This window comes from Mobula birostris, chromosome 22 (genome assembly GCF_030028105.1).
Source record: "Mobula birostris isolate sMobBir1 chromosome 22, sMobBir1.hap1, whole genome shotgun sequence".
In the NCBI taxonomy this organism is placed as follows: domain Eukaryota; kingdom Metazoa; phylum Chordata; class Chondrichthyes; order Myliobatiformes; family Myliobatidae; genus Mobula; species Mobula birostris.
This window is the reverse complement of record NC_092391.1, coordinates 17,416,038-17,648,504: the sequence shown is the minus strand read 5'-3', so window position 1 is coordinate 17,648,504 and position 232,467 is coordinate 17,416,038. Positions and strand designations below refer to the sequence as shown.

At 39.4% G+C, this 232,467-nt stretch overlaps 1 protein-coding gene across 11 annotated transcripts; it reads left to right on the top strand.

Annotated features, from left to right (window-relative positions):
* Nucleotides 1-7,831: 7,831 nt before the first annotated feature.
* fnbp1b (formin binding protein 1b) lies at nucleotides 7,832-227,973 on the top strand. Of its 11 annotated transcripts, XM_072240164.1 has the most exons (18): nucleotides 7,832-8,071; nucleotides 62,969-63,084; nucleotides 74,742-74,798; nucleotides 76,544-76,691; nucleotides 120,807-120,869; nucleotides 124,358-124,462; nucleotides 150,854-150,982; nucleotides 155,404-155,550; nucleotides 165,155-165,346; nucleotides 170,335-170,517; nucleotides 189,350-189,364; nucleotides 189,484-189,519; nucleotides 192,700-192,809; nucleotides 195,451-195,583; nucleotides 206,371-206,489; nucleotides 209,320-209,462; nucleotides 214,460-214,618; nucleotides 219,542-227,973. In XM_072240164.1, exons 1-18 carry the CDS (start codon nucleotides 8,048-8,050, stop codon nucleotides 219,547-219,549), a joined length of 1,887 nt encoding a protein of 628 aa, XP_072096265.1. In that variant the 5' UTR covers nucleotides 7,832-8,047; the 3' UTR covers nucleotides 219,550-227,973. The 11 variants fall into 11 exon arrangements, with proteins under 11 accessions (XP_072096265.1, XP_072096266.1, XP_072096263.1 ...); XM_072240165.1 differs by lacking the exon at nucleotides 219,542-227,973 and having other exon boundaries at nucleotides 170,365-170,517; nucleotides 214,460-218,472; XM_072240162.1 differs by lacking the exon at nucleotides 219,542-227,973 and having other exon boundaries at nucleotides 214,460-218,472.
* The last annotated feature ends 4,494 nt before the right edge of the window (nucleotides 227,974-232,467 follow it).

Sequence of the window (232,467 nt, the reverse complement as noted above, 5' to 3'; positions counted from 1 at the left end):
ATCCAGCTGCACAAGGCAGGGTCAAGGCCGAGGTCTCTGAGCTTCTTGTCAAGCCTGGAAGGAATTATGGTGTTGAATGCTGAACTGTAGTCCAAGAACAGCATTCTCACATAAGCATCCTTCTTCTCCAGTTGTGTAAGGACATATCAAAGGGTATAGCTTCCCACTATTCATTTTGCCCAAATCTCTCATTATTTTATATACTTTCAGCATATGTGCCAATCAATAATCCTTGATGAAATTTTCCCACTGAATGACACATCTCAAACAATAAAACTTCATAGAAATCCTGGAAAATATGCGCCACTTTCCATTTCCACCACTCAACAAAGACAACACGGATAATAAAATTAATCATTGCCCTTAACACATTTGGGTGACAGCAGAAAAGGTTGGTCAAAAAAAAAATCAGCATCTCAAACCTGGCACAAATGTTTTGGTCTTGGACAGGGGTTCCCAACCATTTTTATGCTATGGACCCTTACCAAGGAGTAAGACCAAAGAGTCCATGGACCTCAGGTTGCAATCCCCTGGTCTAGCAGAATAGTCCCTCTGCTTCTGAAGGTTTCTGAGACTTGGATATCATGTCATTTCAAGGAAATGAAGAAATCTGTTGTTCTGCGGAATTATCCAAATCTAACTAAGGATAAGCTGATCAATTATATCTCATGTCAACATCCTAAAATGTCAACCTGAGGCTTAATTGCACTCTGTAGGTACCCAAGGGCCAGCCACACTGTTCGCATGCCTTACATTGGATCCGGAATAGACATTCTTTTCTGAACTTTTTCAGGGAAGAATTGAACAGATGGACAGAGGAAAAGATTCAAGGGTTAGACCTTAAAAATTAGGTCTGCGATTCAATCATGGCTGATTTATTAACCATATCAAACACGTTCTCCTGTCTTCTCCCAATATCACCTGCCAGCTTGTACTCCGCCTTCCCCATCTTCTTGTTCCGGATTTTTCCCCTTTCCTTTCCAATCCTGATGAGAGGTCATGACCTGAAATATCATCTGTTCACTCTCCTCCATCAGCGCTGCCTGACCTCTTGAGTTCCCCCTAGCATTTTAAGTATGTTAGCCTGGATTGCCATCAGCTGCAGAAACTCTTGTGTTTATGATGCGAAGTTTGTTGTTTTGTGGTAGCTGTGTGGTACAAAGACATAAAACTACTATAATTACAAAATAAATAAATAAATGGTTGGCTGTTCGTCCATCGTTAGCGTCGATGAGGACCTCGACACTATTATGATGGTGTCGAGACTAGCGCATGATTTGGATTTAAGTGAGGGAGAGTTGCGCAGCGTCAGCCTTACTCTCTCTTCCCAATTCCCATCTGGATCCAGTGGCAAGACAGATAAATAAATAGTGCAAAAAAGTAATACTGAAGTAGTTCATGCATCATTCCAAAATCTCATGATGGAGTGGTAAATACTGCTCCTGAATAGCTGAGTGTGGGTCTTCAGGTTCCTGTAACATCCCCCTGACAGTAGTATCTGTATTACCAACAAGAGGACATGTTCCAGATAGTGACGGTCTTTAATATAGGATGCTGCATTCTTCAGGCATCCCTTCTTGAAGATTTCTTCAATGGTGGTGAGAGTTGTGCCCGGGATGGAGCTAGATGAACCTACAACCTTCAGCTGCCTCTTCTGTATGGGATCCTCCACAATGCAACCAGCCAAAATGGTTTCTACTGTACCTCTAGAGAAATCTGCTGGAGTCTTTAGTGACATACCAGATCTCTGACTCCGAATGAAGTAGAACCACCAGTGTGCTTTCTTCATAGTTGCATTGATCCCAGGACAGATCCCCAGAAATGTTGACACCCAGGAAATTAATGCTGCACAATCTTTCCACCGCTGACCCATTAATGAGCGCTGGTGTATGTTTTCCTGACTTACCCTTCCTGAAATACACAATCCATTCCTTGTTTAAGTGTGAAGCTGTTGTGACAAAACCACTCAACCAATGATCTATCTCAGACTTGTACACCTCCTCATTGCCATCCGAGATTTTATCAACACCAGTGTCATTTTATAAATGGAGCCTGAGCTGTGCTTATCCATACAGGAATAAGTACAGAGGGAGTAACGTAGGGGGCTAAGCACGCATTCTTGTGGTGCACCTGGTTTGATAGTCAATGAGAAGATATTATCACCAATTCGTACTGACCAAAACTCACAAGTTACGACTATCAGTAGAATCTGTAGTAACTTCCATTCTTTTCTCCAAAATAGAAAAAGTTTGGAGATCTTCAAGATGGCCAGTAAATGGTTAGTTTGTAGTTCCTCCAGAATAACTCAGAATGAATAAGCTGAGCACTTGAATCAATAATGCTACAGAACAATCTTGGTAAATGGAGTTAGTATAGATTGGTACATGATGGACAGCGTGGATGTGATGGGCTGCATCTTTGCTGTGTAAGTAAATATTCTTCCACTTGCTGCTCACATCAGTGGGTAACGAAGGGTACTTCACAGTTGCGGCAGGGCTTGAATACTCTCACCTCTTATTAAAGCTAATTAAGTTAAATTCAGTCACATAGGTGACAGGTGAGTTCAATGCCTTTTATGCTCGCTTTGACTGTCAAGACATGGAGGGACCATTGTGAACTCCCACATCCCCTCGATGATCCTATGATTTCAGCCTCTGAGGCTGACGTGCAAGCAGCCTTCAGGAAGGTGAACCCAAGGCAAGCATTCGGCCCAGATGGGGTACCCAGACAAGTACTAAAGACCTGTGCTGTGGTCACGTTCAGGGACTCATCATCTCATGTTCTCGATATTTATGGTTTTATTATTTCTTTTATATTTTCATAGTTTGTTGTCCATTGCGCGCTGGATAAGTGTCCAAGTTGGTGCAGTATTTCATGGATTCTGCTATGGTTATTATTCTATGAATTTATTGAATATGCCTACAAGAAAATTAATCTCATAATGACATATATTTACTTTTATAATAAATTTACTTTGAAGTTTTAAAAAACTATACCTATGGTGACAGTGTCAATGATAATTCTCCAGTGCTTTGTGATGCCTGCTTTAGGCAGTGCACAAGTTTTGTACCAGTTCTGAGGTCTTGAGCCAGCTTTGTTTGAAGGCACTAATGGTGAAGTTTATTACCAATTCATTTAAACATGGCTCTTGAAGAAAGGAAAGTAGTTCAGGTTTTCAGGGCTTTGTCATGGACCTTTATTATTTATTACATTGCGCAGGTTGATCGAGAAAGACAATTGTTTTGCAGATGTTCACCGAAAGGCTACTTTCTTGACTGGTTACTCTTTTCCATAGATACTGCTTGACTTGCTGAGTTCCTCCAGCACTTTTTGTGCGTTTCTTGTCTGCTTAGATGACAGAGTTTATGACTCAGAGTTTGGTCCTTGAATATGCATATGGGAGAGTGTTGTTCACTTACTGTAGCTCAGTCATTCAGGGTAGAGTGATCTTAGTTTTACAATGTAGATGAAACAGCTTAAACATTTCTCAGTTATCTTTTGTCTATTATATGGGCTATAAGGTGGAGCTGGTTCTAAATGAAGTACAAATTTGGTGAAAAAGAGATGACAAAACCTTGGCTGACCACAGTATCTATTGTGAACTTCCTGGTTAGAATCAGTTTGCATGCTATAATGACAAACAATGGCCGTGAATTTTTGAGGACAGCCACATTTGATGATTTCCACAGTTGCTTTAGATTGACAGGCTTCTGTTTAAAACCCCTTTATGAAATGACTTTTTAATTTCCTAGTACATGGATGCAGTGGGATACGAAGAGCCACATATAGGGAGTTCCTTGCTATCTAGCCAACATTAACTGCTTCTTTGTCCTTGTTACGTTTTTCAAGGGTGGGCCATCGTACATTTGGAATGTAGATGGCCTTGATAATGCTTAACAATCTACAAATGGCATGCCTGTCAGTAATTTGCTGGACATATTGTTGTGATTTTGATGCACAATCTATTCTGTAGATGCATTCTTTCATTGGACTTTGGCCTTTAAGGGCACATTGAGCAGTGTGTTTTCGCATAATTAATTACATGATCTCTAATGACTATATTCATTGGCATTAGAACATTTCTAGTTTTATTATTCTATTATTGTGTGTCTTGTGAAGTATGTGTCTTCTAGTTGTGATCATGGACTGTGATGTTTTTTTTAACTTGTTAAAGACTGTATTAAATCCAGGAGAAGGAACACACTGTATTTCTGATATGCTTGAGGTCTTTCCAACCTTTTGGCACTCCAGAGGCTGAAGTTTGTCCTAATCACAGAAAATATTATTTAATTTGCTAGCTTTACAAAATTCTTGTGATTTTTTTTATTTGCTATGCCCTGTTAAAAAAAAAGTCAGTAGCAATTTAGATAGGCTTCATTTTCAAACTAATATAGATATACACTATTTAAATAATGGCCCAACTCCTCCGACATGTGTGGGTTGGCATGTTAGTTGACCACTAAATTGCCCAAGTGTATTGATGGCTGAGTATAATTGACTGAGGAGTTGATAGGAATGTGGGATTAGTGCAAGACTGGTGAAAAATGTTACTAATAGTGATTATGGAGTCACAGGGCCTAGAAGTATCTTTCTGTATTAAATGAAAACACTCAGCGAGTGAGGCAGTATTTGTGAAAAGAAAATCAGAGTTAGTGTTGCAGGTCAAAAAGCCCTTCCTCAGAAGTATTCTATCATTAGTTCTCCTGTTCTGTAACAATTCTCGTAATCCAACCAGGCAGCCATTTAAAAAAAAGGTACAACAGACTCGATTATCTCCATCTACAAACCTCCTTTTACAGACAATAGTCTTCAATCCAGACTGTGAATAATATATCAGATAACTGTAAGGTGTGGGACAATTAGTCGTGGAATATAGCAACCAGGTATATCATTCTTAATGTAAAAGCAAAATACTGAAGACATTGAAATTAAAACAAAGATATTCTGGGACGATTCAGCAGGTCAGGTACCATCTGTGGAGTGAGAATCAGGAGTAATGTAAATCAAATGTAGGTGCTGGAAGTTTAAGACAGAAAATATTAGAAGTATGTAGGAAGAGAAACTGAGTTATCGTTTTAACTCATAGACTCTTCGTCAGAACTTTATTCTTCAATATAATTTGCGAAGGATTTATAAACAGTATTATAGTCGAAAATTCAGGTGTGGAGGTTGCAATTCGCCAATATGGTCTGTAGAGGTCGCCATGTTGTAGGAATCTGAATGGAGGGGCGGGGCCTCACCGGACCACGGGACCGAGCACAAACCAACGCCAAACCCGTGGCGTGCACATGCCACGGCTACCGGAACGCGCAGCGCTTCACTGCAACCCTACAATTACTTTCATGTCCTCAGATCCGTTGCAGATTGAACAAAAGGCGAAATTCCAACGCATACTGTGTGTTATGGCGTTTTTAAAAACAATTTTATTCAATGGACGCGCCTCCCCGCCCTCTGCCCCCAGGGCTTCTGGCGCATTTGCGATCAGTGCTCACATCAACACACATAAAATATTAGAGGGACTCAGCGGGTCAATAGAGAAGTACTATTTCCTGCATTGACAGAATCTCTTGTGCCGCCCGTGCACAGGTCATTCGGCTTGATAGCAATTTTCGATCCAAATGTTCAGGACAGCGAGACGTTCCTCGTACCTTGGCCCCGTTTCCAGGGACCTAAGCATTCCTTACGCACATAAACGCTGGTTCTGTACCTTACGGTGCTCTTCGTGCTTGCTTGTCTCATCTCCCCTTTGCTCCTTCTCACGTCCCCCAAAACTACCTCTTTTACCACACTACTCTCCCTATTACATTGTTCCCCCTTCCCACCACGACCCCAGTTTATACTCCAGTTCAATATTCCATACTCTCCTTCGCCCTTCCTCCATTCCCTCCTTCATTCTTATTCCCTCTTTTACATCTTTATTTCACATCCCTCCATCTCTACCTTGCTTTCTGTTTATTCTTTAACCCCTATATTCACTTGTCACATTTTGTCCCTCACACCGTCTTCCCTCAATTCCATTAACACTATTATAAACCTCACTTACCCTCTTTACAACATCCCTGTTCCATTCGCTCCTTTCTCCCTCTCACTCCTTAACCCTTTCTCTCTTTACTTTTACCCTTCTTGTTCTTACCCTCTACATTACCCATCTCATGTCTCACATTCTCCCCTTGCATCTATCCCTCTCTAAATGTTTACCCCTTCACCCTTCTCTGCACCCCCACTTTACTCCTAGTTCCCCTTTTTTGCATTTCGTTCTCCTCCTGTTCCTCTCAGCCTTTTAACTCCATCTTGCCCACACTCCATCATACCTCTCCCCACACATTTGACACATACCCCATGCCCTCGCTAACCTCATCCTTCCTGCCATCAGATATTGCTTCTCCTTCCTCTTCCTACTTCACCTATTTTTCTTCACCTCCCACTATACTCCTTAACGCCTCTCCTATCACCTTCCACTTCACATTCACTTTATACCCACCCCTTAACTTCCCTCCCATGCAGAGCACTGTTCCCTCCTTCCCTCCCCCTCCACTCTCCCCGATCCCTCCAGACCCATCCCCCATTCTCTCCCTCTACGTTCCCCCCTCCTCTCCTTCCACTTCCCAATCCCTCCCCTCCTTCACACCACTCTCTCCAATCCTTCTCCTTCCCTCAACACTCCCCAGTCCCTCTTCCTCCCTCCACACTCCCCAGTCCCTCTTCCTCCCTCCACACTCCCCAATCTCTCCCCTCCCTGTACTTAGCCCAATCCCTCCTCTCCCTCCCTCCACTCTCCCCAGTAAATCCCCCTCCTTCCCCTCTCCCCAATCCTTCTCCCCCTGCCTCCACTCACCAACCCCTCTCCCTCCTCACTCCCCTATCCCTTTCCCTCCCTCTCACCAATCCCTCCCTCCCTTCTTTCCAATGTCTCCTACTCTCCCCAATACCTCTCCCTCACTCCCTGATCCCTCCCCCTCCCTCATTCCACTCTCCCCAATTCCTCCCTTCCTCCCAAAACCTCCTCCTCCCCAATCTCCCCTTCACTCACTCCACAATCCCTCCCCCACTCTTCACAATCCCCTCTTCCTCCACTTTCCCAGCCCCTTTCTTTTCCCTCCCTCCACTCTCCCCATCCCTCCCCTCTACTCTCCCCAATCCCATCCCATTCCCCCCACTCGCCCAAATCCTCTTCCCTCCTCCCTCCACAATCCCTTGCTCCACCTTCCTACATTCACAATCCCTTCTCCCTCTGCTTCCCTAATCCCTTTCCCCGCATCACTCCCTTCTCTCCCCCCCTCCACCATCACTCCCCCTCCCTCCACAATCCCTCCCCTCTTTCCACACACTCCCTTCTCCCCCTCCCTCTCCCTCCCCCCACAATCCCTCCCCTCCACCTCCCCCTCCCCAATCCCTCCCTTCCCCCTCCCTCCACAATCCTTTTCCCCACTTCCCTTTACTTTCCCCAACCATTTATTCCTTCCTCAACACCTCTCACCCTTCCTATTCCACCCACTTAAACCTCCTCCCTAATCCACTCCTCTACCCAAATCCCCTCACTCCATCTCGTCCCTCCCAATTCCGCCACCCCACTCACTTCCCCCATTCAAGTTCCCCACCTCTACACACTCTCCCTCCAGTTTCCCCGCCTTCAGATTCCACCTCCGCTTCCCAACCCCTCCATCCTTCTCTCAACTTCCCCTCAGGCGCGCTCCCCACTGCCACACGTGTCAACACCCTCTCCTCCCACCTGCTCACTCCGCGCTCCCGGCCCCGGCCCCGGCGCTGCCGCTCGCCCCCGCCGGCGCTCTCCCGCCCGCGCGCGCGCGCGCGCGCCCGCCCGTCCGCTGTCAGCCGTTGGCCATATTGTCAAACTGCTCTGTGGGGTGAGGAGCGGAGAACCATGAAAGGGAAATAAATCGTGAGCCGAATCCAGACAAAAGCCTCCTCTTACCGAGCGGATTATTCAGGCCACTTTTTTTTCTCTCTGTCATTTGCCGGCGGTGGCGTCTTTGTGGTTTTCGCTTCAGTTAATTTTTATTTTTAATTCTGGAATAACCCGCCGACCATGAGCTGGGGAACGGAACTGTGGGTGAGTAATAGAGAAGGAACACAGGGGAAAATAAACGTGGATCTTAATTAAACGCCAGAAAAATACCCATTTCACAACGAAAAGAGATAGTTTGAAGGAGACTGTTGCATTTATTTGCTGATCGGTTAATTATTACTTCTATTTTAAATATGTAGCTGCAGCGTTTATCATAGCTGGTTTACAGTTGGTGTTACATGTTATTCCAGCTTTAATTTCACGTAATAAAATCTGTGAAGAAGAGATTGACGTTGGATATCAATGTTATCCGAAGCGCGGGGAGGATTGAGGGTTGTTTAATTATGTTTTTAGTGTTCAATCCCCGTTTTCTTTAAAAAAACAGACTCCCGATGGAAAATAGACCGAGTTCTTTGAGCCAAGAGGAAACTAATTACTTGAATTGTTTTGCTCTTTGAATTGAAAATCCTAGTGGTTCTGGTTTAATTTGCAAGACAGCACGCATTTTCGAAATAAATTATTGCTGTGCAGGGCGTTAGAGGAATGGCCGATTGAGCAAGAAGCGAGACCTTGGTGTAGGGCAGACAAAGGTATTTTAATAGGTTGCAAGTTATCACTTACCCTCCCCCTCCCTCAAGATGAATTGGGTAACGCGAAGGAGAAATGTTGCTGCTCACGTCTTGGAAATCCTTATGTCCGGGGGATGGGGCCAGAGGCGGGGGGTTGGTGGTGGGAGGACGAGATACTCCACGCAGACGTCTGAAGACGAAGATCCGTTTAAAAACAATGCAGAAAAATGTGGATTGAAAAATGCAGGACATCGAACGACTAGCTGGTGAATATGACGTGTGGATTATTCAGTGTTTTTAAGACTATTTATGGTCCACACACCAGTAGATCCACCCTGCTAAGAATGCAGGAGAACCTATCAAGCACAGAGGTCGTCAGGGTCTGCTGGAAGAACTTTGGAGACGTTTGATATGAATGCCCTTGACTCTGTCCCAGAGTGCACTCTCTACTACAACCTTAGCCTTAACATCTTTCCCCTTACTGGTTTTTCACCTGGAACCTACCAGCCGTCTCCTTCCCACCCTCCCCTCACCTTCTTTATAGGGCCTCTGCCCCTTCCCTCTTCAGTCCTGACAGGGGGTTCCGGGCCGAAACGTTGACTGATCGTTTCCACAGATGCTGCCCGACCTGCTGAGTTCCTCCAGCGTGTTGTGAGTGTTGCCTTGACCCCAGCATCTGCAGAGTATTTTGTGTTTACAACCTTAACTTCCTAGCCTGGCAAGGGATTGAAATGGTAAAACAGCAGTAAGGCCATTAGAGCTAGTTGGTATCCTTACTGGAGTACTAACATGTAGCGAAATACTTCTGATGCAAGTTCATGGTGTTACCTTCCTCCACTGGGAGGAGGACAGCATGCCATGGGATCTCAGAGACACCAGAATCGTGCTGATCTTCACTTCAGTCTAATTGTGGTCATCGCAGAGGGGTCTCCCTACTTTCTGCTTTGGGGGGAAAAGGCAGATTATGCTGTTATAAAGTTATCTCCTCCCAGTGGCTAAAGAGGTCGAACAGTTGCTGTGTGGATTCTATCCATCAGGAAGTAAATGGGACATGATCCTCAAGTATGACAAATCTAAAAGGGTAACATCAATGACAAATCTTGGTCTGTTTTGATTTCACAAGAAGTTCAGATAAATGAGATCGTAGGATTACAAGAACAGCACCTCATATTCCAGCTGGGCTGTCTACAATGTGATGAACATTGAATTCTCTAATTTATGGTAACCTACCCCTTCTCTCCCTTTTCACTCTCATTTTGATCTACACATCCTCATCTTTCCAAACCCATGCAGACCCATCAACTTTTCAGTTCTCTTACTTGGACCCCTATTTCCCCTCCCCACAGTTCCCACCTTCCTATCATGCCTCATTGGTTCCACTCTTCACCTTCCTTTCATGTCACTCTCCATAACCTATAACACTTTGGCTCCACTAATCAGCTCCCGGCCTGTCTCAACATCCACCCTCCTCCCCCCCCAACCTAATTTTCTTCTGCTAATCAGCCCTTTACCTCTTTATACTAGGTCATGAGGGTGGTGGGGGGGTGTGGGAAGGAGAAGACAAGGGGTGAAAAAATAACCAGAATGGGGAATGGAAAAAGCCCTCATGACCTGCTCATCCCCTCCCTTTGCTTCCCCATCTCCTTCCCTTTATTCTGAGACCTACTGTCCTCTCCTGTTAGATTCCTCTTTCTTCAGCCTTTTATTTCTCCAACCTATCGCATACCAGCATCTTACATCATCCTCCTCCTCCTCCTCCTCCATACACCCACTAACCCCCTCACTTGGTCTCACCTATCACCTGCTACCTTGTACTTCTCCTCTTCATACCTTTTTACTCTGGCTTCTGCTCTTTTCTTTTCCAGAATCAGAATCAGGTTTATTTTCAGACATACGTTCTGAAATTTGTTTTGAACCAGCAGTACAGTGCAATACATAAAATATGCTATAAGTTACAACAAGAAATATATAAAAAGTAGGAAATATAAAGAATATATACAAAACTCTATCTGCATTTGAAATTGATTAACAAGAGCAAATTAAAGGAAGGCAGGGGCAAGCACAATGGCCATTGATTGCGTGGACAGAGTTAGAGTGGTGATCTTGAGGTTTTAGCTCTGAGGCTTCAGCAAATCGAGGCTTTGGTCAGGAAAAGCAAAAGAAAAGGTCTAGGTTGTTTTTTTTTTCCCTTTTCTTCTTCTTTCTGCTCAGTTAGGACAGTAGAGATGCCAGGATCGTGGGGACCTCCAGAATTCCTGACGACTACGAAAGGTGCACCCACCTGCAGCTTCTAACAATCATGTTAAGGAGCTGGAGCTGGAACTGGATGAACTCGTGATCATTCTGGAGGCTGAAGGGGTGTTAGGACATATAGAGAGGTAGTTACATCCAGGGAGCAGGGCACAAGCAACTGGGTGATAGTTGTGACAGAGCAGGTGGAATTAAAGCAGGAGGGTGGTGTTACTAGTCAGGGAAAACATCATGGCTGTGCTCAGTCAGGACAGACTGGAGAAATCGACTACTGAGGCGTTATGAGTGGAACTGAGAAATAGGAGAGGTATGACACTTTAATAGGACTATATTACAGACCACCTAAAATTCTAGGGATTTAGAGGAACAAATTTGTAAAGAGATCGCAGATTGTTGCAAGAAGCATACGCTACGCCTTGTTATTGTAGTTGATTTTAACTTTCCCCGTATTGACTGGGAATCCCATAATATAAAAGGGCCAGATGGGATAGAGTTTGTCAAATGTTTTCAGGAAAGTTTCCTTCATCAGTATGTAGAGGTCCCACTGAGAGAGTGTGCAATACTGGCTGTGCTGTTTGAGAATGTGACAGGGCAGATCATCTGGTCCACAGGTTGAGATTCTAAATTGGAGAAAGGCCAATTTTGATGGTATCAGAGATGATCTGGCAAGTGTGGATTGGGACAGGCTGTTTTCTGGTAAAGGTGTACTTGGAAAGTGGGAGGCCTTTAGAAAAAAATTTTGGAAGTACAAAGCTTGTATGTGCCTGTCAGAATAAAAGGTAAAGATAACAAGTGTAGGGAACCTTGTTTTCAAGAGATATTGAGGCCCTGGTTAAGAGAAAAAAGGAGGTGCATAGCAGGTATAGGCAGGCAGGAATAAATGAGGTGCTTATGGAGTACAAGAAATGTATGAGAACACTTAAAGAAATCAGGAAGGCTAAAAGAAGGCATGAAATTGCTCTAGCTGACAAGGTGAAGGAGAATCCTAAGAGTTTTTAGAGGAATGTTAATAGTAAAAGGATTGCTAGGGACAAAATCGGTCCTCTGGAAAACCAGAATGGTAATTCATGTGTGGAGCCAAAACAATTGGGGTAGATCTTACATGCATTCTTTTCAACTGTATTTACTCTGGAGATGGATACAGAGACTATAGAAGTGAGGCAAAGTGGCATCAACTTCATGGTCCCTGTATAGATTACAGAGGAATAGGTGTTTGCTACCCTGAGGCAAATCAGGGTGGATAAATCCCAAGGGCCTGACAAAGTGTTCCATTGGACCTTACAGGAGGCAAGTGCAGAAATTGCCAGGGCCCTAGCAGAGATATTTAAAACATCCTTAGCAACAGGAGAGGTACCTGAGGATTGGAGGACAGACAATGTTGTTACGCTGTTTTAAAAAAGGCCCTAAACAGAAACCAGGAAATTATAGGCAGGTGAGTCTGACATCAGTTGTGGAAAGTCATTGGAAGGTGTTCAAAGGGACCAGATATATACTGTAAGTATTTGGATAGACAAACACTTAATGAAGGATAGTCAGCATAGTTTTGTACATAGTAGGTCATGTCTAAGCAATCTTACAGAGTTTTTCGAGGAAGTTACTAGGAAAGTTGATAAGGCAAGGCAGTGGATGTTGTCTACATAGACTTTAGCAAGACATTTGACAAAGTCCCACATGGGAGGCTGGTCAAGAAGGTTCCGTTGCTGGGCACTCAGGATGAGGTAGTAAATTGGATTAGACATTGGCTTTGTGAGAGAAGCCAGAGAGTGATCATAGAAGGTCACTCTCTGACTGGAGACCCGTGACTAGTGGTGTGCTGCAGAGATCGACACTGGGTCCTTTGTTGTTTGCCATCTGTTATCAGTGATCTGGATGATAATGTAGTTAACTAGATCACCAAATTTGTGGATGACTCCAAGATTGGAGGTGTAGTGGACAGTGTGAAAGGCTATCATGGCTTGCAGAGGGATCTGCATTAGCTGGAAAAATGACAGATGGAATTTAATGCAAACAAGTGTAAGGTTTTGCTCTTATGATAGAACCATCCAGGGTAGGTCTTACACAGTGAAGCATGGGGCACTGAGGAATGTGGTAGAACAAAGGGATCTGGAAATACAGGTATGTAATTCATTGAAAGTGGCATCACAGGTAGATAAGGCTGTAAATAAAGCTTTTGGTACATTGGCCTTCATAAATCAATGTATTGAGTACAGAGGATGGGATGTAAGATGTTGATGAGACCTAATTCGGAGTATTGTGTGCAGTTTTGGTTACCTACCCACAGGAAAGATGTAAATAAGGTTGAAAGAGTACAGAGGAAATTTACAAGCATGTTGCTGGGCCTGGAGGACCTGAGTTGTAAGGAAAGATTGAATAGGTTAGGACTTTATTCCTTAGAATGTAGAAGATTGAGAGGAGATTTGATAGAAGTATACAAAATTATGAAAGGTGTAGATAGAGTAAATGTAAGCAGGCTTTTTTCGCTGGGGTTGGGTGGGACTACAACTAGAAGTTATGGGTTAAAGGTGAAAGGTAAAAAGTTTAAGGGAAACAATAGACAATAGGGGAAACTTCTTCATTCAGAAGGTGTCAGAGTGTGGAACGAGCTCTCAGCCCAAATGGTGAATGTGAGCTCAATTTCAATGTTTAGGGGATGTTTGGATAGGTACAGGGTTGGTAGGGGTATTGAGGCCTATAATTCTGGTGCAGTTTGATGGGAGTAGGCAGTTTAAATGGTTTTGGCATGGACTGATTGGGCTATCGGGCCTGTTTATGTACTGCACTTTTCTATGACTATGCTGAGCTGATTTTGTCTCCTGGAGTTCAGAAGATTGGGGGGGTGCGGGGTGTTATGGAAAATCTTTACAAGCATGTTGCTGGGTCTGGAGGACCTGAGTTATAAGGAAAGATTGAATAGGTTAGGACCATACCTTAGAATGTAGAAGATTAAGAGGAGATTTGATAGGGCAATACAAAATTATGAAGGGTACAGATAGGGTAAATGCACTAAGGTTGGGTGGGACTACAACCAGAGGTCATGGTTTTTTCTGATCTTGTTCCATGGTCCCTTCATCCCAGATGGTGCTGCAACTAGTTAGGATGCCTTCTAGTATTGATGAGGTGTCTTGGCCCAAAAGGTCAACTATTTCTTTCCCTCCGTTGACACTGCCAGACCTGCTAAGTTCCTCCAACACTTTGTTTGCGTTGCTTCATCATTGTTATGCTCCACTCTAATGGGTTTTCCATTGGATTAAAGTTCATTTACAGAGTGAAGAGCAAACTATTCATTCTTTGTCCCCACCCCTGCTTCAGTAATTGATTTACAACATGCAGACTATGTTGTTGATGTTCATCTTGGGAGCCAGAACTCTATAGTTGCCAAGTTGTTCTGCCACACAATCATTTTCTATATCTCTGGATGCACTACTAAGCAAAGACAGCATTGATGAAAGGGTTTACCTCCAACCTACTATGCGTCAGGCCAGCCTTCAGACCACTGAGGAAAAGAATGCTTAAGACCTCAAACTTGTGGCCAAATTCACAACTTACCATGCAACTGTGATTCCTGGCTTCCTCTCTGGTTCAGAGACATGGGTGACAGATAATAGGCACCTCAAATCACTCGAGGAGTATGACAAATAGCACCTTTAAAATCCTGCAAATCCCCTTAAACCATTGTTATCATCCTTTACCTGCTAACAAATTCAAAATCTCTGGCTGACAATGGAAACCTGAAACAGGTGCTTCACTCTGAACTCTGTCCTAAGAAGAGATTTCATGGGAAAATAGACGAAAACACTTAAGGATGTTCTTAGATTCTCTTTTAAAAAAATAAAATTCAGATCTTCATTGCAGAACAAGACTAAAATGGAGAAGGAGCCACTTCAAATTTCTATGATAGGAGGATGCTGAGAATATGTGTATGTACAAGAGCAGAAGTGACACAACATCATGCACCTTCTGCCCAATATGTGTCTGCTAATCATACAATGGTCTCCTAGAATCCATGGATTTAGAGTGCAAACAAGTCACCCTTGACTCTTGAAGGACTGTCAAAGAAAAGGAATGTAAATGGCAATGCATAGCTGTACTAAATATAATGCATTATATTCTTAAAGAAAGCTTTCATAGAGACCTGTCACATTTACTCAAGTTAAAAATAGTTATCTTAGGAAAGTGCAGAGCAGATGGTTGTAGATGGTTGAAAAGCACTCTGTAAAGGAAGTAGTTACTGTATTGTGAACATAGGAAATGAGCATTAGACAAAATACAACCCTTCTCTCTACTCAACAATATGAAGTATATAGGACGAGAAGTAATTTAGTTTCAGTTTTTTAAATGAGTCGTAGCTGATTGGATTGAAATGGTGATTGGTAGTTTGTAAGAAAATTGTGTTTTGTATGTTAAAGGAGAAGTTGCAAATGTTAAACGTGAGAAATTCTGCAAAATGCTGGAAATTCAAAGCGACACACAATGCTGGAGGAGCTCAGCAGGTTGAGCAGCATCTATGGATATGAACTAGCAGTTGACATTTTGGGCTGAGATCCTTTTTCAGGACTGGAAAGGAAGTGGGTAGACATCAGAATAAAAAGGTGGGGGGAGGGGAAGAAGGGTAGTTAGAAGGTGATAGGTGAAGCTAGGAGGGTAGGAAAGGTAAAGGGTTGGTGAAGAAGGAATCTGATAGAGAAGAGAGTGGACCATGAGGGAAAGGGAAGGAGGAGGAGACCCAGGTGGAGGTGATAGGCAGGTGAGAAGAGGTAAGAGGCCAGAGTAGGGAATAGATGTTGGGGGAGGGGAATTCTTTTTTAAATAGGAGAAATTGATATTCATGCCATCAGGTTGGGGGCTACCCAGACAAAATATAAGGTGTTGCCCCTCTGAGGGTGGCCTCATCGTTGCAAATGTGATAGTGTTAATTCTATGTAATATCAGATGTGGTGTAGACTTGTATAATATCTGTTTCTCTTATAGTAAACCATTGATTGTAATTGATCATTTATATCCTTCAATTATCCAATCAGATACTTACAGGCAATATTCTAGCTGCTAACTGCAATTACACTCTGGGAAGTAGGGTAAAGTTTTATCTTACAGTCGATGTTTGGCCTCAAATTACAACCTCTTTATAATCTGTAATAACATTGTATGTATAGTGTGTTTTAATGTGTTCTTTTGGTTACTTTATTATGCGTATCATTCAGACCATTCTTTTATTACAGTATTTAGTTTGACTGGAATGAATTGTAATAATAATATTTGCAAGTTGATAAACACATTTGATACAAATCTCCGATTCAGTGACCTTTTATATCATGAGCTATAGTGATAATATTAGTAATAGAACAAATTATCACCCTTGAAAATTATGGAATTGAAAAAAATTACTGATTTAATCAATGACATTTATGAGACTGAAATAATACCAGAACAGATGAAAAAGTCAGTATTTATCACTCTTCCTAAGAAACCTGGAGCAATAGAATGTGAATTACATAGTACCATAAGTTTAATGATGATGATGATGTTGTATAGTTATACTCAGTGGCTTAACTATGATAGTTCTTGCTGCTGTCATGCAATAATTATGTCCCGGAATAGGGCTGCGATCCAGTACTGCATGTTGATTACTTGCATTTTATGGCCATGTCTTCACACATGATGTGATTACATCACATACTTCATCTTCGAGACAGTTTTCATTTTCATATGGTCATGCTTTAATCATTTATAGACAATTGAAACACCTTCACAATTTGTTTAAGAATGCAAACTTTTTTTATGATCCTTTAATTAAAATCTATATTGATGTTGCCAAGAATTAAGTAAACTAGTAGTGAATGTGAATTTTTAAATTGAGACCAGACAAAAAAACAGGACTTAAAAATTGTTACACGAGGAATTCTGCAGATGCTGGAAATTCAAGCAACACACATCAAAGTTGCTGGTGAACGCAGCAGGCCAGGCAGCATCTCTAGGAAGAGGTACAGTCGACGTTTCGGGCCGAGACCCTTCATCAGGACTAACTGAAGGAAGAGCTAGTAAGAGATTCTTACTAGCTCTTTGTTCAATTAGCCCTGATGAAGGGTCTCGGCCGGAAACGTCGACTGTACCTCTTCCTAGAGATGCTGCCTGGCCTGCTGCGTTCACCAGCAACTTTGATGTGTGTTGCTTTAAAATTGTTCATTTCTTTGTGCCTCAATTTAGGTTTAGGAGCTACATACTGTTTTCTGCAACCCATATAATGTGAGATACTGTGTTACCTTTATTGTTTTAGGGAACCTTTTACAAACTCAACTCAGAAAAGTTGGCAGCATGTTCTCACAAGTAGACTAATACAACTATTTCTGCGGGTGTTCAATTTTGTTATTTCAATTAATGTTTGAAGTTAAAATCTGTTTCCAGCAAAAGTTTCTTATGTTAAGTAAGCTAACTAAAATACTCATAAAAACTACTTACTAATGTACAAAATACATTTATTATGTATACCTCCACATTTGTATAGAGGATTTTTATTGTCTATACTTTGTTAAAAGACAAAATATTTCAATGAATTTAGTTTAGGTAATAGAATTCTGCTGACTTGTTTCTCATCTCCTTGAATTTTCATGTAATCACTGGACTTCCTGGGGCTTGAACTACTTGACTAACATTTGAAGTCCAGTGCCTAAGATATAAACTTAAACAATGAAGAGATATAGGAGAACATTGGATATAAATAGAATCAGAGAATTGCAAAAATCAAATTGGCATTCTGAGTACTTTGCAAGTAATTATTTGCATGTTCCTCATACTTCAAAGATAGCTCTTGGTTGAGTCTTCTTTGTAAACTTTGTGAGCAATGTTGCAGAAAATGGTCCTGGAGTATCTTAAGTTTAACTTTAACCAGCCTCACTTTAAAAAAAATTAAAGGGGATTTTTTTTTGTAGCTTGTTACTGTTGGTGTCAGAAATTTGCCTTCATTCATTGATCCATCAACAGCATATAACATCCAGATTTACAACCACACTTTTTAGAATAGCTTAATAAAGTTTTTCAATGGTAGAAGATCTAGATTTTGTTTTACCTAACAATCTGAATATATTTTAGTGAGTAAAGCAACAGGAAGTTGGCTAAGATACATTTCCTGTGTTTGACAACCCCATTTCACATGCAGTCATAGAAACCGACAGCATATGAGGAGGCCTTTTGGCCCATTCTGTATATATTGTACCTTGAAAGAGGAATTGTGACTGAGATCATAACTTGTTCATTATCCTATAAGTTTCTCATCCTCCAGTTATTACCTTGTTCTTGTTTTAGAATGATTTATAATATCACTTCCATTTATTGACGCAGGAGGTTGCAGCTCCTGACGAGTTAAAGTACCTTGTGTTTCTTTATGAATCTTTTGCAAATTATTTTGAATCTGTAATTTCAACTTTGTACATGATTGGGTCAAATAGGAGCAAATAATATTAATCGATTTTGTGTGCAGACACTACAAAAGTGCACATTCAAGTTTATTGTCATTTAACTATATACATGTATATAACATATATAGCCATATAAAGTATATAGAAACAAGACAACGTTTCTGCAAACCAAGGTGTAAAGCACAGTAGTACTCATAACTCATGATAACTTGAGAAGGTATGGATAAAATCTACAGGTGAATCACACATAAATAAGAATAAATTTTAAATATTGGAAGGCACGGAACAGGTTAACCAGTGACACTTTGAATACGATGCAGCCAAGAGCTCAAAGCAATTTCTTTAGGAATGTTATGGGAAGGATGTCCAGGATGTATTTACTCCCCTTGTAATGAATCAAACATTACTTGATTTGTAGCCAGATATGGTGGGAGGGCTAACAATACCATCAATAGTTTCTGAAACATCAGTCCAAAAGAAAATAAAATTGTCTGTGAAAATCAGAACAGTCTATTATATATCATTCAGACATTTTGACCAAGTTATAACTTCGAAGCTCACTCCATTACTCTTTGATCTGCTTTCAAGGCAAATGATCATTTAAATTGCTGATAACAAATTGATTAAATTTTAGAATTTTAAATATTTTACAATTTTAAATTAAGGAGACTAGACAGATAAATTGTCAGCATTTATTTCCCTCTGATACCTTGGGTGTTCATCCAGCTTGGCAATTAGTTAACATTTTCTGACATTGTACAAGTTTCATTTGAACATATTTTAAATGGATTTGGGCATTTTGTTGTAGATTCATTACAAAAATGGCATATCTTTCAGATGAAGTTGGCATAACTTTGAATAGTTGGTATGAGAAATGGAAAAGCATGCTTTCACGTGATTGAAAAATTCCAATCCCCAGCATAGACATCTCTCAACATAGGAACAATGTGCAAAAAACAGAAAATATTCTGCTTTGTTAATTCTGTTCTGCTTTTCCCATTTTGGGTCAGTGACCTTTTGTCAGAAGAAGAAAAAAATTAGAAAACTTGCAGAGAATTGAGAGAGTGGGGCAATTGCAGCCTTTAAAACCCCGTGACATCCATATTCTTTTGGTTTTCATTCAATTACAGACTGTTCTTCCAACATGCCTCTTCTCTGCAATTCAAATCATGCTCATTTTTTAAACTTTCCCATGCTTGATGGTAGATCATTAACCAGAAATATTGATGTTTTGTTTCTCCTTAGAGGCTACCTGACATTCCATGTATTTCCAGCATATTCTGTTTTAATTACATATTTAGAACATGTACAGTTTTTGCTTGCTTTACATTTAAAAATGCTTGAATAACTTGACTATAAATTAGGTAAAAAGAACAAAAGAATCTGGGAGTACAGATACATAAATCACAGATTAATAGTGCAGTTAAAAATGGAGAAACACGGGCAATGGAATTCAAATGTTCAGGGAAAGAATGCAAAAGCAATAATTTTGAGTTAAATTCGTATATCATGATTTCTGTTCTAATAAGGCAATAGAGGAGGTACATGAAGATTTAATGATGGACTGTTGTTCATGCCATGGCTATCATTAAGCATTGAACGGGCTAAGCTGTTTTGATAGAGCAAGGTGATTAGATTAAGCTGTCAAGATAGAAATGCTAGGGAGAATTTGTTTCATTAGTGCACCAAGACAAAAACAGTAGATCAATTATTTAGTATAGAGAAATTGAGGATCTATCCTGGACCCAACATGTCAATGCAGCTACAAAGAAGGCATGACAGTGGCTATATTTCATTAGGGGTTTGAGGACATTTTGTATGTCATCAAAGACACTCGCAAATTTCTACAGATGTACCATGGAGAACATTCTGACTGTCTGGTATGGGGGGAGGGGCCACTGCTCAGGATTGAAGTAAGCTGCAGAAAGCTGTGAACTCAGTCAGCTCCATCATGGGCACTTCCCCCTCCCCCAGCATCCAGGACATCTTCAAGGAGCGATTTCTCAAAAAGCTAGCATCCATCATTAAAGACCCCCATCGCACAAGACATGCCCAGTTCTCATTGCCACCATCAAGGAGAAGGTGTAGGAGCCCAAAGTCACACACTCAGTGATTCAGGAACACCTTCTTCCCCTCTGCCATCAGATTTCTGAATGGATATTGAATCCATGAACACGACCACACTACTTTTTTCTCTTTTTGGATTACTTATTTAATTTAACTTTTTAAGTATATATGTGTTTGCTATAATTTACAGTTTTTATTATGTATTGCAATGAACTGTTGCCACATACTAACACATTTCATGACCTACGCCATTGATCTTAAACCTGATTTTGATTGCTCTACCCGGAAGAACTAAAATTGAGAAACTAGCTACCATAGGGGAAAATTGAACAGAATGTCATTTAAGATTAATCTAGATTGGCGTAAGGAAGATAGGATTTGAAGAGCATATGAAGTAGACACGGGGGTGGAGGGGGTGCGTAGGACATGTGGATGAGGGGATTTCTGAGTTCACGTCAATTGAAAAAAGACTGTTTCAATGTGTTAGACGTGATGGTAAACTGTGGTGAAAATTCTATTTGCGGTTTCATTTTGTCGACCTTGGGTGAATCATTGTAAAATGTGCTTTTAAGTTGAGTGAATTATATTTTTACCTATCGTTTAGGGAAAATCTCATTTAGTTGGATAGTGAATTTAAATCAGCTACTTATTCATTTTCAAAGCATTAAATATATACTGCAAACCAGATGAGAGGAAATCTGCAGATGCTGGAAATCTGAGCAACACACAAAATGCCAGGCAGAAAAAAGTACAGTCGATGTTTCGGATTCTGCCATTTGTTTTGAAACTACTTAATTTAATAGATACCTGATTTACAATTGAATTTATATGTTTAAACCACATGAAGATGTAAATGATGAAATTTGAGTGCCAGTATTTGTCACTTAGCTTGGGGGCCACAGCTAAAATTTACTTCAGCGCTTCTGAAGCAACTATGATGAGGATGCCTATTTTCAAACTGAACAGGAAGGCATTGAGTAATGATTCTAATATTGACTTTTAACCAGAATCAAAGGCTGGCAATAAAGGAAAGTAATCTGAAATTTATCTTGAAAATTGCAACAAATGCTTGCCTTACTTTTGTAACCTGTGAAATAACTGGTGATACACTGCTAAATAATTATCTGTAGGTTTACAAAAAATGGCAATTGAGTGTTAACTTGCTGTGATTGCACATTGTTGTTTAAAGTAGCATTGATTTATTTTAAAAATAATTATTTAGTGCATAATTTTTCCTCGAATTATCTGTATACAGTACGTAGCACACTTTGTATACACTTATTTTCATTCATTCCCCTCCTCCCTCACCTCCTTTCAGGGCCCCAAACAGTCCTTCCAGGTGAGGCAACACTTCACCTGCAAATGTGTTGGGGTTGTCTATTGTATCCGGTGCTCCTGATGCGGCCTCCACTACATTGGTGAGACCTAGCGTAAATTGGGGGATTGTTTGGTCAAGCACCTTTGCTCCCTCCGCCAAAAGCAGAATTTCCCAGTGGCCAATGGTGTATCAATGGTGCTGAGGTGGAGGTGGTGGAGGGCTTCAAGTTCTTAGGTATAAACGTCAATAACTTGACTTTGTCCACCCACAGAGATGCTATGGCCAAAAAAAGCACAGTGATGCCTCTACTTCCTCAGAAAATCAAGGAACATCAGCATGTTCCCATTGATCCATACCAATTTTGATAGATGCACCATTGAAAGCATCCTGTCCAGATGCATTACAGCTTGGTATGGTGTCTGTTCTGCCCAAGTTTGCAAGAAATTTCTGATGGTTGCGGACACATAGAAACCAGCCTCTCCTCCATAGACTCTGGTTACACTTCCTGACATCTCTGGAAAGCTGCCGGCAAATCAAGGATCCCTTCCGCCTCAGATATTTTCTCTTCTCCTCGCTTCCATCAGGCAGAAAATATTAAAGTTTGTAAGCACGCAACACCAGGCTGAAGGACAGTGTCTATTCTACTGTTGTAAGGCTTTTGAACAGATCTCGTCCTCACAATCTACCTCTTCAAAGCCTTTGCACATTTTCGTCTACCTGCTTTGCATTTTGCATATAGCTGTAGCATTATATTCTGCGTTTTGTTATTTTTTCTTCCCTTTTCTACTACCTCAATGTACTTATGTTTTGAAATTATATGTATGAATGGTATGCAAAACATTTTTTTTTACCATAGAAACCATAGAAACTACAGCACAGAAACAGGCCCTTTGGCCCTTCTTGGCTGTGCCGAACCATTTTCTGCCTAGTCCCACTGACCTGCACACGGGCCATATCCCTCCATACCCCTCCCATCCATGTATCTGTCCAATTTATTCTTAAATGTTAAAAAAGAACCCACATTTACCACCTCGTCTGGCAGCTCATTCCATACTCCCACCACTCTCTGTGTGAAGAAGCCCCCCCTAATGTTCCCTTTAAACTTTTCCCCCCTCACCCTTAACCCATGTCCTCTGGTTTTTTTCTCCCCTTGCCTCAGTGGAAAAAGCCTGCTTGCATTCACTCTATCTATACCCATCATAATTTTATATACCTCTATCAAATCTTCCCTCATTCTTCTACGCTCCAGGGAATAAAGTCCTAACCTATTCAACCTTTCTCTGTAACTGAGTTTCTCAAGTCCCGGCAACATCCTTGTAAACCTTCTCTGCACTCTTTCAAACTTATTTATATCCTTCCTGTAATTTGGTGACCAAAACTGAACACAATACTCCAGATTCGGCTTCACCAATGCCTTATACAACCTCATCATAACATTCCAGCTCTTATACTCAATACTTCGATTAATAAAGGCCAATGTACCAAAAGCTCTCCTTACGACCCTATCTACCTGTGACGACACTTTTAGGGAATTTTGTATCTGTATTCCCAGATCCCTCTGTTCCACTGCACTCCTCAGTGCCTTACTATTAACCCTGTATGTTCTACGTTGGTTTGTCCTTCCAACGTGCAATACCTCACACTTGTCAGTATTAAACTCCATCTGCCATTTTTCAGCTCATTTTTCCAGCTGGTCCAAGTCCCTCTGCAGGCTCTGAAAACCTTCCTCACTGTCTACTACACCTCCAATCTTTGTATCATCAGCAAACTTGCTGATCCAATTTACCACATTATCATCCAGATCATTGATATGGATGACAAATAACAATGGACCCAGCACTGATCCCTGTGGCACACCACTAGTCACAGGCCTCCACTCAGAGAAGCAATTCTCTACCACCACTCTCTGGCTTCTTCCATCGAGCCAATGTCTAATCCAATTTACCACCTCTCCATGTATACCTAGCGACTGAATTTTCCTAACTAACCTCCCATGCGGGACCTTGTCAAAGGCCTTACTGAAGTCCATGTAGACAATATCCACTGCCTTCCCTTCATCCACTTTCCTGGTAACCTCCTCGAAAAACTCCAACAGATTGGTCAAACATGACCTACCACGCACAAAGCCATGTTGGCTCTCCCTAATAAGCTCCTGTCTATCCAAATGCTTGTAGATTCTGTCTCTTAGTACTCCCTCCAATAACTTACCTACTACTGACATTAAACTCACCAGCCTATAATTTCCCGGATTACTTTTCGATCCTTTTTTAAACAACGGAACAACATGAGCCACTCTCCAATCCTCCGGCACTTCACCCGTAGACAGCGACATTTTAAATATTTCTGCCAGGGTGCCCGCAATTTCAACACTAGTCTCCTTCAAGGTCCGAGGGAACACTCTGTCAGGTCCCGGGGATTTATCCACTTTAATTTTCCTCAAGACAGCAAGCACCTCCTCCTTTTCAATCTGTACAGTTTCCATGATCTCACTACTTGATTCCCTCAATTCCATAGATTTCATGCCAGCTTCCTTAGTAAATACAGACGCAAAAAATCTATTTAAGATCTCCCCCATTTCCTTTGGTTCCGCACAAAGCCGACCACTCTGATCTTCAAGAGGACCAATCTTATCCCTTACAGTCCTTTTGCTCTTAATATACTTGTAAAAGCTCTTTGGATTATCCTTCACTTTGACTGCCAAGGCAACCTCATGTCTTCTTTTAGTCCTCCTGATTTCTTCCTTAAGTATTTTCTTGCACTTCTTATACTCCTCAAGCACCTAATTTACCCCGTTTCCTATACATTTCATACAACTCCCTCTTCTTCTTTATCAGAGTTGCAATATCCCTTGAGAACCAAGGTTCCTTATTCCTATTCAATTTGCCTTTAATCCTGACAGGAGCATACAAACTCTGCACTCTCAAAATTTCCCCTTTGAAGGCTTCCCATCTACCAATCACATCTTTGCCAGAGAACAACCTGTCCCAATCCACGCTTTTTAGATCCTTTCTCATTTCTTCAAATTTGGCCTTCTTCCAGTTCAGAACCTCAACCCTAGGACCAGATCTATCCTTGTCCATGATCAAATTGAAACTAATGGTGTTATGATCACGGAACCAAAGTGCTCCCTTACACAGACTTCTGTCACTTGCCCTAATTCGCTTCCTAACAGGAGATCCAATATTGCATCCCCTCTAGTTGGTCCCTCTATATATTGATTTAGAAAACTTTCCTGAACACATTTTACAAACTCTAACCCATCTAGACCCCTAACAGTATGGGAGTCCCAATCAATGTATGGAAAATTAAAATCCCCTACCACCACAACTTTATGTTTCCTGCAGTTGCCTGCTATCTCTCTGCAGATTTGCTCTTCCAAGTCTCGTTGACTATTGGGTGGTCTGTAATACAATCCCACTAATGTGGCCATACCTTTCCTGTTTCTCAGCTCCACCCATAAGGACTCAGTAGACAAGCCCTCTAATCTGTCCTGCCTGAGCACTGCTGTAATATTTTCCCTAACCAGCAACGCTACTCCCCCACCTTTCATTCCTCTGCCTCGATCACATCTGAAACATCGGAACCCTGGAATATTAAGCTGCCAGTCCTACCCCTCCTGTAGCCAAGTTTCACTAATTGCTACAACATCATAATTCCACGTGTCAATTCACGCCCTCAACTCATCCGCCTTCCCTGCAATACTCCTAGCATTGAAATATATACACCTCAGAAGATTTTTACCACCACTCACAACCTTTCTATCAGCGGATTTGCTTAAACTTTCAACATCATTTATTTTCACCCCAGCCACACTGTCAGCTCTGGCACTCTGGTTCCCATCCCCCTGCAAATCTAGTTTAAAGCCTCCCCAATAGCACTAACAAACCTCCCTGAAAGGATATTGGTCCCCCTGTGGTTCAAGTGTAACCCATGTCTCAATACACGTGACAATTATCAATTGCCAATCTCAGATGTTAACATAACTGAGTTAAGTCCAGTTCTGGATAGCAGACTTCATGAATAATATGAAAAGTCTTAGAAAGTACCCAGATGGTTTACCCAACAAGTACCAGAGATTAAGGACTTCCAGTTAAGAGAAAAGGCAGGATTGTTTTCTTTTGAGCGCACTAGGAAAAGATTCGTTGTATGTGCTAAAATTATCAAGTGTTTTGTTAATATGTAAGGAGAAGCAATTCCTAATTGCAGAAGGGCCAATAATCAGATGAAATGTTTTAAAGATAATTCTTACCTTTTTTTTGCAATTCTTTAGTTTACTAAGTACATTATTTGGCTTGCCTTATCTGAATAGGCAGTGGATGCAGTTTCATTAGTTTCTATTGAAGGATAATAAATACTTGGAAGAAATATTTGCAGATTCAAAGTGTGAAAGGCAAAAAGTTAATTGGATAAAGCTGGTATTTCTTTCCTAGCTGCTACGTATCCAATAGGCTGATTAGTATCATCTACAATTCTGTGTTTCTTAGTTTCAAAGTTATTCTGAATTCTGTATGTTAAAGTGTGCCAAAGAATTGGAAAGACTAATGTGATAAATACTCCAACTGCTGATGGCAATATCCCAGTCATCAAGTTGGGCATTGTTTGTTTCTACTCATCCTTTCACCTTTTCCTCCTAAGCAGATTCACTTTGTTCCACATCCTATGGCTCTTAAAATTCCACTGGTTAACAACTGCTTGAAATCTCAATGGTCTCCATGTTACTAACTCCCTCACCCCCTCCTTACAGTACTCCTTCTGCAGTAACCAACCCCCCCCAGGATAATTCCTTAATCTTCCAAATCAAAAAGGTGGATATACACAGTGTTCCAGGTTTAGTGAAACCTACTTCTTTAACCATTCTTGCATTGGAGAAATAGAAAATTTAAATGTTAACATACAAAAGATTGTATTTTGCACAATGACTGATCTCTGTCTGTGGATGATTCATGCACAGATTTGATAGCCTTTATAAACTGTTTGTCATCAGGGAAACACCTGCTATTATTGCACATGATGCAATGAAGTTGCTCAAAAGGGCCCTTTTTGCTGTTTTCCTGTTTCATACTTTTGCTTTGTATTTGGATTCTTTAGCTGTGAGAGAGTCTGGCCTGATAGCTCCTTTATGGATTTTGATGGTTGTGTCAATGAATTGCTTTCTCCTGCAGGCCAGTGTCTTTAAAAACTGATTAGATTACCCAAGCCTATTTTGGTTGGTCATCTTCTGGGCTAGACAGTTTGTTTATTATGTTACAACAAAGTGGGGTAGACTTAAACTGAGACTCCAGACCTTGTACTTATTTGTTATAACAATTGTTAAATGTTATAACAATTATAATACCTTCAGAGTAGACTAAACTTGTCAATGCAAAAGATGGTGACAAGGATAGTCTTAGAAAATGTTTGCACTACAGAAGGAGGTCAGTGTGAAGGAATACAAGATATTTCTTGAGAGGGCTAATAGTTTTGTATCCATTTTAAGAATTCCTTTAAAGATGGATAATTTGGTTAGTGGGATATTCAGACTGTCAGGGTTTTGAGTTTTAACATGAAATCTTCTTTAGAGTTTTGTCTTGCTTCTAAAAACCTTCGAAATCCACTGTCGAAATAGCTTTTTTATACCCATCTGGTAGCAGTTTTTGTGTACTTTTAATAGTTTATCATCTACTGTACTGTGGTCTGTGCTGGTGGTATAGCGGTGTCCACACCAGACTTTGGGGTGAGAGATCCCAGGTTTGAATCTAGACGGCTCCTTGCACAAGTTCCACGAGGTTGAGCGTCAAGCTAGCAACTTGGTCTTGTAAAACAGACAAATGCTAAAGAAACGGCAAAAGTTGCTGTCCGATGCACCAAATGAGGCGTGGGAGGAGCTTTTTTTGTGTATGGTGACACAGAACAACAGTTAATCTATTTAAATTGAATGATTCGCAAATTTAGCTCTTAATTGCGGAAGCTTTATCTCTTTTTCACATTTCTTTGGGATCAAGGATAACTTTTGTCTGCTTTAATTTTGTGGGTTCTGAGATAACCCAGTAAGGACTGCGGACTCCCATAGATAGGGTAAACAATGCCTGATATGCAGGTTCGGTAGTTTGAGATGATGTGCTTCTTTCCATTTCTGCAAGGCTTCTGAGTGCTTTTGACACACTCCATCCCAAATGCTCTTCCTTCTGAGGCCAGAGTCTCAGAAGTCAGAATTTTTAAAGACTAGTCAAAGAAAAGCTTTAACTTGTCTTTGTTTCCTTAATCGAGCATTAGCTAATTAAGGAGTTTGAATGAAACAGTCATCGTTGAAACCATGACATTATATCAAAAGTGGTTTTCAGCTTAATTTTGGATATAGGAATCTGATAGGATGAAGGGCACGTGGCTCTGGTAGTGAGTCTGGGTGAGTACATGGTTAAAACCATAAAAACCATAAGACATAGGAGCAGAATTAGGCTATTTGACCCATCCTCTGCTCCACCACTCAATCATGGCTGATCCTTTTTTCTCCTCCTTAGCCCCACTTCCTGGCCTTCTCTTCAATAACCTTTGATGCTGTCGCCAATCAAGAACCTATCATTCTCTGCATAAAAAAAAACAAATGACATGGCCTCCTCAGCTGCCTATGCTAACAAATCCCACAAATTCACCGCCCTCTGGAAATTTATCCGCATCATTGTTTTAAATGGACACCACCTTGTCCTGAGGCTGTGACCTCGTCCTAGACTTACCCCACCACGGGAAATATTCTTTCCACATCTACTCTGTCTAGGCCTTTCAACTTTCGAAAGGTTTCAATGAGATCCCCCCCCTCATCTTTCTAAATTTCAGTGAGTACAAGCCCAGATCCATCACATGTTCCTCATATGATAATCCTTTCATTCCTGGAATCATGTTTGTGAACCTCCTCTGTACCCTGTCCAATGTCAGCCCATCTTTTCTTAGATAAGAAGCCAAATACCGTTCACAATACTCTAATGTGAGGCCTCACTGGTGCCTTCTAAAGCCTTAGCATCACACCCCTGCTTTTATATTCTTGACCTCTTGAAATGAATGCTAACATTGCATTTGCCTTTCTCACCACCGACTCAACCTGCAAGCTAACCTTAAGGGAGTTCTGCACAAGGACGCCCAAGTTCCTTTGCATCTCAGACTTTTTGGATTTTCTCCCCATTTAGAAAATAGTCCGCACATTTATTTCTACTACCAAAGTGCATGACCATGCATTTTTCCAACATTGTATTTCATTTGTCACTTTCTTACCAATTCTCCTAATCTGTCTAAGTCCTTCTGTAGCTTTCCTGTTTCCTCAACACTCCACCGGTTTTGTATCATCTTCAAACTTGGCCACAAAGCCTACTATTCCATCACCTAAATCATTGATATACAACACACAAAAAAACAGTCCCAACACCTATTCCTGCAGAACATTACTAGTCACTGGCAGCCAACCAGAAAAGGATCTTTTATTCCCTTTCACTGCAGGGTGTTCTGCGCAAGCACTCCCAAATTGTACATCTCAGATTTTTGGATTTTCTCCCCTTCAGAAAATAGTCTGCACATTTATTTCTACTATGAAAGTGCATGACCATGCATTTTCCAACATTGTATTCATTTGCCATTTTCTTGCCCATTCTCCTAATCTGTCTTAATTCCTTCTGCAGACCTCCCGTTTCCTCAACACTACCTGCCCCTCTACCAATCTTCATATCATCTGCAAACTTGGCAACAAAGCCATCTATTCCATCATCAAAATCATTGATATACAGCATAAAAAGAAGCAGTCCCAACACCGACCCCTGTGGGACACTACCAGTCAACCAACCAGAAAAGGCACATTCCCATTCACTGTCTCTTACCAGTCAGCCAATGCTCTATCCATGCTAAGATCTTTCCTGTAAAACTATGGGCTCTTAACTTGGTAAACAGCCTCACGTGTGGCACCTTGTCAAAGGCCTTCTGAAAATTCAAATATACAACATCCACTGCATTCCCTTTATCTATCCTACTTGTAATCTCCTCAAAGAATGGTTGAAGAACCAGAGAGAAGTAGTGAGAGAGGGTCTCGCAGAACTCCCGTCAAAGCGAGGAGGTAAGCTCTTCAGGTGCCCTTCCTTGGAACTGGTCTGTACTCCCATCAGATATCTTTCTTCTTTACCCCTTCAACCTGTCACCTCCTTACCTCTTCAACCTATCAACTCCCTGCTTCTTACATCATTCCCCTTACTCCACTCACCCACCTTCCCCCTCACCTGGTCCCATTATCACCTGGCAGCCTGCATTCCTCCCCCTCCCCCCACCTTCTTATTTTGACTTCTCCCTTCATTCCCAGTCCTGATGAAGGGTCTCGGCCTGAAACTTCTTTTCCTGACCTCCAGCATTTTGTGTGTGTGGCTCAGGTTTTCTTCCATCTGTAGATTTTTTTGTGTCTCTGATGCCTCTGTAGACAAGACTATCCAATGGACACAAAAGTTGTTGCAGTTTAAGAGAAGGTGATCACAGCTAGAGGAGGAAAAAAACAGATTGAAATCAATGAAGTAGAGATGCAGAATACATCAGAAGCTTTAAATGTGAGATTTTAAAAATTGCCTGAAATACTCAGCAAATCAAGTAGCTTCTGTGGAGAGAGATAAACTGAGCTAATGTTACATTTGAATGGCTTTCCATCATAACTGGGCAGTTCCAATACACACAGGAAAGGACAGTTGTTTAAAATTGTTGAGTTCTGTTTAAGTTGTGAGGAATGCAGTGTGCTGAGATGAAAATGAATTGCTCTTCCTTAAGCTTGGTTTGGACTGGTGGATTACTTCAAAGATGTAGCCTGATCTACATATTTTCAATGTTTTCTATTTTTACTTCAGATTTTTGGCATCTGCAAGTTTTTATCTTTCAATTATTATGACATCTTGAGACAAATATTTTATAGCTCATTTTGATTATTGTTTTAAAAAAACTACGTACTTGTAATTGTGTTTTTCCATATTATAACATAAAATTAGATTATTTTACTATCCAGTCTGTGTCAATAAATTTGTATGGTAAAATACATTTTGTTTCTATGGTCCTTGTTCTTCTAATAGATGACTCTAGCTCTACTGTTATGTTGAAGCACAAGTGTTGCTAAAGTTAAAGGGAAAACTGGCTTAATATATTTAGAATAAAATTTATTTGTACCATATTGAAAGATATGTATTTAGGAGTCCTTAATATTTCTCAAAATATGTACATTTAATTTATTAAATGTAAGATGAGAAGTGAATTGGAATTTTTTAAAAGACAGATACTTTCCCATTATTTTCAGTAGGTGAAAACAAGATAAGTTAATTTCCTTTTTCATTGTGGTTCACTTCCCTGTTTCATAATTTATAAGCTTTCAGTTTATCAAAGGTCTGCATCTTTGAAGAAGTATTTTATTTGGATCAGACCAGAATGAATTTCGCTTTTTCTCATTCAAAATTGATCATGGTAAGCATTGCACCATTATGTTGAAGTAAAATGCTATATCACGCAGATGATGAAATATGATGTTCCGTATTCAGGTTTGGATAGAAAATTTTGAGATTATTGTTCCATTTTAACAAGAATGCAGAGCTTCTTTTAAACTGTTCTAACTGTCAACAGGACATAACACCTTTAGTTAGTGGAAAGAACATTACTGTTTTAGAGGGATAAATCTAGGAACATCGGAATTTAATTTTAAGTATTCAGAAATATTGTGTGGTAATTTTTCTCATGTTTATAAATGAATGGGAATATTGGTAGGCAAGTGATTTTGGAACACATTCCTATGGCCCTTAACAGCTGAAAAATAGCTTTACTAGTTTTCCCTGTGCCTTGAAAATGGCTTACTGTATTTCATTGGTTTTCACAAACTATGGTGTGTTTGAATCTGGAAAAAATTAGAAGTGCAGTTTATGACCCTTCTATTAGATTTGAAAAAGCTTGGAGGCCATTCATTCAGCATTTTCATTTGATGTAATTTGACTATTTCCAAACTTGTTTTATTTCCCTGTAATGTTGGTTGAGAGGAATGGAGTCGTCGACACTAAGGTTTTCTTTTTTCCCATTTTCAAGTTGTTAGTATTGCCCAAGTCTTTTGGTTTAGTTGACTAGTTCTGTTTAGTTTAGTTTTTTGGGATGGAGTTTGTTTTTTTTTTCTTTTTCATGATTTTTCTTCAGTTTTTTTTGCTTTGTATTATTCATTGTTATTCTACACGATTGGGAGCTTCGTCAATTTATACTATATGGTTTTACAATTACTCATTTTAACTGTAACAATGTATCTCCTACTACTTGTATTTTTGCTTTATGTTTTCATTTTATGAAATTAATAAAAAGATTGAAAAAGAAAGAAAATGGCTTATAATCTTGTTCCTATGTTGAAGTCCAACTTGCATTGTAGTTAATTTTAATTAAATACACTGAAGTTGTTACATGCAGCTTACATGTAGATACACTCGGTACACTCGGCACCTTCTTTTGGAAATACTGGACTTGGTATGACAGGAATAATGGTTTGCCTTTCTACCTTCCGTTAAAAACCATGAATAATGAACAATGTGTTTCATAAACAGATAGTAAACATTTTGCTTGAATACCAAGAAATAAAAATACATCTGACCATTTTGAATCTTTGGCTGCTCCAGATTTCCTTATTTTAAATTTTAGTACTTGACCTTCATGTATCATTAGTGCCTATTACGAGCTACGACAATGCTAATTGCAATTCGCTTCCACAAATTATAATTTAAGCTATTGATTGATTGTACATCCTTAAATACTCAATTCAATAGTAAGGTCTATGCCAGATGTCATTTAATAAACAATAGTTGGAGCCCTTGCAACACTTCTGTGAATAAGACTGGTTTGATGCGGTACTGAACCATACAAGTCAAAATATAATTTCTTTGTTTATCATTATGATGCAGGTATTTTTAGTATTCTTGGTATGTAAGGAAGAAAATTCAGCTAGAGTTGCCTGTCATGCTTCTGTGGTGGGAGAGCATGAATCTAGTGCCTTTGGGGGAAATCAGCTAGATGCAAAAGGATTGCCAGTTGCCATGGAACTGTATCTTGTCATGAGTGAATATTTGAAGATATCACTGCAGGTCATATCAATATTGAATGCATGGAAAGAAGTGAAAGATTTATCAAGCTTTTAATTTGATTTTTTTTCTGATTTTCATGAACTTTTTAAGAATACATTTGTTCTTAAATAAATATACAGTATTGAGCTCTAATACTTAACAGATTGGAAAAACTTCTTACACTAGTAGTTTTTGTGCAGAACAGAAATGTCCTTTGACACAGCATGACTCTACCATTCCCTTTTATCAGCACTTGCTCTATTGATTTCTGTGCCTTGTCCAGGTACTTAAATATTCTGAGAACACTTTAAACCTTTTGAGCCCTACCCTAAATTTATGCCCTCTTCTTTTAAACATCTCTACCATAGGGGAAAGCTTGCTCTCTATCTACCTTGTAGATTTTATTTACCTCCATCAAATTTTCCCTCAGCCTTACTGCTCCAAGGAAAACAACTCAGTCTATCCAGTTTCTACGCATAACTGAAACACTCGATCCTAAGCAACAGAATCAGAATCAGATTTAATATCACCGGGTAATGTCGTGAAATCTGTTGATTTTGCGGCAGCAGTACAATTCAATACATAATAATAGAAAAAACATGAATTACAATAAGAATATATGTATATATTCTATATATATTATAAATTTATTTTTTTAATATATATATATATATATATATATATATATACACACACACACACACACACATAATAAAGTTAAAGTAGTGAGGTAGTTTTCATGGGTTCAATGACCATTCGGAAATCTGATGGCAGAGATGAAGAAGCTGTTCCTGAATCATTGAGTGTGTGCCTTCATGATTCTGTACCTCCTTTCTGATGGTAGCAATGAGAACAAAGCATGACTTAGGTGATGGGGGTCCTTGATGATGAATGCTCTCTTTTTGAGGCATCACACATTGATATTATGGAGGCTAGTGCTCATGATGGAGCTGACTAAGTTCATATCTGATGATTGTCCCTTGCATATTCTCCATTGCACTGACTTTCATGCTATAGTGTGGTGACCCAGAACTGCAGACAGCATTCAAGTATGCCTGAACCAATGCTTTATTTTTTTTAGATTATGAGAACACTCAGTCCTCTTTTATTGTCATTTAGAAATCCATGCATGCATTAAGAAATGATACAATGTTTCTTCAGAGTGATATCACAGAAAACAGTACAGAACAAAGACTAACACTGACAGAACCACATAATTATAACATATAGTTACAGCAGTGCAAAGCAATACCATAATTTGATAAAGAACAGACCATGGGCACAGTAAAAAAAAGTCCCAAAGTCCCGAGTCGATCGACTCCCGAGTCCCTGATAGCGGTGGCAAAAGGGAGAAACTCCCTGCCATAAACCTCCAGGCACCGTCAACTTGCCAATACCTTGGAAGCAGCCGACCCTGAGTCCATCCATCCAAAAACTCCAAGCTTCCGAGCAGCCTCTCCAATACCGCCTCCCAAGCGCCATCCTCTGCTGAGCGCCTTCAGCCTCTCCCCGGCCGCTGAAACACGCAAAGCTGAGGATTTCGGGGCCTTCATCTCTGGAGATTCCGGTTACAGCCATTTCAGAAGTTTTCCAGATGTTCTGCTGTGCTCTCACATCTGTCTCCATCAAATCAGGATTGTGCACGGTTCCCTACTTGACAGATAACAGATATTCATCACCGAAGTGGCCGCGTGCGCTGTCATGTCTTTCCTGCTCTTGAGGCAAGAAGCCCGTATACCTTCTTAATTATATTATCTACTTCTGGTGGGATCCTTGGTGGACAGGGTCATTCTGTTACTCAATACTCACTCAGATATAACGTTTCATTGTGTATGTCCTACTTTTGCTATTCCCCCCAAAGTGCATCAGCTTGCTCTTACTGGAATTAAATTTCTTCTGCTATTGCCCTGATCATCTTATCAACTGTTTGATGTTGTCCATAGAATATCCAGCTCATTATCAACAACACCAACTATTTTAGTGTCATCTGCAAATCTACTAATTGTATCCAAATTATTAATGTAACAAATAGGATCTCAGCACAGATCATGGTAGTATATAAAACATCTAGGATCTATTCCCAACAAACCTTTGAATAATTTCTGCATTCAGTCAGAATTTTTTCAGTTACTTCTTTAGCACTAACATTGGACTTGCAGGACATGTAATTGCCTGGCTTATCCTTGCTGCTCTTCTTGAATAAAGGCACTACATTTGCTATCCAGCGGTCATTTGGCACCGCTCCAATGACCAGCAAAGATTTTTAAATCTGTGTCCGGACCCAGCAATCTTTTCTCATTGCAGTCTGGGATTCATTTAATCTAACACTGGGGATTTACTTACCTTTAGGTCCACTAAAACATCTACTAGTTCCTTTTCAATGATAATATGATCTCAACTTTCCACACCACACCACCACCACCCTTGAATTCTCCCATTACTCTCTTCCTCTCAGTAACTTCAGATAAAAAAATATCCATTTAAGACCTTGCATGTATCCACTGGCTCTACACAGAGGTTGTCCATTTGATTCTTAATGAATCCTGTTCTTTCTCTCTGATTACACTCTCTCCCTTCATGTGCTTGAAGTTCAAATAGTCTATTACAACAGTCTTGCTGCTCTGTGATTTATCAACATATTTTCTCCTCCATCTCCTGCTGTTAGGAGGTCTGTGATATATCTCCAGTAAAGTGATACTGGCTACGATTGAGTGCACAATTGTGAAGTATAAGAAAACCCTTTTTTTCCCCTTTTTAACTGAAGCTTTTGAAGTTGAATTCAAAATCAATTGAAGAAGTATATTTTGTGAAAATGCCCTGTAGCTGTAGATTTTCTTCACCATGACTCGGGTGCTTGCAATTCAGTAGTGAAGGGGTTAAATAATAATTTACACTCAAAGGCAAAAATAATGTGTGAAAAATTTCTTTAAGCCATTGTTGGAAATAATTTGTTGGCAATTGATGAATTTTCTGAAAATTGGATTAAATTCTAATTCTGGTTTCTGGAACAAAACCAAATGCCATCATAATTAAAAGAAGAAGTGTAAACTTGGACTGCAGGAAACACAGAAGTGAAGTAATTTGATATTGGTCATGTGTCATAAATTACTTCTGAATCATCTGAAAAGCAAATGACAGTATTATTATTTATTCAGATTCTTAATAATTCAGCCATGCCAGTAATTTTAAATAGCTACTGAAATCAATGAATGTTTGAAATTCACATATTCCTAATTTGACTAATTAATTGATGGTATTAGATGAGTTGAATTCTCAGTTTTATTCATTTTGCAAACTGAAAGGAGTGGGGATTGCTTTGTTTGTTGGGCATCCGCATGTACTCCGTTTCACATTCCACCAGCTACAACACATAATCAGAGAAGTAAAAAGAAAAGATCCACTGCTAAGTTCTTTTTGGCTATTCAAAAATGATCATGCAAGCATGTTGAAGCTCCACAGACACAAAATGCTGCAGGAACTGAGCAAGTCAGGCAGCATCGATGGAGGAAAATGAGCAGTTAACATTTCAGATTGAGACCTTTCATCAGTCCTGATTGGTTTATTTTCAGTTCTTATTGGTTTATTTTCTAAACACTATTAGCTTCCTTTTTTTGTGATTGCTCAGAAGTCTGCCTGAAACTCTTAGTAATAGTTGCAGAATTTTACTTTACTGGTCATTTACCCCGTGAGAAAAGTAAACTTTGATGTACTGTACACCCATTTCTCTCCCTTCCAACTGTAACAGTGATCATTGCTATGCTCAGCTCCATTCTCGCAGGAAGTCTGCTTATTTGAATATTGTCTTATTTTTTGAAGAACTGAATCAGCTAACTTTGTGCTTCTTCAGTTATGGCAAACCCAAGACAGGAAGACTTTTTACATTAGCTGGGAGCCTATACACTTTTGGATTAAGAGGAACGTGAGGTGATTTCTTTGAAGCAGGCATTCTGAGTAGCTTTGACAGGATAAATATAGAGAGAACTTTACAACTTTACAACTTTAAACTTTACAACTCCTCCCTTGGAGGGTCAGACATCCTGAGCCGATAGGCTGGTCCTGGACTTATTTCATAATTTACTGGCATAATTTACATATTACTATTTAACTATTTATTACTATTTTCTATTACTATTCTATTACTATTTATTATTTCTATGACTTTTACTATTTACTAATAGTAATATTACTATCACTATTTATTATTTATGGTGCAACTGTAACAAAAACCAATTTCCCCCGGGATCAATAAAGTATGACTATGACTAGAATGCCGCCCCTGGTGAGGGAATATAGAACTAAAAATTAAGTGAAATTAATATTGTCTAGCTGAGATCAAGGTATTGTATCATGCAATATTAGCATAATTGTTTTTGTTTCTTTATGTTAGGAGAGCTAAAGATCTTGTGCAGTTTTAAGTTTTCTCTATTGAAAAATCCTTGGCATCCTGCCATTTACTCTACATGCCTTACTCCTTTTGACCTTCCAAATTGCATCAGCTTGCAGTTGTTGGGTTTAAATTCCATCTGCGAATGCTTTGCCGAACTTTGCATCTCATCCTTATCCTGCTGCAACATTAAACAGTCTTTGTTGCTATCCACAACACTACAACTTTTGTTTCATCCACAAGCTTATTACTAATACGTTCTCCTTTCACATCCAAGCCATTAATGTATACCACAAAAAAACAGAAGTCTCAGCACCAATCTGTGTGGTACACCACTGGTGACAGTTTTCTAATTTGAAAGTCATTCCTCTGCTACCACCCTCCACTTCCCACCACCAAGCCAGTTTTGGATCCAATTAGCCAGCTCGCCTTGCATTACACATGCCTTAACCTATTATATTTTGATTTTTGAAAATATAAGTAAGTGCAATAATCTTTGTAGATTATGCACTGTTGGATGATTTAGTCTGTGTTGTGGATTAACTGACAAGAGAAAATTTACTTAGCATGGTGACGTTTGCATTTGAGGGAGTATGTTGAATAGTCTTCAAAATAAGAATGAGATTCAAAAAATGTAAGACTGTTTCATTTGGTGTGACTGTGCAATGCTGATGTTAGTTGTGTTAGAAAAAAATGTTAATGGTGGTGTGGTCACAATAATTGGGTGGGAAACCCTTGGGTTACAATAACTCAAAGGTTGAGTAAAGTTAGCAGGACCATGATAGAATGTAGCCAAAGTAGGCTGCTCTGGAGACGAATGTAGGCATATCAGATAGCTCCAAAGTTAATTGTATAGTCACAGCTGTAGATGCAGGCTTACGGTGATTATTTGGTTGTTTTTACAACAAATAGTTACCTTGGAAATTTGGTGATTGACTTAGACATGGATCTCTTGATTATATTATGTGAGTAGCTCGTCTCTGCGGCTCCATTGTTGCTCTGCACTTCCATTGTCTTGTACACCCTGGAATGGTCCTGCAGATTGTCAGTGATTTATTATATATCATCTACTACACAGGCATGGTGAGGACACTGTGAATGATTGTGGTCAGTAATATGTGTAGATTAGTATGGATTATTAGCATTATTTCATGCCTGTACATCAAAACATTGAAACCCACAGTGAAATGCTTCCTTTGCATCAATGACCAACACAGTTGGAGGAGGTGTTAGAGGCAGCCTGCAAGTGTCGCCATACTTCCAGCACCAAATAGCATGTCCACAACCTACTCTAGTAAACTGTATGTCTTTGGAATGTGGGAGAAAACCCACCCGGTCAAAATGAAAACATATAAACTCCTTACAGACACCATTGGTAATTGAACTCTGGTTACTGGCACTGTAAAGTTATCATTCACAGTTTGGAATCATCCAGTCCTGCAGTATAATTTTTATTTAAAGATAAGTAAAAGATTGTTGTCAAAGCCTCCTCGGTTTCAATATCTACTCAAGTAATATTGGATGCATCTCATCTGGACTTTTTAAGTTATTATTTTTATCCCGTCTAATACCATTATTATTATTTCCATTATTCACTGCTCTGTTAGCAGCATCCTCTTGAGAAGGCAGATGCCAAGTACTTAGTTGGTATCTCAGCCACCTTCTTCACTACTATCTGAAGGTATCCCTTTTAATGCACTCTTCCTCAGGACTACCCATTTAATATTTGTTTATATACAAGTTTTAAGGTTAATTTTTGTGTTAACTCTAATAGATCTTTATGTTCTCTTGACCCTGTAATGCCCTGGTTCATATTTTTACTGTTGTGTTGTATGTATTTCATTTTGGCAGTACTGTAAGAGCAGCTGGTTTGGTTTACTGTTGAAGATAAGAGATGATGTGGCATGTGTACCATCCAATTAGTGAGAGGTTTTCTTGGGGAGGGACAATAAGGTTGGGCTTGGGTTTTTTTTTGTGTTCGGCGGGAGGTGAAGAGAGAAGACGCTGGGGAGAACCAGTGGTAGCATACAATCCAGTGGAAGACCCGTTTGTTCGAGAGGGATTGTGAGCGGCATTTGGAAGGTGATTTGGGCATTCACGGTGACGGGGACCCAGCTTGAGAGTGACAGAGAAGTTCAAGATGAGCTCCAACCTGAGCACAGTTGACTGTTTAATTAGAATGGGCCCTTTTCTTTTTGTTATTCTTTACTAATCCTTCAGTTAAGTTAAGACTCATAAATATAATTCCTTTCATCATATGCAGTGTACTGTCAGTTATTTTGTGGCACCAATTTGTAACAGAGTAGCAAATTACACAGCATCCACCCAAACTGGGGTTCGGGGTGGGCTCACGCCTCAATCTCACGTGTTTGGTGGGGCCGGAGGTTGTCTTCCCGAGACTTACGCTGCCGAGGAAACCAAGGCGTTTCAACCCCATTTCCCCCCTTTCTTTTCTTGCATTTCCTGTCTACTTTCTGTATTAAGCTTGGCTACCTACCATTACACACCCCTGAGTAGTGTTTATGAATTGTACTTGTCAAACTTGTCTGTATTTATCTGCATTTGAGTAGAGTCATTAAAAGAGTTTGCTTTCTTCCTTGTCATGAGAATTGTCATACAATTAGGGTATTGCACTTGGGCACAGTCCACACTGAGTCTGGAGGAAAGAAAAAGTAAGATAGCCAGGCCTTGGGAATTGTATTGAAATAGTTCTCTCTTTGACTTTGCCCTTCTCTGGATTAAGCTCATACAACTAATATATTTTATTTGGAAGCCTTGACAGTAAGTATAACCAGAAATTCAGTCACGGAGAGAATCATAACCTTATCTCATTTTTGATGATGATCTCAAATGATCTATCATTTTTTAGACTGTTGTCTGGAAAGGTAGTTTGTATAGTATTTTTAAAAACGCAAACGACAGGAATTCTGCAGATGCTGGAAGACAAAGGGTCTCGGCCTGAAACGTCGACTGTACCTCTTCCTAGAGATGCTGCCTGGCCTGCTGCGTTCACCAGCAACTTTGATGTGTGTTGCTTGTATAGTATTTAATAGAATAGAATAGAGTATCTTTATTGTCATTGTTGTGGAGCAATGAAACACAGTTTAGCAACTGAACGTTTTGCAGCATGACAAAGAATATATACATAAAATATACTCTAAAACCTCCAGTCCAAAATTAATAATATATGGATGGGGGGGGGGGGTGGTAGGACTATTGCACACCTGCCATTCCTGGAAGTGTGATGCATTTAGCTGTCGCCGTCTTAGGAGGGGGGCAGGAGAAGGGAAGGGGGTGCTATACATTTCACTGCTTGTGGATAGAAGCTGTTAAGGAGTCTCTTTGTTTTTGTCCTTAATGCTCTGTACCTCTTCCCAGAAGGTAGAGGGGAAAACACGTGATGTCCAGGATGATTAGGGTCCTTTGAAATACAAGTAGCCTCCTTTTGAAGTCTGCCAGTATAAATGTCTCTGAGGGAGGGTAATGTTGTGCCAATAAAATAGTTATGCAATTAAATGTTAAATGTAAAAGACAATTTTGTTCTTGAGTTAAAACATACTTTAAAATATATAAGGCTGATTTAGGTAACCTATTGCTTGAAAAACAGCATGTTTGCCTCTGTAATGTTTATGTCAGATTGAGTAAATGAAATGTAGAACTCTACAACAGATATATTTTAACCAATTAAAATATTCATTGACGAATTTAAAATATGTGTACATCCTAAATCTGAATATTTTATAAACTGAAGGGAATTTTACTTTCAATGTTGCCCCCTTAATATGCAGTCAATCGAATCATTTTGTTGCAGAATTATAATTTAATTGATAATTGATATATGACATCAGGCCAATTGATTTAGACGTAATATAATGGCCTTAGCACATTGGGAGTCATGGTTATACAGCATGGAAGCCAGCTCTTCAGCACAACTGGTCCATGTCAACCAAGATGCCCCATCCAAGCTAGTCCCATTTGACAGTATTTGACCCATAACGTTTTAAACTTTTCCAATTCATGTACCTGTCTAACTGGCATTTAAAAGTTATTATTGTACCTGCCTCAACTACTTCCTCTAGCAGCTAATTCCACAGAGATTCCACTCTTTATGTAAAAGAAAGCTTGCCCCTTAAGATACTTTTAAATCTTTCCCTTCTCACATTAAACCCATGCCTCTGGTTCTTGATACCCCAACTCTGAGGGAAAAGACTGAGTGTATTCACTCTATATATTCCCCTCATGATTTTTTACACCCTGTAAGATCAGTCTCGTATGTTTTAAATAATAGTCATTATAACTCCCTAGAGTTCTAGCAGCATCCTGGAAATTTTATCTGCGTTCTTATCAGTTTAATAACATCTTTCCTATAGCAGGGTGATCAAAATTGAACAGGATATTTCAAGTGTGGCCTCACTACTGTCTTGTACAACTGCATTATGACCTTTGAATTTTTAGCTTTAATTCCCCGACTTAAAGGCCAACATGCCAAAGCTGCCTTCATCACCCTGGCTGCCTTTGACTCCAGTTTCAGTTCAACTATATTCGCCGGGGTCCTGCTGTTTACTGTGAAAGACCTACCTGGATTTGACTTTCCAAGATGCCTCAGATATCTGAATTAAACTTCTTTTGACATTGCTCAGTCCACTTGCTCAGCTGATCAAGATCATTAATTTTTAATGGCCTTCTTTGTTGTCCTCTGTACCGACTATTTTACAGTTAACTACAAACTTACTAACCATGCTTTGTACATTGTCATTCCAGTTGTTGTGGGCCCAACTCCAATCCCTGAGGTGTACTACTAGTCATGGGCCTCCAGTTTTTGAAACAACCTTGTACCTTTCTACTTTGCTTTCTGTCATCAAACCAGTGGTGTAATAGTTAGCCAGCTCTACCTAAATCCCATGTAATTTAACCTTACAGAGCAGACTACCATGTGGAATCTTATCAAAGACCTTAGTAAAGTCCATCTAAGTCACATCTATCACCTTGCTCTCATCAACTTTCTTGATCACCACACCAGAAAGATAATTAAGTTCATAAGACGTGATCTTCAATGCACAAAGCCATGCTGACTACCCCAAATTAACTCGTCAATTCTGCTCAGAGAAAATAAATATCAGACTATAACTGTTCAGAGAACATCAATAATTAGAGAATTGACACATTGATTTGGATGCCTGAAGTTATAAATTTTTGTTTTTAAGATTCCTATGAAAATGTTTGCTCAAATGGAATTACATTTTGATTAAGTTAACTTTTGAACAGTGTTTATTTATTTTTTTAACTTGTAGACCAGGATGAGTTAACGTGTACAAAATTCTGTTTCCGCGCTTAATAGAACACAGAACAGAACAGCACAGGAGCAAGCCCTTCACCCCACAATGTTCTGCTGAACCAGTTAAAGTAGTGATCCAATGGCCAACTAAACTAATCCATTCTGCCTACACTATTGTCCATATCCTTCCACTTTCCTCACATTCATATGTCTTTTGTGTTTGTATTCCTGCATTCTACTCTATTAAGTGCTGCCACAACTGTCATGCTGGAATTTTACTGTTAAACACATTCAGACCTATTAGCCACCAATGCAATTTAACCAGATCTCCTGCAGTCTCAGTCTGAATCCAGAGTGCTGTGTAACAAGGGGCAATACTTTGGAAATATACATCTGTCACAGGTAGGTTAGTGAAGATGTAGTTGAGTAAGTTTATCCTGTGCATTGGTTTACTCACTACTTGCTGCAGACCCTGTCCTGTAGGGTTTGGCTAGATCAGTACCGGCAATGCCAAGCCACATTTGGTGATAGATTTTTCAAGTCTTCCACCTAGAGCGTATTTTTTGTCCTTGCTGCTGTCAATGCTTTTAAGTGTTTAACATGGAGGAATACTAATTAAGCAGCAGTGGAAGGACAGTAGACAGCATTTAACATAAAAATTCCTTGTTCATATTTGACTTAGAGCTTTGAGATTTTATGGGATCTGGAGTTGATATTGACCCCAGTTCCTCTCATTGCCATAGCACTGTACTGCCACCTCTGCAGAGTAGCAAAATATTATTTGGGGGAAGAAATCTCACATCCTTATCTGGTGTATTCCAAAGCCACATGGTGTCTCTTAAATGGTGCATAACATGGCCTTAGCAAGCCATCCAATTTAGGAACATTTAGGAATGCTCAGTAAACGCTGACACAGCCAGCTATACATAGATCTTATGAATGAATAATTTAAAAAGTGTAGAAGTAGTAGATTATGAGGAACTTTCATTTGGTTTGCACTTAGTTCACAAGCTAACCAGAGGAAGACTGGAATGTGTCATGCAATATTTGGGAGAAAGTTTATTTAACTAATGACAACACTGTTCCATGGTGTGATTTTGCTTCAACACATTTCATGAAGTTGGAGTATAGTTCTGGAGGTTGATTCCACCATTGAGCAGTTGTTAACTCAGTTTTGTGGGGAAGGGTAATGAAAATGAGATTGTGAGCTTTCTTGCTTTGAGCTACTCTGTTACAATTGAGTTTGTGAAGATCATCAGACATTTCTGTGAGATAAAAACAACCGCTGGGAATACTTTTCATTAGGTCAGTAACCCAGGAATGTTAACTCTGCTTCACTCTCTACAGATGCTGCCTGGTCAGCAGAATACTTTCATTTTGTGTTTTTATTCAGTATTTTTATCATTTGCAGTTTTTTTGTAATTCAAAGACTTCTCTGTGAAGCTGGGAATCTAAAATAGACAAGAGAACAATACATTTCAAATGGAGCAGTTAACATGAGAGTTAAGCCAAATATTTGCAAATGTCAGCAGAAGAAAAAGATTGTAATACAATTTTTGAATTGGTTTATTTATTTTAATGAGATGAAAATAATACAGTATTGTTTAATGAGTAAAGAATCTGGAATATATTAATTTTTGATTATGTTACCATTTGATATGAAAGCAGTAATAGAAATTTGGCTTGCTGTGCACTGTTTGAGTCATGGAGACATACAGCAGGATAAAGGCCCTCTGGCCCACTGATTCAATGCTGCTTGCCAATTATCAATTTACTCTAATCCTACATTAACCCCATTTTAAAAAGTTCTCCCCATATTCTTGTCAACTCCCTCCAGATTCCACCAGCCATCTGCATACTATGAGCAATTTACACTGACTAATTAGCCTATCAACCCACGCTTTTGGGACATGGGAGGAAACCTGAGAACCAAGAGGAAATCCACAAAGTCACTGTGAGAATGTGCAAACTTTGAGTAGACGGCACCTGAGGTCAAGGTCGAACTCAGATCTCTGATGGTGTGAGGCAGTCATTCTATCAGCAGCATGTTCTCATGCTGACATGAATGTACCACAAACATTAAGAAATGAAAATAAAAGAGTGGGAGAATGAAAATAATAATAGAAAATGCTGAAAATACTCAAGCAGCATTAGTGGGGAGAGAAATAGAGTTAGCAAGTCAGGATGATGACCTTTTATAACAGTAGCTGCATCCGATGGAAGGCCACCAACCTTAACTCTGTTTCTCCCTTTCTGCAGAGGCTGCAGGACCTGCTGAGTACTATTTAACATTTTCTGTTCTTATTTTGGACTGAATGCATCTGATCACATTTCTTTTAGCGAGATTCAAAAATGACAGTTGTGTTTGAATATGTCTGAAAATTTAAAACAAAGGTCTTTTTCCCCAGGTCAGATGAAGATCTTCAACTTGAAATGCTAATTCTGGTATTCCTTCCACAAGTATCAGAATCAGGCCTATTATTACTGACTTGTATGCTGTGAAATTTGTTTTTCTGGCACAGTACAGAACAAAAATGTAAAAATTACTATAAATTATAAATAGTGCAAACAAAGGAATAATGAAACAGTGTTCACAGGTTTATGGGCCAATCAGGTAACTGGTGGAGGGGAAGAAGCTGCTCCTAAGTTGTTGAATGTAAGTGTTCAGCCTTCCCTCCGCCCCCCCCATGGTAGAAGTGAGAAGAAGGTGAAGTTCCTTAATTATGTGATGCAACAAGCCAAATGCTCTCCACTGTCCATTTACAGAAATTAACATAGTCTTTGGTGGAATACCAAACCTCCTCAACCTCCTAATGAGGAAGTAGCATGCCTCTCTTCGTGATTGCATCAATGTGTTGGGCCCTGCATAGATCCTCCAAGGTCACTTACTCTTTTCACTGCTGATGTCTCTTCTGCTGACTTCCTGAACTCCACAATCAATTTCTTAGTCTTGCTGACACTGAGTTAATGTAATCACAAAGAAGGCATGCCAGTGGCTACAGCATTCTGACCGGTTGCATCGCAGCGCTGTATGGAGGCTCCAATGCATAGAATCACAAGAGGTTGTAGAGAGTTGTAGAGTCAGCCAACTCCATGGCCAAAAATCTGTCCACTATCGAGGACATCTTCAGAAGGTCAGCATCCATGACTGAGTACCCTCACCATCTGGGATATACCTTTTCTCATCACTGCCCTCAGGGAGGAAATACAGGAGCCTGAGAATCCACACTCAACAACTTCTTCCCTTTTGCCATCAGATCTCTAATCGGTCCATGAACATGACTTCACTATCCTCTACTGCACCATTTATTGTAACTGATAGTAATTGTTTGTGTCTTGCACTGCTGCTACAAAACAAAACAACAAATTTCACGTCATACATCAGTGATAATGAATCTGATTCTGATTCTGACTCTGAGTATGAAGTTATTGTTTTGGCACCACTCAAGCAACAAATCTGTCTCACTCCTGTACACCTGCTCATTGCCATCTGAGATTCTACCAACAGCAGTGGTGTAGTGGTGCCATCATCAAATTTGTAGTTGGTGTTTCAACTGTGCTTCACCATGCAGTCATGATTGTAGAGAGTAGAGAAGTGGATTATACACACATTTTTGTTTTGGTATCAGCCTCTGAGATGGAGATCACAGGGTTGCTGGATGCTGTGTATAGTTACGACTTTGCATAGTTTAATGTTATTTTCCCTCTCAAAGCTTATAGGAAAGGTGTTGAGCTCATTTGGGAGTGAAGCGTCACTGCAATTTATGCTTTTGGTTTTGTCTCAGAGGACGTAGTAGCATGCAAACCCTGTCATAGCTGTTGTGCATCCGATTGTGTCTAACTTCACGCAGAATTGCCCTTTCACTCTCACAACGGTCACACTGGAAGATTGTTCGAATCTTGAACACCACAGAAGTGCAGTCTGATTGAGTTTTTGTAACATTTTCTGTTGTGATGGAAAGATTATAGGTGGAAACGTCTATCAGTCTGTAACTGTGTGCTTTCAGTAGTTATTTGGATTTTTTGTTTAATTGTGGTGTTTTTGATGTAGGTGGGTATATTTAAGTGATTTGTTCTTCTGCTGCATGGGATCATGCTTTGTGCTGTTGTGCAGCAATTTTGACTATATTTACAATAGAACTCAGATGTGAACACTAAATCTAAATCCTGAGTACTGCAGAGTGAGTTGTATTGAAAAGGTAGGCTAACATTAATTTAGTTTGATTCCACTGGATTGTAAAGCCAACAAAATATCAGAATTGTTTTGCAAATTGATTGGGAAGTCTGTAGACACTATCATTTCTCAGCCAGCCTGCGTATAGTTAACATGTTAAGAGAACAATTTCTTTTCCCATATCTGGTGTCTGAAGCATGTAAACATTGAACTTTCTGGACATTGTGCATGCCTGTGTGTATACATATATAAAGCAGTTGTTTCCAAAACAGGACAATTTATGAGCTTGCCAGGAACTAAGTGCTGTAAACAGGGTGCTTCTGCTTGGCTGGAATCCAGAATGCACACCATGTCTCTTCTACCATATTTGAAGATAATAATTTATATTTGGATAAAAGTTTCCTGAGACTTAAGTCGACCAGATGCCTCATTCGTTTGTAATGCAATGGCTGAAATTAGCCATGTCTAAAAATGGAATTAACACTGCATTACTGAGTTTATTTTTTTTTGTGTGTTATAATTTTGAAATCTCTGCTGGAAATAATGGTTGTATTCTGTAGATTTTTCATTTTGTGAGAAGTACATGCAAGTTCTAAGCTTGTGCATGGTTTCTTATTGCTGGACCCGTTTAATGTTGGTCTCAGTTCACACAGAAGAAACCCTTTGCCCATTATATCTGTGCTAAGTCTTTGAAAGAATTATCTAATTTGTCCCATTACCCTACTTTTATTTTCCAGTTCTTTAGAAACAATAGAGACCGTACTCCTATAATAATAAGGCATCATTTTATAAGAAAAACTTACCTTGGTGGTTAAGTTAATTTTATATTGCTTTTCTCCTAAATTATTTATTGGCTATTATTTATATTGACGTTATTTGTATCAGTATTACAGCTCAAAATTGTTCCATGAAATTTATGAAATGCATGTTAAAAAGTTATTGTAGATCATTGATCTTAATAGATAATAGCTTTTGATTCATTCTGATCGGTTATAGAGTCATAGAAAAGTATAGTGCTGAAACAGGTCTTTTGGCCCATCTGGTGCATGCTAACCCAATGAAACTGCCTGCTCCCATTGACCTGCACATGGACCATAGCTATCCATACCTCTCTCATCCATGCACCTATCCAAACTTCTTTTAAACATTGAAATTGAGCTCACATGCACCACTTGGCACTGTTCCACAATCTCACGACCCTCTGAGTGATGATTCCCCTCATGTTCCCCTTAAATTTTTCACCTTTCACCCTTAACCCATGACCTCTGGTTATAGTCCCCACCCATCCTCAGTATAAAAAGCCTGCTTGCATTTACCCAATTAATACCCCTCATAACTTTGTATGCCTCTATCAAACCTAAAAACCTCCCCTCAATCTTCTATGTCCCAAGGAATGAAGTCTTCAGCTATTCGATCTTTCCTTATAACTCAGGTCCTCCAGTCCCACAACATGCTTGTAAATCTTCTCTGCACTCTTTCTTGAGAAGCAAGTTGATTAAGGTGGTTAAAAAGGCATATGGTGTGTTGGCTTTCACTATTTGGGGGACTGAGTTCAAGAGCTGTGAGGTAGAGTTGCAGCCCTATAGAGCTCTGGTTAGGCTACCTTTGGAGTATGGTGTTCAGTTCTGGCTGCCTCGTTATAGGAAGGATGTGAAAGCTTGAGAGAGGGAACAGAGGAGACTTACCAGGATGCTGCCTGGATGAGAAAGCATGTCTTCTGAGGAGAGATTCCTTCATTTGGAGTGAAGGAAGATGAAGTATGTGCATAGAATGTGCTGCCAGAGATGGTAGTAGAGGTAAATACATCAGGGAGATTTAAGAGAGTATTTAGATTGATCTGGAAGTAGGTTAAAAAGTGGGCACAGCATCATGGGCCGAAGGGCCTGAGCTGTGTTTTACTGCTTTGTGTTCTGTGTTTTAAAATCTCTAATGATAGAACTTTGACACTCTCAATTATTATTAGTTTCTTCATTATTTATAACTGCTCTACTTCAGCTGAATGTCCTGGTCCTCATTCAAAACTAATGGAAGTATTCATTCAACATGTTTTCACTTTATTGACAAAGCAACTGTTTTCACTTTACAAGGCACCCACAGTGCTCTTGACCACACTGTCTCCTAATTATACACTTTCTTGTTGGCTTGGAAATCCCTTGCAATTTTACGTTTTGCTTGCTGCCTTTATCTCTGTCAGTTTTAGTGTCCTTTGTTCTATTTCTATGATGGCCTGTACACAATTTTGTATCTTTTTTTTGTCTGCTTACCTCACTCTCAAAATTGTTTCCTCTTTGGTAGGTGTAGGGCTTAAGCTTTTGGAGATCTTGTCGCTTAGGAAGAGAAATTATTCCTATATAGGACTGATCTGCTGCCTTATCCATTTGCTTATTTGACCATGCTTTTCAGCATCAAAGCATCAGTAAACCTCTGATGTGTTGGTAAACCTCTGAAATGGATTGTAACTGCCCAATTTCAACTTCTATTAGCTCATTCTTCGGAAGAGCAACACACTTCTAATTGGATAGAATTGGATTTATACCTCGGCATCCTTTGAGTAAAATGCAGCGTGTGTGTTTTGTGTCTGTTGTATATTCAATCCGTCAGTGTTGACTGTGCTTTGGTTACGTGCTGCGGTTGTATGTACCATATGCTGTATCTCCGTGAAACGCATAGAAATTTTGCATCTCTAGCTTCAACTGAGTTTTTTCTGTATGGCAATGGATTATTAGAAGAGTTCTCTATGAGTAGCTAGTCATATGACAATGAAACTTGAATTGAGCTTTTTAGTTGCCTGTGCTATATTGTCACTTATGAAAAACAGGCATGTTGCTAATGGCCTTCAAATGATTCTTTCGTATAAAGCACCACCTTCTATACCTTTTTTATGCCATGGGCGCCTGCCAATCTTTAACCGAGAGGTCCTTGGGGAACCCCTGTTCTAGATACTCAAATATATAATTCAAAAAAACAAAGTTGGAGGGGCAAAAAAGGGGGGTAAAAAAAATGTTTGGTCCTAGGAATTCTGCTCCTCTTAGCGGTAACATTTTAATTGATGGTCTCAAAGTCAAAGTAAAATTTATTATCAGAGTAGATGCATGTCACCATATACAACCCTGAGATTTTTTTCTGTGGGCATACTTAGCAAATCTGTAGAACAGTAACTAAACAGGTAAGTGGACAACAACCTATAAAGAAATAACAATAAATAAAGAACATTAAATAACAAGAGTCCTTCAATGACTGCTGGTGTAGTAACTGTTCTTGAACCTGGTGGTGCAAGTCCTGAGGCATTTGTATCTTCTACTTGATGGCAGCAGCAAGAAAAGAGCATGACCTGGGTGGTGATGATCTTTGATGGTGGATGCTACCTTTCTACAGCAATGTTTCATGTCAATGTCCTCAATGGTTTACTTATCTTGTTTGGTTTTCTCAGTTAATATTTTGTGGACATCTCATCCAAAGTTCACTGTCAAAGGTTGTATAGTTTCCTGCAGGATAATTTGTGAGTGTGGTGGTGCAAGAACGGAAAAGAATGGTTAGAGTAATGGATTGGAGAAGGTAAACTCTGATCTCAAACCTCTACTGCCTTGCAGCTACATGCACTTATGGGGAAGGCTTCAGAAGTAAATACCAAGGGAAAAATCCAGAGCAGGAATCCCTAAGGCAGCCTTACGTTGAGTTCAATGTGACTGTCAACCCCTGTGATGCTGCTGGTGCCAGATAGTATCAGTCTGTACCATTCCTTTGGATTCATCAGCTGCATGGAGAGGGGCAGCCTGCTGCATGGGCAACAGCTTGCTCTTCAAATCATACTGCAGGGCTTGTGTATCAACTGACGGTGTTGTGCCAGTGCAAACGCAACATCCATGGTCAACCATGACCAATGGAGGACCTCGGATTGGAGCTTACTTTATTTTAAATTAAGAAAATATAGACATTTTTGAGACTGGAACAGGCAACTAATCTTGAAGGATTAAGATTTTGAAATTATATTCCAGTTACTTTCTTTGCAGTTGCCCTCCTGTGATTATTTTTGTGTGTGGGATAGCTATGCAGCTGTTAGTGTTTTTCATTTCCTTAAATAAACAGACTAGAATTCCCATTGGGATTGTTCCAGTAGGATGCAATGAGAATGTGACTCTAAAACCTTTCTCCTGAAATGAAGATTTGATTTTGCATTTTAAAAACTTGGATAAATCACAAATATTAATTTATACTGTAAATATAGATGAATGAAGGTGACATTTTTTGTTGTTAAACTTGTGAGGTAATTCCTGCACATGTAAATATAATTAATAATATATAATATATAATATAATAGGTATTTTAACCTTTATTTTCAATGAGCAGATAATAGGCGACCATGCATGCTTGGATTTTATGGAATGTAAGACTGTATTGTTGAAGGCTACCAAGCAGCTGTGTAATAGCAAGATTAGTATCACTATTAATATTAGTAAAAGAGAATCCATACGTGTAATCTTAAAAGTCAATGTTTGAACACCTGAACAAAGGACAGGTGAATGCATCTGTGAAAAAGAAATGTAGCAATGCCTGTTTATTAAGAATGAGGATGTCTCAGCATGATTGCAGTGTTCTGGTTCCTTCTGCAGTTCACAATTGATGCAGTAAACGAAATCCATGCATAGCAAGACCCCAACAAGTGGCGGGTGATAGTCACTCCCACTCAGCAAAAGCGCTGGGCAATGGCCATCTTCAACAGTGAATCCAACTTTTTCCCATTGACATGCAGTATTACCACAACAATCCAGTCACCAGTAACTAAACCCAGTGACAGTAAGCACAAGGAAGAGGCAAGGCACTCTCTGTCAAGCAGCTTGCATTATTTCCCAAAACTTCCCTACCAAGTACAAGGCGCAAGGTTAAAGCAAAAGAAGTGGTTAAACTATAAAGAGTGCAGAAAAAATTTACAAGAATGTTGCCAAGGCTGGAAGGCCCGAGTTAGAGGGAGTGGTTAGCCAGTCTAGATATTTATTGCTTGAAATGGACAGTGGGATGGTAACAATCTTTTCAAACTAGGAGGCAGAGATTTAGGTTGAGAGGGAAAAGATTTAATTGGACTTGAGGCAACTTTTTTCATGCAGAGCACAGTGATTGCATGGAACGAGCTGCCACAGGAGGCCTTGAAGCAGATACATTAGTATCATTTAAGAAGCTATTGGATATATACGTGCAGGGATGGGGCTTATGGGCCAAACACAGGAAATCGGGACTAACTGGGTGTGTATTCTGGTTGGCGTGAACTCATTGGACTGAATTCTTGCTGCATTGCTGTACGACTCTTTGCTGGTGTAGTAAGCATTTACAAAAGGAAAATAGTGAGTATGCTGGCCTTCGCTGGAACAGGTATTAATTTCAGGAGCAAGAATGTCCATTACAACTATCACACATGGAGTTATAGATTTCTGTTTGGGTTGCCTTACCCAAGATAGAACATATTTGCCTTGAGAGGGTGGGGAGTAATAAAGGTTCGCCCAAGTAATTCCAATGAGAAACAATAAGGTGGGCTAGCCTAGGTAAATGAGGTGAGTGTAGATCGGTACTTGATGATAGCATGGATACAGCAGGCTGAAGGGCCTGGTTTTGTGTTAAATGGTTTGATGACTCCAGTGAGGGGCTGTAGTTTCTGGGTATAGGGGAAAACTTTTAGAACTGAACAGAGAGGAAATTTCTTCACTCTCCGGGTGGTGAACCTGTGAAATTCTGTGCAGTAGAGGCTTGGAGGCCAAGCGGCTGAATATATTTAAGGAGAAAAAAGGCATTAAGATGTATGGGGTGAGGAAGAATATGATACTGAGATGATCAGCCACATTTATATGAAAGAGCAAATGACCTACTCCTGCCCCTGTTTGCCATCAAAAGTAGTCAAGAGGAGAGCCCTGTGGACTGCTGTCCCAATCTGCTCAAGCGACTAGGTGAAAAGATATGCTACTAACTGTAAAGACTGAACCATTAAATGAAGAATCTGAGGCCGGTAAAACATGGTAGTTGTCCGGAGGTATATTATAAGTAGCAATTCTTAGTAAATTTGAGAATAGAAATGATGTCTATAATAAAGATACAGACCAAATTTGTTAAGATATAATGAAGACACAAGTGACTGTAGATACTGGAATCTGAAGGAAAAACAAACTGCTGGAGGAATTCAGTGGGTCAAGCTACATTTGTGGAGGCAAAAAATTAACTGATGTTGTGTATTTAAAATTCCAGTAATATTTGAGTAATATTGTAAATATATTTGATTAAGCATTCTTTGTTGCTTATTTAATGGATTGCAAGTTATCTGTAAAAGTATGTAAATGGCATACTACATCACGACACTACATGATACCTAAAGTAAAACCGATTTTAAACTTGCATTCTCAGCTCCTTTGTTTTCATTTCAATTAGTTTCTATGTTTTTTCAAAACATAACAGATGACATTTCGGATCTGTACCCTGAAGCAGCCCTAGAGGAGAAGGGTATATAGTTCGAGTAAAGAAGTGATCCGCTGAGTTTCTCTAACATTTACTTTTTTAAAAACCTTGCAAATATGACACAGAAGCACATTGAAACATTAAGTAGCCTCCCCCCCCCCCCACCGCCGTGTTATGGCCATTGGTTTAATGGAAATTCTCTTTAACAGAATTCACAAATCACTATCTAACATTTTGAGAATTAAATTCATTGTCATGGAATTTTTGACACATGCAGAAGATGTGGCTTTGCATTATAGGAAATCATACTCTAAATGAAATTATGGATTGGGGTGGGTGCATAAAAAAAGTTCTAGGGGAAATGATGAGTATTATGTTCTGAGGGTTTAATATGCTGAGTCAGAATTAAGTTCCTGCTCCTTGATCGTCATTGGAAGAATATGGGAGGCTAAAGATAGAGGTCTGAGTGGGAGTGTGATGGAAAATTTGTGTGACCTGTGACTGGGAACTCAGGGCCACTCGAATGGACCTTCAGAGATGTTCTGCAGAGTGGAAGGCAAGCAAACAGTTTATTTTCTCAGATATAAACGAGATCAAATTGTATGCATCAAATGCAACACACTGAGTTGAGTGAGTGCAGAAGAATTGGTTCTTTACCATTTGGGTTGTTGGATAGTGGGAAGGATAAAGGTTCAAAGGTACATTTAATGTCAGAGAAATGTATACAATATGCATCCTGAAATTCTTTTTCTTTGCAAACATCCACAAAAACAGGGGAATGCCCTAAAGAATGAATGACAGTTAAATATTAGAACCCCAAAGCCCTCCCAGCTTCCCCCACCCCCCCACACATAAGCAGCAGCAAAACCACAACACCTCTCCCCCACCAGCAAAAAAGCATTGGCACCCCCCACGGAGCACTCAGTGCAGCTAAGCTACTCGTTCACCTGGTAATTCGACATACCACAGGCTTGCTCTCTCCCTAATAGGGGAAAAAGAGGTGTCCCTGTTTCACAGCGAGAGGGGAGACAAAACAAATCAACTCACCGATTTATGGTGTTAGAAGTCTGTTGCCTCACTTTTTCCGCACTCTGTGCCCAAAGAACTCAGGTCTCTGGGCACACTGCCAGCACCCAGCTCGCTATTTACAATCTTCTGTCTCCCATTACGCACCAGGCAGCGGCATCAACCTCGAGTCCGCCCTCCTCCAGAGCCATGAAAACCGAGCATCCTGAAGGTGCACTAGTCTTCCAGGCCACGTCCTTGGCATATCAAAAAGCAGCTGGTCGTGAGACCCCGAAAGCCGGTCCCATTTCCACAAAGAACCAAAGTCAACGTGTGACTCCAGGTCAGGGTCTTCAAAAGAACCCTGAAAAGGGGGGAGAAAAGGATAGTAAAGATAGAAATAGAGCTGTTTCCGAAGATGCAAGCAAAGGAGTCACCGTTAGGTGCCATCATCCTAAGCTGCGCCCTCCAGACGGATAAAGGGGCAGGTGTTTGCATCTCCCACAGGTGTATGTGAAGTGCTATGAGAAAGGGAATGGTTGATGAAGGTGGAAAAGTGGAGGGAATATCCCTTCAGATTTCTGAAAGGAGAATGCTTCCATTCAGTCTGTAAGTGCTTTCAGTGACATCATATTTATTCTTCTCATAACACGCATCAAAGTTGCTAGTGAACGCAGCAGGCCAGGCAGCATCTCTAGGAAGAGGTACAGTCGACGTTTCGGGCCGAGACCCTTCGTCAGGACTAACTGAAGGAAGAGCTAGTAAGAAGCTTCTTACCTTGGTCCAGAGGAACGTTGTTTCATTTGACAGTATACACGTGTATGGTTGAATGATGATGAACTTGAACTTCCAACAACTAGTTTTCACAGTAGTTGTTACCTTGACATATTTGTTCTACATCCTATCATGTACTTTTATGTGTTCTCTCCATCTCCCCCTCTCTGCAACTGAAAGCATAGACTTCTCAACACTTTTTTCAGTTCTGATGAAGAGTCCTTGGCTGAAACACCAACTCTATTTCTTTCGTACTATGCTACCTGACTTGAGTCTTTCAAGCATCCACTGTTTTTGTGTCTGGCTTATGAAGTGTATATTTATCGGTAAATCACTATTGTGCGTATGCACCTTAATCTTTCTACTGAACACAATGCCCCCCTCAACTCTTTGTTCACATGAATGAGTATTACATCCAGGGGTTTTGATTAACTTAACTGAGAATTTTTATTTGTTAGTCACATGCTCCTTTTTTCATAGTAGAGCCCAAAAAACAGGGAAAGTTGTAAAGCATGAAAAACTAGAAATTCAAAAACTGAATTGTCAGCAGTTCAAAAGTATTCATCTCCTTTTACTCTGTACTTAGTTGAACCACATCTTGTAGCAATTACAGTTAGTAGTCTTTTGGACAAGTCTCTATTAGCTATAAACAATGTGATGGAGCAAATTTTGCTCATTCCTCCTTGCAAAATTGCTCAGGCTGTTCCAGGTTAGTTGGGGAGTGGTGATGGGCAGCAGTCTTTGAGGTCTTGCCAGAGATGCTTGATCAGGTTAAAGTCAGGTCTCTGACTGACCGACTCAAGGACATAAATTTCCTTCATTTGAAGCCTCTCCATGGTTGCTCTGGCAATGTGCTTTGGGTCATTGTCCTGCTAAAAGGTGAACTTCCCAGTTTAAGCTTAGTGGCAGAGGCTAACAGGTTTTTATCCAAGATCTCTCTGTACTTAGTAGCATTCACCTTTCCATTAATCCTGACCAGATTTCCAGTCCCTGCTGCTGAAAAGTATCCCCATAGCGTGATGCTACCTCCACCATACTTTACAATAGAGATGGTGTTACCTGACTAATGCACAGTACTAGATTTATACTACAAATTCCAATTAGTGTTGAGTCCATAAACTTCCTTTTTAATCACATCTGACCACATGACCTTCTTACATAATTTTCAGTATCTTCTAAGTGACGCTTTCCAAAATCTTTTCGGGCAAGGATATGCTTTTTTTTTTAAAGCCAGGGCTGCTTCTTTGCCGCTTCCATAAATAACCTCTTCGTGCAAGGCCTTAGAGATTGTGGAACCATGAACTTCATCTCCAATTGCTGCCACTGAATTCAGCAGCTCACTCAGCAACTGTTGGCGTCACAGTAGCCTTTCTTACAAGTGCCATTCTTCATGGGTGACTAAATTTTGAGGGGTGTCCTGACAGTTATTGCCCGTGAGTCATCAGGCTTCTGCATCAGAGGGGATAACTTCACTTGCCCTATCTCTGAATTGTTCTCAAAACCTATGGACTCACTTTCAAGGACCCTTATCTTATATTCTCTATATTTATTACTTATTTATTATTATTATTTCTTTTTTCCCTTTCTTTTTGTATTTGCACAGTTAGTTGTTTTTTTTGGCACACTGGTTGTCTGCCCTGTTGGTGTGGTCTTTCATTGGATTTACTGAGTATGCCTGGAAGGAAATGCATTCCGGAGTTGTATATGATGACATATATGTACCTTGATAATAAATTTCCTTCAAATTCTTCTGTGATTTCACTGAATAAAAGAACCAATCTTTAATTTTTTAACAAGTTCACTACTTTCAAGGATCTGTGAACATATAATCCAAAGTTCCTCCACAGTTATCAATATTCTCCCATTTATTGTATAATCATTGCCTTGTTGCATTCCCTAACAAACACAGTCACACTTTTTTTGGACTGAGTACCATATGCTGCTTTTCTGTCTAACTGCAGGTTATTGGACTGAGCAGTCTATCTTTGTTGAGTTGTTTCTTGATATGGTGACAAAATTATCAACTAAATGAAGACTTCCTTGTCTGCTGATGGAGCTTCGGGGGAGGCTGTGGTGGATTATCTAGTTGGCACTCCAGGCTGAAAACCCTGTCTTTTGCACTTTTGTATGCTATGCTATGTGAGATTGAGAATAAGGATGTATGTGGGGTTCCTACCTTCTCCTTTTGTCCATTATCTTTCATGACTGGATATGGCAGTGGAGTATGCTTCAATTTGATATTTTAGGTGTAGATTCCTTAGCTCAAAGTAAATTTATTATCAAATTATGTTTATGTCACTATTGACTACCTTGAGATTCAGCCCAGTACTTAACGGGTGAAGCCCTCCCAACCATTGAGCAAATCTACATGAAACGCTGTCGTAGAAAAGCAGCATCAACCATCAAAGATCCCCACCACCCAGGCTATGCTCTTTTTTTGCTGCTACCATCAGGCAGAAGGTATAAGAGCCTCAGGACTCACACCACCAGGTTCAAGAACAGTTACAACCCCTCAGCAATCAGGCTCTTGAACAAAAGAGGATAACTGCACTTATCTGTTGAGATGTTCCCACAACCAGTGATCTTACTTTAAAGATTCTTTATCTTGTTATTTCATGCTCTTGTTATTTATAGCTATTTATTTATAGTTGCATTTGTACAGTTTGTTGTCATCTATGCTCTTGCTCTTTCATTGATCCTGTTTAGAGTTACTCTCCTATAGATTGCTGAGTATGCCAGCAGGAAAAAGAGTCTTAGCGTTGTATATGGTGACATGTATGCACTCTGATAATAAACTTTACTTAGAACTGTGAACTTTGATTCATTTTCTTGCAGCCATCCACAGTAGAACAACAGAATACAATGGAAGCAATGAAAAACTACACAACCAAAGCCTCAGTGTATATTTTGTATTTATTTTCTTCCTATAGGACATGCATGTAATCCTGTGCTATAGCTTCACTATTGTTATCTGATTTTTTTGGGTCCTGCTGTTTACTGCTTTCAGAAACTGTTGTCATTTACAAGTTGAAAGTAAAAACATCAAACCGCTTAACTTGGAAACTTACAGGCTACATGTTACTCTCAGTGGAAAGGTCAACGTTAGTATGGCACCATAGTACTATTTTGACCTTTAGCGAGTTAGTTTTAATTTCACAGCAAATTAGTGGAAGTTATCTTAGTTTTTTTTTGTTTGTGACATCAATAGTTCATAAATCTCACATCATCTTAAAATAATGCTCAGGAGCATTGAACTATATACAGACGGTAATTCAAAACCATTCATAAATACCAATAACTTAGTTCTTTTGCAGCTATTTTCCTGTAAGAATTGCAGAAGGGGTCCCTGTGCTTAATCTGAGATAGGTCCCACCCCCCCCCATCGAAGTACCTCCAAGGCATGATAAGAAAACTGAAAACAGTTTTGCTTCTTTGATATTGAGCATGGATGTCAGTTTCAAAAATTAACGTGAGGATGTCAGCTAAGCACCCGATTTCCTCTGACCACAGGAAAGATTATGCTCTTGCGAGAACATATCTGGAATTTTCCATCCTGTGAGTTCGGCTAGCATGGAATGAATTATAATCAGTGGAGCTCTGAATGCTGCTGAGGCTATAACCCCTGAGCTTGCAATATCTGCAACCAGCCAAACATGGAAAGATCAGTTAACTATTTCTTTTTCTTTTAAGTAATGCATTTTTTAAAAAGACAATATTTTAGAAACAAGCATAAGCTTTTTTCTAAGAAGGGTTTTATTTAGTGTATTGTTTCACTTTGTAAAGTGCAAGGTTGATGAATAATATGGAAGGTGAATCAAGCAATTGAAGTAATCTTGATAAATCGGCTGAGTAGTTTTGTGAATCTTTTTGAATTATAAAGACAAATCTGCAATGTTCTCAGAAGTGTTGCTTAGTGAGTATTCACCCGTTGCTAAATTACCCAAAGGTGAAACCTTCAATGTCTCTTTTACTGTTCTGTATCTTCACTGATATGATATACAAATTTCCACTAGATTATTTTAGACTGGCTATAGTGCCCAATAATCACTTTGAGAAAAGAATGCATCATTTCAATAATTCTTGTTTTGGGTGCTATGACCATCTCTTGTGCTGCAAAATTTCTCTAGTGCAAGTGCACGCATGAGACTGAAGCATGCAGGATATCACTTGTGCACTTGACGTTCACCTTTAATTACAAGTATTCAGGCAGATAAAGACATGAATAAGCTTGCAGTGCTGGTTTTATGCCAGATCAACAAATTGGACCAGTCACTTCCCTCTCTTTACATGCATTATTCAGTGATGAATACTTAAGTAAAGGGCTCACTATTAGCTTTGTGTAATGTGGTTATTAACAAGTTAAAAGCTATTTGCTGGTTAATTTCTTTTCCTGCTGCTGTACTTCTATTTTATTCTTTGTTGTTTCAAACTCATTGGGAAGTTTAATGCAAGTATTGAAGAGGTAAATAGTTTGTAACGTAGGATGTATCTGCCCAAGACATTTAGAAATAAATTCTGCTTGAATCTTAATGATAAAAAATGGTTAATTTGCCTGTGTGTCAGTAAAGAGGTTGCTATTGAATATCTGCCAACTGCTGCAACCCTGTCTCCAGTCTCTTAGTAGATGAAAGACCACACTGGTAATGGCTTCTCTTGTGATTTTGGCTGGAACTTTGGCTCTGATCAGACCAGTGGTTGAGATTTAAACAGTGTTGCTTAAGCAAGGTCACTTGGGATCTCTGGTTAAAGTAAGAGATCAATTTATTTTTTTATTTTAAAAGAAAAGCAGGTCACATCATCCTCAAGAAGGCAGAGATTTCCCACTTTGTATCAAGGAAATACTTTCCTTTTCTTAACCTTCAAAAAACCCACTGCACTTTGTACGTGAATCTCATAAATGCCCATAACCCGTACATACATTTGTCTTTAATAACTTTGTACAACAAGATCATTCCAGTTTGACATAAATATTATTTCAAAAATACATTGCATGTATTTATCGGAATGGTTAGATATGCATATTGTTACTTAAATGGATCTGTAGAGTAAATTTGTACCGGTAAAACCTGTAGGTCTGAAGTAAGTTTAACTACGTTATAGATTTAAGCCAACGGTGACAGGAAGAAGTCATCCCCCACATGTCTATGATAGATGCTTGAAGATCCAAGTGCTTCTTAGTTCTGGTGGCTTGCTTTTATTAAAATAGTGTACAATGTTATTAAAATACTGACTGGGATATGTCCGTGTGTTATTGCTACACATTGTCAATTTAAAAGCTCGTCTTTGTTTTTGTCAAACTTCCAACTGTATATTGAAGTCTCTTCAGATATTTCCAACTTCCAAAGATAGACAACTTTTGATTGTATTATTGATATTAAAACCTTAACAAATTTAGTATCAATTTTACAAGAAGTACAAATGAGAGCTAAATTCCTTTCAAGTTTAACCCTTCTGGAAGATATTCCTGTTTCTTTATGCATATACTCTTGTTTTACTGAGTTTTCTTTGTTTCTCTTAATTTAAGCTTTTAAGAATAATGTTTTGAATAATGCTTCTTGATCGATTGTCTCCTCTGACCTCAGCCATCCCTCCTGAATCATTTTGTGTATTTAGTTCTCAATGTAATGGACACGTTGTTCGATGTGACGTTTCTGTAAGTCTGTGGACCTTAATTTTAAATCCTTATCTGCTTAACACACTTTTCTCTTTTGTTGTCTGTGGTGAGTGAAAGCATACCATGTAAGGCCATCATTGCACAGAATTCCACCAACTTCCATTTAACATAGCTTCTTTCTCTATAAAAAATGACCATTTTATTCCCTGTGGATTTTATTTGTGTCTTAGTAATCCATATTTCCCAATTCCACATTTTATAATCTTAGAGTACTGTTTGCATAACTAATGTTTTAGAGTTTTTATTTGAAGAAAATTGTACAGTGCTCTTTCTCTTTGTCAGCCAGCATCCTGATTGCAGCTTGAAACCATTTTCTTAAAGCCAAAACTAACAAAAAGAAAAAAAAAAGGTCGTTCTGGTTTAGAGCTATACTTTGACTTTAAATGGTGATTGCTCCAGGAAGTGTAGCTCGGCCTGCTGCCTGAGATGAGTGCTTTGAAGTGTGCTTGAAACCAGAGGATGTGGTTAGGCACTTGTTGCTGCAATTTTTATACCAATTGGCCTTGAAGTGAGGTAGAATCATACCACTGGGTTCTATGGAACCTAAACAGGTACAGGTACACATGTGAAGCAGATGACGGTTTCATTTGGCATGTTTTTAGTTTGAAGAAAGAATAAAGATTTTTGCCTAGCTCAATCAATGGTTGATACAAGGATGGGAAGCTGTTGGAGCAATGTAGAGGTAATGTGGTACACTAATTTGTAGAAAAGTGTATGCTGTAAATTGTGGCACATCTCTGTAATCTACTTCTGTCGGGTCTATGTTGAGTAGATAATTATCATTTTGTATTTTTGTACTTCTTTAAAACCTTTTAATGAACAATTTATTGTGCTAATGCATTGAAAATTATGTCTAATATACAAATCTAAATTATTTAATAATAAGGAAATAGGAAAGATATTTATTTAGTGCCTTTAATAACCTCAAGACACCAACAGGCACCCTACAGTAAGTGATGTGTAATTATTGTTATAACATAGCGAATATGGTAGAGAGTTTAAATACATCAGGTTCCTACAAAGAGTGGTTTGATAATAACCAGATAATTTGTCTGTGATGTCTTTTGTTGTTTGAGCATAAGTATTGCCCACAATACTGAGAATAACTGCACACCGTTTGAAATTCACTCATGAGATCTTGACCACTTTGATTGTGCAACACTCCTTCAGTCCTGCACTGGACAAGTAGTCAAGAATTTTGTCCTCTGGTCATGTGACTGGGACTTACATCTACAACCTGCTGACTAGGGCAAGAATGCTTGAACACTTTCATGCTTAAGATTAAAGTTATTGAGGTTTGCCTCTTATGTACATGCATGCACTCATATTTAATCAATTTTATTCAGTCAGCAGTTTTCTAATGCACTATACTGTTTATAATTAGATACACGTGTGATATCACAAGGAACTCTCAAATGCTTTACAATATGAATGTTTGGCAGAGATTTCCCATAGGTACTTGCGTATTGTATGGTTGCAAAGTCAGTTATATATGAATAGAGTGTTTAAAAAATACTGTAAGTAACAAAAAGAAGACACAGGTAGGAGTTGGGATACCATCAGCCAACAACTACTAACAATATGTATTACTGACCTGGAGGAAGGAAGTGAATGTAGAGTAGTCAGATTTGCAGATGAAACAAAAATAGGTTAGAAGGCAAGTTGCAAAGAAAAGACATCTTGCAGAGAGATGTTGAAAGGATAAGTGAGTGAGCAAAAAGTTGACAAATGAATTGTAATGTGGCCAAAAGTGCAGTTATTAATTTTGGGAGAAGAACAAAGTTTTTTTTATATGGGGCATGACTGCAGTAAAAGTTATGGGGGTTTTTGTGCTTGAAACTAGAAAGTTAGCAAACAAGTGCAGCAGGTGTTTGACCTTTATTTCAAAGAGTTTGGAGTATAAAAGTAGGAAAATCTTGCTGCAAGTATACAAGCTACTGATGAGAATACAGCTGGAGTACTGCAAATATTTTTGGTCACTTAAGTACTTTTAAATAAGAGGCACATTGCCTTTGTGCTATATCACACCATTTTATGTCAAATAAAAGTGTAGGGACATTGCGGTCTTTTAAAAATGAAAATTGTAACCTTTTGTTAGATCAAAAATACATGTGGATAAATGAGTATTCCAACTTCACTTGGATAGTTGCCAGATCCTTGGCTTGATTGCAATGTGGTTTAAATAAAGAAGGAACTCGAATACTAAATGAAGCAACAATTTTGAATTAGAGCCAAAGGCCTTCATCTAGGAGTATGGAAGTTCTTTTGCATTGGATATTCCAGTACTGCATTGGAATGTAATGTGCAATTATGAGAATATTTATGTTCCCAAGCAAATGAGGGAGTATCACTTTTCCATTTCATGGGATCTATTTACTCATGAGAAATAAATAATTGTTTTCTATATGTAAATAAAACTAAAAATCAGGCATTACCAGATATAGCCATATCTGCTTGAGAACTGTAATTGAAAATGTGTGGGGAAAAGCATGTGAATCTAAGCAACAGAATAATGATTCCAACTTTACTTTGCTCCCTATAGGATCAGTTTGACAACTTGGATAAACATATGCAATGGGGGATTGAATTTGTAGAGAGGTACAACAAGTTTGTGAAGGACAGAACAGACATTGAGATCAACTATGCAAAGCAGCTTAGGTGAGTACTACAATTAGTAACAAATGCTTCCAGCTTTTATGCTTTAAATACAGAATGTTATGCATCAGAAATGTGTAATATATCTGCCTATTAGGAATGTTGTGGAGACTGATCACTTGCCTGATTAGTGAATGATATGATAACATGAATAACACACAAAATCATCATTCAGTACATGTTACAGTGTTCACCACATGTGCCTTGTGTAAAACAAGAACAAAAAAAATCATTGAGTGCTTTATATTTTTCCATTTCTGAATGGTGGCTGATGATAAGTAAATTCACCTACATTGCTTGATTGCATTGTAGTCTTCTGCTTAAAATTAATATATACAGGTATGGTTAAAAAAAAATCCCTATAGCCTCAACTCTGGTTACTCAGTGTTTTTTTTATTGGACAGTGCTACAAGTTGTAAGCTTGTAGAAAAAATAGTTGGAACTTAACTATCCTCCATACTTCATCCTTCAGACCGAAGGTTTGAGTTGTGTCTATTTTAATGCAAGGAGTGTTGTGAACAAAGCGGATGAGCTTAGAGCGTGCATCAGTACTTGGATATATGATGTGGTGGCCATTACAGAGACTTAGATGGTTCAGGGGCAGGAATGGTTACTTCAAGTGCCGGGTTTTAGATGTTTCAGAAAGGACAGGGAGGGAGGCAAAAGAGCTGGGTGTGTGGCATTGTTGATCAGGGATAGTGTCACGCCTCAGAAAAGGTGGATGCCATGGAGGGATTGTCTACGGAGTCTCTGTGGGTGGAGGTTAGGAACAAGAAGGGGTCAATAATTTTACTGGGTGTTTTTTATAGGCCGCCCAATAGTAACAGGGATATCGAGGAGCAGATAGGGAAACAGATCCTGGAAAGGTGTAATAGTAACAGAGTTGTCATGATGGGAGATTTTAATTTCCTAAATATCGATTGGCATCTCCCTAGAGCAAGGGGTTTAGATGGGGTGGAGTTTGTTAGGTGTGTTCAGGACGGTTTCTTGTACAAGAGGAGAGGCTGCACTTGATTTGGTATTGGGAAATGAACCTGGTCAGGTGTCAGATTTCTCAGTGGGAGAGCATTTTGGAGATAGTGATCATAATTCTGTCTCCTTTACTTTAGCATTGGAGAGAGATGGGAACAGACAAGTTAGAAAAGCATTTAATTGGAGTAAGGGGAATTATGAGGCTATCAGGCAGGAAATTGGAGGCTGAAATTGGAAACAGATGTTCTCAGGGAAAAGTACGGAAGAAATGTGTCAAATACTCAGGGGATATTTGTGTGGAGTTCTGCATAGGTACGTTCCAATGAGACAGGGAAGTTATGGTAGGGTACAGCCTTGGCGGGCAAGATTAAGGAAAACCCCAAGGCATTCTACAAGTATGTGAAGAGCAAGAGGATAAGATGTGAAAGAATAGGACCTATCAAGTGTGACAGTGGGGAAGTGTGTATGGAACCGGAGGAAATAGCAGAGGTACTTAATGAATACTTTACTTCAGTATTCACTACGGAAAAGGATCTTGGTGATTGTAGTGATGACTTGCAGCAGACTGAAGAACTTGAACATGTAGATATTAAGAAAGAAGATGTGCTGGAGCTTTTGGAAAGCATCAAGTTGGGTAATTCAGCAGGACTGGATGAGATGTACCCCAGGCTACTGTGGGAGGCGAGGGAGGAGGTTGCTGAGCCTCTGACGATGATCTTTGCATCATCAATGGGGACGGGAGAGGTTCCCGAGGACTGGTTGGTTGCGGATGTTGTTCCTTTATTCAAGAAAGGGAGTAGAGATAGCCCAGGTAACTATAGACCAGTGAGTCTTACCTCAGTGGTTGGTAAGTTGATAGAGAAGATCCTGAGAGGCAGGATTTATGAACATTTGGAGAGGTATAATATGATTAGGAATAGTCAACATGGCTTTGTCAAGGGCAGGTCGTGCCTTATGAGCCTGGTTGAATTTTTTGAAGATGTGACTAAACACAGTGATGAAGGAAGAGCGGTAGATGTAGTATATATGGATTTCAGCAAGGCATTTGATAAGGTACCCCATGCCAGACTTATTGAGAAAGTAAGAAGGCATGAGGTCCAAGGGAACATTGCTTTTTCACTCAGAGAGTGGTGAGCGCGTGCTGCCGGCAACGGTGGTGGAGGCGAATACGATAGGGTCTTTTAAGAGACTTTTAGATAGGTACATGGAGCTTAGTAAAATACAGGGCTATAGGTAAGCCTAGTAATTTCTAAGGTAGGGACATGTTGGGCACAACTCTGTGGGCTGTAGGGCCTGTATTGTGCTGTAGGTTTTCTATGTTTTTTTTCCTATACTGTCAAGTATTCTAACAACATGCAACTCTTCCTGTATTCTTTATGCTACATTTCCACAACCACTTTACAAGCTACCATACCACCATACAAATAATAATTCTGCATTACGTTTACTGACTGTTGGACTGCATTCCACAGCTTTCCAGCCCTCAAAGAAACAGTTTTTTGCTAACTTTTGTTAATTTAACAAAGTTATAATTTTACACATTGCTAATCACTAACTCTTTGGACTAAGTCAATGACAGATTTGAATGATCTGTTTACATCAGCCTCTGGCTTTCAGAGTCATTATGAAAACTGCAGAAGCTTTTCTGCCTGAGAATATATACTTCTAAATAAATACTGTATTCTGGTGTTACTCTTCATGATCTTTGTTCTTATTCTGTTTCTAGAAGTGTCCCCAGTTCCGCAGAAACAAAATTTGAGTAATTATCCATTTGTTGAATTTATCTTTTGTGCAGACACACTCTCCATTAGTACCCATGTAATTAAATGCAGTATGCTGATCCTAAATTTAGGCACTTCTGCCTCTTTATCTTTCTTCTCCTTTTTCAGAACTCTCATAATATTTGTATATTTGAAGCATTTTGTCAGCTTATCATCTTTGACTCAATGTCACTTTTGGGTTGGTTTCTGGTATGTAGCAATTAGGGACATTTGCCTGTATAAAATGCAATATGTACATAGAAATTGTGGTCTTATTGATCTTTGATCAATGCATGTACTTAATTTAATAATTTAATATTGTGCATGAATGTGCCCAGATTATTTTTAGATATATATAAATTTAAGACATAGGAGCAGAATCAGGCATTTCAGCCCATTGAGTTTCCTGTTTATTCTGTACTTTGACGTTATCAGTGGTGTTCTATAGATTATTTAAGATCTAGTCCATTTGATATTTAACTTCCCTTGTCACTGTAGTCTGTCATATCAAATCAATAGAATAGTAATTCTGTTTTACACCAATTTGTTTGTTATTTTTTTAAAGAAAGCTTAAATGCTCTGATCTCTGGAGATTCAGTGATTCAATGATGAAACCCAACAATGTCGTTTCTAAAGGTTACAGTGACCATTCTACCTTCCTGCTTCATTTTGCAGGTCACATATACAGTCAGTGACCCCAAGTCACTTTCAGAGATATTCTAATTTAATCACCTCCCCAGCTTTTGATGAGGGCTTGGTTTCAGTAGCCTTCCTGGTTCATATCAGCATTCTGCCTCCTCAATTTAAGGCAGCAGCTTTTACCCTATATAAGCCAGTTTCAACCTGCCCACTTGCCAATTCCAGTGTACACAGCAATGAATCTGGCATAATATTACAGTATAATAGAAATATAGAAAACCTACAGCACAATACAGGCCCTTAGGCCCACAGAGTTCTACCGAACATGTCCCTACCTAAGAAATTACTAAGCTTACCTATAGCCGTCTATTTTCCTAAGCTCCATGTACCTATCTAAAAGTCTCTTAAAGTACCCTATCATATCCGCCTCCACCATTGTTGCCGGCAGCCCATTCCACATACTCACCACTCTCTGAGTAAAATAGTTACTCTGACATCTCCCCTGTACCTACTCCCCAGCACCTTAAACCTGTGTCCTCTTGTGGCAACCATTTCAGCCCTGGGAAAAAGCCTCTGACTATCCACACGATCAATGCCTCTCATCATGTAATACGCCTCTATCAGGTCACCTCTCATCCTTCGTCGCTCCAAGGAGAAAAGGCCGAGTTCACTCAACCTATTCCCATAAGGCATGCTCCCCAGTCCAGGCAACATCCTTGTAAATCTCCTCTGCACCCTTTCTATGGCTTTCACATCCTTACTGCAGTGAGGCGACCAGAACTGAGCACAGTACTCCAAGTGTGGTCTGACCAGGGTCCTATATAGTTGCAACATTACCTCTCGGCTCCTAAATTCAATTCCATGATTGATGAAGGCCAATACACCTTCTTAACCACAGAAACAACCTGCACAGCTGCCTCGAGCGTCCGATGGACTCGGACCCCAAGATCCCTCTGAGCCTCCATTAATACTATATTCTGCCATCATATTTGACCTACCAAAATGAACCACTTCACACTTATCTGGGTTGAACTCCATCTGCCACTTCTCAGCCCAGTTTTGCATCCTATCAATGTCCCTCTGTAACCTCTGACAGCCCTCCACACTATCCACAACACCCCCAACCTTTGTGGCATCAGCAAACTTACTAACCCATCCCTCCACTTCCTCATCCAGGTCATTTATAAAAATCATGAAGAGTAAGGGTCCCAGAGGTATTCCACTGGTGACCAACCTCCATGCAGAATATGACCCATCAACAACCACTTTTTGCCTTCTGTGGGCAAGCCAGTTCTGGATCCACAAAGCAATGTCCCCATGGATCCCATGCCTCCTTACTTTCTCAATAAGCCTTGCATGGGGTACTTTATCAAATGCCTTGCTGAAATCCATATATGCTACATCTACCGCTCTTCCTTCATCAGTGTGTTTAGTCACATCTTCAAAAAATTCAATCAGGCTCATAAGACACGACCTGCCCTTGACAAAGCTATGCTGACTACGCCTAATCATATTATACCTCTCCAAATGTTCATAAATCCTGCCTCTCAGGATCTTCTCCATCAACTTACCAACCACTGAGGTAAGACTCACTGGTCTATAATTTCCTGGGCTATCTCTACTCCTTCTCTTGAATAAAGGAACAACACCTGCAACCATCCAATCCTCTGGAACCTCTCCCGTCCCCATTGATGATGCAAAGATCATTGCCAGAGGCTCAGCAATCTCCTCCCTCGCCTCCTACAGTAGTCTGGGGTACATCTCATCTGGTCCCGGCGACTTATCCAACTTCATGTTTTCCAAAAGCTGCAGAACATCCTCTTTCTTAATATCTACATGCTCAAGCATTTCAGTCTGCTACAAGTCATCACTACAATCACCAAATTCTTTTCCATAGTGAATACTGAAGTAAAGTATTTATTAAGTACCTCTGCTATTTCCTCCGGTTCCATACACACTTTACCACTGTCACACTTGATAGGTCCTATTCTTTCACGTCTTATCCACTTGCTTTGCACATACTTGTCGAATGCCTTGGGGATTTCCTTAATCCTGCCCGCCAAGGCCTTTTCATGCCACCTTCTGGCTCATGTGGATAGGGTGGTGAAGAAAGCTTTTGGAATGCTGGCCTTTATTTATCAGAGCATTGAGTATAGGAGTTGGGATGTAACGTTGAAATTGTACAAGGCATTGGTGAGGCCAAATTTGGAGTATTGTGTACAGTTTTGGTCACCGAATTATAGGAAAAATGTCAACAAAATAGAGAGAGTACAGAGAAGATTTACTGGAATGTTACCTGGGTTTCATCACCTAAGTTACAGAGAAAGGTTGAACAAGTTAGGTCTTTATTCTTTGGAACGTAGAAGGTTGAGGGGGAACTTGATAGAGGTATTTAAAACTATGAGGGGAATAGATAGAGTTGACGTGGATAGGCTTTTTCCATTGAGAGTGGGGGAGATTCAAACAAGAGGACATGAATTGAGAGTTAAAGGGTGAAAGTTTAGGGGTAACATGAGGGGGAACTTCTTTACTCAGAGAGTGGTAGCTGTGTGGAACGAGCTTCCAGCAGAAGTGGTTGAGGCAGGTTCGATGTTGTCGTTTAAAGTTAAATTGGACAGCTATATGGACAGGAAAGGAATGGAGGCTTATGGGCTGAGTGCAGGTCAGTGGGACTAGGTGAGAGTAAGAGTTCGGCACGGTCTAGAAGGGCCGAGGTGGCCTGTTTCCATGCTGTAATTGTTATATGGTTATATGGCTATTATGTACCTCTGCTGTTTCCTCCGGTTCCATACACGCTTTCCCACCGTCACACTTGATAGGTCCTATTCTTTCACATCTTATCTTCTTGCTGTTCACATACTTGTAGAACGCATTGGGGTTTTCCTTAATCCTGCCCGCCAAGGCCTTCTCATGGCCCCTTCTGGCTCTCCTAATTTCCTTCTTAAGCTCCTTCCTATTCGCCTTATAATCTTCTAGATCTCTAACATTACCTAGCTCTCTGAAACATTTGTAAGCTTTTCTTTTCTTCTTGACTAGATTTATCGCAGCCTTTGTACACCACAGTTCCTGTACCCTACCATAACTTCCCTGTCTCATTGGAACATACCTATGCAGAACTCCACACAAATATCCTCTGAATATTTGACACACTTCTTCCGTACTTTTCCCTGAGAACATCTGTTTCCAATTTCAGCCTCCAATTTCCTGCCTGATAGCCTCATAATTCCCCTTACTCCAATTAAACACTTTTCTAACTTGTCTGTTCCTATCTCTCTCCAGTGCTATTGTAAAGGAGATTGAATTATGATCACTATCTCCAAAATGCTCTCCCACTGAGAGATCGGACACCTGACCAGGTTCATTTCCCAGTACCAAATCAAGTACAGCTCTCCTCTTGTAGGCTTATCTACATATTGTGTCAAGAAACCTTCCTGAACACACCTAACAAACCCTGCCCCATCTGAACCCCTTGCACTAGGGAGATGCCAATCAATATTTGGGAAATTAAAATCTCCCATCATGACAACTCTGTTATTATTACAGCTTTCCAGGATCTGTTTCCCTATCTGCTCCTCGATATCCCTGTTACTATTGGGTGGCCTATATAAAACACTCAGTAAAGTTATTGACCCCTTCTTGTTCCCGACCTCCACCCACAGAGACTCCGTAGACAATCCCTCCATGGTATCCACCTTTTCTGCAGCCGTGGCACTATCTCTGATCAACAGTGCCACATACCCAGCTCTTTTGCCTCCCTCCCTGTCCTTTCTGAAACATCTAAAACCCGGCACTTGAAGTAACCATTCCTGTCCCTGAGCCATCCAAGTCTCTGTAATGGCCACCACATTGTATCTGCAAGTACTGATCCACGCTCTAGACTCATCTGCTTTGTTCACAACACTCCATGTGTTAAAATAGACACATCTCAAACCTTCGGTCTGAGCATGTCCCTTCTCTATCACCTGCCTATCCTCCCTCTCACACTGTCTACAAGCTTCCTCTATTTGGGAGGCAATCTCCTCTTCCCCAGTCTCTTCAGATCGGTTCCCACCCCCCAACAATTCTAGTTTAAACTCTCCCCAGTAGCCTTAGCAAACCTCCCCGCTAGGATATTGGTCCCCCTGGGATTCAAGTGCAACCCATCCTTTTTGAACAGGTCACACCTGCCTCAAAAGAGGTCCCAATGATCCAGAAATCTGAATCCCTGCCTCCTGCTCCAATCCCTCAGCCACATATTTATCCTCCACCTCATTCTCTTCCTATTCTCACTGTCGCGTGACACAGGCAGTAATCCTGAGATTACTACCTTTGCGGTCCTGCTTCTCAACTTCCTTCCTAACTCCCTGTAGTCTTTTTTCAGGACCTCTTCCCTTTTCCTACCTATGTCATTGGTAGGAAAAATAATATAACTAGGAGCTCCTATTTCCAATGGGGAAAAAAAAATCTGATGCAGAATGCTATGTAGAATGCTTATCATAGAGTCAGTAGCGGTACTGAGAGGAAAGGACCTGGTTTCAAATATTACCAGTCAAACCCCCAGAAGAGGAAATTGAAATTTATACAGGCTGGTACAAACTGCATGTTGCTGAAAACAATGAGAGCAAATGTAAAATACTAGCAATTGATACTTATGTTATTCCAAAGCAACTATGTTGGTCTATGGTTACTGGATTTATTGAGTATGCCCACAAGAAAATGAATCTCCTGGTTGTACATGGTGACACACTTGTACTTTGATAATAAACTTACCTTGAACTTTTGAGTCTAGGCACTAAATCCATAGAACACTAATAAATAAATATAATTCCCAGTTAACTGACATCAAGTCATATCCTCTTCTTATTTCTAAGATACTTTTATGCTTAAATGTCCCTCTTAATTAGTGAATTTAGAATAAAGTATATAAAGAGTAAGATAAATACAATCCATCTAATTATGACCATTTGATCTGCTCTTCGGCAAAGAGATGGAAGGTGACTGACGTTGCGAACACTCAAATGATCATCCCTCACTCAAGCCTAGTTTGGGTCTCGCCCTTGCCACTCAACTCTGAACCTCATTGCAGTCCAAACATGAGCCAAAGATATCTTAAATAGGCATCTTTCTTGGGGGAGATATAAAAAGTCTCAAATTGTTTGATATCTATATAGACTGGATTTGCTTACACTTGGTAGCCTTGATTAGGTTAGAACAGAAGACTGTAGGTTGCTGCTGGCATCTCTACTCTCATAATGCCCTAGCCTATGGAGGAGATAGCTGAATATATCCAACCATTGCAAACGGTATGGTGCTTAATGTGACTTATGCAGAATTTTGCTGTGTATTCAACGTCTGCATACACTGACGACTTTGAACACTGGAGTTCTACAGCAGGGGAGCAAGCCTGTTGTCCCAACTCATCCAAGGTAAACGAGGTGAAAATGTGTGATTACAACCCACCTCTAACACTTCCTCTGGCAGTTTGTTCAGTATACCCATCATCCTCTGTGTGGGTAAACTTACCACTCCAATTTTTTTCCTCCTTATCTTATTACGTCCAGTGGTTTTAGACTTCCCATTTGGGAAAAAAGACTGAGTATCCACCTTAGCTATGCCTCTCATGATTTTATGAGGTCTATATATGGCTTCTTTTGTTTCACTGGCATATTCCTAACTGGATAATTGAGCCTGTTGATATGGGTAAAATAAATCCTAACCTTGGTCACTGCCGGTGATTCCAAAGAGTTGTTTTTTTCAGGTTGGTATGTTCTCTTTTACTCTTTACAGTTAGACATTGCTTCCAAGCACCGATCCGAAAGTTTTGATCCTCTCTCCAGTCATCCCCACTCCACTCCTTTACCCTTTTTGCTCTCTTCCACAAATGTCTTTTGCAAATTGGTTGTTTGTCCATCCTGTTGGGCGTGGTCTTTCATTGATTCGATTGTGTTTCTTGGAATTACTGTGATTGCCTACAAGAAAATGAATCTCAGGGTTGTATATGGTGATATAAATGTACTTTGATAATAAATTTACTTTGAACTTTTGAAATATCTACCCTCAAAATAAATTTAAGTTGTTGCCTGAATGAGAATTTATCTTTAAAACTGGATCACTGATTTTTTTTGTCTATTAATGACTTGTGAAAGACATGAAATAAAATTTGGGTTAATTTTTATTTCTTTATTAATGGATTTGTCTTCCCTGTGTGGAATGCACTCATGACTGGGGAATTTATTCATTATTCAAGACAAGTAATTTAATTTAAAGCTAGTTAACCTGGGGTACAGAAGACTATGCTTTAATTAGAATGGAAAAATTAAAGTTATGATTTTTTAGTAACTCAAATTTAATTACTATTTAATAAATTAAACTTGACATACGTTATCATGTTTACTGAATTCGTAATGTGTTTGGTTTGCAAGCTCTGTTCTCATGTTGTTAATGTAGGTGGAAGGATTCTGTAGAAAATGTGTGCTTTGTGTACAGCATGGGCACGTTATATCAATGACAGTATCATTGAAATTACTTTCTAATTAAATAAGTCTTACTGATATTTAAATTAATTAAGAAAAATAGTTTCTTTATGAGACCAAAAATCTGGGTTTTGTAAGACACCAAACCAGTGATTGTCCTATTACCTTGGGGTACTTCTGTTCATTCTTGTGTTACTTAATGTACATTGTTTTCGGCATTACTTTCTACATTCAATCCTATGCCAATAATGTTGGACAAGTTTGTCGCTCCACTGTGTTTCATTCAATTATTCTAATCTGCCTTGCCTTCTTAACCCTTGATACCTCTACCTAATTAAAAAAAATGTTTCTCAGTTGTTTGAGTATCCACAGGCATTTACTCGAGAAAATCTAGGTTGCTTACTTTTTTGTAGGAAACAGGGTTCTTGAGTTCTTGTTCTAAATTGTTCTCTTCTGCTTTTAATAGTTTTCCTATTGTGAAGTAATGGTTAATCCATCTGCCTTATAAATATCTTCAAATGACATCATTCCTTAATTTCCTGTATTCAAAGATTGAATGCCATAATAATTCATGTCTCAGTTAATTTAATATTTAATATATTCATGATGAAATGCCTTCCAAGGTGTTTTCCAGATAGGCAAATATTGTTTATTTACCCAATCTCTCTAAATTGCTCGTCCTTTGATTCTGGTTTTTCAGAATAAGAAGATAATCTAGTAATCTTTTTTCTTGGGTTTCTGCATTAAATCCATTTTGCTATAATACTGCCCATTCTCTTGTATGGTCCAATCCTGTTTCTTGTTCCTGTCTACTTTTCCTCCAAACTTACTGTCAGCTGGATAGACCACTCTATTTTACTGAAGTTCAAAATAAATGTGTGAGACAGTTGAAAGTGCAGATGGTTGAATTTGGAGCAACAAACAATCTGCTGGAGGAAATCAGTGGGTGGAGGAGCATCTGTGGGATGGGGAGAGGGGGAAGGAAGTGTTGACATTTCCTGTGGAATCCCTGACTTGGGACTGAATGTGGAGAAGGAAGATGGCCAGAAGAGGGGAGAGAGGAATGGCCTGAGACTGATTGGTGAATAGGGATGGGTGAACGATAATGGACAGATGCAGCCAGGTTGGAGAAGGAGAGTGTACTTCACCCTCTGGATCCTGGATTCATCAGTGTTACAATAATCTCAACATCTAATTACCCTTTCAACCTATACCTATGTTATGGCCCCCTAATGGGAATGCAAATTTTAATTGTGGCTACATTAATGGCAGTGCTATCCGCAAAACCCAGCATTCATTTTCCAGTGGATAAAATTCTTAAACAAGCACAGAATAGTTTAACTTTAGTTAACTTAGTGACTAGCAAAATCAGGGCAATTTTGTTTTAACTCTGTAGTTTGCTCTCAGGAATGGATAAAATTTAGACATGTTAAAATGGATAGTTTTCTGTCGTGTTTATCCTTTCACACAAGGACCTTAATATCAAAGGTTATTGAACTTTGTTGAAGTACTATTTAAAAAAAGCACTAGATGACTCAATTTTTATGGAATGCTTTCTCAAGCTCCCTACTTTCCAAAGGTCATTATCAACTCTCATCAATATGACTATGATTCACCAGTGATTCCTTTTTCTAGAAATTCAAAAATAAAGTTTTGAGCAATATTGTGGATGCACTTGAGAACTAAAATGTATAGCTAATTAGAGGAAATAAAGGTTATGTAGCCAATAATTAGATATTTTACGAAGTTGTTTTCCAATTCCTTTGGTCTGCCTGCCAGATATTATTGACGTTAACAAATCTTGTTTTGAGCTGAAGTTCCTCATTTTTTTTTTCAGGAACCTTTCAAAGAAATATCAGCCAAAAAAGAATTCCAGAGAAGAGGAGGAACAAAAGTGAGTGCTCCTTTCAAATCCCCAATATCAGTACAATCAAACACAACTTTAGATGCAGTAAAAGCATCCAGATACATCTTGTGTTATCCTTGGTTCCTCAAGGATTTGCAAGCTGTTAAGATTAGATCTGCTTTATATGTATCACGTACATTTAAATATCTAAACGTATAGTGGAATGTGGCATTTTGCATCAATGCAATCCAATGCTTGGGGTAGCCCGCAAGTATTACCACGCTTCCAGCACCAACATAGCATGCCCACAACGTAAAATCTTTATGTTACGTCTCTGTCTAAATGTGCAGTCATAGTAATTTGGAATAACTTATAATAAATAGAACAATCAATGTAATGTAGAAATACACTCAAATCAGTGTGAGTTAATCAGTCTGATGGCCTGCTGGAAGAAGCTGTCCTGGAGCTGTTGGTCCTGGCTTTTACTGGAAGTTGCATTTGTTGATTTGTGTGTAGGACTGTTCTGCAGGAAATATTTGTGTTTGCCCCAGTGCACAGAAAGAAACATTGCTAAGAAAGTATGTCTCAGAAAAGGTAGCTAAGTGAATGTTGGCCTGCTAATACTTTGGCATTGAAAAGCAATTTTAATCATGAGCCTCAATCATTCATGGAAACACAGTTATGTCAGTTCTCAACTGGAGGAAGAATTAAACTTTAAGAATTATTTTGATGATAAGGCTTTGTTCGCCTGTATCTAAGGTAGGGAGAATATGGATTTACTTTTGATCCCTTTTCTACCTCTTTGTCAGAGACCTACTTTTGGTTTTGAATTCCAGTTATGATGGATCTGAGCTGCAAACAATTAACAGCATAATATTAAACCTAGTGAGTGGATTAGATGTTCAATAACTAACAATACTGTTTCAAACTTGATCAGTCAAGTCTCGCTCACAGCTAACATTCCTGTTAAATCGTAATGAAGGCTGGGGTTAATAATTTTTCAAACATTTTAGGGAAAAGTACGGAGAAAACAAAGAAAACCATTAAAGGCAATTTAAAAGTATTAGAGCATAGCTTATTCCATTAAATTGACATCAGTGTCTATGTTTCAAAATTGCAGCTTTCTTCTGAGAAGCTGCTGATATGCCTAATATTAGGGAGATCCTTTATTTCTCTTTTTGTAAAAACAATACTTTTTATTTTTATTTTGTTGAATGAAATTGATGATAGTATGGCATAGTTAATTGAGTGATGTACAACATGGGCAGCACTGTAAATTGATGTTCAGTTGTTAAGCATGTTCAGCTTAAGTTTTGCTTCAATTCCAGTATTGAATGAAATGTTGCCTGATGATATGAATTGCTAAAATTGTGCAATATTCATAACTATTCATAGCATGAAGAAGAAGAGGAAAGCCCTTAACTCCAAGTGGAGTCATCGGGACGCCGTCGTGACAGCTTTTAGCAGGCTTTCTTATTTTTACGAGGCCGAGTTGCTAGCTCGATGCTCAACCCAGCACGGATGGAAAGCGTGCAAGGGAGCTGGCTGGATTTGAACTCGGGAGCCTTCACTCCGAAGTCCAGCACTGATGCCACTACGCCACCAGCCAGCTATTCATAACGTAATTTTAGGATATTTGGAAGCCTAGTGTGTTCAATCACAAACTTGTGATAAATTTTGAACTACCTTTACTGTAAGGTTTTCCTTATCCTAATCCTGGCTTTCAAGATTTAAAAGATTAGGAATAAATTTATTTAGAGAGAACAACTAAAATATAACTAAATATATTTCAGATTCACATCCTGCCGAGCATTTCAGACTCTTCTGAATGAAATGAATGATTATGCAGGCCAGCATGAAGTTATTGCTGAGAACATGAGCGGACTAATATTTGCAGAGCTGGCACGCTATATCCAGGAGCTCAAGCAAGAGAGGAAAATGGTAAATAATTTTACAATTATTGACAATTTATGTGTTTTTTTTTTGGCGTGTGCCTGCGTGCGTGCAAGTCTGTGCGTCTGCGTGTCCGTGCGTGCGACTGTGATGATGTCTTTTTCATGGCTTTGACAAGGCGCGGAGCGAGAGAGAGACTTTGTGGTGCCTCACTCCTCACACAGACATTTTCGCAGTATTTTCCCTTTTATTTTTATGAGGTTGAGTTGTGATCTCGACACTCAACCCGACACGGATGGAAAGCGTACTCGGGAGCGGACCTGACTAGTTTCGAACCTGGGAACCTCCGCTCCTGGGTCCGGCATCGATGTCGTTGTGCCACCAGCCAGCCCAACAATTTGTGTGGTTTTTGCCTCTGATTGCAGTTGTTTTTCGAACAACAGTTAATTCAGATATGTGTATGTTTTTAGAAATCATTTCTGTAGAAAGAAAACTTATTCTAAATTGGTGAAAATTTGTTGTGAATTAAGTCTTGGCTTTAATACAGAGAATAAATTTTAAACTGGTATTTTCAGCAACGTATTCATAACTTGCTTTTCTTTTTAATGTGCTATTTGTGAATCTTTTGCTCATTGATTCTCGAGAGCAAAATGCTCCTTTTTGGACTTGCTTTTTCACCATACAGTACTGTGCAAAAGTCTTGGGCACCCTAGGTCTTTTATACGGTTTCAGATGGTATGGCCTCCATGGTATGGCAGTCTGGGATTACCTGGAGAGGCAGAAGCAAGTGAGACAGCCAAAGTCTGCGGAAGAACTGTGGCAAGTTCTTCAAGACGCTTGGAACAACTTGCCAGCCAATTTTCTTATAAAACTGCACAACTGTGTACCTAAGAGAATTGATGCAGTTTTAAAGGCAAAGGGTGCTCACACCAAATATTGATTTGATTTAGTTTTCTTATTTACTGTTTACTGCTCTTTATAGTAATTTTTTGATATTTAGAAACTTTTCATTATTATTGAAAGCATCTCCATTTTACAGAATATTTTTGCTTGTGCCTAAGACTTTTGCAGATTACTGTGTACCGAATATCATTTCAAGATAAAGCAATCAAATGCCATATAAAATTGCTTCCATTTTGTGAAGAATTATCTGGATATTTATACTATGTCCCAGCACAAATGATTAGTTCTTTTGCCATCTATTTTGTTCATTTTTCATGCTGTTTGTCCTTTCCTAAACACAAAATAATCTGCAGATGCTGGGGTCAAAGCAACACTCGCAACAGGCTGGAGGAACTCAGCAGGTCGGGCAGCATCCATGGAAATGATCAGTCAACGTTTTGGGCTGGAACCCTTCGTCAGGACTGTAGGGGGAAGGGGCAGAGGCCCTATAAAGAAGGTGGGGGAGGGTGGGAAGGAGAAGGCTGGTAGGTGCCAGGTGAAAAACCAGTAAGGGGGAAAGACAAAGGGGTGGGGGAGGGGAAGCAGGGAGGTGATAGGCAGGAAAGGTGAAGGAGTAGGGGAAACTCAATGGGTAGTAGAAGGAGGTGGAACCATGAGGGAGGTGATAGGCAGCTGGGGGAGGGGGCAGAGTGGCATAGGGATAGGGGAAGGGAGGGGGAGGGAATTACCGGAAGTTGGAGAATTCTATGTTCATACCAAGGGTCTGGAGACTACCTTGGAGGAGCAACACCTCATATACCATCTAGGTAGTCTCCAGCCCCTTGGTATGAACATAGAATTCTCCAACTTCCGGTATTTCCCTCCCCCTCCCTTCCCCTATCCCTATGTCACTCTGCCCCGTCCCCCAGCTGCCTATCACCTCCCTCATGGTTCCACCTCCTTCTACTACCCATTGTGTTTTCCCCTATTCCTTCTTCACCTTTCCTGCCTATCCCCTCCCTGCTTCCCCTCCCCCACCCCTTTATCTTTCCCCTCACTCGTTTTTCACCTGGAACCTACCAGCCTTCTCCTTCCCACCCTCCCCCCACTTTCTTTATAGGGCCTCTGCCCCTTCCCCCTACAGTCCTGACGAAGGGTTCCGGCCTGAGACGTTGACTGATCGTTTCCATGAATGCTGCTTGTCCTTTCCTGTCAGGGGATTTTACTAAGGCAACACTTGAGATCATTCATGGGAGTTAAGTACTTCAGAAGGCATACATTCACCTTCGACCTTTTTCCTCCACCACTTCCCTTGTTAGAAGTCTGGACATATACTTGCCAAAAAAGCATTGTACTCAACAGATTTATTTGTGAATCATTCAAGTTGGTGTGCATAAGACTATCTCTAACAAGAGTGAAATCTGCAAGGAAGCTCAGATCAAGTTAATTTCAAAAATCCTGCAGTTTATCATGTCTAAATGAGTTCTCCAAAAGTGCTCTTTGAAATTACAGATTGTACCAGCAAGCGGCCTGTACCTAGTTAACGATGTCAGAAGTAGAAGCAGATGGCTGCCATGGCAATGTTTTATATTAATGGCTCTTTGATATCCTGGTGCTACTTCCCTTGAGTACCTTATCCAAAAGTCTGTTATATGTACAGTACTGTGCAAAATTATTAGGCGCACACAGAGCTAGGGTGCCTAAGACTTTTGCACAGTACTGTAGTAGTTTTATGTATTGCACTTTACCGCTGCCACAAAAAATCATGACACATGTGAGTGATAAACTCAATTCTGATATGAGTCTCTATAGTGGACAGAGAGTGGGAAGGGGGCAGAGAGGGGAAAATCATGGTTGGGGAAAGGGGAAGAGATAAGGGAGAGAGCAAGAAGCACCAGAGAAATATTCTGTAATGATCAATATACCAATCATTTGGAATCAAATGATCTCGCCTGATGTCTCAGGGCTGGGTGTATCTGTACCCGTACCACCTCTGCCCCTGGCACTCCTCTGCCACCTGTTCCCCATCCCTCCTGTGGCACTCCACCCTTGCCATTCCCAACATCCTTTGCTCCAACTGGATTTACAGACTTGTTCCCTGCTCCACGCTGACAAATTCAGTACTATCCAAGAGTCTTAGGCACCCTAGCTATATATACGTGCCCAAGACTTTTGCACAGTACTGTATGTTGAGACAATCTTTTGTGCCGTAGTGTTACAGTTCTTGCCTGTATCCACCATTACACTTCAGCAGACCAAGATCCACCCTATGCTATACAGTGACAGATGTGTATTAATCAGTATGGAACTACCAGATTTACAGTTGGATTTGGACCTGGGAGATAGGAATAGGCTTCACTAGAACCCTGGTCAAAAGCCAATTTCAACTCAGCCACACGTAGTGGAAATTTTAGCCCCTGCGAGTAACTACTGAGTAGTTTAAGACTACCTTTTGATGTGAGGACAGCCAAAGAGTATTTTTAAATAAATACAGCAATTAGAGATAGGTATTTCAAAAAACAATCATGGATCTATTTTGCAGAGTGTTATGATGAGAAATAGCTGCTATTTCCAGAAATTGTTGAAAAAGAGTGAGAGACACATCGTGCGTGGATAAAGCCTACAGTTATTTTTACTGGTAGACTACCCCAGCTTGGCATTGGGTGTTGGTTCCAAGGCCTGACTGTAATGGAACCTGAGGGAATGAACCTGCAAAGTGTTGCTTTGTTACTGTGAGGTTTCAGTTACAACTTGTGCAATGTCAGACGTCAGAGTAAATAGGGTGTGATCTTACCAGCCCTCCCTTTAAGGAGTTGTGTCAGTTTTGGGGGAACCCCTGGACCTACCCTAGCTTCTTTGGGTTTTATGGGGTTATTGGCATCCAGTATGTCAGACTCAAAATCAGGTTTTATCACTGTCTTATGTTCTGAAATTTGTTGTTTTGAGGCAAGATTTAAAAAAAAAGTTACAATGAAATTAATTAAATAGTGCAAAAGAGGAATAGTGAGGTAATGTCCATTGCCTGTTCTGAAATCTGATGACGGAGGGGAAGAATTGGTTCCTAAAACGTTGAGTGTTACTCTTCAGACTCCTGTACCTCCTCCATGATGATAGTAATGAGAAGAGGCCATGTCCGGATGGTAAAGGTCCTTAGTGATGGATCAGAATCATGCTTAATGTATTCTGAAATTTATGGTCTACAGGACAGCATATTTTCCTCTTAGTGTGCAGGATACAATACAGACTCATTTTCAAACCTGCCATGTATGTACAATTCTTGGTGTTGGAGATCCAGAGTTTCAGAGACACTATTAGAGAAGTTTTGGTAAGTAACTGCAGCACACTGTGTAAATGTAAAGGTTTATAGAGTTGATTGACATTTACAGAAATGCATTGCAGATTTAAAATGGAAAAATGTATTTTTTTTTCTGAATTAAAGATGGAATGGGTTTTAAGTTTATACACATCCAACTGAAATATAGTTTTTGTGCAAGGAGGTGGATTACCCTAAATTGAAATTATGAGCACTGCTTTTCTAAAAGTCTTATGTTTTGCTCTGTAGGTTATTAACTCATTAACAGATTTCTAATTCATTAACGTGTCTTAGTTTGAAGATGATCTGATGTTTCAAAAATTTAGATGGATTTATTTGGATCTGTAGATTCTACACCTGCGCATTTTTCGTAATTGTATTGGGACACCTGAGGATATGGCAATGAAGTTCCAAAACAACAGCCAGAATGACTGAAGGGTGAAAAATGCAGGCAAATGGGATGAGCTCAGATAGGTGTACACAATCGAGTTGGGCTGAAGGGCCTATTTCCTTGCTGTTTGACTCTATGACTTAACTGAACGAAAAGGGACTGTGGCAGCCCTAAAAATGGCTAAGTAGCAGGAAGTGGAGACGAGTAGTGAAAGCCTTTTTTTTAGGATTAGAAGATAGTGTTTAGTGGTTTCTATTAGGATCTGTGATAACACTGTAGTTATTTTAAATTAAGAACTTGGTCTTCAGTGTGCAAGATGCATTTTTCTCATTTGCAAGAAAACTGTGAACAGCATAGCTTTAAACTTAAAGGATAAATGGACAGGTTGATGAAATGGATTGATATGTGGCAGATGAAAATTCATGTTAGAAAGTGTTAAATTTTTAATTTTGGTGGGAAGAATTAAAACGATAATATTAAACCTGGGCACAATTATGTAAGGGACCCACGAACCAAGAAGTTTGGGGATATGATACCTTTTTAAAAGCTTATGGGTTCCTGGCATAGTGCACAAGAAGCAAGGAAGTCATAAACCTTTATTTTTGGCATATGCGTGCGTGTGAGTCTGTGCGTGTGCGTGCATCCGTGATGATGTCTTTTTCATGGCTTTTTACAAGGGGCAGAACGAGAGAGAGAGAGAGAGAGAGAGAGAGAGAGACTGTGTGGCACGCCACTCCTCACACAGATATTTTCGCAGTATTTTCCCTTTATTTTACGAGGTTGAGTTGCGATCTCGACACTCAACCTGGCACGGATGGAAAGCGTACTCGGGATTGGACCCGACTGGTTTCGAACCCGGGAACCTCTGCTCCTGGGTCCGGCGCTGATGTCGTTGCGCCACCAGCCAGCCCTCATAAACCTTTCTAAAGTTCAAAGTTAAAAGTAAATTTATTATCAAAGTACATACATGTCAGCATATACATTCTGAGATTAATTTTCTTGCGGGCATACTCAATAAATCCAATGGCCATAATAGAATCAGTGAAAGATTGCGCCAACCACTGTGCAAAAGGCAAAAAAACTGTGCATATACAATAAGAAAATAATAATAATTGCAAGCATATGCAGCTCTGAGAAGTACTCACCATGAAACTTAAATGAAAGCACAACCCAGAAAAATGAAGAAATTATCCCTAAAGAAAAAAATGTTAATCAATGGAAGAGCATGACCCTCCATTGGAAGACAACCCCATGATCTGAAGAGACTAGGTGTCGACAAGGAAGCATCAAATGCCTGGCTGAAAGTTGGTGATCTCTTCCAAGAAGCAGAGGGGTTCCTTGTAGCAATATAAGACCAGGTGGTTAACGCAAAAGTTATCAAAAATACATAATAAAAGAACAACAAATTCAAGATGATAAATGCAGAAAATGGCAAGAGAAGTCAGAAACAATCCGACACATTATAGGATCCTGCAGGAGTTTAACTCAATCTAATTACTTCCATAGGCACAATCAAGTAGCAAACATCATTCACCAAAATCTTGCTTAAAAAATACAGACTCATAAAAAACACTATACTTTATGATAAATACAAGCCTGATCCAGTTTTAGAGTCAGAGTCCCAAAAATTATATTACTACTGTACCTATCCATTTCACAGACAGGACAATCCATAATAACCATCTGGATATTACAGGATAAACAAGCAAGAACAACTTATTTAATAGATATAGTCATTCTAAGTGCACATCATATACAGAAATCAATAGGTGAAAAATGCCAGAAATATGCTGAATTAAAAGAGGAAGTTGAAAGCCTATGGAACATGAACAGGCCAACATTGTCCCAATAGTCACTACACAATGGCATTAAACAATTAGGCCTACACAGCAATATTTATGTGAATCTCCCAGAAAGACGCAATGTTAAACACCTCTAGGACAATCTGAAAGTTCCTAGCAATTGAGAAATGAGTGCTCTTGGCTATGCCCGTACCAGCTTGAGCTGAGAAAAGATATAAAAATTAATAATAATAATAATAAATCAAGGACATGAGACAAAGTGTCCTTGAAAGTGAGTGCATAGGTTGTGGGAACAGTTCAGTGGTGGGCAAGTGAAGTTGAGTGAAGTTATCCTCTCTGGTTCAAGAGCCTGATGGTTGAGGAGTAATAACTGCTCCTGAACCTGATGATGTGAGTCCTGAGGCTCCTGTACCACTTTCCTGATGGCAGCAACAAGAAGAAAACATAACTTGGATGGTAGGGGTCCCTGATGATGGATGCTGCTTTCCTGTGACAGCTCTCCGTGTAGATGTGCTGGATGGTGGGGAGGGCTTTACCCATGATGGACTGGACCATATCAACTACCTTTTGTTGGATTTTCTATTCAAAGGCATTGGTGTTTCCATTCCAGGCTTTGATGCAGCCAGTCAATATACTCTCCACCACACATCTTTAGAAATTTGTCAAAGTTTTAGATGTCATGCCAAATCTTCACAAACTTCTTAAGGAAGTACAATATTTTCTAAAACAATGGTTTAATCCCAGCAGTACTCTTATCAATTTTTGGGTGCCACAATTAGTCAAAATGTGAAAGGAAAGGTTGCCAGAGGATGGAGAGTCTGGTCAAGGCATGATATACAAATAGAGACAACATTATATTATCAGTTTGAGTGGAGTAGGTGGTGGAAAGTAAAGTTAGGGTAAAGTTCATTCTGCTTAGGATATTGTGTGTTTCTTCGGTATTTAGTGTGTTGCTGTGGATTTGTAGCATCTACAGAATCTCTTGTGTTTGTGATCGTTGGGCAGTGGGCCTCATTCACAGATAGAAGTAACTTCTGAACAAAAGAGCTGGAGATCAATGGTCCAAAGCATCGGGATTGGCATGAGTGTGCAGAATATGAAGGAGGATGACAAAATAGCATCTTGCCAAGTATAGAGATCGTGGAATAGGGCTTCTGGCATTACTGCTGGTTGGGTGGATGGCACAGGAGTCACTGGGGGAGGCAGAAATATCAGAAGCATTGTGTATTTGTTAATTAGTTAGAATCAGAAGCTGCATAGAAGAAAGCTGTTTGTGCCACCAACAGTCACCCATCACTGAACGGTTCCCACAACATACATACTCACTTTCAAGGACGCCTCATCTCATGTTCTCGATATTTATTGCTTATTTACTTATTTGTTTATTTCTGTTTTGTATTTGCACCATTTGTTCTCTTTTGCGCATTGGTTTTTTGTTTTTCCTGTTGGGTGCGGTCTTTCATTTGATTCTTATTATGGTTCTTGGATTTACTGAGTATGCCCACAAGAAAATGAATGTTAGGGCTGTATATGGTGCTATGTACTTCGATAATAAATTTACTTTGAACTTTTCACAGTACCTGCCCTTGGTAAAGCAATCCAGCCAGTTGCATTCCCCAAGTCTTTTCCCATTATTCTGTCAATTATTTTTCCTTAACGGCTAATGCAATTTACCTTTAAATCTCTCAGTGAAATTTTCCATTAATGTATAAAATATAAAATGCATCTATCTATCTTTAATTTTCCCTGCATATAGTCCAAAGAAGCATTTTTGGAATTTTTTTGTGTGTCAGTAGCACTACACTAAAGCAGGTTATTGGTACTGCAAGTGTTGTATTCATTCTGGTTTTGAAGCTGTCATTGAAAACCAAATACATAATTAATTTCCACCTCCAGCTATGAGCTGTGCGTAGACTTCTTTCAAGCCAGAAGGAATTAATCAGTACCTCCAAAAGCTGAGTGGGAAAAGGCATTTCCCACTGAGCCAAAAGGTCCCATATTTGAACCTGGTCTGTGCTGAATTAGCAAATTGTTACTTGGGCAACAATGAGCTGCTGCATTTGAACTCAGTCTCTCTCACACAGGGAGGGATAGATAAACTGTAATTCTTTGTCTACATTTCCAGTGGTATGCACCTCGTCATACAGTAACACTTATCTAGTGTCCTTTGATGTGGAATGGATGGAATTATTTTTAAAAAAGGATATTCAAGACTCCACATGGAGTGTGTGTAGAATCTGTCATAGAGTTTCTAAGAGTGACCATTGCTTACAATGTTTAAGTGTTGTTTAAGTGTTTTCCATTGGTAAACAATCTTCCTCTCCTATTTTCTCCCGTTGTCTATTGAAGACAGTAATTCTGTCTGAAATGTTGTTTTAATGCATTTTTGTCTTGTTAAGTATTTACTTGTAACTACTGTTAATCAAGAGCTGATGGGTGTTGTTGACAAGTATTTGAGAGTATCACATCAGTTACTCTTTTGTCTTTAATCTGCTGATAGGCGCATTGCAACATACCAAGAACCTTCAACCAAATTTATCTTTGTTTGATCAGTACTGAATTTAGTAAAATAAGTAACTTAATGAACAACATAAAGTTACAGAAAGATTTTTTATAATTTTCTAACATTTTATTTGTTTTGAGATCACTAAAATGTTTTATGTTTCAGACTTTACAATTGAATTTAGATATTATTTTTGAAAATGCTACCACAAACAAGAGAAAATCTGCAGATGCTGGAAATCTGAGCAACACACACAAATCTGGAGGAACTCAGCAGGCCACACAGCATCTAGGAAAAGAGTACTGTTGATGTTTTGGGCCAAACCGCTACAGCAGGACTGGAGAAAAAAACTGAGGAGTAGATTATAAACTTGGTGGGGGGAGAGAGAGAAACACAAGGTGATAGGTGAAGCCTGGATGGGGAAGGATGAAGTAAAGTGCTGGAAAGTTGATTGGTGAAAGCGACAGAGGCCATGGAAGAAAGAAGGGGGGGGGGGGAGGAGCACCAGAGGGAGGCAATAGGCATGCAAGGAGATGAGGTGAGGGAGGGAAAAGGGGATGGGAAATGGTGAAGGGGGGTGGGGGTAAGTTTAAGAAATTGATGTCCATACCATCAGATCGGCAGAAAGCAGAAGGTAGGGGTGAGGGAAAGATGTGCTTGGTGGTGGGATCCTGTTGGAGGTGGTGGAAGTTTTGGAGAATTATGGCCACCCCCAAGCACATCTTTCACTCCCCCTCCCCCCACCACTTTCTGCTTTCCACAGGGATCGCTCCCTACACAACTCTCTTGTCCATTCGTCCCTCCCCACTGATCTCCCTTCTGGCAATTATCCTTTGCAAGCGGAACAAGTGCTGCACCTCCTCCCTCACTACCATTCAGGGTCTAAACAGACCTTCCAGGTGAGGCGACACTTCACCTGTAAGTCTGTTGGGGTCAAATACTGTGTCCGGTGCTCCCGGTGCTCCCGGTATGTACATCGGTGAGGTCCGATGTAGATTGGGAGAACGCTTTGCCAAGCACCTACACTCCATCTGCCAGAAAAAGCAGGATCTCCCAATGGCCACCCATTTTAATTCCACTTCCCATTCCCATTCCGATATGTCCATCCATGGCCTCCTCCATGGTCGTGTTGAGGCCACACTCAGGTTGGAGGAACAATCCCTTGTATTCTGTTTGGGTAGCCTCCAACCTGATGGCATTAACATTGATTTCTCAAACTTCTGGTAATGCCCCCCACATCGCCACCTTCACCATTTCCCACCCCATTTTCCTTCTCTCACCTTATCTTCTTGTCAGCCATCGCCTCCCTCTGGTGCTCCTCCCCTCTTTTCTTTCATCCTTCTCCCTCCAAGTTTCACCTATCACCTTGTGTTTCTTGCCCAGGCTCTCCTCGCCCAGCTTTTAAATCTACTGCTCAGCTTTTTTTTCCAGTCCTGCCAGAGAGTTTCGGCAGGAAACATCAACTGTACTCTTTTCCTAGATGCTGCCTGGCCTGCTGAGTTCCTCCAGCATTTTGTGTCTGTGCTGTTTTGAAAATGCTGTACTGCTAAAATTTCTTTTTTGGATTGAATTGTGTTGTTAGCTTGGAATTTGATCTTTTGAACTGGATGAAGATGGTGGAATCTCATATTTGCTCAGGGTGAGAGAAGAGACAAAACAGTTGTGTGGGGAATGGAACAGACTGATTGAGAACCTCGTCAACCTTGGTGGAGGAAAAGTAACTGTTAAGGAAAAAGATGCACTGATGTGGAAAATGTTTTGCATGTGATGATAATGATGAAGCCAGAGAAACAGGAAAAATATAAAGAAGTAAGGGTGGGAAGAGGTGTACTTGAGATAGTTTAGGGAGTCTGTAAAATTGCAGTAGATTTTACATTGGAAAAACTAAATGCAGATTGGTAATAATTTTACAGAACACCTTTGCTCAGTCCATAGGGCGAACCTGAGTAAGAGACATAGAACAATACAACACTGATACAGGTCCTTTGGCCCACTCAGCTAGTCGCAATTCCTTTCATTCAACCCATATCCCTCTAGCCATGCCCTTCTATGTACCTACTCAAGTATATCTTATTGTATCTGCCTTAACCACTCTTTCTGGCAGCTCATTCCATCTACTAATCACTCTTTGTGTGAAAATGTTGCCTCTCAGGTCCTTTCTGTACCTTACCCTCTCACCCTAAATTTATGCCCCCTAATTTTGGTCTCCACATCCCTGGGGAAAAGATTGTTATCATTCACCTTAATTTGTGCCTCCCATAATTTTAAACATTTCTATAAGGTCACCCCTCATTCTCCTAGGTATCAAGGTATAAAAATCTAGGCAGCACAGACAAAATGCTGGAGGAACTCAGCAGGCCAGGCAGCATGTATGGAAAAGTCGACGTTTCGGGCCAACACCCTTCAGCAGGAGTAGAGAAAAAAAGATGAGGAGTCAGAGTTAGAAGGTGTGGGTAGAGGAGAAAGAAGCACGAGATGATAGGTGAAACTGGGAGGGGGAGAGGGAAGTAAAGAGCTGGGAAGTTAAAGAGATACATGGCTGGAGAAGGGGGAATCTAATACGAGAGGACAGAAGTCATGGAAGAGAGGAAAAAGGGGGAGGAGCACTCAAGAGAGGCGATGGGCAGGCAAGGAAATAAGGTGAGAGGGGGGAAAGGGGATAGAGAACGGTGAAGGGGGGGGAGCATTACCAGAAGTTCAAGAAATTGATGTTCATGCCATCAGGTTGGAGGCTACCCAGATGGAATATAAAGTTTTGCTCCTCCAACCTGAGTATGGCCTCATCGTGATAGTAGGGGAGCCATGAATTGACATGTCGTAATGGAAAGTGGAAGTTAAATGGGTGGCCACTGGGAGATCCTGCTTTTTCTGGCGGATGGAGCATAGGTGGCTGGTGAAGTTTCTCCCAATCTACATTAGGTCTCACCGATGTACAAGGCAATGGTAGTGAGGGAGGAGGTGTAGCATTTATTCCCCTTGCAACAATAAGTGCCAGGAGGAAGATCATTGGTGAGGAACAAATGAAGAAGGGAGTCACGTAGGGAGCAATCCCTGCGCAACGCAGAAAATGGGGGGATGGAAAGATGTGCTTGGTGGTGGGATCCTGTTGGAGATGGCAGAAGTTACAGAGAATTATGTGCTGGACATAGGGGCTGGTGGGGTGGTAGGTGAGGGCAAGAGGAACCCTGTCCCTGGTGGGGTGGTGGGAGGATAGGGTGAAGGCAGATGTGTGCGAAATAGAAGAAATGTGGTTGAGGGCAGCGTTGATGGTGGAGGAAGGGAAGCCCCTTTCTTTGAAGAAGGACATCTCCTTTGTTCTAGAATGAAAAGCCTCATCCTGAGAGCAGATGCAATGGAGACAGAGGAATTGAGATAAGGAAGAGGCATTTTTACAAGTAGCAGGGTGGGAATAGGTATAGTCCAGGTAGCTGTGAGAGTCAGTGGGTTTATAACAGACATCAGTGGATAAGCTGTCTCCAGAGATAGAGAGATCGAGAAAGGGGAGGGAGGTGTCAGAAATGGACCAGGTTAATGTGAGGGCAGGTTGGAAGTTGGAGGCAAAGTTGCTGAAGCAGCACCAATGTGGTTGTCAATCTAGTATAGGAAGAGTGGGGGAGTGGCACTGGTGTAGGCTTGGAACAGACTGTTTCACGTAGCCAGCAAAAGGCAGGCATAGCTGGAACCCATGCGAGTGCCCATGACTACATCTTTTGTTTGAAGGAAGTGGGAGGAGCCAAAGGAGAAATTATTGAGAGTGAGGACAAGTTCTGCCAGATGGAGTGTCGTGGTGGTGATGGAGGGGAACTGGTTGGCTCTGGTGTCCAGAAAGAAACAGGAAGTTTTGAGGCCTTCTTGGTGGGGGCCAGATAAAGATCCAGCCTTTCACTTAAGGCCTCTGGTCCTGGAACTAACCTTCAATCTGTTTATACCCTTTCTAGTTTAACCTCATTTTTCCTACAACAGGTTGACCAAAACTGTGGACAGTATTCCAAGTGCAACCTCAGCAACTACTTATACATTTGCAACATAATGTGCCAACTCCTATACTCAATGCCCTGACTGAAGTCTGGCATGCTAAATGCCGTTTTCACCCTCTGTCTACCTATGATGCTGCTTTCACAAAGTTTATACTTGTACTCCTAGGTTCCTCTCCCTAGAGTTCTACTATTCGTAGCAGCTATTCCTATGAGTTTAATTTTCCACCACACTGTGAGTGTGTCCTGTTTACCCTCTGAACTCATGCACTATTACAATGAAGCCTGACATAAACTTCTAACTTCTTCCCATTTGTCACAGTAGAGTGTCAGGGGGCTTAAACAACGATCTCGGATAACCAATCTTTTTGAATATGTCAGAACTTGCAACTTTAACTCAAATTTTCTTTCTTCATTGATGCTGATTCAGCTCCTCAATAATTCATTTTCCACTGTGTCTGATTCTTAGCAACTGCTATGTACTTAACCTCATGTTCTGCATTCTTTTCTCTCGTGTTACCATTCAGTTCCTTTTACTTATACTTCCTCCAGAGAGGTGAATTGTGAATACCAGCTTACATCAGCCTTTCTTGGCTGAGGCAAACACCTTCTGACATTTATTCTGTCTTGGTCTGGACCTCAAGACAGACACATACCCCTCCCCAACCCCATTTCCCCTACTGTCCCTTCTGTGTAAAGCACACTTATTTTCTAACTTTACCAAGTTCTGATGAAAGTTCACAAAACATTAACTCATTTACCCCAGATGCTGCCTGACCTGCTGAATATTTCCAACATTTTTTGTTTTTATTTCAGATTTCCAACATTTGCTTTTTGAGTTATATTTTTGGTTCTCTTGGTAAAGTAAGTAGAGGAGTTGAATTTGTTGCATTGGTAGTGATAGAAGCGATTGAAAAGATGACAGCATAAGATTGATTTAGGAACTGAGAGGGAACACTTTTTCATATGCTTTTTGTAATGATGCTGTATGTTTTGTATTATGAATGGCTGACTTTAGAATCGAGAGCTTGATGCAATTGCATAAATTTATGCATTTTTTCAAGCATTACTTTTGTTAAAATGTATTTTAGGAGATGCATGGGTCTGAAAGAAATAAGACACAATCTGTATGTTCCTGTAAGGATAAGAGGCCAGGCTAACAGATTTAGGGAACCTTTGTTCTTGAGGAAATTCAGTTGGATCAAGTAAAGCACAAGTATAAGAAATGCAAGAGAAGACCTAAGGGACAAATTAGGAGGCTGAAAGAGGAGATGAGGTTGCTTTGGCAGACCACAACGCGAAACAGAATCCCAGGGCCTTCGGTAGCCATATTAAGAGCAAAAGGATAGCAAGGGATGAAGTTGTCCTCTTGAAGGTCAACATGGTCATCTATGCATGGAAGTGAAAGAGATGGGAGAGATCTTAAATGATTTTTTTACATCTGTATTTACTCAGGAGACAAACAGAGTCTATTGAACTGAGGCAAAAAAGTACTGAAGTCAAAGACCGTATCTAGATTAGAGAAGAGGAGGTTCTTGCACTTTTGAGGTGAATTAGGGTGTATGAATCCCCAGGGTCTGATAAAGTATCCCCTGGAAGCTTATAGGAGGCTAGTGCAGAAGTTACAAGGACCATCACAGAAATGCTAAAAATATCCTTAGCCCACAGGTGAGGTGCCAGAAGACTGGAAGATGGCTAGTATTGTTCAGTTGTTCAAGAAAGATTCTAAAAATAAAATGGGAAAATATAGGGCAATAAGCCCAATATCAGTCATGGGTAAATAGTTAGAAGGTATTATAATACACCAGATATACAGTGGATTCTGGTTAATTGGGCTATCAGTTAATCGGGGCATCTGCTTATTTGGGACAATTCTTAGGAAAAAAAACTAATCGAGAAAATAGCTGGGATTTCTTTACTTTATTTAGGACACTTTGCCACATTATTGGGACATAGGAACAGGAGACTGTTGCTGAACAGTTACACCATGCTTGAAGCAAACACTTCTTAAATAGTGTCAGTTGCATGTGTTTATGCTCAAAAGCAATAAGTTTTGTCATTTATAGTTGGCTGAAAAATAAGCAATAAGTCAACTTAGAACTGTTTTGCTTACTGCAGTTCCAAGCATCCAGGCTTAGAGGTGCCAGAAACAGATGGAATTGAAAATGAAATGATTTCACTACTTCGACGAGTTAGGGACTTTGAAGAATTTGAAGATATTGACAACAATCTTGAATGTTACAATAAAGTTGAAGATTTGGCGGGCAGAATCATCGAAAGCATTGTATGAAGGTAGTCTGTTATCCGCACTGGTGATCTGGACCAGCTGGGAAAAAGAGCTGAAAAGTGGCAGATAGAATTCATTGCAAACAAGTGTGAGGTGTTGCACTTTGGAAAGACAAACCAGGGTAAGACTTAATCAGTAATTGTTAGGGCTGTGAGGTGTACATTAGAACAAAAAGATCCAGGAATACAAATCCTTAATTCCTGGAGTATGATGTCACAAGTGAAGAGGATTGTAAAGACAGCTTTTTGCACATTGGCCTTCATAAATCAGAACATTGAGTACAGAAATTGTGATGTTATGTTGAAGTTGTATAAAGTGCTGGGGAGGCCAAATTTCAAGTATTGCGTGCAGTTCTGGTCACCTACCTATAGAAAATAAATCAATAAGCTTGAAAGAGTGCTGTGAGCTGAGATCTTATAGAGGTCTACATAATTGTGAGGGATTATAGATCGGGTGAGTACATGCAGACTTTGTAACATGTAAGAGACATTTGGATAGGTACACAGGTATAAAGGGCTGTGATCAGGGTACAGGTAGATTGGACTTGGCAGAAATCCAGGCTGGCATAGGCTACGTGGGCCGAAGGGCCTGTTTCAGTGCCGTAGTGCTCTATGATTCTAAGTTTAAGTAAATATAATTTGATACTTTGATCCTAACTAAAAATTAACTATTTATTGAGAAATCGGTTACATTTTATTTAAAGGAACTTTCTGCTTAAGCAGGGCTACTCTTCAGTGGCTCTTGCATATAACTTTCCTGATTACTCATTATTCATTTGAGATTCCAGGAAAATGAATGTCATTTTGCTTTGTTAGAACATAACTTGCATCAGATTCTGTCTTCACTCAGAAATATTTTCAGCTGCACATCTTCCATTAAGGAACATTGGACAGCTATCTGGAAAGGGGATACAAACAAATTCCACCCTCCTCCCCAGCTGGATGCCAAGGCTAGTTTTTGCACTCTGACCGCTCCTTTTGCTGAAAAATGCTGTACAAGTACAGATGTGAGATTTAACCACTGTTTTTTGTTAAACTCTGTAAAATAACTATATGATCATTTTGGTGAACTGTATTGGCTGGAGCAAATAGTCACATGCTTTGTCATTTGCTATTGTTCTCTGCATTTCAGCAGTGGAATACTGTATCCCAGCATGGTAGCTCACATGAAGCTGCTTGATGTCCATATACATGAAATCCACCCATCTCTTGTCTTAAAGTATGTAACATACTCCTCCATCTTGGCTACCTGTGTTATACAACATCTACAGCATACAGTATGTGGTAACCCCTTTATTTTTTCTCCTACCTGTGTGTATCACATTGTTTGATCCCAGCTGCTGCCTTTACAGGCAGACAGCTTTGCTGATCAAAGAAAAAGGAAGAGCTGTGGCTGGCAGATCCAGCCCTGAACTTCTTTCACATTGAACTCCCATTCAGTGTCCATTCAGTTTGATTGGTCTCCGTTCAAGTGGCTGCTCTTAAGATATTTTCAGGTGAGTATCATATTTTCTGATCATAAAATATGGAATTAACCAATTTAGATAGACAATACAACAATAATATATTGTACAAATGTAGATGATTCAAATGATTTGTCATAAATATCTTTTATTATTTTGGGACAGCTCAGTCGAGTGGACTGCATGTCCCATTATTAATTATTGGTAAGGTACATCAACAGTATAACAATTATTCCCTTAACTATTAAAAGGTCTATGCTTAACATTGTACTTCCAACAAAGTGGAGGAAGTATACAAAAGTTTTTTTTAATATATGTACAGTGCCTGTAAACGGTGTTCACCCCCCTTGGAGGTTTTCATGTTTTATTGTTTAATTTACACCATTGAATCACAGTTGATTTAATTTGGCTTTTTTCACACGGATCAAAAAAACTCTTAAGTCAAAGTGAAAATAAATTTCTACAAATCAGTTTAAATTTATTAGTTATTAGTCACAAAATAATTGATGCACCCCCTTCAAGCTAGTACTTAGTAGATGCACCTTTGGCAGCAATTACAGCTTTAAGTCTCGATCAACTTTGCACATCTGGACCCTGCAACTTTTCCCCATTCTTCTTTACAGAGGTGCTCAAGCTCTGTGAGGTTGCATGGATATTGTGAGTGTACAACCTTTTTCAAGTCTAGCCACAAATTCTCAATTGGATTGAGGTCTGGACTCCGATTTGGCCACTCCAGGGCATTAACTTTGTTGTTTTTAAGCCATTCCTGTGTAGCTTTGGCTTTATGCTTGGGGTCATTATCTTGCTGGAAAACAAATCTTCTCCCAAGTCACAGTTTTCTTGCAGACTGCATCAGGTTTTCCTCCAGGATTTCCCTTTATTTTGCTGCATTCATTTTATCCTTTATCTTCACAAACCTTCCAGGGCCTGCTGCAGTGAAGCATCCCCATGGTGTTATGCAGTCACCATCATGCATCATACAGTAGGGATGGTGTGTTTTTGCTGATGTGGAGTGTTTGGCTTATGCCAAACGTAGCATTTAGTCTGATGGCCAAAATGCTCAATTTTGGTTTCAGCAAACCACAGAACCTTTTTCCAGCTGACTTCAGAGTCTTGTGCTCATCTTTTGGCAAATACTAGCTGAGATTTCATGTGAGTGTTTTTTCAACAGTGGCTTTCTCTTTGCTGCTCTTCCATAAAGCTGCAACTGGTGAAGCACACAGGCAACAGTTGTATGCGCAGTCTCTCCCATCTCAGCCACTGAAGTTTGTAACTCCTCCAGGGTTATCATAGGTCTCTTGGAGGCTTCCCTCACTAGTCCCTTTCTTGCACAGTCACTCAGTTTTGAGGACAGCCTGTTCTCGGCAGATTTACTGCTGTGCCATATTCTTTCCATTTCATGATGATTGACTTAACTGTACTCCAAGAAGTATTCAGTGACTTGGTAATGTTCTTGTATCCATCTCCTGACTTATGCTTTTCAATAACCTTTTCACAGGTTGTTCTTGGGGTGTTCTTTTGTCTTCCTGGTGTTGTTTTTGCTAGGGTACTGACCCAGGTATATTTTTAACTACAATCATTTGAAACACCTTGACTGCACACAGGTGATCTCCATTTAATTAATTGCATGACTTCTCAAACCAATTGGCTTCACCAGTGATGATTTGGTGTGTCATATTAAAGGGGGGGGGGGTGAATACTTATGAAATCAATTATTTTGTGTTTTATATTTGTAATGAATTTAGATCACCTTGTAGAGATCTGTTTTCACTTTGACAGAAAAGAGCCTTTTTCTGTTGATCAGTGTTAAAAAAAGCCAAATTAAATTGACTGTGATTCAATGTTATAAAACAATAAAACGTGAAAACTTCCGGGGGGGGGGGGCAGTGAATATTTTTTTATAGGCACTGTAACTGAAGAAGAACCTAACCAGAAATCACAACACTGAAATTATTTCATGCCAGGTCTTGATAGCCTGAACCTCCGGCCTAGAATTACCGTTCATAAATCCCTATGCCTGCACATAGTTTATCTGGATGTGAGTGGCATTCCAACTGGTCTGTCTCCTGAAGTTCGGCAGCACGTTATCACTGGTTTACATGGCCTTGGTTGAGGAGAGTGATGGAAGTTGAAGTAAATAATTTTTTAAAAGGTAGCTGAAAGCACTTAAAGCATTCTTAATGAACCAGGAAGTGTAAATAAAAATAAGGATTTTTAAAACAAGTATTTAGACTTTTCCTTTGCTTGCTGATCGTACAGAAATCAATGGGGTTTTGGATCCTATGCTAAATGTACATTTAGAATCCACTGACAGAGTGAATGGACATTGCCAGCCTTTTGATTCCCTTGAGGAAGTGTGGGAGAAGTGTGAGATAATGCACAAATTCTGGTAGGGTGTATAGAATAAATGGCAGGGACCTTGCGATCATTGATGTACAGAGAGATCTTGGGGTGCAAGTCCATAGTTCCTTCAAAGACATAGCACAGATGAACAGAATAGTGAAAAGGCCGTCTGTTGTGATTACCTTGATAAATTGAAGAATTGAGTATGATTCTTTCTTTCTTTCTTTTTCCAATATTTTTATTGATCTCTATATAGAAGAATGCAGAGTCTAAGAGAATACATATTATAAAACAAAAGAAAAAATATAATAATACCAGATACAGTATATTGAATCACATTAACAAACTCCTTACTCTATATTCATATAGATTAGATTAATTTGTATATTAGGATATAAACAATTTTATTAAAAAAAAGATCTACACCCTCTACCAAAGTCGAAGCTGTTTGGGGAAAAAAAGAAAAAAACTTATCAGATAATAAAATATGCTATTAACCAATTTCTGTACTTTAACAAGAAGTCGAAGATTATGAAAATAATTTAAAAACGGTCCCCACAAATTTTGAAAATCTTGGTTAGATTCAGAAATTGAACAACAAATCTTTTCTAAATTTAGGCATGCCATAACATCCCGTAACCACTGAGCATGATTAGGTGGAACAGCATCCTTCCATTTAAACAAAAGCGCCCTCCTAGCCATAAGAGAGATAAAAGCCAGAATGTGCAGATCAGATGTCTTCAAAATGATATCTTCCCTTCCAACAGTACCAAATAGGGCAGTCAAAGGATTAGGCTTAAAATTTACTTTAAAGAGTACAGAAAAAGTTTGGAATACTTCCTTCCAATATTTTCCAAGATTTGGGCACGTCCAAAACATATGAATAAATGAAGCTTCTCCATTGTTACACCTATCACAGTAGGGAGATATATCTATTTAAAATGAGGTAACTTATCCTTGGTCATATAAGACCTATGAACTACTTTAAATTGTAAGAGGGAATGACGAGCACATAATAATGAAGTATTAACCAATTTAAAAATCTCATTCCAAGTTTCTTCAGAAATTGAGGTCTGTAAATCTTGTTCCCAAAGATTTTTAATTTTGTCAAAAGAATCATTTCTGATTCCCAACAATATATCATAAATATTGGATATTGAACCGTTATAGAATGATTTCATATTAAGAATTTCATCTAATACGTTCTTGTCAGGACTATTAGGAAATGTATATAATTGAGATCGCAGAAAATCTCTAATTTGTAAGTACCAATAAAAAAGGGTTTTTGGTAAACTATATTTAGTTGACAATTGTTCAAACGAAGAAAGATTTCCTCCCACAAACAGATCCCGGAAACATGTAATACCCAATCCTTTCCAGTCATAGAAGGCTTAAAAAAAATTTTTTTAAATGGGACTGGAAAGGGAGAATCCCAATAAACCAAAATGTTTTCTAAATTGTATCCAAATCCTTAAAGTATGTTTGACTACCACATTTTCAGTTATCTTACTTAAGGATAAAGGAAGTGAAGATCCCAAAAGGGAGATAATAGAATATTTATTAACCAAGTTAGCTTCTGAAGAAACCCACCCAGGGCAGTCCTCATGACTAATATAGTATAACCAAAACGTGAGATTTTGTATATTAGCTGCCCAGTAATAAAACCTAAAATTTGGTAAAGCTAAACCTCCATTCTTTTTAACTTTCTGGAGATGGACTTCATTCAGTCAAGGATGTTTATTTTTCCATATGTAGGAAGATAAAATAGAGTCCAGAGAATCAAAAAAGGATTTAGGAATAAAAATGGGTAATGCCTGAAAGAGGTATATAAATTTAGGTAAAACATTCATTTTAATAGAATTAATTTGGCCAATCAATGATAACGAAAGGGGCGACCAATTTGATAATGTTCTTTTTATATAATTTAATAAAGTAAGAAAACTTTCTTTAAATAAGTATTTATAATTCTTAGTAATTGTTACACCCAAATAAATGAATTGGTTTCTTACAATTTTAAAAGGATGGTTAATATCAGTTAATGGCAAAATATTCAAAGGAAAATTTCACTGTTGTGTAGGTTCAGTTTATATCCAGAAAACTGACTAAAGCAAGAGAGTAAAGAAAGCACAGAAGGTAATGAATAAGATTCAAGTCTTCTTGTTGCAGTTCTATGAAATACTTCTCAGACCACACAGAACCTGTGATGGTTCTGATCACCACGCAACAGGAAGGATGTGGTAGCAACGGACAGAGTGCAGAAGAGATTTACAGGATGTTGCCTGGAGAGAGGGGGAGTTTGGGTAGGCTGGGTCTATTCGTGCTGGAACTTGGCTGAACTTATCTTGAGGTTTATCAAATCATGAGGGGCATAGGTGGTATAGATCATCAAATGACACGGATTTAAAGTGAGAGTGGAGGAACTTAAAGGATATCTGAGGCTACATTTTTCAAAGAGGCAAATGAATATCTGGAACAAACTGCCAGTGGAGCTGGTGATTAGAATGTTTAAAAGGTATTTGAACAGGTAGTTTGATAAGACAGGTACAGAAGGAAATGTGCTAACTGCAGGCAAATGGATTTGGAGTGGTAGATAGGCATCATGGTCGGCATGATGAGGTGGGATCGGCTGAAGAACCCATTTTGGTGCTGTGATTCTGGATTCAACAGCAATTGCTGAGGTCTGGGACGTATTTCACTTTCAAGTGGTAAATTGCAGTGCTTCTAATGGGAATATTTGGGAAATGTCAACAAGATTTGGCCAAATGAAAATCAGAAAAAAACCAGAAAAGTGAAATAAAAACAGAAAATGCCAGAAACCATCAGAAGATTGGACAGCATGTGCAGAAAGAGAAGCAGTTAATGTTTCAGAGTAAAGACTGTCAGAACTGGGAAATTTAAAATAGTTTAGCTTTTAAGTTGTAGAGTGGATAGGGGAGGGATCGATCAGATGAGGAGAACATGCCTGAAGGCTGAGGCCAGGGTTGCCATGGGTATATGCTTAATATGATGTCAGCTGGTTAATAGATTAAAGATGGGAGAAGGAGAATGAGAAAACATAGGTAAAGGAACATAAAAGCTGCACGTTGCAGAACAGACAATAGAGAAAGTTCTACAAGACAGAAATGTTAACACTGTCATTTTCAGGATTCTTTTCATGACCACAATTGATTATGCACACAATTTTGCAGAATAAATTCTCATCTCTTTTACAAACTAGTTTAAATAAAAATATTATTTGCAAAGCATGTAGTAGTATAGCTATTCCTCTGCATTTTCCTTGAAAATCAATACTATATTTGATAGTCTCATAAAAGGAGATGAGATGTCCCAAATAGGCAAGTTTGTATGACTGGAACATTGGCATAATCATTTGAAATCAGACTTTAAAGTTATTTTCAATTTGTACGTGGCCTATCAGTGGCATCAAGAGAGCTTTACCAAGAGGGATTTCTGGCAGGTTGCTGGCGGTTATCTAAAAAGGGAGCTTCGAGAGCGTTTGTCCATTGTACGTGGCCTATCAGCGGCCATAACTGGAGAACCAATTGTGAGTTAGTTAGCAGGGAAGGTTCAGGCATAAATGGGAGAAACTGGCTAGCGGAGAGGTAGGTCTTTGGCTCATTCGGGCTTCAGCGATAATGGGTCGAGGCAAGGTAAATTACCTGTGAGGAATAGAGACAGGAAGTATGTCTGTAAGGCCGGTGTTCTGTACTGGGTGTCAGATGTGGGAAGTCCAGGAAACTCTCAATCTCCTGGACAGCCACATCTGCACCAGGTGTGTCGAGCTGCAGCTCCTTAGGGACCAGGTTAGGGAACTGGAGCTGCAGCTCGATGACCTTCATCTGGTCAGGGAAAGTGAGGAAGTGATAGAGAGGAGCTATAGGCAAGTAGTCACACTGGGGCCTCGGGAAACAGATGAGTGGCTAACAGTCAGGAGAGGGAAGGGCAGGAGTCAGATACTAGAGAGTAGCCCTGTGGCTGTCCCCCTGAACAGTAAGTATTCCTGTTTGAGTACTGTTGGGGGGATGTCTTACCTGGGGGAAGCAATAGTGGCCGTGTTACTGACACAGAGTCTGGCCCTGTGGCTCAGAAGGGTAGGGAAAAGAAGAAGGCAGCAGTAATAGGAGATGCTATAGTTAGGGGGTCAGACAGGCGATTCTGTGGATGCAGGATAGAAATGCGGATGGTAGCTTGCCTCCCAGGTGCCAGAGTCCGGGATGTTCCTGATCGCATCCACGATATCCTGAAGTGAGAAGGTGAACAGCCAGAGGTTATGGTACATATTGGTACCAATGACATAGGTAGGAAAAGGGAGGAGGTCCTGAAAACAGACTACAGGGAGTTAGGAAGGAAGTTGAGAAGCAGGACCTCAAAGGTAGTAATCTCAGGATTACTGCCTTTGCAACGCGACAGTGCGTATAGGAATAGAATGAGGTGGAGGATAAATGTGTGGCTGAGGGATTGGAGCAGGGGGCAGGGATTCAGATCTCTGGATCATTAGGACCTCTTTTGGGGCAGGTGTGACCTGTACAAAAAAGAAGGGTTGCACTTGAATCTGAGAGGGACCAATATCCTGGCAGGGAGGTTTGCTGGGGAGAGTTTAAACTATAATTGCTCGGGTGGGGGGGGGGGAACCGAGCTGAAGAGACGGAGGAAGTTGGCTCACAAATAGAGAAAGCTTGTAGACAATGCAAGAGGGAGGATAGGCAGGTGATAGAGAAGGGATACACGCAGACCCATGGTTTGAAATGTGTCTATTTTAATGCAAGAAGCATCATGACCAAAGTGGATGAGCTTAGAGCGTGGATCAATACTTGGAGCTATGACGTTGTGGCCAATACAGAGACTTGGATAGCTCAGGGGCAGGAATGGTTACTTAGAGTGCCAGGCTTTAGATGTTTCAGAAAGGACAAGGAGGGAGGCAAAAGAGGTGGGGGCATGGCACTGCTGATCAGAGATAGTGTCACGGCTGCAGAAAAGGAGGAAGTCATGGCGGGATTGTTTACTGAGTCTCTGTGGGTGGAAGTTGGAAACAGGAAGGCATTAATAACTACTGGGTGATTTTTATAGACCACCCAATAGTAACAGGGACATCGAGGAGCAGATAGGGAGACAGATTCTGGAAAGGTGTAATAATAACATGGTTGTCGTGGTGGGAGATGTTAATTTCCCAAATATTGATTGGCATCGCCCTAGAGGAAGGGGTTTAGAGGGCGTGGAGTTTGTTGGTGTGTTCAGGAAGGTTTCCTGACACAATATGTAGATAAGCCTACAAGAGGAGAGGCTGTACTTGATCTGGTATTGGGAAATGAACCTGGTCAGGTGTCAGGTCTCTCTGTGGGAGAGTATTTTGGAGATGGTGATCATAATTCTACCTCCTTTACCATAGCATTGGAGAGGGATAGGAACAGACAAGTTAGAAAAGCATTTAATTGGAGTAAGGGGAAATATGAAGCTATCAGGCAGGAACTTGGAAGCATAAATTGGGAACAGACATTCTCAGGGAAATGTACGGCAAAAATGTGGCAAATGTTCAAGGGATATCTGCGTGGTGTTCTGCATAGATACGTTCCAATGAGACAGGGAAAGAATGGTAGGGTACAGGGATCGTGGTGTACAAAGGCTGTTGAAAATCTAGTCAAAAAGAAAAGAAAAGCTTACGAAAGGTTAAAAAAACTAGGTAATGATAGAGTTCTAGACGATTTATAAGGCTAGCAGAAAGGAGCTTAAGAAGGAAATTAGGAGAGCCTGAAGGGGCCATGAGAAGGCCTTGGCGAGCAGGATTAAAGAAAACCCCAAGGCATTCTACAAGTATGTGAAGAGCAAGAGGATAAGATGTGAGAGAATAGGACCAATCAAGTGTGACAGTGGAAAAGTGTGTATGAAACCAGAGGAGATAGCTGAGATACTTAATGAATACTTTGCTTCAGTATTCACTACGGAAAAGGATCTTGGTGATTGTAGGGATGACTTACAGTGGATTGAAAAGCTTGAGCACTTAGACATTAAGAAAGAAGATGTGCTGGAGCTTTTGGAAAGCATCAAGTTGGATAAGTCGCCGGGACTGGATGAGATGTACCCCAGACTTCTGTGGGAGGCGAGGGAGGAGATTGCTGAGCCTCTGGGAATGATCTTTGCATTAACAATGGGGACGGGAGAGGTTCCGGAGGATTGGAGGGTTGCGGATGTTGTTCCTTTATGAAGAAAGGGAATAGAGATAGTCCAGGAAATTATAGACCAGTGAGCCTTACTTCAGTGGTTGGTAAGTTGATGGAAAAGATCCTGAGAGGCAGGATTTGTGAACATTTGGAGAGGCATAATATGGTTAGGAATAGTCAGCATGGCTTTTTCAAAGGCAGGTTGTGCCTTACGAGCCTGAACTAAACACATTGATGAAGGTAGAGCAGTAGGTGTAGTGTATATGGATTTCAGCAAGGCATTTGATAAGGTACCCCATGCAAGGCTTATTGAGAAAGTAAGGAAGCATGAGATCCAAGGGGACTTTGCTTTGTGGATCCAGAATTGGCTTGCTCACAGAAGGCAGAGAGTGGTTGTAGATGGGTCATATTCTGCATGGAGGTCCGTGACCAGTGGTGTGCCTCAGGGATCTGTTCTGGGACCCCTACTCTTTGTGATTTTTATAAATGACCTGGATGAGGAAATGGAGGGATGGGTTAGCAAATTTGCTGATGACACAAAGATTGGAGGTGTTGTGGATAGTGTGGAGGGCTGTCTGAGGTTACAGCGGGACATTGATATGATGCAAAACTGGGCTGAGAAGTGGCAGATGGAGTTCAACCCAGTTAAGTGTGAGGTGGTTAATTTTGGTAGGTCAAATATGATGGCAGAATTTTGTATTAATGGTAAGACACTTGGCATTGTGGAGGATCAGAGGGATCTTGGGGTGCGAGTCCACAGGACACTCAAATCTGCTGCGCAGGTTGACTCTGTGGTTAAGAAGGCATACGGTGTATTGCCTTTCATTAACCGTGGGATTGAGTTTAAGAGCTGAAAGGTAATGTTACAGCTATATAGGACCCTGGTTAGACCCTGCTTGGAGTACTGTGCTCAGTTCTGGTCACCTCACTACAGGAAGGATGTGGAAACCATAGAAAGGGTGTAGAGGAGATTTACAGGGATGTTGCCTTACAAGAATAGATGAGTGAACTTGGCCTTTTCTCCTTGGAGTGACGAAGGATGAGAGGTGACCTGATGGAGGTGTATAAGATGATGTGAGGCATTGATTGTGTGGATAGTCAGAGGCTTTTTCCCAGCGCTGAAATGGCTAACACGAGAGGGCACAGTTTTAAGGTGCTTGGAAGCAGGTCCAGAGGAGATGTCAGGGGTAAGTTTTCTACACAGAGGGTGGTGAGTGCGTGGATTGGGCTGCCAGTGATGGTGGTGGAGGCGGATATGATAGGGTCTTTTAAGAGACTCCTGGATAGGTACATGAAGCTTAAAAAAATAGAGGGCTATGGGTAATCCTAGGTAATTTTTAAAGTAAGTACATGTTCTGCACAGCATTGTGGGCTGAAGTGCCTGTCTTGTGCTGCAGTTTTTCAATGTTTCTATGTTCCTTTCCAATTTATTTGGTATTGTGGAATGTGAAGGTCAGCACACTCTTACCTGATTGTGCTCAAAAGTAGTGATAAAGCACTATAGCTAGTCTGGTAGTAGTATTTCAAGGGAGTTTTTGGGTGTGGTTTGGCTTGATGATGATGAAGAAATGCCAATGTATTTCCAGCTGGTGAAAGACTTAGGAAAGGAATTTGTAGTTGCTCGAGTTTCCTTGTGACAGTTGCCTTAGTTCTTACAGATGATAACCTTATTGGTTTTGGAGTTACTATAGAAAAAACCTGAGTTTAAATTCATTTATTGTAATTCAACCATGTATACTACCAAACAAAACAACATTCTCCTGGACCAAGTTGCTTAACACAATACATATAACTCACACACAGCACATAAAGTAATATTACCACAAATAAATATTCCAGAAGATTGACATTTAGCATAAGGTGCATTTATGACACAAGTTAAAAAATAAACAGTATAATGTTTATGTATTGGGACCTGGGTGGTGGCAGGGAGTTCAGTACAGTAGTCTCAGAGCTTGAGGGAAGAAACTGTTTCAATCCTAATTCTGCAGTACTCCCTGCCTGATGGTAGGGACTCAAAAAGATTGTAGGACGGATGGGAGTTGCTGTCGTGTAACGTGGTACATATGGCAGCCACAGTGTGTTTTTGTTCTTTTAGTAAATGTGAAGGGTGGTGGAATTATGTGCAATCCGTGTAAATTGACATGTCCTGCATGGTGTTAATCTACTTGAGTGTTGTTAAAAGTTGTACTCAAACAAATGAATGGAGAGCATTCTATTGCACTGCTGACTTGAGTCTTGTGAATGACTAAAAAGCTTTGGGGAGCCAGGAAGTAAGACATTGGCTTGTTATGAAAGATTGTATGTACCTGATGCAATTAAATTCTGATCAATGTGCTTTTTACTTGATGTCTGCCACAATTTTCTTCCTTGTTGGTTTCTGTAAAAATACTACTGTTTTGAATGTATTTGCTGTGTTCTGCCTTATTTGTATACTTATACATTGGATGAATTAAGTACTTCTTTCGTCTTATTACATTGGTGGTTGCATATGGTAATTATCACTTGTTACTGGAGAAAGACTGGAGCTGTTGTTAAATAGCAATGCATATCAAAATCATTAGTCACTAGGACAGGTAATGTATCCTGTCACACTTCCCCTTCCCCACAACTCCCCTTGTCACCAATTTTTTGTGAGTTTAGACCAGTGATTATCAATGAATGGCTATACTCAGTGGATTCTGGCTAATTGGGCAGCAGCTTACTTGGGACAACTCTTAAAGAACTAACACTAGTAGAAAAAGTACCCTGGATTGGATTCCCTTCATTGATTTGGGACACTATGCCACTTAATTCTGACAGGAGACTGTTGCCAAACAGCTTCTAAATAGCGTCAGTTGTGTGGCCGTTAGGCCCTTAGAGTGAATAGTTTCGAAAAAGCATCAGTTACACAAGTTTATATTAAAAAAGCAGTGATTTTTGTCACTGATAATCGGCGAGTAATAAGCAGTAAAACAGTTAAGACTATTTTGCTCACTGCAGTTTCAAGCATTCAGGCTTGGAGATATCAGAAACAGCCAGGAGTGAAAATGAGACAATTTCACTACTTCAACAGGTTAAGAACTACAAAGAATTTGAAGGTATTGTCAATCATCTTGAATGTTACAATGAAAATGAGGGTTTGGAAGATGCAGTCATTGAAAGCATTGTTTGAAGGCAGTCCACTATCTGCACTAGGTGTATGCGCTGATTTTGTTCATTTACAGTCAAGCAAAAGAACACGGCAGCATATACTGGATTAATTCCTCTGTCGATAACTATTAGGAATTAATGCACAGTTTTATAGTACTGTAGTGGTTTTGATAGTGCTCTAATTTGTTTTGCATTTCATTTAATTGCATAGCTTGTTACTCAGTTAAATGATAATTTGTATTTTTTTATACCTTTTTAACTATTTCCATGAAACAGCGGCTAATTGGGGCAACTGCTTAATTGGGCCAAAATGTACTGGTCCTAATGTGTCCCAATTAACTAGAATCCTCTATACTTTAATGAAATCTTGTGACGTGTATCAGAGCTTGGAGGTAGCCTCATTCCCGTTCAGTTTCCATGTTGAAATGATACTTCCCACAATGTTGGGTCAAACTGGAAGATGTACAAGAACATAAGGTGTAAAGAAAGAAGTTGTTGCAGGCCACTCATTAAAGACCAAGACCAATATTCTCAAGCCTTCTAACAAGAGCAGAATTGTTTAGCGAACTGAGACGTACATCTTTGGAATATGAGAGGAAATTGGAGAAACCTATGTGGTCACGGGGAGAATGTACAAACTCCCCACTGACAGTGACAGGAGTTGATCCCCAATCAGTGATTGCTGGGACTGTAAAGTGTTGCACCAACTGCTGCACTACTATGCCACCGTACCAACAGAAGATGGTGTGTACTGGTGGTGGAGAGTATTGAGGGCAGCTGTAACTGTGGTGGTCCTACTGGCAGTGCCACATTTCCTCATACCTTTCTCTGGACATGACCCCATTAAGAATAACAGGCTTATCCCTCAGGTTTTCTGCCACGTTCCAGTTTAGGTAATGATACCTGAACTATGCAGTGGGTGTTCTGAGTTAAGGACTCAAATAATTAAAATTAGATGTGTTTTGTAATTCATGATAAATTAAACCTTTGCATTCACAGTTTAGTAAATATTGCTTTGTAGTTTTGTTTTTATTTTAATTGCATTCTTAGCTGCAAATGTGGCTATCTGCAGGACCTTTCATATCTTAAATACTATCAGGTATGAAAAAACACCAAACACTTACCATTGTTAGGACACAATGTACTGTGTTCAATTCTGGTCACACATCTGAAAAGGTATGATGCTGTGGAGAATTCGAAGAAGATTTTGAATCATTCACAAGACTCGTAGTTGTGATAGATTTCAGCCATGGGGCTTAAAAGAAGTGGGTAGTGAGATAGAACATAACGGTTCGGGGGAAGGCCCTTCAGTCCAGGATGTCTGTGCTGAATATGAAGCCAGATTAAACTAAATCAAACATGATCCCTATTCTTTCATTAGTTGATATGATGGTTTTAGTTTTAAAATAGAGAATTTTTAATTTTAAAGTTCTCTTGATTCAGGGAAATTTTTCATTAGATTGTGAAGCAGAAAATATAAAAGGTCAAAGGTTAATTTTATTGTCAAAGTATACATGTATAACAACTCTGATATTTGTCTACTCTAGATAGCCATTAAATATAGAAAGACCGTGGGTGTTAATCAACATCTCTCCAACCCCCAAACCGGCATGAGAAAGAAAAGAAACAAAACTTACAGACTCCAAAATCTCCCACTCGCCGACAGCAAAAAACAGCTGCTACAACAACAATCAACAACCCCCCACACATAACAATCCTGGATCCCCTCACAAACAGAAAAGAACAGCAACATTAGCACCAAATCCCCAACAGCCCCCCTTACTCACAGAAAATTAACAGATCACCCACCATCAATTGTTCACAAGAAAACACCGAAAAACTGAAGGAAACCAATATAAAGTATAGTCCAATAATCACATAAATCTCAGAATATAATTCCTTGGAAATAAAGGAAAGAGGCAGAGAGCAGCTAAATATAGGGCGGTTATTTAGTATTTGTTATTGGATAAATGTTAGAAACTATAATTATAACGGGACATAGAGGAAAAAATGAAGGTAATTAATCAAAATGAATTATGTCTGAACCCTGTTTACTGGAGTTCTTTGAATAAGTTAAATGGTCACTGCACCAAGGGGAGCAGTTCATCTAGCCAGATTTCCAGGAGTTGTATATGTATAAGTTCACCCTATATTTGCTGGAATTCAAAAGAGTGAGAGGGAACTTGATTGAAACATACAAGATCATTAAATATCTCAACATGGTAAATTGGGAAAGAGGTACTTCCTCTTATGGAGGAATCCAGAGTTAGGAGTCACTCTTTAAAAATAGGCGCTTAACCACTTAAAATTCAACGTTCAAAGTAAATTTATTATCAAAGTACATATATATCACCATATATAACCCTGAGATTCGTTTTCTAGTGGGTATACTCAATAAATCCCTAACAGAGTACGAACCATAATAGAATCAATGAAGGACTGCACTAAATAGGCATTCAACGAGTGTGCAAAGGACAAGAAACAATGCAAATACAAAAAGAAAAATAGTAGTAAATAAATAAGCAATAAATATTGAGAATATCAGATGAAAAGTCCTTGAAAGTGAGTTCATAGGTTGTGGGAACATTTCAGTGATGGGGCAAATGGAGTGAAGTTATCCCACTTTTGTTCATGAGCCTGACATTGAGGGTTAATAACTGTCCCTGAATCTGGTGGTGTGAGTCCTGAGGCTCGTGCACCCTCATCTGGAAGCGAAGCCTTGTTGTCACCAATGCCACTTGATTTTGCTCTATAAGAGGTGATAGTGTTCAAGCCATGCCACAACTGTTGAGCATTGAACATAAGACAGATGGGGCGAATTTTTTGTTCCCCTCTTCAATACTTTATTCCTCAAAGGGATAATAAACAGTTGAGGCCAGTTCACTGGCTATATTTAAGAGGGAGTTAGATATGGCCCTTGTGGCTAAAGGGATCGGGGGTATGGAGGGAAGGCTGGTACAGGATTCTGAGTTGGATGATCAGCCATGATCATACTGAACTGCGGTGCAGGCTCAAAGGGCCGAATGGCCTACTCCTGCACCTATTTTCTATGTTTCTATGGAAGCGGTATCCTGAAGTATTTTTAAAACAGTTGATGTGATTATCTGATTAACAAGGTGGTGAAAGGTTACTGCAGGTGGGTTGACATATGAAAATGAGGTTACAATCAGATCAACTTGTTACCTATGATATGTTTGTATATAAGTGTATTTAATGAGGGAAGAGTATGAGGCTAGTGTTGTTGATTTCTTGAGAGAGATTTAATTGAGCTGTTTCAAAGAAACAATTGAAAGTACAACATTGAATGACAGATTGTTTTATGTTAGCAGTCCGGTTAGCAATTGGGGTGCAGAGATTTCAGCTGTTAGATTAGAGAGAAATCGAAGGGTAAAAAAATACCCAAGGATAAAGAGGATTAGACTTTACAGCCAAGGAGGTTGATTGATATAGAAACCCTCATTATATTTTTATAAACATATCAGATGAGCACTTGGAGTATTTAGTTGCATTTACATTTTATTGCTTTTAGAGGGAATACTTAGTAATGTTCCAGTTCACACATGATCCTGCTGCCGAATACTTGTATTGTTTTGCAGGCAAGACTGGAAAATTTTATTCATCAGTGATTTAAAAGTGATTTTCCAGCTATGTCTAGTGGAAATACAAAAAATCTGGCAGCTCCTACATAACTTCAGTCTCTGTTTTTGATAGATGATATCTCTGTGTGCTTCTACACGTAGCTGATTTTAAAATCACATTTACAGCTTTTTTGTGACTTCAATGAATTTTAACTATTTTATTATATCCCTCATGCTCTAGCCCTTTAGAATTTTGTGGAAAGAATGTAGAATTATGTAGCACAGAAACAGGCCTTTGGTCCAATCATCCATGTGGAATCTATGTTTATAATATGTCACATTAGTGAATTTTAGATTGAAATTTTTCTTAACAAATTTTCTGGTACATTTTGCTCAAGTTTTGCATACAGCAATCCCTAATTAGTACCAAGATGATATCAAGTTAAAACATTTTCTTTTCCCTTACTCTTTGGGCCTTTTCCTTCAAACGTCTCATAATTTAACAGTTTAATTCTTACTTCAAGCTAAGGAGTTGTCTTGTGTTTAATATTTCCACCTTGAGTTTCTTCCAGACATCCTCCTTGTTGCCACCTTAATGATATTGGTATTCACCTTCAGTTTCCTTGCCTTATGAAAATTCTTCCCTACTTTCCTCCATAAATGTCTCCCAGCACACTTATAATCACAGTTGTTCCGACCTTACTTTCTTGAAATATACCAATTGTCTAGCCACTCCTTTGTATTTCTTAGCATCTATATCCCCTCCTTCTGCAGCTCACTTTCCTCTGCTTCTTCCCTGGGAAAGCCTCCAATAAGGCTTTTATAACCTGAATTTGAAACCTTAATGCTCATCCTTGGGCACTCCTTTCGTTGTAATATTATACACCTATTGATCTTCCCAGCAATATATCTTGGAGCAAGCCTTTTGTTGCTGCTTTATCCTTGATAATCATCTGAAAAATATTGTAATGCTGGTCCTTTTCCTTCTCTGCCTGAGTCACTTGTAATATACCTTGGAGGGCAAAAAATGTCAAAAATTCAGTTTGCCACCATATTATGAGATAATTTCCTGTTCATTGCTTCATAGAGCTTTGAAGCAGGCCCTGTGGCCAAAATGAGTTTCACAACCAGCAAGTATTCATTTACTGCAACAGCAGCCTTCCCATCTGCCATCAGATTTTTTGAACATCCCATGAACACTACTTAGCTATTCCTCTGTTGCATTATTTGGTTAGCAATACAGCCTGGAGTTCCCTTCCGCCCTTCGAGCAGTGCCACCCCAGCCACCTTCCACAGCCCCATTTAACAGTAACCTAGACATGGGACATTTACAATGACCAATTAACCTACCTGGTACGTCTTTGGACTGTGGGAGGAAACCAGAGCACATAGGAGTAACCCGCACATTCCATGGGGAGGACATACAGAGGACGCCAAGATTGAACCCTGAACTCCAGCACCGCCACCTGTAATATCGTTGCGCTAACTGCTACACTATCATGATGCCCATTGTAACTTGTACTGTTATAATATATAGACATTTTTTTGTCTTGTACTGTACTACTCCCACAAAATAGGCATCTGTTAGTCTCGTGAGACCATGGATTTGCGCCTTGGAAGGTTTCCAGGGCACAGGCCTGGGCAAGGTTGTATGGAAGACCGGCAGTTGCCCATGCTGCAAGTCTCCCCTCTCCACGCCACCGATGTTGTCCAAGGGAAGGGCATTAGGACCCATACAGCTTGGCACCACTGTCGTCACAGGGCAATGTGTGGTTAAGTGCCTTGCTCAAGGACACAACACACTGCCTCAGCCAAGGCTCGAACTAGCGACCTTCAGATCACTAGATGAACGCCTTATCCACTTGGCCACACGCCAACACAAAATATTTCATGACATACGTCAGTGATAACAAATCTGATTTTTACCCTACACTAATCCCACTTTAATTCTCTTACAGTTCCCTTCAGCTCTTTCTAAATTCTACCACTCACCTACAACTATCAACTTAAAGTGGCCAACTCGCCACCAACTTTATACCCTCATCTCTAACACAAGTACAACACTGGAAGCTGTCCAAGGTGGTACCATAACAAATATAATATTTCTTCCTTATTTGTACTTGCACACACAAGAATGGATACTTTTTTCTGACCTCCAAATTACTGATGCAATTCCTTCACCGTCAAACCCTCTATCTTCTGTTCTTAGAATTTTACTCTTCAAATGTTTTTGTGTCAAGTCATTGTTGTATAGGCTGTATAGGCAGGTGACAGAGCTGAAGAACAATGTCAGTCATGATCACAGTTATTATAAAATGGTGAAATTGGACTGGTTGGTGTAATTTGCATTACCTTGTAGAACAGTGATTCATAGTTGGGTTTAGACTTGATATCTAAGTCAACATTTCAGACCCAGTTGTGTCACCTAGCAACTTGCTCTGGCTTGTCTATTGCTGAAATGTTGCTGGGAGGAATATAAACAGTACATTGCTGGGAAGATCAAAAGATGTGAAATATTGTAATGAAAGGAGTGTCCAAGGATGAGCATTGTGATTTCACCACCGCCTTTATAACCTCTGGACATGACCATTGCAGTAGACTTCTGATGGCCTCTTTCATTCTTCTCTACATAAATTTAAGATTATCTAAGTTTTCATCCTTCTTTTCAAATCACTCTAAAGTTGTCCCTCCCCATTCAGTAATCCCCAAATCCCATGTGATTCTTTAGGATATTTGTACTCCTCCAGTTCTTATGAGCATTCCTAATTTAGTTATTCCATCAATGGTGTCTGGGTCTTCCCTGGAATTCCCTTTCCAAAGTACTCTTCCTCTAAAGTTCTTTACATTTTTAAGTTATGTTGCTGCAAATCTGCTTTGAAGCTTTTTGTCTCCTTCCCTTAAGTTTTATATTACTGAGCGTTTTTAAAAATTTTAACATAAGCAGCATCTTGGGACATTTCTGCATTGTGATTTTTTTAAAGTTATACCTGTAGCTAAACAATAATTTAAGAAATCTTTTGGGTAGTTTTGGTTAGAATATACCATGACAGTTTATTTTTGGTGTAATTCATGTATAATCACATGATACTTTGTCCATTCTGTGGGACATGTACATTTAAGCTTATTAAAAATTATTGATGGAATCCGTCCTGTTGTAAATGCAACTTTGCTAGATGAAATAACGACAGCACAAAAAGATTGTTACTTATCTTTTCACCCGTTTATTTCTTCGAGCTCAGCTGGTGAGTGAACTTGGACCCGACATCAGGGAGAGACCCTTTCTCATCTCCCCGGCAGTTCTACAAGTTCACTGCCCGATGTCAGAAGTTATAAGGCCACCAATACAAAAGAAAAATCAGTTTGATAACCATTCTAGTCAAGTCAATGGACTATTGATACAGAGAACAATCAGTTTGATAACTATTCCGGTCAAGTCAATGAACTATTGATACAAAAATACTATCAATTTGTTAGACACTCCAGCCACCTTAATTAAAGAAAGGAATGTCCTACCTGGCTTGGTGGAGCCACAACTTAATTACAAAGATCAGAACATCCGTCAAATTTATGCTTTAATTAAGAAAGGAATGTTCTGTCTAATTTCCATCAGGTACTGCTTTTTGTCAGAATCAAAAGGTGCGAAAAGCCCAGAGACATCTGATGTGGATCTGGGCAAACTTTAATTATCTTGCTCCAAAGAAAGCAGCTGTGAGACATTATTCAAACACACTGCAGTCACAGACATAGTCGGTACTTAATTCATTGTTTACAGGGATCTGAGAATCCCCCTTTCTCTTAAACTTTATCACTGTGATTATTAAATGTTGGGATTTTGTATTATATATCCAAAATGTGTGTCTCATTAAAATTACAGAAAATTATCATTTGATTATTTAGCTCTTTCTTGTTCGTGAAACTCTTTCGAACAGTGCTGTACAAAACTCAGCTGGCTGACTTCATTACATTGTAATAGTTGTTAGACATCAGATTTACTTCTCTAATTGTGAAGAACATTGGCAGAGTCTGTCATTGTGAATAGCGTGATTGACTGTGTTGGCATTCATTTGTGAAATATAAAGTATCTCATGGAGACAAAGTACATTCTTTACAAATATGTCAATTTATGTGAATAGCATACGATGATAGGCATACACAGCAGTTGTATTAAAGTGAACAGGTTCTAATTGCTTCTGATTTAAGGGATTTTATATATTTATATATATGTATATGCGTGTGTGTGCGTGTTTTGATTCACTGCTAGTTTTAGCACTTTTGAATGTGGTTCCAGGCAAATTATAAGCCAAGATATTGGCATTTGATTGCTAATTTAGCTAAACAGAATTTAAATATTTATCATTCTGTGGGAATATTTAAGATTTAAAAGGACTTTTCTGCACTACACATTTTCCACCATTGCTGAAGGGCATCTGATTCTTATTTTCAGAGATCAGGTCATGCATTCAAAGGAAGGTTGTTAATATGAGCTAAAACAGCATTGTAGTACAGTCTGCATTGCAGATAGTCATGTGATGTGAATGACATTTTCTAAATGACACACACCAAGACTGTCTCCTTTGAGGTTCAGTTTGAATTAACTATCAAATAATTAAAACTTTTTAAACCACCATTAATAGTTTTACTTAAAGGTTAATTATCTTTAAATTCCTAAAACAAAATACAAAGTAAAATTTAAAATATATAGAATTTATACTTTGTTTTAGTGTGATGTGTTTGTAATAAAAATAATTGGAAGGTAAAGTTCCATCCATAACAGCTTGGTTTCTCATGGGGTTGCAAATACAGTCAGACCATTTTGTTATGCTAAGTACTTGCAAGATCAGTGTGTGCATGCATGGTATTGCATTCAAATGCCCTTAATGTTTACACTAAGTTATTTTGATAGGAACAATTCAGTGCACTATAAATAGTGTTAAGCATTTGACACCAACTGAAATTGAGTTAATGAATGTCTGACTTGAGTGCTACATGGAATAGCCATTTGAGATGCTACTTTGAGAGTGCAGTAGATGAAGTAAATAATATGACATTTATATATTGTCTTTCACACTTAAAATATCCAAATAATATTTTAAAGCCAGTTAAGTAGTGGAAAAACAGATTTCACATTAAAATTAATTGTAAAAAAAAGTAATTCTGAATGGCTAAATTGTATCATTGTTTATTTGTGAAAGTGATTTTGAAATAGAATAATAGCTTCAGTTAGATTTCATAGTGTCTTCCCTACTGGCTTCTAAACCACCACAAACACATTTTATTCAAAGTTCTATCATCCAGAATAAATCCTGCTTATAATGTCCATTCTCTCAATTTTACATGGATACTATTTTATTTCTGAAGTATCTTAATGCAGGGCAAAATTGATCTGCTTAGAATAGGAGTTTACAACAAAGCCATCTAGAGTTTTTACCTGTACTCTAGAAATTGTCCCAATTATCTTCACAAAACAGAAAAGTTAAAAAATGTTAAACTATGTGAATGAAAACCAAAAGTTTGGTGACAACTATGCCAAAAACATATGAAACGTAGGTGTCCCAGTAGTTTAGCTCACCGATGAGGACAATGTGGAAATGAGTAATTTAAACTGGAAAGTCCAGGTTGATTCGTGCCGCATATCTTTAAACAATCATAACGAGACATAATGCAAGCTTAATGAATGATTTCATGAATGTATCATCATGTTATGATGAATAATAGGTAGTCATTTAAAGTAAATTATTTCTGGAATTTTTCTTTTGCTTACACTCTAATATAATAAAATTGCAGCAGCTTTAAAGATTTTAAAACACTTACATCCAGTTCTCTTAGCCTTTTTGGAATGAAGATTCACAGGCTGTAATATCTTGCCCAAGTGTATATTCAAATTCAGTCCTGTGTGTACTGTAGTTTGATGGGCAATAGAGCACTTTCTCTTTCAAAAGGAAAGCAATACTGTTGAAAGCTCATTATCTATTGTGGAAGCTTTGTTTTATTTTTCCAAACGCAGCAAAAAGGAGAAAGTGTTCAAAATAAGTGAAATTGGTCAATTGTCTAAATTTGCCCCTGACACCTCCACCATCACAGAAGTTGGTCCTCAGCCAATCTGATTCTCTCCACTTGACAATAAAATGACTGAACACATGCGATATTGGAAAGGGAATGGGCTTTCACTATGGAGCTACCAACTCATCTATCCAATCTATTCCAGAATGAGAGAGAGTGAATTTCTTGGTATATAAGTGAAAGTGAAACTTTCCATAAGCACCCCACAAAAAGCATGACAAATCCAATCTAACATATTATGATACGAGCTTAATCGATCATCAACCAATTGATGGAAGAGATTGTCATAAATATCACTCAGCAATAACCTACTCACTAGTGCTCAATTCAGTTCTGTCACAACCACTTATTTATTGGGTAGAATGTTGGCAAGCCATTTTGCAGCTGTATAAACGGCAGTTTGGCTGCTTTTGTAATATTGTGTCTCGTTCTGAACACTGCATTAATGGAAGGGTGAGGAGGCTTTGGAGAAGGTGCAGGATAACGCCTGGATTGGGCATAGGAGTACATTCAGCCAGAGACTCATTCCACTGAGATGCAACACAGAGCGTCGTAGGAAGTCATTCCTGCCTGTGGCCATCAAACTTTACAACTCCTCCCTTGGAGGGTCAATCACCCTGAGCTAATAGGCTGGTCCTGGACTTATTTCCTGGCATAATTTACATATTACTATTTAACTATTTATGGTTTTATTACTATTTAATTATTTATGGTGCAACTGTAATGAAAAATTTCCCCCGGGATCAATAAAGTATGACTATGACTATGACTATGGATTGGAAGGTGGTAGCTATAAAGAAAGTTTGGAAAAACTTGTATTGTTTTCACATGAGAGGCATAGATGGAGTAGGTGGTCAGAATCTTTTTCCCAGGGTGAAAATATCACAAACCAGACAGATTAGATTTAATGTGAGCAGGCAGGTTTAAAGGCAATTTACAAGGTAAGTTTTTTTTGACATAGAAGTTGGTATTTCCGTGGAACACACTACCCAGGGAAGTGTTGGAAGCAGATGCAATAGCAATGTTTAAGAGACATTTTAACAAACATGTTAACAAGCAGAGGATAGATGGATGTGGCTATAGGATTAGTGTCTGATGGCATCATCATTGGCACAGATATGGTGGGCTGATGTGCCATTTCTTGTGCTGTGTTCTTCTTTCATACTAATCTCATTACAACCTTTGTACAAATCAGGACAGTAATACTGAAAACTGGATTTGAGCAGAGTTGATTGTGCTGGATATCAAGGTAGTATTTAACAATATCAAGACATCAAACTCATTTCGTAAAAGTGGTTATAGTCATGTATGTACAAAACTTTGTTTTGATTACTGAAAGCCAATATCCCCCAAAATGTAGGTACAAGAGTTTTCAAGGTGGTTACCTGGGGCCAACAGTCTTTAGATAGTTTTTCATTGTAAAGTTAGGAAGACATTGATGGTTGTATTGTTCAGTTCCTCTGATATTGAAGACATATCAATTTACTCAGTAACTCAAATAACTTTTAGGAAAATAAGTTTTGGGCAGAAATGTGTTACAGTCACCTTTCCTTGGCATTGTGTGACTTTACTGGTGCTAAATTCCCCCACCATCAACATCCTGAAGATGCTTACTAACCAGTGACTGAAGTAACAGTATGAGTCAGACTCTATATAACAAGACTTGTACATGAAATTTTTGCACAAGCTCTCATGCAACATCTCTGAGTAAGATGGAAAATATTTTTAATGCAGCTACCATATGCAAGTCAATTTATGTTTGATTCGAAGAACTTTTTACAGTAGCATGCATTTATATAGCTTATTAAATGTCAAGAAAATGTTCTTAGATATTTCAGAGGCTCAAGAAGAAAATCAACAGTTGCTATGGCAACCCAGAATGAAACTCAGAGAAAGGCTAATACTGACCTTTAACAAAGTAAGTTATTTCTTGCTACAGAAAGTCAGGCTTCTCTCACCCACAGTTTAGTATGCACAGAGGGAGAACTTGAGTCCATGCTGATGATGCATGAACAATCCAGCTAGTTCATCTCCCCACAGATCTACATAGAATCCCTTAAGATCCACCCTCAAGTCCAACAAGTTGCTAGGGCTACATTCTAAATATCATTGCAGTGAAGGAATAGTAGATGAATATGTCTGTTTATCTGCTTTTTGTTTATTGTTCAGTGGCAGGTATGCAGTTAATGCAAATATAATGGAATATTAACATCTAATTATTTTCTAAAATCAAAATAAAATATCTCAGAATCTAGAAATCACCATAAAAACAAAAGTGTTGGAAAAAACAGCAAAGGCAGGCAACGTCTATTTCTCTCTCCACAGATGCTACCTGATCTGGTGAGTATTCCTGGCATTTAATTCAGGCTTTTTCCATTTTGTATCTTTGGAAAATACCAGCAAATTTACTTTGGCAACGTGCCACAGGAGCTGACAACTTAGAATTTAGTGAATCCTGCAGAAGGAAGACAAGAAGTGAAAGTTGAATTTTGTCAAGTTTCTTTGCTTACACTAAAACTATCACGTCCATTGAAGTCTTTTTCACAGATTGCTATACAGGACTATAAACACAATGATACAAAATAAGGTCGTAAAAGTATTTTAATGGGAAAAGGATCTGTCAACTCCAATGTTTGGTCTTGCCATCAGAATTAAACAGTTGATGTAAAATGTCAATAGAGCTGTAATTATTAAAATAAATACTTAAGCCAAGGTTGTTCATAGGCTTTCTGAAGCCACAAAATCTTTTAGCAGTTAGTTGTTCCAGGTTTATTTATGCTTTTTCTCAGCAAAAAGCAACCATTAATAATTTCCTGCGGAGCCCACCACTGCAGCTGCAGCTTGTCAAGCAGTGTTCAAATAGAGGAACTGATGATGCGGAGTTTTCCATCTCATGATCTAAGTAGTTGCACTACAGATAATTGAAACGTCATTCAGCATTTCTTCCAGTACATCAAAGCACTAAAATGATCAGTGACCTTACTACAATTCCCTGTTTTGTTGGACCAGATTTTTTAAAATTCCAAGATAATAAAACCTGGGATACTTTTATGCATGTAGCTATTCTGGTAGCTTTGAACTAAACTAACAGATTCTGTGCTAGTTTGTCCATAGAAGTAACTAAGCACACAGAAAAGGTTCCAACTTTGATTCAAGTCTGCTCTGAGCTGATAGCAGCAGTAATTTGTTTTTGTTCTCATTTGCTTCTGTTCCCTTGGGAGTAAATTTGGGCGTGGTTCTTGCACTCCAGTAACACCACTGCTGGGCACCTGCAATGGGGGGGAGACTATTATCCTGGGCTGGTTCTCCAAAATTTGCCATTAAAGCGTGCATCAAATTAACAGTAAATAATTATTAAATCTCTTACTTTGTGAAAGTATCACTTTCAAACCTTAAATCTCTCACAGATTTCTGTGAAAATAAAATCTATTAACATTTTTTAAAACTTGTTCATCTATGTGTACAAGAAGATTCTGCAAGCAATTTTACATTTGCAGTTTAAAATATTTTATTCTCTTAATTTCACATAATTAGAGACCACTATGATGAATAAGTAATTTAAAGCCTTCTGAAATTCAGAAATATAAAATAAGTGCATAACAACACCAAAACCTTCACTTGAAATGTTCACCTGACATTCTCTTTCAAATGTTGTTGGACCTACATTGATATATAGTAGTTTCCTTCAAATCTAAGGCCCTATCAAAGTGCTTTACAGCCAGCAAGGCTTTGGCTGTTGTAATATATTTAGAGATACAATGCAAAACAGGCCATTTCTGTCCAAATGAACTGTAGCCTAATCACAGGGCAATTTACGATGGCCAATTAACCTACCAACTGGTACGTCTTTGGACTGAGGGAGGAAACTGGAGCACCCAGAGGAAACACATGCAGTTATACGGGAGAACATACAACCTCTTTGTAGCGGCAGAAAATGAACCCGGGCTGCTGGCACTGTAAAGCATTATGCGAACTGCTACGCTACCATGCCACGATTCAGTCTAATCATCTCAGCTCCATTGCCCAGCCAGTTCCATGATGGGCACAACCCACTCCACCATTAGGACATCTTCAAGAGGCTATGTCTCAGGAAGGTGGTATCCATAACTAAGGACCGTAACCATTAGGACATGCTCTCTTTTTGTTACTACCATTAGAGAGGAGAAACCAAGCCTGAACACTCACCCCAGTGATTTAGGAATAGCTTCTTACCCTCCACATCAGGTTTCTGAACGGTCCATGAACACATGACTTTTATTTTGTTATTCTTTTCTTTTGGCATTTTGATATTTTGCAATTTATATTAATTTTAATGTCTTTGCACTGAACTGCCATTACAAAGCAACAAATTTTGCAACATAGGGATCAGTGATAATAAATCTGACTCTGTTTCAAAATTCTGCAATTTGAAAGAGGTCAATGGCAATAAGAAGCTCAGAAATGTAGTAATTACATATTAAATATATAATTGGGAGTTTAAACTCTTGTCACTACACCAGACAATTAAATGCCAACTGGCTTTACTAATAATCTATATTTAGGCCTTAAAGCTGTTCTGAAAACTGATAAGCCAAATGTGAACCATACTGCAAAATGAAATCTCTTGACCAAGCCATCTTTCAAAGTATTGCATCTCGGTTATTCTTCAAAGTTCAAAGTAAATTTATTATCAAAGTACATGTATGTCACCATATACAACTCTGAGATTCATTTTTGGTGGAGCATACTCAGTAAATCTATCAAATAATAACTATAACAATTTTAATTTTAATGTCTTTGCACTATTGTAACTATATGTTATAAGTATGTGGTTTTGTCAGTTTTAGTCTTGGTTTGTCCTGTGTTTCTTGTGATATCATTCCGGAGGAACATTGTATCATTTTTTAATGCATGCATTTCTAAATGACAATAAACGAGGACTGAGTGTTCTCATAATCTAATCTAATAACAGACTCAATGAAAGACCACCCAACTAAGATTTTCAACCAGAATGCAGAATTCATTCCCGCTGCTGCCTGTAAGGAGTTTGTATGTTCTCCTTGTGACCACATGGGTTTCCTCCCACATTCCAAAGGTGTACCAGTTAGTAGGTTAATTAGTCATTGGAAATGATGGGGCTAGAGTTAAATCACGGAATTGGTTGTGGCGCAGCTCAAAGGGCCGGAAGGGCCTATTCCAAACTATAATCTCAATAAGTAAATAAAACTGTGCAAATGCAAAAGGAAGAAATAATATATAAATAAAAAATAAATATCAAGAACATGAGATGAAGAATCCTTGAAAGTGTGTCCATTGGTTGTGGGATCATTTCAATGATGGGGCAAGTGAAGTTGAGTGAAGTTACCCCTTGGGTTCAAAAGCCTGATAGATGGGGGGTAATAACAGTTTCTGAATCTGGTGGTGTGAGTCCTGTGGCTCCTGTACCGTTTCCTGATGACAGCAGCAAGAAGAGAACATGTCCTAGGTCGTGGGTATGTGATAATGCAATGTTAGCATCTATTTTAAGGAGAATAGAATATACAAACATAAAATCAAGGAGATATGCTGAGCCTTTATAAGACACTGGTCAGGCTGCACGGAGTATTACCAACAGTTTTGGGCCCCATATCTCAGAAAGGATGTGTGGTCATTGGATTGAGTCCAGAGAAGGTTTGTGAGGATGTTTCCGGGAATGAAAGGGATAATATATGAGGAGCTTTTGGCAGCTTTGGGCCTGTACTTTCTGGAATTTTGAAGAATGCATGGGGATCTCATTGAAACCTACTGAATGTTGAAAGGATTAGATAGGGTGGATGTGGAGAGGACGTTTCCTATGGTGGTGCTATCCAGAACTAGAGAGCACAGCCTCAAAATTGAGGGGTGACCTTTTAGAATAAAGGTAAGGAGGAATAGAATGACATAGTTATAAGTAAGCATGCTTGTATACTTATTGGATTAAGAACTGACGTATTCTTCTGAAATAAAGTGTATTTTTAAATTGATTTTATGATCATTTGTAGTTTACTGGTATTTTTCATGTGCTAGGCAAAGATGGTTAAGAAAGCAGTCTTGAATTTTCATCAAACATGAACAATGTAATTGATTAGATTGAACTGAGAATCTTGAGATCTCAATGGCATTAAGCATCTTTGAAATAGTTTCTCAAATTTAATGATTTCTCAAAAGAAGTTTAATTTAGTATTACAGAAGCAGCTGAAAGAGAGCTCTTACCCAAAAGTCTTGAGCCATTGTGCCAGGAATCAAAACAGTATAGAAATATAATACTTGTGTTTTTCTTCCAGCATTTTCAAGAAGGACGAAGGGCACAGCAGCACATCGAAAGCTGTTGGAAGCAACTTGAAGCAGTAAGTTTGTTCCCATTTCATATTTAATTTAGGCAATTTCTGATTACTGGATCATGGTTCCCTCTAAATTGCAACTATAGTGAATTCCAGTTAATTGGGGCAACTGCTTTTCTGGGACGACTCTTGAAAAACTAAAACTAATGGAAAAATTAGCTAGGATTCCCGTTGTTTATTTGGGCCAATACGCCATTTAATTGGGACAGAAAACTGTTGCCAGTTTCTAACTAGTGATAGTCATGTACAATTTTTGTGTCTGTTAGACCCTGCACCATGCTTGGAGTGAACAGTTTTTAAATAGCGTCAGTTGTGTGTCTTTGTTTCAAAAATCAGTGATTTTTGCCACTTACAGTTGGTGAGAAGTAATCACTAAGCCAATTCAGAACTGCTTTGCTTACTGAGGTTTCAAACATTTAAGCTTGGAGTTACCAGAAACAGCCAGGAGTGAAAATGAAGTGATTTCACTATTTCAACAAGAATCACAGAGCATTTGAAGGTATCTGCAATCATCTTGAATGTTACAATGAAAATGAAGATTTGGAGGATGCAATCACCAAAAGCTTTGAATGAGGGCAGTTCATTATCTGCACTAGGTGTCTGCTCAGATTTTGTTCATCAAAACAAGATGACAGCATACTCTGAATTCCTCCATCAAACACTATAAGCAACTAATACACAGTTTTATTGTACTGTAGTAGTATTGGTCATGTTCTAGTTTGTTCTGCATTTCATTTAAAGACATAATTTGTTACTCAGTTTTTTTTGTACCTTTTTAACTATTTCTCTAATAAATGGGCCAAAATGTACTGGTCATGATGTATCCATTGTATTGACAATTTTTTTCACCATCTTATACCAGCACCCTAAATGTTAACTAATGTAAATGCATCATCTTTCAAATCTCTTTATTAAATGTTATTTGTCATGTTTTTCCACCAAACCTTTCTTTGGTCTTTTATAGTTTACAGTTATTTTCTTCACCATCAACTGCCAACTTGTTTCTGCAGATGTATTAATGATACCTGTATTATAGTCTAAACCATTGTTGTTACAAAAGTTGTAAAGATCCTGGTACTGAACCTAACCCCACAGGAAATAGTTATTCAGTCACAAGGAAATCTTGCTAATATCTATGCAGCCTGCATGAAATGCTGACCTTTCTTTGGTCTCCTCTGTTTCCTACTTAAATTAAAGATCAGTGAAGTTGATCAGATTTCCTCAAACTAAAGCTTGATTACATCCTGTCCTGCTGGCATTAATGGCTGTTGGCACAGTGGTGTAAAGGCAGGAGGAAGTAGCTATTGGAGTCCTCTACATCAACTTGTGCAGTATCATTGCACAAATCAAACTCAGAGAAGGAAACTCATTGGTTATTACACAGTGTCCTCCCTCAACTGATCAGTCATTGCTCATCCATGTTCAAAAGGTTTTGATAAAACACTGGAAGTAGCAAAGGCAGAGAATGCCCTCTGAGTGAGTAACTTCAGTGTTCATCATTACTGCCCAATTCTAAAAGCCAGCCTGTTGTAGATGTATTGGTAGAAGTGATCTTGGGGAGACAAAGTTCTACCATCATCGTGAAGACATTGTCCATTAAGTTTAGCACTTCAAATGCATAAAAGAAGTACAACAGATGTAGCAGATCTAGGCACCCATGAGACATTATATACTACCAACAGCAGTAGAAGATTAGACATCCACATATCCTTCACTCTTCCAGTATCACCTAGTCAGAGGATCTTGTTGACGGGGGTAGTAAAGCATAATAGGAGCTGCAGCTAGCATATCTGAAATGATAATATGCCAATTTAGAGAAGTTGAGAAGGTCATAATGATTTCTAAACTGCATACAGTAGGCAGAACTAACCAATCTTACTATCAACAAATCAGATCAAAATTCTGTAGCTCTACCAAATCTATTGTGAATGATAGCTGGTAATTTAAATAGCTAAGAGAAGGAGAAGACTCCATGAAATCCCCAACTTCCCAACAATTGCTGAAGGCAAAGCTGAAGCATTCATAACTATCTTCAAATCAATGAATCATCTGAGGTCGCCAACTTCACAGAAGCCAGTTTGAGTCATGCACTCTGTATGATAACAATCAAGTGAAGGCTCACAAAATAGCAAAGCCGATAAACTAGTGGACGTCCATGGCTGTGGAACAGAAGACTTGTACCTCAAGCAGGGTAGTTCCATTACAATTATGATACTGCCATTAACCTGATCATTGGAAAAAACATTCAATTTGGTACATTCTACCTATCAAAGACCCCCCACCCCCACCCCACTAACCTCACCAACACCACCAATCTCCTTGCGACTTTTGAGCTTCTTTTCTCTCCTTCACAGTTCTGATGAAGGGTCTAAGATCTGAAATGTCAAATCTGTTTATCTTCGTATTGAGCTTCTACTGATTGGTGAGTGGGTGATGATGGAAGTGGCTAAAGACATGCTTCTGTTTGAGTATTAGATAACATGTAAACAAATTGTTGCCTTTTCCTAAGCAAGCTGTTATGTCATAACATAGGCAAAAACATTATAATACATTATAACATAGGAGTAGAGTGAGGCATTTTGGCCCATTGAGTCTGCTCCGCAATTTGATCGTGGCTGATCCATTTCCCTCTCAACCCCAGTCTCCTGCCTTCCCCCATTTCCTTTCACGCCCTGACAAATCAAGAACCTATCAAACTCAGCCTTAAAAACACCCAATGACCTGGCCTTCACAGCCACTGGTGCCAACGAATTCCACAGATTCACCAACGTCTGGCTAAAGAAATTCTTCCTCATCTCCCTTCTAAATGGATGCCCCGCTATTCTGAGGTCGTGCCCTCTGGTCCTAGACTTTCTCACTACAGGAAACATCTTCTCCATGTTCAACATACTGTAGTTTTCAATGAGAATCCCCCCTCATTCTTCTAAGTTCCAGCAAGTACAGGCCCAGAGCCGTCAAATGCTCCTTATATATAACATATAACCATATAACAATTACAGCACGGAAACAGGCCATCTCAGCCAAGCCTTTCATTCCGGGAATTATTTTCGTGAACCTCCTTTGAACCTTCTCTAATGTCAGCACATCCTTTCTTAGATTAGAGGCCCAAAACTGTTCTCAATACCCAAGTAAGGACTCACCATTGCCTGAAAAAGGCTCAATATTATATCCTCATTGATATATTCTAGTCCTCTTGAAATGATTGCCTTCTTCACCACTGACTCAACTTGCAAGATAACATTTACAGGAATCCTGCACGAGAACTCCCAAGTCCCTTTGCATCTGCATTTTTGAATTTTCTCCCTGTTCGGAAAATAGTCTGTGCTTTTATTCCTTCTACCAAAGTGCATGACCATGCACTTCCCAAGACTGTGTTGTATGCAAATAGAATAACGTCTTGATTTTTAGTTTGTCAATGTTGTTTAATACCAGCTGATACAACTGACAGTGCGCTACTTGTTCTGTCTTTAATTCACATTTCCATTCAACAATAGAGCAAGCGAAGGTTTGAGAGAGATTGTAAAGAAGCAGAGCGAGCTCAGCAACATTTTGAGAAGATGGATGCTGATCTGAACGTAACGAAGGCTGATGTGGAAAAGGTATGTCGGAAGTAGCTATATACCTAAGTTGGAGATTGGTGACATATGACCAATTATTTTCTTTATAGTTTTAAATGATTGTTATGCTTCTGAAAGCACAAGTGCTTTTGAAGGAAATGCTTTTTAACCATTTGACAGTCAGAAATTAGGATAAGATATCATTGTTGTGAAGTTACTCATGAATAATCCAAGAGGGTTGAACTAATGATTCACATTGAGAGCTGAGGAATTTAAATTAAGTGATTAATTGAATAAAAATCTTGTATAAAGAACTAAGGGCAGTATAAGAGACCATGAAGTTCTGTGCTGTCTTAAAAAAAAAACCACTCCAATTCAGTTGTGAATTTCAGGGAAAGAAATCTCATGATTACATGTTCAGCCTGTACATGGCTCCAGTATTGGAAATGATTCAGCAAATATCTGATTTATCAGCAGTTAGTTCACCTCAATCTTCTTAAAGGCTATTAGTGATACTAACCTTGAAGATGAACAATATTTTTGTGAGTAAAGCTTAAAAAATGCTTCTACTCAATTAATATGTAACATTAACAATAGATTATCCATAAAAGTAATAACATTATTGCATAATTGAAATCTAATTTCCATTTATAGCTGGACTGAATGAAGGATTAGTAACTGAAATTGACTGATACAGCATATGAATTCAAATAATTGATGGAGGAGTAAGAAAGTTCTAAGAATGATTACACAACCATAATCAAACTTGTATTTCAGGGTGACTTCGGCTTGGATTTGTAATCTAGGCATGTTAAGGTTCAAGAATAGAAGTAGCTCAATGGCTAATCTCCATGTTAGCAACTGGCAAGAAATAGACTTGCAACTCAACTCTAAATCCCTTTTCCAATTGTTAACTGTTAGCGTATCCTCACCATCCAAAATGGGTGTATTTACACTTATGGCAAATGAAATGTATATCATTAAGTGCATATATTTGATAATCATTATGAATAAATTAGGATGAATAGCATAATCTAAACTTGTAATGTGTAATTGAGGTTATGTCACCATTTCTGCAGCTTAGGAGGTTCTTTTCACATAGCTGGGTAATTGTTCACTTGCCTAAATTTATAAAGCAAAAATAAGCCTGGAAATGTTTGTGGACATTGCTTGAAGATGGTGCCTGAATCACATACTCCTGATTATGGACATCTGTTTATTGTAATGCTGCCAACTTCATGCAGCCTGCTCATTTAATTAGTTTCTGTATCCGTTCAGCCCTAACCCTTCTGTTCATGGTTGGACACCTCAGCAGGAGTCAGTATTATGAATATTTGGCTGGAATTAAAGCTAGCTTGCATTTCTTAAAGGTGTGATGGTATTGTGGCTATAACACACACAAGACAGCCACAGAAGTCTTTGCTAGAATGAGTCCCCAAAGACCTTGTAGCAGGTTGATGCTTTGAGGCTGAAACGGTTACTGGCTGGCTTGCAGGTAATAGAAAATGCCACAATGCACTCAGCAGCCTTGTGTGTGCAAATATTTCATCAGCCAATCATATGGCAGCAACTCATTGCATAAAAGCATGCAGTCATGGTCAAGAGGTTCAGTTGTTGTTCAGGCCAAACATCAGAATGGGGAGTGATCTAAGTGACTTTGACCATGGAATGACTGTTGGTACCAGACGGAGTGGTTTCAGTATCTCAGACACTGTTGATCTCCAAGGATTTTCATGCACAACAGTCTCTAGAGTTTACAGAGAAAGATGCGATAAACAAAAAACATCCAGTGAGTGGCAGTTCTGTGGGTGAAAGCACTTTGTTAATGAGAGAGGTCAGGAGAATGGCCAGACTGATTCAAACTGGCAGGAAGGTGACAGTAACTCAAATGACCATGTGTTACAGTAGTGGTTTACAGAAGAGTATCCCTGTATGTACAACACATTGAACCTCAAAGTGGATGGGGCTACAGCAGCAGAATTCCACGGATGTATACTCAGTGGCCACTTTATTAGGTACAGAAGGTACCTAATAAAGTGGCCACTATGTGTATTTTGTGGAACAGGCTTCAAAGTTCTCTTCCATCAAGCGTTCCAGTACTGTATGTTATGCAGGATGCAGTGCTTGATGTACTCAGAAACCTGTCAGGAGGTTGACATTCAAGGTGAAGAATCACAGAGGAGTAAAGAACATAAGATGCCTGAGTTGGCTGTTTGGCATCTTATGCATCTCAGCCATTCTACTTAGTGTCTCTTTAATGTCATTTCCTGCACTAATCCCATATCTCTTGATTCCTTAATATCTAAAAATTCTTCAGTGCGAACCCCGAATTTTCTTGGTGACTGAACTGCCACTGCTCTCTTAGGTAGAGATTTCCAACAATTCACCACCCTTTGAATGGCTGACATTTTTGTGACCATGACTCCTGATTGTCAGGCAAGGAAAACATCATCTTTGCATTTTCTCTGTCAAGCACCCAAGAATATAACACTAAAAGACATGACCTCACAATCTTCTAAATTATATTCCATCTACCTTGTATTGCCCATTCAAAGAACCAAAGTATATTTATTATCAAAGTATGCATGCAGTATACAGCCCTGAAATTCATCTTCCCACAGACAGCCACAAAACAAGGAGACACCATGAAACCCGTTCAAAGAAAATATCAAACACCTAAGGTGCAAAATGAAGAACAAATCACGTAAACGGCAAAAAAAAGTGCATTACACACGGAAGATTAAACATCAAACCGCAGAGTCCTTGAAACAATCTAGGAATATTCTGTTTAGTTCCATTCAGTTCAATTTAGTGTTGTGTTGTTAGTTAACTGCAGACTGCAGAGCCAATCTGCCCCAATCAAAATCATGCAAAACTGCAATAAAAAAAAATTCAAAGTTTCAAAATACAGTTATTATCAAAGGAGTAACCAGAAACCAGAAACACATATAACATGACCTGCAGTGTCCTCTAAAAATGAGTCCAATCCACAAACTGCGTCAATCAAACCTTACCCAAAACCAAGACTCCTTCCTCCAGCAGCAGAGAGGGAGAGGGAGACCGGTCAAATTCAGATGGATGGCAGGCGGATAGTGCTGAACACCTGCTCAGCTTCTGCTCTTGTCCTCGTTGATTTCAATCTTGTTGGATGCTTTCACTGGCAAGTTGGTTGAGAATTGGAGCTGATCATTAGGTTCGTACTCTGCCATTAGGACGCAGACTCCATGTTGTACAAGGCCGAATTCCCTTGGAGACAGGAACAGCACCAGATCACTCAGTCAGCCCAAAAACACATTATCAAAATGTAAACTGCAAAATGTAAACACACAGATTAGTAGTAGGAGTATATTTAGAAGAAAAGAAGGGGTTTCGTGAACATTCTCCTGGGCGTCACCATTGGTCGCGCTTGTTGCTGGCGCCGCTTAATTTGCCTATATCGCTCTGAATCATCCCTGCATCATTCTCAAAACCCTCACTGTTCTGAGCCATCAGCAAGTTAAGGTGTTTTATATGTGATCCCCAGCACAAATCCTGTAGCACAATGGCTTGAAAATGAAAGCAGCTTGGAGAGTCTTACAGCAATGTATCTTCCAATAGATTCCTTCTATCTGGGGTAGAGTGGAAATGCTATATTCACAAAATATTATGTGCTCTGTCATTGAAACCCTGCATGATGGAGAATCCCACAGTTCGAGCAAATCCACATGCTCTCATGGCCTGTTAATCTCTAGTTAATGAAATGAGGTTAGCTTGCCTTGAATAGAATCTCAGTGACCTCCCAAATACAACAATGGCCAACGTGATTACAGAATGCTGAAAACTCCTCCAACTCGGGTGTATACAGTAGACGTTCATTGGTACTGTTACTTTGACAGCCAGAAGAAAGTGTCTTTGCCTCAAAGTTGTACTGGTGGTGTGCAGTGTTTGGGAGATTTCTCTGATGACATCCTTGTTGAAGTACAACATATCACATATAGTTCCTTTCAGGGCTTCAGTATGGAAGGTCCTCTACACTCTTCCAGCATGCTCCTGTTGATTTTCATATGTGAAGCTGTATTGTGAGGAATATAATGTGTCTACATTTGGAGCAGTTGGTTTGTTTCATCAGGTGTCTTTGAAGACATTCATCACTTAATAAAAGAATATAAAACATTTATCTGTACATAAGTTAGTAGTACATTTATATGAAACAATACAGATTTGATATCTTCAGAACAAGTTATAGAGTTATAATGATGGAGATAATACAAAAAAATGAAAAGATGGGGAAGCAATGTTAATACCTGAGAGTATGAATCTGTGGAATTCGTTGCCATAGGCATCTGTCGAGGCCAAGTCTGTATGTATATTTAAGGCTGAGGTTGATAGATTCTTGATTGGTCAGGACATGACGGGGTATGAGAAGAAGGCAGGAGATTGAGGCTGAGTGGAAAATTGGATTAGCCGTGATGAAATAGCAGAACAGACTCAATGGGTCAGATGGCCTAATTCTACTCCTATATCTTAAGGTCTAAAATAATCTTGTTTGAGGTGAAGGAAATGTCAGAAGGATAATAGGTAGAGTGTTTGTAATGAGAATTGACAAAGAAGTCTATAGCTAACAGTAGGCATCTTTGAATTATGATAAGAGAAAGATCGAACTCCAATGTTCCTTGCTTGAAGAAACTGAAGTTAAAATGTGACTTTGACTTATTAAACCAAGTGTTAATAGTAAGAAAGAAAATATGAGATAAAAAAGATCCAAGATTTCATTAGAAGTGATACATCTAAAAATAAAGCTATTTATATACATTATTTCCCAGAATGCAGTTAGAATAAATCATGCCATTTAGGTAATTTTCTATAGCTACATTCTCAAGGCTGCAAAGAAAATACAGAAGCAACTTCTTAAGATTAAACCTTAAATAAGAGGCTTTAGTTATGAAAAAAGTATAAACAAAAATGGCCTTTTAAAATACAGCATAGAGATGTGTAATCAAAGCAGCTGCAGCTATGCAAATTTACGTGGCATTGGGTGAACATCATAAGGTTATCATAATGCATGGAATGTGGTACAAAATTACAAAACACTGAAGATAGTGTTTGGTAAGTGGTCAATTGCTTGTTGATTCCATATCATGAATAATGCCCTTTTTGTATCAAGCCCCATGTGACCACACTCTCAAATGCAAAGTTAACTTAAATTGAGAGAGGACTTTTGTAAAATTGCACAGATTATATTCAATATTTTAGATTTGTGCATGTTGTTTGAACTTACATATTAATAGTTTATGAAATTTGAATCTTGAGGTCTATGTATTAATTAATCAGAATTGTCCTGGTAACAAAGTTTTGAAGAATGCAGCTAAGAAATGGATAAATATTTGTATTATATACTATACTACACTTCAAAAAATCAAACAATAAAGCATTGAATATTTAAAAAAAAATAATTCTGAAGAGTGAAACTAATTATCATGGAGAGTCACAAGGTTGTATCAGACAGAAATGGGCCTTTCAGCTCACTGTATCTGTGCCAAGCTTTTTGTCCACTTACATGTAGAATGTTTGCCTGCTCTAGGTGTGTACCCTTTTATGCCTTGCCAATTTAAATGCCTGACTTTATGCCTCTTAAATGTGGTGCTTATTTCTCAATCCATCATCTCTCTGTGTTTAAAAAAAAACAAATTTTCTCTAAAAATCTCTTTTTAAAACTCATTTATCTTATCTAAAGTCTCTTGTTTTGATCCCTTTTCCATAGTGGAGAGATATAATCTGTTTCCTGTCTATACCTCTTATAATTTTATAAATCTCTGTCATGAGGCTCTTCAGCCTCCTTTCTACTAATGGAAAGTCTCTCCCCATAACTGAAGTCCTCCAATCCAGGCAACATCCTGATATATATTCTTTGCATTTTCTTCCCAGCACAATCACTATATTGTGGCAATCAGAAACACGTGCAGAACTTAAAGTGTGGTCTAACCTGTGTTTTATCACATTTTGCTATGTATCATCCCAACATTTATATTCTACATCCCAACTTATGAAGACAAACTTGCTACACATCAACCTGTGTTCCCACTTTCAGGAAACACCAAGATATCTCTGTTCGTTAGTAGCAGCTTACCATTGCTGTGTATGTCCCACTGCCATTTGACTTCCCAAAAATACATCATATCACTTGTACCTGATCAACTTTGCATCTCCATCTGTACTCCTGCTGTAGCCTAAGATAATCTTGCTCAATATACACAACACCACCAACTTTCATGTCGATTGCAAGCTTACTATAGACACCTCCTACATATGCACTCCAGTCATTGATATACTGTATATCACAAGCAACCAATGGTCATAAACTTCCAGTTAGATAAGTATCTTTTCATCACCACCCTGTACCTCCTATCACTCTTTCGGATCCATTTAGCCACCTCCACTTGGATCCCATGTGTTTAAACCTTCTGGACCAGCCTACCACACATACTTTGTCAAAAACCTAACTAAAGTCCATTTATGTCTACTATAAGCCTACAGACTCTCACAGCTACCTGGACTATTCCTCTTCCCACCCTGTATCGTGCAAAAATGCCATCCCCTTCTCACAATTCCTCCGTCTCCGCTGCATCTGCTCTCAAGATGAGGCTTTTCATTCCAGGACGAAGGAGATGTCTTCCTTTTTTAAAGAAAGGGGCTTCCCTTCCTCCAATATCAACTCTGCTCTCAAACGCATCTCCCCCATTTCACGCACATCTGCTCTCACTCCATCCTCCCGCCACCACACTAGGAATAGGGTTTCCCTGGTCCTCACCTACCACCCCACCAGCCTCCAGGTCCAACTTATAATTCTCTGTTAACTTCCGCCACCTCCAATGGGATCCCACCACCAAGCACGTCTTTCCCTCCCCCTGCCTCTCGGCTTTCCTCAGGGATCACTTCCTTCGCGACTCCCTTGTCCATTCATCCCCCCATCCCTTCGCACCCATCTCCCTGCCGGCACTTATCCTTATAAGCGGAACAAGTGCTATACGTGCCCTTACACTTCCTCCCTCACCACCATTCAGGACCCCAGACAGTCCTTCCAGGTGAGGCGACACTTCACCTGTGAGTCGGCTGGGGTGTTATACTGCGTCCGGTGCTCCCGATGCGGCCTTCTATTGTGACAAGAGTACACATAGATGTTAGCTGTCCTGTGTGATCAGCAGTTGGTCTGCCACCTGTCTTTGGGAGAGAGAGAGATAAGGAAGACAATGGAGCAGCATTTGGAGATGTGTAATGAAGGGACGGGAGAGAGAGCTGTCTAGAGCGGCTCCCCCTTTGAACCCTGAACTGTTTGAAGTGATGGAGCAGCATTTGGAGATGTGTAATGAAGGGACGGGAGAGAGAGCTGTCTAGAGCGGCTCCCCCTTTGAACCCTGAACTGTTTGAAGTGATGGACAGGCGATACCCCAGCAGGGGGATAAAAAGGGACAGGTTCGCTAAGGCAGAACACACACGACACCACGAGGTAACGAGACCCTGGAAGCGGTGCCCCCCCCCCCACAAGTCGGCGGGAGTCGTTTGTAAGGCTGGTTGCGGAACCAAGCCTTAGACGCACAGGGTGGAAAGGTACGATCAGCAGGAACCCGGTGTGTGTCCGCCCTTGCTTGGGTGCCAGGTTCACTGCAGAGGATCGACCGCATCTGGAGGAGGGGTCACAGTCGGTGACCTCAGGTGACATCACAAAGGACTCGCCCGAAAGCTGCTTGTGAGCAATATCGCAGGTCTGTGTGTGGAAGCTGTTTTGAATGATCATTCGTTCTTGTTCTCTCTCTCCTTCCTCCCACATTGTCCATCGCCACGGCAACAATTACTGCGAACTGAACTAAATTGAACTGGACTTTGTGTCACTTTGAAACTGGTCGTTTACCCCTAGACAACGATAGAGCTTGATTGATCCTGTTATCTTAATTCTGTGCACATGTGTGTTTATCATTACTGAACTGTTGCATTTATTATCCTTTCGATTACTGTGTTGCTTGTTTCTTTAATAAAACTTTCTTAGATCTAGTAATCCAGACTCCAACTGAGTGATCCATTTCTGCTGGTTTGGCAACCCAGTTACGGGGTACGTAATATAAGTGGGGTTCTCGTCCGCGATTTTGAACGCTAAATTTGGGACGGAGTAAATTGGTTGGGTCAAAATTCCCAAAAGAAAGAAAAGACAAACAGCGGAAATGGAGGCTGAGGAATTTATAAAGGTGCCGACCTTGGAGGCATTAGAGGATGCCAGGAAATCGGAATTGGTAGCTGTGGCCAAACGGTTGAATCTTGCTAAGGGGAAGTCGACAATGAGGAGAGAGGAGATACACAGAGCTATCGTAGAGCACTATGTATCAAAAGGTGTGTTTCCCCAAGGCGAGCTGGAGGTGGTGTCTATTGAAAAACCTGCTGGAGACGCGGTACAGGTGCAGCTTGAAAAACTGAGACTTGAGCACGAGTCCCGGGTACGGCAGTTGGAGCGAGAAGAGCAGGAGAGAGAGTTAGAAAGGCAAGAGAGAGAGAGGCAGTTGGAGCGAGAAGAGAAGGAGAGAGAGTTAGAAAGGAAAGAGAGAGAGAGGCAGTTGGAGCGAGAAGAGAGGCAGTTGGAGAAACAGAGGGAAAGGGAATTCGAGCTGGAGAAGTTAAGGTTAAGGGCAGAGCAGGGGCTCGTGCCGAACCAAGGTGGAGGGTTCCGGGCGACCCAGGAGGTTAGGCTGGTTCCCCCATTTGACGATACCGACATGGATCGGTACTTTCTCCACTTCGAAAAAGTGGCTATAAGTCAGGACTGGCCGAGGGATAAGTGGGTTGTTTTGCTTCAGAGTGTACTGAAAGGGAAAGCCCAAGAAGCTTACTCCGCTTTGTCCGCGGAAGATGCCCAGAGGTATGAGGTGGTGAAAGTGGCCATCCTCAGGATTTATGAGTTGGTCCCGGAGGCATACCGGCAGAGGTTCCGGAATGCGAGGAAGCAGTGGGACTGCACGTATTTGGAGTTTGCCTGTGAGATGCAGACATATTGTGAGCGTTGGTGCGCCTCGAAGGGGGTAGAGGGGGATTATGACAGACTGCTACAGCTGATCCTGATTGAGCAGTTTAAAGGTTGTGTCCCTGAGGGTATGAGACCCTACCTAGATGAGAAAGAGGCAGCCACGTTAGCCGCAACTGCTAAGTTAGCGGATGAGTATGCGTTGATGCATAAAATGAAGTTTGCCCTGGGTAAAGGCTACCAGAAGGGTAGTCAGGACGGCAAGGAGAGTCCGCCGGAAAAGTCAGAAAGTAAGCCGGGGACTAGTGAGAAGGATAAGGTAGACCGGGAGCAGTCTGGTAGGAAGTCTCCTGGGGTCGTCTGTTATAATTGTGGGAAAGTCGGACACTTTGTATCCAAGTGCTTTGCCCCAAAGAAGGAGACGGGAAAAGGGAAGACAGCGATTTTGACTGGCTGTATCAAACTGGTACACGAACCGCTAGGGAAGGACAGGTCTGCCAAAGTTCAGGAAGGCCGCGAGAAGTTTATCTCGGCCGGATTGGTGTCAGTGAAGGAGGGGTTAAAACCAGTTCCAGTGCGGATCTGGAGAGACATGGGAGCATGTCAGTCACTAATACTGAAGAGTGTATTAGAGTTTAGCTCAGAGACCCAGACTGGGGAGGTCAAGGTCAAAGGTATTGGGGAAGGGACAGAGACAGTCCCTTTGCACCAGATACACTTACAAAGCAACCTGATCTCTGGACTAGTCACGATCGGGGTGAGGTCCGAATTACCGATGAAAGGCGTGGAAGTCTTGCTCGGTAATGACGTCGCCGGGGGAATCGTGTTCCCAGTCGTGAAATTGACAGGTCAGCCTGCCAGCATTGAGGCCCCGCCCATGGACTCACAGGTTCATCACGGGACCGCGGTAGTAAATTTAGCTGAGACGTTTCTGCCAACCTTGTACGAGAAGAGGGTAGAAAATGAAAAGAAGGAGTGTAGTGAGACAAGAGGTAGTGAGGGAGCTGGGACAGACGTAGCATTAGCCAGGAAAGAATTTGTGCAGACGCAGGAGCGAGACGAGGGGCTGATGGTTTTGGCAGAGACAGCTGTCTCTGACACAGACTTGACAAGGGAACTAGTAGGCTATTGTGCGGAGGAGGAAGTGCTAAGGAAGAAAGGGAAATCAAGTACAGTACCCGCAGATGAGTAATGGGGGGTGGTGCAAAAGAGTTATGGGGATGAGGTTTTTAACCTGGCCCATGAGGTACCCCCCGGTGGACATTTTGCGGTGCTGGAGGAAACAGTTGGTGGAATCATGAAAGAGGTTTACCGGCTGCTCAGGGGGGAGGATGTTATTGATTATGACCGACGCGAACTGAGACGGTCACAGGCTTTTGATATGCTAACAAACCTAGTCAGGGTTAGCGTGGAAATCAATGAAGCTAGGGTCCCCCCGATAAGAGAGAAAAACCATTTTGAAAAGATGGGTATGGTATCGACCAGATGGGAGAAGGCTATTGTTTTGGCCAGGTCTGCTGATAAGGTCTCTCCCTTAATCCCCGAACAAAGCGACTCTTTAGGAGAAGTAATTAAACGACTCGCACCCGTGTGTTTGATTGCCCCGAGGCGATGCAAAGAACTGGGACGTTGGGTGGTGGCTGTTATACTAGGTCAGCCAAGTAAACAACATTCATATAGAATGAGTAATTCAGTAACTAAAGGGCTGACGAACACAGAGGTGTGTATTGGCAATTTACTACGGCTGTCTGAAGCCAGCTTGATAGTGAACCTTGAAAAAAATGAATTCGGCCACACGGGGGTCACTTACCTGCGAATTGTGGTGACACAGGGGCAGCTGGTAGCAATACAAGCTACAGTGCAGGCTATCGCTGACCTCCCAACCCCGACAGACAAGAGGGCCCTCAGAAGGCTCTTGGAGATGGTGGGGTACTGTAGGAAGTTTTGCAATAACTCTGCGGTCACTACCCCTCCCCCTCCTACTAAGCCCTTGCGAGAGAAAACTAAGTCAGAATGGGACGGCCCTTGTTATTGTGGTCCGGGACAAAACCAAATGAGAGGTTACATTGATCGCAATTCATCAGTGTTTTTGGCCACTATGAAGTTTGCTAAGTTGGAGCCTGGTCTAAGGGATTATAAATAACACATATAAAAGGGACAGAAAATGTGATGGCTGACTGTCTGTCAAGGTGTTGACAACTTCAAATTCTCTGTATTAGCCAAATAGCTGATAAAGATGTATATTTGTGTGTATCAAATAATGTACTCATGTTTGTAATTTTTACCCCGGTAAAAATCCTTAAAAGGGGGGAAGTGTGACAAGAATACACATAGATGTTAGCTGTCCTGTGTGATCAGCAGTTGGTCTGCCACCTGTCTTCGGGAGAGAGAGAGATAAGGAAGACAATGGAGCAGCATTTGGAGATGTGTAATGAAGGGACGGGAGAGAGAGCTGTCTAGAGCGGCTCCCCCTTTGAACCCTGAACTGTTTGAAGTGATGGACAGGCGATACCCCAGCAGGGGGATAAAAAGGGACAGGTTCGCTAAGGCAGAACACACATGACACCACGAGGTAACGAGACCCTGGAAGCGGTGCCCCTCCCCCCCCGCGAGTCGGCGGGAGTCGTTTGTAAGGCTGGTTGCGGAACCAAGCCTTAGACGCACAGGGTGGAAAGGTACGATCAGCGGGAACCCGGTGTGTGTCCGCCCTTGCTTGGGTGCCAGGTTCACTGCAGAGGATCGACCGCATCTGGAGGAGGGGTCACAGTCGGTGACCTCAGGTGACATCACAAAGTACTCGCCCGAAAGCTGCTTGTGAGCAATATCGCAGGTCTGTGTGTGGAAGCTGTTTTGAATCATCATTCGTTCTTGTTCTCTCTCTCCTTCCCCCCCACATTGTCCATCGCCATGGCAACGATTACTGTGAACTGAACTAAATTGAACTGGACTTTTGTGTCACTTTGAAATTGGTCGTTTACCCCTAGACAACGATAGAGCTTGATTGATCCTGTTATCGTAATTCTGTGCACGTGTGTTTATCATTGCTGAACTGTTGCATTTATTATCCTTTCGATTACTGTATTGCTTGTTTCTTTAATAAAGCTTTCTTAGATCTAGTAATCCAGACTCTAACTGAGTGATCCATTTCTGCTGGTTTGGCAACCCAGTTACGGGGTACGTAACACTATATATTGGCGAGACCCGACACAGGCTGGGAGACCATTTCGCTGAACACCTACGCTCTGTCCGCCAGAGAAAGCAAGATCTCCCAGTGGCCACACATTTTAATTCCACATCCCATTCTCATTCTGATATGTCTATCCATGGCCTCCTGTACTGTCAAGATGAAGCCACACTCAGGTTGGAGGAACAACACCTAATATTCTGTCTGTCAACCTGATGGCATGAATATTGACTTCTCTAACTTCCGTTAATGCCCCTCCTCCCCTTCACACCCCATCCCTTATTTATTTATTTAATATATATTTATATATTTTTTATTCCCCCCTTTTTCTCTTTCTCTCTCTTTTTTCTCCCTCTGTCCCTCTCACTATAACGGTTTGTCTGCTCTCCATCCTCTGGGCTCCCATCCCCCCTTCTCTTTCTCCCCAGGTTTCCCATCCCATGATCCTCTCCCTTCTCCAGCTCTTAGATCCACCCCTCCCCTCCTGTCTTCTCCTATCATTTCGGATCTCCCCCTCCCCCTCCCCCTCCCACTTTTAATTCTCTTACTATCTCTTCTTTCAGTTAGTCCTGATGAAGGGTCCCGGCCCGAAACGTTGACTGTACCTCTTCCTATAGATGCTGCCTGGCCTGCTGCGTTCACCAGCATTTTTTGTGTGTGTTGCTTAAAGTCCATTTATACAATGTCCACAGCCTTGTCTTTGTCAATCACCTTAGTTACCTCTTCAAAAGCAATTAAATTTGTGATTAATTAGTAATTATCAGCTAATCTTTCGGGCTGTCCACATTCTGGGTTCAAGTGTTTTAGTCTAGATGTTATAATGAAATGTGGATGCTCTTTCCTTCAAATGCCTATGACAGCTGACAAAGTTACAATAGGCTGTGGAACTTGTCATTGGTTTGAGAGATGTTTCAGAGATGTTTGGAAAAAAAGTTACTGCAATTCAATTGGACAATTAAAACAACATTAAATAGAATAAGTTAACTTCAATCATTAACACCAAAGTAAATCAAAATTATTTCATCAGAAGTAACTAACTTTCTCTTTTGTCTCCTTATTTATAGACATTGAAATGAATGGGGTGTGATTTTAGCAAAGATTTCAGTCCTTTAAGTCCATCTGCAGTCCTGGAGTTACATTTTGTGTAATTCAGGGATGAAGGGCAGAACTCTTCACATCTGGCCCTTTGTTTAGACTTAAAAATACAGATACACCAACAGATAAATTTCTTGATACGGATTTTGGGATGTTAATGAGACTATACTTTTAAGAAATCCAGAGTGAACAGCTCTTTCCCAAGTCCAGATTTTTTTTGCAAGCAAGCCATAAATAACATTTTTGTTTATCCACTTTAAATGAGCTTCATTGAATATACTGCTGTTTTTAACCAAGGCATTGTTGATCTCTGATTAAGTTGTCTGAGAAGAGTGGAGCCTGGTAGTTCTGCGTAATATGCAGATTTTGTATTAAAGATGAAACAAAGGACTACTTTCTGTCGATGGCACAGTTTAACTGATTAATGTTTCTTAGGGGCCTCAGTGTGCCTTTGTTTCATAATGGAAATTATTGTGTATGTATTACTCAAAGTCAGGAGCCATGAAGAATCTAATACTGCTGGTCTTAAAGTGAATAAGATAGCTATAATTCAGTGGAAAAATATACATAGAATATATTGTCAATGGATTTTATTAGATGCGTTTACTTAGTGAGCTTCAGTGCGACAGAAATAGCTCTACAAAGCCAATTCCAAGCCAGGAATAAATGGGGAAATATAATTTATTCACCAAATGTGTTATTTATGTTCATCACTGTATTGTTATAGTTGGTATAAATATGGATTAACCTTGTAATATATTACTTAAGAAAGAAAGGCTACTTCAAAAATAAACAGAATATACTCCAAAGTAGTTAAGCAGTGAGAGAGAGCTGATGTTTCACACTGATGACCTTAACTCAGGATACCACACACAGGCTTGCCAAATTAAACCAGCTGAATTGAAAGACCTTTATAGTTGTTTACTAAATAAAGGGTTGCAGTTTGAAGTATTTTAACCCACAGTTCCTACAGTTGTTCTGCTTGAGAAAGATAAATGCTGGAGGAACTCAGCAGGCCAAACAGCATCTATGGAAAAAACGCAAACACGAGGAAATCTGCAGATGCTGGAATTTCAAGCAACACACATAAAAGTTGCTGGTGAACGCAACTTTTGTCCCTTAAGTCTTCTCTTGCATTTCTTATACTTGTGCTTTACTTGATCCAACTGCTTATACCTATGTGCACCTCCTTCTTTTCATTTACCAGGGCCTCAAATACAAAGGTTCCCTAAATCTGTTAGCCTGGTCTCTTATCCTTACAGGAACATACAGATTGTGTCTTACTCCTTTCAGACCCATGCATCTCCTAAAATACATTTTAACAAAAGTAATGCTTGAAAAAATGCATAAATTTATGCAATTGCATCAAGCTCTAGATTCTAAAGTCAGCCATTCATAATACAAAACATAGAGCATCATTACAAAAAGCATACGAAAAAGTGTTCCCTCTCAGTTCCTAAATCAATCTTATGCTGTCATCTTTTCAATCGCTTCTATCACTACTAACGCAACAAATTCAACTCCTCTACTTACTTTACCAAGAGAACCAAAAATATAACTCAAAAAGCAAATATTGGAAATCTGAAATAAAAACAAAAAAATGTTGGAAATATTCAGCAGGTCAGGCAGCATCTGGGGTAAATGAGTTAATGTTTTGTGAACTTTCATCAGAACTTGGTAAAGTTAGAAAATCTAAGTGTGCTTTACACAGAAGGAACAGTAGGGGAAATGGGGTTGGGGAGGGGTATGTGTCTGTCTTGAGGTCCAGACAAGACAGAATAAATGTCAGAAGGTGTTTGTCTCAGCCAAGAAAGGCTGATGTAAGCTGGCATTCACAATTCACCTCTCTGGAGGAAGTATAAGTAAAAGGAACTGAATGGCAACACGAGAGAAAAGAATGCAGAACATGAGGTTAAGTACATAGCAGTTGCTAAGAATCAGACACAATGGAAAATGAATTATCGAGGAGCTGAATCAGCAGCAATGAAGAAAGAAAATTTGAGTTAAAGTTGCAAGTTCTGACATATTCAAAAAGATTGGTTATCTGAGATCGTTGTTTAAACCCCCTGAGTCTCTACTGTGACAAATGGGAAGAAATCAGAAATTTATGTCAGGCTTCATTGTAATAGTGCATGAGTTCAGAGGGTAAACAGGACACACTCACAGTGTGGTGGAAAATTAAACTCATAGGAATAGCTGCTACGAATAGTAGAACTCTAGGGAGAGGAACCTAGGAGTACAAGTATAAACTTTGTGAAAGCAGCATCATAGGTAGACAGAGGGTGAAAACGGCATTTAGCATGCCAGACTTCAGTCAGGGCATTGAGTATAGGAGTTGGCACATTATGTTGCAAATGTATAAGTAGTTGCTGAGGTTGCACTTGGAATACTGTCCACAGTTTTGGTCAACCTGTTGTAGGAAAGATGAGGTTAAACTAGAAAGGGTATAAACAGATTTAAGGTTAGTTCCAGGACTAGAGGCCTTAAGTTCCAGGACTAGAGGCTGGATCTTTATCTGGCCCCCACCAAGAAGGCCTCAAAACTTCCCGTTTCTTTCTGGACACCAGAGCCAACCAGTTCCCCTCCATCACCACCACGACACTCCATCTGGCAGAACTTGTCCTCACTCTCAATAATTTCTCCTTTGGCTCCTCCCACTTCCTTCAAACAAAAGATGTAGTCATGGGCACTCGCATGGGTTCCAGCTATGCCTGCCTTTTGCTGGCTACATGAAACAGTCTGTTCCAAGCCTACACCAGTGCCACTCCCCCACTCTTCCTATACTAGATCGACAACCACATTGGTGCTGCTTCAGCAACTTTGCCTCCAACTTCCACCCTGCCCTCACATTAACCTGGTCCATTTCTGACACCTCCCTCCCCTTTCTTGATCTCTCTGCCTCTATCTCTGGAGACAGCTTATCTACTGATGTCTGTTACAAATCCACTGACTCTCACAGCTACCTGGACTATACCTATTCCCACCCTGCTACTTGTAAAAATGCCTCCTCCTTATCTCAATTTCTCTGTCTCCGTTGCATCTGCTCTCAGGATGAGGCTTTTCATTCTAGAACAAAGGAGATGTCCTTCTTCAAAGAAAGGGGCTTCCCTTCCTCCACCATCAACGCTGCCCTCAACCACATTTCTTCTATTTCGCACATATCTGCCTTCACCCTATCCTCTCACCACCCCACCAGGGACAGGGTTCCTCTTACCCTCACCTACCACCCCACCAGCCCCCATGTCCAGCAAATAATTCTCTGTAACTTCTGCCATCTCCAACAGGATCCCACCACCAAGCACATCTTTCCATCCCCCCATTTTCTGCATTGCGCAGGGATTGCTCCCTACGTGACTCCCTTCTTCATTCGTTCCTCACCAATGATCTTCCTCCTGGCACTTATCGTTGCAAGGGGAATGGCCCTCACTGCTATGGCCTTGTATATTGGTGAGACCTGATGCAGATTGGGAGAAACTGCACCAGCCACCTATGCTCCATTCGCCAGAAAAAGCGGGATCTCCCAGCGGCCACCCATTGAACTTTTACTTCTCATTACGACATGTCAATCCATGGCTCCCCTACTATCGCGATGAGGCCACACTCAAGTTGGAGGAGTGAAACTTTATATTCCATCTGGGTAGCCTCCAACCTGATGGCATGAACATCGATTTCTTGAACTTCCGGTGATGCCTCCCCCTTCACCATTCCCTATCCCCTTTCCCCCCTCTCACCTTATTTCCTTGCCTGCCCATCGCCTCTCTCTAGTGCTCATCCCCCTTTTTCCTCTCTTCCATGGACTTCTGTCCTCTCCTATTAGATTCCCCCTTCTCCAGCCATGTATCTCTTTAACTTCCCAGCTCTTTACTTCCCTCTCCCCCTCCCAGTTTCACCTATTATCTTGCGCTTCTTTCTCCCCTCCCCACACCTTCTAACTCTGACTCCTCATCTTTTTGTCTCCACTCCTGAAGGGTCTTGGCCTGAAACGTCGACTGTACTCTTTTTCCATAGATAGCAACACACATAAAAGTTGCTGGTGAACGCAGCAGGCCAGGCAGCATTTATGGAAAAAAGTATGGTCGACATTTTGGACCCAGATCCTTCATCAGGACTGATGACTTCTCCAGTTCTTATGAAGGGTCTCAGCCCAATTGTGCGCATGCACCAGACGTGCATGCAGCCTGTTACAGTTGCTCCGTAGTTTCTTACTTTTAAACTTTTTAACTTAGTTATTTGTTGTATTTTTTTTCTCACGGTAACATGTTGAAGCTGCACCCTCTCTAACATGCTGGTGGAGAGAGTTTTACTTGTTTTTTTAGCGCTGGAAATAGTTACATTCGGACACGTCTCGTTAGTGTGGCAGCAGGATGGCTGCATTGTTTATTCCAGGGACCAATTGATTGCGCTCATGCCTGCCGGTTTAGTGAACAGAGCAGCGGACATCCTGGTTGAAATCTGGAGGAAAACACACAGAGGATGCAGAGGGGGATCAAAAAGATGAGGGAAGAGGACCAGGTCGAGACAACAGAGGCTTATGGAGAAGAGAAGTTATAAGCCGTGTCTCCCCTCTCTTATCATGGGAAATGTGGGATCGCTGGGGAATAAAATGGACGAACTGACTGTGCTTGTCAGGAGTCAGAGAACATTTTGGGAGAGCATTGTCATGTGCTTTACTGAGATGTGGCTGCGTGAGGACATACCCGATCAAAGCGTTTCCATAGAGGGCTTCCAGACCGTTTGAGCTGACCGGAATTGCACTGAGAGCGGTAAGCATAAAGGAGGGGGGGCTTGTGGTTCTGGTAAACAACAGATGGTGCAATCCTGGGCATATTACGATCAAGGAACGTGTCTGTAGCCCGGATATTGAACTTTTTGCTGTTGGACTCCGGCCATATTATTTGCCAAGGGAAATCTCGCATGCAATTGTTGTTGTTGTGTACATCCCTCCCTCTGCCAACCTGACGTCGGTGTGTAACATCATTTACACCGTCATAGCCAGATTACAAACCCAGCACCCATGTGCCCTCATTACCATCTCGGGTGACTTCAACCAGGTTACCATGGCTAGAACACTGCCCAACTTCACGCAGTATGTGAGCTGTACAACCAGAGGGGAGAGGACTCTGGATTTGATGTACACTAACGTCAAGGATGCATACAGCTCCTCTCCCCTCCCCCCACTGGAAAGGTCAGATCACACCTGGTGCATCTAAAACCCTGCTACGTGCCTCTGGTGAAGAGTAAACCTGCATTCTTGAGGACAGTGAGAAAATGGTCGGAGGAGGCTTATGAGGCGCTCCAGGATTGTTCTGAGGTGACAGACTGGCAGGCACTCTGTGAGCCACATGGAGAGGATATTGATGGGCTCACAGAGTGCATCACTGATTACATCAACTTCTGTATGGACTGCAATGTTCTGACAAGAACTGTCCTTTGTTATTCAAATAACAAGCCATGGGTGACGAAGGACATTAAGGACATCCTGAATGCTAAAAAGAGGGCGTTTAGAGATGGAAACAGGGAGGAGCTGAGGGCAATACAGAGGGACCTGAAAGCCAGGATCAGGGAGGCTAAAGACAGGTACAGGAGGAAGCTTGAGTGGAAACTCCAGCAGAACAACATGAGAGAGGTCTGGAGGGGGATGAGGACTGTCACTGGGTCCGGCAAACTAGCAACAGAGGAGCTGAAGGCAGTGTGGACAGTGCCAATGAACTTAACCTGTTCTTTAACTGATTTGACATTGTGGCCCCTGCCCATCCCCCATATGAGCCATCTGTTGTCGGCCCCCAACCAACACATATTCCACTCTCCCCTCCTACCCCCCCTCACAGTCCCCCACCCTGCTCTCATGACTATACCCCTTCCCCACACGAAACCACCACGGTGGGCTTCACAGCTGAACAGGTGAGAAGACAGCTGAAATGTCTCAACCCAAGCAAGGCTGCAGGACCTGATGGTGTCAGTACCAGGGTGCTCAAAGCCTGTGCCCCTCAGCTATGTGGAGTACTTCGCCATGTATTCAACATGAGCCTGAGGCTCCGGAGGGTTCCTGTACTGTGGAAGACGTCCTGCCTGGTCCCTGTGCCGAAGACGCCGCGCCCCAGCGGCCTCAATGACTACAGACCAGTGGCATTGACCTCCCACATCATGAAGACCCTGGAGAGACTCTGGAGCTGCTCTGGCCCATGGTCAGGCCACACTTAGATCCCCTCCAGTTCCCCTACCAGCCCCGACTAGGAGTTGAGGATGCCATCACCTACCTGCTGAACCGTGTCTACACCCACCTGGACAAGCCAGCGAGCACTGTGAGGGTCATGTTTTTTGACTTCTCCAGTGCGTTCAACACCATCCGCCCTGCTCTGCTGGGGGAGAAGCTGACAACAATGCAGGTGGATGCTTCCCTGATGTCATGGATTCTTGATTACCTGACTGGCAGACCACAATACGTGTGCTTGCAACACTGTGTGTCTGACAGAGTGATCAGCAGCACTGGGGCTCCACAGGGGACTGTCTTGTCTCCCTTTCTCTTCACCATTTACACCTCGGACTTCAACTACTGCGCAGTGTCTTGTCATCTTCAGAAGTTTTCAGATGACTCTGCCGTAGTTGGATGCATCAGCAAAGGAGATGAGGCTGAGTATGGGGCTACGGTAGGAAACTTTGTCACATGGTGTGAGCAGAATTATCTGCAGCTTAATGTGAAAAAGACTAAGGAGCTGGTGGTAGACCTGAGGAGAGCTAAGGTACCGGTGACCCCTGTTTCCATCCAGGGGGTTAGTGTGGACGTGGTGGAGGATTACAAATACCTGGGATACGAATTGACAATAAACTGGACTGGTCAAAGAACACTGAGGCTGTCTACAAGAAGGGTCAGAGCTGTCTCTACTTCCTGAAGAGACTGATGTCCTTTAACATCTGCCGGACGATGCTGAGGATGTTCTACGAGTCTGTGGTGGCCAGTGCTATCATGTTTGCTGTTGTGTGCTGGGGCAGCAGGCTGAGGGTAGCAGACACCAACAGAATCAACAAGCTCATTGGTAAGGCCAGTGATGTTGTGGGGATGGAACTGGACTCTCTCACGGTGGTGTCTGAAAAGAGGATGCTGTCTAAGTTGCATGCCATCTTGGACAATGTATCCCATCCACTACATAATGTACTGGGTGGGCACAGGAGTACATTCAGCCAGAGACTCATTCCACTGAGATGCAGCACTGAGCGTCATAGGAAGTCATTCCTGCCTGTGGCCATCAAACTTTACAGCTCCTCCCTTGGAGGGTCAGACACCCTGAGCTAATAGGCTGGTCCTGGACTTATTTCATAATTTACTGGCATAACTTACATATTACTATTTAACTATTTATGGTTTTATTACTATTTATTATTTATGGTGCAACTGTAATGAAAACCAATTTCCCCCGGGATCAATAAAGTATGACTATGACTGAAGCGTTGACAATATTCTTTTCCATAGATGCTGCCTGGCCTGCTGAGTTCTTCCAGCATTTTGTGCATGTTGCTTGGATTTCCAGCATCTGTATATTTTGTCTTGTTAAAGATAAATGAGGCCTTGATTCTTGTCTTCACTGAGATGCGCATTGGAATCATTTTGCGACCAGTGCTTCTAGGTAAAAGAGTAAAGGATTTAGCTTCTCCAACAAGATTTATAACTGAGCTGTGGTGAGATTTAGTAATCGACTGGTGTTTAGGATGGTAGCCAAATTATTGTGTAAATAGTTTATTGTTCCATTAAGATTGTTACACAAGTAACCATTGTTTTGCTATTTTAAAATTCTTTTCACATATGAATATCTAAGCAGGGTGGTATCTAGATGTAGGAATCTGTCATATTTACTAAATAAAGTATCAATTCCATTTTGAAACGGTAATTTTTACTTTTTACTTTTGTTACTTTTTCTTAGTAAGCATGTAGACTACAGATTTACTGAAAAAGAGCACAATTTAAAAATTAATTAGTGAATGAGGGTGTCATCTGGATTTCCTTTGTCAATCCTATCAAGAGGTTGTTTTTAATCAGTGGATTATTTAAAGGCAACGTTGAGGAATGATAGAAAAGTATGTTTCAAAAATGGTTAGAATTGATTGCAACATTTTTCCCACACTTTGTTAGCTATTTTAACAATTATGTTTCCCTATTTATTCATGCTAACCTCATATCACTATTTCCAAAGTCATTGTTAGCTAAGTAAGCCTCTGCTTTTTGTTGTTCTTGCAACAGTAGGTCAGTTGAGTTTTTAACAGTTGAGATATCGATTGCATAAACAGCAGGAGCCCTCTATTATCTCATATAAATTATCAGCCAATTCCTCCGAGCCCAGGAAGTGGGTAACGGAATTTGTGGACAGACCACAACCAAGACTAAACCTGTTCATGTGCAGTGTTACACATGCTATTTTTCCTGGCAGTTTCCCAAGGAGGCAATAAGAATTGGGAAGTTTAAGCTCTTTTATTTTTATTTCTCCCTGTCATGGATGACAGAGACCCACCATTTTACTGCTATTTCCCTTCCTCAGATAATCTTTCAAATGAAAGTGAAGGAGATATGGCACCTAATTCTTAGTGGTACAATATATTTATTTATCAGGTGACCACATTAAATTGAATGAAAACAGGCTGATATTTCATCTGCATGACTTTAAAAGCAGCTTTATATGAGAAGTAAAGGAACTAGAAATAAAGATTTCAATTTCACAGTTCTTATTTAGTGCAATCAGTGATCCATATAGTGGATTTGAAGTAGTTTTGGTGAAATAAATGTATGATGGTCATGAATATTTAGGTTCATCCTTCTGTTTTTGGTTATTTAGATACTAGAATTACAAATTTTGGTCTAACTGGCTTAATTTTGTAGCTTGGCAATACCTTGGGTTTATAAGAAAAGCTACATGTTATAAGGTGCACTCCTAAGAACTTAATTCTTAAAATGACCCATAGTTAGGAAATAACCTTCCAGTTAGGGAATGTAGTAGATTCAATATATTGCTGGAATTCTGGAAAAGTGCAAATGCTATATCCTTGTTTTAAAAAGGTAGAATTAAGGGTTAACCCAGTAATTATAGACTCATTTTAACATCAGTAGTGAAGACAATTTGAGAAACAACAATTCGGCACAGAATTTGCAGTCACTTGGACAGAATGGATTGATCAAAGAAAGTAAATATAGAGGAAAATCATGTCTAATTTGATAGAGATTTTTGATTAAATAGTGTCATATGTCATAAAAGAAATGCGATACATGTGGGATGCATGGGCTTCCTTAAAGGCATTTGGTGCCACTTAATGGGTTTGTCTTCAAGATTAAATACAATAGCATAAAAAAGGATATAATGGCTTGGGGAAAATTGAGAGTAGCAGTTTTGTTGGGACTGGAAGGAAGTATATGATGATCAATACAGTTCAGTACTCACTAAATGTCTGCGATATGGACTTAAGTGCACAAGCACAATTACCAAATTTGCTGGTGAAACAGAACTAAGAAGTGGATGAACTCTGAGGAGACCAGTAATAGACTTTAAGTAGATATACACATGCTAATGGAGTAAGCAGATGGATAGCAGATGAAGTTTACGCCAAGAAATGTGAAGTGTTACCTTATGCAAGAAGAATGAGCAGAGGAGATGTTGATTTGAGGGCATAATTACAATCAACTCTTCTCTCAGCTAGGACCTGGGCCCTCTGCAATTTGCCTACTGCCGCAATAGGTCTACAGTGGATCCAATCTCATCAGCTCTTCACACGGCTGTGGTTCACCTGGACTATACTAATACTTACGTCAGGCTGCTGTTTATTCACTACAGCTCAGTGTTCAACACAATGATTCCTACAGGTCTGATCAAAAAGCTGGGTCTCTTTACCTCCCTCTGGAACTGGATCCTCAACTTCCTCATTGGAAGACCACAGTCTGTGCGGATCAGAAATAACATCTCCACCTTGCTGATTATCAGTAGTGGCACACCTCAAGGATGCGTGCTAAGCCCACAGCTCTACTTTCTCTACATCCATGACTGTGTGGCTAGGCACAGCTCAAATGCCATCCGTAAATTTGCTGACAACACAACTATTGGCAGAATTCCAGATTGCGACCAGAATGCCTACAGGAGCGAGATATATCACCTAGTTGAGTGGTGTTGCAGCAACTATCTTCCACTCGGTGTCAGTAAGACCAAAGAATTGATTGTGGACGTTAGAAAGGGTAAGATGAAGGAACACACAGTAGTCCTTATAGAGGGCTCAGAATTGCAAAAGGTGAGCAATTTCATGTTCCTGGGTGTCAATATCTCTGATGATATATCCTAGGCCCAATATATCAATACTGTTACAAAGAAGGCATGACAGCAGCTATATTTCCTTAGGACTATGAAAAGATTTCACCAGATTCCCACCTGGTGAACTGCCTCTCTCACTTTCCACCTCCATTGTTTGCGCCACCCTGAGCAGGGTGAATGTACGGAAGGCAGCTGGTCCATATGGAATACCTGGCTGTATGCTCAGAGCCTATGCAGGGCAGTTGGCCGGGGTCTTCACGGACATTCTCAATCTGTCCCTGGCCCAGGCAGTTGTCCCTACAAGCTTCAAGATCGCCACCATCGTGCCAGTGCCGAAGCATTCCACTGCCACGGGCCTGAATGACTTCCACCCAGTTGCACTCACCCCCATCATTGCAAAGTGCTTTGAGAGACTGGTTCTATCACATCTGAAATCCTGTCTGCCCACTACCCTGGACTCCCATCAATTTGCCTATCGCACCAACAGGTCAACGGAGAATGCCATCTCCACGGCGCTTCACTCTGCCCTGGCCCACCTGGACAGCCCCAACTCTTACGTCAGAATGCTGTTGATTGACTTCAGTTCGACATTCAGTATTGTGATCCCCTCCAAGCTGATTGCCGAACTTCACCAGCTTGGTATCAGCTCATCCCTCTGCAATTGCACCTTGGACATTCTGACTAACAGACCCCAATCAGTTAAGTTAGACAACCTCTCCTCCTCCACTCTCACCCTGAACACCGGCGTGCCTCAAGGCTGTGTGCTGAGCCCTCTTCTGTACTCCTTTTTCACCTATGACTGCGTTCCTGTACATGGTTCTAACTCCATAATCAAGTTCGCAGACAACACCACGGTGGTTGGCCTGATCAGAGGGATGACAAGGTGGCCTATAGGGATGAGGTCCAGCACCTGGCCACGTGGTGTGCCGACAACAACCTGGCCCTTAACACCCAGAAGACCAAGGAGATCATTGTGGACTTCAGGCATGCTAGGAGCCACACTGACATCCCCATCTACATCAACGGAGCTGTAGTGGAGCGTGTTTTAAGCTACAAATTCCTTGGTGTCCACATTTCCGAGGATCTCACCTGGTCCCTGAACTCCTCCATCCTGATCAAAAAGGTGCAACAGCGCCTTTATTTCCTGCGGAGCATCAAGAAAGCTCACCTCTGTCCCAGGACTTTTACCGCTGTACCATTGAGAGCATACTCACCAACTGCATCTCAGTGTGGTATGGCAATTGTCCCGTATCGGACCGCAAAGCACTCCAGCGTGTGGTGAAAACTGCTCAGCGGATTATCGGCACCCAATTGCCCACCATTGAGAACATCTACCATAAACGCTGCCTGAGTAGGGCGAAAAGCATTATCCAGGATGCATCTCACATTAACCATGGACTTTTTACTCTCCTCCCATTTGGTAGGCGCTACAGGAGCCTCCGCTCCCGCAGCAGCAAGCACAGGAAAAGCTTCTTCCCTGAGGCTGTGACCCTGCTGAATCTCACATCACAGTGCTAAGCAATATTGCACCCATTTTGTACTGTCTCATTACTTTTATATTTGTGTGCTGTAGCACTTACTTTTTATTCACAGTTATTTTGTAAATAACACTATTCTTTGCATTTCTGGTTAGATGTTAACTGCATTTCATTGGCTTTGTATCTGTACTCAGCACAATGACAATTAAGTGGAATCTAATCTAATTTGGTATGTCACCAAAGACACTTGCAAATTTTTACAGATGTACAGTGGAGAGCATTCTAGCTGACTACATCATTATCTGGTATGAGGGCCCACTGCACAGGATCGAAATAAGCAGCAGGAAGTTGTAAACTCAGAAATCTCCATCATGGACACTAGCCTCTCCAGCATCCAGGACATCTTTAAGGAGTAATGCCTCAATAAGGCAGCATTCATTATTAAGGACCCCCATCACGCATTCCCCCCCATTACAGTTTTTTAATGTATTGCCATGTACTGCTGCTGCATAACAACAGATTTCATGACATATGCCAGTTATATTAAATCTGATAACTCTGAATAGGCACAGAAATCAATAAATCCGGTTTAAAAAAAATCACAAAGAAGAGAAAATCTGTAGAAGCTGGAAATCCAAGCAGCACGCACAAAATGCTGGAGGAACTCAGCAAGCCAGGCGGCATCTCTGGAAAAAAGTACAGTCAATGTCTCAGCTCGAAACGTCAACAGTACTTTTCTCCATAGATGCTACCTGGCCTGCTGAGTTCCTCCAGCATTTTGTGTGTGAAATCTGCTAAAATGCATTGTTTCTTGGAAATGAGGAAGAGCTGCACAGGTTGTGAAGGTGGTCTTTAAAAAGTCTATGGGATCCCCATCTTTATAAAGGGATTCTTTAGAATACAAGAGAAGGAAGTCACATTGAATTTTTGCAAACACTGCTTTTGTGTTTGAAGGCTTTAGGGAGGGTGAAGAGGAGAATTACCAAAAATGAATCAAGAAATTAAAGCTTCAGTAATGTGGATTGATAAGTGATGTTGTGTTTGAAGAAGATCTGATCAAGCTATTTAATATGTGGAAGAAATTTGCTGGCCTTTGGCGAGAGGGTGAGGAAGTGAGGATAGCTGAATTGTTCTTAAATAGACCTGATAGGACTCGATAAGCCAAATGGCTTCCTTCCATACTGTAAACCCTTCTAATCCTGTGTATTTTTTCATGATCTTAAATTGCTCAGTCACCATCTCCTGCATTTTTGATGTCCAAAGATTCTTTGTTTTTGTCCTCCAATATTTGCAAGTGCCCTCAGATAGTTATTGCCCCCAAATATCATTTTGTTAAAGCAAAATAAACAAGATGGTCTGAGATTGAAATACAGATTGTTGATCAAATGATCATTTGTGAATATTTCTGAACAGGCTCGGCAGCAGGCCCTCACCCGACACCAGATGGCATCAGATAGTAAGGGAGAGTATCTCAGTACTCTTCAGAGCTTCAATAAGGAACAGCATGAACATTATTACACAAACATACCAAATATATTCCAGGTAAGCTGAAACCATGTTATTTTAACACACAGGATATAAGGTTGTAATGTTGTAAGCTATACAGCAAGTGTTCCATTTTTTGCTTGAAAATCATTAAACTAGACGGGAGGGATCTTTTAATGACTTAAGACATTCTCTGTATAAATGGTTTGGTCTCAAAATGTATTTTATGAGGACTACACTTTGTATCTGTCACACCTCAGGCATCATACGTCAGCCATGGTTGTTATATACATTTCCTCTATGTATCCATCTTTCAATTGGGGTTACAAATCAATTGTTATTACATTTATTTACTTAGAGCAACTGGTCTGTAGTCCCAGTTGGATCATTACTTTTCAACTTCATAATACTTTGCTCACTACTTATGGCACTATCTTTCATCCCTCCAACCTGCACATTCAACACACTTTCCATTGTAATTTCTGTCACTATAAGTGAAATGTCCACACCAACTGTGCTCCCGTTTCAGCATTCCAAAGGGACAATTTCCTGTATGATTCCCTAGTGCACCATTTTCCTGCCACCAACACCTGATTCATTCTCAAGGCACCTCCCTTGAAACCATGCAACATTTTTCCATTTATGTGTTTCTTCCCCTATCACCTCCAGGTATCCAGACACTCCTTCCACATAAAGCAGAAGTTCACTTGGGTTTCTTCCAATTTAGTGTATGCATTCATTGCTCATCTTCTGTCTTTGGCTTCTTACACAGTTCTATCAAAGCCTAACATCTAGGGTATGCTGCAGCTCTTGTTTATTTTTATATATGGACAAATGACTGGTTTGTTGCCCGGTAGCTGTGGTCTTCTGCATAACATATAATGTTACAGCACAGGCCTTTCGGCCCATGATGTTGTGTCAACATTTTAGCCTACGCTTAAGATCAATCTAACTTTTCCCTGATACATAGCCCTTCATTTTTCTATCATTCATGTGCCTCCCTAAGACTTTCTTACTTGGCCTTCATGTATCTGCCTCTACCATAATCTCTAGTAGGGCTTTCTACACACCCACTACTCTGTGTTTACAACCTTACCTCTGATATCCGCCCCTATACTTTCTTCCTTAAAATTATGCCCCCTCCTATTAGCCATTTGGGCATGGGGAAAAAGTCTCTGGCTGCCCACTCGATCTATGCTTCTTATCATCTTGTATTCCTCAAGGCAGAGGAGTGGGGATGACTGAGAGAATTGGATCAGCCAATGATTGAATGGCAGAGCAGACTTGATGGGCTGAATGGCCTACTTCTGCTCCTATATCTTTTGGTCTATCAAGATATTTCTCAACTGCCTTCACTCCAGAGAGAAAAGCACTAGCTTGCTCAACCTGTCCTCATAAGGCAACCTCTCTAGTCCAGGCAGCATCCTGGTAAATCTCCTCTGCACCCTCTCAAAAGCTTCCACATCCTTCCTCTAAGGCGATGACCAGTACCGGAAACAACATACCAAATGCGGTCTAACTGGGGTTTTATAGAGCTACAATATTATCTCACGGATTAATAAAGGCCAGCACACCATACACCTTCTCAACAATCCTAGCAACTTGCAGAGCAACTTTGAGAGATCTGTGGATGTGAACCCCAAGATTCCTCTGTTCCTGCACACTGCTAAGAATCCTGCCATTAACCATGTATTCTGATTTCAAATTTGACCTTGCAAAGTGAATTACTTATTTTCCCGGGTTGAACTCCATCTGCTGCTTCTCAGTCCAGCTCTGCATCCCGTCAGTATCACTTTGTAATCTATGACAGCTTTCTACAGTATCCACAGCTGCACCAAATTTTGTGTCATCTGCAAACTTACTATCCAGACCTTAAATGTTTTCCTGTCCCTCTATCCTCTTTCCTCACCCTCTGCTCATACCTGATCCGATGGATAAACTGCAATTAACGAACCAACAAGTCTTCATTGCTATAAAAGTAAAATAAACTGATGCTGAAAATCTAAAACAAAAACAGAAAATGCTGAATGCACTCCCCAGGTCAAGTGGCACCTATAGAGAGAAAAACAGAGATGACTAAAAGCCGAAGACCCTTGAGAAACTTTTTACCACACTCGCTCAGGTGCCATCATCTTCAGTCTCCTTTGTTCACTTCCCTATAACAAACATTTCCTTTGTTTTTTCCACTCTTTACCTTATCTACACCTTAAAACTTAGTTGTTTTCTAACTTCTGATGGAAGGTCACTGATCAGAAATATTAACTCCGTTTGTCTTTCCAAGGATATTGTTTGACCTGCTGAGTATTTCTGACGTTTTCTGTTTCTGCATTGATATTATAACCTAAGTAATCACAACAGCATTAGACTCCTCAAACAGAGTTCTATCAGATTGTTTATTTGTAGTTATATATGTCCAGGATTGCTAGTTTCCTTTGGGGTTGATAAAAAACTGTCTTACCAGCAACTTTTTTTTAAAAAACAACAAAATTTCCAAAGAATGCAATTTTAAATTTGTTATGAGGAAAATTTTCAGGACTAAATTTACATTGTAGCATGGACAAAGTGGAAGCTGGATCAAAGTAATAGCTTTTCAAAAAAGTAATTCTTAGAAGTAGATGTTGTTGGCTAAGGCACACTGAGATAACCATTTCTATCCTAGGGAAGTGGAAGTGAACAGTCATGTTCAACCACTACCGTCCTTGTGGTGAAGGGAACCCTCCTACATTGCTGCTTAGTAACACATTCTAAAATGTTGATACTGTGCCAATAACTGCATGGCAAACTATTTACAAGTCTTGGAAGTGCAAGCGGTTTATACAGGAGCTTGAATCTGGGTTCTTGTCCTTCTAGGTTATGGAGGTCATATACTGGTGAGCTTCTACTGTCAGAGAACACAAGGAAGCTGGTGCATTGCATTTTGAGCTACATTGGTGCTGCTTCATGCACCCATTCTGTGTTCTTCAATTTCATCAACTTTGCCTCCAACTTCCACCCTGCCCTTAAATTCACTTGGTCCATTTCTGACTCCTATCTCCTCATTCTCGATCTCTCTGTCTCCATTTCTGGAGACAAAATGTGTACTGATATTTTTTTTAAACCTAGGTATCTTGACTATCCCTTTTCCTGTCCTGTCACCTGTAAAAATGCCATTTCCTTTTCTCAGTTTCTTCATCTCTGCCGCATCTGTTCCCAGGATCCGCACTCACTCCATCTTCCCACCTTAATAGAGATAGAGTTCCTCTTGCCCTCGCCCACCATCCCATGAAACTCCATATCCAACACGTCATTTTCTGCAACTTCCACCATCTTCAATGGGACCCTACCACCAAACACATCTTTACTTACCTCCCCACTCTCTCGTTTCTGTAGGGATTTCTCCCACTGTGATTTTCTGTCCATTCATCCCTCCCTCCTGGCACATATCCCTTCAAATGGCTGAAGTGCTACACCTGCCCATTCACTTCCTCCTTCATCTCCATTCAGGGCCCTAAACAGTCTTTCTAGGGGAAGCAACACTTCACCTGCAAATTTGTTGGAATTGTCTACTGTATCCGGTGCTACTGATATGGCTTCTTCTACACTGGTGAAACCCTATGTAGATTGGGGGACCACTTTGTCGAGTTCCTCCGCTTCATTCATAAAAGGCGGAATTTCCCAGGGACCAGCCATTTAAATTCCTATCCCTATTCCCATCCCGACGCGTCAGTGCATGGCCTTTTCTGCCACACTCCGACTGGAGGAGCAACACCTCATTTTCTGTCTAGGTAGCCTCTAACCTGATAGTATGAACATCAACATCTCCAATTTCTAGTAATTTTTCCCCCCTCCCCTTCCCTCTTCTTCAATTCTCCCTCTGGTTCTTATATCTTATCCTCACCTGCCAATCAAATCCCTCTGTTAACTCATTCTTCCCTTTCTCTCTTGGTCTACTCTCCTCTCCTATCAGATTGCTTCTTCTCCAAGCCTTTCCCTTTTCCAACTATCACCTCCCCACTTCTTACCTCATCCTCTCTCCCCCTTTGACCTGGCTTTACCTATCACCTTCTAGCTTGTCCTCTTCCTCCCCCCCCCCCCCCACCTTCTTGATCTGGTTTCTACCCGCCTCCTTTCCAGTTCTGAAGAAGGATCTCAGCCAGAAACACCAACTGTTCATTCATTTCCATAGATGCTGCCTGACCTGCTGAGTTCCTCCAGCATTTTGTGTGTGTTGCATTGCATTTTGTTTTTGTACTGGTGATTTTGGAAACTATAAATTAAGAGCTCTGTTTTATCTTCAATTTTCTGAAATGATTGAATCATTGCCATTATGATGTTTTAATTCAGTCAGGATGCACTCTGCCAATTTAAAAAGAAGCTACATAATTATACAAGGGAAATGCATAAATGATTTGGGCCTTTTCCTGGAGCCCTTTTACCATTTAAACCAGCAGAATAAACACAGTTTATTCATTAATTCCAAATATTAATTGATCTTCCAGAAAATTCAAGATCTGGATGAGAGAAGAATAATTAGAATTGGAGATTCAATGAAGACCTTTTCTGAAGTTGACAGACAAGTCATTCCTATCATTGGAAAATGTCTTGATGAAATCACAAAAGCCGCTGAGTGTATTGATGAAAAAAATGTAAGTTATGTGACAATGTTTTACTAAATATTGTATATGAATTTTTTTGAAACTTCAAGTCAAGAATTTGTACGTTTTTGCACTGTTATCCATTGCCAGAAGAGTGCAGCTATTTTTGCTGAACATTAAAATCTTCTTTCTTATACTGAATCAGTCTGGTAAATGTAGTAGCTGTTGTGGAGGCACCATTTTGCTGAAAACCTTCACTTCCTGGCTATAATAGATGTAAGGTATATTGGTGATATGTACACATTAGGTGACATTTAAAACATAATACAACTGTTGGTTTGTATTTCACAATACTGAACAAACAGTTCATTTGACATCTGTGGGAACATAGATATGTTATGATTTTGGGTGTCACCTTACAAAGCCATGGGAGGTGCAACAGGAATTTTAATTCTCAGAAAAAGGAAGGAATTAAAATATGTACTGCCATCCATCTGGAAGCATTACCCTGATCCTTGATTTGTGCAAGTGGTGTGAACTTAGTTTTGTATTGGAGAATCACATTAAAGATATTTATAGAACAAACACACACAGACAAGATTGCTGAACACTTCCCATTTAGTCCACAAATGCAGAATAGCATCCTTGTTTGTCCACTTTGCTCCTTTCCCATTCCTACTGTGACCTTCTAAACTGTAGCACTGGAAGCAAATGGAAGTTTTGACAATATTATCTCATTTTAGGCACTATACATCCCTTTGGTCTAAGGAATGAATTTAGAAACTTGAAACCCATGTCTTCATACTCAGAACTGTCTAAAGTCCATTTAAACTTCAGTTATAGTCAATAAAGACCTCTGTTTTTTTCCAAACTTCCTCCCTGATTTATTTTTTCTTATTTTCCAGGCCTCAACTTTTATTTATTTGTGCATGTGCAGACTGAGCCTTATGTGTTTTTGCAACAGGCTTACTCCCAAAAACTAGTTATTTATCCCTATTGGTTTAGTGTTCATTGGAGTTCTTTGTTGCTTAGCTATCATAATATCACATAGAAATACATTGTGTCACTCTGAAATGAGACTCTGTGACTGTTTTTGCTGTATCAAAGCTTTCCCTTCTCCGCTCCTTATCTAATCGTCTCATCGTATCCTTCATTTCCTTTATTCCTTGTGTACCCATTCAGTTAAATAAACCAATAATATTTGCTTTAACTACTGTTCGTGGTGGTGTGTTTCATATTCTATAGAAAATGCTAGAAATACTTCAGCCATATCTATGGGAAAAGAAACAGCTATTCATGTTTGTGATCCTTCTCAAAACTGGGCAAAGGAGCAACACATTATTTTGAAGTTGCAGAGAAAATGGGAAAGAAAAATGGATGGAATAAAGGAACTTCCTCTAGTATGGTGAGACTGGATGACTAGTATGGCAGTAAAGATCAAATCAAGTTTGTTTATGTGGTGTGAGACAAAGGGATATACAGTATACAGAGAGCCAACCTGAAATGCAAAGAAAAAAGGAAAATTGAGAAACTAACCCACAATATGACAGGCAATAATGATCAGCTTTCATACAATCAGAATGACTGTATGAAAATACAGTCAGCTGTATAAAGCTTGAGAATACAATATTGTGTCCTGCAGGTTGCAATGTACCCAGGTGTGTTCACTCTTCAACCTTAGGCTGGCTTTAGCTGTTTTGTTGCTGGCATTATGGCATCCTGGTAACAGAAGTAAATAATTCACAGTATTAGTCTTGAAAGAACATTTCTGTTTAAGTCTTGTTTAGTTATTGACAAAATGTCAGTTTTAAATTTGTCTTTGCAGAATTTATGTAGAACTAATCACTAATCTGCAGAATTTCTTTTTGAAGTTATTTCAATATGAATAGATCCAAGATTATAATGTTGAAAAGTAAGCATACATTTAAGAAGCTTTATTTTGAGTTACTTACTAGTATTCCATAAGACATAAATCTTAATGACTGTTAGGATACTTCTTAAGTGTCTTGAAATCTGTAATGCATTTGTATCATGGGAGAAGTTAAGATAGTTATGAACAAAATATGGCCTAACCTCTTTTCTAGCCAAGTTAGTTTTAGTGCTGATGTCATTGAAAATTATATTTAGAAGTGAAGTGAGTTGGCGTGCAACTTGGTGGATCATTGTATGACTTAGTTGTTTTGATCATTCTTCCCTTTCATTATGGACTGGAAGCACTGACATTGGAGATATGGCAAAAATCAGCTTTCACCAATGTTGGTATATTCTGCTCATGAGTCAATTCATTGATCACAGACAAGGGCAGGCTAGGGCTACCAGAGGTTCACTGAGCATCAATTAAGAATGACATCCTGCTCTCTGGCCCAGTGCATTACTATTATTTATAGTGCCAGAGTCCTTTTAAGTGAATTTGAATGAGGATCTCTGCTATATATAAATTTAAGTATATAATACATTCACCAATAAATGTAGAAATATTGTTTTTTCAATTCTTCAGTTGATCATGAAACTTTTTGGTAACTTGATTACTGTTTTAACTTGAATCAGTTTGCTATCCACCAATAATAATTTAAGTATAATCCAACAAATACAAAAATGCTTTCAAGCTGTTATACTCAGAGAGTAATTTCCTGCCATTTCCATTCTACGCATTGCTGATATGTTAGCATGCTAAGTCAGAAAACAGAGAAGATATATTAGATTTGTGGGGATGCAGTGAAGTATGGATGCACTTCGAATGAACTTTGAGTTCGATTGTGCTCCATACGTCATTTGATTTCAAGACAAGATAAAATGGGCCACATTTGGCAATTAGAGTCATAGAACACTACAGCACAGAAACAGGCCCTTTGGCCCACTAGTCTGTGCAGAACCATTAGTTTCCCTAGTTCCATCAACCTGCAATCTTAACCCTCCATACCCCTTCCATCCACGTACCTATCAAAATTTATTTTAAATGTTGAAATTGACCACACATTCACCACTTCTGCTGGCAGCTCATTCCACACTCTGACCAACCTCTGAGTGAAGAAGATCCCACTCATGTTCCCTTTAAACATTTCACTTTTCACCCTTAACCCAACACCTTTCGTTGTAGTCTCACCCAACCTCAGTGGAAAAAGCCTGCTTGCATTTACCCTGTCTATACCCCTCATAATTGCGTATACTTCTGTCAAATCTCCCCTCAGTCTTCTATGTTTTAGGGACTAAAGTCTGAACCTGTTCAGCTTTTTCCTATAACTCAGGTGCTCAAATCCCAGCAACATCCTTGTAACTTTTATCTGCACTCGTTCAATCAAATCTACATTTTACCAGAAGGTAGGTGACCAAAACTGCTGAAAATAATCCAAATTAGGTCTCACCGACATCTCATACAATTTCAACAAAACATACCAACTGCTGTACTCAATACATCAATTTATGAAGGCCAATTTACCAGAAGTTTTCTTGATGACCCTACCTACCTGTGATGCCACATTCGAGGAATTATGTACCTGTATTCCCAGATCACTCTGTTCTACTGCACTACTCAGTGCATGACTGTTCACCCCAGTTGGTCCTTCCAAATTGCAACAGCTCACACTTGTTGCATGAAAATCCTTCTGCTAATTTTCAACACATGTTCCCAGCCAATCCAGGTCCTGTTGCAGGCTTTGATGGTCTTCCTTGATGTCCAGTACACCTTCCAATCTTGGTGTCCATCTTGAGGGTACAAAATGGAAAAGACAAATAAATGTGTTGATTTTAAGATGGGTAGGTTAAATTGGCAGAGTACATCTACCTCGGTTTTTCACTATTCATGTCAAACACCCAGATGAGGGACCAAGTTTGAATCAGAGCCATTTGGGATAATGGCTTCTGGATCAAATGGAAGATATAGACTAGTTAAAATGGCAGATGGAGTTTAATGTTGTACGGTAAGATATTGTCTACTTTGAGTCAGTATGGGTGGAGGTCAGGAACAGGAAGGGAGCAGTTACTCTATTGGGAGTATTCTATAGGCCCCCTGGTAGCAGCAGAGATACCGAGGAGCGGATTGGGAGGCAGATTTTGGAAAGGTGCAAAAATAACCGGGTTGTTATCATGGGTGACTTTAACTTCCCTAATATTGATTGGCACCTGATTAGTTCCAAGGGTTTAGATGGGGCAGAGTTTGTTAACTGTGTCCAGGATGGATTCCTGTCACAGTATGTTGAGAAGCCGACTAGGGGGAATGCCATACCAGATCTAGTATTAGGTAACGAACCAGGTCAGGTCACAGATCTCTCAGTGTGTGAGCATCTGGGAGACAGTGACCACCGCTCCCTGGCCTTTAGCATTATCATGGAAAAGGATAGAATCAGAGAGGACAGGAAAATTTTTAATTGGGGAAGAGAAAATTATGAGGCTATAAGGCTAGAACTTGTGGGTGTGAATTGGGATGATGTTTTTGCAGGGAAATGTACTATGGACATGTGGTCGATGTTTAGGGATCTCTTGCAGGATGTTAGGGATAAATTTGTCCTGGTGAGGAAGATAAAGAATGGTAGGGTGAAGGAACCATGGGTGACAAGTGAGGTGGAAAATCTAGTCGGGTGGAAGAAGGCAGCATACATGAGGTTTAGGAAGCAAAGATCAGATGGGCCTATTGAGGAATATAGGGTAGCAAGAAAGGAGCTTAAGAAGGGGCTGAGAAGAGCAAGAAGGGGGCATGAGAAGGCCTTGGTGAGTAGGGTAGAGCAAAACCCCAAGGCATTCTTCAACTATGTGAAGAACAAAATGATGATAGGAGTGAAGGTAGGACTGATTAGAGATAAAGGTGGGAAGATGTGCCTGGAGGCTGTGGAAGTGAGCGAGGTCCTCAATGAATACTTTTCTTTGGTATTAACTTGATGACGGTGAGGACAATATGAGTGAGGTTGATGTTCTGGAGCATGTAGATATTAAGGGAGAGGAGATGTTGGAATACATTAGGACGGATAAGTCCCCGGGGCCTGACGGAATATTCCCCAGGCTACTCCACGAGGCAAAGGAAGAGATTGCTGAGCCTCTGGCTCGGATCTTTATGTCCTCGTTGTCCATGGGAATGGTACCGGAGGATTGGAGGGAGGTGAATGTTGTCCCCTTGTTCAAAAAAGGTAGTAGGGATAGTCCAGGTAATTGTAGACCAGTGAGCCTTACATCTGTGGTGGGAAAGCTGTTGGAAAAGATTCTTAGAGATAGGATCTCTGGGCATTTAGAGGATCATGGTCTGATCAGGGACAGTCAGCACGGCTTTGTGAAGGGCAGATCGTGTCTAACAAGCCTGATAGAGTCCTTTGAGGAGGTGACCAGGCATATAGATGAGGGTAGTGCAGTGGATGTGATCTATATGGATTTTAGTAAGGCATTTGACAAGGTTCCACCCGGTAGGCTTATTCAGAAAGTCAGAAGGCATGGGATCCAGGGATGTTTGGCCAGGTGGATTCAGAATTGGCTTGCCTACAGAAGGCAGGGGGTCATGGTGGAGGGAGTACATTCAGATTGGAGGGTTGTGACTAGTGGTGTCCCACAAGGATCTGTTCTAGGACCTCTACTCTTTGTGATTTTTATTAACGACCTGGATGTAGGGGTAGAAGGGTGGGTTGGCAAGTTTGCAGACGACACAAAGGTTGGTGGTGTTGTAGATAGTGTAGAGGATTGTTGAAGATTGCAGAGAGACATTGATAGGATGCAGAAGTGGGCTGAGAAGTGACAGATGGAGTTCAACCTGGAGAAGTGTGAGGTGGTACACTTTGGAAGAACAAACTCCAAGGCAGAGTACAAAGTAAACGGCAGGGTATTTGGTAGTGTGGAGGAGCAGAGGGATCTGGGGGTACATGTCCACAGATCACTGAAAGTTGCCTCACAGGTGGATAGGGTAGTTAAGAAAGCTTATGGGGTGTTAGCTTTCATAAGTCAAGGGATAGAGTTTAAGAGTCACGATGTAATGATGCAGCTCTATAAAATTGGTTAGGCCGCACTTGGAGTACTGTGTCCAGTTCTGGTCGTCTCACTATAGGAAGGATGTGGAGGCATTGGAAAGGGTACAGAGGAGATTTACCAGGATGCTGCCCGGTTTAGAGAGTATGGATTATGATCAGAGATTAAGGGAGCTAGGGCTTTACTCTTTGGAGAGAAGGAGGATGAGAGGAGACATGATAGAGGTGTACAAGATATTAAGAGGAATAGATAGAGTGGATAGCCAGGGCCTCTTCCCCAGAGCACCACTGCTCAATACAAGAGGACATGGCTTTAAGATAAGGGGTGGGAAGTTCAAGGAGGATATTAGAGGAAGGTTTTTTACTCAGAGAGTGGTTGGTGCGTGGAATGCACTGCCTGAGTCAGTGGTAGAGGCAGATACACTAGTGAAGTTTAAGAGACTACTAGACAGGTATATGGAGGAATTTATGGTGGGGGGTTATATGGGAGGCAGGGTTTGAGGGTCGGCAGGGTCTGTAATGTGCTGTACTATTCTGTGTTCTATGAATGATAGAAATAATTATTTTTTTTAAAGATGAAGTCAAGTAGGTATTTAAACACAGAGAGATTTCGATATAATCAATCTCAGAATTTTAACTTGGAAGATCAATTGGGAAAACAATAAAAACAGAATGTTAACAGTTTCTGATTTTGCTTTCATTTGGAAAGGCAAACAATAAGTCAACCTTTATTATCAGTGGAGTGAAGTAACATAGTAAAGAGGTTTTGCTACAGTTATACAGGGCTTTGGTGTAAGGTCTGGTATCAACCTCCTTGGAGAACTGTTGGTGTCCCTATGCAAAGAATGATGCACATTTCTGGAGGCAGTAACAAAGGTTCATGGATTGATCCTGAAGAGAGAACTATACAATGTAAGAAATCAATTAAATGAACTTACTTCGCTGGAGTTTAGAAGAGCAGGAGTTGAACTATGTAAATATTTTGCCAGATTTAGAGGGTCTGAGTTACTTGAAGAAATTTTTGACAGGCAAAGACTTTACTCCTTAGAGCAGAGGGAGACTAAAGGGTGTATAAAATCATGAGGGGCATCAATAGGACGAATACACTGTCTTTTTCCCAGAGTGGGGGAATCAAACTAGAGGCTGTAGCTTTAATTGAAAGGGTAAAGATTTAAGAGAAACTTGAAGGGCAACATTTTACACAAAGGCTGATTTCTACATCGAATTCTCAGCAAGAAAAAGTTGTTGAAGCAGGTGAAATAATAACTTTTAAAAGACAGTTGGGCAGGTACATGAATTGGAAAGGTTCAGAAGATTATGGGCCAAGCGTTAGCAAATGGAACTGGCTTGGGTGGGACTTTGTAATTAATGTAGATCAGTTGAGCTATAGGGCCTGTTTCTGTGCTGTATAACTCTGACTAAACATGCAATTCTTTAAAATCTTGATCTGGTAGGTGCCAATAGACTCCTTGCCTTAGATAACAGGATAAGATGCTTTCTAAAGAATAGAGCCTTTTGGCATTTCTTCAAACAAGTGGTTGTAAATTTTAGCATTTTTCAACCGTATTTGTAAGATCAAAACCGATAGAAATTCAGTCACGTGAATTCATTACTGAACAAAATGATTGTCAAAGCTTGACTATGAGAGCTGGTTTAAGAGTCTACATGCCCATTCTTTATATTTTCAACTTCATCTTCTTACTACATTGCATTTTCCTTCATCCCCTTTCCCTGTGTTTTCCCACTGCCACCTAGCTATCTTCATGTGTGCTATGTGTCTAGAATAGGAAAACAACTGTTGATCTATTGTTGGATCTTTCTTTGGCAAACTGCATCATTGCTATATTTAGATTTTCTATGAAATCCTTCTACTGCTGCAGGTGGTTTCCCCTTTATGAGGTCATCTATATAACTATGTCATGGCTTCTGGCTCATTCATCCATAAGCCAGGACTGAGCAATCTCCAGGTGTTGTTGGGTTATCTGTTCCAAAGGTGTGGTTATTCACGTGGGCTTTCTTCTTTATTTTCACATTGATGCCTCAAAATACAGATGGTAAAGTAAATGTAGTGTGTAAATAAGTTCTCAATGCAAAAAGGCACTATTTACTATTTATAAAAAATTCAAAATATATCATTGATTTCATTTTAAAATTCCACACATTTAGCCACCAGTCTTGTTCTTTTTTTGTTGCAATTATGATACTCTCTGACACTGTCCACCAGGAATATTTTGCTGTAACTTTATTAAATATAACTGTGATGACAACTTAATTGCTAACTCGAGTCACCTGAAGTCTCCTGATTTGTTTTGCAAGCTAAGAATGAAAAATAAAACTTACTTTTCTGAACACACTTCTGAATGAGATAGAGGAGAAAAACTTGACTAACCAGTGCCCTTACAAGGGTTTCTTTCTGCTGTGCAAAGCTGAGTATCGTATTTAACTTGGTTGCTGAGTGATTGGTGACTGTTGAACAAAAATATTCTCATGGGCAATATTTTTCAAGATATTAAGATGTTAGATTTCTCCTCTCAAAATTTAAATACTTTATAGTTCTGATATAAGGAGAAAACAGCAATGTGTAATGCTGAAACAGGATATTCTAGCTGGTTATATTATCTGAAAACTTGCCTTACAAAACAGTTTTATGTGTAAATGAAGCAGTTTTATAGTTATAATAGTTGTTATTTGACTATTCTTGTGTTGGATTCCAAACCATGAAGTAATTATGTGAACCAGCATCTGCCTAAATGGCTACAAAATATGGATCAAATGGTTGATTTAATACAAGTATATTTTTTGCAAAACTTACGTGTTGTACAGGGTATCTCAAAGTCTCTCAAGTCTCAACGTACATTTATTATCAAAGAATGTATAAATTATACAACCCTGAGATTTGTTTGCCTACAGGCAGCCCTAAAGCAAGGAACCCAAAAGAACCCAAATTAAAAATTGTTCTCAACTCTCCAAATTGGCTCAGCAATCCAACCTCGCCTGACTCTCGACACCCTGCCTTTCCAGTCTATCTGGGCCAGCACTTAAGTTATCCAAAAAACGGATTGTACCACATTCTGAAATTGCTGTTAAAGTGCATATTATCATGAAAGCCAAAAACTCTAGCATTGTTCGAGAGAAAATGATGAGGGATGTTAGTTTATTTTCTTAACCAAGTCAGGTAGTGAGGAGATATTTTGAAACAAAAGATATTTGAAAATCAAATGATTTATCATGGATAGTGTCCGAGGCAGTGACTTTGAAGGAGGTGATGCTATAGTGTGGTGAGATAAGAAGAAAGTGGGAATAATTTTCAATTGTTCAAGCAAAGTGTATACGTAAAAGCATTCAGTTCAGCCTGAATGCTTGTATTCCACTTGTCAATTAAAAATTATGTGCAGTGAGCCTAAATCAAACTAGGACAAGTATTCACCTTGTGTATCTCTATGAGCTTGTTATATTCTTTGTTTGATTTAACACTGTTTAAATCTTTGTGATAATATAGTGTGCTGTGCTTTGCTCACAAATATTTTGCTGTTTTGGTATTGTGGATTGTGCAGTCTCAGTAAAATAGAATGTAGAACTCACTTTTTTCAAAGTAAATATATATTCCATATAACCATGAAGTTTCCATTGAAGGTTATTAAATGTTTTTGTGTGATAGACAGTACAGCAGAAAACCCAAGAGAATTGATGAAATGATTAATATTTCTTGATTTTAGGACACGCAGTTAGTGATTGAGGCTTTCAAATCTGGATTTGAACAGCCTGGAGATGTTGAATTTGAAGATTTCAGCCAGGCTATGAAACGAACAGTTTCAGAAAGTAGCCTCTCCAATAGCAGATCTGATGGCAAACAGGACAAGTGTGGCAAATCCAAAGGCAAACTCTGGCCTTTCATCAAGAAAAATAAGGTAAAAGCATTCAGTGTCTATGTTTATAAACCTAACAATTAACATCTCTCATTTAATATCTATCATTATTTTGAGAACTTAGTATAATATTCTGTGACTTGTTGTAATGGGGTTGGTGGCTATACTTTGATGAATGGTCTTTGATTTTACTTCAGTTCTTAAATTGTGGTTCTGTTTATTTGTGTTTGCTGTGGTTTGTTATTATTGATTTTTGTTAAAAAGGGCATGTATTTGCTTTCCATGCTCTTGACTAACAAACTAACCATATTTTTCTACATCATGTGCAACAGCATGGTTTTATTCTCCTTTAGTAAACACCTCTTGGCTATAAATTATTTAGACATTGGTCTGTTTTGGAACTTTGTGATTTATTTTCTCATTGGATTTTATGGTAGTTATGCCAGCTTAAAATGTTAATGGTCTTTATTTGATATTCCAATACTACTGTGCATAAAAAATCATTTACTTTATGAGTACATCTGATGAAAACAAATACCTCTTAATTAGCAAAGGAAGCCATTTTATAAATGAATTTTACAAAGCAATAGCATTTCAAAATGTTAAAACATGAAATCTAATAATCTTAAAACCTTGCTCTGGGCCAAAATACGAGGTAATTTTATATATTTAAAAAAACGCATGCAGATTTTATATGGGATTTTGCAGAGTCTCCATGTGGAAAATGTCGAAGTTTGACATAATGTTTATGAGAATCTATAGCGGTTCCTCTGGTAAGACCTCACTCACAGAGATCCAACTTTGCTCAAATTTTCCCATAAATTTTTAAAGGATTTTTCAAGTTAGGAAAGATAGTTATATAAATACAAACCTATTCAGGAGTTCTAGTATAGGGGTAGCAGCTATTTAGTTCAAAAGACAACCTTAAAAAAAACTTTCTATCCCAGCCCACAGCCGTGCTAAGTGTTATACCTATACCTCTTCCCTTAGCACTATTCAAGGCCCAAACAGTCCTTCCCAGTGAAGCAGTCCTTCACATGTGAATTCATTGATGTCTTTTATTGCATTCAGTACTCCTGCTATGCCTCTTCCACATCGGTGCAACCAATACAGATTGGGGGTTGCCTCATTGAATATATTTGCTTCGTCTGCTGTAATAGTCAGGATCTCCTAATGGACATCTACTTTAATTCCACTTCCCTTTCCCACATCGACATGTCTGTCCACAGTCGCCTCCATGACTGAGTTGAGGCTAGACACATGTCAGATGACCAGCACCTCATATTCTACCCTGGTAGTCTCCAGTCTGATAGCAGGAACATTGATTTCTGTAACTCATGGTAACTACCCTCCTGTGTACCCCCTCTGTTTTCCCTTATTCAATTGGCCCCATCACCCCTTCTCTTTCTCCCATACTGCCCTCTTGATCTGTCTGTCACCTACACATTCTTCTCTTTGGTTCTGCTTCTCACCTTCTTCCCTTTATTCCATGGTCCACTGCCCTGTCCTATCAGATTCCATCTTCTTCAACCCTTTGTCACATCCACCTATCACCTCCTACCTTCTTGCATTATTTCCAATCTCCCCTTTCCCTACCTTCCCGTCTTCCCTCCTCACCTGGACCCACCTATCAGTTGCCAGCTTTTACTCCACTCCTCCCCCCTTGCCTTCTATACTGACCTGCTCTCTTTCACCACTCCCTCCCATGAAGGCCCTTGACCCAAAATGTGCACTATTTACACTTTTTATTTCCTTTCATAGATTCTGCCTGATCTGCTGAGTTTCTCCAGCATTTGGTGTGTTTACATCTAACATCCCTGCAGTAATCAAATAAACGCTGTCGTCTTTAACAACTCAGGCTGCTGGTTCACAGCTGGAGGTCACTTAAGAGGTTTACTTCGGAAATTGACAAGACACACTCTTCTATTGACACTTGTAAAATAATTTATCAGACAGTGATACTTCAAGGCCATTCAAACAAAGGATTGGGTGTGGGGCATTTTCTCTCTGTGCCTTTTTACACAGAGGACGAGAATAAATGTTCACGTTAATTAACCCTTATTGAAAGTGTAAACTGACGTGTCAGAAATGTACAGACAGAAATGAAATACTTACGTAACCCAGGGATTGCTTTTATAATCATTATTGTACAAATAATGCATACATTTTCACATTGGCTTTTGAATGTTTTAAATTGTAGCATCCCTTGGACATTAAGAATCAATCAATACAATGTAAATCTTCAGTCAAATGATGAAGAAGCACAATGCTTCAGTTTGATCCTGGAAACATTGAGTTTCAGTTTTATTCTGTTATTTATCATATGATCTGTTTTTAGTTATTTGAGCTATGTACAGCTCATCTTCCCTTTTCACCAATGGCATACACAATAGGAATATAGCCAAGCTCTTTGCATCTTATCCACACTTCAGCTCTAAGTTAAATGAATCTTTGTGGACTTGTTTGCCCCTACTATCAGTTAATTGGTCTTACCAGAAATGTACATCACAGATTCAAGCCACACAGCCCTGTATGACAGCGTTGATGCTTAAGTTATATTGAGACTTTCTTCTACCATCCTCACTGGACTTCAGCAACATAGCTATTTATCTTGTGTCCTTTTAAATATATGGATGCAATTTGCTTATCATAGTATATTCTTCATAAAGGTATTTCTCCTGAATTCATTGTTGGATTTATTGGAGTCTCTGTCCTCTTATTTGTGTTTCGAAATGACCACAATTAATTCACCCACCAGTTTCTTCTTAACAATTTCAATTCCAGTATTATCATTGTAAATCTTATTTTCTACCTCTCCAGGTATCATTTTTCTATAGAGGTAGGGTCTCTGCAGAGTATTCCAAATTTTGTCTAATAGATGTCCTGTTAACTTCAAGATAACACCTCTGCTTTTCATTACTGCCCTTCTGGAAACTTATTCCAACCTTATCTTTGCCTTTTAATTACCTTATTAAGCTGTTATGCCTTTTGATGATTTGTGTTCTTGAACCCCATTTAAATCCTTCCTTTCCAAGGACTAAGTGGCCTAGTTCTTCCTCCCAACAAAAAACAAGGATTTGAAGATGAGAAGCCAAATTTGAATCAGTTACCATCATGCTAACACATGCTACAGTCATTGATATTTTAAAGCAGCTCAAACAGATTAAAATAATTAAAAAATAAGAAAAGGACCTGGTGCTGGAAGCCCAAGAAGAGTTTATTCGTAATTTTAAAATAGCTTCAACAAACAAATACCTCTCAATTTAAACCAGAGGGGTCCACAGACCCCTTGTTCATGGTATTGGTCCATGACATAAAAAATATTGGGAAACCCTGATTTAAACACTCAATTTTGACAAGTAACTAAAAATATAGAAGTTGGGCTTTTTTCTTTGAATAGGATTTGTAATTGAGACACACAAAATATAGATATTGGTAACTGAAGGTAATTAGATACCATATGAAATGTTACAGAAGCAGGTCGTGTCCATTAGCAAAGAGAATTTTTCACCCAGAAATTTATGAGAGTCTGAAAGGATGGTAAAGCTAGAAATCCTGGCATTGAAAAGTATTTGGTTAAGCACTTGATATACCATAACCTATATAATTAGTTCAACAACACACAAAATGGTGGAGGAACTCAGCAGGAATGGTCGCATCTATGGAAAAAGTACAGTCGATGTTTCAGGTGGAAGTCCTTTGGCAGGACTCATATATGATTAGTTAACAAGAACATGGAAATGGAATTGAACTAAGCATTTCTTTCTCAGGAGTCAAGCAATGGGCTCAGTCTGCTATGCCACAAATGACAATTCTATATGAGAAAGATTTAAAGATCTAGATGATGGATATTTAACCTTAACTAAAAAACTAAGTGAGCAAATCAAGCTCATCACGCAGTGACGTTATTCTGTTGGGTTGAGAACTAAAAGCACCAGGGGTTGACTTAAATGCTAAACTGATATACTGTACGTAACCAATTTATATGGCTCAAACTCCAAATTAAGATAATGTGGCTTATCAGCGAATAAGAGCAGTTTCCTCAATTAGCTTTTGAAGATGATCACATTGAAGAGTATCAGGAAGCCATCAATGAGGGAGAGGTGACAAATGATTCCAAACACAACTTTTATCACTTTATTTTTGGTATCGTTGAAAAGTGTTCCTTCTTAACGTTTTTCTCGGCTTCTCTGTATTGCATTGAACCAACAGTCCCTGAATTTTACATTTTCTGCATAATTAAGTCATTTGCAAAACTTGCTCTTCAGTTAGAGGATTGGTTAAGTTAATGCAGGCATATAGCAATTATGTTCAACCATGAAGATTCTCTAATTATTTTTATTTGCGCATATTTAAAATTACAGCCAAGTGTGTATATATAAGGTTCTTTATACTGCTCCCAGTTGATCACTTGATACGATCCATAATGTCACTTGTTCTTTTATTACCAAGGATCCAGCTATCTGAATTTTCTAATGCCCAATCCAAGCTATATTGTGTGAGTGCTTTAAAAACAGCAAAGAAAGATTATGGTATTAAATCCCATTTAGATTTGTTAGCTTTGAAATTTATTTCAACTGGACTCGAAGGATGTTAATGTCACGGTTCTAGATGTTCATCATCATATAAATAGATTCTAGAATTTAAAAAAAAGCTTTTGAATGCCCAGTGAGGCCATCGGGCCATCGGGCCATCAGTTGCTTGTTCTTTATCTTTATATCTCAGATTTACATTTAGGTAATTGTCTTTTATTTGAAATTTTTAAAAAAACATGCTGGCATATCTACAGAATAATATTTCAATAGTTAAAATGTGCATGAATCAATTTTTGCATGTGCTTTCTGTCAATATTGTTTCTTCAGTTCTTCCATTGTTTGTCTCAGATGCATATTATCAGCAATTGTTTTAATCTTTTATTTATCTTTGTTTGTAATGCCATAGCTTAATTTTTGTGTGCATTTTGTGTTCTTATTTCTGTTCGCTTTTTTCTTTTTTATTTTTCCCTTTTTACATCCATCTCTTACTCGTAGCTTATGTCCCTTTTGACATCTCCTCATCAGCCCCCTCCTCCTCCTCCTTCCTCTTCCACACCTTCTGCTGTTCCAAATGGCCCTCAGTCTCCCAAGCAGCAAAAAGAGCCCCTCTCTCACCGCCTGAACGAATTTATGACCTCCAAACCTAAAATCCACTGTTTCAGGAGCCTAAAGCGGGGGGTAAGTTTTATTTCATCTTTTTGTAGTTATTTGTTGTACTTTGCACTTCCTCCTTAAAGTTTGTCTATGAAAGGTTGTCCATGTACGTATTTGCTGAAATTGTAGAGCACTTTGCAGCTAGCAAGTTGCCTCTTATTCTTCTTAAAGGTTGTAGAAATGCAACTTAAATTTTGAAATACTATTCAGAAGAGTTTCTAAAATATTTAATAGTTATAAATCCAAGTAAATAATTTTATTTTATGCAGGGAATTACAATGAACTGGAATGAGGCACTGTCTCAAAGCTTAGTAGAAGTGGTTTCAGTAGGAACTTTAAAAGTGGAATTATGTGACTTTCAATAGAAACGAAAGTCTAGAATTGTGACAACAGATCAGGGACTAATTGATAGGCATTTCAGTGACTGAGAAAATGAGCCAAATGGCTTTAATATTTAAGCATTTAATTGGTGTAGTGTTGGGGTAAAACTAATAATCATCATCAACCTTTAAAGAGAAGTTCTCCAGGAGCAGTCGATTTGAGCTAGGTCTCTTCAAAGTTTTTTTAAGCTGGCCTTATCCTCAAAATAAGTTATTAAGGTCTGCTTTAATTGTCCTTATTATGATAGAATGGAAAGGTTTAATCAAAACACAGAATCTCCACTCTCACTTAGTTTTAAGTATTCTTCGTTGGAAAGCAGGTTTTGCCGTGTTTACTATGGACACTGTTCTAATTTTGAATGTATCTTGTGGTCAAATAGCCTGCAAAGATTTGCAGCTTTCACTTGAATTTTAAATGTGAATCTTGAGTAAACTAACAGTGGGTCTGTGTCTTTTCCAGAATGAGTTCATATTTTCAAGACTGTGAAAATTATTACAAAGCCCCTTAAAATTATTTTATAAGAAGTATGTTGGTTGTCTTAATAATTGCCAGAAATAACTTAAATTATTTTGTACAAGACCAAAATACAAAGTACTTAGAGGGGAATTGCAACATCTCAGTCACATGTATTTGTTGGAAATTTAAATCCTCTCTGTTTGTTCCAGAAGGATTACTTCCAATAACAAATGGTAGCATGATATGCATCTATTTTAAACATCATCTTTAGGATATTTTGTATTCACTTGCAGTGGCCTAGAAATTTTTTTTTGTGCTTTATCCATAATTAGCACTTTCAGATAAGTATATGCTTATTAATTTTTGTGTGTCCTGCCTGCTGGATCTATAGACTGCACTGGTACACTTGGAAAGGTGCTTTCTTGTGGAAGGGTTAAAATGGGCATATTAAGGGAAGATTAAAGGAAATGGTATTTTGAAAACTTAGGTTGCATTTCATCTTTCTCCAAAGGAAGTTTAGGACAAAAGTTTAGAGTTTCAAAGAAAGTAAAAGAGCAAAAGATAATACATCTTCCAAACAACCAACTAATTTAGTTAATGACATCAGTATATTTACAAATACAAATTGTTGTAAGTTCATTTGTTTCTTGAAAGCAACCATATATTAAAAAAATTGAACGTGGCTTCAATAATGAAGAAGTAGATTTAAAAGGAAGTTGGATGTTTTGAAAATAATCAACCATTTGGAATAAAATATTAGTTAATTGACTGTTCATTAAAAATTAAAAATACAGACGTCCTTTGAAATGTGTCCTAAGCTACCTTCAAAATACTAATGTTTGAAATGTATGAGCTTTATGTATCTATGGAATTCAACTGCGCACAGCAGAAAACTATATTTTTATTATACATTCCTTGTTTGCTTTTACACATTCTACATTGCATAAATAATGAGGTTTTAGTATTTTTAAAATGTGAATATGTTGATTAGAATATTTCAAAAACTTGTAATTACTTCAGAGTCACTGGGAAATTCACAAAAGGTATAAACAATTTCCTCAATCAAGGGTCTACAACATGGTTTGTAAAAAAAAATCTTCAAAATGGTCCTGCTATATTGTCAATATGTCATTAGCTTGTTCGTCATTTGAAAACTGCAGTGGCATAGGTACTTTTATTTAGCCCATTATATGGGTTAGTTTGGAATTTTTTTAAAAATAGCCCTTATGAAATGGCCTTCTGCAGAGCAGAAAATAACAAAAATCTGAACCCGCTCCAATCAATGGGGATGTACACTTATACAGCAATTTTACAAACTGAAATACCTCAAGGACCTACGCACGGCTTAGGAAGTGTTAGGGCAGATGACCAAGAACCAAAGAGGAGATTTGATAAGCATCATAAAGAGGGTAAGGAGAATTGGGACGTTTTGGTTGTGAACTCAAGGTTCGTGAATTAATCACTGAAGACACAGCTACTAATAGTGGAGCAACTAAACTTGGGATGATGAAAAACTGATATGAGAGGACCATGGATATTTTGGAGGGTTTGATGAGATCACAGAATTAGGGAAGGATTATAGAGAAATTTGAAAGGGATACAATGTTTAAAGTTAAGACTTGTTAACCGAGAATCAACATAATATGGCAGTTAAAAGAACTTTCTTCAGGTTAAGGCACAAATAGCAGAATTATGGATGTTCAAAGTTATAGAAAGAAAAAGGTGAGTGATGTTGACCAGGAGTCTGCTAGAATGGACATCTGGAGACGTAAAGGCATGGACAAGGCTTTCAGCAGTAGATAAGTTGAGATAACAGCAGAACTGGGATGTTGAAGGGATGGAAGCAGATGGTGATAGTCTTAACTTGGTTATCTCAAGGACAAATATGACAGTGGGTTAGAAACTATCCTGCTTGTCAAGTATGTTTTAAAAAAATCTTGTCGTTAGAGAGTGGAGATTGTGACAGGTGATTTTGGAAGGAATTTCTGTCCATCTTGCTCAGAATTGTCAGACAAGTAATCTTACAATTTGGAGACAGTGGTGTTGTTAAGGTGGAGTTGATTGTTGTCAGCCTGCAAGCAAAACCTATGCTGTGTTTATGGTTGACGCCAAGGGATCTCATTTAGAGGAGCCAAGGAAAGCTCTGTTGGGGCTAGGAAAGGGAGATCATAAAGACAATCCAGAATGAGTCAAGCATCAGTCCACTTGGAATGGGCTGTGATGGTAAAATATGGGACGAATGTTGTCCTGAAGGATTTTTCATTTAATTTATGGTAAGCTCAGGGAAACCATATCAGTGATGTCATAATTACAAGGGGACAAATGATCTCTTGGGTAAGTGTATTTTGTCAGTTGGACTTGATTCCTGTCTGGATTAGGCTGCTTGCATTTGCTCAGTTCCAATTCAACATGGTTCGCTAACTGTATGGTGTTATCATCTGAAGGTTTTAGTCCTTTAATGTTTCTGTTCACTCTTTCAATAATTATAAAAACCTTGTGGAAGCAATGACCATGGAGATCAAAGATAATTAGCTGCTCTGCCCCCTTTGCCCTAAAAATTTTTGTAGAATTTTTAATCGCAGTTGCAACAGGACAGATTAATATGATGTCTGCCCAACCTGATTGCTGTAGGATGTTGAGGTACAATCTTGGCTGTAAAATTAGGCTTGCAGTTCATTAATGGCCCATCGCCACTACATGCATTTGCTAGTTTCCCTTTACGCAAGGTTAAAATGTGATAATATGAAAGGAACAGTGATTTGAGCTAATATTTCTATGATCAGAGAATATACCATTAAACATTTCGATGTACCCTGATAATCTAAGTTTTGCTTCAAACCTGCTTTCTATCAGTAAGCAGTGTCTCATCAAACTTAGCTAATTCAGAATACTAATTCTATTCCTGACCTTGATCATATTTGAAAGGGTAAGATTATGGTTCAGTTCCAAAATCCCTTTCACATTGGATAAAAGGTACAAAGCTAAACCTCTGTTTGGCCCTTCCTCTGGTAAACCAATCAAATTCAGTTAAACTTAGCCTAAAGAACATCTCTGTAATATGAACAAGCCACTGAAAAGCAATAACCTTGATTGAGGAAATCCTGTACTAAGGCCTACCCTATATTTTGTAGCTTTTACCCTATAAACATTATAGCAGGTAAAAGCTAGTTTTGAATTGCTGGCTGTTAACGTGGTTGTATTCTTTTCCACAAATGCACACCCCAGCCTCGGTCTTTCTATTGTCACAAAGAACTGATGAAGAGGACATTAGGGAAACCTACTTATGCATATGAGGCGAGGGAATTTGTTGTAAGTCCATGTATGGTGATTTCCCATACACTCAGTTACTAGCCCCACTTACACAAGCAATTAAATCATACTTTTGACCTCTTCTGAACTACTCTGCATGTGTTAATTAATAAGCTTAGAAATCATAGAGACATAACAAACAATGTTACGCAAAATAAATAGACTAAAATATATTAAAGGTGTAAGCTAATACGGGCTGAATCGGCTGTAGTATAGAATGTGCCAGAAGTTACATCCACCTTGTCTCTTAAAAGGAAGCTGTTGGTTCCATTTAACAGTGAACTTCACGAAATGTTAATGTTGATCTCATTAGATAATTATTTTATATTTATATATTGAAAACATCTTGTGCAAGTTCAAATTTTTTGGAAAAATTGTAAAGTTAAACAGTTTGTGTAAAACATTGTAACGTTAGGTTGAAAAGTTATTGTCAAGATGTAGTTGGTTTGAAGTCAAATCTGAGATCTGAACTAGTTTCATCAGACTATCCATGTGAAATATTGTACTATAACTGCAATGGAAAAAATATCTAAACACAACTTATTTCTAACAAGACTAAAGTCTGTATCCTTTTTAAAGTGAGCTCCTTAATGCAGACATCAAGTAATTCAGCTTCAGATTCAGATTTATTTACCCACATGTACACCAGAACATACAGTGAAATATATTGTTTGCATTAACAACCAACACACCTAAGGGTGTACTTGGAGGCAGCCTGCAAGTGTCACTACTCATTCCGGCACACCCACTATGCTCAGCTGAACATCAGAGAACACAAAAAAACAGAATATACCAAGCTGCAAAACAATAACAGCAAAACAAAACCTGTTCCTCCCTCCGACTCACCCACGCATGCACATACACAGTTCTCTAACCCCAGGACAGGCTGCCTGCAGCCTCCAGTGGACTCGTGGATTCTCGCAGATAGAACTCTGGAGAAACCATATTTCTGTTATGCAATTTCTAATAGACAACCCTTAAAAATTAAGTTCCTAAGGTCTAGATGTAGAGATCAGACACAGATCTCCATTTAACTTGGATTAATATGTAGCATGTGGAAACCCAAAAAAGCAGAACAAGAAGAATGATTTTCAACAATTAAGAGTTCTCCATTTTGTTTTTTTTTCTGAAGATTATCAACAGCTCAAAGAGTCAGCTATCACCCAAGGATGCAGTCGAACATTTTGAGCATTTAACAGAAGATAAGAAACTTGTCCATCTGTAGTTGCTTTATATTTTTATAATCTACATTCAGCCAGCCAGGTTGGCAATACAACAGTCACACACAGTAGTAAAATACTGAAAATACTACAAACACTCAGAAGGTCATGTAATATGTGTGGAAAGAGAAACACAATTAACAGTTTAGGTTGAAAACTCTTTGTCAGAACTGGAAAAGAAAGAAAATAAGTTACCACCTGGTTGCATTGAGAGAAGGGAAGAGATGGATAATATAAAGGTAGTATCTCTAATAAAGTGGGGTCTGTGTTGACATGGGAATAAGCTGTGAACGAGGTAGTCTGCCAGTGGGTTAATGGGGGCATGTAGAGATAGAGAAGTCGAACAAGGGGACAGAAATGTAGGCAATTAGAGAGCAAGGGCACAATAAATTAATGGATAAGTTCAGAAATATCTACCTCAAAGATATGTTCTCTAGAGGGAGAGCAAAAAGCTAAACCAATGTCACAAATGGACTGGCCAGGTGATGAATAAAGTGGTAGACAGTAGAAAACATACAGTCACTCCTGTAGACTAAACACGGGTGTTAGGCGAAGTGGTCAGCCAATATGCATCATGTATTGTGAACACTGAGTGTAGGACATTAGATTAGAAGAACAGCAAGAACACCGTGAAGAGATAAAAGGATGGGTGTTGTCTGCTGCATGTGCTTAGCAGAAATCAAGGGCCATACCAGGAATTAAAAAGAAAGCAACCCCTTTAAAATGCCGAAGTGAAAGGGGAGAGGCAAGTGTATCTTGACTTTGGATATTTTTGCAAGTGGCAGGAATTGCAGAAGATGATCTGTTGAATGTGAAAGCTGGGGGGTTGGTGTGGATGGCAACAGCCAGGGGGCCTCCATCTTTACCCTGTTTAGGAGGAGAAGATGCAGGAAATACAGGTTGAGTACCTCCTATCAGAAATGCTTGGGGCCAGAAGTGTTTCCAATTTCAGGTTTTGAAATATATAATGAGATAGCTTGGGATCATCATCATTATCGACTCTGAATTTTACGTGCTACCGGTAAGAAGTCTGTCTTACACTTGTTCATCACATACCTCGTGTGTACTGATGCAGCTATTCCACATGTTAGATTTTCATCAGCGACAACCTTGGCAAAGACATCAATGAATTTCTCTGCTGCTTCATAATCAGCAGATATTTTATTGCCACAGATCTCCAAAAAATTTAATGTCATGCCTTTTCTTAAATTTCTGCAAATTTCTCCTGAATATTCACAATTACCTTCAATGTTCAGTTTATCATGATAGATTTTTGCTTGTTTCATAATCAACATACCATTAAGTGGCATATGTTAACTCTGACGCTAACAAATTCACACATTCAATACATGATCGAGATCTTCATTTTTCACTTTATGCGGTGTGTTTCTATTTGTCATTCACTTCTGCTCATTATGTATGTGAGGTCACTTCTCAGAACTGTCTGTGGTGTGCAGAGACCTGCACATCACCTGGGAACCTTCCCAGCACCTTGTGGTTTTCCATTCGTGATGTTAGGCAGCACTCAAAAGATTTTGGATTTAGAGGTTTTCGGATTTTGGAATCTTGAATAAGGGTACTCAACCTGCATATGAGATTTAGTCAAGGGCTCTGACAACTGAGGAGAAGCTATTCAAGCAAGAATGAGTTCAGCCAATAAAAATGGAGGGGCACTTGTTGGCATTGTATTGGAGACAGAGGCCCTCAGACAACCTTGACATGCAGTGGAAGCATAGCATCCCCATGGTAAAAGGAGCTGGTTGAAACTAGAAACTGTCAAAATGGCAGAGAGCAATTAATGCCTGCTGCAGAAGAATTAGTTATCCAATAGCAAGCCTGTTAATGTGTTTTCAGTATTTGAATTTGTATATCATAATCCTTAATTTCAATAATTAATAGTAATTTTATGATAAGAAAAGTATCAAATAGTTGCCAATATTAACTGTCAATTTAGGCATATACATAATCAAAAATTATTTCAAGTCAAACTTTTCCTTTTTTTTACTCAGTTACTCAAAGTTACTCCATTTTTGTTTAATACTAATTTTGATTTCTTAAAAATAAACTTGGTGTATTTAAGTGGTCAGAATAAAGTATGTCTTAATCTGAACCATTAGATTATTGTTGCAGGTAAAACTGAAGTCTCTGTTTATAGACATTATTGCATGAAGTTTTCCAGTTTTAATATGATTAGCATTATTATATGTTTGCATAGTACAGATAAAAATGCATTAAAAACTAAACCTGTAAAAATTATATTCTTGTTTGCAATAAGTCACATCTTCCAGCTATTCAACTTCCTGGAGTTGTATAGCACAGAAATAAACTCTTCAGCCCACCACATTCATACCAAACTTTTTCTCCACACTAAATCCATATCCATCTATATCCTGCCAATTTAAGTAATCACCTCCTATCTCAGTGAGTTCTAGCTATCAACCACTATTTATGTTAAAAGAAACTTTCCCTCAAATCCCTTATTAGAGCTCCTTTTTCTCACTTATGCTCTATGTTTTGATACCCCCAAACAAGGAGAAAAAAGTTCAATCTAGCCTATTTATGCCTATTAAAAATTTATATACCTCCATCAGTCACCTCTCAGCTTCCTACACTCAGGGAAAACATGCCTTGCCAATCCATTTAATCCTTATGACTGAAGTTCTCCAATCCAGACAACATTGTGGAGAATCTCTTCACTTTCCAGTGCAACCACCTTCTTTCTACACTGTGGTTTCTAGAACTACACAAAAAACTCCAAGTGTGATCTAATCTGTGTTTTATCCAGTTGTAATGTATCATCCCAACTTTTATATTATGTACATTGACTTATGAAGGTAAGTATGCAATATGCCTTTTTCTTCACCATGTCTCTCTGTGGTGTCAATTTCAGGAAACTATTTTGCTTGAACTCTAGGGTCTTTCTGTACCTCAACGTTGTTTCACACCCTACCATTTACAGTTTATGTCCTACCCCCAATACCGTTCATTTTAGTGGCTCCACTAACTTTCCATCTGATCTATGATCTGCTGAAGCCTTTCTCACTATCCACAGCAACACTGACCTTTGTGTCATCTGCAAACTTACTATTCATACATCCTACATGAATATTTAACTCATTAATATCTATCACAAACAACAAGGGGACCCAGCACCTATTCCTGTGATACACCACTGGTCACAAACTTCCAATCTGAAAAGCATCTTTTCACCAAGCTAGTTTTGGATATTAGCAGCTTGCCTTGTAACCTCCTGGACTAGAGCACTATACAGGAACATATCTATATGTCATGAGTAGATGTAGGCAACATCTACTGTACCTACCTGTCTTCATCTAAAAAAAACTTAAATCAAATTCCCACACAACCTCTGATCAGCCTCTACCTTTCCAAATGTTTATCAATCTTATTCCTTTTGTTTTTGTCCAATGATTTTAAAGCACTGAAGTAACGTTCTCTGGTGGTTAGCATCTGGCACTCTTTTGCAGTCTGGATTTGATTCCCTGTCAGGGAAGAGTGTTTGTTGTTAATGGGAGGAGTGTGAATGGCTGTGGTCCATTTGCAGGTCGATGAGGTGAGGCAGCACAATAGTTCGGCACAGACCAGATGGATTAAAGGCCCTTCTTTCTGTGCTGTAGTGCTCTATGACTCTAAAGCTCTCTGACCTTAGTTGCCTGCCCTATGTCTGCTATCCTTAAACAATAAACAATATTAACGATCGTGACATCTTTTGGAGTCTCACCCATGGATAATAAAGATACAAAAATCACCATCAGGACTCCAGCTATCTCCTCCCTCACTTTCCATAGCAATCTGGTTTAGATCTTGTGTGACTGGGGTTCTATCAGCTCTAATGCATCCCAAAATATCTAACCCTACCTCCTTAATAATCGCTGTTATCAGTGTATCCCTTCCTGAACTTTTCCATGTCCTCCTTGGTGAATACAGATGATTAGCAGTATCCACGTTGCCCAACTCCATTGATCATCCTATGGGGACTTGCTCTTTCCATCACAGACCTTTTCCTCTTAATCTATTTAGAGAATGTTTAATGATTCTCCTTAATCTTACTTGCCAAGGACACCTCATGAATCATTTTTATCTTTTTAATTTATTTCTTAAGTTCTTTCCTATGTACTCTATATTCAAGAAATTTCCTTGATTCCATTTGCCTATACTTGCAATGTGGTTCCATTTCGTCATCAGACTTGCAATTTCCTCTGTCATCCACTTGTTCCTAATCTTGCTATTTTTGCCTATGATTCTCATTAGAACATGCTGGCTTTTAAGTCTTACTAATTCTTTTTAAAGGCTTCCACCTGTCACCTGTTGTTTACCTGCACGCATTTACTCCAATGCTACTTTTGCTAGGTTCCTTATCTCACCATTGAAATTGGCCTCCCTCCAAATTCAAGGCCTCAAACATCAACATTATCATTTACAATAACTATCTTGAAACTTAAAAAATTATGGTCACTTTTCCTGAAGTGTTCTCTCACCGATACCTCCATCATCTGCCCAGTTTCATTTCCTAAAGTCAAGTACTGCCCCGACTGTAGCAAGTCTCTTTACGAACTCTGGAAAAAAAATCTTTCTTGTATGTGCTGTTCAGCCCTTTGCATTAAGGCAATCCCAGTCTTAGTGAAAATTAAAATCCTCCACTTGTAGAACCCTATTGTTCTTACATCTTTCTATGGTTTGCTTCTCAAATCCATTTCTCTAAGTCTTGCTGACTCTTCACACTTCAATCCAATTTTGATTTTAGAGGACTAAATTAGGAAAATTTACCAAGCCATACAATGTTCAATTATTGACAAAGTTGATGGGCTTTTAATAAAAGTTTAATAAAATGGAATCAACACAATTTTTCACTGTATCTGACACATATGCAGATAGGTAAAATCATGTACAGAAAAGAAGATTACTCACCTCATCAAAGTCGTGTTGATTTTTTAAATCGGATTGCTTCTTTTCAGTCCCATTCCTGAGCTTGTTCCCTAAAACTCTGTGATTTTTTAAAAATGAATTGATTACTATGGATTTTATGACAAAAGATGTTTGTCTTGACTATATTTTTCATCTGTCTTAGTAAGAGGATTTGGGGTTAAAATCAAAACACAACTGTAAATGCTAAAAATCGGAAATAAAAATATAAAAATGCTGCAATTTTACATTCATCAGTCTTGCAGAAAAATCAGTAGGAAGCTTCTTTTGAATACCATATTGGATCTAGTCTATCACATATATGCCCCAAAGTATATTGCTCCACAAGTGCATATTTAACAGTATTTTGATGATATTAGTGATAGCTCTCTCCCTGCTGTAGGACAATTACTCAGTTGTTAAGAAAGAGACTATGTTCCTGTTTTAGTGTAAATAATTTAAATTTCTACATTTTGGTCAAACCAATCCCGAAGGATTCACTTTCTTTTCAAAAAGTTACTAGATTTATTTGTGCGCATACACATATGTGTGTGTTATATTTTACTGTGGTAAAATGACCCTGAGACTGCAGAGTCTATTCCTGGGTAATCTTAGCGTTGATGAGGAGCTCTGAGCTTGGCTGAACAATAGGTAACATGAAATAAAACTGAATCCAAAATATTGAATTGACGAGTGAAGAAAAATGGTCAAATACAGAAGGTCAGTTGGAACACGGTTAATATATTCAAAAACGTATACTCACATTGTGAAATAAATAGACATTTTATAAATGCAAAGAGAGTGCAGAAAGGTAAATGGGCTTTCATTTACTAACTTTTTAATTGCACCAAGAGTACTATAGTTTTTAAAATCTCAGTTAATCAGCCAGGTGATAAGATTGCAGAAACAAGAGCAAGTTTTTGCTCTTCAATTAACAGTTTATTTTAAAATATTTCTAAGTTCTGTAGTAGGAATTTTGTAAATTGGTTCAATGCTCTAAGGATGCAACACAAAATTCAGAGTTTGCCTTTTTTGTGGTATCACTACAGCATTTTCAATGCAGCAGTATTAAATCAAAATACACCACAAACATGATATACCTCTTAAGAATTTGAAGAGGTCTCTAGAGCCAATCTTATTTGTTTAAATGAAGTTATAAATCCAGCTCTAACAAATTACTGTACCAAGGTAAATATTTGTGTAAGTGGGGTTACTGCCTGGAATTCACAATAACACATGGACTTGTTGCTTCATTGTTATGTGTTATTGCATCTTGTGGCTCCAGATCACATCATAATTAGCTGTGAGTAGATGCTTGCTAAACTGTTCTGAGAAGCGTAGTGTATGTAGGCTGAGTACATAAGGCTGTGACTTTTGTTTCCTCATTTTTGGTTGTTGTAAGCTTTTATAAGATAATTTGTGCTTGTTAGGAGATAAACTATTAAAAGAAACTAAATATCCTATATCATTTATTTTTGCAATTGGTGGTTTTATTTAAATGTTTTCATGCAGCTCAAAACTCTATTAAAATGCACATGTGCATATTTTTTAAATGATTCAATGCAATATCGCTGACATACTGCACCATATATGGAGAGAGATAAACTTTCCTATTTCAATAGCTTATACATTTGAAATCTGCGCCTTGGCAGTGTTATAAATCATGGTATTAAATGGAGCAGAGTTGCTTTCTTCCCAGAGGCAAGTGTGGAAAATAAACAAATCACTTTGAAGCCCAGTTGCATATCTTCTCGTAGCCTAGCAGTGGGTGACATAAACTGTGTAGAAGACAATGGAGTATTATGTGGGTACTCTAAAGAGGGCAATAGGGTATAATGGGGAGTCTCCTAAGACAGGGAGAGCAAAATAAGCTTGGAATTAAATATGCATTTGAGAACCTTCATGAATTTTAATCAGTTAATGCAGTGAAATGAAAAAATGGACCTTCAGGCAACATTTTAACTTTGATAACTCAATAAACCTTGTCAATACATTCATTAATTTGAATTTATATATCCAGCCAGCTTTCTGTTTAGTATTCCTCTTTTCAAGGCATTGACACTTTTCTAGAATTAATTGCCTCTGACTAAAGTGAGCACTGAACCTTTTTTGTGAGACAACAACATGCATTGTACAATATCTTTAATGCAACAAAATATTCTGAGTCCCTTCTCAAGGAAGACCATCAAACAAATGTTTGATAAACAAACATAAACAAATGTTTATGCTGAGCCTTCAATTTGAGAAGGTAGTTTGTCTTGGAAGAGTCATTGATAGATTTTTGATTCACAGTGAACATTGGTTAATGATGCAAGCATTTCTCTAAATAATTTATCAACACAAAAGTGAGAAAGCTAATGAACTTGGAGAACATTGCTTGCTTTTGTTGTGATGTTGCATGTATTTGATGTGACCAAATGCAAGAATTGAATTTGCAGAGAAACACTTGGAAGTTCCTGGACCTAGAATGAAACTATATTTCCATATGTTGAGAATACGGTTAGTCCAGATTGTGATGGCAACAATATGTGACTACCTATTCTCATTAGCTTTCCAGTTTCCAAAATGAACTATGCCTATTACACCAGCGTGGCCAGGTGCCAGCATAAATTAGGGTTTCAAGAAAGGAGTGGAAAATAGATAACCCCTTTGCTAATTTTTTGTATTCTATTCATAGCTTTTTATTTATCTTTACACACAAGGAAAAGTTTGGCTATTTAGTCAGTTTCCAATTTTTATTGTGAGGGTGAGTTTTGGAATTTACATTGCCTGTAACTTAATATGAATCTGAGTTTCACTGAATGACGCTCCACAACTAGAATTCCATCAATTAGTTGCATGTTTAGCAAAATGAGTTTTGACAGCTCTCTTGGCAGCCTATGGATGTGTCTTTAATACAATACAGATTGGAATTAAATTCTTCATCTCCTGGTGTTATGATTGTGAGGTTGAAGTGGATTTGGTGTTCATTATAGGTATATTTTCTTCTTCAACAAGTAACACACGCTGATTATTCAGGACAAGATTCCAACACTGCAAATTGCACTTTCTGTGCTAATAGATGCACTGGCTACAAGGCCAATGCCATCAGGATAAATGCCAATGAATGCCCTGTTGACAGGATGGTATCGGTAGGACTTGTAAGGCTTGGGTAGTTGAAAAAGAGTGAAGGTTACCACGAATTTAATTTGGTTTAGATGATGCTGTCACACTGTATGACAATTTGTGTAATGTTGTGCATTATGAAGTAATGTAATTGGCTAAGGTGTTTATTGTTGTGTCAAGCAAATACTATATTTCATTTATGAAAGATAGTGTAGGGATTGAACAAATATTAAGGATCACTGGCAACTGAATTAACTTTTAGGGTTTCATTTTGATCTTGCAGACAGTTCCAGTTCAGTGTTACTCACATTTGCTCCTGAGCCTAGTGTAAATGAGATCTATGGTTTTTAATCAATGTTAGGTAACTTGGACTATTGCTGATAAAACTGAGTAGTATATATCCCATCTAGTCAATTACCCTCTGAAATATAAATGCAGTGGATTCAATCAATTCAATTCAGATTGTATTAGTCCTCCATTTCTGGGGTGGATATATCAGTATGAAGTACTTCATTAAAGAATATGTCTAATGTGAACTGCAGGGTCTCTAATTTGTATGGAAAAGGAATTCTGTCCTATAGAAAACAATGAGATCATCTATGATCAACCATTGTCAGAAAGCTGTGAAGCTGAGCCAAAAGGAAACTGCAATCAGATTTATGGGGTTGAGTGACACTTGCAGAGAGAGATGATTAAATGCAGCCAATTTGAGTTACATAAAGATATAATTTGGTTTGATACAGAAAAGCAGTTCAGCTTAACTTGATCCTCCTTTGGGAATTTGAAATAAGGGGTTGTATCTTCTGGGAAATTGGTAAAACATACCCGTGCTTCGATCTTCCAATTTGTAATCCACACATTTGGGTCATTAGGCTGTTTATAAAGTAGCTTTTTGACACTGATCAACAAAAAAAAGACTCATGTCTGAGTGAAAACAGATCTCTACAAAGTGATCTAAATTAATTACAAATATAAAGCACAAAACACATTGATTGCGTAAATATTCACCCCCTTCAAGTCAATATTTAGCAGATGCACCTTTGGCAGCAATTACAGCCTTGAATCTGTGTGGATAGGTCTCTATCAGCTTTGCACATCTGGACACTGCAATTTTTTTCCCCATGCTTCTTTAGAAAACTGCTCAAGCTCTGTCAGATTGCATGGGGATTGTGAGTGAACAGCCCTTTTCAAGTCCAGCCACTGAGGTCTGGACTCTGACTCGGCCACTCTAGGACATTACTTAGTTGTTTTTTAGCCATTCCTGTGTAGCTTTGGTTTTAGGCTTAGGGTCATTGTCTTGTTGGAAAACAAATCTTCTCCCAAGTCACGGTTCTCTTGCAGACTGCTGTAGGTTTTCCTCCAGGATTTCCCCTCATTTTGCAGCATTCATTTTACCCTGTACCTTCACAAGCCTCCCAGGGCCTGCTGCAGTGAAGCATCTCCAGAATATGATACAGCCACCACCATGCTTCACAGTAGGGAAGGTGTGCTTTTGATGGTGTGCGGTGTTTGGTTTATGCCAAACATTGCGTTTAGTCTGATGGCCAAAAAGCTCAATTTTGGTTTCAACAGACCATAGAACCTTCTTCGAGCTAACTTCAGTCTCGCAAATGCCTTCTGGCAAACTCTAGCCAAGATTTCATGTGAGATTTTTTCAACAGTGGCTTTCTCTTTGCCACTCTCCCATAAAGCTGCGACTGGTGAAGCACCCAGGTAACAGTAGTTGTATGCACAGTCTCTCTCATCTCAGCCACTGAAGTTTGTAACTCCTCCAGAGTTGTCATATGTCTCTTGGTGGCCTCCCTCACTAGTCCCCTTCTTGCACGGTCATTCAGTTTTTGAGGATGGCCTGCTCTGGGCAGATTTACAGCTGTGCCATATTCTTTCCATTTCTTGATGATTGACTTAACTGTACTCCAAGGGATATTCAGTGACTTGGAAATGTTCTTACATCCATCTCCTGACTTGTGCTTTTCAATAACCTTTTCGCACAGTTGCTTGGAGTGTTCTTTTGTCTTCATGGTGTAAATTTGCCAGGATACTGACTCACCAGCAGTTGGACCTTCCAGATACAGGTGTATTTTTACTGCAAACAATTGAAACACCTTGTCTGCACATGGTGATCTCCATTTAACTAATTATGTGACTTCTAAAACCAATTGGGGTGAATGTTAAATGGGGTGAATATTTATGCAATCAATTATTTTGTGTTTTATATTTGTAATTAATTTAGATCACTTTGTAGAGATCTGTTACCACTTCGACACAAAAGAGTCTTTTTCTGTTGATCAGCGTCAAAAAAAGCCAAATTAAATCCACTGAGATTCAATATTGTAAAACAATAAAACATGAAACCTTCCTTGAGGGTAAATACTTTTTTTAGGCTGTGTGTGTATATATAAAATATACACACATAGATTTTCAGCCAGGCAACAAAGACAAAATTGAAGAGGGTGGGGGGGGGGGGTGGAACGAAAAATCCACAGTGTCAATGTAGCCAGTAAATTTTAAGAATGTGTCCTGAGGTGGATGTTTATTTTTATTTTTAGACATTAGTTAACAACTTAGAATTTTGCAGATGCTTCTAGAGGGCAGTGGTTTATTGATGAAAAATAATTCCTAAAGGTAAATTCAGATGTTTGTTACTTTTTCTGGAGTTGCTTTGTTAAGTACAGCCTTTCTCCAAAGGAACATACTATTTTAGGGGAGATGCAAGAAATTCTGCAGATGCTGGAAGTAATGCACAACAGAAACAAAATGCTGGAGGAACTGATGAAGGGTCACGGCCTGAAATGTCAACTGTTGATTTCTACCCACAGATGCTGCCTACCTGCTGAGTTCCTCCAGCATTTTGTGTATGTTACACTAATATTTTAAATAGTGTGAAAAAATTATTGAATAAATCTCAGGGAAGTATTTTTTTGTTCTAATCTTCAATTAATGCACACAGTCTAACATTAACAGTTGATTAAAATGTATTATTTACCAAGCTTTGAAGTTTTAAGTTTATTCTTTGAATGGTGGCTGCTGCAGATTCTGCCAACATTTGTTGTCCACTCTTACATGCCTTGATTTCAATTCTGTTCTGATTTTTTGGTTCATCTTTTCGCTCATTTGTAAATACCTGGTTTAATACATGACCATCTATAACTACTTCTGAAAGCCTTATTTAAATCATCCACGAGAAAAGTTAGCCAATTTGAGAAGCTTAATATGAATTATTTTATTCAGTTACAAATTAGTTAATGTAGCTAATGCACAATATACAAAATAACTTATATTTTAAATTAAATGTTCCTGTCCAAAAAGAAGTAAGTATCCTTTTTTTTATTTCATTTAGAACATTTTGAAGCATTTTAACAGAATTTTGGAGTTCAGTTTAACTCAAATTTGTTTGGAAAGATTTAATAGTTTTCAATATAGTCAATAAAGAGTGCATTAAATGTAAGGCTTTTATGTTTGTGTTGTGCATAACAGTTTATGTCTGTTAGAAAAGCTGGTGTTGCACCTTCACTGTTCAAGGCCAAGGTTCATAAGGTAGCCATTCTGTTATGTCATTGGAGTGTAAATAATATGAATTTGGGAAAAAACATTTATAACATTAAATCATATTTTTCAATTAAAATATGTATTTTCTTTTAATTGTGGCTCTAGTTTAAAGTGACAAATTTAACTTAAGATTATGGAAGAGAGAAATATAATTTTGTTTGTCCAGATCTTCGTCTATCAATTGAAGTATTCTTAAAACATTGGTACTTTGATTACACAGGAAGATGACTAAATTCTTTTTCATAATGGCAGAAAATTTAGCATTTCACTCTAAAAACAAAGGCTCAAGTAAGCTTACCCCCAGGGCTATCCATCACGTGACTTGGCTCTGCAGTAAATAATTTCAGCTTTAGCTAAAATGGTGGTTTAACATATGGAAACAAGGTGCTCCATTATTCTGACTCAGTTTTTCAAGTAGCATAGAGAAAATCCTCAGCTTGCATTTCAAATTGTTGAAACCTTAAGGAAAGGTTTTACAATTTAGAAGTTCTCTTTCCATTTTTGGGATATCTATGTGTATCTGTGATGCTGATAAAGAATGGATATAATATTCATAACCACAAGTGATTATGTAGGATATATAACACAAACAAAATCAGCCCATGCGTCTGTTGATATTCCACCTGAGGCTTTTGGGAACTGGATATATCAAAATGCAGCAAGGTCAGATTTCGACTTGGTTTTAACTGTTATACCCCTGGGGCTCAGTCTCTGTAAGTAAAGAAACTGAGGTTAGACCTTCATATTCTGACGTAAGCCTTTTTAATAGTTTTCTGTTGGATCTGATAACATTGCTGTGAGTTAACGAAAACTTTAAAAGTCAAGTTGATTAAATACGCACAAAATGCCAGAAATAAATGAAAGTAATAAGGTGGAATAATTTTTTAGGAATAAATTTCTTGCCTTTCCACTCCCTTTAAATGATCCTACATCAGCAACTTTGGGCTTTGCAGCTCTATGTGGAACCTAGAAAAGATTTGAAAAGATATTCGTCCCACGATTAAATGCATCCACGCAATTCAGGAATATACAATTGCAAGGGCTTACAATCAATCGCTTTTACAATACTGGTCACCATTAGCATAATTTGGCCCAAAATTTCTCTAACAAGGAACACTTCATAGTTCACATGCAACAAGAAGCAAATATGTGGATGATCTATAACAGCTGTTTTCTGCTTGTCTTTATGTAATAATCAAAATGTTTAATGGTAAGGGGTGAAATTGTGTTAACATTGATATAATAGATGGGATCCCAGTTTGTTTTTCACTAATAAATATTCAGCCAAATTAATTTGCAATTGTAGCGTAGTGTCACTTCTAATTTTCCAACCTTTTCATGTGACGATAACTAAGTTGTAGGCATTGGTTTGGGCTTGTCAGAAATATATAGGAGCTTGTCTGCTTTTGGTATAGGATCTATTGATTTATAATAACTACACAAGTGATAATATTTCATTTGTAGTGTATGATAGTTACTAGGCTACTAAAATTCTGGAAGTGACTTAGCGGACAGAGGATAAAAGTTAGATCAATACCTTGAAATCTTGCTCCATTTTATATTTTAGGGGTGTAGTTAAAATTTTGGCAGAATTGCGTACTTGAAGTTAAAATGAAGTGGGTAGAATTCATTGGACAGTATACAGCATGTAATTTGAACCACCTTGAAGAAACAACTAAACTTGCTTCATTCTTTTTCATGTTCCAATATTATACCAATAATGTGCAGTAAATCTGTAGTTTGCATATCCTTGCAATGCAGTTTCAGATGGCTCCCTTATGAACCATGTTCATTGTAACCTTACCATATTCATTCGGTACAGATTTATATCACTAGTTTACAAGTGAATGGACATTTTCTATTGACGTTACTTGTTCTTTTCTCTTTCCTCCTTTCCTCTCCAATTTTGCGTGAAGCTTTCTCTCAAGCTGGTAAGCAATGTGGTATCTTGTGTGTCTGTTCCTGTTATAATAAGATTTACCAATCATGTTAACTAGCTGTGAATAATTTTTTTTACTGTCTTTTGTCCATGTTCGTTTTGTTTTGTCAGAAAATGTTGAATACACAGGTCTGGAGTCTGATTGAGGTGAACACTCATATCTTTGTTTTAATTGCATTTTTTAATGAATTAACACAATTGCACAATTAAAAAAGCAGCATTTTTAAAATAGTAGTCTTGCAGCCAACTTGAGGCAATAAAACCAGTTGCGATCAAGAATATGAAATACAGTACAAGTTTTTTTGCATTATGTCACTAGCTTAAAACTGTGAAGTTCAAATACCTACTTTGCAAAATACCATAGCAACAGCTGTGCTTCTATATAATCTTCCTACATTATTCCTTTGTTTACTCCAGTTCCCTTCATCCCTCTCCTCCCCCACAGCAAGGCAAAGAAATATGCCTGAGCTTTCTATAATCAGTTGGTGAACTTCATGTATCAATTGTCAGGAAAAAGGCATTTTTGATGTTCTGCACTCACTTTACTTTTTCTAAATAACACAAACAACATTGAGAAGTTGTGAAAGATCCTAAATTACTGTTTCCCCATAAGAAGTGATTAAGAATGTGTTATTCACAGCTTTAAGTTTGTGACATGAGGCAAGTAATTTATAGTAGATTTCACATTATAAGGATCATGCTGAAGCAAACCGTAACTGAAGTTTTCAGTAAAACAGGCATTCCAATGTGTTGTACTCCAGATAAGAAGAAAACAGATTAACTGCTCTCTCTTAAGATCTAAGATTAACCTTTGGTGTTTTATGTAAATGTGTCAATTCCCAATAGGTGACTCCTCAGAAAATACACCTTTGTGACATCTGTGTAAATTTCCTCATATCAGTGGAATGCTGCTTTTCTATACTGTCGAAGCCAAATATTTGGAGTCCTCTTTAAACTTCATCCTGAGAATTCTTCTCTTCGAAAGATTGGAAGGCATAATTCAAAATAACTTCATTCCATGCTGGAGGGTTACTAAAGAAATGCACTAATTTTCATTAATACTCATTTTGTAAATTTGCATTAACCACAAAGCCCTACTGTGGGCTAAACTGTTTGTTAAACTGGCAATGGTAAAGTCTATTATATAGAAATTGTACAATATAGCATTAGAGATTATGAAATTATATTTAATTTCTAGAGTCAGAGGTTTGGTATCTCCAGCATCCATTGTTGCTTCCAGTTGAAAACTGCTTTCTAAATATTTAAAATTTTGTGTACATTATTTTTAAATGCCGGATTTAGACTGTTCAAACGTGAAATTGATGCAGTGTATTAAGAGTTTCTGGAGATAGGTAATGAAGTTTATAGGAGAGAAATGGATATTTTTGTGCTTGATCACTTATTTTTTATATACACACTCGGTCACATAGGAAAGTTAAAATTTGCCTGAGAAATTACTATGGCGTTTCCGGACGCAACATTTAATGATCATTAACAGTGACTTCATACCCTGTTCCAATAACTTGCAAACTACTCAAGGAACTAAAACACAAACTAAGATATGGTAAAACAACACTACTGTGAATATGGTATTTCCAGTTTCAGTTCTAGATTTAAAAAAATATATATATTTGATTGAAATACAATGCAGTATAAGTCCTTGTAGCCTATACTGGAAGCTTGCATATACTTGCAGCACCACCCAGCAAACCCCAATTTAACCCAAGCATAAGCACAATTTACAATTACCAATTGGCCAGTAAGTCTTTGGACTGTGGGAGGAAACCAGAGCACCTGGAGGAGACCCACAAAGTAATCATAGAATAAGCTAATTGTAGTGACAACAAAAAGTATGACTTATGCTGACAAAGCTCCTTTCATTATCTCAGAACATCATAAAATAGTTTTCAGCAAACGTGTACAACAAGCTCACATAAACAACAGTGTGATAGTAAGTAGATAACTGACTTTTTTTAAATGATGTCTAAGGAAATGAGAGTGGTATGAAATACTTCATGTCAACTAGAGAGGGCTAATGTGTCCTTTGTTTACCATCTTGACTTCAGGAACCACTTGAATAGAGCAAGTTTCTTATGGCACACTCTCTGTATTAATAAATACAGTAAGCTTTGTTTCATGGTTTTTAATTATGGGAATGAAGCACAGGGATGACAGAGAGCCAAATTTACAGAATGTCTTTACTCTGACAGTATGCCTCTTATAGATGTCATGAAGAAATGGTTTCAACACCAAAAGATGTCAAGTCTCTTGCATCTTGACGTTCTACATTCTTCAGACTATAGGTGAAATTTGTAGCTCTGAATAGGCTAAGTCACTAGCATAAGGGAAGAGTGAGATCAAGACTAGAAACCACTTGATATTCTCATCATATCAACTGAAATTGCAGTATATTGGACTCTGTGTGCTGCAAGGTACTAGAAAAAAATCAGATTCAATTCTTCTAAAATAATGCTGTTTAATTTATATTTTGTTATTATGCATTGCATTGAAACATGCTGGATATTTTATTTCTGCACTGGGTTAGGATGCCTAAAATTAACCACACCATTATTTTTGTGTTAGCAAATTAAAGCTAATCAGTGATCTGATGTTATTTTTGCTGTACTGTCACTCAGTATGTGAGGAACTGCCATTGTTTATAGGCATGTCATTAATTTTTAGTTTAACCCTTTCCTGTCTAAGCATTGGAGAAGTATCTTTAGGGTATACAGTAAGATTAGAGAGGAAAGAGACAGACTCAGTTTTCCTCTGTGAACAAATTAGTCATCACATGCTTTAGTTTCCCACATGCTATTGAGGCATTCCTCTTGGTGGATATAGGCAGCTACTGTTTCAGCCACTTTCATTTCAATTTCATAGTCTTTGTAATGTTGAGAACTTGAGCATGGGATGTAAATTATCAATTGGAAACTACACCACACTGTTCTTACAGATGTCTTAATTGGCAAATAGAGCCTCTGTTTTGGTGTGCCAGTTGTTTCTCATATATACACACTGACATAAATACATTCATACACGCATTTTGTGGCGTTTTTCTAAAAACCTTTTCTAATTAAACTATGTGGAGTTTAGGATACTGAATTCAGAACGTGTAAAATATTTTTAATGAACATTAGGTTTAAGTAACAAAATAAAGCAGACCAAAGGCCTGCATTAGGCTAGTCAGGCTCAGTAATGTGGGCTTGAGAAAGTAAAGCTCCCTGGATGGAAAAGTAACTTTCCTTAAATGACTGACCCTTTATCTAAATTGTAACTGAAGGTATAAATCCACTTTTGATACTGACAATGTAATCATAACTTGGACAGGGTTCAGGACCAGAAGACTTCAGTCATCTGCCACCAGAACAACGGAGAAAGAAACTACAGCAGAAAATTGATGAGATTAACAAAGAAATCCAGAAAGAATCTGATCAAAGGTAAGGGTACCCAGTATTTTCTCCAATTGTCTCAACCAGAGTAAATTAATGGCACTGTTTTGCTAAACATTTTAATTAACAATATTACCATGTATTTTAACAAATAACTTTTTCTTTCTAAGCAACAACAATTATCTATTAAACTCTTATAGTGAGCATTAGTCCTCTTTGGTTGTGTTGCTGAAATGTTTATTTTATGTGGGTGTGCCATATAAGACCAGCATATCCTGCCTATTTGTTCCTTTGACGGTGGTAATGAGTCACTGCTTTGAATTGCTGCAGTCATTCTGAGGAGTTGCATTCATAGTATTGTTCAAGCAACAATGAAGGAATAGTCATTGCACAATCTACCATCAATCCTACTGTAGCCTCACCAAATATCTGCTCAAAGTTTCTAACCATCAGCCATCACGGGTAGAGGGCCTGAATAATTAGTGTACTTGCTGAGATGCCAGTCAAGCAGACTATTTTGTCCTGAGGGTTCAAAGGCAGTTCACATAAATGATAACACGAGGAATTCTGCAGATGCTGGAAATTCAAGCAACACACATCAAAGTTGCTGGTGAGCGCAGCAGGCCAGGCAGCATCTCTAGGAAGAGGTACAGTCGACGTTTTGGGCTGAGACCCTTCGTTAGGACTAACTGAAGGAAGAGCTAGTAAGAGATTTTAGAACTGGAGTACACAGCCACAGAATATTGGGACATCTTTTTAGAATCTCTTACTCGCTGTTCCTTCAGTTAGTCCTGACGAAGGGTCTCAGCCCGAAATGTCGACTGTACCTCTTCCTAGAGATGCTGCCTGGCCTGCTGCGTTCACCAGCAACTTTTATGTGTGTTGCTCACATAAATGATTCCAGGATTGAATGGCTTGCCATATGAAGAGCATTTGATGGCTGGGCCTTTATTCACTAGAATTCAAAGGAATGAGGGGTGAAACCTATCGAATGTTAAATGGCCTTGACAGAATGACATGGAGAGGATGCTCCCCGTGGTGGAAAGGTCTAGAACCAGAGAACACAGCCACAGAATATTGGGACATCTTTTTAGAATGGGGATGAGGAAGGATTTCTTTAGCCAGAGAGTGGTGAATCTGTGGAAATCATTGCCACAGTGGCTGTAGAAGTGTATATTTAGGGCAGAGATTGATAGATTCTTGATTGGTCAGGGCATGAAGGGATATGGGGAGAAGGCATGAGATTGGAGATGAGACGAAAAATAGATCAGCCATGATAAAGTGACGGAGCAGTCTCGATGGCCAAATTCTGCTCTTATACTTTATGGTTTTATGATTGGCATCAAAAAACATTCACCTGAGCAAGAGTTGAATATTATAACACATGCTTTGTAATTTGTGAAAAATCTTTGGGATATTAGGAGGCGAGTCACTTGCCTCAGGATATTTAGTCACCAGTATGCACTTGTAGCCACAATATTTAGATGGCTGGCACTGCTAATGATTTGGAAGTGAAATATTTGGTCATTCCCTGGCTTTGATACCCAAGGTTGTTATTTTAAATTCACAAAATACCAGTGGATATTCCTACGTTCCCACAACCACTCTCAAAAGAGCACGAAGTTAAAGAAGGGATCTTTAATGACATGTCTTGACTGTGTTGGTAATACGTGGTTGCCTTGCTTTGTTTTGTTGTTGCTGCAGCTGCTTGTGTTGATCTGTGGAATGTTGTGGGCATGCTGTGTTGGTGCCAGAGTGTGTGGTGACACTTGCAGTCTGCCCCCAGCACATCCTTGGACTATGCTGGTTGTTAAAGCAAATGATGCATTTCACCATATGTTCAATGTACATGTGATAAATAAATCTGAATTGGAATTGGAATCTATGTGCAGTAAAGTCATGTACATCATGCTTGTTAAGTTATTAAGCCATCCAAGCACAATAAAAGCAGTAAGGTCAAGACAGGGTGGCTGGTACTATTCCACCAAATCTCGATTCAAGCTCGACACCTGGTGCTGTCTGTGTGGCAGTTGCACATTCTCCCTCCGTCTGTGTGGGATTTCTCCAAGTGCTCCAGTTTCCTCCCACCTGCCAAAGGTTGCAGCTTTGATAATTTACTTAGCCACTGTATATCGCCCCTGATGTAGGTAGGTGGTGGAATTGATGGAAATGTGGGGAGAAGAGGTTACTGGGAAAATTGGTCAGGAAATGGAATTGTTCTCTAAAGTGGCATAGACTCAATAGACCAAATAGAAGGAAATCTGAAAGAAGTAAGTGGTGAATAATAAATGTCGTTTTGGAGAAACTATCAAGAAAGATAATTAAGTGATAATTAATTCTTAATGATATTGGATCACCTTGTAAAACTACACTCATCAAAATCATTTTTAAATTAGTTTATTTTAATCTTTTTTAGTAGAAAATCAGTTATTGATTAACAAGTTAATTAAGTTGTATTTGCGGTTATAACAATACAGTTATTACTTGCTCTAGAGCTCAAAGGAAAGACGTCACAAGTTGCAAGACTTTCCTCACAGTGTAGAGAAAGAATGAGAGGACAGTTGAGTAGAAATTTGGCTAATATTTTACTTGCAAAATTAACAATCCATTTGTATTTATTTGAGTGGGATATCAGCCAATGGGCTAGAATGCAAATTGGTACACTGAATTTCTTTTTTTTAATTCTTAGAGATGCTTTAACAAAGATGAAGGATGTCTATATTAAGAATCCTCAAATGGGTGACCCCAACAGTGTGGATCCCAGGCTGGCTGAAATTGGGCAGACTATTGAGAAATTACGACAAGAGAGTCAGAAATTTGAGGTAATGTATGAGTCAAAGTCATTTTCTCTCCCACCCCAGATCAGTATGCAACAGACAATGAAGCTATCCATTTCTTGTCTTTCTCATCTTCTATGTTCAAGGCTCTCAGTGTTAATACTGTACATCAACATGATGATTCACTGTCTGACCAAGTTTTGAAAGCTGCTTTTTCTGTTAGTTGTTACAGAAGTATTCCTTCTATACAGAATTACAATGGTAAGTTAGAGTTCTTTGTATTATTCAAGGCTTGAGTGGGAAACACAAAACAAAGAGTAAGTTAATCAGTAGACACAGCCTTTGGCTAACTTTGTCCTTTCTTAATATTTGATCTGATTTAATTAGAAGGATAGGTGAAAATCATTGGCTCTAATATTTTGAATATAGGTCCATTATTACTGCCTCTTGTGGGCTACTTGAAGATTAGGCAATGGGCACCAGCTTCCATTTGTTTGCCTTCTCTTATGCTTTTCTTCACTCCTGTGTGGCCTCAATTGCAATGCAGTGGTTCTGGCAGTCCCCTGCTATTGTTCTGGTCATCCAGGCAGCATTGGCATACCTGTAGTAGTGGAATGACAGGACAGACATCAGGAAAGCATAGAATGCATCTGATCCACAACTAGCAACTCCAGCCGACCATGACCAATAAGACAGGGGACCCATAAATGAGCTGCCCATTTACTGTCCAGATTGTGTCAGGAAGCAGTAGATAGGCTGGCCTGTGCCCACAAAGAGGCTCAGGGGGCCAAGAATGAGAGTTCAGCCAATGCCTAGGCTGATGACAAAGGTAAGATTTGGAAATGTTTGATAATTATTGGAACCTGGGTGTCTTTATACAAAAGTTGCTAAAATACAAAATGCAGGTGTAGCAAAAAATTAGGAAGGAAATTGGCACGTTGACCTTTATTGCAAAAAAATTCTACCTACGGATTTGTATACAGTTTTGGTCTCCTTACTTAAAGAGAATGTTGTTGCCACAGTGAAACGGTAAGCAACATTCTGTGGCATGATTCTTGGAATTGACTGGTTTGTCATATGAGGAAATACCCAGCAATCTCTGGTTTGAATGAATACAATGAACGAATCTCTATAGCCATTTAAGTAGATAATTCCAAATATTCTCCCACTTTCTGCATGAAGAAGTGTCTTCACATCTCAGTCTTAAGCAACCAATCCTTATTATCACATAGTACACCCTGAACCTACACTAAGCCATTATCTCCCTGAATCTGCACAGTCATGATAAATTTCACTGAGGTCTCCTCATGATCTTTTAAACTGTATGTTGGGCCAAGATCACAATGAGATGTGGAGCAGAGTGGCCTGGTATGAAACCCAAACTTGCATCTGTGAGCCACTTGATAGCACTGTTGAAGATGCCTTCCATTAGTTCACTCATAAAAACATAGAAAACCTACAGCACAATACAGGCCCTTCAGCCCACAAAGCTGTGCCAAACATGTCCTCACCTTAGAAATTACCTAGGGTTACCCATAGCCCTCTATTTTTCTGAGCTCCAAGTACCTGTCCAGGAGTCTCTTAAAAGACCCTGTCATATCCGCCTCCACCACTGTCGGCGGCAGCCCATTCCATGCACTCACCACTCTCTGCGTAAAAAGTTTGCCCCTGACATCTCCTCTGTACCTACTTCCAAGCACCTTAAAACTGTGCCCTCTCGTGCTAGCCATTTCAGCCCTGGGAAAAAGCCTCTGACTATCCACACGATCAATGCCTCTCATCATCTTATACACCTCTATCAGGTCACCTCTCATCCTCCGTCACTCCAAGGAAAAAAGGCCAAGTTCACACAACCTATCCTCATAAGGCATGCTGCCCAATCCGGGCAACATCCTTGTAAATCTCCTCTGCACCCTTTCTATGGTTTCCACATCCTTCCTATAGTTGGGCTACCAGAACTGAGCACAGTATTCCAGGTGGGGTCTGAACAGGGTCCTATGTAGCTGCAACATTACCTCTCGGCTCCTAAACTCAGTCCCACAAATGATGAAGGCCAGTGCACCGTATGCTTTCTTAACCACAGAGTCAACCTGCACAGCAGCTTTGAGTGTCCATGGACTCAGACCCCCAAGATCCCTCTGATCCTCCACACTGCCAAGAGTCTTACCATTCATACTATATTCTGTCATCATATTTGACCTACCAAAATGAACCACTTCACACTTATCTGGGTTGAACTCATCTGCCACTTCTCAGCCCAGTTTTGCATCCTATTAATGTCCCTCTGTAACCTCAGACAGCCCTCCACACTATCCACAACACCTCCAATCTTTGTGTCATCAGCAAATTTGCTAACCCATCCCTCCATTTCCTCATCCAGGTTATTTATAAAAATCATGAAGAGTAGGGGTCCCAGAACAGATCCCTGAGGCACACTGGTGGTCATCGACCTCCATGCAGAATATGACCTGTCTGCAACCACTCTTTGCCTTCTGTGAGCAAGCCAGTTCTGGATCAACAAAGCAATGTCCCCTTGGATCTCATGCCTCCTTACTTTCTCAATAAGCCTTGCATGGATACCTTGTTAAATGCCTTGCTGAAATCCATATACACTACACCTACTGCTCTACCTTCATCAATGTGTTTAGTCACATCCTCAAAAAATTCAGTCAGGCTCGTAAGGCACGACCTGCCTTTCACAAAGCCATGCTGACTATTTCTAATCATATTATGCCTCTCCAAATATTCATAAATCCTGCCTGTCAGGATCTTCTCCAGCAACTTACCAACCACTGAAGTAAGACTCACTGGTCTATAATTTCCTGGGCTATCTCTACTCCCTTTCTTGAATAATGGAGCAACATTCGCAACCCTCCAATCCTCCTGAACCTCTCCCGTCCCCATTGATGATGCAAAGATCATTGCCAGAGGCTCAGCAATCTCCTCCCTCGCCTTCCATGGTAGCCTGGGGTATATCTCGTGTGGTCCCAGTGACTTATCCAACTTGATGCTTTCCAAAACCTCCAGCACATCATCTTTCTTAATATCTACATGCTCAAGCTTTTCAGTCCACTGTGTTATCCCTATAATCGCCAAAATCCTTTTCTGTAGTGAATATTGAAGGAAAGTACTCATTAAGTACCTCTGCTATCTCCTCTGGTTCTATACATACTTTTCCACTGTCACACTTGATTGGTCCTATTCTCTGACATCTTATCCTCTTGCTCTTCCCATACTTGTAGAATGCCTTGGGGTTTTCCTTAATCCTGTCTGCCAAGGCCTTCTCATGGCCCCTTCCGGCTCTCCTAATTTCTTTCTTAAGCTCCTTCCTGCTAGCCTTATAATCTTCTAGATCTCTATCATTACCTAGCTTTTTGAATCTTTCTTAAGCTGTTCTTTCCTTCTTGACAAGATTTACAACAGCCTTTATACACCACGGTTCCTGTACCCTACCATCCTTTCCCTGTCTCATTGGAACGTACCTATGCAGAACTCCACACAAGTATCCCCTGAACATTTGCCACATTCCTTCCGTACATTTCCTTGAGAATATCTGTTTCCAATTTATGCTTCCAAGTTCCTGCCTGATAGCCTCATAGTTCCCCTTACTCCAATTAAATGCTTTCCTAACTTGTCTGTTCCTATCCCTCTCCAATGCTATGGTAAAGGAGATAAAACTGTGATCACTATCTCCAAAATGCTCTCCCACTGAGAGATCTGCCACCTGACCAGATTCATTTCCCAATACCAGATCAAGTACAGCCTCTCCTCTTGTAGGCCTATCCACATATTGTGTCAAAAAACCTTCTTGAACACACCTAACAAACTCCACCCCATCCAAACACCTCACCCTAGAGACATGCCAATCGATATTTGGGAAATTAAAATCTCCCACCACGACAACCCTGTTATTATTACACCTTTACAGAATCTGTCTCCCTATCTGCTGCTCGATGTCCCTGTTACTATTGGGTGGTATGTAAAAATCACCCAGTAGAGTTGTTGACCCCTTCCTGTTCCTAACTTCTACCCACAGAGACTCAGTAGACAATCCCTCCAAGATTTCCTCCTTTTCTGCAGCTGTGTCACTATCTCTGATCAGCAGTGCCACGCCCCCACCTCTTTTGCCTCCCTCCCTGTCCTTTCTGAAACATCTAAAGCCTGGCACTCTAAGTAACCATTCCTGCCCCTGAGCTATCCAAGTCTCTGTAATGGTCACAACATCATAGCTCCAAGTACTGATCCATGCTCTAAGCTCATCTGCTTTGTTCATAATACTCCTTGCATTAAAACAGACACATCTCAAGCCATCGGTCTGAGCGCGTCCCATGCCTATCACCTGCCTATCCTCCCTCTCGCACTGTCTCCAAGTTTTCTCTATTTGTGAGCCAACTGCCTCTTCCTTTGTCTCTTCAGTTTGGTTCCCACCCCCCAGCAATCCTAGTTTAAACTCTCCCCAATAGCCTTAGCAAACCTCACCGCCAGGATATTAATCCCCCTGGGATTCAAGTGCAACCCGTCCTTTTTGTACAGGTCACTCCTGCCCCAAAAGAGGTTCCAATGATCCAGAAATCTGAATCCCTGCCCCCTGCTCCAATCCCTCAACTACGCATTTATCCTCCACCTTAATCTATTCCTATACTCACTGTCACGTGGCACAGGCAGTAATCCTGAGATGACTACCTTTGTTGTCCTGCTTCTCAACTTCCTTCCTATAGTCTGCTTTCAGGACCTCCTCCCTTTTCCTGCCTGTTAGATTGGTACCACTATGTGCCATGACCTCTGGTTGTTCTCCTTCCCACTTCAGGATATCGTGGACGCGATCGGAAACACCCCGGACCCTGGCACCTGGGAGGAAAACTACCAACCGTGCTTCTTTTCTGCGTCCACAGAATCGCCTATCTGACCCCCAATTATAGAATCCCCTATCACTGCTGCCATTCTCTTGCTTTCCCTACCCTTCTGAGCCACAGGGCCAGACTCTGTGCCAGAGACGCGGACATTGTTGCTTCCCCCAGGGAGGCTGTCCCCCCAACAGTACTCAAGCAGGAGTACTTATTGTCAAGCGTTACAGCCACAAGGGTGCTCTCTAGCCTCTAAATCCTGCCCTTCCCTCTCCTGACTGTTACTCACTTATCTGTCTCCCCAGGCCCTGGTGTGACTACCTGCCTATAGCTCCTCTCTATCACCTCCTCACTTCCCCTGACCAGATGAAGGTCATCAAGCTGCATCTTCATGATTGAGATTAGATTGGACAGGAATTAGCCAGATTGGATTTGTCCTGCATTTTGTGCACGTGACTCACAATATGAAAAATTAACCAAGTCAGGAGGATGCCAAGTATTGTAACTGTACGAGAGCATCTTGGTTGGAGCCTCAGCTAGTTCTGGAGTGCAATGGTTCAATGGTTTCATTTAATATTGGAGAACGTATACAGTGTACAACCTGAAATCTTACTCTTCACAGACATCCACGAAACAGAAGAAAACCCCAAAGGATGAATGACAGAAAAACATTAGAACCCCAAAGCCCCCCATGCACAAACAACAGCAAAGCATCAACCCTCCTACCACTTTTTCCAGCAGGAAGTATCAGCCCCCCACACCACTCACCAAGCAAGCAATAGCAAAGTCCTCCAAAGAGACCATGATTTAGGTCTACAGTCCATAACCCAGCACTTCGACATACCACAGGCTCTCTCTTTCTCTCACTAGCAAGTCAGAGATAGGTGTCACCCCTTCACAGCGAGAGGGGAACCTAATAGCTCACTGTTTCGATGTTACAGTCTGCAGCATCGCTTTATTTCAAATTTTTCTGACCAGTACTAAAGTTGTCATTTCAATAATGTAATCAATAACTGCATTGATTGCTCAATTTGATCTTCTGCCTGATTGGAGCTGATGATAGCTAATATTTTTCACCTTAAACTTTTGTATTCTGTAGCCTAACAGGCATAATGCATTAATGTTCTTGAATACTTTTTCTTCAATAATGGTTAACTTGGTGCTCATTTGTGAACTTTGAATCCGTGTTTTTGCTTTTATGTAGAACATAACAGAAAAGGTTAATTTTTTTTGATTATGATAAGCATGAGAGGTTTGTTTTCCAGTGATTCATGATCCCTTTTTGATTCATAAAAGCGGCTAGCTCTGTGGCTTCTTCAGTCTCCCGGGTTGGGTAGCCATTATTCCTGGATGAAACATCTGTTGACAAGATGTTGATTCATGGGATGTTTCACTGTCATTTATTATGTGTGCTGTGTTGAATCATGTACATTTTCTAGCACCGGTCTTCAGGAAGTACTATAGGTATCTTTGATTTCTTAGTTTGGGATATTGAGACCATCTGTAGTCTTCCTAGAAGCATGACTATGATCAGCTGTTGCTGTGCATTTAGAAATGCAATGTGAAATCTTGTTGGTGTTTGTGTCACAATGCCAAACCCACAGGCCAAAGTCTTGGCCATAGGACTCATTAGTGGCAGTGACTGCATATTTGCTCAGTATTGAAGTTAGTTTGGACTGTAAAGTACATAACTAAAACCTGTTCTGAAATTAAGGAAATCGAATATCAGCAAGCACTTGCTCCTTTTTTCTGACGGAGAACTTTAGTCAAGAATGAAGTTGCAAGTATACAAATTGTGTTGTATGCGCTAAGGTCTGATTAACAATTTTGATTTAATGATAAACAACAAACATTCTTATCCCTTGATAAATAAGTGAGCAGATAATTAGTTTATGTCAGGACACTGAACCGTGACTACATCATTCTACTACGTTCTGTAGTGTTGTCCTTATCAGAAAATGTGCTACATAATGAATAAACTGTGATGTTTATCAGTATGATAAACCACAGTCATTTTCATTCCATTTTCCCGCATAGTGAAAATGACCTGTGAAATGAAAGTGGGGTTTTATCAGTGACTGAGTTAGATCTTGCAATTTATATCCAGGCCCTTGATTTACTCCCATGTCTGCTAATTTAGCTGGTCTTGACCAGATTAGTACTTTGGGTTCTGAAGCTGACTCATTCTTAAAGAATGCACATGTAATTTTTGCCATAGAACAGGTTTAGGCTTATCTGCAGCACAGTCTATACTGAAAATAACTCGTAGCATACTGGTTAAGGTTACATATGAACATTTGTTGAGTTAAGCTAATGGAAGTGCCTCATCCTAACCAGCCTTCAAAGAAGATGGGGAGAAAACTAAGAAGCACATTTATGGAAAAAAAAGGGTTCATTGAGACACCTTGGTGCAAGGAATAGCCATGCAGGTTTGTGCCTGCAGCCCTGACAGTACTGAAGGAGGCCAACAGAAACTAAAGCAACATACCATACAGTCTGCAGAATGGTAACAAAGAAGAGTGATTAGTTTATTCTCTCAATCTGGACAACTGTTGGTTAAATAATTACAGTAAGATAACAACAGACATTGCTTGAAAGGGAGCTTTACTCAGAATTCATTTAGTATTATTATGCCCTCTGGTGTCTACAGATTGCAATCAGCATGTTCAAGTGTGGAAATAAAAGAACATAGTTAGGCCATATCCACCTACTTTCCCAAGGTTCATCACTGTCTGAGTGAAGACATTTCTCCTCATTCATTCCTAAATGGCCTGCTCTTTTTTTTTCTGAAACTCTTCCCCATGTTCTTTGTCTCCTCAGCAGGGAAAATACCTTTCATGCATTTAAACTGGAAATCCCCTCATGATTTTTATTAAGTTTCAATGAGATCTTCAAATTCTTCTGAAGTATAGAAAATACAGTTCCAGATAACTCAGGCTCCCTGTATGGTAAATTCTGCAACTGGTACAATGACTCTTCCCTGCACTCCCACAATGGCAAGTAATTATTTCTTCGGTCAGAAGACTAAATCCAAATGATTCTCCATTTGTGGTCTCACCCTGGTCCTAAACTATTGAAATAAGACTTGACTCTCATAATAAGAGCTAACATACTAATTGCCTTGGTAATCATTTGCTGAACTTCTATGTTGGCCTGCAGTGACATGGAAAGAAAGTCATATTCTCTTTGTACATCAACACCACCCATTCTCTCTCCATTCTTTGCATCAGTTGATGTTGGCCATAGGTGTATGTCATATTTCTAAGTTGAATTAACTTCCATTGAATAACAATCAAAATACCAGGGTACAGTATTCAGTGATTTGGTGTGTGTGAGCCCTGATGATACACATATATAGTAAGTGCGCAGAATCCAAATAGAATGTAGATTGCTGAAAGGGTCACATCATATTTGAAAATTTGAGCCTTCATTTAATAGAAAAAAAGATTTCTGCTTCATGTACAAATAAGTGCCCAAATTGTGGTGTTGGACTTACAAAATAACTTGTGGACTTTCAAGGCTCTTATGTAGAAATTCATGCCTTGCATTGCCATGATGCGCCAGCTCATTAACATCAAAAATGGAGGCAAAATTCAAAATTCCTGATGTCACCAGACCATTAATGTAAAATAAAATGATATAACTAATAGCAGCACACACAAAATGCTGGAGGAATTCAGCAAGTCAAGCAACATCCATGGAAATGAATAAACAGTGGACATTTCGGGCTGAGTCCCTTCTTCAGGTCTGAGCTCTAAATGTCAACTGTTCATTCATTTCCTTAGATGCTACCTGACCTGGTGAATTCCTTCAACATTTTGTGTGTGTTGCTTTGGTTTTACAACATCTGCAGGCTTTCTTGTGTCTATAATAATTTCGCCTCAGATATTTACGTTTGTTCCACATGCTGTGTAAATACACAGTGCATTCTCATCCTAAAATTTAGAAATAATGCAGTAAATTAAGTAGAATGCATTTGATTTTTTGTGAATGTGCAGTCAATAAACTTCTCTGGTGTAATTTTACTGACAAAGTGTTTATTATCAACTTCTAATTTCACAGAAAGAGGTTATTTTCATCTTCCTTTTCTGAAGACACTATAAGCAAGCAATGTGAATAATTTCCTTCTTCATGAGGCAGTAAAGCTAATTGTAGCATTTCTTACCCCTATCTTGGATGAAATTAACAGTATAGATTAGATATGAAAATAATTAAATAATTGCAAAATAAATTAATTAATATCGTTAGCCAGTACATTTCAATCCAATAGGAACAGAAAATGCAGCAAATAACATATCCATGAATCTACTGATGCGAGGAATCTCACGTTGCTGATGGAATTAAGGCAAAGAGGAAGCATATTGCCAGTTCTCAACCTTTAGCCAGATTGTATGAACATCTAGTTCATGCCTTAGTAGCAATATTTTTCTCTACCAGTAACAGCTATATTTTAATTCTTGTTTTTCTTTTGAAGCATAATAAGCATTTTTATTCTTGGAGAAGGAGGAGTTTTTCTACAACAGCAGTTGAACAAAACAGAATTTCTTTAAGGAATATTCAGCTTTGACAACAGCATGTTAAATGAATTTTACGTCAGAACTGGAAATTCAGCAGTGTAGCAATGAGGCTTTGGAGTTAAATTGCACATCCTTATATTGATCCCTTTGAGAATTCAACAGTAGAATTATAGAGCTTTTATAATACATTCCACATTTCAACCCCTGCTGGAATCCATGAAGAACTAGCCAATCATTTTCATTCCTCTGCACTTTCCCTAGAGCCTGAAAAAAATATTTTCTCTTGGGACTATTGAAAGCCTAGTTTGATTCTGTTTCTAAAGACAGGAAGTTCCAAATTATGACTACTTACTGTTTAAAGATTCTTGTCATGTCCCCTTTGAATCATTTTGGCCAAGACTTTTAAATCTGTTCCTCTGGTCTTTGAACTATCTACCAATAGTACAGCTTCCTGCATTTATCTTTTCTGAAACAGTCATGATCATATACACATGTATTAAATTTCCTTTCAACGTTCTGTGATTCAAAAACAACCTTGGATTCTGCAGTATAATCTGGTAGCTGAAGCCCTCAGGCCATTGTGGTAAACATTTTTTGCACTCTTTCTAAAACCTTCACATCCTTCTTCAAGTTAGATGACCAGATTTGAATATTGATCTGTTGTGGCTTAATCGGTGTTTTATAATCTTTTGTTCTCATGTATTTGACCTGAAACTTCATCATATTCTCTAAAAAACTTTGCTACTTTCAGTGATTTATATATATACCCTGTTTCTCCTAACCTGCATACACTTTAAAACCAAGGCAAATTGGTGCAGACTTTCATGATCCAATTATGGTTATTATTCTATTATGGATTTATTAAGTATGCCCACAAATCAGTGATAGCCTAAGTTCATTGAATTCGCACTAATGACCAGCAAACAATTCCCCCTTTGGATGGGGTGCATTATAGCATAGAAATCCCAAAGTGTAACTCTGCCATTTGATTCTTTTGTATGAATAGAACAATCTTGAAAAGAGAAAATATTAACTTCCTACATTCATAAACAAATCTATGTATATTTCAAACCATGGAGTCTGAACACCGACCACTGGTCACAGACTTTTAATCAGAAGTGCATCCTTCCACTGCTACCCTCCTATTACCAAACCAATTTTGGATTCAAATAGCCTTGGATCCCATGTGACTTAATCTCTGGACTAGCCTCACATGTAGGTCCTTTTCAGATGCCTTACTACACATTTTTAGCTCAAATGTAAGCACATGACATAAGGATTTAATCAAATAATTTTATTAAATACTGCATACGGTGAATACTGCACAAAATTCTCATCGTAGGCCATACCATCAGGATTTTTTTATTTTCCATTTCGAAATATGAAGAAAGTAATATAATTCTCTGTCCGTTAAAGCTGCATCAGTCTTGTGTTTTTGCATATTTCAAGATTCATTCTTAATTTTTCTCAGGCATGGCTTGCAGAGGTAGAAGGTCGCTTACCAGCTAAAGCTGATCAAACACGGCGGCAGAGTGAAATGTACGAGTTGCAGAGCAGTGCTGTCAACAACTGTGCACAAGACAGAGAGAGGTACAGTATGGTTACTATTCTGGGTAACAGAGAGAGTAAGATATACATTGAGAAGCTGAAGATGGTTGCAGATGATGCTGGTCTCTTTGCACTGGGTCTTGTTGAATCTGAAGTCAGTTCACAAAAGGATGTGGTCAGATTGCATAGAGTGATCTGATCTATGTCTTCCTGTTTATGGCTTCACCAGATCAACATCTCAGTTTTGGGAACATTTGGTGCTATTTCTGACAAGCTCTCAGAGAAGCTCATACTCTTGACTGTAGTGACAGTATAGGTGAAGAATATACCAGGATAAGAGACTACAGATGGTGGAGAATAAAAGTCTGCTGTTCCTGGTGACATTCATTTGCCACAAGATTGTTCACTTTTGAGCTATTAACTCTATTTTAATTATATCCCATTAAAGTCATACATATCAATATTGAGGGTACCTCTATTAAGACAAAGAACTTGTCTTCAACACAAGCAACTCTGCAGATGCTGGAAATCCAGAGCAACACACACACAAAATGCTGGAGGTACTCAGCAGGTCAGGCAGCATGAATGGAAATGAATAAACAGTTGACATTTCATGCCAAGACCCTTCATCAGGACTGGAAAGGAAGGGGGAAGATGCCGGAATAAGAAGGCGGGGGAGGGAAAGATTACAAGCTAGAAGGTGATCAGTGAAGCCAGGGCAATGGGAGAGGGGAGGATGAAGGAAGAAGCTGGGAGGTGATAGGTAAATTATTTATTCATTTACTGGGATACAGCACAGAATAGGCCCTTCCAGCCCTTCGAGCCGCGCTGCCCAGCAACCCCCGACTTTAACACTAGCTCGATCGCCCGACAAATTACGATGACCAGTTAACCTACCAACCGGTATGCCTTTTGGACTGTGGGAGGAAACCAGAGCACACAGAGGAAACCCACGTGGTTACGGGGAGAATGTAGAAACTCCTTCTAGTCAGCAGTGAGAAATGTTGGAGAAGAAGGAATCTGATAAGACAGGATAGTGGACCATGGAAGAAATGAAAAAGGAGGGGCACTGGGGGAGGTGAGGAGAAGAGAAGTGGTAAGAGGGAGGCCAGAGTAGGGAATTGAAGAGGAGAGGGAGGGGGAAAATTATCTTCACTTATTTCCAACTTAATCACCAACCTTGTCATGAATAAATAACATGAAAATCAGATGGATTTGTAAAAATTAGACCAGTTTCTTTTCTTTCTCTCTTATCTGCCATAGACCCTTTCTGGTAATTGTTCCCTAGAGAACTCAGTCAGTTTACGGGGCCATGGGAAAAGTACTGGAATTTGGGGATTGACTGGCTTTCGGTACAATGAACAAGCATGAACTTGGTAGGACAAGTGGCCACTTAACATTTTGTAACTGATCTGAGATTGCATTGTCCAGACTGTATCTTGTAATCTTGTATTCTCAAGTGCGTTATCCAAGCTTTATTCTGTGTGGAACAGGGCTAACTCGTCAGCTATGGGAAGGGAGTAATTGGTAGTAGAAGGTGGTATAGGCTACAGACAGTTTGATGATCTTACCAGTGGTCTCTACGTCACATGAATGACAAAAATCCTTTTCTAGTTGTGTCTGCGAATTGGATGGATATTAATAATGAAGTTACATTGTTAGAGTTATTGATAATGACCTTTCATTCTAGATTTATTTAAATTCCACAGCAGGTAAATTGAAGTTCCACAACTATTCCAATATTGCAACCATTGTTTTTGTTCCCTTGAAGTAATTTTGCATAAAGTCCCCAATTATTCAAATCGTCACCTAATTATGATTATATTATTTAATTTAGAATAGAGTAGAAAGGATAAATTAGAATCAGTTGATTTGGTGACAGGCTAACATATTTCTCCTGCAGTTTGTAAATTGCGAATTGCTGTTAATATTCTGAAATAAGTGTTTACAATCTAGTTTAAATTGTTTTTCTTGTGAACTTAACTTTTGATGCTGCTGTTAGAATTACTTTACAGGGTGCCACAGGATCACTGACTTGCGGTTTGACAGAGGGTCTTGTACCCGGCACATTCCTGTGAATTCCCAGTATGATGTAGCTAATGTTTAGGTTTAGAGAGCAGATTTTTGGTTAAGTAAAACAAAAATACCATTTGCTGTAAATGTGAAGTAAAGTACTGATAGAGTCAATATCGTAAAGCAAAAAGGTTATGTAGTTGTTGGTTTTGAGTAATAATTTATAGAAATGTTAAAGAACTGCTTACAGTGTAGCTCTCTTATGAGACGAAAACATTAAAGAATCACCAGATCAATGAAACAGTCATTATTACTGCCAAATGTCAACATATACATGATAATCAATTAACTTATTTCAAATGGAAAACAGTAAAACTCCAATAATCCACTTTCTGATTGGTTGGTAATCCTGATAGTTTGGTGTCTGTCTCACTGTTTCCTGTGTTCACTTTAAACTCACTGGGTTCACTGGAAAATGCATAACACTACCGTGAAAAATTTTTTAAAATAATTTCAAGTGTGTTGGGATATTAATGTGAGTAATATCCAGTACTTTGAAAATCTGCCTGTCCAGTAATACCAAAATCCGGAGGCGCTGGATTATTGGAATCTGAAGCAAAGTAAAATCAAGATATCACTAAAAGCTCTAGGAAATCTGCAACTTTTCCCGCTTGGATACAATAAGCACAATAGTTATCTTCTGTGACATAAATTTCCATGAATTAATTGAATCCAGTATTCTGTTAATGTTCCGCTATATAATTTCTATTTGTCATTATGCTGCAGTTGCCTGTGGATCAGCACTGGTGTATTTAAGGAAATGCTATTCTATAGTTACTGTATTTCTTTGTTTCTTGAGCAGCCCTGATGGGAGTTATACCGAAGAACAGAGCCAGGACCCTCAGTTAAAAGTTGCAGCCCAGAATGAATTTGATGACGAGTTTGATGATGAAGAAGTACTGGCCTCAATTGGCACGTGCAAGGCCATGTATGCTTTTGAAGGTAAAAACACTGGAGAAAATAGAGAAGTTAATTCCACTACATAGAAATCCTGCAGCACCAGCAAAATTCTCTTTCCAAAGAAAGGTAATCAATATGTCGGCCTGTCTTTCAATAGGATTGGAGTAAAGAGTAGAGGGTGAGGGTGTTGGGATGTTATATGCAGTTTAGATCTCTGCACCACTGAAGGATATGCTTGGAACAAAGGAAATCTGATCTTTAGATGGCATGTATTTTATAAGAAGAAATTAAACAGTAGACTCATGAGCAGTGATCATAATATGATTGAATTCATACTGCAGTTTGAGACAGAGGAGTATAAGTGACATGTATCAGTATCGGAATGAAATAATGGGAACTACAGAGGCATGAGAGGGGAGCTTGCCCAAGTGGATTGGAGGAGGATACTTTCGGGGATGACAGCAGAACAGAGGTGGCTGAGGTTTCTGGGAATAGTTCACAAGGTGCGGGATAGATTTGTCCCACAGAAGAAGTTGTTCTCAAATGGCAGGGCTAAGCAACTGTGGCTAACAAGGGAAATTGAACACTGCATAAAAACCATGGAAAGGGCACGTAAGGTAGCAAAAATGAGTGGGAAATTGGATGATTAGGAAGCTTTTAAAATGAAACTAAAAGGTAACTAAAAAAGCTATAAGAAAGGAAAGGATGAAATATGAGGGCAATCTAGCTGATAATATAAGGGAGAGTTGATATTGGACCATTGGAAAATGATGCTGGTGAGGTAGTAATGGGGGACAAAGAAATGGCAGATGAACTTAATAAGTACTTTGCTTCAATCTTTACTGTGGAAGACGCCAGCTGAATGCCAGAGGTCCGTAAGTGTCAAGGAACAGGAGTGAGTCTCATTGCTATTACAAAGGAAAAAGTGCTAGGCGAACTGAAAGGTCTTAAGGTGGGTAAGTCATCTGGGCCAGATGGAGTACATCCCAGAGTCCTGAGAGAGGTTGCTGAAGAGATAACAGATGCATTGGTCATGGTCTTTCAAGAATCACTTGATTCTGGCATGGTCCTGGAGGAATGGAAAATTGCAAATGTCACTCCACTCTTTCAGAAGGGAGGAAGCCAAAAGAGAGGAAATTATAGGCTGGTTAGCCTAACCTCAGTGGTTGGGAAAGTGTTTAGGATGAGGTTTTGGGGTACTTGGAGACTAATGATAAAATAAGTCAAAGTGATTCCTGTAAAGGGAAATCTTGCCTGACAAATCTATTAGAATTCCTTGAGAAAGTAACAAGCAGGGTGGACAAAGGGAGGCAGTGGATTTCATTTACTTAGATTTTCAGAAGGCATTGGATAAGATGCCTCTCATGAGGTTGCTTAACAAGGTAAAATCTTATAACGTTACAGGAAAGATACTGGCATGGATAGGGGAATGGCTGACAGACAGAAGGCAGCAAGTGGGAATAAAAGGGGCCTTTTCTGGTTGGCTGCCATGACTAGTGGTGTTCCTCAGGGGTCAGTATTGCGACTGCTATTTTTCACGTTGTTTGTCAATGATGATACGAAGATAGGTGGAGGGTTAGACAGTGCAGTGGAAGCAATGCAATTTCAGCAGGACTTAAACAAATTGGAAGAATGGGCAAAAGTGGCAGATGCAATACAGTTTTGGGAAATTATGATAATGCATTTTGGTAAAAGGAACAACAGTGCAGAATGTTATCTCAATGAGGAGAAAATTTAAACATCAGAGCTGCGAAGGGACTTAGGAGTCCTTGTGTAATACTCCCAGAAGGTTAATTTACAGGTTGAGTCTGTGGTAAAGAAGGCAAATGCAATATTTGGCATTTATTTTAAGGGGAATAAAATATAAATGCAAGTCTTTATAAGACACAAGTCAGGATGCACTCTGAGTATTATCAACAGTTTTGGTCCCCATATCTCAGTAAGGATGTCATTGTCATTGGAGAGAGTCCAGAGGAGGTTCACGAGGATGATTATAGGAGTGAATGTGTTAACATATGAAGAGCGTTTGGCAGCTTTGGGCCTGTACTCACTGGAATTTAGAAGAATGCATGGAGGTCTCATTGAAACCTACTGAATATTGAAAGGACTAGAGAAGGTGGATGTGGAGAGGATGCCTCCTATGGTGGGGGTATCCAGAACTAGAGGGCACAGCCTCAAAATTGAGGGAAGACCTTTTAGAACAGAGGTAAGGAGTAGTTTTTTTTTTAGCCAAAGAATGGTAAACCTGTGGAATGTCTGCCACACTGCGGTGGAGGCCAAGTCCGTGGGTATATTAGATTAGATTACATTATGAGGACACGCAGTCCTCTTTTATTGTCATTTAGTAATGCATGCATTAAGAAATAGTATAATATTCCTTCGGTGTGATATCACAGAAACACAGGACAGACCAAGACTGAAAAACTGACAAAAACTACATAATTATAACATATAATTACAACAGTGCAAACAATACAGTAATTTGATGAAGAACAGGCTATGGGCACAGTAAAAAAGTTCAAAGTCTCTTGAAAGTCCCACATCTCATGCAGACGGGAGAAGGAAGAAAACTCTCCCTGCCACGCCCGACCACAGTCCGACTGTGAGTCGTCCGAAAACTTCGAGCCTCCGACACCGAGCACCATCTCTGCCAAGCACTTCGACCCCCGCCCCGGCAACAGGCAGCAGGCAAAGCCGAGGATTTGGGGCCTTCCCTCCGGAGATTCTCGATCGCACAGTAGCAGTGGCAGTGAACCGGGCATTTCAGCAGTTTCTCCAGATGTTCCTCCGTGCTTCTCACGGCTGTCTCCATCAAATCAGAATTGTGCACAGTACCCTATTTAACAAATAAGATATCATTTCACTGGAGAGGCTGCATGTGCTGCGTCGTGCCGCCCGCCAAAGCAGAAGTTGATAGATTCCTGATTGGTGGGGGTATCAAGGGATGTGGTAAGAGGTCAGGTGTATTGTGTTGAATAGGATTCGGGATGAAATGGCTGAGTGGACTCAATGGGCTGGATGGCCAAGTTCTCCGATGTCTTATGGTGTTATGAGTTTAGAAGATTCAGAAGTGATTTTGGTATATAGATTTTTGGATATTAAGGGAATAAAGGGGTTAAGATTAGGTACATGAAAATGGTGTTGATGTATTTGTGAAATAACCACAGATAATCAGAAACAGTATCGGGGTTGAAACTGCATTACAGCTGCAAGTATGATGGGGCATTGTGCAGAAAAATTTAAACCAAATCTTTTCAAGTCTCTTTTGGGACATCTGGCATTCACTGGAAATGAAACAGCAACAGTGGACAAGGCTCCAAAATTAACAAGCAACACACATCAAAGTTGCTGGTGAACGTAGCAGGCCAGGCAGCATCTCTAGGAAGAGGTACAGTCGACGTTTCAGGCCGAGACCCTTCATCAGGACTAACTGATGGAAGAGCTAGTAAGAGATTTGAATGTGGGAGGGGGAGGGGGAGGAGGAGATCCAAAATGATAAGAGAAGACAGGAGGGGGAGGGATGGAGCCAAGAGCTGGACAGTTGATTGGCAAAAGGGATATGAGAGAATCATGGGACAGGAGGCCCAGGGAGAAGGAAAAGGGGGAGGGGAGGGAAACCCAGAGGATGGACAAGGGGTATAGTCGGAGGAACAGAGGGAGAAAAAGGAGAGAGAGAGAAAGAATGTGTGTATATAAATAAATAACGGATGGGGTACGAGGGGGAGGTGGGGTATTAGCGGAAGTTAGAGAAGTCAATGTTCATGCCATCAGGTTGGAGGCTACCCAGACGGAATATAAGGTGTTGTTCCTCCAACCTGAGTGTGGCTTCATCTTTACAGTAGAGGAGGCCGTGGATAGACATATCAGAATGGGAATGGGATGTGGAATTAAAATGTGTGGCCTCTGGGAGATCCTGCTTTCTCTGGTGGACAGAGCGTAGGTGTTCAGCAAAATGATCTCCCAGTCTGCGTCGGGTCTCGGCAATATATAGAAGACCACATCGGGAGCACCGGACGCAGTATATCACCCCAGCCGACTCACAGGTGAAGTGTTGCCTCACCTGGAAGGACTGTCTGGGGCCCTGAATGGTGGTGAGGGAGGAAGTGTAGGGGCATGTGTAGCACTTGTTCCGCTTACAAGAATAAGTGCCAGGAGGGAGATCAGTGGGGAGGGATGGGGGGGATGAATAGACAAGGGAGTCGCGTAGGGAGCGATCCCTGCGGAATGCAGAGGGGGTGGAGGGAAAGATGTGCTTAGTGGTGGGATCCCGTTGGAGGTGGCGGAAGTTACAGAGAATAATATGTTGGACCCGGAGGCTGGTGGGGTGGTAGGTGAGGACCAGGGGAACCCTATTCCTAGTGGGGTGGCGGGAGGATGGAGTGAGAGCAGATGTGCGTGAAATGAGGGAGATGCGTTTGAGAGCAGAGTTGATGGTGGAGGAAGGGAAGCCCCTTTCTTTTTAAAAAGGAGGACATCTCCCTCATCCTGGAATAAAAAGCCTCATCCTGAGAGCAGATGCGGCGGAGACGGAGGAATTGCGAGGAGGGGATGGCATTTTTGCAAGAGACAGGGTGAGAAGAGGAATAGTCCAGATAGCTGTGAGAGTCAGTAGGCTTATAGTAGACATCAGTAGATAAGCTGTCTCCAGAGACAGAGACAGAAAGATCTAGAAAGGGGAGGGAGGTGTCAGAAATGGACCAGGTAAACTTGAGGGCAGGGTGAAAGTTGGAGGCAAAGTTAATGAAGTCAACGAGCTCAGCATGCGTGCAGGAAGCAGCGCCAATGCAGTCGTCGATGTAGCAAAGGAAAAGTGGGGGACAGATACCACGCGAAGGAAAAGTGGGGGACAGATACCAAGCGAAGCGAAAGCTTCTCCAGAAAACTATATTTCTGTCCTAAGTGTGGATCCAAATTGCAAGTTAAAAGGTTGTATGTGGAAGGGTGAAAGAAAATAATAAAGTTTATCTTTTCTAAGACATGCTTGTGCTTATCATCTGGTTTGATTTTACACCTGATTTGTGAATCTGATTTTAATTCAGGTCAGAATGAAGGAACTATAACAATTGTGGAAGGAGAAATGTTGAGTGTGATTGAGGAAGATAAAGGAGATGGTTGGACAAGAGTTCGACGAAATGAAGATGAGGAAGGATACGTTCCCACGTCTTATGTGGAAGTCTATCTCGACAAAAGTGTCAAAGGTGCAATGACTTATATATAGTTTTAAACAAACTCTAGGTAAAATGTATGTCGGACAGTGTCTGATTTACACATACAAGAGAATGCAACAAAGTGCAATACATTGTGCGATCATGTAATTTCATTATTTCGCATGATATAAGGTGACATTTTCATGTTGCTGGGGAGAAGGAAGGGAGAACTCTCAAGTGCTGTTGGAAGTTTAAAATCAGTGAAATTGACTCTAGCACATCCTAATATCAATGCTAAAGTTAGGATTCAGAGTATTATGTTTGAAAATTAACATTCTTTCTCTGTGCCAATACAAACAATATGCTTTTCTTATCTTGCAAACTAAAGTCAAATCATGGTCCATAAAGAGGAAAACTAATATTTTATCGTTACAAAATCTAATACATCAAATAATGTGTTTTTATTTGTATGCAGATTTTACTGTATTAAATAGCTGCATAATTTTATTTATTTAAAGAACATTATGAGTTTTAAGGCCATAGAGTTCTCTATCCACATCCATGCTGATGCAGCTGCATTATATTACATTATCGTCTATAGTGTAAGTAATTTTCAAGGTCATATCGTTGCCTTTTTTTGCTGTTTTGCTGACACCATGCGGTATTGTGACAGTGAATGGTTAACAGTACTTTGTTATTCTTTGAAACATTCTGGGATAGCCTGAAGTCACGAAAGGTGCAATATAAAGGCACTTTTTTCTTTTTCTCAGTTTGTCTTTCTTTTTCTTTCTCTTTCTCTCAATCCCTCTCCTCACTACCCCCACCCAACCCTCTCCCCCTCCCCTCCCCACCCTCTTTTCCATTTCCCCCTTTCCCCTCCCCCCAACCCTGCTCTCTCCCCTCTCTTTACAATTTTATTTTTCCATAATGAACTGCATGCAGCACAAGTCTCTGAATAGAGAATTTTCTAAATAATCTAATGTATCACTGTTTAATAATAATTTTGCTATTTAGTCTTTGAAATGTGGACCATCTGCATCAGCACTAGGCAGTTTTTTATATCTCTATTACTTGACCATCTTTTGAATGTAATTATTTGCATGGCAGCCTGGGCTAATTGTAATTATAACAGGGTGTCCATTAAGAACAAAAGTATGTGTTAGTCCATTAGTTTTGTTTGCACCGTCTTTTATTTTTATTGTTTCCCAGTTTTTAAAATCTCTTAATCAGCTTGCTGATTATCTAAGAAAATTTGAGCAGAGAGATTAGTTGATGTCAGGAGGACTGAATACAACCATTTTGCAAACAATGCAGAGTAAAACTTCTTTGGGTGCTTGGGTAAAGAGTGTAAATTTAGTGTCGTTGAAGTCATTTGACTAAAAGTGCAAAGTACAATGCACAACTGCATCTGTCTTTTTGCATTTAGCACTGGAAACTGAAGAGGAATTTCTCTCCCATTTACTTCACTGGTGTACACCGCCCTCCTTTTAAGTCAGTATACAACCGTGTATAAATTTGTAAATTGCAGAAACCCATTTTAGAGAGATTTCTGCAGCAAGGAGATGCATAACTTTTTCTACAGTCAGAAACATCTTTCTCCTGTCCATCAGTTATCAGTGTTAATTTTGATAATCATAATTGTGATTTGTTTTGTTACCTTAAGTGTAAGTCTGTTTGATAGGAATGGCTCTGAAAGAAAAACTTTTTGCTGCAAATTTGATGCATGCAAGTGTTCAGAACAATGAAAGACTTAATATGAACTTTAAAAAAACATGTATCAGGAGCTGTGAGCAATTAATTATAAGTATGACTATTGTCACCTGAACATTTAGCTCTACGCTAGTTATTGTCTATAACAATACCGTAACAACAATTTATGCTAAGGAAGAATTCATCAACAAATAACCTTTTTGAAATACAGTATTTAAAGAAAAATCCACATTACATTCTACTTGTGTGCACAGTCATTACCAGCAGAAATTAGCACAAAATAGTAAACACTCAAGTGATTTGTCCCTCATTTTCTTTTACCTTTTTTGATGTTTTTGAATTTTGTTGAAAGAAATCCATTAAGCCAGCCCATACTTTGTGAATGTTGACAGATAATTTTGATTTAATTTTCAAACCAACCTTGTTTTACTTTGATATCCCAGACTCTGAGGTCTCAAAAAATTATACAAATTATATGGTTTTCTACATCTTCTTTTGGAAGCTGATTGCTTTCTACTATGTCATCATTCTTCATATTTAAGTTCCTTTCTAATAGATGGTAGGGTCAGATATCGTAAACATTTTTTTTTGTTTCAGCACATCCCAAAAAGCCAAAATGTCTGTAATAGTTGATTTACACGGTCTCATATCTTGGAAGGCCATAGGTTTAGGATTCCTGACAAATGGCACAACATTACTTGTCCAGTCTCAACCCTTAGTTGCAGTTGAGATTCACTATTTTGACTCAGTGATGAGAGGTTTTCCCTGTGAGAAGATGCATTGTGAAGTAGGCTTGTGTTCTTTGTCTTTTGGAAGGATTAGAGGTGATCTCACAAAACAAATCTCTTAGCAGGAATGAATTTTTTTTCTCCTGTTGTTTGTTTCCAAAGAATTTTTTTTTTGTTATTATTGCTGGTCTGTAGGAATGGTGATAATTTTCAAAGTTTCTAGTTCAGAACTTCTCCAATTCCTAATTCTTTAAGTTTTGTCTTGTCTTGTCCATACTGCTCCAACTGCCGCCGCTGGGCTATAAGCATGCAGGAGCAATGTGTGGTTAAGTGCCTTGCTCAAGGACACAACACGCTGCCTCGGCTGAGGCTCGAACTCACAACCTTCAGATCACTAGTCCAACGCCTTAACCACTTGGCCAAATGCGCCAACGCGTTTTACATATAACGACATAGAAAATTTACTGTATTTACTATATTGGATATTAAACAGTAGCAATTTATAATCATAATTTGGTGAAAATGAGTAAAGATGTTTTGTTACATTCTTCCAAAGAAGTATAATGCTAAGTTAATATTTGTCTAAAAGCAATGCTAATTCCACTCCCCGTCTATTGTATTCTCAGACATTATTTCTCATGTAGAGAACAATCAGGAATCCTGCTTTCAAACCTCCACTGGTGATGCTGTGAGCCAAACAGTTAAAATAACCAGGGAAAGAGCCCTATAATTCCACTTATTCTCCTGGCCACATGAAGGCTCTTTGCCTCTTGGAGATGTTCCCACTGCAGCTGAACTAAGATCGACAACTCAGTGGGGTGGAGGTTTGAATCTCCCTCTCATCATTTGTTATATCTGTCCCTCCATTTGATTTTTTTTGTAAAATTGTCTATATTTTGAGCCTGAAAATAAATCTGTTTTAGTGCCTTTATGAAAGATACTTGAGATAATACAGTTACTACAAACATGTTGCAAATTATGCTGTTAGTAATCATAGTGTTGCGTCATGGTGTATGGAAAATTAGTGACAACAGATGTCAAAACTTGCCAGCTTTAAAATTGTCCAGAGTCCTTTCTTCATTTATGATTACCAGTCACTTCTCAAAGTAATGGTTGTATGGTTTTAAGAAAACTTTGACATTGGTGTTGCGCCATAGCTGTAGGAAAATCAGAACATAACTATGTAAAATAACACATCATACAAAATAGCAATTGTTGCTGTGAAATCACTCCCATTGTTTATATCTTTTCATAGTGATGCTTCCAAAGCTGAAAGAATCACGCTTTGAAGCAGTATTTTAAAGCTAATATGTTCTTTTTTGGTGTGTCCGATTTCAAATGCATTCTAATATATATTAAAAAGAAAATAATTTAATCTTTTCTGTCTTTTGATGTCATGACTTACTTTCTTCAGTAATGATATATTTGTGCTGTATTTTGGAGAATGGGTGCTTTAATCCAGCAGTTAAATAAAGACCCCTTGTAAGGTGGTGTCTAATTTCTATTCAATAGAACATTATGGCAGGTTATGAGATTCATGTCCTCTGCAAGTGAACAGAAATTCAACTGCAATGGGAGACTTCATTCAATCTTTCAGACACTTTGTAGAGCCATTTTTCTTCATATAGGGACCCACAATTATCTTTGGTTTGCATTTGAATCAGCTATTTCCTTTATTTCTGCTCTCTTTTAAAGATTTACCCTTCTGTGATTGAATTCAGAACACTTAGCTGCATCAGTAGTGTATGATTTACCATTGTTTCTGGACATATGGTGAACAACTAAAATCATGGCTTATCATTTGGAGAATAGAAAGTTTATCTCTCTACAGATACATTGTCGGTTCCAAAAAGAAGGCACGGATATCTGAAAACTGTAGCTGCTGAAAACATGAAATAAAGCAGAAAATGTTGAAAATACTCAGCAGGTGTGGTTGTATCCATGGGAAGAATACTGAGCTCTTTTTTTGCTTCCCACGGATGTCCTGACCAAGCTGTTTGCAACATTTTGTGTTTTTATTCCATATATGATATGTTTGCTAATGACCTGACACAGAATGTCAATGGCACATAGAGCTAAGCTACTAATTGATGTCAGAGTTAATATCCAGAATGTTTACATTACACTAGATCAGGGGTGCCCAACCTTGTTTATGCCATGGACTCCTACCATTAACCAAGGGGTCCATGAACCCCATGTTGGGAATCCCTGCACGAGAAAATTTTCACTTTTCATTAAAATTGGCCATGTTATATTTCTGCTTGTTCTGTACTCTGGTTAAAATTTTGAACATTTCTGTGATTTTAAAAAATTTTGTTAAGATACTTAGTGTTTGCTTATGCCTTCAGTTTATTAAGCACCATAGAGTCTAGCTGCTAAACAAAGAAATGGAATGCATAGGTTCAGTACTTCATTATTTTTGAATGCATTCTGGTAATTTTCTTCCTCAAATTGCACAACCTATGAAATTTCTGATTGTCCTTAACATTGTCCATGTTACTAACATGTGTCCCTTTCTTCCCCCTCTGGACTCTAGGTACCTAAGGTGGTGTGCTGGTCCATGAATCACGGGGCGAGCTGGTATGCAAGAACACGGTTCTTCTGCTTAACAATATTAAAAATGGAAGACTATATGGATTTTTTGCCTGGTTTAGTTTTTAATAAACAAAAGCAAAACCAGAGAGAGAGAAAAAATGATATGATCATAAGGTGCAAGTGCTTGATATTATTTTATGGCATGCCATCTATTCTAATTAACCTGGATACTCTTTAAATGATGGGAAAAAAAAATAATTTCCTGATGCATGCCACTGTTTAAAATTTTGCCCATCTAAAAAAAACCTGACATAAATTTTGAAATCTACTTAACAGAATACATGTACTTCATTACCACAGCCGTAACTGCCCAGGGTGTGGGCAGCTATTGTTCATGAGCTCATTAATAGAGCCAAGCTGAAGGTATTTAATGTTTGGGGGCAAACAGTAAAATTAAACAAACTGACAACTTAATTTCATTTTCTTCTATATAACAACTTAAAGGATCATCTAGAGTTGCCACAAATCTTTACAGTGTTCATAGAAATTATTTCACCGAAATACTAGTGCTGTCAAAATTCTAATTATATCAATTCCTGCTTGCCTTGAGCATTACTTTCTTACATTACTCATGATTACTACACATGCTCACATTGGAAACCCTTGTATTTAGTTACAAAAGGTGAAACTGCATTGAGTGATTGGAAGCTGTAAAAATTATATAATGAAACATTAACTAAAATGCAGTTAATTTTCATTCATCCTCACCTCTACTGAGTTTGTGAATAAGTTCAATATTTGATTTTTTTTCTACCTCTTCTGAACTTTCAAACATCTCCAGCCAAGGTAGCCTGGTAAAATAGAGCACCTTCCTAAAGTTATTTAATATGCAAAGAAGTTACCTGAGTCCCTATTTACTTGTAAGCGTTTAGCCAAGTAGAAACACTGAACTGTTTTTTGTAACTGCTATTTTTAGTGTGAATTTGGTTGTTTTAATTAATTGTCAAAATCTGCAGTAATTGGGATGACAGAATTCAGTTAGCCAAGTGCATTTATGGTCATGCGGTACATGTATCTGGTATATGGTAGATTTCTTTGTTACCATCACATCATCATTATCATTTTGGTTGTAGCACTGCCCAACATCGAACTTCAGCCCATCTTTTCTAGTCTGCATGCTCGCCCTGATGCTCTACCTGTGCCCACCTTAATTAAAGTCACTGCCTGTGACTTAGCACATATTTCTGCATTGTTATTTTGTTGGCTTTATGAGGTAGAATTGCTGGTCATGTGACACTTTTTATTTTCTTGCATGTTCGCCTGTGTATTTGTTGGAGTTTATGCTGAACGGTAGCTGCTCTCCTTAAAGCTGCCTACAAACCACTGTCTGCTAAACTACCGGGGTTTCAGCTGTTTGTAATAACTTCTCCACTGAAAATCAGAGTGAAAATGTGAAGAAATGGTTTGCTAAATAGTTTACATTAACAGTGCATATAGAGCCAGGAATGAGAGATTCAGGGAAGCACCTTGCATTTGATTTGCATTTCTGCGAGGATTTCTAAAAATTTTGCCCATTGCTTGACCAATCATTTTTTAAACTAAGAATTGCTGTTTTACTGGTTGTAAACTGCACCTTAAAGAGACAGCACTAAATCCCTAGTTCCATTATTATCCTAGACTAGATCAAAACAAAGTTGAATTGGTAATAAGGGATATGGGAGAAAGAGCAGTGTGGTATTATTCCATCTGAGGTCAAATGGGCAACCCACTTTCAAATACGTGCTAGTTATTTTCTGCAACTTAGCACCAAGAGCCATACTAGCACTCTGTTTTCACCTCCAGTAGAGATGTATCTTTACTAATTATCATCCTGTTGGTGAATATTTGAGATTGGAAATGCACATACAGGAGGTTCAATGTGTGTCTGGTTCTTTCTGGCAGGGCTGTATTGATTGATATTAAAAATATATTTTTTAAGAATTCTCACATTGTGTGAAAGTAATTGTTTGGCAAACATTGTTAAAATTATTCAGACTTTTTTTATATTTATAATTCCTCTCATTGATGATTGGAATTACAATGGGAAGCTGCTTTTAAGGTGCAGGTTTTACCAAAACACATAATTTATTCTGTCAGGACCAATTATGAAGCAGAAAAGGCTCACATATAGTCCTAAGAGGTTACCCTCATATATAATCCTAAATTAATTAAAAAATAGCTAACTACATTTTCACAGTAGAGTGCATTTTAATAAAATTCAGCTGAAACCCTGTGTTTTATATCAGTATTATAAATACAACAGTTGCAAAAAATGTAAATACCTCATTGATTTCTTTAAAAGACAGGAGTCCTCCTTGGATTTTCATTACACAGACTTCTATTTTACTCCTTCCAAGTGTGTATTTTTTCTTTAGTTAATCTACAATCATCAGGGTTTATTGTTTCTTTGCATTTGATTGTAATGCATTTTTGAGGAACTTTTGTCTTGATGCACCAAACTAGTGCAGCTGTGGTGTCTCAGTGTTCCAGAGGATAGACTGTAGAGACGTGTTCAGGAATATCCAGGAGGAGCTAGAAGTTTAGAGCACCCAGATTTATAGTTTACTGTCTCGTCATCACAAGAAGGTAAATAGAATGTTAAATTGATTTTGGATGGTTGGGTACATTGCTTGATAATTTTTTTCAGAATTTAGCTCTCTAATTTTCTTTTCCCATGGAAGAATTTTTATCCTGAGCTAAAATAATGTAGTTGCTTTTGAAATTACCCTTTCAAAATGTTTTGAAGGCCACTGCACATAGCCAAGCGTTATCCATATCCTATTGAACAAAGGTTGTGTAGATAAGCCATCTTGAGTATTTCCTCAGAATTTTTCCACCCTTTCCTATGGACAATAGATTTGACCTTATTCTAATAGTGTAAGAGAAATAGGAATTGAGTGTAAAATCCAGAGTCAACTGTTGGATGGAACTATTGATTTGGGAGAATGTGAGGTTCCTCGTTCATTCTGTGAATTAACTAACATTTACCCAGGGATCCCTATCCTCCACAATTCCCCTTTTTATTTTTGTTTTATGCACAGATCATAATGGTGCAATATGTTGTTAACTCACCCCTTGGTTATTAGATTATTGTTTTGTTTCCTTGTTATCTACTGTAGAGATTTGATAAGTATTTAGATCTTAATAGCAGTAATTTTATTAAGTCTTATGTTTAGAAAAATTGATTGTCATCAATTAGGAATAAAGAGTATGGAAGTTGTGGATTATTTGGGATGGAACATCTCAGCATGATGGAGTCTGGCAGTAGAAGAATGTTTTGAAAAAGAACATAGTTTAACTTCTGTAAAACTAAATTGACCAAATAAAAGTGACTGTTAGCTTCCCTGATGTGGATCCCAGGGATGACTTGTTTTGCTACTTGCTAGTTCGGCCTTGGCACTGGAAGATGAAAGATAACCTCGAACTGTTTGCACATCCAGAATGGGTCCATAATAGTCATGTGTTAAATGCAGAGAATAAAGAAGGAACTAGATATAGTTGACAGTACCTACCAAACTGTTGAGTTGTAGTTTTACAGTAGTCAGAAATGACAAAAAACTTACCCAAAGTCGACAGTGGTTGGGATCAAAGGAGCAACAGTAAATCCTAATGAACTTACTGAAGAAACAATGCACACGAAGGGACCAAAAAAATCTATCTGAACATTCTTCTTTATATTGTGGTCACTCTTTGCAACTATTGTTTTTTTAAAAGGTTGCAATTGTTTTTTTTTTATTTCTCTGTTTCTGGAGGAGCTCTGTCCTCTCCATATGCTGTGATTTTTGCTTTTTGGTTTTGGCTTTGCCTATCCCAGTCAAATGCAAGGGTGCATGTTCTGATTTTAATAATCATTTTTAAATTAATATATCATTAATTTATTAACAAAAGTTCAATTCAAGTGCCATTGCTCATGAGATTTTTTTCTGTAGATTTGTTTATAGAGTTGAAGATAATTTTGCTATTGTTCCTGGTGTATTTGGGTGTTTTTTTAAATGAGCTTTCCTGAATCACCTGAGGGCTTTGCTTCAAGGTGAAAGTAACTGGGGAGGAAGCATGTTTGCAGGAGCACGTCAGTTTTACACACTGTTCTGTTGGAATGGAGTAAAATGTTGGATTTCCTTCAGACATGCAGTGCTGTTACTTATCAGAGAAATAGATTAAGTAATTGTGTGAACCAATTCAAATTCACCATTGAAAATGAAACTGTCATGCAGTCATGGAAATGGACCAGGCCTAACTAGGTATTACACTGTTGGGCAGGAGAGCCAAAACTGAAAAGGAAGTAAAAGCCCATTGTTTTAGCATGTCTTTAATTCACTTAGTATGACTTTTCTTTGTTCAACATAGACTCATTTGACTGTTATTTCTACCCTGCAATCTACGGATCTATACTTGCCAGCTTTCCTAAGCAAATATTGTCCTAATCTTAGCAGTGTTTGTACATCACTGTTAAGGTCATTTTTTTGTATATTTCAATTTTTTAAAAATAACTATACAAATAACTATACATCTGCAATTCAGATATAGTGCACAATAATGCTGCATTAGAAAGTTTCATATAGACATGCTTAATTTTTAAGTAAATTTTCACTCAGAGTTAGCTGCAATACAATTTAGTTATGGCACGGGTGATGGTTCATTGAAGAAGTCAGTCCTTATTTTGCCTTAATGACTGCAACTGTATGATTAAAGTTATGCTTGTTAGTAAAATTTGGCATTTAGAATGCTCACAGTTAGCTTGAGGAGTTACAAGATTTAATTTTGAATATTTGTTTACATTTTTAAGTTACTATAGATACTGTTAATAATGCTGATACTCCACCTACCTGCTGTCTAACAGAGCCTGAAGCCATTTCCATAAAGTGCAAAAAATGAAAGCATTCTGCAGTGAGTTTGGTCCAATGCCAATACAGTTAATTTAGTAAATTTCTTCAGTAAGTTTCTAAAAGCTGCACATGCCCAACTTATACGTTAGAAAAATATAGTCAGGTCAACTTCAGATTGCCTTTTAGCAATCCAAAGCTACTTGCTCTGTTTGCTTTTGCTAAGTTAATTTGTTCTGCATCTCCTGCAGTTTACTGTTACAATAATAAGCCAAGAGCGTGTTTTTGCTCTGCTGTTTCTTTTTACTTCTAGTACCCATCATCAGCCTATTGAACTCTCTATCCTCTCATTCTCAGCACTTTGCATAAAAAGTGTTTTCAGTACAGAATATTTTCCTTTAACTGCCTTTATAGAGATATGTCATCCAAGGATTAACGATGACTCAAATCTCTTTAATCGTCTTGTCTGTTTAAACTGTATTGCACACTCTATATGATAAACTCTGCTAGATTATTTTATAGACTGTGGTTACTAATGTATTTATTTGTAATTAATGCACAAAATTGAGAACTTATTAGCACTGTACAATACATATCATTTATAGAGATATCTTAATTGGTTTTGTTTCCTATTTTAAGAAAGATTTTTTATGTACAATGTTTAAGTGTTCATCTTTGAATAGCAATTTACTTGTTGACTTCTGATATCACTTTCTGTATCATGTTATAAGTTAATCTCCTTAAGACATAAGTTGAGAGTGAGCTGCAAGAAGTCCAGTGCTAATTCAGAAGCCTGTTTGTAACCACTCAATTAATTTAAAGTTCTCAGTTTAAGAGTATTCAAAAAAATAAAATACTGTAAACATTAATACATGCATAAACAAGTAAGCAACCAGGCACATTATAACATAATTCAGTGCATAACTAAATACAGTTATCTGGCTTGATCAAATGATGCACCAGAAAAGGACATAAAACGTTCCATTCCAAAATAATTAACCCCGCCCACACTCCCTGATTATGGATCTTAAGATACAAAAACTCAGGAAAGATGGCAAGTATTGAGAATTGAATCAAATGGCTGTCAGCTCATGTTTATAGAGAAACTGCTTTTCACAAGCTGCCACAAAATGGTCTTTTTTTTATAATGCACTATAAAACAGGCAGTTATCCAGTCTCCCTTCTTTGTTCTGGAGGTATTTGAAATCATAATTTTCCATTTAAGGAGGATTATTATGGTTAACTGATAATGAGTGAGAGGGATTTCATAACATAAATTTCTATGGACTGTGCGGTATTGTAAATCAAATTTTCCTTGTAATATTCTTAAACTGTAATGGTATGTGAGGAGCCTATGAAGTAGAATGTTATAGATATGACTGCTTTGACTTTGCTGATGAGTTCAAGGAGCTGGCATCAGAAGCCAGGTTGTTCTGCTCCGAAACAGCAGCATCAGGGCAACATCATGAATCATTTTGCTTTTGCCTTCAAAATCTTGTATGCCATATAAAATGAGCCAGAAATAGGAATGTTACAATTAGCATCTTATTGACTTTTATTCCCTCTCATTGTGTGAATATTTTGGAGCAAAGTGGTAACACTTTTTTTAAATGAAAAAAAGCCATCCAGAAAAAGTTGCTTCTGTTATTGTTAATTGAAGATTACAAATGTTGTTTGTTGGTTCGACATAAAAATTGTATTTGCTGTTTTTATATAGTGTAACTTTCTTCTTTGTCACCTTTGACCTCCAGAAATACTATCCTGATTTTTTTAATTTTATATACAATTATATCTACAAAAATATTATAATTGTGCACTTTTGTTATGCCTTGTTTCTGAGCACTGAGTTATTTTTGTTTTTAGAAGATTATTTTACCCTGTAAAATGTGCCAATATGGAAGTTCCAGTTTATGCAATTTAATGCTGTGCTGTTTTAGTGAATATTGTCAAAGCTCACTCCCCAACTTACCCTATACCGAACCCACATGTAGAACTATATTATAGGAATCAATTTAAAAAGTGATACACAAATGTTGGAAATCTGAAATAAGAGCAGAAGATGCTGATTTATTTCTGAATGAGACAGATGGACAAATTTTTCAGCAAAACTGGCTGTCCTTTGATAATGTGATTTTTTTTCAGGAAAACTCATTACAGATATTCCTCAAGCCTGACTAAGGAAATAAAGTAAGATAAAACTAGGATAGGTTTGTGAAGTGGAATTATTTGTACACAGTCCAAATTTAACTTGAACTGAGCATTTGCTTACAGTAATTTTATTTCTTTTCTGAGGAAAAGAGACTTGTATAATGTTTTACCATGCCCAGTTTGAAATTCGTTCACATGGCCTAAGGGTTAAATGCATGCAATGTGGAGTTGTGAGGGCAGATGTCTTTTTGTCCCCTTGTATAAATTTAACATGTTTTTATATTACTGAGCTGAGGGGGAGAAACACCCTGTTTAAAAGGGCCATAAACAGGGGATGCTAATGTCATTGAACTTCACTGCCTAGGTACAGAATGAGTAACAGTGTGAGTAAAGCATGGTAACATTCCAAATACAATGGAGCACCTGTAAACATGAATTTTATTTTAATAAAATTGCATTGAGAAAAATTACATTATATTTTTTAAGATAAGCAAATTGGTAAAGAAAAAAATATTGAAAGGATTTCAAAATCTATGCCAACTCTGGATGGATATCGACAGGACTCCAGATTCTCACTGGAATTCTTAAGAAACCAGATTTGTCGTGATTCCTGGAGGTGAATGAGGAGCTAGTGTGCCAACTTCAGAGACTTCAGCCTATTAATAGGAAAGAACTAAAAAAAATGTTTATAAGGATGGGGCCAGTATACTAATAAAACATTTGTAGATATATATTTTTTGCATAAAATACTGTATTTGAAATGTTAACAGTTTTATAAAACACTGTCTCTCTGTTGTCACCCAACCACTTCTAAAATAAGCATCTAGAAATCTCTAAGTGTCAGTTTGATAATTAGTCTTTAAAACTACAGCATAAGTTGTTATTTTTCCTGAAAATCTCTGCATTTTAAGATCATAAGATGTTAATGTTTGTCCTCATCAACAAAGAAATCGTGGGAACCAAAGTCATTATGTGAGTGTCATCATCTGACTTTGGATTTGGTAATGAGTGGCAGCCTCTGAACTTGTGACTACAGATATTATGAATGAAATTTATGAGTTTATTTTAAAAATCTTATCAATGCTGCTAGTGAGCAACATGAGCATATGGAACAAGACCAAAGTGACAATGGAAGACCAGAGTGCTTATCAGCATCTCGAAAGTCGGAACAAAACTGAATTATAAAGCATCAGCAATCCTTCACGGGAGGAAATACGAAATATAAAGAAGTAGATATTTCATTCTGTGATAGCAGAAAGCTTGCATTCAGCTTGTGATTTAACAAAATGTTCTTTTGTTATCCGTTGAGTTTGCCAAATGTGAAATCAGCGTCTTTAATTTCCCTTTCTAAAGGTTTAAATGAACAAATCCTGGCTTGAAATAAAGTGAAAGTTTAATTAAACAGCTTATTTGAACATGTAAAGACCAACTGTGTGGACTTAATTTCTTGTTACTGAACTAGAACCTATTGCTGCATGACCTGAACTGAGGGAAGTGGTTATACAGTATTTGCAGATGGTCCTATGCAATTGCTATGTAATATAAAAATTTAATTATGAATAACTATTTTACATTTAGAAAAATTGAAAACTTTATCATTTTATATGAACCTATTAGTAAAAATCCTTCCTTTGAACATATTTTATTGTAAAAATGAACTGCGCAGATAGTGTTTGTACAAATCAGAAGAGAAGAAGAAAGACCCAATTTGGGAAACTAATAATCCTAAGTAATTTGGCATGTTGAAAAACTATTAACAAGTAAAACTGGTAAAAAATACAGTGGGATAGAGATCAGTTGCAGATATTGGCGGAGAAATGGCAGATGGAATTTAATCCAGCTAAATGTGAAGTATTGCACCTTGGTAAGTCAAATGTGAAGAGATGGTACACTGTTAAAGGCAAGACCTTTAATGGTGTTTATGAGCAGGAGGATCTTGGGATCCAAGTTTATTTCTCCCTGAAAGTGGCTGCACAGGTTGATCAAGTGGTTAAGAAGGCATAGGGCATGCTTGCCTACATTCGTCGAGGCACTGAGTTCAAAGGTCAGCAAGTTTCGGCTTTATAAAACTCTGGTTGGGTTGCATCTGGAGTACTGCAAACAGTTCTGGCTACCCCATTATAGGAAGGATGTCAAGGCTTTAGAGAGGGTGCAGAAGAGGTTTACCGCACCAGGATGCTGCCTGGATTAGAGGGCATGTGCAATAACGCGAGTTTGAACAAACTTGGGTTGTTTTCTCTGGAGTGGCGGAGGATGAGGGAAGGTTTACAAGATTATGAGAGGTTTAGATAGAGCAAACAGTATCTTTTTCTCAGAATTGAAATGTCTAATACCAGAGGGTATGCTTTTAAGGTGAGAGGAGATGTGAGAAACAAGTTTTTTTTTTACACAGAGGTTGGTTGGTGCCTGGAATACATTACTTGGGATAGTGGTAGATGCAGATACATTCAGGACTTTTAGGAGATGTTTGAATAGGGACATAAATGTCAGGAAACTGGGAGGATAGGGACATTGTGTAGACAGAAGAGATTAGTTGGCCATCTGATTACTAATTTAATTGGTTCAGCACAACACTGTGGGCTGAAGGGCCAGTTCCTGTGCTGTATTCTATGTTCTGATGGTGAAAAAAATGAGCCATTGGAATTACTCGAAATACTCAGTGTGCAGAAATGAAGGGAGGGAAAGGTTGAATATTATCTAATTGAAAATTGTAATACTCATATGAAGGACTTGAGTTATAAACTATTTTTAAGAAGTGTTCACAATGCCATGATAATACTTAACTAAGTTTTGGTAGTTAAAAGTTTCAGCCTTTTGCCAATACATGCTTTAGTTTAATTCTATTCAAGAATTTAAAAGTGTTCAAGGCTAAGGCAGTTTCAGTACAGCATTTTTTATAGGTTGATCTTGTAGCTTCCCTCAATGCACCTGAAATATTTTCTATATAAAATAAAAAAATGTTTCTCACAATATTTGAAGATTCCTTAAAAGGTATGGGACAAATGTGAACAACTATATGCAGGACATTGTAGGAGAAAGATTACATATGTGAGATTACAACTTCTATACTATATAACATTTATTACACATATCTAGAGGCATGCATTAGAAATCCAATATAATTTACCCATTATTTCCCTTATCTAGCTTTATATTTTTTGGCTTAACTAAGATCAGATGATTAATCCAATTAGCTTTCAATCAATCATTGTATTTAAAGTTTTTTTTAAATCTTAGCCATACTAAGTTAAAAGAGGCAAGCTGGTCACTGAAGAAACGGCATGGATTTTGCCAAATACATTCCTATTAACTGTCCAGATATTATAGTTTGGAAAGGCAAACAATTTAATTTTTAAAAACATTTCACTTGTATGGAGCAGACTAATTAGCACTGCATTTGTTTATTAATTTTTAAAATAATATATGTATTATTTAATAGTGATCATTCTGATTACTTTGTTATGGACTATACAGTCAGTAGGAACAGCACAGAACAAAGTTATCATCCTAATGTAGGGTACAGTCACCAGTTTGGAAGTGAGTAATGGGCGAAGTGAGATCAGTACAGATTCTCATAGAGTCTCTTGAGCTACCCTGCTCTTCATGACTCTTCACTTCCTTTATCACCATCAGTCATTTATATTCCAAGGGGTGCAACTTGCCTGGACCTCTGGAGCTGGAAATCCTGTGAAATTGCCCATAAGTATGGCTGGAAATGCTGTCTGAGATGAGAACAGTCATCCAACACCAAAAAACAAAGTGCAAATTAAAGCCACAGCATGACAATTAAAACTGACAAACTTGTTGTGGTCTGTAGTACATTGACTGGCTGCATCATGGCCTGGTAAGGAAACATCAATGTCCTTGAATGGAAAATCCTACAAAAAGGAGTGGATATGGCCCAGTCCATCACCAGTAAAACCCTCCCCACCACTGAGCACATCTACATGAAGTTTTGTTGCAGGAAAGCAGCATCCATCATCAGGGGCCCCACTACCCAGGCCATGCTCTCTTCTCACTGCTGCCATCAGGAGTAAGGTACAGGAGCATCAGGACTCACACCACCAGGTTCAGAAATGGTTACTACCCCTCAACCATCAGGCTCTTGAATCAGTGGGGATAACTTCACTTAATTTCACTTCTCCCATCATTGAACTGTTCCCACAACCTATGGACTCACTTCCAAGGGCTCCTCACCCCACGTTCTTGATACGTATTGTTTGTTTATTTATTTATTTGTTACTATTTTCTTTTGTGTTTGCACATTTGTCTTTTGCACACTGACTGTCCACCCTGCTGGGTGCCGCTTTCATTGGTTCTTGGATTTATTGAGTATGCCCGCAAGAAAACGGATCTCTGGGTTGTATATGGTGACATATATGTACTTGGAAAATAAATTTATTTCGAACTTTAAACTTTGATTTACACTCCCAAACACACACAAAATGCTGGACGATCTCAGCAGGTCAGTCAGCATCCATGGAGAGGAATAAACCTTCAATGTTTCCAGCCGGAGATGTGCTGATGTGAACATTATATAATGCGACTCACATACAGACTGGTGCTGTTGGCTCTGTTTGCCATGGCAACAGAAAAGCATTCAAACCAAGCACTTGAAAGCTGCCTGTAAGTCAGAACTATGTTCTTGTCAGACAGTAACAAGGTTTAAAATCTTCCAAATCTAAGGTGAATTTCCCAAACACTTCCTAGAGTTGGATTAGAATATATATATTAGGGTGCAGTTTAAGTAGTATCTGAGATTTTCCTTTGAAGCGTAAAGAACATGCAAGTATCAAATTATTAGAGCTAATAAAAATATTCTACCGTGAAACGTTTTGCATTCTGCTAAAGATCAGAGACATTGTTGCCGATACGTACTAGAAGAGGTTCCAAATAGGCTTTCGCACTTCTGGTTTTCTCCATCATTATTTAATGGCGGAAAAGAGAATGCTGCCTATATATGGTAGCTTCACCCAGCCCGAAGTGGTCTGGAAGCGGTAGATCATCAAGTGAAGTATTTCTCGGTAATATCTGTAAGGGATAAAAGAGTTAATCTTTAATCAATGGAGCAGACTCTAGTCACCACTGACATTATTCCTTCATTTGTCCTCCTCAGTCATAATTTGTAAGCCTTTTGAACAGGAGCAAACCTCGATGGCCTTGAATGTCACCAAATGTCCAAAGAATCTGACCATATAAGTGAACACAAAATAGTTGCTCCAACCTTAAATATGTTACCGGGGTGACGTTGTCGGTTACGTAACAGCTATTTTGCTACTTTAGTTAAGTACTTTAATCAGTAATGTTCATTTGCAAGCTCGGTGTTGTATCTGAAGTCTGATGTCAGACAATGTGGAATTGGCTTTCATCCAATCATGGTTCTCGATGTGTGGTGCAGTTAAGGACAATTGAGAGGTACCTGAGTTGGTGTAGCAGTGACCTGTTATTACCACCAGATGGCGGTATTGACACATTAAAGATTCCATGGAGGGACTGCAAGGGGACAATGTTCATAACTTCTTAAATGCTCCCACTACCTAAAAGCGCTGCTCACGGCATGCGCCTCAAATAGCCTCTGACAACCAAGTCCAACTCCTGGCCTTCTCGTGTGGCTTAGCCTCTAAGCCCGGCGGAACTGTTTCTACTGACAGGAGTCCTGGCGCCTTAAAACCAGTGCTTCGGGTAGATGGAGCTCGTCAGCCTGCGAAGGCAGTCCACCTAAGAGAGGGAAAACTCTGATTTCAAACCTCCGCTGCCTTGCGGCCATACCCACTGATGGAAAAGGCTCAGGAGTAACCCTGAGGACAAATCCGGAGCTGGAGTCCCTAAGGCAGTCCGACGTTGTGTTCAACCTCATTCTGGCAACTCCTGCGATGACACTGATGTCAAGCTGTATTGGCCCGAGTGCCCTTCCCTT

What these genes read in the sequence shown, in the direction of transcription:
- fnbp1b (XM_072240162.1), top strand. Translation starts at nt 8,048, where the DNA reads ATGAGCTGGGGAACGGAACTGTGG. An exon ending in TGTGCACAAGACAGAGAGAG is followed by an intron (nt 206,490 to 209,319) that starts GTACAGTATGGT and finishes TTGTTTCTTGAG; the next exon opens with CAGCCCTGATGGGAGTTATA. An exon ending in GGCCATGTATGCTTTTGAAG is followed by an intron (nt 209,463 to 214,459) that starts GTAAAAACACTG and finishes ATTTTAATTCAG; the next exon opens with GTCAGAATGAAGGAACTATA.